This window comes from Podarcis muralis, chromosome 9 (assembly GCF_964188315.1).
Source record: "Podarcis muralis chromosome 9, rPodMur119.hap1.1, whole genome shotgun sequence".
NCBI classification, from domain to species: Eukaryota; Metazoa; Chordata; class Lepidosauria; order Squamata; family Lacertidae; genus Podarcis; species Podarcis muralis.
The window spans coordinates 4,076,408-4,359,459 of NC_135663.1; the positions used below are offsets into that span (position 1 = coordinate 4,076,408).

The window sequence follows — 283,052 nt, forward strand, 5'->3', positions numbered from 1 at the left end:
CATGTGGTGGGAGTGCCCCAAAATCCAACTATTCTGGACAACAGCCGTATGAGAAATATGTATTAGACATCACTCCAGAATCGGCCCTACTAAACATCTTCCAAGACAATAATACACCTCTACACCACAAAGAATTCATAACCCACCTATTTTCAGCAGCCAGAAACAGCATAACCAGACACTGGAGAGACCTGTCAGGAGTAAGCATGGACCAATGGTACCAAACAGTATGAGAAACAGCCCTACTAGAAAAATTAACCAATAAACTGAAACTGACGCGGGGTCAAATAGAAGAAGACGCCTTCACCCCGGTATGGCTCCCCTTCATCACATACACAGCCCAACAAGACAATGAAAAGAATCCACCAATAGCATACAAATAATTATGCCTAACATGATCCAAAACACCCACCCACCCCACTCACACATGAAAACAAAGACCACCACAGCCAATGAATAACCACACCCTGGGCCAACCCCAACCTCTCTCACCACCAAAGCAACACAAGCGAACAGCAAAGAACCTGCACAAGCAACGCTGACACCAAACCCTACATATAGTAAGTAAAATAGAAACATCGCCACCCAACCCATCTCCCCCCCCACACACACTCCACCTCTTTCTAAAGCTCTGGTTTTCCCAGTTGTGATGTATGGAAGTGAGAGCTGGACCATAAAGAAGGCTGAACGCCGAATAATTGATGCTTCTGAATTCTGGTGCTGGAGGAGACTCTTGAGAGTCCCATGGACTGCAAGAAGATCCAACCTCTCCATTCTGAAGGAAATCAGCCCTGAGTGCTCACTGGAAGGACAGATCGTGAAGCTGAGACTCCAAGACTTTGGCCACCTCATGAGAAGAGAAGACTCCCTGGAAAAGACCCTGATGTTGGGAAAGATGGAGGGCACAAGGAGAAGGGGACGACAGAGGACGAGATGGTGGGACAATGTTCTCGAAGCTACCAGCATGAGTTTGACCAAACTGCGGGAGGCAGTGGAAGACAGGAGGGCCTGGCATGCTCTGGTCCATGGGGTCACGAAGAGGCGGACACGACTAAACGACTAAACAACAAACCACGTCTTTCCCTCTTTTCTTACTAATGTACAACAAATGAAACTGATTTGTAAAAATGTTACATGGGGGGGGGGGATACAAGAGAGAGACATTGCAAACACCATTGTAAATCAAGAAAATCTTTAATAATAACTGTGCAGGGCAGAGGAAAGTCATCCTGGATCTTTTCCTCCACGAATCTGTCCAATCCTTTTTCCAAGTTGGTGGCCTCTTGTGGGAACCAGTTCCATAGTCTTAACTACACCGTTGCATGAAGGAGGAAACCCAGAGAGGAATGCCAAGCGCGGATGAATTGGAAAATTTGGAGGAGCCGAGGGGGAGGAGGGGGCGTGGAGTGCCGAGGGTTTTTTGCGGGTCCCGGCTATTCCTGACAATGCGGTACATGTATGGAAATAAAAAGGAATGTGCAGAGGGGGAGGGAATCTGACAAAAGGGAAAGAGGGGAGCAGCATCAAAAGAGAGAGAAGGAGAAACAGAGCTTGGAGATTATAAATCTGGGAAGTGTGAAGTTTGCAGGGAGAGAAAATGCTCCGTCTCTCTCTGCCTCTCCTTGCCATCTGCCTGGCAGCTTGGGCCCCCAGCGTGGTGGATGGGGCCCCCCGCACGGCCGCCCCCACCCTCCTGCAACGCAAGCCCAGCAAGAGCCCCACCGCAGCAAGCCAGGTGACAGCAGCGCTCCCCAGGGCACCTTCCACCTCACCTGTGCCCTCCAGGAGAAAGCAGGTGGGGGGAACAGCCCGTCCAGAGCTCACCTCACCTGCTAACCTCAGGACCACAGTCACACCTGGCAGACAGGGCAAGGAAGCGCCCTTTGCTACCACCAGCCAAGCCCAGAAGACCAGGGTGGCCACGGAGAAGCCGGTTCTTGGGAAGAAAGGTACGGGTATTCATTGCCTCTTTACGCACAGGGGGGGGGGGGGTCTTTCTGAAAGGGAGATTGTGGGTGCGCTGAGAAGTTTGTTGGGTGCAAGGTTTGGAAGTCAGGCGATGGACCGCGCCACTGCAAGGATTTTGCAAAGACACCGGAGTTTTCTCAAAGTCCAGCGGACAGTTTGAGGGTGCAGAGCTTCCTCTTGGGAGATTTATGTAACTGGTCTTTGTTGGTGAGCCGCCCCCAGCAAGGAAAATGAAAAGCTGGTTAGAATCCAGCTTTCTGGAATTATCATCACTCTGCCGCAACATCCGGGAGGAGCCCAGAGAACGTGTGAATGGCTGTTTGGGTGTCAGAAAGGGTCCCCCTGGCCGTGTCAGATGATCTCCTTGTAAATGCAAGGGTAGGGTCGTTCGCAGGTTAGGGTTTACCTGTGTCGAGCTCCGTGTTGGGAAACAACATCCTAGAACTGTAGAGCTGGGGGGGACGGACCCCCAAAGGTTCTCTAGTCCAACCCCCTGCGAGAATTAATTTCTACACAGGGTTCAGGCCAGAGATACTAGCTGTACAGCTTGTCACCCAAGTGCCACAGGAGAACGTTGGGTTAAAATTAAGAGGCACAGAACCATAGAATTGTAAAGTTGGACGGAACACAGTGCAGGAATCAAAGAATCCCTGGCAGATGGCCATCGCATCTCTTGTTCAAAAACCTCCAGCGAAGGAGAGCTTGCCATCTTCATAGGGAGTCCGTCCCACTGTCAAAAGTGTGAAGCAAATGACTGTGTGTGTGTGTGTGTGTGTGTGTGTGTGTGTGTAGCTGAGATGGCTCAGTCGGTAGGGCGGGAGACTCTTAATCTCAGGGTCGTGGGTTCGAATCCCCACGTTGGGCAAAAGATTCCTGCATTGCAGGGGGTTGAGCTAGATGACCCTTGGGTCCCTTCCAACTGTATGATTATCGCTCTCAGTGTGTGTGGATTGTCACCTTTCCCCTGGCTCCTGGTGTGCCTTTTTTGTGGTGTGCATTGTGCTTGGGAGAAAGGGGAATGAATGTTTTGCCATCCTTAGGGGGCCTCATGCGCAAGCTCTGCAGGGCTGGACGTCAATCCTGCGAGGGTGAGGCGTTGGGAGGCTTACATTGTGCAGCGCTAGGCAATCCCATTTACTTATCTATTTTGAGTACGGAACGTGCTGCCATTTGATGCAAATAGTTCCAGTTCTGGTAATGACACACACAAAGTAACAGGCCGTATGTAACCGTATAACTTCTATTTCAAAAACAATTCAACATAGCATGTCACAATATGTAATTCCATAGACCACATTATCATATGAGCGGAACATATTCTGAGTACAGTGGTACCTCGGGTTAAGTACTTAATTCATTCCAGAGGTCCGTTCTTAACCTGAAACTGTTCTTAACCTGAAGCACCACTTTAGCTAATGGGACCTCCTGCTGCCACCGCGCCGCTACTGCACGATTTCTGTTCTCATTCTGAAGCAAAGTTCTTAACCCAAGGTACTATTTCTGGGTTAGCGGAGTCTGTAACCTGAAACATATGTAACCTGAAGCGTATGTAACCCGAGGTACCACTGTAATTAAAGTCCAGCGGACTGATCAGGAGTCTATTCAGTTCTTATATTAGCAATAACCACGATGCGGAATGCTTATATCAATCTTGTAGTGTTCCACGTGTCGATGCTTTTGAGAATTCTAGCATTCCTTGTAAGTATCAGATGAAAAACTTGAAAGTACAGTGGTACCCCACAAGACGAACGCCTCGCAAGACGGAAAACCCGCTAGACGAAAGGGTTTTCCGTTTTGGAGGCGCTTCGCAAAACGAATTTCCCTATGGGCTTGCTTCGCAAGACGAAAGCCCATAGGGAAATCTCCGGGACAGCGGGGAAGCGCAGCGCGTCTTCCCCACTGTCCTCGGAACTCCTCCCGCCGCCCGGCTTCGGAACCAAGCTCCGATGCCGGGCGGCGGGGCGGGGACGCCTCCTCCCGCCGCCCAGCATCGGAACCAAGCTCCGATGCCGGGCGGCGGGGCCGCGAAGCCTGGGCGCGCTGATCTCAGCGCGCGCAGGCTTCGGCATGCTGGCAACTCTCCGCAAGCAGCGGGAGCGCTCCCGCTGCTTGCGGAGAGGTCCGCGAAGCCTGTCCAGGACAGCTTTTGAAGGGGGGGGAGCAAAGACTTTCGCCCCCCGCCCGCCTTCAGAAGAGGTCCAGGACCTCTTCTGAAGGCGGGCGGGGGGCGAAAGTCTTTGCTCCCCCCTGCCTGCCTTCAAAAGCCATCCGAGACAGCGGAGAAACGCGCTGCCTTTCTTCGCTCTCCCGGGAAGGCAGGCAGGGGGGAGCAAAGACTTTCACCCCCGCCCGCCTTCAGAAGAGGTCCAGGACCTCTTCTGAAGGCGGGCGGGGGGCGAAAATCTTTGTCCCCCCTGCCTGCCTTCCCAGGGGCTTTTAAATCGCCCCGGACAGCGGAGAAGTCCTCCGCTGTCCCGGGGCGATTTTAAAATGCCGCCCGCCAGCATTTTAAGATTGCCCCGGACAGCGGAGAAGTCCTCCGCTGTCCCGGGGTTTTTTAAAATGCTGGGGGTGGGAAGAAAAGCCCTTGTCCCCCCCCCCCCCAGCCTTCAGAAGAGGTCGGGGGACAGACTGTCCCCGGACCTGGTCTGAAGGCAGTTTCCCTAGGAACGCATTAATTGATTTTCAATGCATTCCTATGGGAAACCGTGCATCGCAAGACGAAAAACTCGCAAGACGAAGAGACTTGCGGAACGAATTAATTTCGTCTTGCGAGGCACCACTGTATGGCACATGCAGAAAATAAGACAAGGATTCCAGGATAATTCCTTGTTTCGCCCAACCAGGCTTCGTCAGCTGTGCATACTCTGGGTTATATAAACGAACATAATGTAATGTAATTTTATGCAAAATTAAGTAACATAACATAAACATTAAACAATAGATTTACATACCATATTCTTGTATACCACAAACATGGAACATAATGGATTCAGTCATCACAATAACTGACCAGAAGCTTCTTTATATAAAGAGTTCCTCACATGATGAGAGCTTTGCGTTGTTACGCTGAGGGATAAGGTCTGTGTCTTGTGATGAAGGGAGAGTGTCTTGTTGTGGTGGTCAAAGTGTTGTCTGGATGGTACTTTGCTACCGGGAGGGAATTGCGGTGTGCAAAACCAGTGTCGAGTTTTGCAGACCTTAGTTGGGCATTTTGCAATTCTGGGTCATGGCACGTGCCGTGTGGTGTGTTTTGCAGTGTAACCACACTGGCCTGTGTTGTTTTGCAGCGTCATTCACATATATTTGCGTTCAACCGCTAACCGTTTCCGCGTGTCCTGCGCTTTATGGACCTCTGTGACACTGTTTGCACTTCATTCATCTATATTTACAAGAATATTTACAGACCTCTCTTCCATGTAAAAAAAGCCATAAGCCACGCCGTATATTGAAGAGTTATAAACAAACATTAAATTCACCATTGGGGAAGGATGTCTTCTGAATTGCCTGGAGGAACAGAAGCATTTTCAACGGTGTTTAAAATTGGGCGCAGAAGTTGCCCGCTGCATCTCCAGTGGCAGAGAGTTCTACAGGACTGGGTCAATTGCACTAAAGCCCTTGTTTTTCAGTGTTGTCAAACGAGCCTCACCAATGATGTTAATGTATTGGCATGACCAGCATGCCTTTATGGTGTTACGCAAGGGGTCTCCGTGTTATGTGGGGCACCTTTGCACAAACCACAGGCGGCTTTGCAGTGTTTTAAGCTGACCTACCTACTGCTTGCTTTGCAAATCCTGGTGCTGCTAGGAGGGGGTGGGTCGTGGCAGGCCGCCCGGCTGCACAGACCGCCAAGAGCTGCAGGCATCCCGGTGCCAGGGGATGCCACCCTTCTGCTGACTCTGCATTTGCAAACTTGGCATGAGAACAGAAGGCGAAGCTGCCACAAGGAGGCTTCTGATGTAGCAGCTGCTACCCTCCACGCCTGCAAGCTGCCTTACACTGATCCATTGGCCTATCTAGCCCAATAATGTCTACACTGACTGGCAGTGGTTTTTCAGACAGGAAGATACTGGGCATTGAACCTGGCACCTTCTGCATGCAGAGCAAATGATCTACCACTGACGTACCCTCTGAGTGCCCCCATTTTCCAGGAATTACAGAAGCCATCCCAGTTTCTGACTTGATCCCATATATATGACCCTAAATATTTTTTTTCATATGCAAAACAGACATGGGCGTAGCCAGGAGCGGGGGGGGGCAGCTGCCTTCCCCAAATCAAATAAATAAATAAAAATACTTATGTATTTTTCGCTCCATAAGACACACCTGACCATAAGACGCACCTAGTTTTTAGAGGAGGAAAACAAGAAAAAATATATATTCTGAACGAAACAGTGGATGTATGATTTTTGTGGTTCATGCTGTGGCCACAGACATGTGATTTGACGGTGATTTTGGGGTAGCCCAATGCAATAATCCTGAGGATCCATGTGGATCCGTGCTTTGTAACCACATTTTTGCGCCATTGCAGCCCCACGAAACAGTGGATGAGTGATTTTTTGGTGCAGGCTATAGCCATGGACATGCTATGTGATCTGATGGTGAATTTGGGGTGACCCAATGCAAAAATCCTGAGAATCCATGTGGATCCGTGCTTTGTAACCACATTTTTGCGCCATTGCGGCCCCACGAAACAGTGGATGCGTGAATTTTTTGGTAACTAACTGACCAACTGTGTCACAGAAGGGAGGCTGCATTCCTCGAAAGGCTTTCTTCCCTGTCTGATAGCTGGCTGGCTGGCTGGCTCTCTCCGCTCCAGGCTCCCACGCCGCGCCTGGTGCTGCGGATGCAAGCTGGCTTCCTTGCTTCGCTTCGCCTCTCCGAAGGGGGTTGGTTGAAGGAAAGCGGCTGGATCTGATGGAGCTGAGCCAGAGAGCTGAGCTTGCACAGAGCAGGCACTGTTTGTGGGGGCCTCCTGCATCCTGTTCCACAGCGTGGGGCTGCAGGGCTGCTGGGGGTGTGGGAGGGAAGGTTTTGCCAAAGGAAGAAAGGAAACCCTTTTCATTCGCATGCATGCAAGGGGGAAAACTTCCTGCACAGGATTTCAAGGTTCCACACTTACGCAGGAAGAACCAGCTGCAAAAATATATAGTATTTTGGGGGGGACAGGACACTCCTGGCTTGACGGCAGGACGTGGGAAAAGGATTGAGGGGTTTTAGTAGACCACAAGCTAAACATGAGTCAGCTGTGTGATGCAGCAGCAAAAAAAGCTAATGGTATTCTAGACAGCATCAACAGAGGTTTAGGATCCAGATCAAGGGAAGTAATGTTGTTGTTTGTTGTTTACTCGTGTCCGACTCTTCATTACCCCCTGGACCAAAGCACCCCAGGCACTCCTGTCTTCCACTGCCTCCCGCAGTTTGCTCCAAACTCATGCTGGTAGCTTCAAGAACACTGTCCCACCATCTCGTCCTCTGTCATCCACTTCTCCTTGCGCCCTCCATCTTTCCCAACATCAGGGTCTTTTCCAGGGAGTCTTCTCTTCTCATGAGGTGGCCAAAGTCTTGGAGCCTCAGCTTCAGGATCTGTCCTTCCAGTGAGCACTCAGGGCTGAGTTTCTTCAGAATGGAGAGGTTTGATCTTCTTGCAGTCTGTTCCAGAAGTCTGTTTGACTTCTGACATGTTCGAAAACCAAGGTGTAGGTTCTGATTGGTGCATGCTCCCCAGAAACAATAGCAGATAACCACATCGGATGTTCGGCTTCTGAAAAACGTTCCAAAACCAGAACACTTACTTCCGGGTTTTTGGTGTTTAAGAACCAAGGTGTTTGAGTACCAAGATACCACTGTATATGAAGCCCTTAACAACCTAGAGCCAGTTTACCTGTGTGATCGCTTTGCCCAGCATGTGCCCACAGTGCTACTCCAATCACCAAAAGGAGCCACTTCCTACCCATTCCACATTGGCAAGAATTCAATACTTTAAAGTGTGGCAGCACCTAGGGAACTCCCTGCCACTTGATATCAGGCAGGTACCTTCACTGTATCCTTTTCGGTGCCTGCTAAAGACATCCTTATTTTGGTAAACCAGTCCAGATGTTTAAAAAGTCGGTGTGAGTTTTAAACTCTTTTTAGCCCCTTGTTATTTCAACTTAAATTGCTGCTCTTATATTTCTTCTTATTGATAATGTCGTTTTATCTTTTTTTTTGTAAACTGTTCTGAGAGATGGTTTCTGTCTTTTTTCTTCTTTTTCTACAATGAAGCAGTGCATAAATATTTTGAACTACTACTAATAATAATAATAAAATTTTATTTATACCCCGCCCTTCCTGGTTTAAAAACTGGGCTCAGGGTGGCTAACAGGAAATATAAAACATTGATTAAAATGTGACTTAAAAACAGCATAAATCAGCAACTAAACAAACAAAAACGTATGGCTTTGTCTTTCTCCAGTTGTGAAGAAGGTTGTGAAGAAGAAGGTGGTGAAGAAGAAAGTCAAACTTTCCCCCCAGGAAAGAGCTGCCAAAGAAGCCTCAGGTAAGCCATCTGCCATGGATGCTTTAGTTGAGATTCCTGTATTGCAGGGGGTTAGACTAGATTGTTAGCGGAGAAAACTGAGGGCTCCCTTGGAAAAAAAACAAGGACACCAGCCAGGAATACCAGAGCAAAACAGCAGCCAGTAGGCTTGGCCTTTATTGAAGACTGTCACCACAGGACTCCCACCTGCCACCAGGTGGAACAAGATGGAAGCCCCAAACAAAAGAGCCCCCAAACTTTTATTAGCTGCTAATCCCCATGTTGGGACGCAGGTGGCGCTGTGGGTTAAACCACAGAGCCTAGGACTTGCCGATCAGAAGGTCGGCGGTTCGAATCCCCGCCACGGGGTGAGCTCCCATTGCTGGGTCCCTGCTCCTGCCAACTTAGCAGTTCGAAAGCACGTCAAAGTGCAAGTAGTTAAATATGTACCTCTCCGGCAGGAAGGTAAACGGCATTTCCATGCGCTGCTCTGGTTTGCCAGAAGCAGCTTAGTCATGCTGGCCACATGTCTCGGAAGCTGTCTGAGCATCCTAGACCCTGTTCCATGGTTCTCCTTGACCTCCACTAAACACCCATCAAGTGTAACAAAAAAGATATTTACATTTCCCTGTTTCCCAGCCAAATTAATCACACCCTTTTGTCTTCATCTGGGTTTGTTATTTCTGGAATGTTTCTTATGTCTGGAACTCAGGTATCAGGATGCCAGGGATTATCACTCAGGCAGAGGGGCAGCTGAGTAGCTGAGCTCACATGTCTATATCAATTTCTGAAGTTTTCCCTGTAAGCCAGTACATAGATACATTGATCAGTGAATTCTTACATTTGGTATCGTGCAGCAGAGGCCCTTTGAACAGATAGGAAGAAACTGTGATGAAGTGTTTTGTGAGGACAAATCACAAAAGTCAAAAAAGCGATTGTGCTGATTTTGGAAGTGGGCTGCATGTGCATGATATCTGCTGGAGGGGCAAACACCCTCCCACCCCCAACCTATACTTCCAAATTCCTGCAACATAGTTTCTAGCCCTTTTTCCAGAGCAGCCACAAGGCCAACGGCTGCGGCTTGTTGGTGGAGCCCAGAACCTCACGCAACACAAATCCTGCGCATATAGGTCAGGCAAACAGACTCCCACCTGAACATACTCAACACACATCCATAGAAAACAGCAGCTGTCCCTTTAGGGCACCCTGGCAAATGCATTTGCCCTGACTTTAAAACTTCTTACATAAAGGTGTCTTTGGATTTCCTAAGGGCTCAGGCTCCCTCCAGTTACCCTTGGAAAGCCGGCTCTGTTATTCTTTGCCCCGGGGAGGTTTGGAGGCTTTGTTTGGCATTGAGAGCTCATGTGTGTTTGGCCGTGCCAGGCGAAACACTGGCAGGGAATGCACCCTCCCTGCTCCCTGGCATCGCCTCTGTAGATGTGCACATGCCAAGTTGGCCAGGAAAGGGGAAGGGTTCTTGCTGAGCTCGGAGCAAAGAGAAAAGGGACCATTCACACAACCCCAAGACACCCATGTCAGGGTAGAAATTTGTTGTTGTTGTTTAGTCGTTTAGTCGTGTCCGACTCTTCGTGACCCCCTGGACCAGAGCACGCCAGGCACTCCTGTCTTCCACTGCCTCCCACAGTTTGGTCATGCTGGTAGTTTCGAAAACACTATCCAACCATCTCGTCCTCTGTCGTCCCCTTCTCCTTGCGCCCTCCATCTTTCCCAGCATCAGGGTCTTTTCCAGGGAGTCTTCTCTTCTCATGAGGAGGCCAAAGTCTTGGAGCCTCAGCTTCAGGATCTGTCCTTCCAGTGAGCACTCAGGGCTGATTTCCTTCAGAATGGAGAGGGTGGATCTTCTTGCAGTCCATGGGACTCTCAAGAGTCTCCTCCAGCACCAGAATTCAAAAGCATCAATTCTTCGGCAATCAGCCTTCTTTATGGTCCTCACTTCCATGCATCACTACTGGGAAAACCATAGCTTGAACTACACGGACCTTTGTTGGCAAGGTGATGTCTCTGCTTTTTAAGACATCACCTTGCCAACAAAGGTCCGTATAGTTCAAGCTATGGTTTTCCCAGTAGTGAGGTATGGAAGTGAGAGCTGGACCATAATTAGGCCCCGAAACAGACTTTGGATATGCCTGCTGCAGAGGAATATTTGAAGTCACTGGAAGAGTCAAAATACCTAGCTTCAGGATTGCTCTCCTGTACTATTTCAGACACGTGGTTTATGTGTTTGCCTTGTAACTTTATGAACATATCATTTATATATATGAGACCTTAGAACTCCTATAGCAGATGCGGGGACAGACGGACGACAAGGCTCCTGCGCCTTTAAGAGTTGCGCAACACCCAGAGCTGTGCATGGCTTTGCCCAAGGAACATCGGCTCATGTGACTGGGCTGGTCAGGGTGCAGGATTCCTTGCCAGCTGGAAAGGTCAGCTGACTGCACAATTGGCTCCGAGCGCAGACTGTGCGGCAGAATTTGGATTTCATTTTATCGGTGGCAGAGGCAGAGTGGGAATGGGGGAGGAGAGAGGGGTGCGTGAAACTATTTCCCCTCCGGTTTTGGCATTTGGAAGAGATTCAGAAAAGGGGGAAAGTTTCAACGTTTTGAGGCTTTTCAGTTTGGAGAAAACGCGAGTGAGAGGTGAAATAGAATAAGAGAAAAGTTAGTATAACTTTTAAAAGTGCCACGTGAGCGAGATGAATAAACACCCAGCAATAAAAGATAATGGGAGAGGATTTAACCCAGCAAATTATTTGTCAAAATTACGAATACCTACCTAAATACAGACGGTCACTTACCCTCTCTAGATTCACCGTGCTGCCATCTGCCTTATTGCAGGGCAGATTTGAGGGTAAACCATATGCGGAACGAGTCTGCCCCTGCGGCTTGATGGAGGTAGAAACTGTCTCTCATGCCTTGTTACGCTGCCGTTCCTACGGGGATATACACTTCATATTTATTATCCCTGCTATACAAAAATCTCCAAATGAATCCAAACTTCAATGTCTAAAATCCCTGGTAGAGGACAAGGCTCCTGAGATCACATTAAAGGTAAAGGTACCCCTGCCCGTACGGGCCAGTCTTGCCAGACTCTGGGGTTGTGCACCCATCTCACTCAAGAGGCCAGGGGCCAGCGCTGTCCAGAGACACTTCCAGGTCACGTGGCCAGCGTGACATCGCTGCTCTGGCGAGCCAGAGCCGCACACGGAAACGCCGTTTACCTTCCCGCTAGTAAACGGTCCCTATTTATCTACTTGCACCCGGGGGTGCTTTCGAACTGCTAGGTTGGCAGGCGCTGGGACCGAGCAACGGGAGCGCACCCCGCCGCGGGGATTCGAACCGCCGACCTTTCGATCGGCAAGCCCTAGGCGCTGAGGCTTTTACCCACAGCGCCACCCACGTCCAAGATCACATTAAGGGTAGCCAAATTCTGTGTGATTGCCATAAAACTTAGCAAGCTGTGCTATCATAATGAAAAAAGGTTTTAAATGATAATTTTAGGTTATATGTTAGTGACTAAGTTTTAATTTATATAGTTTTTAACTGTTGCTATATCTGTAGTGTCCCTGTTATACCTAATTGCAAATTCAAATGTATCCCGTTTGTGTTTTATGACTTCCTTGATATTGTATGTGGGCTGGAACTGGTCTGTGACCGAAATAATAAAATTCATTCAACTTTTAAAAGTCATTTGTAATAAGATGAAGAAGATTTTAAAATTGGATTATTAAGTATATAAGGTTTTATGGACGTGCATGAGCAAGTATATAATAATGGAACCAAGAGGGGGAGTGGAGGGAAGTCGACCAAAAAATTATGGTTTAATTTGGTTATGATCCCCCCCCCACCCCGGTTTTTCTTCTTCTTCTTCTTCATTTTGTTATATTTGGAAAATCAAAAAAAATAGGAAAATCAAGACTTTGGCCACCTCATGAGAAGAGAAGACTCCCTGGAAAAGAGTGCCTGGCATGCTCTGGTCTATGGGGTCATGAAGAATCGGACACGACTAAACAACTACAACAATCCCTCAACAACTTCAATCCTAAAAAAAAGCTCAACAACTTTGGTGTAAAATCATAAAAATCAATCCTAAAAACAGGTTAATAACTTTGGTCAGCCCTTTGGTCTGCCTTCACGGACCTTCACTTCATCAAATCTGGACCTCTTTAAAAAAAGTTTGGACACCACTGCGAATGGGGAGGCAAATGGGGAAAGCCTTCCCATTGTCTTTTTGCTCACAAATCCTGTCTCAAGGGTGTATTTGTGTGAGTATTTATCATCTTGGCCAGGCTGCCCAGGTACTGCAATCAGTGACCATTTTCAGGTATCCTGGCAGGCAGGATTTCTGTTGTAGACCTTCTGTGATATATGTATGATGTTTTGAGGGGGTGGTCTTGGGCTACAGGGTGGGCAGTTTCGAAAGTCTATATAAGGGCTTGCACACCATTGTTTGGGGTTCCTCTCCTCCCTCCCTGAGTGGGGTGAGGGGTGACCCTGTTGCAACAGTTAATAAAGATCAGGCTTACTAGCTGCTTTGCTTCTCAATATTCTCTGGTTGGCCTCTGTTATTTTCTCCTACCAATAGAGAACCCACTTAAGGACTCTGTAGGGGCTCTTAGATAACCCATAAGGGAAAAGGAGAGGGTTTTTTCTATAACACATCCATGCACACTCACACCCCAAATCCTGGCCCCCAATGTGCCTCTTGATTGCGTCAGTCTGCTTGTTCTGCACAATAATCTCCTGGCTGCTGTGGGGAAGCGCAAGGAGGGGGGAGAGACCCACTTTCAAAGAGTGCGGTCAGACTTCTCATCGGCTTAAGCCTAGGCTGTGCTCTGGTGCTTTTGACTCATCCAAGAGACTCATAGAAGAAACAGCAGTGCGGTTTCGGCAGCCCCTTACAATTGCAGGCTCCCACAGAGACAGGCAGGAGCAAACCCCTCTGCTCAATTTCTTTTGCATGGGCTTGGATTTCAACTTATTTCTCTTCCCCGTGGAGAGACATCCTCTGTACCAATTGCAGACACTGGCCTGTGAGCGCTCCAATTGGAGAACGGCCTTTACCAAAGGTGTCATGGGTTTCGAAGACACTCGAACTCAGGACGAAAGGGAGAAACGTGCTAAGAGGAAGGCACGCTTGACAAATCCTCACTGTGATCAACTCCCTCTTGGAAACCAATGTCCCCACTGTGGAAGGACGTGTGGATCCAGAATTGGCCTCCACAGTCACTTACGGACTTACTGTTAAGACCATGTTTATGGAAGACTAGATAGATAGATAGATGATAGATAGATAGATAGATAGATAGATAGATAGATAGATAGATAGATAGATAGATAGATATAGAGAGATAGAGAGATAGAGAGATAGATAGATAGATAGATAGATAGATAGATAGATAGATAGATGATAGATAGATAGATGATAGGTAGGTAGGTAGATAGGTAGATAGACACACACACACATATATAATTTTATTAGTTTTTTAACATATCATTTCAACAGTAATTAAACATACTTTTACATCTTATTCAATTTTTTTGACTTCCATCAGTCCTGTCTGAAAAATTTCCAATCTAATCTCTCAGTATGCATTTCTTATTTTCCCTGTTACATTTCAAACTCATAACCAATATCTCTATCTTTTCCTACTTTGTAACACTTCATATATTTCTCCTTACAAAACTTCTTGTAGTCCTACTAGCGTAATTTGTTGATTGCAGTTGCTCTTCAAATAATTCATATACTTCTTCCGATCTTCTGTAAATCTCTGGTCCCGCAGGCTTCGAATCCTTCCTGTCATTTTGTCCAATTCTGCATAGTCCATTAATTTCATCTGCCATTCTTCCTTCATCGGAATTTCTTCTTGCTTCCATTTCTGGGCTAACAATACTCTATGGAAGACAGTCTTACTCAGCTATGAGTGATCGCCAAAGAAGAAGAAGACGACACACCAAACATTTATAGCACATCAATGCCCTCCTGCAAAGAATCCTGGGAACTGTGGAAAACCCTTCACAGAGTTACCATTCCTAGCGCCATCAACAGACCACAGTTCCCAAGATATGTTTGGCATCTAGCAGGCACCAGCAAAGGGGAATCGTTGGGGAGAAAACCTCATATCTTGAGAATTTTGTTGATTTCCTCCCCCCTCTCTCTGTCTGTCTCCCATCTCACTCTCCTCCTCCTCTTCCTCTCCCATTTCTAACCAGAATGCCCCCCGCTGGGCCTCGAGTCTCTGAGGGTGAAGGACTACCAGCTCCGGGCTTCTAGCTACAAGCGAATGGGCCTCGGACCCCATCGTGGGAGACTCAACATACAGGTGAACACACACAGCTTGCAGTGCCCTCATCCACCAACAGGAGGAGCTGTTGGGAGGACAGCAGGTGGGCTGGGTGCAGGACTCTGGCTTGTGACATCACTGATCGCAGGAGGGCAAAGTTGCTCTTGTGTTTGGGTCAGGGGTGTAGCATGGCCCCAGGCGCACAATTTTTGAGCGGGCACAAACCAGGTGCCCCCACACACCTGGTGCTCCTCCCCACCCACCAAGGGCCGTGTCGGCTAGCCGGACTCCCTCATGTGCAGGCAGGCAGGAGAAACAGAATAGAATAGAATTTATTATTTGTACCCCTCCCCTCTGGGCGGCTTCCAACAAAGTATTAAAATACAATAGTCTGTTAAACATTAAAAGCTTCCCTAAACAGGGCTGCCTTCAGATGTCTTATAAAAGTCTGGTAGTTGTTGTTCTCTTTGACATCTGGTGGGAGGGCGTTCCACAGGGTGGGCGCCACTACCGAGAAGGCCCTCTGCCTGGTTCCCTGTAACTTGGCTTCTCGCAGGGAGGGAACTGCCAGAAGGCCCTCAGAGCTGGCCCTCAGTGTCTGGGTTGAACGATGGGGGTGGAGACGCTCCTTCAGGTATACTGGGCCAAGGCCATTTAGGGCTTTAAAGGGCAGCACCAACACTTTGAATTGTGCTCGGAAACGTACTGGGAGCCAATGTAGGTCTTTCAAGACCGGTGTTATGTGGTCTCAGCGGCCGCTCCCAGTCACCAGTCTAGCTGCCGCATTCTGGATTAGTTGTAGCTTCCGGGTCACCTTCAAAGGTAGCCCCATGGAGAGCATGTTGCAGTAGTCCAAGCGGGAGATAACCAGAGCATGCACCACTCTGGCAAGACAGTCTGCAGGCAGGGAGGGTCTGATCCAGTGCACCAGATGGAACTGATAAACAGCTGCCCTGGACACAGAATGGACCTGTGCCTCCATGGACAGCTGTGAGTCCAAAATGACTCCCAGGCTGTGCACCTGGTCCTTCAGGGGCACAGTTACCCCATTCAGGACCAGGGAGTTAGTACTTCTGTCTTGTCAGGATTCAACCTCAATCTGTTAGCCGCCATCCATCCTCCAACCGCCTCCAGACACTCACACAGGACCTTCGCCGCCTTCACTGGTTCTGATTTGAAAGAGAGGTAGAGCTGGGTATCATCTGCATACTGATGAACACCCAACCCAAACCCCCTGATGATCTCTCCCAGCATGGCTCTGCTTTGCTCCCATGGGGGTGGGGACACATTGGCAGAGAGGGATGGACTGGTGCCAGCAACCAACACTGTGCCACTGTTTTGGGTCCTGCTTCCGAGCTTCCCACGGACACCTGGTGTTATTTTCCTTAGTGGGAAATTTTGAATAATGCTTTTTATAGGGTCTGGGGCACTGGGGATGAGTGGAACCAAGGGGACGGTGGCCTGAGAAAGTTTGTGGACCACTGCCATAGATGATGCCAAACAATTAAACCCCTGTGTTGCAAACAATTATCAGTGATATCCAAGGCAATACGATGACCCAAGTGGTTACATAACTTTATGACCACTGCTCCATAGCAATTGTTGTTACACAGTTCCATTCACCACATAGATGGGTTTATGAAGCCTTTCCGTATCCTTCTGCTGTAGAAGAATTCTACGAAACAGGGGGTATATCTGGAATCACTGTTCACTACGTCTCTTTGCGGACCACTTCGGCAGCGTTGGACGTCATAAAACAAAGTTTTACGGCTTGTTTTCACCAGATAAGAATGTGACCCACTGCTTCTTTCAGAGACTTGCATAGCCTACAAAGACTTTCAAAAACTTATAAGACTTATGTTTATTTGGTTCTATGTTTTCAAGAGAATCCATCAAGAGTGCATATTTTGTGACTTTCAGAGATTTATAAGATTTCTGTTTATTTGGTTTTTCATATTGTTCAGTGTTCCGTATAGACTATATAAAGAGGTTATATTGATATTGCATTGTTGCACTTGGTCATGGTATTGCCTTGGATATTACTGATAATTGTTTGCAACACAGGGGTTTAATTGTTTGGTTACTTATAGATGATGCCAAGCCAGATGAACCCATGGGATGACTCAAGGTAAGCTAGCGCAACTCAGGAATATTGCACCGGTCTAAAGCATCCTGGCTCGCAACACAGACTGTGTGCATTTGCAACATTGCTTGCAAGATTGCAGAGGAACCCGGAGTGCGCCTCTCAGTTCCAGTGGTGCCACTAAATGTGTTGTTGCAATTGTATGGCTGGCCCCTGTCACACATGCACCCTCCCTGCCAATTCAGCTACCAGAACCCAATCTCTGCTCTCAGCAAAAAAACTCTTTTGATTGCGTCCTGCGTCCTCAGCCAAAACCCCAACTCCTCTCTGCTTTCCTCTGCTCTAGTCCGGCATCAACGATGGCGATTTCTACGACGGTGGCTGGTGCGCTGGGCATGACAACAAGAACCAGTGGCTGGAGGTGGATGCCCGGCAGCCGACCCGTTTCACCGGGGTCATCACACAAGGCCTGAACTCCATTTGGACGTAAGTCCCGGGATGTTTCCCCATGAGCGAATGTGACCGTGGGTTGAAAGGGATTCTGATGGGTTCATTAGATTTCCCCATCCCCAACTGATTTACCTTTGTGTATTTGCCTGTTCCCTCTGCTTTTCCACCACCAGATATGACTGGGTAACATCGTATAAGATCCAGTTCAGCAACGACACTCACAGCTGGCAGCCGTGCATGAATGGGAGTGAGGAGATGGTGAGTCCATACGGGTCCTCAGGGGTCCTGGATGAGATGCTAGGCTCTCCGATTGGCTGGGCCTAGAATCCCTGGCTCTCTCTGATTGGCTGGACTTGGTGATGCCAGGCTCTCTAATTGGCTGGACTTGGGGTGCCGGGGTCTCTGACTGGCCGGACTTGGGGTGCCGGGGTCTCTGATTGGCTGGACTTGGGGTGCCAGGGTCTCTGATTGGCTGGACTTGGGGTGCCAGTGTCTCTGATTGGCTGGACTTGGGGTGCCAGGTTCTCCAGTTGGCTGGACTTTGGGTGCCGGGCTCTTCAATTGACTGGACTTACGATGCCAGTTTCTCTGGTATCAGTTGAGTATCCAAGAGTTGGGGTACCACCACAAAGAAGACCTGGCTCTCAGCCACCATCACCCACTTTAACTGCAGAGAGCAGTGAGCAGCCAAAGAATGGGCTTTTTATAGATTAGAACCCTCATAAATCGGCAGACTGGCCTAGGAGCAGGCAGCCTTGAGAAACCCTAAATCCCAAGCCAGAAAAGCTGTGAGTCTGAATAAGTAGATTAATCAACTCAAAAGCTTTGGTTGATTAAATTGGTGGGGCTCTGAGTTAAGGATCTGCTTGCTTGCTATCTTAGTTCTTGTGTGTTGTTTTAATAGTACAGCATGAGACTCTTAAAGTCGTGGGTTCAAGTCCCAAGTTGGACAAGAGTCCCGCATTGCAGCGGGTTGGACTGGATGACCCTCGTGGTTGCTTCCCGTTCTATGTCTTTTCTTTGTCAAACTTTCCTTGGAGGTCATACGGGATAGAAACTCCTTTTCTTCTTCTTATAATTGCAATGGGAGCTGCGATTCTCAGAATCCCTTCCCCTGTCCAAATTCTGGCACTTCTTCCGCAAGGCTATCAATGCACACATCGCCGTGTACACATAACCTGAAGTTAAGCATTAAGAGCCACCCTCCTTCCTTAAGAAGCAAATGAACAATAGTTTGACTGAGCTGGGTCTTGGCACCAGGGCAGTAGCAGAGATCCAAACCTGGGTCTTGTGCCAGGAGGATGTGCCAAGCCAACCAAAGGGAAATCAAGGGCCTCAGTGCCCTTTTGCCAAAGGAAACCAGGGGCCTCACTGCCTCCATTTAGGGAGGGAGCAGTAGCTCAGCGGCAGAACATCTGCTTGGCATGCAGAACATCTCAAGTTCATTCCCCACTGACATCCTCAGCAGAGAGAGTCCTGCACGAAATCTTGGAGAGCTGCTGCCATTCAGTGTAGGAAATGCTGAATTACAAGGACACCTGGCTGAAGCCCTGAAAATGTGCAGGAGCACCTCCCCTTGCATGCACAAGGCCCCGGGTTCAAGATACGATCACGCATTGCTGCTTTCACTGACCTAGTGCAGCAAAAAAACCTAATGCTATTCTAGGTTGCATCAACAGAAGTCTGGAAAAGAGGTCTGGAAACCAAGCCTTATGAGGAACGGTTGAAGGACCTGGGTATGTTTAACCTGGAAAATAATAATAATAATAAATTTTATTTATACCCCGCCCTCCCTGGCCAGAGCCGGGCTCAGGGCAGCTAACACCAATAAAATCACAGTAAAAACATAATAGGGGGGAAAGAGAGGAGGGGAACCAATTTAAAATACAGGTTAAAATGCAATTTAAAATGCTGCCTCATTTTAAAGTAGCTGATAAATCAAGACATAAGGGAAGGGAAACATAAGGGTCAGACCAAGTCCAAACCAAAGGCCAGGTGGAACAGCTCTGTCTTGCAGGCCCTGCAGAAAGATGTCAAGTCCCGCAGGGCCCTAGTCTCTTGTGACAGAGCGTTCCACCACGTCGGGGCCAGTACTGAAAAGGCCCTGGCCCTAGTTGAGACCAATCTAACCACCTTGCGACTTGGGACCTCCAAAGTGTTGTCATTTGTGGACCTTAAGGTCCTCCGCAGGGCATACCAGGAGAGGCGGTCCCGTAGGTACAGGGTCCTAGGCCGCATAGGGCTTTAAAGGTCAAAACCAGCACCTTAAACATGACCCTTTACTCCAGCGGGAGCCAGTGAAAAGAGGAGACTGAGAGGAGATAGGAGAGGCATCATCAAATATCTGAAGGGCTGTCATATGGAAGATATGGAGCAAGTTTGTTTTCTCCTGCCCTGGAGGGTAGGACTCGAACCCATGGCTTCAAGTTACAAGGAAGGAGATTCCAACTAAACATCAGGAAGAACTTTCTGACAGCAAGAGCTGTTCAGACTCATCAGGGATGCCTGAGATTCCTTCATTGTGGGGGGTTGGACTAGATGACTCTCAGGATCCCTTCCAACTCTACAATGCTATGATTCTATTTTGCTGGATGGGTAGCCTCAAAATGACTCCCCCTCTCTCTCACCCACTCCAGGTCTTCGCCGGAAACAAGGACCCCGAGACGCCGGTCCTCGGCCTCTTCCCCACTTCAGTGGTGGCCCGATACATTCGCATCAACCCCCAAACGTGGTTTGAGAATGGGACCATCTGCCTGAGGCTGGAGGTCCTGGGTTGCGTAGTGCCAGGTGAGGGTCCTGTGTTCAAATCTCATGGGCATTCCTGGTTCCAGGGTTGGAGCTGGACCTCAGTGTCCGGGCTGAATGATCGGGGTGGAGACGCTCCTTCAGGTATACTGGACCGAGGCCATTTAGGGCTTTAAAGGTCAGCACCAACACTTTGAATTGTGCTGGGAAACATACTGGGAGCCAATGTAGGTCTTTCAGGACCAGTGTTATATGGTCTTGGCAGCCGCTCCCAGTCACCAGTCTAGCTGCCGTTTTCTGGATTACATGGATTTACTTTCAAAATGATATTTATTAGAAGTTTAATAGTTACAGAAATAAGAAAAAAGAGACAATAAAGAATTACAATACATCAAAAATAAAAATGAAAACAAAAAACAATACAGCAAAACAATAAGAAAAACAAAAACAAAAACGCATCCAATATTTCTGTATCTTTACTTTTCATTTACTTGTTTCATCGACCTCCTCACACCTCCCTTTTTTGTATTCTAGTTCAATTAGCTATTTCAGCAAATCCTTTCAATCTTTCTCAATTTTTGTTCTATAATTTATCTTAGCACAATCTAACCTTAAGTTTTCCACTTTGGCCCATTAACAATCTATTTTTACTTAATTCTTTATAACATTTCTGCTAATGCCATATAGCTTCATTCCAGCATCCTTCTAACATTCATTAATTTTGCAATATTTCTGTAAATATACTTTAAATTTTTTCCAATCTTCTTCCACCGACTCTTCTCCCTTGTCTCGGATTCTGCCAGTCATTTCCGCCAATTCCATGTAGTCCATCAGCTTCATCTGCCATTCTTCCCGGGTGGGTAGATCTTGTGACTCCCAATGCTTTGCCAGAAGAATTCTTGCTGCTTTGGTAGCATACATAAAGAAAGTTCTATCCTTCTTTGGCACCAATTGGCCGACCATGCCCAGGAGAAAGGCCTCTGGTTTCTTCAGAAAGGTGTATTTAAATGGCTTTAAAAGAGAAGTAGAGATGGCTTTAAAAAAGAAGTAGAGAAATTCACAGAGGAGAGGGCTATCAAAGGCTGCTAGCCACAGGAACTACAGTGGTACCTCGGGTTACATACACTTCAGGTTACAGATGCTTCAGGTTACAGACTCCACTAACCCAGAAGTAGTACCTCAGGTTAAGAAATTTGCTTCGGGATGAGAACAGAAATTGTGCTCCGGCGGCGCGGCAGCAGCAGGAGGCCCCATTAGATAAAGTGGTGCTTCAGGTTAAGAACAGTTTCAGGTTAATTGATGGACTATATGGAACTGGCGGAAATGACCGGCAGAATCCGAGACCAGGGAGAAGAGTCGGTGGAAGAAGACTGGAAAAAGTTTAAAGACTATTTACAGAAATACTGTAAAATTAGTGAATGTTAGAAAAATGTTGGAATGAAGTTATATGGCTTTAGTAGAAATGTTATAAGGAATTAAGTATAAATAGATTAATAGAGTATTAAAGGAAAAAACAAGGTTAGAATGTGTTAAGATAATTATAGGATAGAAAAGAGGAAGATGGAAAGGAATTGCTGAAACAATTAACAGAAGTGGAATACAAGAAGGGAGGTGTGAGGAGGTCGTTGAAATAAGTGAATGAAAGATAAGATATTGAAATTGTTTGATGTGTTTTAAACGGTTTTTGTTTTGTTTTGTTAGTTTAATGTGTTAGCGTTATGTAGTGTTTTTGTATTGTATTGTATTGTTGTTGTTTTTTGTAGTGTTTAAATTGTTGGGAAAATAATAAATATTATTTTTTTAAAAAGAAAAGAAAAGAACAGTTTCAGGTTAAGAACGGACCTCTGGAACGAATTAAGCAAACAATTTCCCCCCCATGTGCTGGGATCTGCGTACGACTGCATTGGTTGGTTGGGGCTGAGTTGCTCACTTTACCAAAAACTGCTTCCTTCCTTTCTCCCATTCAACCAACCGCTCTAGTTGCCCCCGCCCTGTTGCCAAAACAGCTGGGCAGCCAGTGATATGTGTTACCCAAAGATTTGTCATCCTCCTCCCTCTTGTCTATCCAGACCCCAACAACATCTACTCGTGGGACATGGCGCCTGTGACCACAGACAAATTGGACTTCAGGCACCACAACTACAAGGACATGAGGAAGGTGGGTTGCAAGATGGAGAGAAAGGAACATCTCTAGGGCTGTGAAAGGCTTGCAATGCACTCTGTGTGGGGCTTCCCATGTACTACTATTAATAATAATAATAATAATAATAATAATAATAATAATAATATTTATACCCCGCCCATCTGGCTGGGCTTCCCCAGCCACTCTGGGCGGCTTCCAAAAAATATTAAAATACTGTAATACATCAAACATTAAAAGCTTCCCTAAACAGGGCTGCCAGCAGATGTCTTCTAAAAGTTTGGTAGTTGTTGTTCTCTTTGACATCTGGTGGGAAGGCGTTCCACAGGGCGAGTGCCGCTATCGAGAAAGCCCTCTGCCTGGTTCCCTGTAACTTGATCTGGAAGCTACAATGCAATCACTTGTCTGACCAGGGGCCTAACTTTATACAGGTACCTGTATAAAGGTAGGTATTATATATACAGTGGTACCCTGCAAGACGAATGCCTTGCAAGACGAAAAACTCGCTAGACGAAAGGGTTTTCCGTTTTTTGAGTCGTTCTGCAAGACGAATTTCCCTATGGGCTTGCTTCGCAAGACGAAACGTCTTGCGAGTTCTTGCCAGTTTGTTTCCTTTTTCTTAAAGCCGCTAAGCCACTAATAGCCGTGCTTCGCAAGACGAAAAAACCGCAAGACGAAGAGACTCGCAGAATGGATTAATTCCGTCTTGCAAGGCACCACTGTATATATGTGTGTGTGTGTGTGTGTGTGTGTATAAAATTAGTTTTTTAACATATCGTTTTCAACAGTAATTAAACATACTTTTTCATCTTATTCAGTTTTTTTGAATTCCATCAATCCTGTCTGAAAGTTTTCCAAACTAATCTCTTAGGATACATTTCTTGTTTTCCCTATGACATTACAAACTCATAACCAATATCTCTATCTTTGCCTACTTTGTAACACTTCGTATATTTCTCCTTACAAAACGTCTTGTAGTCCTACGAGCGTAATTTGTTGATTACAGTTGCTCTTCAAATAATTCATATACTTCTTCCAATCTTCTGTGAATCTCTAGTCCCGCAGGTTTCGAATCCTTCCTGTCATTTTATCCAATTCTGCGTAGTCCATTAATTTCGCCTCCCATTCTTCTTTCATCGGGATTTCTTCTTGTTTCCATTTCTGGGCTAACAATAATTTTGCCGTATTACCATTATAACTATGCACCCCCTCGGATTGGTGCCCTGTGTGGGGTAATTGCCTGCACCGTCCTAAATCTGGTGCCGTTGCAATCCATTACAGTATGTGGAATGAGTGTGGGCCATTGTGGGCGCCATTTTGCCCTTTGCCTCAGGCATCAAAATGTCTTGTGCTGGCTTTGATGGCGGCGACCAGAACTGGGAGAATGACATGTGACATTTCCCCCCGCGCAGCTGATGAAGAAGGTGAACGACGCCTGTCCCAACATCACCCGGGTATACAGCATCGGGAAGAGCTACCTGGGACTGAAAATGTACGTCATGGAGATTTCCGACAATCCTGGACAGCATGAAGTTGGTGAGTGAAGGAGCTGAACCTTATCCAAGCCAATTTCATAGTAGCCTAGAATGACTCTGTGTTCACACAAGCCTTTGCAAGCATCCTGATCTGCCACTCTTACCTGACTTGTCTGCTACTTCAAGGCAGTGGTTTAGCTTGGGGCGCTGCTGGAGCGATGGCCCTGGGCACATTTATTGGGGGGGCACCGGCCGGGTAGCATGAGGAGGACATAACAGGCATACACCCTTCAAATTTATTATTTACACCCTGCCCATCTGGCTGGGTTTCCCCAGCCACTCTGGGCGGCTTCCAAAAGAATATTAAAATACTATAATACATCAAACATTAAAAGCTTCCCTAAACAGGGCTGCCTTCAGATGTCTTCTAAAAGTCTGGTAGTTGTTGTTCTCTTTGACATCTGGTGGGAGGGCGTTCCACTAGGGTGGGTGCCACTACTGAGAAGGCCCTCTGCCTGATTCCCTGTAACTTGGCTTCTCGCAGTGAGGGAACCGCCAGAAGGCCCTCGGCACTGGACCTCAGATAGCTAACCTGTGTGGCTTGCAGATCACTAGCTACGTGCAGATTATTCACTAACCACCTCCTCCCAATGCCTTACTTTCTCAAAACAATGTCCAACATCAAAGGAGGTACTCATCACTATCACTTCCTTCTAACAGATTAGGACGTTAGAGGCTGTTCTGATGCCATCAAAGAGCTTAATAAAAGAAAGGGAAAAGGAAGGATAGCTATGTCAGATCACTAACACCTCAAAATACAAATGTCTTCCAGACAGATTGCCCATATACATTCATACCTCGGGTTACAGATGCTTCAGGTTGTGTTTTTTTGGGTTACAGACCTGCCAAAACCCGGAAGTACCGGAATGGGTTACTTCCAGGTTTCAGTGGCCAAGCATGTGCAGAAGCGCTAAATCGCACTTTGCGCATGTGCAGAAGCACCAAATCGCAACCCGCGCATGCGCAGACATGCCACTGCAGGTTGCAAATGCTGCGGGCTGAGAACGTGCATCCCGCACGGATCACGTTCGCAACCCGAGTGTACACTGTACCTCCTCAGGGCACACTTCCAGCCCGTTGTGGCAGGGTGGCATGAGGAGGATGCAACATCCATGCACCCTTCAATCCCAAGAATATCCTTTTTCAAACTTTAATAAAATCTAGGGGGGCGGGGAAAAGCTCTCCTCGATTCAGTATACCCTCCTGGAAAGCCATCACGACCCGCTCTCTTCTGATTTCAATATCCCCTTCTGGAAAGCCTTTTTGACATGCTCTCTTGCACTCTTCTCCAGGGGAGCCCGAGTTCCGCTATGTCGCTGGCATGCATGGCAACGAGGCTCTGGGCCGGGAGCTGCTGCTCAACCTGATGGAATACCTCTGCCACGAGTACAAGCAGGGCAACCCTCGCATTGTACGCCTGGTCACCGAGACCCGGATCCACCTGCTGCCCTCCATGAACCCGGACGGCTACGAGACAGCCTACAAACTGGTGGGTGGAGCAGAGGCACTGGCGCAGGGATGTTAGCAGGAGAGCGCAAGAAAACGCTATGGGCACGGCATGATGTGCCTCTCTCAGTCAGCTTGACCTCTGGGTCTCTGCGCTGGAGCTCCAAGGGCATCTGGGATGTCAGGTGCGGGGCAGTTTAAAACCTGACTAAGACGGAAGGTGGGACGCGGGTGGCGCTGTGGGTTAAACCACAGAGCCCAGGACTTGCCGATCAGAAGGTCGGCGGTTCGAATCCCCATGACGGGGTGAGCTCCCGTTGCTCAGTCCCTGCTCCTGCCAACCTAGCAGTTCAAAAGCACGTCAAAGTGCAAGTAGATAAATAGGTGCAAGTAGTTAAGTAGGTACCACTCCGGCGGGAAGGTTATCTACCTATTTATCTACTTGCACTGGTGTGCTTTCGAACTGCTGGGTTGGCAGGAGCAGGGACCGAACAACGGGAGCTCACCCCATTGCAGGGATTTGAACCGCCAACCTTCTGATCGGCAAGCCCAGGAGGCTTGGTGGTTTAGAGCACAGTGCCACCCGTGTCCCTAGAAGCCGAGTAGAGAAGGCAGGAAGGGGTTATCACTCAAAGCCATGCCCTGACGTTCTTCCCTTCCTTCCCGCATAGGGCTCTGAGCTGTCCGGCTGGGCGATGGGTCGTTGGACATACGAAGGCTTCGACCTCAACCACAACTTTGCTGACCTCAACACGGCCCTGTGGGACGCAGAGGACAACGAGATGGTGCCACACAAGTTCCCCAACCACTACATCCCCATCCCAGAGTATTACACTTTCCCCAATGCCACGGTGAGATCACGGATCTGCCCCCATCCCTCTGACCCCCGGGTATGGGCAGATGAGTCCTGGCTGGCGTCATATTTAAGGCCAGCACAGCTCACATCTGCCCCACATCAGCCTGCATGCCTTCTCCAAGCCTTCAGTGGCAACAGTGATGTCCTCTCAGGGCCGGCTCAAGAGATTTCATTGCCAGAGGTGAAGGGCAAGATGGCGTCTTCTCACATACAGAAATTGAAATATTGAAATACTTTATTGTCAGTTGTACAACTTGTATACAGTGAGATTACACGAGCACCCCTACTCAGCTCCCTTAGTCTTAATTCCCCTCGTTTACTGACGCACACCCACCAAACCCAAAAGTCAGTTGCCCTGTTGTTATCTTTTCATTCAGCAGCCTAACAGCCCACGTTGGTGCGACTAGTCATGCTTCCATATCTTCTGCGAGGACAGGAGAGCGAGAAAGTGCTGGCCAGGGTGTGAATCATGCCTGATATTTTCCTCTCTCTCCTGGGGCAACGTTCTTCCGCTATTTCATCCAGTGGATTCACAGGACAGCCCATAATATCTTGTGCTATATTCACCACCCTCTGTAGGAACTTCCTATCCGCTCAAAATGACGTCACGCGCATGCGCGGAAGCGGCAAAACGCGACCCGCGCACGCGCAGACGCGTATTACGTTCTACTCAGGATGCGAATGGGGCTCCGGAACAGATCCCATTCGCATCCAGAGGTACCACTGTACGTTTGACAACCGAGGTTCCTCTGTATGAACCACTGGAAGACTTGCCAGAGAGAAGGATTCTGAATCCTTTGGAGTCTGTGGATTATAACCTTCCATGGTCTTCTGAAAGAGTTCATTAATTTCATTGTATTCTTCAGCAGAAAAGCAAAGGGGGTACAGGGCACTCCTGTCTCCATCTCCTCCCTGCACTTCAGCATCTGCCGCCTGAGGCAGCTGCTTCACTCTGCCTCATAGTAGGGCCATCCTTGCACCGCTCCTCAGGCATGAAACCCCATCATGCACAAGCAGCATCGGCGTGCTTGCAAATGCCATGCCTGAATCCCCGTGACCGGGCTACCTGTAACCAGGGACGTACAGTGGATGCTCGGGTTGTGAACGTGATCCGTGCGGGGTGCATGTTCACAACCCGCAGCATTCGAAACCCGCGCCTTGCGATTCAGTGCTTCTGCGCAAAGCGTGATTTAGTGTTTCTGCGCATGCGCGACTGCCAAAACCCGGAAGTAACCCGTTCTGGTACTTCCGGGTTTCGGCAGTCCGCAACCCAAAAAAATGCAACCTGAAGCAGACGCAACATGAAGTAAAAGGTAAAGGGACCCCTGACCATTAGGTCCAGTCGTGGCCGGCTCTGGGGTTGCGGCACTCATCTCGCTTTATTGGCCGAGGGAGCCGGTGTACAGCTTCCGGGTCATGTGGCCAGCATGACTAAGCCGCTTCTGGCGAACCAGAGCAGTGCACGGAAATGCCATTTACCTTCCCGCCGGAGTGGTACCTATTTATCTACTTGTACTTTGACGTGCTTTAGAACTGCTAGGTGGGCAGGAGCAGGAACCGAGCAACGGGAGTTCACTCCGTCGCAGGGATTCGAACCGCCGACCTCCTGATTGGCAAGTCCTAGGCTCTGTGGTTTAACCCACAGCGCCAAGCATACTAACCCTGTTTCTGCCGCAACAGGTGGCCCCAGAGACTCGGGCAGTCATCAACTGGATGCAGCGCTACCCTTTCATGCTCAGCGCCAACCTGCACGGAGGGGAGCTGGTGGTCACCTACCCCTTCGACATGACGCGCACCTACTGGAAGGCCCAGGAGCTGACTCCCACAGCCGATGACGCCGTCTTCCGGTGGCTGGCAACAGTCTACGCCACCTCCAACTTGGCCATGGTGGATGACGACCGGCGCCTCTGCCACTACGATGATTTCATGAGGGAAGGCAACATCATCAATGGGGCGAACTGGCACACAGTGCCTGGAAGTGAGTGGATTAGGTTGGGATCCTACATGTTATCTCAGAACCCCACTGTCCCCAGTGGGATGGGATTGTTTGTGGACACCAGTGTGCCATATTTCAGTTTATGTTCCCTTAGAATCATAGAATTGTGCATACAGTGGTACCTCTGGTTACATACTTAATCTGTTCTGTAGGTCCGTTCTTAACCTGAAACTGTTCTTAACCTGAAGCACCACTTTAGCTAATGGGGCCTCCCACTGCCGCCGTGCGATTTCTGTTCTCATCCTGAAGCAAAGTTCTTAACCCGAGGTACTATTTCTGGGTTAGCAGAGTCTGTAATCTGAAGCGTATGTAACCTGAGGTACCACTGTACTTCAATATTGCCGAACTAACAGGGAGGATAAGAGGAGCTATGGTACAAAAAGTGAATAAGGAGTGGGCAATCAAAATTTATGTGGAAAAAGTAAAATTTCTGACAGATACTGAGTGAATCCAGAAAATGATTAGCGTGAAAGGAGAGTAAAGTTAAGATAGAAGAAGATATTAAAGAAATAATGAAATGTGTTTAAGCTAGTTGGAAAAATAAAGTAGTGTAACAAGAACGGCTGGAGGTCAAGTCACTTGGTGGGTGTCCGTGTGGGGTAGGTGTGTAGGTATGTTGATATGTACAGTATAAAAAGGTAAAGGGACCCGTGGGGTTGCAGCGCTCATCTCGCTTTATTGGCCAAGGGAGCCGACGTTTGTCCGCAGACAGTTTTTCTGGGTCATGTGGCCAGCATGACTAAGCCGCTTCTGGCGAACCAGAGCAGCGCACGGAAACGCCATTTACCTTCCCGCTGGAGCGGTACCTATTTATCTACTTGCACTTTGATGTGCTTTCGAACTGCTAGGTTGGCAGGAGCAGGGACCGAGCAACGGGAGCTCACCCCGTCACGGGGATTCGAACCGCCAACCTTCTGATCGGCAAGTCCTAGGCTCTGTGGTTTAACCCACAGCGCCACCTGTGTCACATTATGCACAGTATAGGTAGGTATTATATAGAGTAATGTAGGTATGTTTTATGTTATGAAAAGAAGGTAGTGCCTTGTGTACGTGTATTGTGTAAATGTCTATGTATGTGTTTTATATGTTAGTAAAATAAAAATTTAAAAAGCCCTCTGGCCTTGCATCTTTCGACCTGCAGGTATGAACGACTTCAGTTACCTTCACACCAACTGTTTTGAGATCACCATCGAATTGTCCTGTGACAAGTTCCCACACGAGTCGGAGCTGCCCCGGGAATGGGAGAACAACAAGGAGTCCTTGCTGGTCTACATGGAGCAGGTAAAAAGAAGGCCTCCCACAGGGGAAGGCAGGACCAGGTGGCGCCCCATTGATTTATTTCTTTGTGCTTTGCTGCTGGGCACATGGGTTGCTCAGTCTCAAAGGCCAGGTCCTTTCAGTCGATGTGGTGCTAATCAGGCGTCTCGTTACAGACCCGAAGGGGCATCAAAGGCATCGTCCGAGACAAAGACACGGAACAGGGCATCGCGGACGCCATCATTTCGGTGGATGGCATCAACCATGACATTAGGACAGGTACAGTTCACATCTGAAGGCAGATCCACCCAAATCTCACTCTATGAAACATCACGAGGAAAAACAACCTCTCAAAGGACCTGTTGATGGCATTCTACCATTGTACTGTGGAGAGTGTATTAACTTATGGTCTGTGTGTGTGGTTTGGGAGCTGCACGGCCAGGGGGGAAACAATGCTGTCCAGGGTTGTAAAGACTGTGGAGAGAATAATTGGGTGCACTCTTCCCACCTTGGATCAAATCTATGCTTCCAGGTGCCATAAGAAAGCTGCAGAGATAGCGCAGGATAGTGTGCACCCCGGAAATGATCTCTTTCAGCTTCTGCCTTCTGGAAGAAGGTACAGGGTTAGAAAGACTAGGACTAGCCGCCTGAGAAACACTTTCTACCCAAATGCAATTCTGGTTTTAAACGCAGTATAAAAAGTCTCTATGGGAGTATATTGTATTTTAAAATGGGGTTTCAGAGGTTTTAGGGGGTATTGAATGTCTTATGTAGATTTTTCAATTGCATTGTTCTGTATGGGACAATGACAATAAAGATATTGTATCGTATCGTAAAACATCCTTTGAAACCCGCACTTAGCCAATATGTGCCATGCAACCTCTCCAGATTGAGGTTGAATCCTGACAAGACAGAAGTACTGTGTTTGGGGGACAGGAGGCGGGCAGGTGTGGAGGATTCCCTGGTCCTGAATGGGGTAACTGTGCCCCTGAAGGACCAGGTGCGCAGCCTGGGAGTCATTTTGGACTCACAGCTGTCCATGGAGGCACAGGTCAAATCTGTGTCCAGGGCAGCTGTTTACCAGCTCCATCTGGTACGCAGGCTGAGACCCTATCTGCCTGCAGACTGCCTTGCCAGAGTGGTGCATGCTCTGGTTATCTCCCGCTTGGATTACTGCAATGCGCTCTACGTGGGGCTACCTTTGAAGGTGACCCGGAAACTACAACTAATCCAGAACGCGGCAGCTAGACTGGTGACTGGGAGCGGCCGCAGAGACCACATAACACCGGTCTTGAAAGACCTACATTGGCTCCCAGTACATTTCCGAGCACAATTCAAAGTGTTGGTGCTGACCTTTAAAGCCCTAAATGGCCTCGGTCCAGTATACCTGAAGGAGCGTCTCCACCCCCATCGTTCTACCCAGACACTGAGGTCCAGCACCGAGGGTCTTCTGGCGGTTCCCTCCCTGCGAGAAGCCAAGCTACAGGGAACCAGGCAGAGGGCCTTCTCGGTGGTGGTGCCCGCCCTGTGGAACGCCCTCCCACCAGATGTCAAAGAGAACAACAACTACCAGGCTTTTAGAAGACATCTGAAGGCAGCCCTGATTAGGGAAGCTTTTAATGTTTGATGTATTATAGTATTTTAATATTCTTTTGGAAGCCGCCCAGAGTGGCTGGGGAGGCCCAGCCAGATGGGCGGGATATAAATAATAAATTATTATTATTATTATTATTATTATTATTATTATTATTATTATTATCCAACCAAAGGATGTTTATGGAAATGCAAGTGGCAGAAGAAAGTGTCCAAAAAATGAGTACATTAGTGAAATGAGCATACAAAAATGTACAACATTAGGAGAAACTGCTTTCAGAATGGTGCACGTTAGTTAAAACTGCGTACACAAATGCTCTCCTTGGGGGAAATTTGCATTGAAATGCGCAAGAATTTCCACAATTTAAAAAATGTGCAGATCGCTGCAGAAATGTGGAGAACAGAATCTAACATGGGGGGCAGGGGGAGGGATGAGAAAGCGAGAGGACCAAAACTGGTGGATCCCTTGGTGAAGGGCTGTAGCTGTGATAGAGCACCTGCTTGGCATTCAGAAGGTTCAATCCTCAACAGCATCTCCAATTAGGGCAGGAAATGTCCTTGGCCTGAAACCTTGGAGAGCTGCTGCCAGTCAGTGCAGACTGTACTGAGTTGAATGGAGCAAAGGTCTGGTTCAGGGGGTTCAGCTAGATGACCCTTGGGGTCTATTCCAGATCTAATTCAATGATGAGTTGCCTTCCCATGTTCCTTCCAGCTCTAGTTGTATATCAAGGTTCGAGAGGTGGACTCCCTTAGGGTCTTCCAAGCAGTCAAATGAAATAGTATTAAATGGCTTTTGCGTAAATGTGCAATTAATTGTTACTCTTTTGAATTTTATTGTGTTATTATCTTCTTTAGTGGGTCGTGCAAACTCCTATTCTGGATAATGCTTCTCATGCGGTGGTGTCCAAACGTTTTCCAGAGAGGGCCAGATTTATAGGGTTGAGGGTTTTTTTATAGTTGTTGAGGTGTTTTTTTAGGATTTTACCCCTGGAAATAAATTGCCACTTGGGCAAGATTAAACCGACCATATTAGGCCCCCAAAACGGACTTTGGTCATGCCTGGGCCAGTGTGGAAATGTTGAGGATAGCAGGAGAGGATATATTGATTAAATATTATCCTCCCTCACTCACAGTAGAGAGCTTGTAGCAGAGCAGATGTCTTTGCACATTGCTGGAAGCTAGTCGATAGATTCATGAGAATCATTTGAGTTAAGCAATCCAGTTTGGTTTGTCCAGATTGGCTTGTTTCTAGTCAATCCCCTTTAAAGGTAAAGGGACCCCTGACCATTAGGTCCAGTCGTGGCCGACTCTGGGGATACGGCGCTCATCTCGCTTTACTGCCTGAGGGAGCTGGTGTACAGCTTCCGGGTCATGTGACCAGCATGACTAAGCCACTTCTGGCGAACCAGAGCAGCGCACGGAAACGCCGTTTACCTTCCCGCCAGAGCGGTACCTATTTATCTACTTGCACTTTGGCGTGCTTTTGAACTGCTAGGTTGGCAGGAGCAGGGACCGAGCAACGGGAGCTCACCCCGTCGCGGGGATTCGAACCGCCGACCTTCTGATCAGCAAGTCCTAGGCTCTGTGGTTTAACCCACAGCGCCACCCGCGTCCCCTTTAGTTCAATCTTAAAAACAATAATGACACAAGAGTCTTCTTTTAAGAGTAATGATAAGGTTTATTTACATTCAGTTCACAGTATGGTCCTGAAGGCAGGCTTTAGCTTGTAGTTACAGTTACAGAGAAAAGTCTGGGTTCCTGTGAGGGATGAGCCCATGTGCTGCTGGCTAAGAGCCAGCAGACAGCAAAAGGCATCGAGAAGAGATGGGATCAAGAGAGTCAAGAGGAAGATGGCTGCATGACTGGCCCTGTTATAGGGCCTGCCAGGGTCACGCCAATCTACCCGGTCACAAACATGGGGAGGATGCTCCAGACCAGGCGTGACAGGAAGTCCTAATGGCTGGAGCAACATTCCCCTGTGTGTCCACTCTGGGCAAGCAGGAACTGTTGTATTTGACTGCTTCAGTGGTGCTACATCCCATAGGGGCACTGGGGATGAGAGCCAGTGTGGTGTAGTGGTTAAGAGTGGTAGTCTCGTAATCTGGTGAACTGGGTTCGCGTCTCCACTCCTCCACATGCAGCTGCTGGGTGACCTTGGGCTAGTCACACTCAAATAAGTCTCTCAGCCCCACTCACCTCACAGAGTGTTTGTTTTGGGGGAGGAAGGGAAAGGAGAATGTTAGCTGCTTTGAGACTCCTTCGGGCAGTGATAAAGCGGGATATCAAATCCAAACTATTCTTCTTCTTCTTCTGGAATGGAGTGGGGGTTATAAAAAAAAATTGGGAACCACCGCCTTATCCGCCTGAAGCTTGATGCTTCCCTTAACTCCCCTTTTCTTCTCACCCCATCAGCTTTCGACGGGGACTACTGGCGCCTGCTAAACCCTGGTGAGTACGAAGTCACTGCTGCGGCTGAGGGCTACCATTCCGTCACCCGGAGTTGCCGTGTCTCTTATGAAGACAACCCCACCCTGTGTGAATTCCGCCTGACAAAGACACCCAAGCAACGGCTGAGGGAGATCCTGGCCAAAGGGGGCAAGGTCCCCAAGGATCTCGCCTTGCGCCTTCGCCAGCTGCGGCTGCACAAACTGCGGTCCCAGAAACGGGCTCAGTGAGGGGGACCCTTTGACCTCTTCCTGGACGGAAAGCTGCTTCTCAGACTCCCATTGCCTTCTTCTTCTGATCTTAGTGGATTCTTTCTTCAGCCTGAACGTTTTGAGTTTCTAGACACAGACCTCCGTGCCGTTGGCCTTCAAACTATCTTGTGATTTCTGGCCTTTGGGGAAATTAGATATACCGGTAAATCAGCCCCAGAATTTGTTCCCAGCCCCTCAAGCAATCGTGACAATATTATCGTCGTCATCATTGTTTCGGCACAATGTTTGCCATCTTGGCACTCATCAAGATCCATGTGTTTTTAAGTTCTACTTGTTATGAACATGTCAGAAATGGTGCTGAATTTCTAAAGCAACCTCTTTTGGTTTAAGTGCACCTGTACATGCCTCTCCCGGAAGCCGTTCCCTTTAAGCTCAGATGTGCAGAGGCTGGTTGTAGCCATTCAGCACTCTGCTCATGCACAAAGATAATGTATAATGAGATAAGAATCCAATGTCTTTGTCTGACCAGGTCTCTCCATGGTTTTAAGTTTGGTAATGAGTTGCAATTCAGCAGCTTCTCTTTCCAGTCTATTTCTGAAATTCCTTTGTAGTAAAACAGCTACTTTGAGATCTTGTATAGAATGTCCTGGGAGATTGAAGTGTTCTCCTACTGGTTTCTCTGTCTTGTGATTCTTGATGTCAGATTTATGTCCGTTTATTCTTTGGCGTAAGGTTTGGCCTGTTTGTCCAATATAGAGAGCTGAAGGACACTGTTGGCATTTGATGGCATACACAATGTTAGACGATGGATTCTTATCTCATTATACATGACAAAGCCATTTTTCACCTTCTCACCCCTTGCTTTTTCCTGTAAGACCTATTGCAGTCGTTAAGAGTCATCAACAGGCTCATCACAGCTATCTGCCAATCACCCATTCCCACCACCCTTCTGAGTAATACCCCTCCCCACCTTCTCACTATATAGAAGGATCTGGCAACTTCTGTTTCAGTGTATCTGAAGAAGTGTGCATGCACACGAAAGCTCATACCAAGAACTAACTTAGTTGGTCTTTAAGGTGCTACTGGAAGGAATTTTTTTTGTTTCACCTCACAGAGTGTTTGTTGTGGGGGAGGAAGGGAAAAGGAGATTGTTAGCCGCTTTGAGACTCCCTAGGGTAGTGATAAAGTGGGATATCAAATCCAAACTCTTCTTCTTGTTGTTGTCTTCCATAAACACGGTTTTAACAATGAGTCTGTAAGTGACTGTGGAGGCCAATTCTGGATCCACACATCCTTCCACAGTGGGGATGTAGGTTTCCGGGCGGGAGTTGATCACGGTGTGGATTTGCCAAGCATGCTTTCCTCTTACCATGTTTCTCCCTTGCATCCCAAGTTCGAGTGTCTTCAAAGCCCAGTTGGTAGAGCATGAGACCTGTAATCTCAAGTCATGGGTTCGGGCCTCATGTTGGGCAAGATTCCTGCAATTCAGGGGGTTGGACTAGATGACCCTAATGGATTCCTTCCAACTCTACAATTCTCTGATTCTGTGTTTCGAAACAGAGACCACCAAGCCTTCCGACTCATCTCTGCTCAGCGACTCAGTTGGGGAACCCTTGAAAATGGCGGCCCCCATAGGCAATGTTAGGGAAGTGAGGGATGCGGGCAGGTTGTGCCTTGAACAATGGATATTTCTCCCTGAGAATTTTCTCTATCACCCGAATCATTTTCTTGCATACAAGGGCTGCAGATGGATGGGTATTTCCTCAACACCCAGGCAAACCAATGGCATGTGAAGCTGGCTCTGACAGGCAGGCCCTGACCAGAACATGCTGTGGTCCATAGCCTTGGTTTCCCCAGGCTGGTGGGTGGGTGGGTGGTTGTCTGTGCCTCGCAGGGGCATTTGGGAAAGTGGAGCCTCACTTTGAGAGAACTGTTTAAAACGAAAATGCTGGCATTGACATGCCCTTGCGAGTCAAGTGGCATTCCGACAGAGCGTTACCAAATAAACCTTTTGCTATTTAACCTTCCAAAGCCTGCCTCGTGTGGAGTTGCTTCTCTGCTTACTTTCTCTTTAAACAACAGCCTTGCTGCGTCTGCCAAAGTTGATTGATCAGGCCTGAGACACGCAGTGCAGGATCTTTTCTTTGCATAAGTGAATACAAGAATAACCCCTGTAGCAGGAACCCCCCACCCCACCCCAATCATTCAGTTTGTACAAACTTCACACACACTCACACTCACACACTACATACGCCACACTTCTGTTATAAATTCATAGAAAAATCAACCATACATCAGATTTGCACTGTTCCATTTTTATTTTACTCCATATGACAAGGACTATCAAAGGGGGGTGGCTTGCTCCGACCATAACGCCTTGAAAATAGACTTGAGACTCACACCAGCTGGATCCTTCAGATGGAGAATGAATGACTCTTTGTTTAGAGATCAGGAGATTGTAAAGAAGGCCCAAAAAACGATGAAAGACTACTTTGAAATAAATTTGAACACTTCGGTGGAAAAGAAAACAATCTGGGACGCAAGTAAAGCTGTTATGAGAGGGTTTCTGATACAACAGAATACTATTAGGAAAAAACTCTGGAATGGTAAAAAGGACAAGATTTTGGAAAAGATAAAAGACGGAGAGAAAAGGTTGAGACTTAATCCAAAATCAAAAGAAGTTTTAAGAGAAATAAAATTCCATCAAGCACAATACGTGAAACTGATAAATCAAGAAGTTGAATGGAAAATCAAACAGATGAAACAAAGATCATTCGAATCGGCAAATAAATGTGGGAAGCTGCTCTCATGGCAGCTGAAAAGGAGACAAAGATTGAACTTTGTTACCAATCTAGAGGTTGAAGGAGAATGTATTCAGAAACCAGAAGAAATTAGAAAGTGTTTCCAGAGATACTTCAAAAAATTGTTCACTCAAGGACCCCAAGTGGAGACTGAGATAAATAAATTTTTAGAAAGCTATGGCCTGGAAAAACTAACACAAGATAAACAAACAGCCCTGAATTATAAAATAACACAACAGGAAATTGAAAGTTCCATTCAGAACATGCAATTAGGCAAATCCCCGGGCCCAGACGGACTTACCTCCAAGTATTATAAGACATTGAAGGAATATTTGACCCAACCATTGATGGAGGTATGTAACCAAATTATGGAAGGGAAAGGGGCACCAGATTCGTGGAAAGAGGCATTCATCACTTTGATACCAAAATTGGAATCTGAAAAGACTCAACTTAAGAACTATCGTCCTATCTCACTCCTAAACGTGGATTATAAGATTTTTGCTGATATTTTGGCAAACAGATTGAAAAAAGTTTTAAACGAAGTAATTCATAAAGACCAAGCAGGCTTTCTCCCTGGTAGGCATTTGTCTGACAACACTAGGAACATTGTGGATGTCCTGGAACTACTACAGACAAATTTGAATACGAAAGCAGTTTTGATATTTATAGACGCGGAGAAGGCCTTTGATAACATATCTTGGAAATTTATGAAGAAAAATTTGGAAGGGATGGGAGTGGGAAGGGCGTTCCAAAATGGTATCGAAGCAATCTATTCAGAACAAAAAGCTAAATTGATAGTAAACAACGTGGTGACAGAGGAGTTCAAAATTGAAAAAGGAACACGACAGGGGTGCCCCTTATCACCCTTGCTATTTATTTCTGTCCTGGAGGTTTTGCTGAACTTGATTAGGAAGGACCAGCGGGTGGAAGGAATACAGGTCGGAGGAAAACAATATAAACTGAAGGCCTTTGCAGATGATTTGGTTTTGACATTACAGGAGCCAGAACCCAGCACAAAAAGAGCTTTAGAACTAATCTCTGAGTTTGGTCGGGTGGCGGGATTCAAGTTAAACAAACAAAAAACTAAGGTCCTGGTAAAAAACTTGACACCTTTAGAAATAGAGGGGTTCCAGAAGGAAACAGAACTAAATGTGGTTAAAAAAATGAAATACCTGGGGGTTAACTTGACTGGGAAAAATTTGAATTTGTTTAAAGATAATTATGAAAAATGTTGGTCTGAAGTTAAAAAGGACTTAGAAATCTGGTCAAGACTGAAACTTTCCTTGTTGGGAAGAATTGCAGCAGTTAAGATGAATGTATTGCCAAGAATGTTGTTTTTGTTTCAGGCCCTGCAGATCGTGGACAGGGTGGAGTGCTTTGGAAAGTGGCAGAGGGACATTATGAAGTTTGTCTGGCAGGGCAAAAAGCCCCGAATAAAATTTAAAATACTAACAGATGCGAAGGAAAGAGGGGGATTTGCCCTGCCGGACTTAAGGTTGTACTATGAAGCTGCATCCTTCTGCTGGATGAAAGATTGGTTTTTGTTAGAAAACACTGATGTCCTAGATCTGGAAGGGTTTAACAATGCTTTTGGGTGGCATGCATATTTGTGGTACGACAAGGTAAAGTCTCATAAGTTATTTAAAAACCATATTGTCAGGAAATCTTTGTTTACTGTCTGGACTAAATACAAGGACTTACTCGAAAACAAGACTCCGAGGTGGCTGTCACCGATGGAGGCTAAGGCCACAAAAATACTTAATATGGGGGGTGGCTGGGCAAAATACTGTGAAATAATAGAAAAAGTGGGTGACACTTGGAGGTTGCAGAGTTTTGAAAAATTGAAAGGAAAGGTGCGAGACTGGTTTCATTACGCCCAAATTTTAGAGATCTTTAAAAAGGACAAAAAAATTGGCTTCCAGGTGGAAAAATCAAAATTAGTGTCAGAACTACTTGAACCTAAGACGAAAGTGCTTTCAAGAATGTATAACTTGTTGCTTAAATGGAATACTCAAGACGAGACAGTTAAATCAGCCATGATAAAATGGGCACAAGATATTGGGTACAACATTATGTTTGAAGACTGGGAAAGGTTATGGACCACCGGTATGAAATTCACGGCATGTAGTGCCTTAAAAGAAAACATTATGAAAATGATGTACAGGTGGTACATGACCCCAGTCAAACTTGCAAAGATATATCATTTGTCTGACAATAAATGTTGGAAATGTAAGGAGGCTGAAGGAACATTCTTTCACCTTTGGTGGACATGCCCGAGGGTGAAGGCTTTTTGGGAAATGATTTATAACGAGTTGAAAAAGGTATTTAAGTATACCTTTCATAAGAAACCAGAGGCCTTCCTCCTGGGCATTGTAGGCCAGAGAGTGCCAAAGAAAGATAGAACTTTCTTTCTATATGCAACTACAGCAGCAAGAATTCTTATAGCCAAATACTGGAAGGCACAGGAGCTACCCACACTGGAAGAGTGGCACACGCAACTGATGGACTACATGGAACTGGCTGAAATGACTGGCAGAATCTGAGACCTGGGAGAAGAGGCAGTGGAAGAGGACTGGAAAAAATTTAAGGACTATTTACAAAAACATTATAAGTTATATGAATGTTGAGAATTTGCTAAGTTTTGAGAAAAACATGCTTCAGTATTGAGATTCGGAAATGATTGAAACTAAGTTACGATTGAGAAAAGTTTAACTTTTAGAGTAAATAAGTAGATGAAAACACAAAAACACATGAAACAAGGTATTAATTTGCTGTTTATTTTTATTGTAAAGAATGCAGGGATGGAGGATGTGGGGAAGTCCAGTTGATGATGAAAAAAGATTTGGAAAAATGAATTTACTTTTGTTTAATTTTTTCTTCCTTTTTGTAAAATAGCTTTTGTTGTGTTATTGACGTTGTATTGACGATGTACTTTGACCTTGGAAAACAAAGCAATAAAAAATATTATAAAAAAAAACAAAGGGGGGTGGCTTGGTTCTGGTCAGCCATAATCCCTTCACCATACCACACATCCACAGGAGCCCTGCCCAGTTGCTATGCCAATCCTGATGATCCCAGACAGAAGACAATCAAGATCACAAAGAACTTGCATATGGGAGTGGATTCAGCATGGACAATGATCAGATCTTCCCTCAGGGGGCAGGAAACTGCGACTACCTTTTGTCCTCAGAAAATGACTCATGGGGAGGGGGAAAGGAGGAACCAGCCAGGTGACAGGACACTCAGGTTACCACCATAACTCCTCCCTCAACCCATCCTTTCTGTAATGTATGCATGATGTTTCTGGTGGTGGGCTTGAGCTACAGGAGGGGAATTTCAAAAGTTTTTATAAGGTCTTGCACACCATCTTTCTGGGTCTTTCCTCTCTCTTGCAAGTGAGGGGAACTCAGAATTGATGCTTTTGAGTTATGGTGCTGGAGAAGACTCTTGAGAGTCCCATGGACTGCAAGAAGATCAAACGCATCCATTCTGAAGGAAATCAGCCCTGAGTGCTCACTGGAAGGACAGGTCGTGAAGCTGAGGCTCCAGTACTTTGGCCACCTCATGAGAAGAGAAGACTCCCTGGAGAAGACACTGATGCTGGGAAAGATGGAGGGCACAAGGAGAAGGGGGCGACAGAGGACGAGATGGTTGGATAGTGTTTTCGAGGTTACCAGCTTGAGTTTGACCAAACTGCAAGAAGTAGTGGAGGACAGAGGTGCCTGGCGTGCTCTGGTCCATGGGGTCACGAAGAGTCAGACACGACTAAACGACTAAACAACAACAACAACAACTCTGGTTGGTGTCTTTACTTTTTGTCCAAGGGAGCCCTCGGATTTTTCCGGTAACACCCGAATGCACACACAAACCAAGGATGGGGGATATTCACACATGCAAGAGACTCAGGCTAGGGATCCTTACAACAAGCAAAACTGGGGGAAAGGTGATGCCTGACAGAAGGAAGAGACTCTGGGGATTCCTGCTGCTTAAGTCTTCTCCAAACTGCAATCCTTTCTCCAAGCTGTCATTCTTTTCCGCAGTTGGTCTTCTCAACATTTGGCTCCCCCCCCCCTTTTCTTTTTCTTTTTCAAAGCAAAATAAAAGCAACTTAAGTAACGGACATAAAAACTTCCAAATGTCTCAACAAATGAAACTGACCTGTAAAAAATGTTACTTGGAGGGGGGGAAATGAGAGAGAGACATTGCACATACAGTACTTTTGTAAACCAAGAAAATATTTAATAAAAATACATTTTAAAAAACAACAAACAACAAGGACTTCTAAGAGCACTTCGAATGAGGAGAGAGCGGACTACAGAAATGACCGGATATTTCAAAGAGCAGCGATGCAAATAATAGTTTATACCATGGCCGTGCTGTCTCCTCCTACGCTGGTCTACTCAGATGTAAAGCGGCCAAGTTCAGGTAAGGGTGCCCAGGGCTGCCCTTAAGGTAGGGCTTGAAGAGGATGGTGTTTTGGCCTCACAAGAAAGGTTTTAAGGGTGACGGGTGAGTGGGGAGGGAGGGGAAAGAGGGAGCTCTTCATCCCACTATATGCCCTGCTAAATCAACACCTGAGTAAAACCTTCCTCCTTCTTGGAGCAGATGAATGTCGAGAAGAATGGCTGCAGCTCAGAGTCCACTAGGTTCTATAGGTCTACTCTGGAGTCATGGCTTACCTGCCAAGGCACGTAAATAGATTTTGTGTGCGCACAAACACACTTCATTCACACACACACACAAACACAGATATGTGCTGTATGTTCAGCTTGCTTTCCATCCTGTATTTTATACACACATACACACACACACACACATATATATATATTGTGTGTGTGTGTGTGTGTGTGTTTATATATTTATGTTGTTGTTGTTTAGTCGTGTCCGACTCTTCGTGACCCCATGGACCAGAGCACGCCAGATCTCGTCCTCTTTCACCCCCTTCTCCTTGTGCCCTCCATCTTTCCCAGCATCAGTGTCTTCTCCAGGGAGTCTTCTCTCCTCATGAGGTGGCCAAAGTATTGGAGCCTCAGCTTCAGAATCTGTCCTTCCAGTGAGCACTCAGGGCTGATTTCCTTCAGAATGGATCCGTTTGATCTTCTTGCAGTCCACGGGACTCTCAAGAGTCTCCTCCAGCACCATAATTCAAAAGCATCAATTCTTCGGCAATCAGCCTTCTTTATGGTCCAGCTCTCACTTCCATACATCACTACTGGGAAAACCATAGCTTTAACTATACGGGCCTTTGTTGGCATTATATATTTATACACACACACAAACTATGTATCTGCATCTATATATTTCAAAGTTATCTATATCACATATACACACACATATACATATTACATATATATATTTCTATATAGATTTATAGCTCATTTCAGAAAAATCTATATCTGCATGTATATATTTCATTCATATATATATATATATATATATATATATATATTCATGCTCTGGTCCATGGAGTGGACCAGATATTTCATGCTCTGGCGTGCTCTGGTCCAGGGGACACGAAGAGTCGGACACGACTAAACAACAACAATATATTTCATATATATACATATATAGATATAGGTATTCATAAACACACAATATACATATATTTGTGTGCAAACTTCCAGATATATTTATAGTTCATATCTATATAGATATGCGCACTTCATATATAAAGATATATAACGCAGCACGTCTCGTAACCTCTAGGGTTCCCACCATAGAGAGGGCCGAGCCCTTCCTTCCCTTCCCCCCCCCCCCCGCGCGCTGATTGGCGGCGGAGTCGGGAGAGCCCGCCCACCGCGGGGAGAGAGAGGCTCCTCCCCTTCCCCTCCTTTATAAGCCTCCGTCTCTCTGCGCCGTTCTGCGGTCGTGTATATTTTTTTCCCGCCCCCTAAGGTCACGTGGTGCGGGGAGGCTCGTCTCCGGAAGCGACGTCATCGCCAGGCGCAGGGTGGCGTGGGGCGTCGCTGCCGGGGGAGAAGGTGAGGCGGCGGAGCCGCGGGGGTTGCTATGGCGACGGGGGGTGGGGTGGGGGGAGGCCCGTCGCCCTCTGGGGTGGGCGAGGGAGGCCGCCTGGAGGGTCAGGCCGGAGGGACCCCCTCAGGCAGCAGCGAAGCCAGCCCTGCCCATGCAGTGGCCGGCCAGGTGGACCCCCCCAAAAAATGGGGAGGCCCCCCCAAGGGCAGGGACTGAGAGCAGCAGCAACAGCAGCGCTGCCCCCTCTTCTCATTGCCAGAGGAGTTTCCTTGACTCCAAAAGTGGAAACATAGCACAGCCTTCCTGGCTGCTGCCATTATTACTATTATTATTATTATTATTATTATTATTATTATTATTATACGATACGATAATCTTTACTGTCATTGTCCCATACAGAACAACGAAATTGGAAAAAAAATCTACATCAGATATTCAGAAACCAACAAGCCTGCTATCCCAGCCTGGTTAGCCCCTAAAAACTCTGATACCCCATTGTTAAATACAATATACTCCCACAGAGACCACCTTACACTGCGTTTAAAACCAAAATCGCGTTATGTTATTATATTATATTATATTATATTATAATTATAATTATTATTTTATTTGTTTGTTTGTTATTGCATTATAGTTATTAGCCACGCCTTGTGCATGACTTGCAGGATTTTAAGCAAGCAAACGCATGCGTATATTAAAACTAGGTTTTTTTATTTTAAAAAATGGACAACGCAAAAAAACAAATGCAGCTCTGCTTTTAAATGTGTTTGTGGGAGGGGAAGTGGGAGTTACTGGGGGTTTTTTTGTTCTTGCTCTTTTTATGTGTTTTGTGGGTTGTTGTTTTTTTAAAAAGGGTTTTTATGTCGCGAACCGCCCTGAGAGCTAAGGATAAAGGGTGGTATGCGAATTAATTAAAGCAAGCAGACTAAAGTAAAAAATGCAAAAAGTGTTGGGGTTATGCGCTTAGGGACCGCCTCCGTCAGTTTGTCCAGTCCTCTTCTAAAGCCATCCCAAGCTGGTGTCCATCACTAATACATGTGTGAGCAAGTTCCATGGCTTTTTTTCTACACTCTGCTCTGTCCTTTGCTGTGTCTGCTTCCTAATGATTACTGCATTTACTTCTTCTCCGAGGAGTTCAAGGTGGCCTGCACTGTTCTTCCCCACTCCTCATTCAGTCCCAATGACTTTGTTAAAGACGTCATGAAGTTAAACGGATTCCATGCTAGTCTTATCCAGGTCCTTGTCCAACACTCACATATCTCTCTCTCATATGTCTGCTTGTGTGGTAACAACCTTTCCCTTCTGTTTGTTGATTCTAGTGTTCTCCCACTAGCCTGCCTCCTCCAGTGGTGCCCATCTCTGCCCGGTGCACCATGGTGCGTTACCACATCCGCGAGTACCGCCCCGAGGACTATGAGACGGCGCGCGACTTGTTTGCCACAGGGATGAGCGAATATGTGCCCACCCTGTGCGTGCACATGCTGAAGCAGCCCTGGCTAATCCTGCTCCTGGCCTGCACCTTCTGCTTGCTGCTAACCAGCTCCAAATCGCTCCTGCTGCCCATCCTGGCCGTCACCCTGCTTCTGGCCGTCGGCCGGCAGCTCCTAGGCTACATCTGGTCCATGTACATCGACCACTGCTTGCAGGAGGACCTGCTGGACATCAAGGCTGCTTACCTGGGAGACAAGGGCTCCTGTTTCTGGGTGGCCGAGGCAGATGAGTGTGTGGTGGCCATCGTGGGTGCCAGGCCCTCTGAGGAACACCTGGGAGAGCTCATGTTGAAGCGCATGTCGGTTCGGAAGGACTATCGCGGCCTTGGCATTGCCAAGGCCCTCTGCAGGACAGTGATCTCCTTTGCCCGAGAGCATGGCTACCAGTCTGTGGTGCTGAACACCCTCATGGTGCAGCATGAGGCCCGCGCCATGTACGAGGGCGTCGGCTTCCGCATGTATCACCACTATGTCCTGCCCACCATCTACGGCAGGTTGGCCAACTGCACCGTTTCCAAGTATCGCTATGATATCCCCTCCGTGGACTGAGGAGGGAAACCGGGGAGTGGTCGGTGGTGTCTGCTTGGGTCTGGTCTTTCATCCCATTTGTCCCTTGGGCATTTGGTGCTGTTGATTACGTGGTGCCAAGAGAATTGGAAGTGGTTTGTTCTGGTGCTGAGCAAAGGGGTGTCTCCTTTCGGACTTTTCCAGTTTGCTGCAGAGGGCACTTGACAGCCAAGTTTCAAGGAATTCTAGTAATGAAGGAAACCGTAACTAGTAATATTTCCAGAAGGATCCTTTCCTTTTTGCTTCCAAGGTGTTTGTGAGAAAATGGGAGTCCCGGTTTGGAAGGGATGTGTGGCTTTACAGGACTGAGTTTTCATTGCCGGAGAAAGTGGGCTTCTCTGGTGGCCTCATCTCAGCACTTCTGAACTTGCACGGAAGCCGCTCTTTGCCTTGTTCCTTGAGAGGACTGTTGCTGGCCCAAGTGGCAAGCTACCGGCCCAAGTGCCAGGAGGGACTATTGCTGGTGTCACAAGGGCCTTTGTTCTTTTCTTTTTTGCCTTCTGGGATGGGCTCAGGCCTCAGAGGCCCTTCCATCACATCACCTTGATGCAAAGATTTGTTTGTTTCCTCAGGGCATGCAGCACATTGAGCTCTGCGTCCGATTAAATGTGCAGGAAATTCATTCTTCGTGCTCTTCAATGCAACCCAAATGCTGCTGTTTTCAGATGGAACATAACCTCTTAACTACATTCATTTGAACTCGCTTAATAACTCCAGCAGTTGTCTCTGGTGTGTCCTTTGAGATGTGATCCTACCTGAGGAGATAATGTTTTTCCTTCTTTGAGTTCCCCTCATTATGGTCGCAAAATTATGACTACTGTTTCTATAAACCAAGGGCCAAGAATAAATCTCTCCAATACATTTGTACAGGGGAATGTTCTCGCAAGTTTTTCTGCCAAAACAATAATAGCATTAATTTATCATTTATATGCTGGCCATCTGGCCGGGTTGCCCCAGCCACTCTGGGTGGCTTCCAATAAAAAACAGTAAAAGCACAATACAGTGGTACCTTGGTTCTCAAACTTAATCCGTCCCGGAAGTCCGTTCCAAAACCAATCTAACAAGACCACTGATTCATAAAATGAAAACAATAAATAATGTACTACAGTCACACAATCAGTAGCTGAACTGGGTTCCACACAAAACAAAAACCGGGTTCCAGGCAAAAACAAAAATGCAAAATAAATAGCAAAAACACTAGGGTTAGGGTCAGGGTTACTGTAACACACAAAATGGAAGTGTGGCACTCAGATCGGAAGTGTAACACTCAAAACGGAGCACGTTCGGCTTCTGAAAAAAGTTTGCAAACGGGAACACTTCTGGGTTTGCAGTGTTTGGGTTCCAAGTTGTTTGAGTACCAAGGCATTTGAGAACCAAGGTAGCACTGTACAACATTACGCACTAAAAACTTCCTTGAACGGGGCTGCCTCCAGATGTCTTCTACAAATCACATAGCTGTTTATCTGTTTCACATCTGCAGAGAGGGTTTCCACAGGGCAGGTGCAACTAACGAAAAAGCCCTTTGCCTGGTTCCCTGTAACCTCATCTCTTGCAAAGAGGGAACCACCAGAAGGCCCTTGGAGCTGGATCTCGGTGTCCAGGCTGGACGATTAGGGTGGAGATGCTCTTTTAGGTATACATGGCCAAAGCCATTTAGGGCTTTAAAGGTGCTCGGAAACACACTGGGAGCCAATGTAGTTTTTTTAGGACTGGTGTTATATAGTTCCTGCGGGTGCTCCCAGTCTAGCTGCCACATTCTGGATTAGTTGTAGTCGCCTTCAAAGGTAGCCCCGTGTAGAGTGCATTGAATTCTCGAAAAAGCAAGACACTTCCGTTAGCCTTGTGGTTGCTCTAGAAAAAGGGCAAGCAACAAGAACTGTAGAGTTGGAAGGGACCCCGAGGGTCATCTAGACCAACCCCCTGCAGTGCAGGAATCTCAACTAAAGCATCCCCTGCAGATGGCCAGCCAACCTCTGCTTAAAAACCTCCAAGGAAGGAGAGGGAGTCCATTCTACTGTCAAGCAGCTCTTGCTGTCAGAATGTTCTTCCTGATGTTTAGTCGGAATCTCTTTGTTTCTTGAGTCTTACCCTCCAGAGCAGGAGAAAACAAGCTTGTTCCTTCTACTATGTGGTCCCTTTATCTCAATATAGTCTACACTGACTGGCAGGGGTTCTTCATGATTTCAGAAAGGAGCCTTGCTTACCCCTACCTAGAAATGACACTGGGAATTGAACCTGGAACCTTTTGCATGAAATGCAGGTGCTCCACCACTGAGCCAAGCGCCTTCCTGTCAAAAGTGTGTTTTGGGGCAAGGGGAAGGCTGTATGTATGTGTGGGTGTAAGAGAGAGTGAGAGAGGTGTGTGTTGTGCATCAACTGGACTCAAAATGGTCGCCACCTGTATTTTAAAGATCTAAGAGCCTAGATTTCCACACTTTGCTGTATGTTTTGTGATTCTAAATCTGCTGGGCTTCTCTCACCAATGAATACTTGCACCAAACCTTGTTCTTGCCATCCAGAAATTCTCCTTTCTATACACTTACATTTTGCACCAACAGAATTAACAATAAGACTTTCAAAAAGTTAAAATAATAATAGACTAAAAACAGATTAAAGCTCCTACCAACTTTCTAAGCACCTGGGTTGGCATGCCTGAACGAAAACGTTTGATGCAGGCACCGAAAAGTGAAGGGGCATGGCCTGATACCACACTCTTGCTCCTGAAAAAATATTGAGGAGCCATAGCTGGCTTCTTGAGAGTGTTGGTTTTTGCACATCTATCGTTAGTGATCAGAAAGACTGCATCTTCCAGAAGGGTTTCCCACTGCCTGCCCCAGGGTTTAGGGTGTGCACATTCTCTCCACCTGAGAGGCTTTGAGTTACATGATACAGCCTCATAGGAGTCGAGTTACTTTCATGAATTTGTTTATTTTGTAAAATTTATATACCACTTTGATTGTAGGGGGAAATATCAAAAGAGGTTTACAAAAAAGATAATAAAAACATTTTTTAAAAATTCAGCTGTAAAAGTAAGTAAAAAAGCAAAAACCACAATAAAATAGACTAAAACAAATCAAAACTCATTAAGACTTCTGGGTGGGAATGACTTCTGCAGGCGCCAAAAAGAACAGTGATGACTCCTGCATGATATCAATAGGCAGGGAGTTCCAAAGTGTAGATGCTGCCACACTAAATGATCAGGTTCATTATTACTATTATGTTTTCACGTAAAGTTTAAGGTACATAAAAGTAAAACAAACAGAACATTAAAAATTGCAAACAAGTGTGGGACAATCAAATTTTCAAATCGATGGCAGAAGGGTTCCATATCCATGTCAAATGTCGTCCATAACGTTCATTTACAATCGGGTTCTTAGAGCCAGTTTTGCCATTCAAGTGGTCAACTGGGTGCAGGTGGGGCAATCAGACCTCGCAGGCAAACTGGTCCCAACTTGTTAAGGGCCTTCCTTATATGCTAATAGTAACACCTTGCTAGAAAAATGCAACCTGTGCTGCTGATAGCAGTAGTGCGACTCAAGCAACACGTTGGCGATTAATATACAGAGAACAATAATTATACATACTTTATGAACCTTCTGAGAAAAATACAAAACATTAAACAAAGCCACAGAGACCTACAAACTACCCAGCCTAAGATGAACTTATAATGTCTGGTTTCAATAGATTTTTCAAATGCTTAACTCAGCCTTTTAGATAAGTTCATGAGGATACCAACAAAAAGTAAGTTCGGTGTCATTCACAATACTGAGAGATGCTAGTGGAGCTGTAGATAGATGTTAATAAAGTTGTAGACAATGAAGTTGTAGAGACAGGGTGCTGACGTTTTGCACCTGTTTCGCCTTGGCAGTCCAAGTAATCAAAAGGCCGCTGTTTGCCCCGATGGAGCCCTTTAACTGGGGCTTGCAGGTACCACACTCCCAATATTGTTTTCTGGTCTTCAGTGGTCTAATCTCAAAGTCTTGATAACATATATCAATATTCAGTCTTATAGAGAATACTCTTTCTTGGCTTAAGCTTAAGAGACTGATTTGCTTAGCCATTGTGAATAACACCAAACTTACCTTTTGTTGGTATCTTCATGAACTTACCTAAAAGACTGAGTTAAGCATTTGAAAAATCTATTGAAACCAGACATTATAGGCTAATAGTGTTAATGGAGAAATCTGAGAACTCCCTTGGACAAAAAACAAGGACACCAGCCAGGAATACCAGAGCAAAACAGCAGCCAGTAGGCTTGGTCTTTATTGAAGACTGTCACGACAGGACTCCCACCTGCCACAAGGTAGAACAAGATGGAAGCCCCCAACAAAAGAGCCCCCAAACTTTTATTAGCTGATAATCCCCATGTTACACACCCCAAACTACATCACTAATACATAATGGTTACATCATGAAAGGGGAGGTCTGGTGGCCGGAATCTGAGCATCCTGGACCCTGCCCCATGGTTTCCCTCTCCCTCCACCAAACACCCATCAAGTGTAACAAAAGAGAGATTTACATTTCCCTGTTTCCCAGCCAAGTTAATCACACCCTTTTGTCTTCATCTGGGTTTGTTATTTCTGGAATGGCTACCTGTCTGGCACTCAGGTATCAGGATGCCAGGGATTATCACTCAGGCAGAGGGGCTGCTGAGGAGCTGAGCTCACATGTCTATATTAATTTCTGAAGTTTTCCCTGTGAGCCCGTACATGGATACATTGATCAGTGAATTCTTACATTTGGTATCATGCAGCAAAGGCCCTTTGAATAGATAGGAATAAACTGTGATGAAGTGTTTTGTGGGGACAAATCACAAAAGTCACAAAAGCGATTGTGCTGATTTTGGTAGTGGGCTGCATGTGCATGATATCTGCTGGAGGGGCAAACCCCCCTCCCCAACCTGTACATAAATTCCTGCAACAGTTGTAACACCTTGAGCTTGGCCAGGTAGCAAGCAGATAGACCACCAGTGCAGACCTCTGTGAGCTTTGAGCAAACGAAGGCACCCAGATGGGCTTTTTCCTCCTTAAAAGCTTCAAGGGAGGAACTTCCACATCCTCTTAAAAACGTGTCAGCTTTGCTGCTCAGCTGCCCTTCTCACTGATTGCAATGGTGGCAGGGAGGCTGTGATGCGTGCAGTGGGTGGGATCTGGCATAAGAGCACCCTGCAGGGGCTGATGTGTGGGGAAGGATCCCTGCTTGCCTGGAGGGAGGAGCAGGCTGGATCTCTGCCTTGAGCTTGCGTGCAGCCTGCTTTCTGGTTGGCTGCTCCCGGAGGAGGAGGAGGAGGAGGAGAATCGCTCACTGGCAGCTGCCCAGCTTGCAAAACCAAGCTGCAGCCAGGTTAAGGGAGAAGGGAGAAGGCGGATTGGAGGTCCTGCGAACAGGACTGCTCACACACCTGGCAGCAGGTAAGAGAGAGAGAGAGAGAGAGAGAGGGAGGGAGGTGTGCACTGGCGGTATCAGGGCTGAGAGTGTTCCACATAATCAAAGCCTGCTGGACCAGGCCAGCACATTTTTGCAGGAAATTCCCTTATTCCTGCGCCGTTTCCCACTGCTTCCCTCTATGCCGGATTGTTACATATCTGGTAGACTGTCCCCGGGACAGGTGAGGCTGCTGATCCCTTATTTTTGAGGCTAAAGGTAAAGGGACTGCTGACCGTTAGGTCCAGTTGTGACCGACTCTGGGGTTGCGGTGCTCATCTCACTTTATTGGCCAAGGGAGCCGGCGTACAGCTTCCGGGTCATGTGGCCAGCAGGACTAAGCCGCACACGGAAACGCCGTTTACCTTCCCACCGGAGCAGTACCTATTTATCTACTTGCACTTTTTGTGCTTTCGAACTGCTGGGTTGGCAGGAGCAGGGACCGAGCAACGGGAGCTCACCCTGTCGCGGGGATTCGAACCGCCGACCTTCTGATTGGCAAGTCCTAGGCTCTGTGGTTTAACCCACAGCGCCACCCGTGTCCCTCTATTTTCGAGGCTGCTGGTCCCTTATTTTCAAATCTGAAAGTTGACAGCTATGGGCCAGCATCCCACCGAGGCCAGCATCCTAGGTGGCCAACCAGATGCGCGTTGGAGGAGGAGGAAACCCTGAGGCGGCCTCAGGTTCAAATCCCGAGTCTCCTATTAAAAAGGCGAGATATAAATGCAATACAGTGACCAGAGACGCGCTTTGCATGCTTAGGGTCCATTGTTTCATGCCTGCGGCATCCCAAGCGAGAGAAACTTGGCTGCAGCACAGCCTGGCCTCCACTGCACAAAAGGGGTAAAGCCTCTGGAATTGCAAATGACCCAGCAATAAACCAACCACAAGAGGACTCAGAGCCGCCCAGCCTAATCCTGGCAAATGGGGGAGGGGGGAGCGTGGGGGGCAAAGTCTTGTTGCTGCAGTGGAATGCAAGAGTTAACTGATCTTGATGGGGATGAAGGGGGGGGGAAGGGTGTCCCTACCCATTTTAGTTTCTTGACTTGCATACCACCAACAGTTTACTTTGGGTACTCCCCCTGCCAATAAATAAAGTTTAATATTTAACCAACTGCTCCTCTGGGTGTCCTTCTGGGCTGTGTCAAAAGGTTTCTTGCTGACCGCTCTCAAAGCACCTCCAGTTTGTTTCCATTTCAAATAATAATAATAATCATCATCATCATCTATTTTAAAATTACGTATTTTTCACCCTATAGGATGCACCTAGATTTGGGGGGGGGGGAATAAAGGGGGGGGAAATATTTTTTCCCCCAGGCGCGGGGCTGGGGAAGCCCGAGCTTCCCCCTCCCCCAGCCCCCAGAACGGGACCCAGAGCGATGCCGTAGCTGCCTGCAGCTTTGGCATCGCTCTGGGAGCTTGCGGGGCTGGGGGAGGGGGAAGCCCTCCGCCAGCCTTCTAACCAAGTCGGGGGACAGCGGGAAAGGCGCGCTGCGCCTCCCGCTGTCCCCCGAGTTTGCTGGGCTGGCGACGGGGAGGAGCAGGCTTCTCCCCCCCGCCAGCCTTCTAACCAAGTCGGGGGACAGTGGGAAAGGCGTGCTGCGCCTCCCCGCTGTCCCCCGACCTTGTGGGGCTGGCGGTGGGGCTCTCCTGAAGCATGGAGAGTGAGAGGGGTCAGTGCGCACCGACCCCTCTCGCTCTCCAGGCTTCAGCAAAAGCCTGCATTCACCCCATAGGACGCACACACATTTCCCCTTCATTTTTGGAGGGGAAAAAGTGCGTCCTATAGGGCAAAAAATATGGTAATAGTTTGCTTTTAGGGAGGGGGGTCAGGCTCCGACTGCTACCCCACCAAAAACTTTTTAGCGGTCTCCCCCTCACAAAAATGTATCCGTAAAAAATGAGTTTTGTGACACCACCCAAAATGTGTGGGTCCTCCCCCCCCCCCCCGTTTTCTTTTAAGGGATTTAAAATACTGGAGGTGATTGGAAGGTCTTTTGCAAAGCAACTTTAAGAACTGGAGTTATTGCCCTACCCAGTTTTGCTCATCACTTGGGCTACTTTGACATGAACCTGCCCCCGCTCAAGAGTTTGACATGGGTCATGGTGGTCCTAAGCCCCCAAAGGTCTACCCACTCCAGGAATAGACTGTCCTGTTGGCATCTGTCTGTTTTGGGTGATGATGGAGGAGTGTGCTGTCCTTTAGATATCTGGCTTTAGAGCCGTGCTTCCCAATGTATCTGGGAATACCAAAACCCACTCCCAGTGGCCTCCCACCCGACCCTGTCAAAAGCATTTTTCAGAATAGCGGCTTGCACGACCCACTAAGAAAGAGAATAACCCAATAAAGTTCAAAGCTGTCACAGCTAATTGCACCTTTGTTAGGGTTGTGATACATCCAGAATTTCCCGTACATACACGGAATACTGCAATCAGAAGCAGTGTCTGGGCAGAAATCAGTTAAATGTCCAGGGAAATCCAGATGTATGACAATGCAGTGTCATATTTGCTGCCAATTTTTTGAAGTTCATTTAAACTTCGGGCAAAAAAAATATATATAGCTCAACAACTCTTGCGTCCGGATTTTTTCACTTTTTGAAATATGGCAACCCTTCCTTTGTTCAAAATCCAATTGAAGCTCATTAGTTTAATTAATTCAACAAAACTGATGAACTTGATCCAGGGATGCCAGCTTTTCAAAGTCTGATAGTCATTTATGCCTCCATGATACATGACAAGATAAAAAAGATGTTTAAAATGAGTTTATCAAAAAAGCCCAAAGCATTTCTGTTAGGGATTATAGAGGCAGAATTACCCCCCCCCATCAAAATAAAAATGTTGAAGTTATTTATTTATTTATGTATGTAACAGCAGCTAGGATTTTATACGTGCAGAAATGGAACAAAGTTCCAACCAAAATGGATAAGTAAGATATATAGAACTAGCAAAATTAACAGCAAAATTAAGAGAATCTAATGATGAGTGTTTTATGGAAGAATTGAATGCTTTTTCAGACTATTTTAAAGAATAATAATAGTACAATGAACTCGTGAGCAGGATTTGAGCTATGAGCAACAGAAGTACGGTAATTAGATTATAAAATTGTGGTTATGATTCAGTAGATTGAAAATACGGTGCAGCAGAAGGGCAGAAACAACTCTGGGAAAAGGCGTGGGAAGTCGACAAAAATAAAAGACGAAATTGTGTTATGACCGTTTGTGCTAAAAATGTTGAAACTTAATAAAATACAATTGAAAACAGTAATTTATGCCTCCAACATCCCCCTTGTCTCTTTCTGCCCCCCTAGGTGGTTAATACTACTACTACTACTACTACTACTACTAATAATAATAATAATAATAATAATATAAATAAGTATAAAAATAAATTTTATTTCTACCCCACCCTCCCCAGCCAAGACGGCAAACACCAAGTATAAAAAGTATTGATTAAAATACAACTTACAAACAAGATTAAAGCACAACATTAAAATGCAGCCTCATTTCCGTAGAAACTGAAATCAAAAACTTTTTGGGGATGAAAACATCAAATCTTCACCAAGGCCAACTATCCAGACTGGTCCTACGTGGGCCAGAAAAAAGCCAGGGAAGTCCCCAAATAGGAGTTCCATCACAGAAGGAGAAAGGAAAAAGGAAAGAGGGGGAGGGGAGGGGATCAAGTGGATTCCAAGCCAAAGGCCAGGCAGAACAACTCTGTCTTACAGGCCCTGCGGAAAGAAATCAGATCCTGCAGGGCCCTGGTCTCATGAGACAGAGAGTTCCACCAGGCCAGGGCCAGTGTTGAAAAGGCCCTGCCTCTGGTTGACACTAGTCTGATTTCCTTAGGGCCCGGGACCTCTAGGGTGTTGCTATTTATGGACCTTAAGGTCCTCCATGGGGCTTACCAGGAGAGGCGGTCCTGTAGGTACGAGGGTCCAAGGCCGTGGAGGGCTCTAAAGGTCAAAACCAGCACCTTAAACCTTACCCTGGACTCCACCGGGAGCCAGTGCAGCTGGAAAAGCACTGGGTGAATATGCTCCCATGGCAGGGACCCCATGAGGAGCCTCGCTGCAGCATTCTGCACCCGCTGGAGTTTCTGGGACAGCTTCAAGGGCAGCCCCGTGGAGAGCGAATTACAGTAGTCCCACTGCCCCCAAGAGGGGCTGCCAATTTAGAGGCTCCCCCAAGCCGCTTGAAACGAGCAATTAGTCCCACCCCAGGAAATCCGACAAGCCGTTTGTTCTGTTTTCCAGGGAGACGAGGAAGGCAAATTCAAGATGGGCGAGTACCACATTCGCAGGTATGAAGATCAGGACTACGAAGCCGCCCGCACGATATTCTCCCGGGGGATCAACGAACATGCTCCTGCAGGTTTCCGGCATGTTCTCTCTTGCCCCCAGACCCACCTGTTGCTCCTGGGTGCGCTCCTCACAACCTACCTGGGCACCTCTTCCCTTCTCCTTTCCCTCGGTGCCGTGGCTGCCCTGTTGGCCGTGGGCTGGATATTCACAAAGCGCCTCTGGGCGGACTACGTTCACGAGGCCCTCGCCACAGACATGAAGGACATCCACCAGACCTACCTGGTGCCCAAAGACTGCAGCTTCTGGGTGGCGGAGGTCGGAGGCGAAGTGGCGGGCATCGTCGCCGCCACCCACCCAGAAAACCCATCCCTGCGCGGCAGGGCACTGGAGCTGAAGCGCATGTCTGTGGCAAAGGCGCACCGGGGCCACGGGCTTGGCAAGGCTCTCACCAGGACGGTTCTCCTCTTCGCCCAGGAGCACGGGTACAAGGAGGTGGTTCTGGGCACCTCCATGGCACAGGTGGCGGCCCATCGGACGTACGAGGGCATGGGCTTCCGCAAAGTCAAAGAGATATGCCCCACCATCCTCTGTAAGCTGCTGAGGTTCTACATCTACATCTACCACTACGAGATCGGAGGATCTCATTGACACCAGCAACCTGGGGACCAGAGGAAGGAAGGAAGAGATTGTGGCCTGTTTGCAGACAGATGTCAGCTAGGGAGGAGGGAGAAAGAAAGTTGATCCGATGAGCCTTAAAAGTGAGCCCACCTAACGTGCACTGATTTGCCAAACATGCACATACTAGCAACTGTTAGCGAAAATAACCAGGGATTTTTCTCAGCTGGAACTCACCAGAACTCAGCTTTGGCACCTCTCAGCTGGATACCATTTCCATTACAAGAGAACAAGAGTTCCTGGTGAGTTCCAGCACCTCTTTTTCAAGAATAGCACTGAAGAAAACTGTGCAGAAATGCCTTCGATTTTGCTTTGCCAAAAATGTGTACATTAGGGTGAGATTCGCAACAGAATGTGAATTTTCAAGAGGACTTTCACAATAAATGAATGAATGTGCAAACTGGATATGCCGAGAACTGATGACTGGGGAAATGAAATCAAATACTTTATTGTCACTTGTACAACTTGTATACAGTGAGATTACACAAGCACCCCCCACTCAGCTCTCTTAGTCTTAATTCCCCTCGTTTACTGACACACACACACACCAAACCCCAAAGTCAGTTGCCCTGTTGTTATCTTTTCATTCAGCAGCCTAACAGCCCACGGATAGAAGCTGTTCTTTACCCTGTTGGTGCGACTAATCATGCTTCTATATCTTCTGCCCGAGGGCAGGAGATTAAGAAAGTGCCGGCCAGGGTGTGAATCATCCCTGAGAATTTTCCTTACTCTCCTGAGGCAACGTTCTTCCACTATTTCATCCAGTGGATTCACGGGACAGCCCATAATATCTTGTGCTGTATTCACCACCCTCTGTAGGCACGGCCTATCCGCTGATGTCAAACCAGCGTACCACACTGTGACGCAGTATGAAAGGACACTTTCTACTGTTGACTGGTAGAAGGAGATCATCAAATGTTGATTGACATCGTTCTTCCGCAATACTCTGAGGAGATGGAGTCTCTGTTGGGCTTTCTTAACCACCTGGGTTGTATTGATTTTCCAAGTAAGGGCTTCACTGAGGTAAACTCCTAGGAATTGAAAGGAAGAGACTCTCTCCACACAGCCCTCCCCGATGTACAGCAGGGCTAGTTCTCCTCTCTTCCTCCGAAAGTCCAACACCATCTCCTTTGTCTTGCTGATATTAAGGTGCAAGTTGTTCCCTAGGCACCATGTAGATATGAGACTCAAACTGACGTATTTCGTGGACCAGTTGGACGCAGAGGAATAGTGGGAGGAACCAGCCGGGGGACCCCCAAGGGAAGAGGGCTCAGAGCCCAGGGATTGGCAATGGGAAGACCGTAAGTGGTCAGAGGGAGAAGATGGGAGGAAGAGGAGGTGTCGGAAGCTGAGGAAGCAACAGGGCTTAGTGAGCGGGGAGAGTCTGTGGCAGAGAGAAGACCAGACTCAGTGGCAGAAGCTGAAGCAGGCCAGGGGAGGAAGGAGGCCAAGAGGCAGAGATGGGGCAGAGCCGCAGGTGTCTCCCCCTCCTTCTGAGACCAGCTCCCCTCCCCACTGGTCTCCTAGGAGAGGTATGAAAAGGGTTGAGAAGTGGGCAATGTGCAGACGCAGTCTTCGATTGCTTGGAAAATACCCTGGAGAGGAAGAAACTTAGGCAGCCGTGGGGAAGTCAGGACCTTCAGTCTCAGCAACTGCTTCATGGGGTCAGGAGCTGCTGGAGATGAGTTGCTGTGCTCATTAGGTCTGACACTCCTGCGCAGATCCCATTTTTGCTAATAAAGTATTAACTCCCAGTTGCTCAGTTTGCTCTTTTCAGAGTCAAGGCCGGCGCTTGGTACTGTATACCTGAAGGAGTGCCTCCACCCCCATCGTTCTGCCCGGACACTGAGATCCAACTCCAAGGACCTTCTGGTGGTTCCCTCATTGTGAGAAGTGAGGTTTACGGGAACCAGACAGAGGGCCTTCTCGGTGGTGGCACCCGCCCTGTGGAACGCCCTCTCTTCAGATGTGAAGGAAATAAGCAGCTATCCTATTTTTAAAAGACATCTGAAGGCAGCCCTGTTTAGGGAAGTTTTAAATATTTAATGCTGTATTGTTTTTAACACTCGATTGGGAGCCGCCCAGAGTGGCTGGGGAAACTCAGCCAGATGGGCGGGGTATAAATAACAAATTATTATTATTATTATTATTATTATTATTATTATTATTATTATTATTATTATTGAAGCTGCATTGACCTCGCTTAACCAGAGCTGGATTCTCTTCTCAGCTAGCAGCTAAGTTAAAACCTCGTCAGAGATCCTTCTCCTCTTCCCTTCCCAATTAAGCCACCCATTAGCCTGAGCTGCAGGCCTGCAGGAAGAGCAAAATGAAAGTTATCATCTTCATCACAGGTCATGAATTCCACAACCAAAATGTGTTTTGCAAGCCCTTAAGGTTGCTAAGAGACCTCAAGCCTGGAAGGAGAAACACCCCACCGGCTGTGCAATGGTCAGAAGACCTTACTGCCCTTCCTGATAATAATAATAATAATAATAATAATAATAATAATAATAATAATAATAATAATTTTACTTATACAGTGGTGCCCCGCAAGACGAACGCCTTTCAAGACGGAAAACCCGCTAGACGAAAGGGTTTTCCGTTTTGGAGGCGCTTCGCAAAACGAATTTCCCTATGGGCTTCCTTCGCAAGACGACAGCCCATAGGGAAATCTCCGGGACAGCGGGGAAGCACAGCGCGTCTTCCCCACTGTCCTCGGACCTCCTCCGAAGGCTGGCGGTGGGGCGGGGACACCTCCTACCGCCGCCGCCGGGTTTCGGAAGGCTCCTCCAAAGCCTGGCGGAGGGGCGGGAACACCTCCCCCCGCCGCCCGGCTTCGGAACGATGCTCCGAAGCCGGGCGGCGGGGCCGCGAAGCCTGGGCGCGCTGATCTCAGCGCGCGCAGGCTTCGGCATGCTGGCAACTCTCTGCAAACAGCGGGAGCGCTCCCGCTGCTTGCGGAGAGGTCCGCGAAGCCTGTCCAGGACAGCTTTTGAAGGCGGGGGGGGGGGAGCAAAGACTTTCGCCCCCCGCCCGCCTTCAGAAGATGGACCTCTTCTGAAGGCGGGCGGGGGGCGAAAGTCTTTGCTCCCCCCTGCCTGCCTTCCCGGGAGAGCGGAGAAAGGCAGTGCGTTTCTCCGCTGTCCCGGACGGCTTTTGAAGGCAGGCGGGGGGGAGCAAAGACTTTCGCCCCCCGCCCGCCTTCAGAAGAGGTCCTGGACCTCTTCTGAAGGCTGGTGGGGGGCAAAAGTCTTTGTCCCCCCTGCCTGCCTTCCCAGGGGCTTTTAAATCGCCCCGGACAGCGGAGAAGTCCTCCGCTGTCCCGGGGCGATTTTAAAATGCCGCCCGCCAGCATTTTAAGATCGCCCCGGACAGCGGAGAAGTCCTCCGCTGTCCCGGGGTTTTTTAAAATGCTGGGGGTGGGAAGAAAAGCCCTTGTTCCTCCCCCCCCCCCCCAGCCTTCAGAAGAGGTCGGGTGACAGACTGTCCCCGGACCTGGTCTGAAGGCGGTTTCCATAGGAACGCATTAATTGATTTTCAATGCATTCCTATGGGAAACCGTGCATCGCAAGACGAAAAACTCGCAAGACGAAGAGACTTGCGGAACGAATTAATTTCATCTTGCGAGGCACCACTGTACCCCGCCCTTCCCGGTTCAGAAAACCAGGCTCAGGGCGACTAACAACAAATTTTAAACACTTAATTGATGAAACAAAAGCAGCATGAAATACAGTATAAAATGTGAATAACAATAAATTCAGAATTCAAAATCAATTGGGGAGGAAATCCATCTAATAAACATTAGATGATCACCAGGTCTAGCTGGCTAAATTAGTCCTATTTGGGCCAGCGAGGAGATGAGGGGAGGATTAGCTGTGGGATCCCAGAGCGGGTAATCTTCATAAAAGGGGGAGGGGGAGGGAAGGAAGGGGAATAAAAGATCAGGCTGAATTCAAATTAAAGGCCAGGCGGAATAGCTCTGTCTTACAAGCCCTGCGGAAGGAGGTTAAATCCTGAAGGGACCTAGTTTCATGGAACAGAGCATTCCACCAGGTCAGAGCAATCACTGAGAAGGCCCTGGCCCTGGTGGAGGATAATCTGACTTCCTTAGGGCCCGGGACCTCTAAACTATAGTTATTCATGGACCTGAAGGTCCTCTGCGGGGCAGACCAGGAGAGGCAGTCCCGTAGATACGAGGGGCCTAAGCCATAAAGGGCTTGTAGAGTTGGAAGGGACCCTGAGGGTCATCTAGTCCAACCCCGTACAATGCAGGAATTTCGTTTGAACATGTTTCTTATAAATGCAATCTCATGTGGATACCAACTTGGACGCTTTACACCAGGGGTCAGCAACCTTTTCCAGCAGGGGGCTGGCCCACTGTCCCTCAGTGGTGGGCCAGACTATATTTTGGGGGGTGGGGATGAACGAATTTCTATGCCCCACAAATAACCCAGAGATGCATTTTAAATAAAAGGGCACATTCTACTCATGTAAAAACACACTGATTCCTAGACCGTCCGCGGTGCGGATTGAGAAGGCGATTGGGCCGCATCCTGCTCCCGGGCCTTAGGTTGCCTACCCCTGCTTTACACCAATGTGTAAGTTTCAATTAAGGTGGGGTGTTGATGGTTACAGTATTTTTAACCTGGCTGGTAAGTTCCGCCCCCCTCTAAACTCCCCACCTGCCTTCTGTTTTTCTCCTCTATTCTTTGTTCAAATCGATTTTTAGAAAACTGAAAAAAGCAGGCCAAACTGAAAAAACTGAAAAAAGTCCTGCTTGCCCATGAGTCTCTGGAGGCCTCCAGTGCATAGCTGTCAACCGTCCCTTATTTGGTGGGACAGTCCCTTATGCCAGTGCCGTGTCCCGCTGCTGTCCCTTATTGATGATGTCCCTTAAATTTCCCCGGTTTCAAAGGAAGCAGCTCCTCTCCCTCCCTCCCTCCCTGCCGGCCAGGGAGGAGGGAGGCTCCAACTGTGTTGCTTGATTGCGTTGCTCACCCAATAAGGAGTCTAAGAACGACTGGGGGGTGGAGCTTGCATGCCTTGTGCCGATCAAATCGGCCGCGTTGCCTGGGGACTCGCCTTTGCTCAGCGCTTCCCAGCGGAGAGGTGACGGTGGTTTCCCTTGCTGCATCCCCTTTGCCGGGTTTGCTGCGCTGTGGGAACCACCGCTTGAGGCTTCGTTTGGCTGCTGGCTGCGCTTTCTGCCTTTGGCTCGGAGGGGCTCAGAAGTTGAACATACCTGTGCTTGGAAAATCCCTTATTTTGGCTGCTGATCCCTTATTTTCGAGGCTGCTGGTCCCTTATTTTCAAATCTGTAAGTTGAGAGCTATGCTCCAGTGTAGGATTCTTGGAAGGAGATTTTGAACAGAGGAGGGGGGGACGACCAGATGAGTTAAACCCAAATGCAGACTGCCTGTCTGGCTCTCTGCACAATTTGATGGGGCAACCTGGTGTGAGGCAGGACCCAGCCAGCAGCCCATTCTAGCTGGCATGTTGGGGCTGGCACACTTCCAAAAGGGGGTTCCTCATGCAGCCTGCTACAAGATCATTTTTAGCTGGCGACGCTGCCAGGGATTTTACCTGGGACACTCTGGTAGTAAGCCAGTGTTAAGGCACAAGGGTCCTTCCCTGGCCATGCTCTGGCACGGAAACCCTTCTCCATGTCTGGTCTTCCTTGAATGGGGGAAGCAGTGCAGGGCCCCCCCAGGCTTGAGCTACTCTGTAGAAAATAGACTTCAGGTCCCACGCTGGCAAGTTAACGCCACGCAGGGCCTCCACTTCCTCCGGTTGGCTCACAACGGCCACAAGCCTGGAGATTGGGTGGAAGATGGATGAAGGAAGGGGGCAAGAGGGCGGGTGCTTGTGTGAACAGTTGTGTCTGTGTGCCACCCACTTTTTGCTCCGCCCTTTCACTCTCCCCTATGCAAATGCAATGGTGGGGGCACAGGAGAGGGCCTTCTCGGTGGTGGCTCCCAAACTTTAGAATTTCCTCCCTAGAGAACCTAGACTGGCTCCCTCCATATTGTCCTTCCACTGGCAGGTGGAGACTTTCTTGTTCCAACAAGCTTTGGGGAACTGACTGTTGTTGTTGTTTTAAATCAAAGGGCTATTAATGGGGCGGGGGGGTTATCTGCACTTTTAAGAGATCTGTATTTTACATTGTTTTAATTCATCTATTTTTACAGACCCTAACAATCCCGCCCATTGTTTGAATAAGATGGCTTGTCCCTTTTAAAAAAAATTCACCCTATAGTATATAAACCTGTGCTTGGAAACACCCAGTATCAGTCTTTCAACATCAGCGGTAACATCTAGACCATGGGAATATTTCAGCTCTGTTCTTGAATTTGTTTAAAATCTAAAACAGCTTATCTTGTATTCCTTTCTTTGAATTTGTGCCATTTAGGTTTTTTAAACCTTTTTGTAAAGGCAACACCAGAATTTTCAGAGCTGAGTCCTCAACTCTTTATTACTGTGCTTTGCTTTCTTTAAGTTGGGCTTTGTCAAAAACTTGCCATTTAGGTTTTCAAACCTTTTTTGTAAATTCAGTATTAGAAACTGTACCTTAATCCTTTCGCTCCGCCCTTTCACTCCCCCCTAAGCAAATGCAATGGTGGGGACGCAGGAGAGGGCCTTCTCGGTGGTGGCTCCCAAACTGAATCCTTTATTACTTAAAAACTTAATCTTTTATTACTGCACTTTGCTTCACCTAGGTCGAGCTAGGATTATAATACTTCAGAATTTTTGGGAGTTCTACCCACTTTTTCTGAATTTTGGTGATTTAAGGTTTATGATTTTTCTATTTCCTTCTGAGGAAACTGAATAGTTTAGTGAGGTTTGTAGCCGGCATCCCGCTAAGGCTTTGTTCAATTTTAGGTTTTTCTAATTTTTTCCTTAAACTTTTTGATTTTTATTATTTAGTTTATTTTCATAAGATAATATTTCTTGTCTATTACTTCTCGTTTCAGGGGTTTTCACAGTATTTCATTTGTTTTGTACAATTTCTCGGTTCCGTGTCTGTCTTTGTTATATGTTTTTGGCTTTTTGCAGTTCATCCGTGTCATTTCAATTTGTGCGAACCGTCTCGCAAAAAAGATGGGATGCATTAAAAAATGTAATAACAACTCCCACCCCAAAGGCACTTTAACTCTCGGCTTTTGAGTCCCTCTTCTCCCATGAACTTGTTTCACACTGTCTCTCGGTTCTCCACCTGTAAAATGGGGACATTTTCACTGCAAGGGCAAACAGCCCTCCTCTGAACAGAAAGACAAAAAGACGATTACCAACCACACTTTTATTATTTCCATTCAGAGAGGAAAATGCTGTCTTTGCGAAACAGCTTTTTCTCCTCAAAAACGTGTTCTTTCAGGTAATACATTTCACTCCAACAGACCCCAGCTGGGTTAGGAGATAAGGATTCCCCATACACAAACACACACTGCCTCACCTTGAGGCTTTTAGAAAACATTATACATTCAGACTGAAAAAGCTCTCTCCTCAAGAGTCATTTCGGGCAGCTTGCCTGACCCTGTGGGAAGGTCTCTGGAGCGAGTTCTTGCATAGCTTCAGTCTATCTTAGTGGGGCTTATGCAGGAGACCTGCCCACTAGGCCATGCTCCCGAGACCCTAGTGCAAAAGACTATTTTCTGTATACAGTCATGTTCCCATGTAGAGGAAGAAGCGGAGTCAACTGTGCTGGGAGGGGAAATGAAGATACTTCTAGTAAAAGTCCTTCCTTTGTGGATCCGCAAGTGGGGCTCACCTGGGCATGTGCGTCGCAGGTTGGAAAATGCAAAGAGGTGGCACATTTTGCCCCCCCCCAAACCCAGCGTCTGCCTACCCACCCACCTGCCCACCCTACGGGTGCAATGTGAAAATGGGCTTCTTTTGCTTGCTGAATGAAAATGCCCATAAACAGCCACGTTCTCAAAGATAAATGGGAGTACAGCCCAAACTCAACTCCCTGGGGAAAGTCCAGAGGGCCTGATAGGAACGTGCAGAGGGCCACATTCGGCTCCCACTCCCCACTGCTTCAAAGGCAGTCTGTCCCACCTTCCACGGGGCGGGAGATAGCAGGGGGCTTTGGGAAATAAGACTTTCCAACCAGCCTCGCTACCGCCCTGGGCGGGACGGAATGAATTTCATGGGGAATTTAAAAATCCCGGCCAAAACAACCCAGGCGGTTTGTGCCGGTATCAACAAAGCAATAGATCACCTGCATCCCACGACTAGGGGCAGATCCACTACGCACCTCTGAAGCACATGACTTCCCCCAAAACATTCTGGGAACTGTAGTTTAAGCACCCTGTAGGTCTGTCAGCGGGGGAACTACAGTTCCCACGGGTCTTTGGGAGGGGGAGTTTTAAAACGTGGGCTGAATGATCTTCGAAAGCCTGGTGTGTGTCTGAGATTGGACTACTGAGCTTGCTTTTCAGAGCTGGTTGCGAATACACCCTTCTTCCACGGGACGGGCAGTCGAGGTGAAAAAGTAGAAGCGTCCGGACTGGGTGGGGGGCAACCCCAGGTTCAGAAAGGCGGTCTGACCCCCACTTGCGAGCATGTGACCAAAGGGTGTCCAATAGCAGGCTGGAGATCAAGTGACGAGTCCTTCCACTATGTGCACAGAAGCCCTTGACACCCACAGGCAACCCCCCCCCCAAAAAAAACCACACACACCCCCATCCCCAGTCCTGATATGTTGGGCTGGTGCCTGCAAGAGAAGAACATTCAAGGCTGTCGGAGCCCCTGCTAAGAGCGAGAGGGGCGTCACCAGACGTATCTTGACCTTTGGGGGCGACGCCAAGAGTTTCTGCCGCGCCCCCGCCACGGCCTTTCGTAGGGGTGGGCTCTTTCGCGTTGCTCGTGGGGGCGGTACTGTATGAACTCGGAGCGCCGCCTTCGTCTGGCTCGCCTGGAGCGCCCGGCCGTTGTGGGAATAGGGGAGCCGTTGGGGGGTGTTTCTGGAGGAAAGCGAGAAAGGGGTCAGAGTGGGGTAGCAGAGCGGTCACAGGAAGTAAAAGCAGCAGGAAAACCCAGAATCAGCTGCACAATTGAGACATCTTGTGTGAGTTTAGGATGAAGCCCTCTGGAGACTTAGGAAATGTATGTACCACTTTCAGCAGCTGAACTGGTTACCAGTCTCTGTTCTAGGCGGGGTAGATAAAAATCAATGGTTTTTTTAAAAAAATAAAATAGGATTTTTAAAAATTTAAATCGGATTTTAAAAAAATAATAAAATGCTTTGGATGGAAAAACTAAAGATCAAATGCTTTTGGAGAAATAAACTTTCTAAAGATAGTTTTCTATTTAAGTTACATTATAGTCCAAAGGCTATACATCAGGAAATAAGGATTTGTTTTAAGTTTTTCATGTGTGCTAAGTCTAAGTCGTTTGGAGTTTTTTAATCGTTTAACTGCATCTGTTAAAAAACATGGATACATATGCTACAATGCTATTGTTTTAGTTAAATAAATTGTTTAAATTGTTTTTAAGTAAATGATTGTTTTTCTCCTTTCAATGAAGCACAGCAGAAAAGTTGTCCAAATATAACTTATTAAACCTCACAATAATTAACTTATTAAACCTCACAATAATTTCATAATTATCCGTCTATGCATTTCTAATAGTATAACCAAATCAGTAATTTTTGATATAACTGTAAAATCTACTCTGAAAATTTATTATTCCAAAAATGAAACCTTCATCTGGTCGTAAATAAAGAACGAGTCTTTCTGTAAAAAAAATAATGTAAATAAAGTCTTACTGATTAGTGATTTAAATCAAATCCACCCTGGTTCTTGGGACAACTCCAAAGTGCTGACAGTTCCCTTTCCAGCCCTAAACAGCTTGGATCCAGGATTCCCTAGAAAATCATTTCCTCTCCCATGCAGAGAGGGCCAGTTGATGAAGAATGCAGGGTCTTTTTAGTGGTTGCACCCAGATTCTGGACTACTTTGCCCTCAGGAGGCTCAGCTGGCCTCCTCCATTACTGTTTTGCTGGCAGGTGAAAATATTAGTATTCAAGGTAAGGAATTCCTATTTTATGTCTTTGCTTTATCTGCTGAACCTCCTCTCTTATATTTATGGAATGGTAACTGTATTCTTATGGGACGCAGGTGGCGCTGTGGTGTAAACCACTGAGCCTTGGGCTTGCCAATCGGAAGGTCGGTGGTTCGAATCCCCGGGACAGGGTGAGCTCCCATTGTTTGGTCCCAGCTTCTGCCAACCTAGCAGTTCAAAAGCACGTCGAATGCAAGTAGATAAATAGGTACCGCAGGAAGGTAAACGGCGTTTCCATTCGCTGCTCTGGTTCGCCAGAAGCGGCTTAGTCATGCTGGCCACATGACCCGGAAAAATTGTCTGCAGACAAACGTCGGATCCCTTGACCAGTATGGCGAGATGAGCACCACAACTCAAGAGTCGTTCATGACTGGACTTAACTGTCAGGGGGTCCTTTAGCTTTTTAACTGCATTTTATCATTGAGTTTTAATGTTTTAAGCTGCCCCGAGCGATGGGCAGGATATAAATTTCTCTCTCTCCCTCCCTCATTTCTGTACAGTAGTACCTCTGCTCCCGAATGCCTTGGGAGTCGAACGTTCTGGCTCCCGGACGATCGAAAACAAGTGGTGAGTGTTCCGGTTTTTGAACTTTTTTTGGAAACTGAACATCCATTGTGGCCTCTGTTATTGTTTCCAGCGTGCCCGCGCAATCGGAAACCAATCAGAAGCCACGACTTTGTTTCCAAACATTTCGGAAGTCAAATGGACTTCCGGAACGGATTCCGTTCGACTTCTGAGGTACAACTGTGTATTCTTTCCAACAAATATATGCTTATTTGCGCAGCTTTTTCCCTGATAAATGCATCTCTCTACACAGTATTTGGAAAGCTGTATCCAAAATTTGGAGAAGTGCAAATTAGAAAGGATAGTTGTGTATTAAAGGTAAAGGTAAAGGGACCCCTGACTATTAGGTCCAGTCGTGGCCGACTCTGGGGTTGTGGCGCTCATCTCGCTTTATTGGCTGAGGGAGCCGGCGTACAGCTTCCGGGTCTTCTGGCCAGCATGACTAAGCCGCTTCTGGCGAACCAGAGCAGCGCACAGAAACGCCGTTTACCTTCCCGCCAGAGCGATACCTATTTACTTGCACTTTGATGTGCTGTCGAACTGCTAGGTTGGCAGGAGCAGGGACTGAGCAATGGGAGCTCACCCTGTCGCGGGGATCTGAACCACAGACCTTCTAATCGGCAAGTCCTAGGCTCTGTGGTTTAACCCACAGTGCCACCCGCGTCCCATAATTGTGTATTGGTCCACAACAAACTGGTTCAAGAAGTGGAAGTTAGTTTCTTGTTAGAACGCAAAGAGAACCAAAGCTCTAGCTGACGACACTGAGCCGCACTCTGTGCAAGGCAGGTTCCTATGTTCCCCTCTAACATTGGCTCCCTCTCCAGTTGCACAGGACCCCAATGCTCCTAGTCCATATGAGAAAAGCCTGCTGGCTCAGAAGCCCAGGAACTGATGAGGAGCCCAATTGTGGGACGTCCTTCTGCTTCAGATTCCCCCTTTCCCCCTCCCCGTTCCTAGCAAGCAAAGCCTCTCTTGCCACCCATCCCTGGCCTTTGTTCATCCCCACCCTTTTGGGGCTGCTGCCAAATCCCTTCTCATCCATCCTCCTCTGCCCTCCAAGGAGACATCTCTTCCCAGGTGTATCGTGATAACAGATTGTGTTTGGCTTTGCTGAACTCAGAGAGTTGCAAGCAAAGAACCAAGTACTTGCAGATTAAGTTACATCATGCAAGCGAGTGTATTCAGAAAGGACTCATTCGGGTGACCTACATGCCATGAAACAAAATTCCTGCGGATCTGTTGTCTAAGGTTGTTAACAGCGAACAACTTAGGGTTTATGTACAGCTGTTGCAGTTGGGTTAAAACACAGGTGATACAGGTTACACGGAAAGGGGGAGGATGTTAGAATATTCCGTTCCACCTTAAAGAGGAACAGACATGATTGTTGTATGTCACATGTCTGTTTACACTCCAGCACAGCTTGCTGGGAACTGCCGTTTGTGTTTATAGCTATTGCTTTTGTTTGGACATGAAGGGAGAAGACATGTTTTTCCTTTGTCCTGATGTATGCTGAATGAACTACCTGTAGATATGCTCTCACAGCCATCTCCTGCCACTTCTGTTTGCGCAGTGTTATTTACTCGGCTGAGTAGAGCGTGCTCCAGCTTCTGAAGCTGTGGGTCGCTGTTTCATGCTGAGCCAAGGACAGGAGATCGCCTGGCTTACCAGCCAGCGGGCTGGAGCCAGCTGGGGGCTTGCAAATGGCCCCCGTTTCCTTGGCTGCATCCCAACAGTGGGCTCCTAAACGTATCTCAGAGGGACAAGGGTGGTTTGCAGGGACATACCTGGGGAAAAGGGGCCGTTCCAAATCCCACCCCTGTGGCTGAAGGAACCATTCCGATGGTCACTGAACTGAAGGTCAGGAGTGAGCTGTCCATCGTCGGGTGGACAGTCGTGACAGTCCAATCCGCCCCCTAGCCCGTCGTCGTATGGATTGCTGTGGTGCTCAAATGGCGGGTGGGCAGGAAGGAGCCAGCCATGCTGGGCCGAGGGATCCTGGGGATTGTATTCGAATCCAGCCACAGGTCTGTTGCCATAGGGAGCGCCATAGCTGTCAGGGGCTTCTCTGTCCACACGGAGCTGCCTGATAGCAGCGTCACCAGCTGAGAAGAAGTCACGGAACAACGAGGGTGTGGAGGGCAGCTGAGGGGAAGCTGGCTGATGTGTTGCAGTCCCGTTCCAACCAATCCCTGCAAAGCGAGAGGCCATTATTCTGGGGAGATGGGGAGGGGGAAATCGCAGCTGTCGTTCTTCGCAAGAAGCTCAGCACCAACAGCAGGCTCTATGGGGTGGGGGCAGCCCCTCTCTTTTTGCCCTCCTTCTCTCTTAATCTCAAGGTCATGGTTTCTAAGCCCCACCTTGGGCAAAGGACTCCTGCATTGCACGGGGTTGGTCTAGATGACCCAAGTGTCCCCTTCCAATGCTACAATTCTAGAGCCATTATCCCAAGGGGCACAAAGGAGGACTTCCTGGTCACCCACTCACACACAACCTCCCGAAAGCAACCCTCATGAGTCCCTGGTGGGGCGGCTGCATTTCTCCAAGAGAACGTCCAAATCCACACACACAATTTTGCATATTAACTACTCTGTTAGTGAGTATACTCCTCAAAAGATTCCAAAAAAATTTGGTTTGTCCAAAAAATTTTACACATCACTTGGGAAGACAGGCGAAATAATGCCAGTGTACCGGAAGAAGCAAAGATCACCAGTGTTGAAGCAATAGGACTGGTCATGTTGTGCGGATGCCTGATGATCGTCTTCCAAAGCAACCACTCTATTCCGAACTTAAAAATGGAAAGTGTAATGCTGGTGGTCAACGAAAGAGGTTTAAAGACTCTCTCAAGGCAAACCTTAAAAAATGTAGTATAAACACCGACAATTGGGAAACACTGGCCTGCGAGCGCTCCAGTTGGAGAACAGCCTTTACCAAAGGGGTCATGGACTTTGAAGACACTCAAACTCAGGACGCAAGGGAGAAACGTGCTAAGAGGAAGGCATGCTTGGCAAATCCGCACCATGATCAACTCCTGCCCGGAAACCAATGCCCCCACTGTGGAAGGACGTGTGAACCCAGAACTGGCCTCCACAGTCACTTACGGACTCACTTTTTAAAAATCTTACTTTTTACAGTCTTACACAGCTACGAGCGATTGCGAAAGAAGAAGCAGCAGCAAGTGAAGCCCCAAATCCTCCTTCTCAAAAACTCTTTTACAGCTATAGTCTTCCGGACCTTCTGAAATCTCTGCCTTCCATCCAGCTCTTCACCTGTTCTTGAGCCACACGCTCACCTGTGCCGGACTTCCTCTTCTCAAGCTCGACTCCCCAGGAATCAGCAATGTAGGTCAGCAGGTATCTGGTAATAAACCGGTGCGCCAAGAAGTTCCAGTGCACCCCGTCTTCAATGCGGAGATGGTCCACAAAGCGGAAGAAGAAATGAAGATCCAGGACGTCAAACCCGTAGCTGCGGGCGAGGATGGCGCCATAGAAGTTGGCTTCAATCACGTCCACAGGAGTCGCTTTTTCTACATCCTGCATTTATTTATTTATTTATTTTATTTCATAGCATGCATACAATGCTTGATTGCGTACAAAAAAAAAAAAACAAGTCCCAAACCGTCTACAAAAAAGATAAAATAAAATTCATCAATAGGAAAAATTAACCACAATAATGCAACGCTTTCAAAAAGTTAAAGATGCGAAAGACTAAAAAAAAAAAAAGGTTAAAATTCACATCAATTTTCTAAGCATCTGGGTAAGCAATAGGTGCCTGCCTGTTGATATCAGGCAGGTGGCCGAAAAGGATATGGATTCTTTCCATACCCTCCAACATTTCCCCGATGAAAATAGGGACATCCCATAATGATAATTTTACTATTTATACCCTGCCCATCTGACTGGGTTGCCCCAGCCACTCTGGGCGGCTTCCAACATATATAAAAACATAATAAAACATTAAACTTTTTTTTAAAAAAAATTCCCTATACAGGATTCCCTTCAGACAGCTTGGGGATCGGATAACTCCGTCCCCTCCAACATTTCTCCAATGAAAATAAGGACACCCAAGCGGGCCATTCTGGGATCAAATCGGAAACCGGGAAGGCTTCTGTAAATCAGGGACATCCCTGGAAAATAGGGAAATGAGCTCCCATTCTTCGGTCCCTGCTCCTGCCAACCTAGCAGTTCGAAAGCACGTCAAAGTACAAGTAGATAAATAGGTACTGCTCTGGCGGGAAGGTAAACGGCGTTTCCGTGCGCTGCTCTGGTTTGCCAAAAGCGGCTTAGTCCTGCTGGCCACATGACCCAGAAGCTGTACGCCGGCTCCCTCGACCAATAAAGCGAGATGAGCGCCGCAACCCCAGAGTCGGCCACGACTGGACCTAATAGTCAGGGGCCCCTTTACCTTTACTGTATTTATATTCGGTGTTAGCCGCTCTGAGCCCGGTCTTGGCTCGGGAGGGTGGGGTATAACAAAATTTTATTATTATTACAGTGGTACCTCGGGTTAAGTACTTAATTTGTTCCGGAGGTCCGTTTTTATCCTGAAACTGTTCTTAAACTGAAGCACCACTTTAGCTAATGGGGCCTCCCGCTGCCGCGGTGCCGCCAGAGCACAATTTCTGTTCTCATCCTGAAGCAAAGTTGTTAACCCGAGGTACTATTTCTGGGTTAGCGGAGTATATAACCTGAAGCATATGTAACCTGAGGTACCACTGTATTACTATTACTATTATTCTTTTAAGGTAAAGGTAAAGGGACCCCTGACCATTAGGTCCAGTCGTGGCCGGATTGGGTTGCGGCGCTCATCTCGCTTTATTGGCCGAGGGAGCCAGTGTACAGCTTCCGGGTCACATGGCCAGCATGACTAACCCGCTTCTGGCGAACCAGAGCAGCGCACGGAAACGCCGTTTACCTTCCCACCGGAGCGGTACCTATTTATCTACTTGCACTTTGATGTGCTTTTGAACTGCTAGGTTGGCAGGAGCAGGGACCGAGCAACGGGAGCTCACCCCGTTATCGCGGGGATTCAAACCGCCGACCTTCTGATCAGCAAGCCCTAGGCTCTGTGGTTTAACCCAGGATCAAAAGGGGAACACCAGGAAATAATCTAAACTAAGAGATTCAAACAAATCTGCAAACTAGCTTCCAACTATAGTGAGGAGAATCTGGTCTGCTGCATCCCTTACTTACTTGCGCGAGTGAAAGGAGGATAATACTTATTCGACATATCCTTTCCTACAATCTTTAACATTCCCACATGTTGTGGGGGGGAGCTAGGGGGCTGGTTGACCCCCCCCACCCTGGGTGGGAGCTGGCCCCCCACTCACCTCAGCTGAGCAGTAGTCTCTCTCCATCTCTTTGTAGAGGGCTCCTGAAGGCTCTTTCCGTATAGGGAGAGCCGTGTTCCAGATGGCAAGGCAGTTCTGAGGAAGGACCTGATCCAGCCTCTCAAAGAGCTTTCCCAGGTTAAGCCTGTACTGCCTGATGGCTTTCGGCAGCCGAAGCTCCCTGGAGACCTTCTCTTGGTACCTGCATGGAAGAAGGGAGACCATCAGGATCTTGGTGGGAAGACACAAAAGGATAACAGCATTGGTCTTGGCCAAGAAAGCTAAAGGGTGCTGGGGTGGATTTGATTTACCGTATTTTTCGCCCTATAGGACACACTTCCCCCCCCTCCAAAAATGAAGGGGAAATGTGTGTGCGTCCTATGGAGCGAATGCATGCTCCTTGGCTTCAGCGATAGCAACGCGAAGCCTCCGAAGCGCAGAAGGAGGGCTCCCTCCGCGCTCCGGAGGCTTCGCGTTGCTTTCGCTGAAGCCAGGAGAGTCTGGTCTTTGAGGCTGGCAGTGGGGGAAAGCAGCGCTTCCCCCCACAAGCTCGGGGGGCAGCGGGAAGGCGGAGCGCCACATTTGCGCTGCTCCCTGACCTCGTTTTGAGGCTTTTCCCCGAGGAGGGAGAAGGGACTGACTGGCCGTGTCAGTCCCTTCTCCCTCCTGGTCGAAAAGCCCGCAGGAGCCGCGTGACGCATCTCTGCATGACTAACTGCTCCAGCGGTTATTTTTTAAGGAGAGGGAAGCACAGTTTTTTCTGCTAAGTCCCTGCATAAAGCAGCAACAAAAGCATCCCAAATCTCAGCTGATGCAGAGACATATGAGGTTTCTGGTCAGGGATCAGCAACGAAGGGCTGGATAACACAAGGCAGAGGCTGCAGGATCACAACAAGGCTGGTCCATCTAGACAGCAAGAGCCCAGCACCCAGTTTCCAAGCGTAGGTCAGCCAGATATCTCAGAGAAGCCCACACACGGAAGCAGAGGACCCTGGTGCCACAGGTAAGCCCCCCTTACCTGTTGAGGTCCCAGAGGCAGGAATTGAAGATGACCACGTCCGGTTTCGGCTCTCTTTGGAGGTCGTCCAAGATGTCTTCCATGTAGTCCGAATAAACACGGGGAATGAAGTAGCATCGCACCAGGTGGTGATCCGAGCGGAACTCGCGCACCTCCTGGTATCTGTTCCCGCAGCCTACCCCACTATATTTCACCAGTTTATCGTTCTCAAAAGACGGCTCTCCCTGCAAGTAGAGATCAGGATCATACACAAGGACTCTTTTGCAAGCCCCTTGCGGCCAACCAACGCATTAATACGGGACCGCCTCTCCTGGTATGCCCCGCGGAGGACCTTAAGGTCTACAAAAAAACAACATTTTGGAGGTCCCAGGTCACAAGGTGGTTAGATTGGTCTCAGTTAGGGCCAGGGCCTTTTCAGTACTGGCCCCGACTTGGTGGAACGCTCTGTCACAAGAGACCAGGGCCCTGCAGGACTTGACATCTTTCCGCAGAGCCTGCAAGACAGAGCTGTTCCGCCTGGCCTTTGGTTTGGACTCAGTCTGACCCTTATGTTTCCCTCCCCTTACGGTCTTGATCTATCAGCTACTTTTAAAATGAGGCTGCATTTTAAATTGCATTTTAACCTGTATTTTAAATTGGGTCCCCCCCCCCCATTATGTTTTTACTGTGATTTTATTGGTGTTAGCCACCCTGAACCCGGCTCTGGGCAGGGAGGGCGGGGTATAAATAAAATTTACTATTTACGTTACTACTACTCCTAGAAGTCTCAGTCCAGAGAACCACAGAATGAGGGGGTTCTCGGTTGGTCAACAGCCACCTAACCCCCCTGTTTCCATCCTACTGCCAAACAGAACTGTCCAACAAGTCGGACTCCCCCCTCTAAGTTTAGACAGCGACTGCTGTACCTGAATAAAAGGAGTTGCCCAGAAGGAGAGGTTATTGATCAGGGAATACGGATCCAGTTCTGCCCTGAACTGGGACAGCCAAGCACAAGTTTGCACAATTATTGCTTGTGCAGCAGCTGTGTCCGTGAGACATTTAGGTTTGACCGTTGTGCTCCCTTCCAACTCTAAAATTCTAGGATTCTATGAAAATACTTTAAAGAAAAAACCACCTTTTTCTTCAGCTGATCAACAGTGAGATGCTTGTCGGCCTGCAGGATGACGATCAGGTCTTTGTATATCGATCGGTAAACTAGAATGGGAAGAAAACATGTCTTGTCGACTAAGGCTGCATACAAACATTTTATTCTAGAATCTATGGAGACTAAATACGAGGGGGTTTTTATGTAGTCCGCACACAATCTAGAGCAGGGGTCAGCAAACTTTTTCAGCAGGGGGCCAGTCAACTGTCCCTCAGACCTTGTGGGGGGCCGGACTATACTTTGAAAAAAAATATGAATGAATTCCTATGCCCCACAAATAACCCAGAGGTGCATTTTAAATAAAAGGACACATTCTACTCATGGAAAAACACGCTGATTCCTGGACCATCTGTGGGCCAGATTTAGAAGGCAATTGGGCCGGATCTGGCACCCAGGCCTTAGTTTGCCTACCCATGATCTAGATCTATTGCATATTTTCCCCCTCCAAGAAGCACTTCTGGAGAAACTGGGCTCGTTCCAAAAACGAAACGCCTTTCTGGTGTGATTCTGCATTACCCTGCATAATCCATTTGAAAACAGATTGACAAAGATATAGATTGCAAAGGAAACTTCAACTGTGTTTCTGCGTGTAGCCAAAGCGGCATGGAATACCGACAAATGAAGAATGGCTGATGAAGATCATGGAATATGCAGAATATGTTAAAACTGGCAGCTCTGATAAGAGACACAAATCTAGAATCTTTCAAGGAGGACTGGAAACTCTCTCTGGTCTACTAAAAAAATAATTTTTCAAATGCGAAATTTAAGAGGGGGGAATAGAATATATTAAGAAACCTATTTAAGAGGGTGAAATGGGACATGATGGAATTTTAATAAGCAATTGTATGCAACTGTGTTTATAAACACTGAGGATGGATGAGTCAGCATGAGTCAGCGGCCTGCACCAGGTTGTATATATAGAGTGAGAAATGTTAGTTTTTGTTTGGGTTGGTTGGTTGGCTGGTTAGTGAAATCTGGTAGTGTGGATGTGTACAGTCGTTTTTGAAGAGTCTTTTAAGAATAAAAGCAGAAAGTACTCTGCAAGGATACTCTTCTCGTGGACTCTTTTATGCCGACAAGCGTCCGAGGACCAGGCTGCGGTGACAAAGGGAGGTCAGAACCTTTTTTTATTATTATTACAAACACTGACAATGCGCAGAAGCGGTGAATTGCGACCCGCACACGCGCAGATGTAGGTTGCGTTCTGCTCAGGCTGCGAACGGGGCTCCGGAATGGATCCCGTTCGCAACCAGGGGTACCACTATAAAAGAAAAAGAAATTGGGGGGGGGGTTGTAATCTCCACTTCCTTTCTCGTCGACCTGTGGCACCATGCAGGCAAGGAACGGTTTGGATAACCTAATGAGCTTTTAAAGTGTCTCAAACAGGCACAGCCACTCTCCTGGAAAGCAGGATCTAGAGTCAACCCAGATTGAAAGGAACATATTGAGCACAAACTGCTCTGGAGTGGGGAGCAAACAGATTTCTGCACCGCAAAGGGTTTGGGGCAGTGGTTCTCAAAAGGTGCAGTGCATCACACCGGTCTGGCGGGAGAGCACAGCAAGTGTCGTGGGAAGATTCAACGGCAAACAAAGAAACATTTAAACATTTCAGTACAGTATGGTATCAAAATAAAAACTTTCTGGGGGTGATATGCAACCAGAAACAATATCCCCGCAAGGGCACTGGCTATTCTTCTACAGTTCTCCACAACATATTGTTGCAAACAATATGCAAACATATTGTTGCAAATCCCTATTTTCAACCATGATGAAAGATCAGAAAAGAGAAAGGCTTCTTTGTGTCGAGGGGAGTTTGATGGTCTCAAATTAGACCAAGATTACCCAGGGCTGGGACGCAGGTGGAGCTGTGGGTTAAACCACAGAGCCTAGGGCTTGCCGATCAGAAGGTCGGTGGTTCAAATCCCCGCAACGGGGTGAGCTCCCGTTGTTCGGTTCCAGCTCCTGCCAACCTAACAGTTTGAAAGCACGTCAAAGTGCAAGTAGCTGAATAGGTACCGCTCCGGCGGGAAGGTAAACGGCGCTTCCGTGCGCTGCTCTGGTTCGCCAGAAGTGGCTTAGTCATGCTGGCCACATAACCTGGAAGCTGTATGCCGGCTCCCTTGGCCAATAAAGCGAGATGAGCGCTGCAACCCCAGAGTCAGCCACGACTGGACCTAATGGTCAGGGGTCCCTTTACCTTTACCCAGGACTATCTAGCCCAGGGCTAGGCAATCTAAGGCCCATGGGCTGGATGCGGCCCAATCGCCTTCTCAATCCGGCCTGCAGATGGTCCAGGAATCAGCGTGTTTTTACATAAGTAGAATGTGTCCTTTTATTTAAAACGCATCTCTGGATTACTTGTGGGGCATAGGAATTCATTCATTTTAATATACAGTGGTACCTCGGGTTACATACGCTTCAGGTTACATACGCTTCAGGTTACAGACTCTGCTAACCCAGAAATAGTGCTTCAGGTTAAGAACTTTGCTTCAGGTTGAGAACAGAAATCGCGCAGCAGCAGCACAGTGGAAGCAGGAGGCCCCATTAGCTAAAGTGGTGCTTCAGGTTAAGAACAGTTTCAGGTTAAGTACAGACCTCCGGAATGAATTAAGTACTTAACCTGAGGTACCACTGTATATTTTTCTTTCAAAATATAGTCTGGCCCACCACATCGCCCGAGGGACAGTGGAGGGTCCATGGCTGAAAAAGGTTGCTGAGCACTGATCCAGCCCCAAACCCCAGCAATGCAGAAATATGCAGCTGTCCCACACAGGGATCAAACCTGCAACCATGGCGTTATCGGCACCATGCTCTGACCAGCTGAGCTATCCAGGCAGAGAAGCACATTTACAATTTTACTTTGGGAATGATTTGTGATCTCATGTAGCTGCATTGTTTAGATAAATAGATGCCGAACAAAGGAAAGATGAGAGGGGGTTGTTTTGGCATCGTTTGGTACAGATGCCCTGTAGCACGTGAGTGAGTGTTGCACTTCCACGATAAATGCCCACTACGGAGGCAACCGCAATAGGTTTTTCTTGCAAGGACAGACCCACTCTTGACTCCAAATCACGTCTGCACCAGTCCAAGAGGATCCCTTGGGATCATTCATCGGTGCAAAGGGGGCGATGCTAAGTTGAAGGAGGCACAATCACCCACATCTCCCAAAGATGTGATGGGGATGAATGTCCTGTGTGGGTGTCTGGAGGCGGTTGGAGGATGGATGGCAGCTAATGGATTGAGGTTGAATCCTGACAAGACAGAAGTACTGTTTTGGGGGGAAGAAGAAGAGTTTGGATTTGATATCCCGCTTTATCACTACCCTAAGGAGTCTCAAAGCGGCTAACATTCTCCTTTCCCTTCCTCCCCCACAACAAAGAGGTGAGTGGGGCTGAGAGACTTCAAGAAGTGTGACTAGCCCAAGGTCACCCAGCAGCTGCATGTGGAGAAGGGATGTGAACCCGGTTCACCAGATTACGAGTCTACTGCTCTTAACCACCACACCACACTGGCTCCCTCACCAGATTATGAGACAGGGGGATAGCAGGTGTGGGGGACTCCCTAATCCTGAATGGGGTAATTGAGCCCCTGAAGGACCAGGTGCACAGCCTGGGGGTCATTTTGGACTCACAGCTGTCCATGGAGGCGCAGGTCAATTCTGTGTCCAGGGCAGCTGTCTCCCAGCTCCATCTGGTATGCAGGCTGAGACCCTCCCTGCCCGCAGAGTGTCTCAACAGAGTGGTGTATGCTCTAGTTATCTCCCGCTTGGATTACTGCGATGTGCTCTACGTGGGGCTACCTTTGAAGGTGACCCAGAAACTACAACTAATCCAGAATGCGACAGGTAGAATGCTGACTGGGAGTGGTCTTGAAAGACCTACATTGGCTCCCAGTACGTTTCTGAGCACAATTCAAAGTGTTGGTGCTGTCTTTAAAGTCCTAAACGGCCTTGGCCCTGTAAACCTGAAGGAGCGTCTCCACCCCACCCACCCCCCATCGTTCTGCCTGGACACTGAGGTCCAGCTCCGAGGGCCTTCTGGCAGTTCCCTCCCTGCGAGAAGCAAAGTTACAGGGAACCCGTCAGAGGGCCTTCTCGGTAGTGGTGCCCACCTGTGGAACGCCCTCCTGTCAGATTCAAGGAGATAAACAACTATCTGACTTTTAGAAGACATCTGAAGGCAGCCCTGTTTAGGGAAGCTTTTAATGACTGATGTTTTAATGTACTGGTGGTGCAGTGGTTAAGAGCGGTAGACTAGTAATCTGGTGAACCGGGTTCGCTTCCCCGCTCCTCCACATGCAGCTGCTGGGTGACCTTAGGCCAGTCACACTTCTCTGAAGTCTCTCAGTCCCACTCACCTCACAGAGTGTTTGTTGTGGGGCAGGAAGGGAAAGGAGAATGTTAGCCGCTTTGAGACTCCTTCGGGTAGTGATAAAGCGGGATATCGAATCCAAACTCCTCCTCTTCTTCTTCTTCTTCTTCTTCTTCTTCTTCTTCTTCTTCTTCTTCTTCTTCTTCTATTCTTTTGTCGGAAGCTGCCCAGAGTGGCTGGGGAAACCCAGCCAGATGAGCAGGGTATAACATCATCATCATCATCATCATCATCATTATTATTATTATTATTATTATTATTATTAATTTATTTTAAAGATCTCTGTTGTTGGGAAGCATTTGCTGGTAGTAATGCAGAGTGGCAAATGATGGGTTGCATATCCTCAACAACAAAAAAGCTTTAAGGTTTTAGCAAGCAGATGGATTGAGCACGATAAGCAGTTAAGAAGCACATCATCATTCAGCCACACGCTAAGCATCAAGATCTGCAAACCACAGAGTTTCCGCAGATCATGTTTCCAATTTATCAAGATAGAAATATACAGAGAGGCAGTTTGAAAGAGGAAGTGAGGCTGCGCTCGAGAGATGGAGAGGCAGAGAGAGGAGGGAGGGACGCGCCGAAGGACAAGGGCAGAGAATTGTTTTCATACTCCCGGCAAGAGAAAAGGCACCCAACCTGTGTTTCGAAGGCCAGGAATTGTTGCAGCTGAGGAACAAACCACATCCTAATTGCCACATCGAGAAGATACTCACTGGAATCGCCCATGATCACAACAAACTTGTTGTGGAGCAGCTGCTGCGCTTCTTTCGAGGAGAAACTGTGGGTTTCTACCAAGGGGTGACTTGTCATGGTTGCGTTCGCGGCGGAACACCTCAACCAGGCCGGCGTTTTCTCCTGCAAAAAGGAAACAAATAAGGACAGGGAAGACAAACAAGGAACAAAAAGAAAACCTCCCCTGCCTTTCGGAAGGCATAAAACTATTAGCCCTGCAGCAAAATGTCTCGGCTTGTGAAATGTCTCAGCTTTCCGTCACCTATCTGCCACAGAAAAGACCATATTAAAGGGTTTATTACCCCTTTGGGGGTCTCCCCTTCAGGGCAACAACAACTGGGACGGGCTCACCACTGGGCAGCCCACTTTCTCCAGCATCCCTGACTTTTCTCCCCACCCAGTAAAAGGTGCATACACTGGAGCACGTAGATAGACTCTGCAGTGTGTCTCCCACTTGGGTCCCCAGCCGTTGTCAAGAGTACAGCTCCCACCACACCAATGGCTGTTTGCTGAGAAACTATCTCCTGATTGCCAGGAGGCCAGCACAGCTGAACTTTGTTTAGGCTCAGAGACCTTGAGATCAAAAGACTTCCTCTCCCTTCTCACGCTGCTCTGACACATACCAGGCTCTTGAGTTGTAAATTACTTTGATAGCCTCCTGAACCTTTTCACACCCAATGCACCCTCAAGATGTGCCAGGATCCGCAGATCAGATAACATCTCATCCTGCCTAGAGTCAGGATGTAATTGACTCACACTTCTAAAGACGGGGAGTTTTACGGTTAAAGAGACCAGATACCCATTTCCCAGAAGTCCGCCATTTCAACTCTCCCGCAATGCCTCACTCCTGCGCGAACCAACGTTTGACATACCAAAATTTCCCAACTTCGCTACACCGGTGGTCAGGGAAGATGGGAGTTGTAGTCCAACAAAAGCTGGGGAAACCAGAGATTAAGAAACACTGGTATGGTGAGTCTGCACAAAGCATTAAACAGCCTTCCACAGAGCAGGCGTTCTGTCTTGATAACCCAGCTGATAACCTCTGCTGTTGCTGCCAAAATGTTCCTTCTGGCCCTGCACACTTCTGCACAGTGGCAGCTCACTAACACTGCCCACCCCCCAACCAAATTTGGTGGAAGGTTTGAGCAAAGCATTTAGCACCGAAGCTGCAAATCAGCAGGAAGTCAGCTGTTTTGAGCTCACTTCCCTTTCTCTACAGAGCAGCTGGTGGCACCTCTGTCTTGGCTGCTGAGATGTTATCCCCAAACCCAGGTCTCACATCTCGGTTTGTCTGGGGGAGATAAACCACAACCGAAGGTTCAGCTGTAATTCTCAAGTAGGGCTCTGCAATATCAGACTTTCAACACTGTGATATGCCACCAACTAAACATTGAGATATACTGATATACCACAACGTCTGAGCTGGTGGAGCTGGTTTGGAACTTTGTGACATATCACCAGCTAAACCACTATCATTCTGCCCAGACACTGAGGTCCAGCGCCAAGAACCTTCTGGCAGTTCCCTCCCTGCGAGATGTGAGGTTATAGTGAACCAGGCAGAGGGCCTTCTCAGTAGTGGTGCCCGCCCTGTGGAATGCCCTCCCAGCAAATGTCAAGGCAATAAGCAACTATTTTACTTTTAAAAGACATCTGAACACCTGTTTAGGGAAGTTTTATATGTTTGATGCTGTGTTGTTTTTAATATTTGGTTGGAAGCCGCCCAGAGTGGCTGGGGAAACCCAGCCAGATGGGCAGGAGATTATATATATATATATATATATATATATATATATATATATATATATGCTTTCGTAGATTTTCACGGGTATAGGTATGCAGGTTTTGGTGTCCTCGGGTGTCTTCCCGTGTAAAAGTTGGGGTGTCTAGGCGACGTTTCGACGAGGTCTCACTCGTCATCTTCAGGCTGGTGCTTTCGGCTTCTTGTTATTGGAACAGAGCAGGATCTCAGTGTTTGAGTTCCTATAAATACTGTTGAGGGGTGTGGTGTATAGCCTCCAATGTTCTGGGCCGAGAGGAAGTTCCCAGGCTAGTGTGCCTTTTCTTCTTTTGTTCCTTAGTTGCTTGAGGGATATCTTGAGTGATTTCTTGAGTGATATCCTGAGTACCACTTAGGTGGGTTATTAGGTGTGGATTAGTTGCTAAAGCCAAGAGGTCAAGACACAAAGGCTTTAGCAACTAATCCACACCTAATAACCCACCTAAGTGGTACTCAGGATATCACTCAAGAAATCACTCAAGATATCCCTCAAGCAACTAAGGAACAAAAGAAGAAAAGGCACACTAGCCTGGGAACTTCCTCTCGGCCCAGAACATTGGAGGCTATACACCACACCCCTCAACAGTATTTATAGGAACTCAAACACTGAGATCCTGCTCTGTTCCAGTAACAAGAAGCCGAAAGCACCAGCCTGAAGATGACGAGTGAGACCTCGTCGAAACGTCGCCTAGACACCCCAACTTTTACACGGGAAGACACCCGAGGACACCAAAACCTGCATATATATATATATATATATATATGCTTTCGTAGATTTTCACGGGTATAGGTATGCAGGTTTTGGTGTCCTCGGGTGTCTTCCCGTGTAAAAGTTGGGGTGTCTAGGCGACGTTTCGACGAGGTCTCACTCGTCATCTTCAGGCTGGTGCTTTCGGCTTCTTGTTCCAGTAACAAGAAGCCGAAAGCACCAGCCTGAAGATGACGAGTGAGACCTCGTCGAAACGTCGCCTAGACACCCCAACTTTTACACGGGAAGACACCCGAGGACACCAAAACCTGCATATATATATATATATATATATATAATTATTTTGCAAAGCAAGGCCACCACAGGAAAAAGGAATCCCCTGCTGTCACTGTGATATCAGGTGATTTGATGAGTGGCAAATCAGCAACATGGAGTAGACCTATTGAAATCAACTTAGCAACATTTATTCATTTCATTGGGTCTACTCAGAGTGAAATTTTATTGATTACCACCCAAAGTGCCCCTGCCTTCAATGGGTTAGACTCCTTGCAAGGCACACACAGTATGGCAGTCATCATCACCATCATCATATTTATTCATACTCCGCCAATCTGTTTTTTTAAAAAATAGTATTTATTAAGGTTTTAAGTTTACAAAAAAGCAAAAGAAAAAACACCAAATTAAACAATAGCAAAACAACACATCACAATAAAAAAAAAAATAGAAACAATTTTAAAAAAAACAAATCGAACCTTCCCATAACTTATCTTTCATTTGCTTGTTTCCCTGACCTCCTCACACCTCCCTTTTTTGTATTCTAAGTCAATTATCCATTTCAGCAAATCCTTTCCCTCTCTTCAAAATTTTTATCCTGAAAATTTATCTTGATCTTAATGTAAGTTTACTTTCCCTCTTTTCACCAATCATACTCCGCCAATCTGGCTGGGTTGCCCCAGCCACTCTGGGTGGCTTCCAACACATAAAAACATAATGGCTCTCGGGGTCCCTTCCGATTCTATGATTGTTGTCTTGGAAGGTTTTGTGGGAAAGACTCCCACAAAACGACGGTTAAATGACACCCAAAATCCCAAGTCCCCAGCACAGCCTCTAACGAAAGCCAGGACAATAACCTTTGGCACAGGCACCTTAAATACAGAACAGCAGAGGCTCAGAAAAGCAGTCTATAAAATTGTAGCAATAAGCGGATCCCATGTTTCATACTGTTTCCTCTTCCTATCCAGTACAGAATAAAACAATTGCCAAAATTCACCGGTTTGACTGATTTCCTTGGTTCCAAGGGCTAATGACTCCTCTGGAAGATGGGAATCCATAATCCCTTAAGCAAAAGGTCACATACTCCTTCCCCCTAGTTGCAGGAATTTATGTATAGGTGGGGGGGGGGGTTTGCCCCTCCAGCAGATATCATGCACATGCAGCCCACTACCAAAATCAGCACCATCGCTTTTGTGACTCTTGTGATTTGTCCCCACAAAACCCTTCATCACAGTTTTTTCCTATCTATTCAAAGGGCCTCTACTGCAGAATACAAAATGTAACAATTCACTGATAATTGTATTTCTGTACTGGCTCACAGGGAAAACTTCATATAGACATGTGAGCTCAGCTCCTCAGCAGCCCCTCTGCCTGAGTGATGATCCCTGGCATCCTGATACCCGAGTGCCAGACAGGTAGCCATTCCAGAAATAACAAACCCAGATGAAGACAAAAGGGTGTGATGAACTTGGCTGGGAAACAGGGAAATGTAAATATCTCTCTTGTTACACTTGATGGGTGTTTGGTGGAGGGCAAGGAGAACCATGGGGCAGGGTCCAGGATGCTCAGATTACTGCCACCACACCTCCCCTTTCATGATGTAACCATGATGTAGTTTGGGGGTGTGTAACATGGGGATTATCAGCTAATAAAAGTTTGGGGGCCCTTTTGTTCAGGGCTTCCATCTTGTTCCACCTTGTGGCAGGTGGGAGTCCTGTCGCAACAGTCTTCAATAAAGACCAAGCCTACTGGCTGCTGTTTTGCTCTGGTATTCCTGACTGCTGTCCAAGGGAGCCCTCAGATTTCTCTGCTAACACCCTCCATAAGGTGTGAACTTAGCCACACAATGGGAGGCAGGAGGCCATCAAGGGCAGCACATACCCCAGGCAGAAACCCATCAGGATGGTGGATTGAATCCTGATACTTCCAAAGGAGAAGCACAGGAAAGCCTTAAAGCTAGGGGGATGTGTAAGTATCTTTATTGTTCCTTAGGGAAGAGGAACTGGGGTTATTGACAGGGGTGGGTGATGGGCTCATGTTTCTACATGCCAAACACTCCTACTTTTTGACATATTTGTGATCAATGATGCTGTTGAAAAACGTATTATGGGAAATGGGGAGAGGTCTTAAAAGTGCTTGGGGTTCCTACTCTTTGTGTGTCTGAACCTTGTTGCAACAAAGATCAGGTCTACTGACCACTGCTTGCTTCTTCAACTTGCCTGCGGAATCCTACTTTTGCTGACCAGAGAAACTCGACGCAGGGATGCCGACGGAGTAAATCCACACCCCAGGACTTTTCCTTATCAGAGCCCACTGGAAATGCAGGAAGAGTTAGTAGCACAGCTGTCAACTGTCCCTTATTTGGTGGGAAACTCCCTTATCCCAGCGCCGTGTCCCGCTGCTGTCCCGGATTGATGATGTCCCTTAAATTTCCCGGGGTTTCATGCTCGCCCAGCTCGGTAGGGAAGCAGCGGCTTGGGGTCCTCTGCCTCGAGAGACAGAGCACGCACAAGCTGCCGTGTCTCCGTCTCTCCCTTTCCCCCCTCAGGGGCGCGTCGTGAGGAGACGGGTGGTGGCGGGCGGGCAGGCAGCCCCTCTCTTGCGAGACTTCCGCCGCACTGCCAGGGGAAGCCGGAGATGGCAGCGGCGGCGGCTAAGGAGGCGGCCTGAAGGAGGAGGAAGAGGAGGGGATGGGGAGGGATGCAGAAGGGCGGCGCTTCAGTGGCCGCGCCGCAACCACCTCATGCCAGGCTTGCAGGCAGCGTGGGCGAGAGTCTCTCTCCCTCCATCTTGGACAGGGAAGGGCCGATGGAACTCATAAGCCAAGCAAAATCCCTTATTTTGGCTGCTGATCCCTTATTTTCGAGGCTGCTGGTTCCTTATTTTCAAATCTGTAAGTTGACAGCTATGGTTACTAGTATTCCACAGTAACGTACAGAGCAGGAGGGCGTGTGCATCAGCTGAAAGGCCCCAGAATGTAAATGACACACCCTGTATCGCCTCTATGCAAAGTTTGAATATATACAAATATAGACAGACACACACACATTTTTTTTGCAGTCACCAGCTGCTAACAGTAGCATTTTCAGTATTGCTAATCTTTCCAACTCTACAGCTCGATGAACTCTCGACTGAACTGAATCAAAGCTGGCTGATCTATTTCGAGTCCAGTAATTTCATATAACTTTCAGGTCGCCAGCAGGGTAGGGAGGGAGACTAAATGCTCAAGTTATTGAAAGTTAACCACACAAAGGAATCTGATTACCTGAATTGCTTCCCCCAGGCCACAGGCCATAACAAATCGTACATTGATTCAGATGTCAAAATACTTAAGGTCCAAATACATATACAAATGCCCCTTTGCACTAAAAGGTACAAACGATAAAAAGTGCTCTCTGCTTACAATTCAACTGTGCTTAGATTATGTTGAGTTAATATTATTTCATAGATTAGGAATGCTGTAGTACTTTGTGACCCTTACATTATAATGTTGCAATTGTGCTGATTAGCTTATTGTTTTAGAAGAAGAGTGGGCTGAGAGACTCCAGAGAAGTGTGGCCCCAGGTCACCCAGCAACTGCATGTGGAGGAGCGGGGAAGCGAACCCGGTTCACCAGATTACGAGACTACCGCTCTTAACCACTACACCACACTGGCTCTCTTTAGTTGTTTTGTCACAGAATTCAGTTGTTTTAACTGATTATTTGTTCATTGTTCTATATGCTTTAGGTCATCAATGTGATGTTCTAGAATTTTATTGCTATTTATTGTTTATTAACCATTTTGCGACTTTGGGGGATGAAATGTCGCATGTTGTTGTCATCCATCTGTCTTGAGAGATGTTTGAGACAGACAGATGCCAACAAAAAGAAGGATGAGCTGCTTTTCATTCACAAAATAGCAGCATAGATATATAAATCATATCATTATCTGTTTCTTTGTTCTTTTAACTGGGCATGTCAGGGATTGAACCAGGGGTTTGGACATGCAGTGGGTATCTTCCACCCTGAGCAATAATAATAATAATAATAATTTATTTATACCCAGCCACTCTGGGCGGCTTCCAACAAAACACTTAAATACAATAACCTATTAAACATTAAAAGCTTCCCTAAACAGGGCTGCCTTCAGATGTCTTTTAAAGTTTGGTAGTTATTTTCTCTTTGACATCTGGTGGGAGGGCGTTCCACAGGGCGGGTGCCACTACCGAGAAGGCCCTCTGCCTGGTTCCCTGTAACTTGGCTTCTCGCAGTGAGGGAACCGCCAGAAGGCCCTGGAGCTGGACCTCAGTGTCCAGGCAGAACAATGGGGGGTGTGGAGACGCTCCTTCAGGTATACAGGACTGGGACCGTTTTGGGCTTTAAAGGTCAGCACCAACACTTTGAATTGTGCTTGGAAACGTACTGGGAGCCAATGTAGGTCTTTCAAGACCAGTGTTATGTGGTCTCGGCGGCCGCCTCCAGTCACCAGTCTAGCTGCCACATTCTGGATTAGTTGTAGTTTCCAGGTCACCTTCAAAGGAAGCCCCACATAGAGCACCTTGCAGTATAAATTTATTATTTATACCCCGCCCATCTGTCTGGGCTTCCCTAGCCACTCTGGGCAGCTTCCAACAAAATATTAAAACACAGTAACGCATCAAACATTAAACACTTCCCTAAACAGGCCCCCCAAAGCTGGCCATGCAAACAGGGGGCAATTCCAGGCATGGCAAGATGCACTCGCTGAAATCTCCTCTTCTATACAACCATTAAAAAGGTCCAGTGGTCCCATCCACTTTTGCAGTTGGGTACCACGCATATCCCACTTTCCCCGAGAAACGACCAAAGCATCCCCGCCGCCCCCCCCCCCGTAATTCTAAGGTGTCAAAACCCAAAAATGTTCATAAATACACAGAGTGGGCGCACACACAAGGGTACATAAACCATATTCTGACCCAGAGAGGAAAAGAAGATAAAGTCCCTACCAGAGAAGAATGGCAAACTGAATTATTGGACTATGATGAAATGGCGAAACGGAACAGAAAGCTCAGGAACCAAGAAGACCAAAACTTCAATAAGGAATAGGAGAAATTTATAATTTAACTTGGAGACAAACTGTAAACAGATGGAATTTTTTTGATTAGAGTAGCCTCTGCTTTTAATTTTGTAGTCTCCTTACCTTACTTAGTGGATCGTGCAAACCACTTTTCTGAACAGTGCTTTTGGTAGCGCAGGGTGCACTGAGGATGAGTTTATTGCAACCGAAGCAGGGGTCTGAAAAACTTCGGGAACCGCTAGGCTTGGTAGTGTTTTCAGTCTGTTTGGACAAGATACCAGAGTTTGCACTTTTTAAAGACCTGCAGGACCCTGGGCAACTGTCCAGCCCAACAGCAGTCTGTCTGCAGTGAAACTAAGCCCTGGGCAAGCCCAGACTTGTCTGGTGGGTGCCTGTATCCTTAGACCACCTTAAACAATTATTATTATTTTTACACCGCAAGTATTTCCAGAGAGAGTTTCCACTCTCAGTGCCCTTCCCAATACAATCCCCAGTCCAGATTTTGAATCAGTGTCCCCAACGTGGCAGCCGGAATATTGGCTAATCAGGTTATTACTCGCCAATGTGCAATTAAAACCCTGCTAAGAATTTCCCCATGCATATTTTCCTGATTGCATTTTTTTTAAAGGGAGGGGTGTTTTAACCCCCCAGACACAACTGGAATTTATCCCGGCCCAGCAGAAGCACAGGATGTCTTTTATTACTTACTTAACTCTAAAACAAATATTTATGTACCGCTGCATCATAAAGATACATCGCAGCAGTTTGCGACAATAAATACAAAACCAAAAAATAAAACCAAAACAAGTTAGCAAAAACAAGTTAAAAGCAGAAATAAATTAGGAATGAAGATCAATAGACCACAGTGGGGGGTGATGTATTCATACTTTTCGACCAGGGCTTCCCCAAATTGGGTCTCCAGCTGTTGTGGACTACAATTCCCATCATCCCTGACACCTCGTCCTGCTAGCTGAGGATGGTGGGAGTTGTAGTCCAAAAACAGCTGGAGACGCAAGTTTGGGATGTTTTATCCATACAATCAAACACCTTAACAGCAAATAAGCTATTCCAGCAGAAGTCCTGCTTCCAGGTGTGATAGGAATTTTGAGGTCTTAGATATATGTTAAATGTTAAATGTTCATAAGTGTACCAACCAGGCACGTACATAGATCAGCACAGGAAGACCGACCTGGAACCATTTTTAAACTGTCCCAAACTGACCAAACGTTTTTCTCTGCAAGGTCAAAGGAAAATGGAAAAGCCTCCCCATTCATTGTCTTTTCCTTCACAAATCCTGTCTGTGTTTGAATAAGGTGAGCCTGTGATCTGGCTCAGGAACTAAGTATTTATCATTACTAAGTATTTATCATTACAAAAGACTGGCCAGGCTCCCCAGGGTATCCAATCAAGTAAGCAGGTAATGCTTTTGAATTATGGTACTGGAGGAGACTCTTGAGAGTCCCATGGACTGCAAGAAGGTCAAACCTCTCCATTCTGAAGGAAATCAGCCCTGAGTGCTCACTGGAAGGACAGATCCTGAAGCTGAGGCTCCAAGACTTTGGCCACCTCATGAGAAGAGAAGACTCCCTGGAAAAGACCCTGATGTTGGGAAAGATGGAGGGCACAAGGAGAAGGGGATGACAGAGGACGAGATGGTTGGACAGTGTTCTCAAAGCTACCAGCATGAGTTTGACCAAACTGTGGGAGGCAGTGGAAGACAGAAGTGCCTGGCGTGCTCTGGTCCATGGGGTCATGAAGATTCAGACACGACTAAACAACAAAGCAGGCAATCCAATCAAGTGACCATTAAACAGGTAACCTGGCAGACAGGAGGTAAACAAACCACTCAGATTTCTGCTTTAAACCACCTTTTCTGTGATGTAGGTATGATGTATGGAGGGGTTGTCTTGAGCTCCAGCGCAGGGAATTTAAATTTTCTACATAAGGCCTTGCACGCCATTGTTCTGGGTTCCTCCTCCTTTCCTGGCGTGTGAGGGGAGCACCCTGTTGCAACAGATCAATAAAGATCAAGCTTACTAGCTGCTTTGCTTCTCAGTATTCTCTGGTTGGCCTCTGTTATTTTCTCCTACCAATAGGGAACCTACGTAAGGATTCTATATGGGCTCTTGGATACCCCATAAGGGAAAAAGGGCAGATTTTGTTTACAACACAGGCTTCCTTGAGGCAGCTGTTTGGCCACTGTAAGAATAGGATGCTGGATTTGATTTAGCTGCAAGCCTCCCCTTCATGACCAGGAATCCACCCAGTGTGGCGTTTTGCTTCCACCAGCGACTGGCAGCTTCCAGGGAGCCTTCAACGCAAGGCACGAACGCAGCAGCCCTCTCCCTGTTTTCTGCAACACCTGATATTCAGATGGAGGCTCCATTTAGCCATCACAGCAGTCCATGCTTTGCATGCAGAAAGCAAATCCGTTCCTGAACGCGTGACCTTCAGGTGTGGAGCACACTTCCACCCGCAGACAAAGCCACAGCTGTCTGAACATCATGCCCTCTATCTAACCTTTGGCTTTCTCAGTGTTCTGCTGTGCCCTGTCTGTGACCTTTGTCTCCTTCGTCATACATTACTCAAGGGGAAAATGACATGGTGGAAACAGGTGCCAAAATAACTTTGTATTGTGGGATGTGAAACACAAGAGCAGTCAAGTACAACATTCCTAGAGTGAACATGTTTACACATGGGGAGGAATGTTTGTCCAGCCAGCAGGTCAACTTCCTGTTCCCTTCTGGGCTGGGACAGACTTCCTCTGCATGGGACTAGAGGTGGGCGTGGCCTCACCTGTGCAGGTAATGACAAAAGCACAGGGCAGGACAACCATCTCTCTCTCTTTGACTACATGCATCGAAGAAGCAACATCTGCTTAGCCAAAGATGCTCTCTTGACCTCCAGCCAAGAGAGGACAAAGGGACTGTCTCCTTATGAGATAGTTTCCAGGTGTATGTTACTTTTCTAAGCTAAGTCTGCCTTCTGGGATCCGATTGTGAACAGAATGTGAGTAAACGCTTTTTATACTTTTACAGAAGACTGTGTCGTGTCTTATTATGAGGGAATAAGGGGAAAATACCAGAACAGTTATTATAGAGGCTTTAGTGAGCCTGAGCAAATGCACAAACTGGAAAGGCTACTATCAGATAATATACCCTCTCCTGCATCCCTGAACATTCCCACATGTAACACCCCATGATTGCGTGATTGGAAGATGTAAAGGGCACAGTCCAAAATGTATCTGACTGGTTTTGCATATTGTGCTAATAAAAAGAGCCTCGGCAGAGCTAGCTGGCAACTTGCTTGTGCACAGCTCACCTGCCTTACCAGCTCCTGCCTCATGTCCTTCACTTCACATTCCACCTGAACGTACAACCTCTAGGTTGTGGGGGGGTGTGAATTAGATCCAGCCAACAGGCCAGATCCTGGGTTCCCCCAAATCCAGCCCACCTGCCGATCACGTGACATCAGGTGACTGAAAGCCCCATTACCAGAAGGATAAGTGATGCAAAGAGGGAGCTGCAGACCAAGATAGGAAGAGCAGTGGTAAGGGAACAGCTAGGCTGCTTAAATTACCATATTTTTTGCTCTATAAGACTCACTTTTCCCCTCCTAAAAAGTAAGGGGAAATGTGTGTGTGTCTTATGGAGCGAATGCAGGCTGCGCAGCTATCCCAGAAGCCAGAACAGCAAGAGGGATTGCTGCTTTCACTGCACAGCGACCCCTCTTACTGTTCTGGCTTCAGAATATTTTTTTTCTTGTTTTCCTCCTCCAAAAACTAGGTGTGTCTTGTGGTCTGGTGCGTCTTATAGAGCGAAAAATACGGTAATTCAAATCTCCAAGGCCTGGTGAGCTGCACCCTAGGGTACTAAAGGAGCTCGCAGATGTAATCTCAGAGCCTTTTTCTATGATCTCTGAGAATTTTTGGATAACAGGGGAGGTCCCTGCAGACTGGAGGTGGGGAAGTTTTGTGCCCGTGGTAACTACTGACCAGTGAGCTTGACATCAATACCAGGAAAGGTCCTAGAACAGATAATTCAACAGGCAGTCTGTGAGCACTTAGAAAAGGATGCGGTGATTGCGAAGACCCAGCATGGGTTTCTCACAGGTCATGAATCTCATTCCTTTTCTTTTGATGAAGTTTCAAGCTGGTGGATCAGGGGAATGCTGTGGACATAGTGTATCTTGATTTCAGTAAGGTTTTTGACAAAGTCCCCCACAATATTCTCGCGAGGAAGCTGGTAAAATGTGGGCTGAACAAGCTAACTGTTGGGTGGATTTGTAGTTTGTTGAGTGATCAAGCTCAGGGGGTGCTCATTAATGGTTCCTTGTCATCCTGGGGAAAAGTGACAAGTCGGCTGCCGCAGGGGTCTGTCCTGGGCTTGGATGAAGGACTAAGTATTATGAGGAACGATTGAAGGAGCTGGGAATGTTTAGCTTGGAAAAGAGGAGACTGAGAGGAGACAAGATAGCTATCTTCAGATATCGGAAGGGCTGCCACATGCCAGAAACTTCAAACTCTGCAATTCTATGATCCAACCTGAAGTTGAAACAAAGGGATCGAAGGTCGCTCAGCCAATCGAACAGACATGAAGTCAGTGCCAATCAGCAGACAGACAGTAAATGCTAACCTTTTTAATTTTTTAAAAAATACTAATGATTTTTATTAGTTTTATTTAAGCCTCTTATTGATCATTTTGTTGTTTTGTCTTTCTTTGTAAACCACTCTGCGGGTTGATTTTTTTCTTACAACCAAGCACTGTGTGCCTTTTATGAAATAAATACTACAGTGGTACCTTGATTCTCACTTAAGCCGTTCTAGAAGTCTGTTCCAATCCCAAAGCGCGCTTTCCCATAGAAAGTAATGCAAAATGGATTGATCCATTCGAGACTTCTAATAACAATCCCCAAAACAGCAATTTAACATGAATTTTACTATCTAACGAGACCACTGAGCCATAAAATGAAAGCAATAAACAATGTACTGCAGTCACACAATCAATCAGTCAGTAGCTGAACTGGGTTCCACACAGTCACAAGAACAAAACAAAAAAGAGCCGCAAAAACAAAAACGCAAAATAAATTGCAAAAACAGACAGACCTCAGCGTAACACTCAAAACAAGTGTGGCACTCAAACTGGAAGTGTAAGACTCAGAATGGAGCATGTTCGAAAGTTGTTTGAATACCAAGGCATTTGAGAACCAAGGTACCACTATACTGTTTCAAACATATTAAGCCACCCTTAGCTTAGTGATTGCATGCTAATCAGCAGTGCCAGAATGTTTTCCACAACAAATATCACTTCTTTAACCACCTTGTTTTTGTTGATAAAACATTTAATAAAATTGAAATCATAAATGTATTTTTGTTCTCCCTGTTCAATTAAGCTGTTGGCTAACTAAAGCACATGTATATTCTCCACCTCTGAAATAATATACACTATTTGAAACACTAGTTGAGTGTGGCACTCAAAACGGAGCATGTTCAACTTCCAAAATAAGTTCGCAAACCGGAACACTTACTTCTGAGTTTGCTGTGTTTGGGTTCCAAGTTATTAGAGTACCAAGGCGTTTGAGAACCAAAGTACCACTGTATTTACTGTATTGGAAACACACCGGAAAATGGATTGTAACTCCAAGAGGCATAGCTGGCCTGGCCCATAAATTCTTCCTGCCGCTATTAAATGTGGGTTGTTAGAGAAGCAGACCCCCACCTCTATCTCTCAGGCCTGACAGTTGTTTATATTTGCTAGGTTCAAATTCCTAACAGGAGCTCCTCGTACCTGCTACATTCCAGAGGCATAACACAGCTGTGAATTATTGGCAGGATCGCAGAGTTAATAGTATTGTTGGCACGCAGCCCAGACCACAAGACCTTAATGCAGCGATTCTCCAACTTGGGTCCCCAGCTAGACTACAACTCCCATCATCCCTAGCTAGCAGGTCAGGGATGATGGGAGTTGTAGTCCAACAACAGCTGGGTAGCCAGAGAAACACTGTCTTACTTATTAATTTGCCAATTGCATTTAGCAACCACCTCATGCATGTAAACCCCTAGAATCTGACCCCGAGTTTGGGGCTTCAATGCAGATCGGGAGCGGCATTGGTGCTGCGTAACTCATTGTCTAGGGATGCGGGTGGCACTGTGGGTTAAACCACAGAGCCTAGGACTTGCCGATCAGAAGGTTGGCGGTTCGAATCCCAGCAACGGGGTGAGCTCCCATTGTTCGGTCCCTGCTCCAGTAAAGCGAGATGAGCGCCACAACCCCAGAGTCGGCCACAACTGGACCTAACGGTCAGGGGTCCCTTTACCTTTTAACTCATTGTCTAGACTGGCATCATTTTGCAAGACATTTATCTGTACACTGCTTAGTTATCCAAATAGCTTCCAAACTATCTTTGAGCATAAATCCAATTCTTTTTTAAAAAAATAGCCATGCATAATTGAAACGCACAACAAAACAATTTCATAGAAACGTTAAAACAAAAACATGTACAGTTGTACCTTGGATCTCGAACGGCTTAGTTGCTGAACGTTTCAGCTCCCGAACAATCGAAACCCGGAAGTGAGTGTTCCAGCTTTTGAACATTTCTTTTGGAACCTAGACGTCTGGTGGGGCTTCCGATTGGCTGCAGGTGCTGCAGGCATAGGCAAACTCAACCCTCAAGATGTTTTTGGAATACAACTCCCATGATCCCTAGCTAACAGGACCAGTGGTCAGGGATTATGGGAATTGTAGTCCCAAAACATCTGGAGGGCCGAGTTTGCCTATGCTTTATGGGGTATTCTGGAGCTCACATAGAGTCCTTAAGTGGGTTCCCTATCGGTAGGAGAAAACAGAGGCCAACTGGAATACAGTGGTACCTCAGGTTAAGAAATTAATTCGTTCTGGAGGTCCGTTCTTAACCTGAAACTATTCTTAACCTGAGGTACCACTTTAGTTAAGGGGGCCTCCCACTGCCGCTGCGCCACTGCTGCACGATTTCTGTTCTCATCCTGAAGCAAAGTTCTTAACCTGAAGCACTATTTCTGGGTTAGCGGAGTCTGTAACCTGAAGCGTATGTAACCCGAGGTACCACTGTATATTGAGAAGCAAAGTGGCTAGTAAGCCTGATCTTTATTAAAGGAACTGTTGCAACAGGGTCCCCACTCAACACACGCAGGAGGGAGGAGAACCCTGAACAATGGTGCACAAGCCCTTATACAGAATTTTGAAATTGCCCACCCTGTAGCCGAAGATCACCCTCAAAACATCATGCATACACCACAGAAGGAGGCGGTCTACAGCAGAAATCCTGCCTGCCAGGATACCTGATAATGGTCACTGATTGCTCTACCTGGGCAGCCTGGCCATTCTTTTGTGATGGTTAATACTTTAGTTCCTGAATCCAGGTCACAAGCTCACCCTATTCATACACAAATACACCCTTAAGACAGGATTTGCAAGCATAAAGACAATGGGAAGGCTTTCCCCATTTGCCTCCCTGACTGGAGAGGAATATTTGAGGTCATTGGGGGAGTCAAAATGGCTCCAGGATTGCTCTCCCACACTGTTTCAGACACAAGATTCATGTATTTCGATATGTGTGCATTTATGAACATTTATTCTATATTTGAGACCTTAAAATTCTTAGAACACTTGGAGCAACAAACCCTCCAGACTGAGCCATCAATGGAGAGACAAAGAATGCGATGAAGTCAACTTTAAAGATGTTTCACTCCATTGTTACGTCGCCATCAGGGAAGAAGCACTCATGTTCTGCTGCAATGCACGGAGCGGGAAGTATTTTTATTTATTTTTTGCAAAAAACAAGTTTTGGGGGGGGGGGAATGTGGGACTGAAAGAACAGGTGAGGCAATTAGTTCACCTAAGAGCCAAATCCTTAACAAATCAGACCAGCAGTGTCAAGGGATACAAGCTCAATCGCCTCTCCGTTTTGCAAAGCCGGAATCCAAAACCATTATCTGCCTTAAAGGCAGAATTTAACAGAGCAACACCCACGCACCTCCGCAGAGTGTGTCATCTGCAGAGGGCAGCAACCACAACAGCAGACAAAACTGAAAACTTCCGGCACCGAAAATAAGTACCAGAACAAAAGCCAAGTGTTTATTCGGCTCTAGGACTGCCGAGTGCTTTTTAACACTGGAAACTTGCTGACGATAGGGGTTTAGCAGCAAAGCAGCCAGTATCACGAAGGAAACAATCTTGAATAATTTGATAGAAAAGGGAAACAAACAAATGCCCAAGGATCTCTCTAAACCGTTGGAGTTTTTTTGAGAGGGAGAGAGAATTGGCTTTATACCTGCCAAACATGGCTCATTGTTTAAGCAAGCCTAAAGAAGTGCAGAAGTTTGGAATAAATGAATGACTGAATAAATAAATCCTGACTTCACATGTATACTGATGGCTCCCAGTTGTCAGCAAATGACCAGCAAAAGGAACTTGGGGATATATTTTGGTGGGCAGATGAATGAGACTGTTAGCCCAGTTAGCAGCTGTGAAAAAGGTTACTGATCGTTAGTAAAAGGAAGGGGTGGGGGGAAAACGTGCCAATATTGAAATGCAAATATATAGCTCTACCACGTATGGAATGCTCCTTCAATGCTTGTTGACCTTCAAAAGGGGTGTAGTAAAGTTGGAAATGGGCAGAAACTCCTGTAAGGAAAAATGTCAATATTTGGGGGCTTTCTAGTTTAGAGAAAAGGCAGGTAAAGATGTATAAGACACAGGCATAGAAGATTATGCATGAGGATAGGTAGATCCACCTGTGACTTCGGTCTGAAACACATTCCCAGAAAACTTTATTAATTTCATTAAAAATTATGCAATGCCTGACTGTAAAAACCAAAACCTCAAAGCAGTTCACAAGAAAAGATTAAACAATTTAAATTATTACATTATTTAAATTATTAAATTTAAAAGAATTGAAATTATCCCTAAGAAACAAGAACTTATTAGGCTAAAATAACATTAGCCTAAAGACAGATCAACTTTCCAAACATCTGTGACCTCTGGCTTATTCCCCTCAATGCTTTGGTGGAGATGCTGAATTTGCCTGCCTCTCCTCCTCCTCTAATCCTCTAACTCTTTCTTTTAAAACAGGTTATTTATTGTTTTATTCTTTTCATGAAGAAGAAGAGGAGGAGTTTGGATTTGATATCCCTCTTTATCACTACCCGAAGGAGTCTCAAAGCGGCTAACATTCTCCTTTCCCTTCCTCCCCCACAACAAACACTCTGTGAGGTGAGTGGGGCTGAGAGACTTCAGAGAAGTGTGACTGGCCCAAGGTCACCCAGCAGCTGCATGTGGAGGAAAAAAATATCGTAGAATTGTAGAGTTGGAAGGGACCCTGAGGATCATCTAGTCCAACCCCCCTGCAATGCAGGAATATGCAGCTGTCCCATACGGTGATCGAACCTGCAACCTTGGCGTTATCAGCACCATACTCTAACCAACTGAGCTATCCAGGCTGAGCGGAGACGTGAACCCGGTTCCCCAGATTAGGAGACTACTGCTCTTAACCGCTACACCACACTGGCTCTCCAGTGTGGTGAGCAGCTTTGAGGCTTTGTTCCAATCGAGCCGCATATAAATCCTGAGAAATAAATCATATAAATGTGTTTTCGATTGCAGGCGCCTAGAGGGCAGGGACTTAGTAGTTCTACACCTCTCTCTGCATACCCCTCACCCCAGCGCTGAAATATACCGGTAAATACTTCTCTAGCATGCTTAGCAGAGAAGTTGGTTGGCCCTCAACACGCTCCTAATGTCCGCCACTAACTTTGGTTTTCAATCAGAATTATGGAAATAAGGAATTCGGAAGCCTTTTGTTGAACAGTCACGACAAGGTTAAAAGAAAAACGCAGAAAGGTAGAGGCACTCAAGGAAATTGCAACCAAAAGGAGGAAAGAAGGAGCCACTGAAGCCTCAAAAACCACAGACCCAAACAACCAGTACACAACTAAACCAGAAGCTCTCTTGGACAACCTCCACAGCAAGGGATGTGAGCAAAGAAAAGAGGTTTCAAGCCCTTTTTTTTGCAAAAGCTGTCACGCAGCTGTAAATGACACAGTAAAGGTAAAAGGTAAAGGGACCCCTGGCCATTAGGTCCAGTCGTGGCCGACTCTGGGGTTGCGGGCTCATCTCGCTTTATTGGCCGAGGGAGCAGGCGTACAGCTTCCGGGTCATGTGGCCAGCATGACTAAGCCGCTTCTGGCGAACCAGAGCAGCGCACGGAAACGCTGTTTACCTTCCCGCCGGAGCGGTACCTATTTATCTACTTGCACTTTGATGTGCTTTCAAACTGCTAGGTTGGCAGGAGCAGGGTCCGAGCAACAGGAGCTCACCCCGTCGTGGGGATTCGAACTGCCAACCTTCTGATCTGCAAGTCCTAGGTTCTGTGGTTTAACCCACAGCATCACCCGCCTCCCGCATTCTTCCTTACCCTCCCCTAAACCCCACCAGGACCTACAATATCCATGCCCCCTCTTCTTTTAAGCTGCACAGCCAAAGCAAGCCTGGTCCAGCAAGGCTTGAAAAAGCATGTCCTCTAGTTCAGTGTCCTCCAAATATTGTTGGAATTGTGACCCTTAGCCAAGATCTATTCAAGATCCCAGGAGTTCCTTAGCAGTGGCACTGACTCTGGCATTCTTCCTTAAAGGACCCCTGACCATTAGGTCCAGTCATGGCCGACTCTGGGGTTGTGGCGCTCATCTCGCTTTATTGGCCGAGGGAGCCAGCGTACAGCTTCCAGGTCATGTGTGACTAAACCGCTTCTGGCGAACCAGAGCAGCGCACGGAAACGCCGTTTACCTTCCCACCGGAGCGGTACCTATTTATCTACTTGCACTTTGACGTGCGTTCGAACTGCTAGGTTGGCAGGAGCAGGGACCGAGCAACGGGAGCTCACTCCGTCGCGGGGATTTGAACTGCCAACCTTCTGATCGGCAAGCCCTAGGCTCTGTGGTTTAACCCACAGCGCCACCCGCATTATAAATGACACAGTAGCTCTTACCATAACGATAATGGAATCATAGAATTGCAGAGCTGGTAGGGACCCCCAGGGTCATCTAGACCAACCTCCTGCAATGCAGGGGTCTCAGCTAAAGTATCCAGGACAGATGGCCACCCAACCTCTGCTCAAAAACCTCAAAGGAAGGTTTCTTGCCAAACGCAAGGTGGTTCTTTTAAAACAAGATTGAGAAGCAATACAAAGCACAAGTGAGCAAGATGATTAAAGATTTTACTGTACAGTCACACCTCATGTTACGTCCGCTTCATGTTATGTTCTTTCAGGTTACGTCCCACGGCAACCCGGAAAGGGTTACTTCTGGGTTTCGCCGCTCACGCATGCGCAGAAGCACAAAATGATGTCATGCACAGAAGCGGTGAATTGCAACCCCACGCATGCGCAGACGCGCCACTGCGGGTTGTGCTCTTTTCATGTTGCAAACGGGCCTGTTCGCAACCAGAGGTACCACTGTACTTAATTCATTCCGGAGGCCCGTTCTTAACCTGAAACTGTTCTTAACCTGAAGCACCACTTTAGCTAATGGGGCCTCCTGCTGCTGCTGCGCCATGTGAGCACGATTTCTGTTCTCATCCTGAAGCAAAGTTCTTAACCCGAGGTACTATTTCTGGGTTAGTGGAGTCTGTAACCTGAAGCATAAGTAACCTGAAGCGTATGTAACCCGAGGTACCACTGTATTCTAAATAGCAAGCAAAATATAGATAGCAAGCAAGCACTTCAATTTGCCACTTGGAAGCCCTCAAGAAGCGGCGAAGTGACTCCCCCAGGTAGCCGCAGTTTGCACTACCCTGTGGCCATCAGTCCTTGCATGAGCTTCTCCCAATTCTGCCCCAAACCATCCAATTTATAGATAGCTAGCCTGTGTGGGGGACACGGGTGGCGCTGTGGGTAAAAGCCTCAGCGCCTAGGGCTTGCCGATCGAAGGGTCAGCGGTTCGAATCCCCGCGGCGGGGTGCGCTCCCGTTGTTCGGTCCCAGCGCCTGCCAACCTAGCAGTTCGAAAGCACCCCCGGGTGCAAGTAGATAAATAGGGACCGCTTACTGGCGGGAAGGTAAACGGCGTTTCCGTGTGCGGCTCTGGCTCACCAGATGCAGCTTGTCACGCTGGCCACGTGACCCGGAAGTGTCTCCGGACAGCGCTGGCCCCCGGCCTCTTGAGTGAGATGGGCGCACAACCCCAGAGTCTGTCAAGACTGGCCCGTACGGGCAGGGGTACCTTTACCTTTAGCCTGTGTGGCCAACCAAACTGGCTACGTGCAGATGATCATTCATTACTGGCTACGTGCAGATTATTCCTTAGCTGCCCCCTTCCAATGCCTCACTTTCTCAAAACAATGTCCAACATCAAAGAAGGGAACCAGCACTATCACTTCCTCCCAACTAATTAGGACATTAAAAGCTGTTCTTCATGCCATCAAAGAACTTAACAAGAGCCAGGGAGCGGGAAGGAACAGAGGCAGGGAGCGTAACCATGTCAGATCACTAACAATTTATCTTCCAGATAGATTGCCCATACAGAAGGAGAGTTAGATATTTGGCTATACAGTGGTACCTCTGGTTGCGAAAGGGATCCCTTCCGGAGCCTCGTTAGCAACCTGAGAGGAATGCAACCTGCATCTGCGCACGTGCGGGTCGCAATCCGCCTCTTCTGCGCATGATGTTATTTTGTGCGTCTGCGAATGCACGAGCAGCGAAACCCAGAAGTAACCCTTCCCGGTACTTCCGGGTTGCCGCGGGACGCAACCTGAAAAGTCGTGACCTGAACTGAACGTAACAAGAGGGTATGACTGTACTTTCCCTCTGGCACCCACTTGTGAATATTCCCCACCCACCCCTCAGTAATCGCAAGCCCAGGGACTTTTGACAGGTGGAAATTCAACAGGTCCTGCTCAGTGACAGGGAACTCTGGCAGGGTGGGGAGGGGGGGCAACTGTGCCAGAGTACAGCCAAAAACCAGAATCAAAGAGCAGATGTTGGCAAAGAAGAGTGTTTGAGACGGCTCCAGGAAATTCCAGGCGTATGGCAGCCCTAGAACAGCTCTCTGCACCACTTTGCCAGAAATACGTCTGGATTAGTGTTGGCAATGTGGTCTGTCCCATGTGGAAAACCATGTGCCAGAAGGTCAGCCCTGGTAGGAAGTCGCTTTACTCCTGAAGCCTGTCCAGCAGAGAAACTACAGCAGATCTGTAGTTACAGATCTGTAGAAACTACAGATCTGTAGTTTAAGCAGAGGCTTGACAACCATATGTCAGGAGTGCTCTGATGGTGTTTCCTGCTTGGCAGAGGGTTGGACTCGATGGCCCTTGTGGTCTATTCCAACTCTGATTCTATGATCTGGGAAGATGCATAGAATTGGAAGGGAACCCGAGGGTCATCTAGTCCAACCCCATGCAATGCAGGTCAGGACTGGTTTAGAAATTGCCCTGTGTGATAGCATTAGCCTGTCAGAACCATACACCAGTTCTGAGCAGGGTCTGGGCTCTTTCACCGAAGGCCGAAGAAGCAACAGGGAGCACTTCCTACTTTGAGGAGGGTTTTATGCATGGCTAATTTAGTATCTTCATCAAGCTATCTTCAATTTAGTATCTTCATCAAGCTATCTACTATGGCCCCAGGTCTGCTTCACAGAATTGCAGAGTTAGAAAAGACTCTAAGTGTCATTAAAAGAAGAAGAAGAAGAGTTTGGATTTGATATCCCGCTTTATCACTACCCGAAGGAGTCTCAAAGCGGCTAACATTCTCCTTTCCCTTCCTCCCCCACAACAAACACTCTGTGAGGTGAGTGGGGCTGAGAGACTTCAGAGAGGTGTGACTGGCCCAAGGTCACCCAGCAGCTGCATGTGGAGGAGCGGAGATGCGAACCCGGTTCCCCAGATTACGGGACTACCGCTCTTAACCACTACACCACACTGGCTCTCAGTCCTACCCTCTGCAAAGTCACTGACAGTTCAGGCCTTATGAGCATATATGTGAGATTAAGGTTTTTGGTCCCTGGCATCCATCAGTTTACACTTGTTTACATTGAATTGCATTTGTCCTTTTACTACGCATTCACTCCAGTTTGGAGATGTCCTTTTGGAGTTCTTCACAATCTCTTTTTGCTATAATAATAATTTTTTATTTATAACCCGCCCTTCCCAGTTCAAAAACCGGGCTCAGGGCGGCTAACAACAAATTTAAAACACTTAAATATAAAAGCAGCATAAAAGAGGTATAAAAACATGAATAACAATAAAATTCGAAAATCAGTTTAGGGGAAATAAGCCTTAGATAATCCCCAGGGCTAGCTGGCTGAATTGGTCCTACTTGGGCCAGCGAGGAGGCCAGGGAAGAATTAGCTGTGGGGTCTCAGAGTGGGCAATCTTCATAAAAGGGGAGGGGGAGGGAAGAGAAGGGAATAAAAGATCAGGCTGAATTCAAATTAAAGGCCAGGCGGAATAGCTCTGTCTTACAGGCCTGACGGAAGGAGGTTAAATCCTGCAGGGCCCTGGTCTCATGGGACAGAGCATTCCACCAGGTCAGAGCCATCACTGAAAAGGCCCTGGCCCTGGTAGAGGATAGTCTGACTTCCTTAGTGCCCGGGACCTCTAAACTATGGTTATTCATGGACCTTAAGGTCCTCTGCGGGGCAGACGAAGAGAGGCGGTCCTATAGATACGAGAGCCCCCTAAGCCACAAAGGGCTTTAAAGGTCAAAATCAGCACCTTAAACCTGACCTGATATTCCACCGGGAGCCAGTGCAGCTGGAAAAGCACTGGGTGAATATGCTCCCATGGCAGGGACCCCGTGAGGAGCCTCACTGCAGCATTCTGCACCAGCTGGAGTTTCTGGGACAGCTTCAAGGGCAGCCCCACGTAGAGCAAACTACAGTAGTCAAGCCTGGAGGTGACCGTCGCATGGATCACTGTGGCCAGGTCTGGGCAGGAAAGGTAAGGACGCAGTAAGGTATGTTGTAAGGACGCAAAACAGTTTAGCATCATCAACAAACTTGGCCACTTCACTATTCACACAGAACTCTGTATCGTTTAAGAGCAAGTTTAAAAGCACAGAGCCCCCCGCCCAAACCGTGGGGAAACGCCAGCTCCCTCAGCCTGAAAGCGAGATGGGCGCCGCACCCCATAGTCGCCTTTGACTGGACTTAACCGTCCAGGGCTCCTTTACCTTTTCTCCCTTTTAACACATCTCTCCATTTGGAGAGCTGTTCGTTTGTTCCTACCATTTCCTTCCTGCAACTTCACCAATTCCTGGTTCCAAAGAGGACCTCTTCTCTCGCCTTCGCAGCATTTGCCCCGCGTCGTCTCGCTGCTCTTAAATTTCGCAAACCCCGTCCCGCAAAACCACCGCTTTTCCAACCCACCACGTCCTTTCCCCCATCTCCAAATAAGAGAACTCGCTTGCCGCAATGCTTCGGGAGTCGCCTGGGCATGTTTCGGACACTGCCTGCCTACGACCTCCTTGAAAGCCAAAACGCGAACCCCGCAAGGTTAGACCAGCCCCTGCCATGTCCCCTTGGATGCGCAGAACAGACCCAGGCAGCCATCCCGAGCGGCGGCCGCTCCAGTCTCAGGGAGTTCCAGGGTCGCCCTCGGAAAGTGGCGGCAGGGGTTGGACTATGAGGGTCCCTTCCAACGCTACCATTCTCTCGTTCTACAAGTCCCGAGGCCGCTCTCCCCGGGACGGAACCCCCCTTCCCTCTGGCCACCCTGCGCGTCAGCGGCCCGGAGCGCGACACTCGAACCCAGAGCTCTGCAACGCCCAGCTCGCCCCGGCCAAGACGGCGCCTCCCCGCCAAGCCCTTCTCACCGCTCACAGGCTGCCTGCCCGAGCTGGCAGGAGGCGCTCCAGCAGGGGCAAGAGCGCGCGTCCGCACGCGGGCAGGCAGCAGCAGCACGCCCCCCGCCCGGTGCGCCTAAGCCCCGCAGGCGGACAGAGAGAGATGCGCCCAGGAGCCGCAGGAGGAGAGCTTTTCCCCGAGAGAGACGAGCAGAGCTGCAAGCCGCCCCTCTATTCACTCCCCGAGACGCCACTCCGGGCCAGCCCCAGCTGGATTGGACGTCCTGAGGGCCAGGGAGGCGAGGACTTCGGAGATCGGCCCCCTTTCCATGCAGCTCCGCAAACTTCGCGGAGTTTTCCTGCAAAGCGCGCAAAACGGAAAAGCAACGCGTGGGAAGCAGGTGCGCGCGCTTACTTTCCGTTTGGAGATGCTCCTGGAGAGCTCTGGGCACTTTGGGAATTTCCAGCAACTGGTGCCCGCTTTCAGCAAAGCCTTCCCCAGCCACTGTTTGTTCCCGCCTTAAAAATAAAAAAAAGCAAGTCAGAAATCCGGGAGGTTTTTGCCTCAGCAAAGGGAAAGGAAACCGAAAGCGGCGAGCGTCTCCTGCTGCGTTTCCATAGTTTTGCCCAATCCGGACTCTGCCAGATCTGAGTCATCCTAAAGCAGAGACGCGACTGGATGCGGCTCTCCCCGGCAGAGAGAAAGGATCCCTCTTAGGATCTTCCCGTGGATTTTACGCAGTGCCCTGTCTGTCCGGAATGATTCTTTGCAGGGGCTAGTTCTAAGGGGACAGGGCTGAAACCAAATAGTAGAATAAACGCGCGCGCACAAAGCTTGTTGAAGTTTTAAGTGTAATGTACTGTACATAAAAGGCTGTGTTTAACAGCGTTGTATTTAGAAGTGCTGCATAGGAAGTTCTTTAAACACAAATCTAGTGTTTTTCCATTGTGCATGAGCAAAACTAATCCCATGAGCCACCACGGGATGTAACCTGAGAACTGGTGTAAGTGAATTTACCCCTAGAGGACGCCTGCACACCACAGAAGCAGTGTATTACAATCTTGGAGAGATACACCCTTTTAATAAAGATGCTTAATATCTTACTCTGGGAGTAGAGAGGAACTTTATGGAACTGAAACTCGCTTGTGATGGGAAGTTTTCCTTCTGCACATTCTTTTCTCACCCACCCTAGAATGTTCAGTTCACATTGAGTTCATGAAACATCGTACCCTGACCTGTTCTTAATGCATGGTGGACCACATCTACGGAATGTGCTAGTTATGCTCTTTTAAGTCTTGCTATATCAATCATTAGTAATTGTTATATCAATCATTAGTAATTGTTTAATAAGGAGGTTTTCATGCCTGTCTAATTCTGTGTTCCCTTTCCCAACCTTTAATCTATTGATGATCAATGTCTATATGCAACCCTTGCATTGTATTTGTGTTAACCAATCAGCAACAAGCACATATCTGGCAATGCTGTAATATTCAATAAAAGGGACTCCCCGAGACATGCTTGGTAGATGCCTCCCGTATGACACTTTCCATTCGTCTGTCGTTTATTTCAACCCAACACGCTTGTTTTTGCAGTGTATTATTTTGTTATTTTGTAACTCGGTATTTAAGACTGTTCTGTAGTAAAGCTTGAAATTCATTCTGGCGGTGGAGAGAATTAATTTCTACACAAGGTTCAGGCCAGAGATACTAGCTGTACAATCATAGAATTGTGGAGTTGGAAGGAATATCCTACAGTGCAGGAATCTCAGCTAAAGCATCCATGACAGATGACCATCAAGCCTCTGCTTAAAAACCTCCAAGGAAGGAGAGAGTCCGCCTTCTCCCAAGGAGTCCATTCCACTGTCAAAACAACTCTTATCATCAGAAAGCTGTTGGAATCCCCTTTATCATCTTGGTTGCCCTCCTCTGCACACCTTCCAGCTTCTCAACATCCTTCTTAAATTGTGGTGCCCAGAATTGGACACAGTATTTCAGCTGTGGCCTGACCAAGGCAGAATAGAGTGGGACTATGACTTCCCTTGATATGGACACTAGACTTCTGTGGATGCAGCTTGGAATAGCATTAGCTTTTTTTTGCTGCTGCATCACACTGTGGACTCATGTTAAGTTTGTGGACCACCCAGACCCCTAGATCCTTTTCACATGTGCTGCTAGGAAGCCAGGTGTCCCCCATCCTCTATTTGTGCATCTGGTTCTTCCTGTCTTAAGTGCAGAACCTTACATTTGTCCCTATTGCAATTCATTTTACAGTGGTACCTCCGGTTAAGAACAGGCCTTCAGAACAAATTAAGTTCTTTGTTGTATACGGTGGTACCTCGGGTTAAAAACTTAATTCATTCTGGAGGTCCGTTCTTAACTGAAACTGTTCTTAACCTGAGATTCCACTTTAGCTAATGGGACCTTCTGCTGCCGCCATGCAATTTCTGTTCTCATCCTGAAGCAACGTTCTTAACCTGAGGTACTATTTCTGGGTTAGCGGAGTCTGTAACCTGAAGCATCTGTAATCTGAAGCATCTGTAACCCGAGGTACCACTGTATTAGTTTGGTCCCAGGTCTCCAATCTGTTAAGGTCATCCTGAATCCTGTTTCTGTCTTCTGTAGCATTAGCTACCCCTCCCAGTTTGGTATCATCTGCAAATTTGATGAGCTTCCTCTCAATTCCTTCATTCATTTTAACTCATAAAAAAGAGAGAGAGAGATTCCTCTGTCATGACTTCTTTTTGAGAAACTCATGCTAGGTCTTAGTGATCACAGCATCCTTTTTTATGTGCTCACAAACCGACTTTTGAATTATCTGTTCTAGGACCTTTCCTGGTGTTATAGGAATTCTATATATATATAAAATAAATGTTCATAAATGTACAAGGCAAACACATACATAAGTATATAAACCACGTGTCTGACATAGTTTAGGAGAACAATCCTGAAGCCATTTTGACTCTCCCAAATGGACCTCAAATATTTCTCTGCAAGGAGGAAGGAAATGGGAAAAGCTTTCCAATTGTCTTTGGATTGTAGGGGCTTACACCTCCCTTTTCAAATACAGTCTGGCAAGTATCTGTTAAGCTGAGCACACTCTCAATATGCGTAAGACATTCAGGAAGTATTTACCTTCTCAAAGGAATGGCCAGGCTACCCAGAAAAGGCAATCAGGTAAGGCATTATCAGGTATCCTAGCAGACAGGAGAGAAGCAACACATTCAAATTTCTGCTGGGGACCACCTACTTCTGTGATGCATGTATGCTGTTTTGGGAGCTACAGGGGAGGCAATTTCAAAAGTCTATATAAGAGCTTGCACACCAATGTTCTGGGTTCCTCTCCACCCTCCCTGCGTGGGTGAGCAGACCCGGTTGCAACAGATCAATAAAGATCAGGTTTACGAGCTGCTTTGCTTCTCAATATTCTCTGGTTGGCCTCTGTTATTTTCTCCTACTGATAGAAAACTACATAAGGGCTCTATATGGGCTCTTGGATACCCCGTAAGGGAGAAAGGAGCAGTTTTTTTCTTATAACACTGGTATAAAGTGCTCTGCAGATGCTGCCTCAGGGGAGCCTGCTGGGATCCAGTGAGTCTCCTCTCTCCCAACATAGGGCCCATGGGGAGAGCGGGGTCCCAGAGCTACATGGCGGAGGGGGGGGGAGTCAGGGCACGGAGGGTCCTCCTCCTTTCCTGCATGTGAGGGCAGCACCCTGTTGCAACAGATCAATAAAGATCAGGCTTACGAGCTGCTTTGCTTCTCAATATTCTCTTGGTTGGCCTCTGCTCTTTTCTCCGACCGATGGAGAACCTGCAAAGGACTCCATAAGGGCTCTTGTGTCCCCCATAAGGGAATAAGGGCAGATTTTCTATGCTTCCAATAACTGTTTTATGAATTGCAGCTGTCAGCTGGGGTTTTTTCTGCACTTCATTTCCAGCAACCTCACACTTTGCAAAAAAAAAGGAAAACCATGCACATATATTCCTGTGACCCAGCATAACAATTAAAGCAGTCCATAAAAGCTTGTGCCATTATGCATTCCTCAGTCTTCAAGGTGCCACAAGGCTATTTATTGGCTAGCTGGTGTGTTTTTTTAAAGCATGCTAGTGATTGGACATAGTCAAGGAGCTAAGGAAAGACACTATCCCAGCATTGTCCAGAAGTGATCAATCTCTTTGCAGATAAGAATCGGTTGCTTGCATTTAAATTCCATTGTGAGGAGTCGTTTCACTCCAAGGAAACAATTACCGTAACTACAAACCCCAAAGACTGAATTATTCTGTTCTGTCATTTGGAACCAGAAAATGTGGTTGGCTCAACCAGGCTGACTTGGTTAAAACATACATTAATTGCTTTGATCTAATAATTAAAACTACAAATAAATTAGGTTGCCATATTTTGAAGAGAGCAAAAAACAGGACACATTTGTCAACTTCTACTTTTAACTATGGGACGCAGGTGGTGCTGTGGTCTAAACCACTGAGCCTCTTGGGCTTGCCGATCGGAAGTTCGGCGGTTCGAATCCCCGGGACGGGGTGAGCTCCCATCGCTCTGTCCCAGCTCCTGCCAACCTAGCAGTTCGAAAGCACGCCAAAGTGCAAGTAGATAAATAGGTACTGCTCCGGCGGGAAGGTAAACGGCGTTTCCGTGCACTGCTCTGGTTCGCCAGAAGCGGCTTAGTCATGCTGGGCACATGACCCGGAAGCTGTAAGCCGGCTCCCTCGGCCAATAAAGCAAGATGAGCACCGCAACCCCAGAGTCATTCGCAACTGGACTTAACTGTCAGGGGTCCTTTACCTTTACTTTTAACTATGGATCGCAATGACGACTCTCATTTTTTCATGTTGGAAGTAGTCTTGACTGTGTGGAAAAGTGGCATGGACTGCAAGAAGATCAAACGTATCCATTCTGAAGGAAATCAGCCCTGAGTGCTCACTGGAAGGACAGATCCTGAAGCTGAGGCTCCAATACTTTGGCCACCTCATAAGAAGAGAAGACTCCTTGGAAAAGACCCTGATGTTGGGAAAGATGGAGGGCACAAGGAGAAGGGGACGACAGAGGATGAGATGGTTGGATGGTGTTCTTGAAGCTACCAGCATGAATTTGATCAAACTGCGGGAGGCAGTGGAGGACAGGAGTGCCTGGCGTGCTCTGATCCATGGGGTCACGAAGAGTCGGACACGACTAAACGACTAAACAACAACAACAACAAATGTATGTAATAATCCAATCTCCAGTGGGGTTGCTGAGTTGCTCAGCTGCATCAGAAAGATGCAGATGGACCCAAGAAAATCTTCTACTAAAAACAATTTGAAAAAAGAAAGATGCAGGTGGCTGTACAACAGAGATTTCCCTGAGCTGTGACTCCTATGATGAATTTTAAGGGGTCTGTTGGCGGGGGATCCCTAAAGGAATGGCAGACAGATACAAACTCTGAGCAAAAACAAAGCCTATTATTGAAATAAGTTTGTTCAGGGACAAGTCTCTCTCAAGGAGCCACAGGAGGACTGCGGTGTGCTTTTTACCTTTATAAGTGAAGAACATTCTTATGCACGGGTAGGCAACCTAAGGCCCGGGGGCCGGATCCAGCCCAATCGCCTTCTAAATCTGGCCCACAGACAGTCCAGGAATCAGCGTGTTTTTACATGAGGAGAATATGTCCTTTTATTTAAAATGCATCTCTGGGTTATTTGTGGGGCATAGGAATTCGTTCATTTCCCCCCCAAAAAATATAGTCCGGCCCCCCACTAGGTCCGAGGGACAGTGGACCAGCCCCCTGCTGAAAAAGTTTGCTGACCCCTGTTCTTATGCATGTCTATGGTACACATGTGTCTCCTATCAGCCCATGATATGGTTAGAGCAAAACATTTTACAGTGGTACCTCAGGTTACAGATGCTTCAGGTTACACACTCCGCTAACCCAGAAACAGTACCTCAGGTGAAGAACTTTGCTTCGGGATGAGAACAGAAATTGTGCGGTGGCAGCAGGAGGCCTCATTAGCTAAAGTGGTGCTTCAGGTTAAGAACAGTTTCAGGTTAAGAACGTACCTCCAGAACGAATTAAGTTCTTATCCCGAGGTACCACTGTATAACCATCACAACACACAGTGGCAAGGCAAAGCCAATCCAGGGATTTTTCACAAAGCCTTCACATCCTTCCTTTATTCGTTAACTTTTGATTAAATGCCGCTATTCCTCAACATCCTCATTAATTAACTAATGATGAATTGCAGCGGTTCTCCGTGGCTGACTCCATTCTTCTATATTGACTTACGATTGATATGGTCGTTCTAACCTGCTGAATTCCTTGCTTTCTGCCAGAGCATGGGAAATCTGGTTGCTATAGTCGCTATCTATAAACATCAGTCTACTGAAAAGGGCCACCTGAAGTTCATGGGCATATGGCTAAGCTGCAAAATGAATTCAGATAAAACAAGAAAACAGAGCTTTCCCCTTTGCCTGCATTGCAGGGGGTTAGACTACAAGATCCATGGGGTCCCTCTTCCGACTCAACAGTTCTATGATCACATAGTATTTTATACTGAAATAAAAAAATTAAGATATATATATATATATATATATATGCAGGTTTTGGTGTCCTCGGGTGTCTTCCCGTGTAAAAGTTGGGGTGTCTAGGCGACGTTTCGACGAGGTCTCACTCGTCATCTTCAGGCTGGTGCTTTCGGCTTCTTGTTACTGGAACAGAGCAGGATCTCAGTGTTTGAGTTCCTATAAATACTGTTGAGGAGGTGTGGTGTATAGCCTCCAATGTTCTGGGCCGAGAGGAAGTTCCCAGGCTAGTGTGCCTTTTCTTCTTTTGTTCCTTAATTGCTTGAGGGATATCTTGAGTGATTTCTTGAGTGATATCCTGAGTACCACTTAGGTGGGTCATTAGGTGTGGATTAGTTGCTAAAGCCTTTGTGTCTTGACCTCTTGAACTTTGTGAAGAGTTTTTCTGAGAAGATGGCTGTACTGCACTTAGTTGTGCTCTGGCTTGGCTTCGTGTATAGGGGCGAGCTGTGGTTTTGTGGCCTGTGCCAGCCAGATCTGTGTAGGGATTGTAGGGGGGTGCAGCATCCGGAGGTGCCACCATGGTTTGGCTACTGGATGGTGTCTGTAATTTATCTGTGGAGAGGGTCTGGGTTTGGGTCTGGTGTGGTTGATTGGTGATGGCGTTCTGTGTGCCTCTGGATCTGGTGTCAGTTTTTGTGGGGAGGGCTAATTTCCAGATGTCTGGCAAGCGGGATGTGTCGTCACGCTTGTTCATGTTGTGAGGGTGTTTCTCTATCTCGATGGCTTCCATGATTATTCTCTTGTGGTGATGTTCCATGTTAGAGAGCAATTTGGAATCTGCAAAATTAATTTCGTGTCCTGTTTCTTTCATGTGTTGGAAAAGAGAGGAAGTTTTTTCTTCTTTTTTGACGGCATTCTTGTGTTCTGCGATACGTGCATTTATTCGTCTGTTTGTTTGTCCAATGTACGTGGCTGGGCAGACTTTGCAGGGTATTTCATAGACCCCTTGGTTTTCCAACTGGATTTTATCCTTGGGGTTTCTGAGGATATTGGCTATCTTTTGGTTGGCGCAAAAGGCTGTTTTGATATTGTGTTTATGGAGGATTTTGCTAATTTTATCTGTAGTGCCCTTGATATAAGGAAGGAGGGCCATGCCATTGTTTTCTTCTGTGTCTTGGTTTTTGGGGGGTGTTTCTTTTTGGATTAGCTTCGTAACCCTGTTTTGCTGGTATCCATTGGCAATTAACACATTTGAGAGATTCTGTAACTCAGTTGTCAAGTGGTCTTTGTCAGCCAGGCGTTTGGTTCTGGAGATGAGAGTCTTGGCTACGGAGTTTATTTGTGCAGGGTGGTGGTGTGATTGTGCATGTAAGTAGCGGTTGGTGTGTGTTTTTTTCCGGTAGATAGTGTGTCCTAGGGAGCCATCAGGTTTTTTGTAGATTAGGACGTCAAGGAAGGGAAGTTGGTTGTTGGTTGTTGGCTTCTATTTCTATAAATGCACGTATCGCAGAACACAAGAATGCCGTCAAAAAAGAAGAAAAAACTTCCTCTCTTTTCCAACACATGAAAGAAACAGGACACGAAATTAATTTTGCAGATTCCAAATTGCTCTCTAACATGGAACATCACCACAAGAGAATAATCATGGAAGCCATCGAGATAGAGAAACACCCTCACAACATGAACAAGCGTGACGACACATCCCGCTTGCCAGACATCTGGAAATTAGCCCTCCCCACAAAAACTGACACCAGATCCAGAGGCACACAGAACGCCATCACCAATCAACCACACCAGACCCAAACCCAGACCCTCTCCACAGATAAATTACAGACACCATCCAGTAGCCAAACCATGGTGGCACCTCCGGATGCTGCACCCCCCTGCAATCCCTACACAGATCTGGCTGGCACAGGCCACAAAACCACAGCTCGCCCCTATACACGAAGCCAAGCCAGAGCACAACTACAGCCATCTTCTCAGAAAAACTCTTCACAAAGTTCAAGAGGTCAAGACACAAAGGCTTTAGCAACTAATCCACACCTAATGACCCACCTAAGTGGCACTCAGGATATCACTCAAGAAATCACTCAAGATATCCCTCAAGCAACTAAGGAACAAAAGAAGAAAAGGCACACTAGCCTGGGAACTTCCTCTCGGCCCAGAACATTGGAGGCTATACACCACACCCCTCAACAGTATTTATAGGAACTCAAACACTGAGATCCTGCTCTGTTCCAGTAACAAGAAGCCGAAAGCACCAGCCTGAAGATGACGAGTGAGACCTCGTCGAAACGTCGCCTAGACACCCCAACTTTTACACGGGAAGACACCCGAGGACACCAAAACCTGCATACCTATACCCGTGAAAATCTACGAAAGCAAATATATATATATATATATATATATATATATATATATATATATATATATATATAAAATAAATGTTCATAAATGTACCAAGCCAACACGTACATAAATATATAAACCACATGTCTGAAGCAGCACAGGAAAACAGCCATGAAGCCATTTTGGCTCCCAAACTGACCAAATGTTTTCTTCAAAGTCAAAGGAAAATGGAAAAGCCTCCCCATTGTCTTTTCCTTCACAAATCCTGTCTTAAGGGTATGTTTGTGTGTGAATAGGGTGAGCCTGTGACCTGGCTCAGGAACTAAGTATTTGTCATTACAAAAGACTGGCCAGGCTCCCCAGGGTGTCCAATCAAGTAAGCGTTAACAGGTAACCTGCCAGACAGGAGGTAAACAACGCATTCAGATTTCTGTTGTAGACCACCCCTTTCTGTGATGTATGTATGATGTTTCAGGGGGTGGTCTTGGACTCCAGTGCGGGCAATTTAAACTGTCTATATAAGGGCGGACACACCTTTCTTTGGGGTCTTTCTCCTGCGTGTGAAGGGGGCACCCTGTTGCAACAGTTCAATAAAGATCAGGCTTACGAGCTGCTTTGCTTCTCAATATTCTATCCTCTGTTATTTTCTCCGACCAATGGAGAACCTGCAAAGGACTCTATAAGGGCTCTTGTGTCCCCCATAAGGGAATAAGGGCAGATTTCCGTTTATTACAGTTCGAATTCCAAAACGTTTGGAAACCAAGGCACGGCTTCCGATTGACTGCAGGAAGCTCCTGCAGCCGACTGGACGCCGTGTCGGACGTGTGGGTTCCAAAGAACTTTCGGAAACCGGAACACTCACTTCCGGGTTTGTGGCGTTCGGGAGCCCAAACGTTCGACTTGCAAGGCGTTTGGGATCCAAGGTACAACTGTACCATTAAATAGTAAGCTACCTGTTTATGCTACTGGGTGTTTGGGGGGGTGGGAGCATAACAAAAACAAGCCATCCCATATAAAAGGAGTTAAAATCTCAGTGCTCCAAATTCACAGCTCAAACTTGCAACTCTGCATGATCCTTCCTTAAAAAATAAAAAGCAATAATTGCATTGATGTCAGGTTTTCACTCGTACATCCAACTTTCTTGAATGCACTAATTAAAAAACAACTGCAGGCAGTGCTTTTTTCTGGGGGGGGGGATGTGGGGGGGGACGCATATCCCTAAACATTTTGTGAATCTTAAGTTTGGCCTCATGGAGGGGCAGTATTTCAATAGGGGTAGGAAAATGAGAGTACCCCTATACATTTTTTTAGGGGGGAAAGCACTGACTGAAGGAAACAAGGAACCGGAACAGACACGGACAGGCTTTTAAATAAGTGTTGCACCTCATTCTAGCCTCCAATTCCAGGTGCTTAATTTGTGGTTCATTTTGGGAACAAGGCAAAACGGAGACTCTGGTGTCTTTGGATATACGGAGGAACAACAGAAGGAGGTGAGTGCTCACTGGAAGGACAGATCGTGAAGATGAGGCTCCAAGACTTTGGCCATGAGAAGAGAAGACTCCCTGGAAAAGACCCTGATGTTGGGAAAGATGGAGGGCACAAGGAGAAGGGCACGACAGAGGACAAGATGGTTGGATAGTGTTCTCGAAGCTACCAGCATGAGTTTGACCAAACTGCGGGAGGCAGTGGAAGACAGGAGGGCCTGGCGTGCTCTGGTCCAGGGGGTCACAAAGAGTTGGACATGACTAAACGACTAAACAACAACAACAGAAGGAAGAGCACAAACTTCCTGCTCTGCCTCTATGGCTTCCCAGCCTGCTGCTTTTTCTAGGTCACACTATGCACACTTTCTCTACCTTTTGTGCAAATTGAGGGGCACTTGATGTCTCACACAGAGCCCTGTCTCTTTGCCTTCCTTAATGGCCCATCACTCAAGCAATGACCTCAACACAAGAACTAGCTTGGTTTACAGTATATGCTAACATTTGCTAGGATTATATGCATTTTAAAAATATTATTTTTCAGTATTTAAAAAATATTTCGACAACAATACAAATCCAATATTACAATAAACAAAAATATTCTGACGTCCCCCACTCCCATCCCTTTTGGGGTTTCTAATTTTATTTTAATTTATAACCTTGCATTTTCTTCATTATTCCAAGTATTAATTACCCCTTGGTTTCCCTTTAAGTTCTATTTTACCTGTTTGGTTTAAATTAGCCCTGCTAATGAATTTATGTGTGCACAATAACATTTCAAATAATCTACCATTTCCCCCCAGTCTCTGATACAAGTTTTTCTCCTCTTGATTCCTTATTGCTTCCGTTAGTTTTGCCATTTTGGCATAGTCCATAAGTTTATTCTGCCACTTCTCCTTAGTTGGTAAAGGTAAAGGGTAAAGGGACCCCTGACCATTAGGTCCAGTTGCGGATGACTCTGGGGTTGCGGCGCTCATCTCGCTTTATTGGCCGAGGGAGCCAGCGTACAGCTTCCGGGTCATGTGGCCAGCATGACTAAGCCGCTTCTGGTGAACCAGAGCAGCACAAAGAAACGCTGTTTACCTTCCCACCGGAGCGGTACCTATTTATCTACTTGCACTGGCATACTTTCAAACTGCTAGGTTGGCAGGAGTAGGGACCGAGCAACATGAGCTCACCCCATCACGTGGATTCAAACCACCAACCTTCTGATCGGCAAGCCCAAGAGGCTCAGTGGTTTAGACCACAGCGCTACCCGCGTCCCTTCCTTGGTTGGTAAAAGAGTAAAGGTAAAGGGACACCTGACCATTAGGTCCGGTCACTGATGACTCTGGGGTTGCGGCGCTCATCTCGCTTTATTGGCCAAGGGAGCCTGCGTACAGCTTCCGGGTCATGTGGCCAACATGACTAAGCCGCTTTTGTCGAACCAGAGCAGCGCACAGAAACGCCTTTGACCTTCCCGCCGGAGCGGTACCTATTTATCCACTTGCACTTTGACATGCTTTCGAACTCCTAGGTTGGCAGGAGCAGGGACTGAGCAACAGGAGCTCACCCCGTCGCGAGGATTTGAACCGCCAACCTTCCGATCGGCAAGTCTAGGTGCATTTTGCGACAGGGAATTTCATTAGCATAAGCAGTTTCTGAGCTCTGAGCGCAGTACTATGCCTAAGATTTCAGATTAAAACTGCAGAGTGGAAGAAAAGGAGAACCTTTTTCTGCCTCCCCATTTCCAGCTACTCTCTGAGGACTGGAGAAGAGACCCTCTTAAGACTATTAGGGGGTGGGTGAATTCTTGGGGGCGGGGGACAACAACTGCCCCCCCACCTAAGCCCATGAGCAGCTATTATTTCGGTGAGGCACGATGACACAAATGTGTGCGTAAAGTCGAGCGCCACATCCCAGAAAGGGCTCCTTTCTTTGCACCCTGCGAGCGCCTCTGGCTTCGTCGGAAGATTCGGATTTGGCGAAAACAGGATTCGGCGAAGCTCGCGTCCAAACCACGGAAACGCGACCGGCGCCTCCCTTCGCTTTCGTTTCCTCGAAAGCCTCCGACGGCGGGTCCCCTTTTCATAGCCCGGGAGTCGGTTTTTGGGGGGTGCGTCGGCAGTGTCTGCGTTTGGATGGAACGATTTCCGGGAAAGGCTTTGCTGAAAACTTGACACCAGTTACGGGAAATTCCCAAAGTGCAGCAAGGCTCTCCAAGAGCATCTCCAAAGGGAAAGCGCGCGCGCGCGCGCCTGCTTCCCACGCGCTGCTTTTTCCTTCTGCGCGCTTTGCAAGAAAACACTGCAAACTTTGCAGCGCTGCATGGAAAGGGGGCCGACCCCCTAAGTCCCTGAATTGCAATTCAGCGGGTTTGTTAGTCCGGTCCTATCTGAACCCAGGTGTCCTGGCAGAAGGGCTGCTGGAACCATTGGCCAGAACGGAGGAAACTCCGAATGCAAAAGCTGGGTTCATGAGCATCCTTAAGCGCAGAGATGTGTGTCCTTGGTGCTGGAATGCGTATGGGACAGAGACAGATTTATGGATACTAACAAGCCATACACAGGGAGAAAGAGAGGAAATTGGGAATTTCCAGGAAGAAAGGTTGAACAAACAGTGCGTGTGTAATCTTTGCAGCTCCAAACTCCCCTGTTTCCCTACATTGCAACAAAAATGAGACATTTTCTTTTTTCTTTCCTGAAGTTATTGTAATGGGATTATCGCAAAGTTTTTGTGACTTGGCCGTCTGAATATTCTGGTTTATGTCAACAAGGACAAGACAGGCTGCGATGACAGCGATGGTCGGTGAATAAATACTGCTTTTAAACCCTGGGTCATAGATTTTAGCAGAAGGAGTGTTATTTTTAATGTAAATAAGTATATAGGGAATTCTTTTTTTTGTCCACCGCATCCGCCCCTTTATGCTGATATAGTACATGTTGCTAATGTTATTTCTGTTGTCTGGTCTTTGACCACAATAAAGATTGATTAATTTGATTGTGACTTGGCCATTGATCATTACAGAGCTGTTTTTTTTTCTTTTTTTAGAATTGACACCATGATGCTAACAGGATAGGTAATGAAAGACCACTTGAAAAGTATAGAAAGTTGAAGTTTTCTGGAAGGAAGTTTATATAAATGAAGAGAATAGGGATGTTTATTCACATTCTCTCTCCCCCCCACACCTTCTTAAAACTTTTTTCTTTCAAAAAAATAAATAAATTACATACAACAATATTTTTCCCTATGTCTCTAGTTTATCTGTAAGCCACTTTGAGTCCCTCTCAGGGAAAAGGGCAGGGTATAAATAAATTAATAATAATAATAATAATAATAATAATAATAATGATAATTCATTAAAAATATCAGAGCAGTTTACAACAATTGTGCATAAAACCACACAATAAAAAACATTAGAAAGTTAAAGTCAGAAATGAGCTAACTGCTATGGAAGGAAAGAGGTAGTCTTAATAGCCTGCATAAGCTTAATGGAATATAAAAGTTTTCAGCAGCAGGCGTTTATGAGTTGAAATAATAATAATAATAATAATAATAATAATAATAATAATAATAATAATAATAATTTATTTATACCCTGCCCATCTGGCTGGGTTTTCCCAGCCACTCTGGGCGGCTTCCAGCAAAACACTAAAATACAATAAACATTAGAAGCTTCCCTAAACAGGGCTGCCTTCAGATGTCTCCTAAAAGTCTGGTAGTTATTTTTCTCTTTGACATCTGATGGGAGGGCGTTCTACAGGGCGGGTGCCACTACCGAGAAGGCCCTCTGCCTTGTTCCCTGTAACCTGGCTTCTCGCAGTGGGGGAACCATCAGAAGGCACATGCTGAATTTCTACTGAAAGAGATTTCCACAATACTGGACCAAAAGCACTAAAAGACTCCGTTTCTTGTTGTCTAAGGGGTTTTGCCAACCCAAGGAAAGACCAGCCTTTTGTTGCCTTTGCCAATGTCCAGATCATAGAATTGCAGACCTGGAAGTTGGACGTTTGTGGGGGGGTCAGAAAATCACTTTGTGCCCACCCAACACTTCCACCGTTTTATCCCACCGGTGCATTTGAGGAGCAGGCATTGGGGAGAGCTGTGGTGGGGTGCTGCAGGCATTTTCTTGGCAGGATATCCTTTGTGGCTGCCTCAGAGTCCTCATTGCCAATATGTGTCTTTTCCCCTTCGCAGTTTACCCGTCAATCTATAAAGACCTGATCTCCATCCTGCAGGCAGACCAGCTGCTCACCTGGGAAGTGCTGAAGGACAAGGTGTTGCAAATAACATTGCACAGGCCTCTCAAACATAGCTCTGTTTTGGATAATCCTCATCATGCCACCAGTCTTCTCAATTGTATCTATGTAATCCAGATTTACATCTGTATTCTAGATTTATGGGATGCGGGTGGCGCTGTGGTCTAAACCACAGAGCCTAGGGCTTGCCGATCAGAAGGTTGGCGGTTTAAATCCACGCAACGGGGTGAGCTCCCGTTGCTCGGTCCCTGCTCCTGCCAACCTAGAAGTTCGAAAGCACGTCAAAGTGCAAGTAGATAAATAGGTACCACTCCGGCAGGAAGGTAAACAGTGTTTCCATGTGCTGCTCTGGTTCGCCAGAAGCGGCTTAGTCACGCTGGCCACATGACCTGGAAGCTGTCGGCGGACAAACGCTGCCCCCCCCCCCGGACTATAGAGCGAGATGAGCGCTGCAACCCCAGAGTCGGTCATGACTGGACCTAATGGTCAGGGGTCCCTTTATCTTTACCTTTACCTTTAAGCCTCCAAAAAAAGTGGCCTTTTTTGCCTTCAGAGTAGCAGTTTCAAGGAGAAAATTCTGTGCGGATGATAAGCTAAATTCACCAGGGGAGAAAATTTATCTGAAAGAACACCTGGTTTTAATTATTTTAACTGCGTAATGTCTTATATTCTGTTTGGTATATTTTTGTGTATATTGTTTATATGTATTTTTGTAGTGGCTTTGGCTACACAAATAAATGATATCCTTATTTGTACTTTACATGGAACCTGTCTTTTGCCACCATGCAGCCCCTTCCCATTTTTTAAAAAAATGTGGGGTGTTTTATGGCTGAGGGTTTAGGTGTTTTAAATCTCTGGTGGTGAGCTGGTTTCTCTACGTTGCCAGCTTTCGTTCTGTGAAATGGGTATTTTGTAGAGCCCAGATCAGTTCCTGGGCATGATCCCCTGAAAATCCCTCCCACTGAGATAGGAGGCAGTATGGTGTAGTGGTTAGAGGGTTGACCCGGGAGACCTGGGTTCGAATCCCCAATCGACCCTGAAGTTCACCGGTTGTGGCCCTGGGCCAGTTGTTGCCTCTCAGCCTGACCTACCTCACAGGGTTGTTGTGGGGGTTAAATGAGGAGAGGGAGAATTATTTAAGTTCCCAGGAGAAAAAAGGTGGAATAAAAATGCAGTCAATAAATGGAAACAGGGCAGAATTCGCACCAGAGACTTTTGAACTGGGTCATGCCTGCTGCCTGAAATGACTGCTAGGCATAAGAAAGTGAAGAGCTTCTGGGAATTGTAAATGTTGAAATATACATTTGTTAAGACACCAGAGGCCTTTCTTCTAGGAATCATAGGAAATGAAATAAATAGAAAGGACTGTAAACTTTTCCAATATGCAGTAACAGCAGCAAGAATATTACTGGCCCAGAAATGGAAACAGGAACAAGTACCAACATTGGAGGAGTGGAGAATGAAGCTGATGGACTATGTAGAACTTGATAAAATGACAGGGAAGATCAGATATCTACGAGATCAAAAGTTTATCGAGGACTGGGGAAAGCTAGTGGAGTATTGGGGATGTATAAGTGATAATGAAATAACGTTAGTGGCATTTAAAGAAGCTCTGTAAAAACCTAAGAAATATTGTAAGAAAGGAAAACAGGTGGGGAAGGGTATGTTAAAAGGCAATAGAAAATCTAGGAAATGTGTAATTAAAAAGTTTAATTCGGATGATTGTCAGGGAGGCTGAAGGAAGTCCAAAAATGAGAAAATTTGTTAAGTTGCAATGTATATGTATTTTTCTTGATGAAAATTAATAAAAAATATTAATAAACAAGGAGAGAAAAAAGAAATGACTGCTAGGCAGAGAGAGAGTCTTTTGGTCTGAAACAAAGCAGAAAGAAATTTATAAGAGCCTTCCCAGGGAGGAAAAATATGTCCTTATCACATAAGCCAGCTGAGTTCTGTAGAAGGGAGGAAGTTTTGCCTTGTTTTCCTTGGAGTCATTACTGAGCTGCGGGGAGAAAACACGTTTCTCTGTCTGGATCTTAAAGGATAAAGGCAAGAAAGTTTGTTTTTAATCTTTGAGGCCTTTTATGTTTCGTTTTGTGGTGGCTTGCATGCCCTCGCAAAAAACCTCTTCCCACTTTACAGGTACAGAAACTGAGGAAGCGGGAATTAATTCTGTGCCAGAGGTGGAGAGTCAAAGCCGGGCTCCTAAATATCTAAATCCCTTTTTTTGGGGGGGGGGGTTGAGAGCCTTATTTGCAAAAGTGAAGGGTGGGGGGCGCTTCAAGGCCTGCAAACCCCATTTATTCATCTTCCTATCAAGTCTTTTGCAGCATTGTAGAATTGCAGGTATGGAATCGGGAACCCCAAAGGTCATCCAGCTGAACTCCTTGCAGCTAAAGAATCCCTGACCATCTAACCTCTGTTAAAAAAAACCAGCAGGGAAGGCGAGTCCACCACCTTCTGAGGTCGTTCGTTCCCTTCTCGAATGGCTCTTGCGCTCAGAAAGTTTTTCCTGACGTCAGTTGGAATCTCCTTTCTTGTAATCCGAATCCATTAAGTACAGTATGTGGATGATACCCAGCTCTACCTCTCTTTCAAATCAGAACCAGTGAAGGCGGTGAAGGTCCTGTGTGAGTGCCTGGAGGCGGTTGGAGGATGGATGGCGGCTAACAGATTGAGGTCAAATCCTGACAAGACAGAAGTACTGTTTTGGGGGACAGGGGGCGGGCAGGGATGGAGGACTCCCTGGTCCTGAATGGGGTAACTGTGCCCCTGAAGGACCAGGTGCGCAGCCTGGGAGTCATTCTGGACTCACAGCTGTCCATAGAGGCGCAGGTCCTTTCTGTGTCCAGGGCAGCTGTCTACCAGCTCCATCTGGTACGCAGGATGAGACCCTCCCTGCCCGCGGACTGTCTCACCAGAGTGGTGCATGCTCTGGTTGTCTCCCGCTTGGACTACTGCAATGTGCTCTATGTGGGGCTACCTTTGAAGGTGACCAGGAAACTACAACTAATCCAGAATGCGGCAGCTAGACTGGTGACTGGGACTGGCCGCCGGGACCACATAACACCGGTCCTGAGAGATCTGCATTGGCTCCCACTACGTTTCCGAGCACAATTCAAAGTGTTGGTGTTGACCTTTAAAGCCCTAAACTGCCTCGGTCCAGTATACCTGAAGGAGCGTCTCCACCCCCATCGTTCTGCCCAGACACTGAAGTCCAGCTTCGAGGGCCTTCTGGAGGTTCCCTCCCTGCGAGAAGCCAAGTTACAAGGAACCAGGTACAGGGCCTTCTTGGTGGTGGCACCTGCCCTGTGGAACGCCCTCCCACCAGATGTCAAAGAGAAGAACAACTACCAGACTTTTAGAAGACATCTGAAGGCAGCCCTGTTTAGGGAAGCACTTAACGTTTAATAGGTTATTGTATTTTAGTGTTCTGTTGGAAGCCGCCCAGAGTGTCTGGGGAAACCCAGCCAGATGGGCGGGGTATAAATAATAAACTATTATTATTACAGTATTATTATTATTATTGCTTTGGCAGAAAACAAGCTTGCTCCATCTTGCACTGGAGATATTTGAAGGTGGCGCTCCCTATTCCCCCTCAGTCTCCTCTTCCCCATGCTAAACATGCCCAGCTCCTTCAACCGTTCCTCATAAGGCTCTGCTTCCAGGCCCTTTATGGGAGTTGTATTCCAGAAAAATCTGTGGGTTTAAATAGAGTCTACCTCTTCATGTTCCAGAAGTTGGGGCCAGAGCTGGCGAAGGTGGGGTTCTCATGCCTTCGTGTCCTTTTGCAGGATCCTTGGAAGCCCTTTGCCGGAGAGCAGGACTCTGGCCTCCATGGACCCATTTCCTATTATTATTATTATTATTATTATTATTATTAATAATAATAATAATTTTTTAAATCATTTTTATCGATTTTCCAGTAAAAACAGCCAATCAACATATCTGCACCATAATCCAATTAAAATCAAGAAACTAATTTTTTTTTTAAAAAAGTCCAAATTGTAGTCCAAATTGTAATAATTAATTTTTCCGGGCTCCCCATAGTCTGGACCTCTGAAGCATATCTCCAAATCTTCGTTCCTGCCTCTTTCATTGTTTTCATATTTTCCACCTTCTGGTCTTAACGCTTTAAAGTTCTCCGTCCCTGGCTGTGCGATTCTCAATCATGTCAAAAATCATATGTCCTTTCATCCCTCGAATACAGCTTTATTTGTAAATGGACCCATTTCCTTGACCTTGACCCGGAGCACGGCTTCTTTAAGACCACGAGCAGCTGGAGATGTCCAAAGCGCATTCATTATGTGCCATAATAAACGCGGCCAGCAGGGGGCGGTGAAGTCCCTATGGGGGCGTTTTGGGGGGAGCGGTTTGCTCTTTGCACGTGCTCAGAGGCTGCAATTGCAATTGCAAGGGCTGCTAACGTCGGTAAGTGGCCTGTAAGAGCCGGAGGGGATTCTTTGCAAAGCAGGGGGAGAGAGAGGAAATATGGTCGGTGGGGTGATTGATTGATTGATTGATTGATTGATTGAATCCCAAAGCGATTTAGAAACAGTAAATAACAATCTCAATACGAAATCATTAACAAATCAGCAATAGAACAATTGCAACCCATAAAACTCTGTTAACAAAGCAGCAACAACTAAGACAAATAAGCTAAACGTTGCAGCAAAATGAACCTCTGAACCATTATTCTGGAAGGAAAACCTTATGAATGGGGTTGCCCTGTTACTTCCAGAGTAGCACAAATAGGGTTGCTGTGCTCCTCCTGCAGGGAGCCTGTGCAGTTGCTTGCTTAACAGGTTGCAATCCTTGCATGTGTTGGAGGAAACAATCATTTCATAAAACTCTTTTTGGGGGGATGATTCCGTTTTATTTCAAGTCTGTGTGGCCTAGCCAAGCTCAAAGGCCCTGCAACTGCCTTTTGCAGTACAGAACTAGCTGCTTTTCCTTACTGTGCTGTAAATATTAAACTGTTAGAATCCAGAGAAGCGTCCAGGTGGAAATTTGTTTTTACTTCTTTCCATGTTATTGTGTAGTTATCCTTGAATAGGTTAGTATTTTTCAGGGACAAACACCCAAGTATTTTCTTTTCTTTACCACTGTTATTTCCGTTTTACTTTGTAACTGATCCAATTGTTCCACATTCATATTTTTTTAGCATCATTTTTGCTTTGTTTTTTTAAAATTAATTTTAAGTCCTGCCATAGATCCGAATTCTTCAATTACTTTTAACGCTTCCACTGTTGAGGATTGTGGTTCCTGTAATGTTAAGGCTATATCATCAGCGAACACTTTGACTTTATATTCTTCTTTTACCCTGCATTTTATTCCTGTAATTATTTCTGTCTCTCTTATGTTTTGTCATAGCACTTCAAGTGTTGATATGAACGATAGAGGCGACAGTGGGCACCCCTGCCTTGTGCACTTTGTGATTTGAAAACTTTCTGCCAATCCGTTATTTACTATAAGTTTTGCATTTTGATCTTTATAAATTGCCTCTATACTTCTTAAAAAGTTTATGCCTAGACCCATTTTCTAGATTCTTTTTCATAAAGAACCAAGACACATGATCAAACGCCTTCTCCGCATCTATAAAAATTAATGCAGCTTGATTATTTATCTTGGTTTCTAAGTATTCAATTATATTCAATATATTACGCATATTGTCTTTTAAATGGCATCCTAGCAGGGCGTCCAGGTGGAAATTGGCTAAATCTCCGGGAAAATCTGGACTTAAGACGTTGGCTGTGTTGTTTTTGCTGATTCCTAGCTCAAAAAGGGCAAACAACTTTGGGCAAAGCTAAAAAAAAAACTTGTGATCCTCTGATTGGTGGAATGAAATGGCACATATACAGTGGTACCTCGGGTTACATACGCTTCAGGTTACATACACTTCAGGTTACAGACTCCGCTAACCCACTGTAATCTGGAAGTGTACAAGAAATGTTGCTTTGGATGTGGTTCTTTGCAGCCTCCTTTTTTTTGAGTTTGCCCATTTGTGTTTTAGCAAAGCCCTATCTTTTCCCTTAGAGCCCCCATCCTTTAAAAGTTTCTGGGAGAAATCCCTCCAGTCTAGGAACCTCTTTTTAAAGTTCTCCAACACACACATTTTTTAAAAATCGATTTAACAAAAAAATATACACCGCTTGATTGGAATAAAACCACTGGGCGGATTACAAGGACTATTCAAACTAACTGTTAAAAGCAGTTTTAAATGTTTTAAGGATAATTAACAGTAAAAGAGGTGAAATTGTAGCTCTGTGAGGTCAAGGAGACTCTTAGGCAAACCATAGTTCCGGTTTTCTATACGGGAAGTCATGGCTAAGATTTTTTAAAAAACTTTATTGTTTTAAAATAGATACATTTATTCCAGGAAAGCAAACAAACCAACAGACCAACCATACAATTAAATAAACTATAAACAAACTATAAATTGACAAACAAACAGAATACTTAAAAAATTACGATATAAAAGGAAACTTCTTGGCAGAATTAGACTGAACCTTGCAATTAGACTTACAGCACTATATAAGTACTAGATATAAGTACTATATTTATACAATGAAACTATATAAGAAATATGTAACTCTGCGGTATAAGATAATCAACAGCGAAAGTACAGCGAGACTAATTGGAATTCATTTTTAATTTCTTGTTTTACAAGTTTTACAATCGTTCACATCATTGGGAGTACAAAGGATGTTAGTTATAAGAACTGTGTTGTTTCATATATTGCTACTGTCTGTTGGCTAAGATCATTTTAAATGTTTGGTGTGGATCTGACCTACTCAGAAGTAAGACCTGCTGAGTTTGGTAGAGGGCTTGTTGTTGTTGTTTAGTCATTTAGCCGTGTCCAACTCTTTGTGGACCCCATGGACCAGAGCACACCAGGCACTCCTGTCTTCCACTGCCTCCCGCAGTTTGGTCAAACTCATGCTGGTAGCTTCAAGAACACTGTCCAACCATCTCGTCCTCTGTCGTCCCCTTAGATAGAGGGTAGAGGGCTTACTCTCCAGTAAACGGAAGATTGGGGCTTCAGTGATTTTTGGCTTTGGGTAGCCTCAGTCCTCAGTTTGCTCTCCCCGAGAGAAGCCCCAACAAGATGAATTGGGTTACTCCTGAACAAGTGCCTTGTGTATTGCGGCCATTTTCGGTGCCTGTGTCTCGGATCTGCCCCTTTTCACTGCAAATTAAGGGCGGGGCATTTATATCCCACCTGGGATAAAGCTGAGGAGCCAATTCTGCTTGCCTGACGGTTGCTTTTAAATGCAAGCAAGAACTCCTGCTGTTTGACTCTTTGGATTCCAGTGGATTGGGGCCTCCATTTCATGAACCTCAAGTAAGTACTTGCAGCACTCTCCCGAGTGCTTGCTAGGCTCTGACCCCAGTTGAGAAAGAGTGGACGAGAAAGAGAGGCCAGAGATCACTTCAAATGGTCGGGTACATTTCATGGCTCTGAAATTTGAGCGTAAAATCCCAGCAAATAAGCGTAAAAGCCTTCCTTGGCTGTTAGGGAGTAGACCAGGGGTCAGCAAACGTTTTCAGCAGGGGGCTGGTCCACTGTCTCTCAGACCTTGTGGGGGGCCGGACTATATTTTTTTTGGAGGGGGGGGGGAAATGAACAAATTCCTATGCCCCACAAATAACCCAGAGATGCATTTAAAATAAAAGGACACATTCTACTCATGTAAAAACATGCTGATTCCCGGACCGTCCGCGAGCCGGTTTGGGAAGGCGATTGGGCCGGATCCGGCCCCTGGGCCTTATTTTGCCTACCCATGGTGTAGACCTTGCACTTAAAAAGAAAATACCTTGATGAGTCTCTGTCTCGCAGCCTGACCTACTTCACAGGGTTGTTGTGCATGCAAAATTAGGAAATCCTTACGTTTTCCACCCTGAGCTTTCTTGGAGGACTTTCCGCAGCCACTCTGGGCGCCTTCCAATCGAGTGTTAAAAACAATGCAGCATTAAATATTAAAAACTTCCCTAAACAGGGCTGCCTTCAGATGTCTTTTAAAGATAAGATAGCTGCTTATTTCCTTCACATCTGGTGGAAGGGCGTTCCACAGGGAGGGCGCCACCACTGAGAAGGCCCTCTGCCTAGTTCCCTGTAGTTTTGCTTCTTGCAGTGAGGGAACTGCCAGAGGGCCCTTGGCACTGGACCTCAGTGTCTGGGCTGAACGATGGGGATGGAGACGCTCCTTCAGGTATACAGGACTGAGGCCGTTTAGGGCTTTAAAGGTCAGCACCAACACTTTGAATTGTGCTCGGAAACGTACTGGGAGCCAATGTAAGTCTTTCAAGACCAGTGTTATGTGGTCTCAGTGGCCGCCCCCAGTCACCAGTCTAGCTGCCGCATTCTGAATTAGTAGTAGCTTCTGGGTCACCTTTAAAGGTAGCCCCACATAGAGCGTATTGCCGTAGTCCAAGCGGGAGATAACCAGAGCATGCACCACTCTGGTGAGACAGTCTGCAGGCAGGGAGGGTCTCATCCTGCATACCAGATGGAGCTGGGAGACAGCTGCCCTGGACACAGAATTGACCTGCGCCTCCATGGACAGCTGTGAGTCCAGAATGACTCCCAGGCTGCGCACCTGGTCCGTCAGGGGCACAGTTGCCCCATTCAGGACCAGGGAGTCCTCCACACCTGCACTCCCCCTGTCCCCCAAGAACAGTACTTCTGTCTTGTCAGGATTCAACCTCAATCCGTTAGCTGCCATCCATCCTCCAACCGCCTCCAGACACTCACACAGGACCTTCACCGCCTTCACTAGTTCTGATTTGAAAGAGAGGTAGAGCTGGGTATCATCCGCATACTGATGGACACCCAGCCCAAACCCCCTGATAAAAGACAGAATAAAAACAACAACCATCTCCTGCACGCCAGGGGGTTGAGCTAGATGCCCCCCATGGTCCCTTCCAATTCTACAATTCTATGACTCCAATAATCCCCCTTCCTTCCCCTTTGATTCACACAGGCCTGCACTTCTCATAACCTGCCAGGTCAGACGCAGCCCTCCAGCCACGTATTACGATCGCCGGGACATCAGAAACTGCCAGGCGGAGCTGGTAGATTGTACCAGTGCAATCTGGGCGGGCGAGTCTTTCTCTTCTCTTCTCCGGCAGGCGCAAGGCTACTCTCGGCCGGAAGACTCGAACCATGCCGACGTTCAGTTCGAAAGAGGCTCACCAGCTCCTGCACAACAAGTTTGTGGTCATCCTGGGCGACTCAAGTGAGTGAGTCAGTTCTTCTGGAGGAGGTGAGGCAGGAGGGTTGGGCTAGATGAACTCTGGGGACCCCGTTCAGCTTCTGCCAGGAAGGGTGGAATGGAGAAAGGGGGAGAGAGAGGAAAGCTTCTCTCCCTCTCTTGTAACGCTGGTGGACATCCAGCGAAACAGATTCAGGGCAGGTGAAAAAGACAGTCCGTTGCGCGTCGCGTGGTTAAACTCTGGAACTCCCTGCCACAAGAGGGAGGAAGAGGATTGGGCAAATTCATGGAGGAGGAGAGAACTAGCTGTGGATATTAGCCAGGATGGCTATGCTCTGCTGTCCACAGTCGGAGGCAGCTAAGCTTTTGAATTTCAATTGCTGGAAACCACAGGAGGGGAGAGGGATCTTGTGTTCGGATCCTGCTCAGGGGGTTCCCACTGGGGCATATGCTCGGCTGCTGTGTGATGCTAGACTAGATGGGCCATGGGCCTGATCCAGGAGGCACATCTTATGTTTGCATGTGCAGCGCCTCTCCTGTACTTGGATCAGAGGGGAAGGTAAGGTAAGGTAAGGTAAAGGGTAAAGGGACCCCTGACCATTAGGTCCAGTCATGGCCGACTCTGAGGTTGCGGCGCTCATCTCGCTTTATTGGCCAAGGGAGCCGGCGTACAGCTTCTGGGTCATGTGGCCAGCAGGACTAAGCCGCTTCTGGCGAACCAGAGCAGCGCATGGAAACTCCGTTTACCTTCCTGCCAGAGCGGTACCTATTTATCTACTTGCACTTTGACGTGCTTTCGAACTGCTAGGTGGGCAGGAGCAGGGACCGAGCAATGGGAGCTCACCCTGTCACGGGGATTTGAACCGCCGACCTTCTGATCGGCAAGTCCTAGGCTCTGTGGTTTAACCCACAGCGCCACCTGCGTCCTGGAGGGAAGGTAAAGGCGGGGGCTAATTCTCCCTCCTTGTTGTGTTTCCTCCTCCTCTTGCAGTCCAGCGATGTGTGTACAAGGATCTGGTCCAGCTGCTGCAGAGCGACTCCTTGCTCACGGCTTCCCAGCTGAAGTCCAAGGTAGCCGACGGAGGCCGTTCCACACCAGGGGGTGGGGGTGAGGAAGTGACGCCTGCCGTATTCCCTGGGGCTGGTCCGAAATACCTGGCTTGGGTCCAAACTTTCTGAGAGACTGTATCCCCTCATACAAATCCGCCCAAGTCTGGAGATCTTTGAGGGAGGCCCTTCTCTCGGTCCTGCCACCTTCACAGGCAGGCTTGGTGGGGACGCGGGGCAGGGCCTTCTCTGTGGTGGCTCCTTCCAGTCTTTGGAACTCTTTTCCTAGAGAAGCCAGACTGGCTCCCTCCTTGTCGTCCTTCCACCATCAGGCAAAGACCTTGTTCCAACAGGGAACTGACTGCTTCTACTGAATGGTGCTGTTCTTTTTGTAATTATCTGCATTGGGGCAGGCATAAGCAAACTCGGCCCTCCAGATGTTTTGGGACTACAACTCCCATCATCCCTGACCACTGGTCCTGTTAGCTAGGGATGATGGGAGTTGTAGTCCCAAAACATCTGGAGGGCCGAGTTTGCCTAGGCCTGCATTGGAGCATCTGGTCAGCCGCTTCAAGAACAGGATGCTGGACCAGGTGGGCCATTGGCCTGATGATTATTAGCTGAACTGGGTTCCATACCATCACAAAAACAAATGAACCGAGAAAGCCTCAAAAAGCAAAAGCGCAAAATAGACAGCAAAAACAAAAGCGCCAAACTTACTCCATTCTGGAAGTTCATTTGACTTCTGAAATGTTCAAAAACCAAGGTGTACCATCCTCCAGTCAACATAATAACCCCTTACTTGTCCAACATGTGGTATGAGGAACATCTGCAGCACCGCTGCCACTGCCATCTTGCACCCCAGCCCCACAATCTTCATATATATATAAAAATTAGTTTTTTTAACATATCATTTTCAACAATAATTAAACATACTTTTATATCTTATACCTTTTTTTGACTTCCATCAATCACATCTGAAGATTTTCCAATCTATTCACTTAATTTACATTTCTTACTTTAACTATTACATTTAAATCTCATAACTAATCTCTATTCTTTCTCTACTTTGCAATGTTTCATATATTTCTCCTTACAAAACTTCTTGTAGTCCTACTAGCGTAATTTGTTGATTACAGTTGCTCTTTAAATAGTTTGTATATTTCTTCCAATCTTCTCTGGTCCCGCAGGTTTCGAATCCTTCCTGTCACTTTATCTAATTCTGCATAGTCCATTAATTCTGTCTGCCATTCTTCTTTCGTCGGAATTTCTTCTTGCTTCCATTTCTGGGCTAACAATACTCTTGCCGCTGTTGTTGCATATAAAAACAATTTAACGTCTTGTCTATTAATATCCTCACCTATAATACCAAGTAAAAATGCTTCTGGTTTTTAAAAAAACGTATATTTCAACATCTTTTCCATCTCATTATATATCATTTCCCAGAAGTTTTTTTACTTTCGTACATTCCCACCACATTTGATAAAATGTTCCTTCTTTTTCTTTACATTTCCAACATTTATTATTTATCTTATACATTTTAGCTCATTTCACAGGTGTAATATACCATCTATACATCATTTTCATCATATTCTCTTTCAAGGCATTACAAGCTGTAAATTTTATTCTTTCTTTCCACAACCTCTCCAATATTTTTTTGTGTTAAAAGCTTTATTTTTATTTTCCCAGTGCTCATATGTAACCAACCCCCACCCCACCCCAAAAATATATAAGAACAAACCTCAGCAGAGAGATGCCACTTGATCAGAATATCTGATGAGCACCTAAAAATGCAAGATGGATGAGATGGCATTATAACAGTTATCAGTTCACTCAAGGAACCATTGAAAGTCAAGGACTTTGGTACCTCAGGTGTATATTTATTCCTTGCCCAAGAGTTTATTTTAGGGATCCATCCATACCTCACAAAGCAAGGCTGAAATTAAAGTTCTAATAGATCCTCTCAAAGTCCAAGGAAAAACAGTCTTCTCCCTGGGCAAAAGTGTTAGTTTAGAAGGAATTTGAGAACCTAGAATCAACTAGGTAAAGATGAGTATTAAGGCTTCCTCAACAGAAGCAGGTCCGTATAGTTCAAGCTATGGTTTTCCCAGTAGTGATGTATGGAAGTGAGAGCTGGACCATAAAGAAGGCTGATCGCTGAAGAATTGATGCTTTTGAATTCTGGTGCTGGAGGAGACTCTTGAGAGTCCCATGGACTGCAAGAAGATCAAACCTCTCCATTCTGAAGGAAATCAGCCCTGAGTGCTCACTGGAAGGACAGATCCTGAAGCTGAGGCTCCAAGACTTTGGCCACCTCATGAGAAGAGAAGACTTCTTGGAAAAGACCCTGATGTTGGGAAAGATGGAGGGCACAAGGAGAAGGGGATGACAGAGGACGAGATGGTGGGACAGTGTTCTCGAAGCTACAAACATGAGTCTGACCAAACTGCGGGAGGCAGTGGAAGACAGGAGTGCCTGGCGTGCTCTGGTCTAGGGGGTCATGAAGAGTTGGACACGACTAAACGACTAAACGACTAAACAACAACAACAGTGTACATTTGAATTCCTGAACAATCCCTCTACGTGGGAATTTTACATGGGAGTTCAAATGCAAGTTTACAGGTGGGGAGGTGGAGCCTGCCATCTCTCCACCCATGACTGAACATGCACATTGAATTATGGGATGGAGCTAAAGTTTCCCAGGACTCACACTCTTGTCTTCAGAGTGATGCTCATAGGAGTTAGATTCCTTTGTGTTTTGTACAACATCAGAGGGTGGACAGGCAGGTTCCAAATTTGTACGCCTTGCGCCTCACACCCTTAAGGTCCTCAGACAGAGTGACAAGGGATTGGGTGCTATGCCTGGGTCCAGTCACATTTTCAGCCATTCTGATCTTCCCGGCTCTTGAGTAATTATGCAGTCCTCAAGGTTCTTCCTCTCTTCCTCCATAGCCTTCAGCTGGGCTTTGGTTTTCTCCTTGAGCTCTTGGGCAACATCCTCCAACAGGGCTACCTTATGGCCGCTGTGCACCTTGGTCCGTGAAATATACTCGGAGTCGAGAGTGGATTTCATGCTCTTTATTCAGCTCATAGTGGTGAGGAGGAATGGAAGTTCCCCCAGAATGTCTGCTTATATACATTATTTACATGTGGGCCCCACGTGATTGGCTAGTTCTGGGATTCTCCTATAGGCCAATCAGGTTGCGGATTCACTTCCACCTGGAGCTGGATTGGGTGGCTCCTGTGGACCAATCAGACTGCTGCATTCTGGATCCTATTGTTCTAGGGTCAAACAGACTGCTGCATTCTGGATCCTATTGTTCCTAGGACCAATCAGACTGCTGCGTTCTGGATCCTATTGTTCTAGGACCAATCAGACTGCTGCATTCTGGATCCTATTCAACTCAGTACATAACAGTCCGTTTACACACCATACAGGGGGGGCTTCATCATCCTTACAAAATAACTTCAGGGGCTTCCGATGCCTTTTACACACCTCCTCTTCTCCTTTCTGGGCGTCTCTCCACCCACAGCTGGACACACTGGACCACTTTTGCCAGTTGACAGTTTGGCCTGCTGTCCATTGGCTGAAAGAGTCTCCTGCACTCGGGGCAAGCAGAGGCTCCCTCAGATTCAGGCCAGGACTGGACAGTGTGGGCTCTGCAGAAATTATGCCCACAGTCCAACATCACAGGATAATAATAATAATAATAATAATAATAATAATAATAATAATAATAATTTATTATTTATACCCTGCTCATCTGGCTGGGTTTCCCCAGTCACTCTGGGCGGCTTCCAACAAAACACTAAAATACAGTAACCTATGAAACATTAAAAGCTTCCCTAAACAGGGCTGCCTTCAGATGTCTTCTAAAAGTTTGGTAGCTATTTTTCTCTTTGACATCTGATGGGAGGGCGTTCCACAGGGAGGGTGCCACTACCGAGAAGGCCCTCTGCCTGGTTCCCTGTAACATGGCTTCTCACAATGAGGGAACTGCCAGAAGGCCCTCAGAGCTGGACCTCAGTGTCCGGGCAGAACGATGGAGGTGGAGACGCTCCTTCAGGTATACAGGACCAACTGGATCTTTGAAATATCCCAGGCAGATGGGACAAGTCATTGCATCAGTAAGCTCCTCGAGAGGTCAATCAGTTGCCATCTTTACTTCTCCAGTTAAACACCACCAAGAAATACTGGAATCCAGACAAAGATCACACCCACACATTTAAAGCACATTACTTTCTGTAAAGAATCTTGGGAATTGTAGCTTGTCGCTTAAAGGTAAAGGGACCCCTGACCATTAGGTCCAGTCGTGGCCGACTCTGGGGTTGCAGCGCTCATCTCACTTTATTGGCCGAGGGAGCTGGCGTACAGCTTCCGGGTCATGTGGCCAGCATGACTAAGCCGCTTCTGGCGAACCAGAGCAGCGCACGGAAACGCCGTTTACCTTCCCGCCTGAGCGGTACCTATTTATCTACTTGCACTTTTTGTGCTTTCGAACTGCTAGGTTGGCAGGAGGAGGGACTGAGCAATGGCAGCTCACCCCATCGTGGGGATTCAAACCGCCGACCTTCGGATCTGCAAGTCCTAGGCTCTGTGGTTTAGACCACAGCGCCACCCGCGTCCCTAGCTTGTCCCTTATGGAGCTACAATTCCGAACATGAACCTCTCCCATTATTTAAGCTGTATGTTATATCCAACCGGCCCCACAATCTTCTGACTGCTTTCTGTCTCCCCTTCACCCCATCTGCAGGGAGAGCTGCGCTTCGAAGACGACCACCTGGTGGAAGGAGGGGTGCTGGGCTCCCTCCACAACGGCACCCGTTACCGCGAGGTGCGCCAGTATCGTACCGGCCACCACCTTGTCCGCTTCTACTTCCTCACGCGCGTCTACTCAGAGTACGTGGAGAGCATTCTGGAAGATTTCCAAGCCGGACCGAAACCGGACGTCTTGGTCCTCAACTCCTGCGTCTGGGACGTTTCTAGGTAGCTCTGTGGACCCGCCGACAGAGTTGCATTTATTGCGATGTTATTGTAGGTGGTGTGTGCTGGGACAGCTCAGTCAGTAGAGCATGAGAATCTTAATCTCCGGGTTGCGGGTTCGAGCCCTGCGTTGGACAGAAGATTCCTGCGCATAGCTGTCAACGTTTCCCTTTTTTAAAAGAGAAATTCCTTTATTCCGAATAGGATTCCTCACAAGAAAAGGGAAAAGTTGACAGCCATGTTCCTGCGTTAGAGGGGGGTTGGAATAGATGACCCTCGAGGTCCCTTCGAACTCTGGGATTCCACAACTCTATTATGTATATTCCTCCCTTTCCCTATAAGCCACTGGGCATTTTTCAAGAAGGCAGATGGGCGAAAATCCATAAAATAGCGCAGTTCTTTAGAAACATGGGGGGAATCGCTGAATAGCAATTGCCAGCAGTAGCAGCAGGGACGAAGCGGTCTCTTCCTATTCTTCCAAATTCATTAATTTTATTTTATTATTTTTCAATACTTTTATTTTGCTTTAAACAAATACAGATAAATATAAACAACCAAAATTGCAAAAGAAAAATCCTTAATAATAATAATGGAAAAAGCTAAAAAAAACTACAAAAAATATCAAAGTACACGGCATAGAACATATTTGTGGGGCCTGCCTGGTGTTTTTACATGAGTAGAATGTGTGCTTTTATTTAAAATGCATCTCTGGATTATTTGTGGGGCATGGGAATTCGTTCATTCCCCCCCCCCCAAAAAAAATATAGTCTGGCCCCCAACAAGGTCTGAGGGACAGTGGACAGGCCCCCTGCTGAAAAAGTTTGTTGACCCCTGATATAAGAAAACCAGAAGGATGAGGGAGGGAAGATGTTATATAATTGTAAAAAAATTGAAAAAGCAATAAAAAATTATAGATGATAGATAGATGATAGATAGATGATAGATAGATAGATGATAGATGATAGATAGATAGATATAGATGATAGATAGATGATAGATAGATAGATAGATAGATAGATAGATAGATAGAGATAGATGATAGATGATAGATGATAGATGATAGATGATAGATAGATAGATGATAGATAGATAGATAGATAGATAAAGAGATAGATAGATAAAAGTGGTACTTCTCAGCCTGATCCCTGAAATCTCCTGGCTCAGCCAAGGGTTCTCTACTGTGGCCTGACGCTGGTGCTGTCCTCTCCTCTCTGAGCAGGTACGGCCAGTCCTCCATGAAGGCATATCGCAAGAACCTGGAGACGGTCTTCAACCGGCTGGACGCCGTCCTCCCAGCCTCCTGTTTGGTCATCTGGAACATGACCATGCCTCTAGGGCCCCGGGTGACAGGGGGCTTCCTTATTCCAGAGGTAAGGGGAGGCAGGAATCCGCTTCCGGGTTCTGGGATGGGGTCCACTGTAGTGTGAGAGCATATGATGGCTACGATCTGCTCCCACGGTCAGGGGAAAAACAAGGCTGTCCAGGGTTGTAAAGACTGCGGAGAGAAGAATTGGGAGCACTCTTCCCACCTTGGATCAAATCTACGCTTCCAGGTGTCATAAGAAAGCTGCAGAGATAGCACAGGATAGTGCGCACCCCGGAAATGATCTCTTTCAGCATCTGCCTTCTGGCAGAAGGTACAGGGTTATAAAGACTAGGACTAGCCACCGGAGAAACAGTTTCTATCCAAATGCGATTTTGGTTTTAAATGCAGTGTAAGGTAGTCTTTGGGATGCGGGTGGCGCTGTGGGTTAAACCACAGAGCCTAGGACTTGCTGATCAGAAGGTCGGCGGTTCGAATCCCTGCGACGGGGTGAGCTCCCGTTTCTCTGTCCCTGCTCCTGCCAACCCTAGCAGTTCGAAAGCATGTCCAAAAGTGCAAGTAGATAAATAGGTACCACTCCAGCGGGAAGGTAAATGGCATTTCTGTGCGCTGCTCTGGTTTCGCCAGAAGCGGCTGAGTCCTGCTGGCCACATGACCTGGAAAAACTGTCTGCGGTCAAACACCGGCTCCCTCGGCCAGTAAAGTGAGATGAGCACCGCAACCCCAGAGTTGTCTGTGACTGGACTTAACTGTCAGGGGTCCTTTACCTTTACATTTTTGTACCCAGCTGCAGCACTTAAGCAAGACCCTCCGCAACGACATAATTGAGGGCAACTTCTACGGCGCCACTTTGGCCGGCTTCCACCTCTTCGATGTCCTGGACCTCCACTTCCACTTCCGCTTTGACTTGCGGAACCGGGTCAAGGACGGCGTCCATTGGAACAACGTGGTGCATCGCAGGATCACCAACCTGCTTCTGACGCATGTGGCGGATGCCTGGCGCGTGGTGGTGCCAAGCAGGCGCCGGAGCCCAGATGGTGAGTGGGCAGGATCCCAACTCGCTTCTGGCTCTTTCCACTGCAGGGAAGGGAGGTTGGCAAGGTCTCCGGGATGCAATTTGCAGTTTGCATTTCTTAGTGCAGAAAGCATTGATCTGATGTGTAGAGATCTTTCCTATTCTAATTGATTCAAGAGGGTTCTGGGAGCTTCTCTGTGTGAAAGAAGCAAGCAGAAGGTTCATGATGTTCGGGTTATTCCTTCCGAGAAGCTGAGTACAGCTGGCTTCAACTGCTCTGTTATCTCTTCTGTCAAGGTCATGCTGACTATAATAATAAGCGCAAAACAACAACAAACCTCTGGTTACGTGAAACATATTCAATAAATACAAACGACGTAATCGGCTGTACGTTTGAAAAAATAATATACTATTCATTGTATTAGGGGACGCGAGTGGCACTGTGGATTAAACCACAGAGCCTAAGGCTTGTCGATTAGAAGGTTGGCAGTTCGAATCCCCGCAACGGGGTGAGCTCCTGTTGCTCGGTCCCTGCTCCTGCCAACCTAGCAGTTTGAAAGCACATCAAAGTGCAAGTAGATAAATAGGTACCGCTCTGGCAGGAAGGAAAGTAAACGGCGTTTCCGTGTGCTGCTCTGGTTCACCAGAAGCGGCTTAGTCATACTGGCCACATGACCCGGACCATATATGTGAAAGTGTCTATTCCACCTGTCTGTTCATAGAGTCCAACAATCCACATGAAAGGTTGTTACAGTTCCACAGAATCCTTTCACAGAGTCTAAAGACAAGGATTTCTGGAATATTAGCCTTGTTTCGCTGTCCTGGGCTTCATCAGTAGTACAAACTCTAGGTAATGCAAATAAATACAATATCGTAATCTCATACATTTTTACAGCAAAAATAATATAAAAACTGTCAACAACCGTACATATATGATATCACAGGACAGTGGATCTTATAGCATAGTAGTAGCTGATGTAAGCAGCAACTTTTACAGAGTAGAGGTATATGGACAAGCACAATATTGATTAGAGTAACAGGTGTTGTCAATCAACAGGTACAAAATTTCTTTCTTAAAGTGACCCATATGGACTCTATGAACAGACAGGTGGAATAGACACTTTCACATATATGGACCTTATGCATAAACTGATTAGAGAATGAACTGATCCACTGGGTATTCTATTTTTTTCATTGAACTTCATGAGTTATTTCTGTTGAAATCTACAATTCAATACAATGAATAGTATATCTTATTTTTTCAAATGTACAGCCGGTTACGCTTTGTGTGTTTATTGACTATGATAACAAGGCTAGAAGGAGCCTGGGTTTCACTTTCTCTTTTTGTCTCTCTTTCCTTCTGGTGTGGTGTTCTGTATACGGTGGTACCTCGGTTGTCGAACGGCTTGGCTCCCGAACAAATCAGCTCCCAAACTCCGCAAACCCTGCAGCCAATCGGAAGTTGTGCCTTGGTTTCCGAATGGTTCCAGGAGTTGAACGGATTAAGTTTGACAAACAAGGTACCAGTGTTAAGGTTTTAGTCTTATTATACGTTATTGTAAGTTTAAGTTAAGTCTGCTGCAACTGGACTTCTTATGGACAGCGCTAATCCTGAATGTATTGGATTTGTGGCCATTATGCTCATTTGCCTTCAGTAGCAGCAAAGCTCTGCTGGATGAAATATTAATTGCCTCTGGTCTATTTTTTGGGAATCCTGCAACGTGTTTAAGCTTTTACTCTGCTAACTATACATTGGAATCTACTCTGGATCAATATTGAGTAGACTTTCAATGAAAGTGTTGAATGGCCCTCTCCCTTCGTTCCGCAGATCCCGCATGGAATACACCAGGGACGCCTTTGCCGCCATTGCCATCTCGTCTTGGCGCTTCCCAGCTGCTCCCCAGCCCTCGTGTCGCCCACCCGCCGCCCTACCCCTGTGTCCCCCAGTTTTACGACGACTCAGTCCTCATTCCCAGCAACTGGGGGCCCTCCGAGCCCATCTCTGGATTTCGCAGCTTTGAGGACCCCCACTTCCTGACGCCCCACATGGATGGTATGTCCTCAATCCAGCTCTTTCTCCCACCCTTCCCAGAACCCTTTGGGGTTCTGGCACCCACCCCACCCGAGGCGGACTTGACGCTAGACCTACCTGCCCTCACCGCTGAATTTGGGCAGGGATGCAGAGCAGCTGGTACAATTTTTGCCGCAGGCCAGGAAGGCAGGTTTCAGAAAAGGGCTGCCGAAACAGATCGGGGCGATGGAGGGACTGAGGAAAAGTTACAGCGTCCGGGACTTTTTAGTTCAGAGAAAAGGCAAGTGAGAGGCATGGACGTTCTTAAAGTTACCCATGGACCGAGAAAAGGTTTTTCCTCTCACTTTCCTGCCATTGGAACTGGTGGGCGTGCAACGGAGGAGAGTGTTGGAAGATTCAGGGGAGGTTAAATAGAAAGGCCTTCCTTGCGGAGTGCACAGTTAATCTGCGGAACTCCCTCCCACAGTGATAGCCACCGACTTTAGATGGCTTTAAAAGAAGACAGGGCATCAAAAAATATGGAGTATGGGGAATTGGCAAGATTAACAGCAAAGGTTAGAGACCAACAGGGCAAAAAAATGTCCTTGAGGACTGGAAACCTTTCATGGAGTATTTAAAGAACTACTATAGCAAGATGAAAATGCGAGCAGGACTTGAAATACGAGCAATAAGGTTCATTATTAAGATGAGTAGGTTAAAATGGATGCATTGAGCAGTATATGTGAAATAGTAAAGGGACCCCTGAGCATTAGGTCCAGTCCTGGCCGACTCTGGGGTTGTGGCGCTCATCTCACTTTACTGGCCGAGGGAGCCGGCGTACAGCTTCCGGGTCATGTGGCCAGCATGACTAAGCCGCTTCTGGCGAACCAGAGCAGCACATGGAAATGCCGTTTACCTTCCCGCCGGAGCGGTACCTATTTATCTACTTGCACTTTGACGTGCTTTCGAACTGCTAGGTTGGCAGGAGCAGGGACCGAGCAACGGGAGCTCACCCTGTCATGGGGATTCGAACCGCCGACCTTCTGATCGGCAAGCCCTGTGGTTTAACCCACAGTGCCACCCGCATCCCTATATGTGAAATATATAAGGGTAAATATGGAAAGCATGGAAGGGGAGGGCGGGAAGTCGATGGATAAAGTAATTTTTGGTCCATGTTAAATGCTTCTGAATGCCTGTTACTGGAAACAACAGGAAGGGAAAGTGCTCTTGTGGTGGGATCCTGTTTGCTGGCTTCCCATTTAGGCATCTGGTCCCCCCCCCTCCCCCCTCCGAGGATGCTGAGCTCAACAGCCCTGATTCAGCCAGCCTCTTGTGACATCCTTATTACAGTGGTACCTCTGGTTACCTACGCTTCAGGTTCCATACGCTTCAGGTTACAGATTCCGCTAACCCAGAAATAGTGCTTCAGGTTAAGAACTTTGCTTCAGGATGAGAACAGAAATCGGGCTCTGGCGGCGCAGCAGCAGTGGGAGGCCCCATTAGCTAAAGTGGTGCTTCAGGTTCAGAACAGTTTCAGGTTAAGAATGGACCTCCGGAACGAATTAAGTACTTAACCCGAGGTACCACTGTACTCCATTCTCCCGCTTTCTTTTTCCTTCCCAGCTGCAGCACTTCACGACTTCCGCCACCTGGGCGGCAACTCTGCACCCCTCCCGGCCCCCTTCCCCGCCTACCCCTCCCACGACGAGGAGAACGACCCCCCGCGCTCCTGGCGCCAGCGCAGGAGGAGCCGCCTCGGTGGACACCATGGCAGCTACGTCATGCGCCGCCCATGCTTCTACCCGAGAGACGAGACTCCCTACCGGAGGTTCTGCCCTGGCCGTTCCCAGCGCTATTGAAAGCCTTCTGGGGTCTGGCAAAGGACTTGCACCATGTGGATTCTCAGACAGAGCTGGTCTTTGGTGTCCGTGGTCTTTGTTTCCATCATGTCTGTCTATAACCAAGAGGTTTGACCCCCTGGCAGCCGTCAGTCCTTTTCTGTGTTTTCTGGTGCCTTAATGTTTTTACACGTTGACGCAACGTCCTTCTTTGAGACATGGAGGTTCAGAGGGCATGTGGCGATGTGCTCCTGTTGCCAGCGCCTCGGCTGATATGTACGTTTATAGCACTGAACCCACCTACGGACTTCATCTTTTTTGCCCAGGGGAAGGTGAGTTCCTGTCCCCGCAGCGCATCGCTCAGAGAGCCAGCCAGGTACCAGGATCTGGGGGCTTCTCCTCCGTTTCCCAGCTTCCCCCACATTTAAATTTCCTCCTGGAAGCACAGAAGGAATCGTGCCACAAGAAGCCTCCCCTTCCCCAATATTCCTGCTTGCAGGAGTCAGCCAACGTTGCGCCGTTCTCGGAAGGTTGTTTTGTGCATGTGCTGTAACAGTTTGAAACCGGGGCGGGGTATTTTTGTGTTTTGTTATGTTTTATACAACTCCTAATTAAAAGAAACTGCAGAAGCCCCTGTTGCATCTGTGGTTTGTGTCGTCGTCGTCGGTTTCTGTAAAGGGCGGGCTTTGAATATTGCGGCAAAGCGTCCTTGGATATTCCTGTAATTTTTCTCTTGGGAGAACCACCTTGCTTTTCAGTACCTGTGACACGAAGGTGGCAGTGAGAAGGGAGTCGCGGCAGAGCATCACACAGTTTTAGTACAACTTGTGACACTCGCCTGGAGAGAACTGGTGGTTGCTCTTGTTGTAAACAAAATAAATCTGCCCTTTTTCCGTTATGGGGTATCCAAGAGCCTGTCTAGAGTCCTTACATGGGTTCCCTATTGGTAGGAGAAAATAACAGAGACCAACCAGAGAATACTGAGAAGCAAAGCAGCTAATAAGCTTGATCTTTATTGATCTGTTGCAACAGGGTACTCCCCTCACACGCAAGAAAGGTGGAGGAACCCAGAACAATGGCACGCAAGGCCTTATATAGACATTTTAAATTCCCTGCCCTGGAGCTCAAGACCACCGTTCCATTCATCATACATACATCACAGAAGGAGCGAAACCCAAGACCACCCCCCACAAACATCATACCTACATCACAGAAAAGGCGGTCTACAACAGAAATTTGAGTGTTGTTGTTTTTCCCGTCTGCCAGGTTATCTGATAATGCCTTATCTGATTGCCTTTCCTGGTAGTCCGGCCATTCCTTTGAGATGGTGATTACCCAATTCCTGAGACAATGGGAAGGTTCCCTGACCCCCTCCCTCCTTGCAGAGAAAACATTGGGTCAGTTTGGGAGTCAAAATGGTTTCAGGTCTATCTATGTACATGCTTGGTTGGTACATTTATGAATATATATTATATATATAAGACCTTAGATTTTATTATTACACTCTCCAGGGAGTTAAATACGGTCTGAAAGGAAGGTCGCTGCTGGGGTCGTGTGTAACCCCGCCCTGGGTCTGCATCTGTTGAAAAGTTCTTGGATTGCTGCAAAGTCCCAGCTGAGCAAAGATAAAATCAGCAACAAAGAGACGTAGAGGTCGGAAAACACATGTACATTGGAACTGGAGGGCCCCTGCACATTTTTAGCAGAGGTCTAGTGCAGTGTTTCCCAACCTTGTGCCTCCAGCTGTTTTTGAACTACAACTCCCATCATCCCTGACTAGCAAGACCAGTGGCAAGGGATGATGGGAATTGTAGTCCAAAAACAGCTGGAGGCACAAGGTTGGGAAACACTGGTCTAGTGGTCTGGGGGTGGTGGTGGTCAAATACCCTTACTATTTCTGCTGCACGGTCCCTCTTTCCAGTGGCCCAGAGTCACCCAACCAGCACGAAAGGGCAGCTTTTTAGCCTTCTCACCAGGTCTGGATTAAGACCTTTAGAGGTCCTAAGCACTTTAAAGATTTTGACAGCCCCATACATACCGAATTCAAAATACAGTGGTAGCTCGGGTTACAGATGCTTCAGGTCGTGCGTTTTTGGGTTGCGCACCGTGCTGAACTTGGAAGTACTGGAAAGAGAAAATCTGTTGGAAGACGATAATCAGGCATCCACACAACATGACCAGTCCAACGAAGTTGATGTTGAAGAATCATCGCTTCAACACTGGTGATCTTTGCTTCTTCCGGTACACTGGCATTAGTCTGCCTGTTTTCTGAAGTGATGTGTAAAAAATTTGGGAGACACTTTTGATGGAATCTTTCGAGGAGTTGGAGATGGCGTTTATAAGTGGTCCATGTTTCACAAGCATACAGTAAGGTTGGTAGTACAATAGCTTTGTAAACAAGCATTTTGGTTTCCCCGTGAACGTCCTGGTCCTCAAACACTCTTCACTTCAATCCGGAGAAAGCTGCACTCACAGAGCTCAGACGATGCTGGATTTCAGCTAGTTACTAGTCCTATGCCAACAATGAATCTTGGGTCAGACACTTGGGCCTCTTAGCTTAACCCACCTTGCCGGGTTGTTGTGACAATAAAGTGGTCCTGTGGGCCACCTTGAACTCGGAGGAAAAAGTAGGATAGCAGTGCAATAAATAAATACGGTAATGGTCAGAGATGATGGATACCATAAGCTAAATTATAACTGTACAACCTGCCCTGGCTGTTGCACTGCAAATGAGGGGCGGAGGCAGCGGGGAGTTATTTATTTGCAGCTCAGTCCTGTTGTGCATGCCTGCTCAGAAGTGATCTCATATGCACAATTTGACATCTCGACAAGGACTAGAACCTCCAGATATTTCTGACAGCAAATATGATTTGGCATTCATTTATTACGTATGCAACAGAGCCGTCATTTTCAAGGCGACAAACCTGGAACTGTACTTGGGCAATCGGATAATGCAGATATTCTTTACCCGGTATTTTGTTATTTGTCAATCCCTCTGGCAGCTGCAATTCAATGTGCCTGCTTTTACACTTTTTGCACCTTTCTAAAATCTTCACCTGCTTTTTGCAACCGACCCTCTCTGTTTTTAAAATGAAATAGCAGCAGCAACAGCAGCAACAAGTATCTCCCCCCAGAAAAAGAAGTTAAAATACAAATAACAAATATTTACCACTGCCACCCAATGAAAATAAAAAAATAGAAGCATAAAAATAAGATAAAAATGAATGAATGATCCCAACGCGGGCCCTTTAATAGAGGCGTGTCTTGCAGAGTGATTGACAGAATCCTCCTCCTCTAGGGGGCAGCGGAGAGCCAGGCCCCGGAAGCAGCGCCGTGCCCTCGCTCAAGATGGCGGCCTCGGCTTCCCTGCGTCCGCTTGCCTGGGGTGGACGCTGAGGGCGGAAGCGTCCCGGGGAGAAGAGCATCTCTGCTGGGTCCAGGGGCGCAAGGCATGGATTGCTACACGGCAAACTGGGACCCCCTCGGGGAAGCGGCCTATTACCGGTCAGTGAGCGCCCCTCCCGACTCTCCAGCGCCCCCCCCCGAGACTCTCCCCCCTCTCTGACCCTCCCCCAATTTTGCCACTCCCTGGAGCAACCCCTCTCCCACTCCCCCCCCAAAAATGCTTTATATTGATGGGGGGGGGGTCCTCACCCCCTCCGCAGGGGCAGGGGCGCAGCTCCTGCAAAGCATTTTGCACTGGAAGGGCACCAGCCGGATCCGGGGGGAGGGGGCTTGCAGCTGATCAGACGAGCATGCACTATTATTATTACTATTACTATTATTATTATTAGCCTTCTTCGGGAGAGCTCTTCATCTCAGGGTCGTGGGTTCGAGACGCGCCTTGGGCAAAAGATTCCTGCATTGCGGGTGGTTGGACTAGAGGACCCTGGGCGGGGGGCTTCCTTTTAAAAAACAAATAAATACGATTTATTAATTTTATGATAACAGCCCCCACCCCGCAAAAAACCACTCACCACAATCAAAAATGTAAACCATAAATCTTGATTAACTTCCCTACACTCCCCCTCCCGGTTCCATTATTTTATACTTATTCAAGCACGTCCATAAAATCTTATATTCTTAACAATCCAATTTTAACACCTTATTCGTCTTATTGCAAGTGACTTTTGGAAGTTCAGCTAATGTCAAAACCTACGCACAAAGCTTGCAAAGTATGCATGAAACTTTACCCCTTTTTAAAAAATCAATGTCCTTTCTTTCTTGGGTTTCAAATGATCTAATATGTCCTGCGTAGTTCATTAACTTATTTTGCAAATCTTCTTTGGCGGTGGCTTCTTCCTTCATGGGGCCCCCCCTTCCAAGTCGACTATGCTAAGCTATTTCTCTTCTCCCTGTGGTCACACCCACACCATCCATTTAAAGCACAGCCAGGTATCCTGAGAACTGTCCCCCTTCCAAGGCTGCAGTTCCCTGCAGAATTCCCAATCTCAGTCCCCAGGATTCTGCGGGGGAAGAGATGTGCTTTAAGTGTGCATTGAATGCGCTTTCCGCACACCATTATCTACTGAGGTGCTGTCAGGGGCTGGTTCCCTAGATGGGGTGGATGGGAGGTTGCCTGCTCTTGATGGAGTTGCACTCCCTTGTAAGGAGCCCAGTGTGCCATTTGGGGGTTCTTCTGGGTCCTCTGCTGTCAGGCTCAGCTGGCCTCGGTGGCATGTAGTGCCTTCTCTCCGCTTTGGTTGGTGGCCCAGAAGTACCCCTATCTGGACAGGAACTTAAAATTAACTGAAAATCTTACTTTATTTATATGCCACCCATCTGGCTAGGTTGCGAACTGGTTTGAGCACGAAATATATAAAAAACTAAATAAATTGTCCAGTAGCACCTTAAAGGTAAAGGTACCCCTGACCGTTAGGGCCCGTTGGGGCCAACTCTGGGGTTGCGGCGCTCATCTCACTTTATTGGCCAAGGGAGCCGACGTACAGCTTCCGGGCCATGTGGCCAGCAGGACTAAGCCGATTCTGGCGAACCAGAGCAGCGCACGGAAACGCTGTTTACCTTCCCGCCGGAGCGGTACCTATTTATCTACTTGCATGTTGATGTGCTTGCATGTTGATGTGACTGCTAGGTGGGCAGGAGCAGGGACCAAGCAACGGGAGCTCACCCCGTTGTGGGGATTTGAACCGCTGACCTTCCGATCGGCAAGTCCTAGGCTCTGTGGTTTAGACCACAGCACCACCTGTGTCCTTAGTAGCACCTTAGAGACCAACTAAGTTTGTGCTTGGTATAAGCTTTCGTGTGCATGCACACTTCTTCACGGTGTGGTTTCAGCAGGGTGTGTTTGTGGGAAAGGCAGCTATCCAATAAATAGATTGCGAAAAATTTTGCTTAGGCACCTCCTGCTGTGGCAAGGTGTTTGTTATTATTATGATCAGTGCTTTTTTCTGGGGGGGGGGGGAAACGGGTACGCATGCCCCTAAACATTTTGTGAATCTTTTGTCCATTTACTGTATTTATTTCTCCTGATTTGAACTATAAAATGGTGGTTTTCTTCAGTCAAAATGAGAGTACCCCTAAACATTTTTAAAGAAAAAAAAGCACTGATTATTACTATTACTATTACTTTATTTTAGGGACAGCATTTGACACTTAATATAACAGATGTCATTGGTGAACGTCAGGGAGATGGACTCAGGGTTGAAGGGAGTTGGAGCCCAGGAACTTTGTACTTTTCTGTGTTCAGAGCACTGCACAAACCCCTGTCCCAGTAACCTTTACAACGGACCTGCAAGGCAGGCCGCTGTTTCTAACCCCACATTGCAAACAGGGAGGGGAGCTGGGGCTGAACTAAGGTCTCCAGGTGGGTTTGTGGCAGAGGCAAAATTCAAACAGAGGACACCCTGGTTCCCAGCTGATCTGCTGACTCCAGAATCTTCTCCTCCATCCATCCAGGACCCTACTTCTCTCTCTGCTCCCCATCTCTGAGTGTCTATTGCCTGGTTGGGGCAAACGACTAGGAAGGCCAGCTGCCTCAGTGCCCTGCTTGGGGGCTTCCCAAAGCGCAGAGCTGACCAGCATTGGGAACAGAATGCTGGGTTTTGCCAACGCTTCGGGTCTCTGCTTTTATTTAACCTGACATTTCTCTCCCCCCGAAACTTTCCGCTAACGTTTTCTTCCTGCAGGAAACTGGATTTGTACACCATGGGCTGGAACCTGAGAGAAGACCTACGGGATTGCTTGGTCGCTGCTGCGCCCTACGGAGGCCCCATTGGTACGGCAAGAGCCAGCTCCTCTTTCTCGCTCCAGCTGTTCCTTTGCAGCTGGGAGGTTTCCTCTCTCGGCCCAGTCTCATTCACGGGTGCAGTCGGGGAATTTGCCAAGGGGTAGGGCCTGCATGATGCAGTCAGTCGCGCTCTCTCTCTCTGGCTCTGCCTAGCCTACCCTACAGGGCTGTTGTGAGAACGCCTTGAGGTTCCTGCAGGAAGGGTGGCACTGGCGCTAGCTGCCAGAATAAAGGTAATTAGGTCCAGTCGTGGCCGACTCTGGGGTTGCGGTGCTCATCTCGCTTTATTGGCTGAGGGAGCCGGCGTACAGCTTCTGGGTCATGTGGCCAGCATGACTAAGCCGCTTCTGGCGAACCAGAGCAGCACATGGAAACGCCATTTACCTTCCCGCTGGAGCGGTACCTATTTATCTACTTGCACTTTGACGTGCTTTCGAACTGCTAGGTTGGCAGGAGCAGGGACCGAGCAAAGGGAGTTCACCCCATCACGGGGATTCGAACCACTGACCTTCTGATTGGCAAGTCCTAGGCTCTGTGGTTTAACCCACAGCGCCACCCGTGTCCCTAGCTGCCAGAATAGCCACTAGTAAATCCTAAGCAGTTGAGTTGGCACATATGGGCAATAATAATAGCTCTATATTTTGCCTGTCTATTTGGACTGTAACCAAATTTTTTGCCTTCTGGTTCCTGAGATCAAGGAGCAGCTTCTCAGCCATGTTTGGAGACAGTCGGATGCCATTTTGAATCAAGATGGCAGACTGAACTTTTTTGGTTTTGACTACGCTGGTTTGGTTTTTTTGGGTTTCTTAGAATTTCTGCGCAACTGCAGTTACAAGGCTGCTAGTAATGGCATAAATAAAGAAATGCTCACAAAGAATTAAAATGGGAGGTGAGAACGGCAATTGTCAGGGGCTTGACTTCTCATCATTGTTTTGTATTGTGATTTTTTAAAAAGCCTCTATCGTTTTAGCTTTGCTGAAAAACAAGAAAGAGAAATCTCCCAGTTCCCGGCCACCTCTGGAAATCTACACTGCCTCAGGAGTCCTCTTGGCTAGCATTCCGGTAAGCAAATTGTGTTATCAATGGTCACTGTGCATTGCATAGTAACAGTGCCGGATTTACGTATAAGCTAAACAAGCTATAGCTTAGGGCCCCACTCTCTTGGGGCCCCCCAAAAAAATTAAAGGAAAAAAACCTGGATGTACATTTCCAAAATATAAGATAAAAAACAAATAAAATAAAACCTACTTACAGTAACAGTGTTTTGTGTTGTGTAGGCTCCTATGGTGTAAGTAGCTTGCTCCCTAAAATAACACTGGTTAGATACTTATGAGGTCCATAAATTACCCTATAGCAAATATTCAACACAAAAAACAGCAACAATTTGTTGTTGACAAAGGACAGCTGGACATATAAAGGGCCCCATTACCTTCAGGAGCTTAGGGCCTCATCAAACCTAAATCCGGCCCTGCATAGTAACATTAGCAGCAACAAAAAAAGGAGGGAGAAGGCAGGTCAGTTCTCTGCCCCAAAGAGGTTACACTCACAGTGGTAAAGGCAACAGAGGGAAATGAGGAGGATGGGGGAAAGCAAGGGCAAACTCTGAACGAATACTGTCAAATTGTGCTGCATGCACCAAGCTCTTTTTTCAGCTGAGAACGAGGACTTTGGGGGTTCAGCAACAGGGGGGCTGGGTTCGAGTCGCGACGTGGCTGCCAACCTGGATGACTTTGAAAGAGGCTTAGGAAATTCCATGGAGGAGAGGGGCTATCGATGGCTACCAGCCAGGTTGGCTATGCCCTGCCTCCACAATCAGAGGCAGCAGTGCTTCTGAATACCAGTTGCTGGAAACCACAGGAGAGTAAGGGGGCTCTTGCGTTCGAATCCTGCTTGCTGGTTTCCCACAGGCATCTGGTTGGCCCCTGTGAGAACTGTTAGAATTCCTGCTCCATGGTTGCAGTCATGGGATTGTTGTCTATCACATGACAGTATATGTTTTGACTCCACAGAGTGGGAAGTGACGGAGACAGGATGTTTGTGTTCCTGTGTTCCGTGAAGTGGGACTATTGTCCTTTGTTCATTCTCTTTGCTGTCTGATGCTAGAGAGAGAGGGAGCCATGTTGCAGTGCTCCGTGTGTGTTTATATGTAAATAAAGTAGATTAGCCAAAATGCTGAGTTGCTGAGGTCTGTTACGCAACTGCGCAAACTCTGCGGATCCCAAAGTGTGCCAATGTCTGTTGGCATCAGTCACTCTGATGTTCGGGCTGAAGAAAGCTTTTGAAGCTCCCGAACGATCGACCAGGAGGGAGGGAACATGCCAGTCGGGCATGTGTCTCTGCCAGGGTCCTACATGAGTACTCCTGACAAGAACAGGTTGCTAGACAAGAAGGGCCGCTGGCCGTATCTCTTACCGGAGAGTGGACAGGGTTGCTTCCTGAGTGCAGTAGGCGAATACCTCTGATATTTTAATAGGTCATACGTGGGGCTACCTTTGGGGCCTACCAAGAAGTACCTGCTGATTCAGAATGTCAGGTTGCTAAATAGGTGCATCTGGTGCCTGGCTAATTTCTAACCCTGGGCTTTTGTCTCCCCTCCAGTGGAAGAACTGTCCGGCCGTGCACCTTGGCTGGACGACCAGTGAGGACCTCCTTTGCATCCAGGAGGATGGCTCAGTCCTTGTCTACAGCCTCTTTTGTGAGTTCAAGCGGCGCTTCAGCATGGGCAACGTAAGTGACCTCGGAGAGGAGGGTTTACTGGAACCGGGGGCTTTTGGGAGCAGGGGCTTCGGCCCAGTAGACCTGAAGGAGCGTCTCCACCCCCATCATTCTGCCTGGACGCTGAGGTCCAGCTCTGAGGACCTTCTGGCGGTTCCCTCCCTGCGAGAAGCCAAGTTACAGGGAACCAGGCAGAGGGCCTTCTTTTCCTTTTAAAAATATTTTTATTCGTTTTTTAACATATCATTTTCAACAATTATTAAACATACTTTTACATCTTATTCAATTTTTTTTTACTTCCATCAGTCCTGTCTGAAAATTTTCCACTCTAATCTCTTAGTATGCATTTCTTGTTTTCCCCATTACATTTCAAACTCATAACCTATATCTCTATCTTTGCCTACTTTGTAACACTTCATATATTTCTCCTTACAACATAATTTGTTGATTGCAGTTGCTCTTCAAATAATTCATATACTTCTTCCAATCTTTTGTAAATCTCTAGTCCCGCAGGTTTCGAATCCTTCCTGTCATTTTATCCAATTCTGCGTAGTCCATTAATTTTGTCTGCCATTCTTCTTTTGTCGGAATTTCTTCTTGCTTCCATTTCTGGGCTAACAATACTCTTGTCGCTGTTGTTGCATATAAGAACAATTTAACATCCTGTCTATTAATATCCTCACTTATGGCAGAGGGCCTTCTCGGTAGTGGCGCCCGCCCTATGGAACACCCTCCCATCAGGAGAAAATAAACAACCAACTGACATCTGTTTTAGAAGACATCTGTTTTTGTTTTTTTTTTAATATTTTTTATTACATTTTCAAATGCACAAATAAGAATATATAGTTCACATAGCAAGCATAAGATAAACAAATAAAGAAAAAAGAAAATTCCACTTTCAGAAATATTTTTACATAACCAATCGGACTTCCTCACATCTCCCATACCATGCATTCTTTGCCATAAAGATGTCAGCAAATTATTACCTTTTTTCACATCTTAATTTATACCTTACAAATGTCTTAAATTTAAAATACTCTTTGTCAGTTACTTGTACCTTTAATCACCTTTAGTAATACTTTAAATCTCATCCTTTCCTTACTTTTAACTTAATTTTCTATTTCAAAGATCTAATAGCTGAAGCTAAAACTTCCAAATCGTGCAGTTTTTAACATTCATACAACTTATAGTATTTTTGTAAATAGTCCTTAAATTTTTTCCAGTCCTCCTCCATCTCCTCTTCTCCCAAGTCTCGGATTCTGCCAGTCATTTCAGCCAGTTCCATGTAGTCCATCAGTTGCATCTGCCACTCTTCCAGTGTAGGTAGATCTTGTGTCTTCCAGTGTTTTGCAATAAGTATTCTTGCTGCTGTAGTTGCATACATAAAAAATGTTCTATCCTTCTTTAACACCTTCTGGCTGACAATGCCCAGGAGGAAGGCCTCTGGTTTCTTGGGAAAGGTATACCTAAATACCTTTTTTAACTCATTATATATCATTTCCCAGAAGGCCTTCACTTTTGGACAGGTCCACCAGAGGTGAAAGAATGTCCCTTCAGCCTCCTTACATTTCCAACATTTGTTATCAGACAGATGATATATCTTAGCAAGTTTGACTGGGGTCATGTACCACCTATATATCATTTTCATAATGTTTTCTTTCAGGGCACTACATGCCGTGAATTTAATTCCAGTGGTCCATAACCTTTCCCAGTCTTCGAACATAATGTTGTACCCAATATCTTGAGCCCATTTTATCATGGCTGATTTCACTGTCTCATCCTGAGTGTTCCATTTAAGCAACAAGTTATACATTCTCGAAAGTACCTTAGTTTTAGGTTCCAAAAGTTCTGTCTCTAATTTCGATTTTTCCACCTGGAATCCTATTTTTCTATCCGACTTAAAAACCTCTTGAATTTGAGCATAGTGAAACCAATCTTGCACCTTATTCTTTAGTTTTTCAAAGCTCTGCAGCCTCCAGTTATCTCCAATTTTTTCTATTATTTCCCAATATTTAGGCCAGCCGGCCTCCATATTGGGTCTCTTTCGGACCTTGGCCTCCGCTGGTGATAACCACCTCGGGGTCAGACTTTTAGAAGACATCTGAAAGCAGCCCTGTACTGGAAAAATTTTAATGTCTGATGGTTTACAATTTTTTACATGTGCTGTAAGCCACCCAGTTTTTATTGTATAATGAAAACACCTAGAAATGTTCCATAGGAAGTGATTCATAAATGTAAGCTCACTTCTTGCTTGAAGAAACATTCAGACATTTCAGTGTAGTATAGAATAATATAATATATCACTTTTTTCCCAAAAAAAAAATATTTTAAAAATTTGCCTTTTCAAAATGAGAGCAAGAGCGTTGGTTATTCTGCCACATTTCCCCATGACATATTGTTGCGAACAGAGGTTTTCAATGAAATATCAGAAAAGAGAAAGGCTTCTTTGAGTGGATTGAGAGGAGAATTTGTTTGTGTCAAATTCGACCGAATATAAATGAGATTACCTGGCAAAAGCCAACTTGCACCTTTCATTGAGTTTGTAGACATACCTAAGGTATACCGTATTTTTCGCTCTATAACACGCACCTGACCATAACACGCACATCGTTTTTAGAGGAGGAAAACAAGGGAAAAAACATTCTGAATGAAACAGTGGATGTATCATTTTTGTGCTTCATGCTGTGGCCACAGACATGTGATCTGATGGTGAATTTGGGGTGACCCAATGCAAAGATACTGAGAATTCCTGTGGATCCATGCTTTGTAACCACGTTTTTGCACCATTGCAGCCCCAGGCAACAGTGGGTGCGTGATTTTTTGGGTGTAGGCTGTAGCCATGGACATGCTATGTGATCTGATGGTGAATTTGGGGTGACCCAATGCAAAGATCCTGAGGATCCATGTTGATCTATGCTTTGTAACCACATTTTAAGTGGGGAGCGAAGGAAAAACAAAGAAGGGACATGAGAGGGGTGTGCAGAGAAGCAGCTGGCTAAGAATGCTGGAGAGGGATTTAACGGGTGGGAGGAAAGAAAGGCAAAAGTTCCCCCCCAAGCCAGCCATCTCCATCTCTCTCTCTCTCTCTCTCTCTCTCTCTCTCTCTCTCTCTCTCCCTCCCTCCCTCCTCCCCCCGTCTCTCCCTCCCCCCCTCTCTCCCTCACCCTCCCCCCCTCTCCCTCTCCCTCCCCCCCTCTCTCTCCCTCTCCCCCAGCAGCAACGGAGCACAGAGAGGAATTAGAAAGAACGACACTCTGCTTGCCTGGAGGGGAGGGGCTTTCCCTGCTCTTTGTTCCGTTTCAGCAAACACAGCAAGGAAACAGAGGAGGGTGGGCAGTAAGACCCTGAGGCAGAATGCAGGAAAGCTGCCACTTCCTCTTTTCAGGTTTCCCTTCTCCGTGACTCGAGATTTGACTTTTGCTTGATTTTTTGGCTCCAGGGACCACACATTCGCTCTATAACACGCACAGACATTTCCCCTTCCTTTTTAGGAGAAAAAATCTGCGTGTTATAGAGGGAAAAATACGGTATATGTAAGAGGCTCATTCATAATGATATTTTGGAAATGATTCATGATCTTCTGTAGCTGCCTTGTTCTATACTTTCCGGGTGCCGCACGATCATGTTATAAAGTAGTTGGGTTCTATGTTATAAATCAAACACTGCTGGTACTGTTTTTTTGAGAACCGCTGCTCTAACCACTACACCAACTGACCCGGTGCTTCCTTGCTTTCTCTCTAACCCCCAGGAGGTGCTTCAGAACCACGTGCTGGAGGCCAAGGTGTTCCACACGGAATACGGCACGGGCGTGGCCATCCTGACTGGGGCCCACCGCTTCACCATAGCCACCAACGTCGAGGACTTGAAACTCCGCAGGCTGCCTCAGGTGCCAGGTAAATCTGCCTCCTGCCCACCTTCGCCCCTCGACTCGCACTGCCCCAGACGCAGGTCCGCGCTCTTCTGTTTCTGCGCGTGCGCTCCCTGAAACCCAAGGTTTTGAGAAGCAAAAATCGCACCCCAAGTTTCTAGGGTTTTAAGAGCCTCTGGACGTTCTGTGTCGCACTTGCGGGTCTGCTCTTGTTGTCGCCATTTCACTTTGGTGCTTTGGTGTTCTGTTAATGCCTGCTTGTTATTAACTGATAAACTGTGGACCTCTTTGGATCATTGGGTTATCTGAGAGGCAATACCTCTGATTTGTTGGAAGATATGCTCAGCCGTTCTTGCATTAGAGTTAATACGAATACAAATGTTGTTGTTGTTTAGTCGTTTAGTCGTGTCCGACTCTTCGTGACCCCCTGGACCAGAGCACGCCTGGCACTCCTGTCTTCCACTGCCTCCCACAGTTTGGTCAAACTCATGTTCGTAGCTTTGAGAACACTGTCCAACCATCTTGTCCTCTGTCGTCCCCTTCTTCTTGTGCCCTCCATCTTTCCCAACATCAGGGTATTTTCCAGGGAGTCTTCTCTTCTCATGAGGTGAACAGAATATTGGAGCCTCAGCTTCAGGATCTGTCCTTCCAGTGAGCACTCAGGGCTGATTTCCTTCAGAATGGAGAGGTTTGATCTTCTTGCAGTCCATGGGACTCTCAAGAGTCTTCTCCAGCACCATAATTCAAAAGCATCCATTCTTTGGCGATCAGCCTTCTTTATGGTCCAGCTCTCACTTTCATACATCACTACTAGGAAAACCATAGCTTTAACTATAGGGACCTTTGTTGGTAAGGTGATGTCTCTGCTTTTTAAGATGCTGTCTAGGTTTGTCATCGCTTTTCTCCCAAGAAGCAGGCGTCTTTTAATTTCGTGGCTGCTGTCACCATCTGCAGTGATCATGGAGCCCAAGAAAATAAAATCTCTCACTGCCTCCATTTCTTCCTCTTCTATTTGCCAGGAGGTGATGGGCCCGGTGGCCATGAGCTTCGTTTTTTTGGTGTTGAGCTTCAGACCATATTTCAGTGTCCCATACAGAAAAATGAAAACCCTAAAAACTCTGAAACCCCATTTTAAAATACAATATGCTATAGCCTATAGTAGACTATTGGGTGCTCTCCCTACTTGTTATTCCTTCCTCTCTTAGCGGCACAGGATCAACTTGCCTCATTGCTGGATCCAGTTCTACGCTCTCACCTTGAATATTCTCCCCACACTCACAATCATCTTCAAGGGGAGAAAACCATTTTTTTGTTGGAACTTTAAAAGCAGATCTGTTAAAAAAAAGTCCTCTATTTTAGATTGTTTGGAAACGGGTGAGAGAGCTGCATCCTCTGGGTCCCTGTAGCATTTACTAGCAGGCATAGTATAACGGTGGAAAGCAAACAAGGAGAGGTTTCCTTAACCGAAGAAGAGAGAAAAAATAGAAAGTGCTGGGTTTGTTCAATTTAAGAGCATCTCTGTGTGGTGACTGCCAGGAGTTCCAGGAACAAATTATAGAAGAGAGCTGGCGGTTAATGGCTAGCAACTGGCGGCCTGCCCAGGACGCTTCACAGAACTTGCCCAAGTTGTTTCTCATAGCATAGACAAGAAGGTGCTGATAGAATCTCAGTAGATTGGTAAGTTTAAAAGTAGGGAAGTAAGAAAAATGAGAAATTACTTCCCTGGGTAGCAATCAACGTTAATTACAGTCCTGTTATCTGCAGAGATCCGAAGCCTGCTTGCTAAGCCATCGCCATCTTCTCCCAAGTTTCTAGGTTTCTCACGGTTCTTGAGCTGGAGCCACGTTAAGCCTCCAATTGCCGTTTGGGTCCGCTCCCCGTCTCTCTCAAGATTCTGCCACCAGGTCTAGACTGAGGCTTTGTGTAGATCCTTTGATCTGTCAGATCCTTCCATGGATACGAATTTATTTATTTATTGAATTTGTATTCCGCTCAAAGACCACAAGGCGGTTCACAACGTAGGAATGCAAAATGAAAACACTAAATACGCAATAGAACAGATTGTGTGTGCAGCATTTATTTTCATTTGCTTTTGTCTTCTTAAGTAGGGGTAGAGGATGGGCATTTTAAAAAAAACCAGCTTAAGCGGAGTCAGACCATTTGTCCATCTAGATTAGTGCTGCCTCCACTGGCTGGCAGCAGCTCTCCAGCACTTTCAGGCAGCTTAGAATCCTAGAATCGTAGGGTTGGAAGGGGAGCCTGAGGGTCATCTAGTCCAACCCTCTGTAATCCAGGAATATATCCATACTTAGAGACGTTACAGATATTACTTTTAAAAGTGTTGTGAACCGCCCTGTGATTTTCAGATGAAGGGCGGTATGCAAATTTAATAAGCAAGCAAAGAAAGAAATAAGCAATTATCGGACTGTGCGGAAATGGCAAAACTAAGAGACCAAAATGACGAACTTTTTATAGAAGAGTGGAGGCCTTTTTGGGGGCTGTCTGAAAAAGCATTGTAGCCAAATGAAATCACGGGCGGAATTCAAAATACGAGCAGCAGAAGTAAAATGGTAAAAATAACTATTAGAGGGGGGGGGGTTGGTAAAAGATAATGCATTTGTTATATAATTCAGCAGAAAAGGGGTTGAATAAAAACACAGTGGAGGTGGAAATCCATGAAACAAAGTTGTAATTATCTAATCCGAAACTCATTTGAGAAATTTTGGAAACTTAATGGAAAATTATATTGGGGGGGGGGGAGCAGCTGTCCTGTACGGGGAACAAACCTGCAACCTTTGTGTGTCCAGCTCTACCTGCAGATGCCATTGGGGGCTGGACCTGGGACTGTTTGCATGCAAGCTTTGGCCGTTCCCCTAAAACAATCCCTCGCCTCCCCACTCCTGCTTCCTGGACTGTGCCGCTTGGCTGGTATTTGCCGGGCGCACCTGCAAGCAGCAAACTTCCCCCTGAGTTAGGGGCTCCAGCCTGCTTCCCATTGATTCTTCTTATTTGCAATCACTCGTAGCCGAGTAAGATTGTCTTCCATAAACACGGTCTTAACAGTGGGTCCATAAATGTCTGTGGAGGCCAATTCTGGATCCACACGTCCTTCCACAGTGGGGACATAGGTTTCCGGGCGGGAGTTGATCACGTTTTGGATTTGCCAAGCGTGCCTTCCTCTTAGCATGTTTCTCCCTTACATTCTGAGTTTGAGTGCCTTCAAAGCCCATGACACCTTTGGTAAAGGCTGTTCTCCAACTGGAGCGCTCGCAGGCCAGTGTTTCACAAGTGTCGGTGTTTATAGGGGCTCCAGCCTGCTTCCTGTTTGTAACACAGTCCCTGCCCCAATCAGACAGATCTGCTGCTGCCTTTGAACCTCAGCTTTGTGCAAAGTGTCCTCTGCCTGAAGTTTTTTTGCCTGCATCCCTCCTGTCCTCCTTTCAGGTGTCCAGAAGCCCCCCTCCTGCTGGGCCGTCCTGTGCCAAGAGCGAGTGACCGTCCTCCTTGTTGCTGTTGGCCAAGAGCTGTACCTACTGGACAACACGACCTGTTCCCCGGTGGTGAGTGAGGGGGTGCAGGGCTGGATGGGACACCTCTTGTGGGAGCCCCCTGGACATTTGCTCAGGCTGGACCAATTCCTAGCCTGCTGCATTGCTGCAGAGCTATCTGTGGCTACTAGCCACAATGGCTATGATCTGCTTCCTCAATCAATCAATCAATCAATCAATCAATCAATTTATTGTGCATAAAGGTAAAGATAAAGGGACCCCTGACCATTAGGTCCAGTCGTGACCGACTCTGGGGTTGCAGCGCTCATCTCGCTTTACTGGCCGAGGGAGCCGGCGTACAGCTTCCGGGTCATGTGGCCAGCATGACTGAGCGGCTTCTGGCAAACCAGAGCAGCGCACGGAAACGCCGTTTACCTTTCCACCGGAGAGCTACCTATTTATCACCCCATCACAGGGATTCGAACCGCCAACCTTCTGATCGGCAAGTCCTAGGCTCTGTGGTTTAACCCACAGCACCACCCGTGTTCCAAATACCATTACAATGAACAGCAGAGGAAAAGAGCAAGGCTTTCCTCTGAAACCACACAACATAACCTATAAAAGTTTACCGGAGAAGTAATGGAAATCGAGTGAAATCCCAATGCTTGGACTACTGCACTGTACTTGGAGCAGTGCGCTCTGCGTGGGGCTACCTTTGAAGGTGACTCAGAAACTGCAATTAATGCAGAATGCGGCAGCTAGACTGGTGACTGGGAGTGGCTGCTGAGACCATATAACACCAGTCTTGAAAGACCTACACTGGCTCCCAGTACGTTTCCGAGCACAATTCAAAGTGTTGGTGCTGACCTTTAAAGCCCTAAACAGCCAAAGGTCCTGTATACCTGAAGGAGCGTCTCCACCCACATCGTTCAGCCCGGACACTAAGGTCCAGCGCCAAGGGCCTTCTGGCAGTTCCCTCACTGTGAGAAGCCAAGTTACAGGGAACTAGGCAGAGGGCCTTCTCGGTAGTGGCACCTGCCCTGTGGAACGCCCTCCCAGCAGATGTCAAGGCAATAAACAACAATTTTACTTTTAAAAGACAACTGAGGGCAGCCCTGTTTAGGGAAGTTTTTAATGTCTGGTGCTGCATTGTTTTTAATATTCGCTTGGAAGCCGCCCAGAGTGGCTGGGGAGACCCAGCCAGATGGGCGGGGTATAAATAATAAATTATTATTATTATATTGTTATTATAAAGAAGAACTGCAACTTAAACTGATGGAATATGTGCAGCTTGAAGACCTAACATATAGAATAAGAGAACAAGGAGACCATGCATTTATAGAAAATTGGAAAATGTTTATTGAATATATGGGGGGAAGTTGTGTTTATCTTAAAACGTGGGCAGCATTAAGATAAATTCAACAGTGTAGATAAGTTTTGATGGATGTAATAATGAAATACTGAATGGTTCAATCTGTGTAAAATATGCAGAGATTCATGATATGCAAAATGAACCATGGAAAGAGAAGAAGGGAAGTCACTGATATACTTAAGGTTGTTTGAGTGAATATTCTAAAATGTAAAACCAAAAATTTAATAAAAGTTATAGAAGAAATTTGCATAAAGATTGCATAAAGTTTCAAAACTGGAAAGCATTAACGGAAAGGTGGAACAGAATTTCTTAGCTCAGCAGAGCAAATTTGGCTATCAGGTGTGTAATTGGTAGATCTTTATCAGCTAAGAGTTCAACTGTTGATACGACAATCTTTATTGTCATTGTCCCATACAGAACAACGAAATTGAAAAAATCTACATCAGACATTCAAAAACCAACAAGCCTGCTATCCCAGCCTGGTTAGCCCCCTAAAAACTCTGATACCCCATAATTAAATACAATATACTCCCACAGAGACTACCTTACACTGCGTTTAAAACCAAAATCGCATTTGGATAGAAACTGTTTCTCAGGCGGCTGGTCCTAGTCTTTATAACCCTGTACCTTCTTCCAGAAGGCAGAAGCTGAAAGAGATCAGATTCGTGGGTAGAATTGGCCTGAGAACCACTTATGAATAGGCGATGACATTTTTCCCTCTGGGCATTGCATGTGAGGAGTAAATCAGCTCTTTGTGGCCCTGCTGACTGTGCCTCTCTTCCTTCACTGCAGACCCTGCCTGGGCTCAGTCCTCACGCCGGCTCCTTTCTGCGGATGGCAGTATCCTTCAACTATCGCTTCCTGGCTCTCTTCACTGACACAGGATACATCTGGATGGGGAAGTCAAACCTTAAGGTGAGCGGCGTGTCCAGATTCGCCTTGGAAGCGGAGAGATCCATCAGACTGAAAGGCACTTCTCTGTGGAGCTCACTGCAGGAGTCCACCTTGGTCTTCTCCAAAGGGATTAAGCTAGCCTCCCCCGCAACTGGGCGTCTTCTGGGTGTTTTGGAGCGCCTGTTGCTGATGGGAGTTGTAGTTTGAACATCTGCAGGGAGACCAGGTTGGGGTAGGGCTGGATTCAGATAAAGGGCGGTCCAGGATAACACCTTGTGTCAATTCCGTGATTCCTTCTCCCTTTTCTGAAAGAGAGTCGACCTAAAAAGAAAGGGAACGGATTTCCTAAGGGCTAGAAAAGCAATGAGAAACTTACACAGCATCTTAAAAAGCAGAGACATCACCTTGCCAGCAAAGGTCCGTATAGTTAAAACAATGGTTTTCCCAGTGCAGTGGTACCTTGGGTTACATATGCTTCAGGTTACAGACTCTGCTAACCCAGAAATAGTACCTCGGGTTAAGAACTTTGCTTCAGGATGAGAACAAAAATCGTGCTCCGGCAGCAGCGGGAGGCCCCATAATCTAAAGTGGTGCTTCAGGTTAAGAACAGTTTCAGGTTAAGAATGGACCTCTGGAATGAATTAAGTACTTAACCCGAGGTACCACTGTAGTGATGTATGGAAGGGAGAGCTGGACCATAAAGAAGACTGATCGCCGAATAATTGATGCTTTTGAATTATGGTGCTGGAGGAGACTCTTGAGAGTCCCATGGACGGCAAGAAGATCAAACCTCTCCATTCTGAAGGAAATCAGCCCTGAGTGCTCACTGGAAGGACAGATCCTGAAGCTGAGGCTCCAAGACTTTGGCCACCTCATGAGAAGAGAAGACTTCCTGGAAAAGACCTTGATGTTGGGAAAGATGGAGGGCACAAGGAGAAGGGGACGACAGAGGATGAGATGGTTGGACAGTGTTCTCGAAGCTACCAGCATGAGTTTGACCAAACTGTGGGAGGCAGTGGAAGACAGGAGTGCCTGGCGTGCTCTGGTCCAGAGGGTCATGAAGAGTCGGACACAACTAAATGACTAAACAACAAGAAAGTCGCTCTTTCGGTTTTAAACGGGAGCTGAGATTCTGCATCTGAAAGCTGGGATTTTGTGGCATGCACACAGCCCTGCAGGTCTGCACAATTCAAAGGAGGGAGGTTTGCCTATTGGCGGGCCTGCGTCTACTCCTTGTTTTCCAAAAGGGGATTCTGCACCACAGCAGAATCCTAAATTCTGCATCCTGCATAAAAAATTCTGCAAATTGTTCTAATTTTCATACACTTCCCATTTGAATTTGCTTGCCACTCCTCCTAACTTTGTCTGGTTTTGCAAGGCACTGGGCAGCTGCCACCACTTTCTGGAAAGCTTGATCATTGTAGGATTGAGGAGGATGAACTTTGCTCTGCCATGAAAGCCTGTCTGTAACAACGGAGGGGTGGCGTTTGCCATTGCCTTATCTTCGGGTCTATCCGCAGGAACAAAGTTCTGCAAAAATGTCCCAAGGTGTGTGTCAGGGAACTGACATCGGAGCCAGAGGCGGAGGCAAGGCTCCCAAGCGATGCTGGAGAAGGGCCCAGCAGGGAGAGAGGCAGCTCATCAGCTGGGGAAGGAAATGAGCGTAACACCAGGGATAAAGGGGGGCAGATGGGAGAATCGGCGAGGGGGCTCCAGGACTCCTCGCCGGAGACCAGCGGGGAGAGCACAGGTCCTCCGCTACCCACACCCTCTCTGCGCAGAAGACTTCTGCGCAGAGAGAGTAGGAGGAGACTTGGAGTCAAACAGCTTTTATGCTGGAAAAGGTTTAAGAAACGCCCACTGACGGATTCTGCTAGCGACTGAAACAGCCACGAAGTGAAGGGCTGTCCAGACAGAAAAGGCTTAACCAGGCACACTAGCCAGGAGTGGCGGCAACTTACGCACGAGCAACCCCTATAATCATTACAGTGTGCAACTGCCCGTAAAGCAAAAATAATGACAAGTGGATTTTGGACTTGCTTTATTAAGTTTTCGGAATCCTCTTTTGCAATTTTCTGGCGTGTTTGAGGAAGTGGCTCACTTGCAACGCACAGGGCACAGATGTGTAAAAGGGGGCTCTCCTGAAATCGGAGAAATAGAGTGATGCTGCTGGCCTACATTTCCGGGGGTTGTGGTGTGGTTCCATTTCCACAGCCCTTTCCTGCACGTAGCCCCACAGATAAGGGCAGCTGACCCCTTTCCTTCCTCCCACCCCTCATCGCCCCTCTGCCTCTTCCCTCCGCAGGAAAAACTGGGCGAGTCCATGTGCGAATTTCGAGCTCCGCCAAAGCAGATGGTCTGGTGAGTTCAGCAGGTCTCCTCCCCTTTTGTGCCAGGCTGGGGGTCTTCCCTGGGGTCCACCTTTGATCTTTTTATATCTTATATTATTGTCATACCATTTATGTACCACTTGAATGTTTTTCTTTTATGTGGTAGGTGCACCCGCTCTCGAAGCAAGCAGCGCGCGGTGGTGATGGCGTGGGAACGGCGCCTCCTCGTGGCTGGGGACGCAGAGCAGTATATTCAGCATCCTTGCGGGGAGAGGCAGGGGTGGGGCTGGGGGGCTTATTATTCAGAGGAAATATTTCAGAGCCTTCTCTAAGGGAACATTTGACTTCCCCCATATTTACCGTATTTTTCGCTCTATAGGATTTCGCTCTATAGGACGCACCGGACCATAGGAGGGGGAGAACAGGGAAACTTTTCTTTTCTTGTTCTCTCCTTCTAAAACAAGGTGCGTTCAAGGTGTATTCACCCAAAGCCTCTGGAGGCTTCAGGCGGCTACCTTGGAAGTCTGGAGAGCGAGAGGGGTCGGTGCGCACTGACCCCTCTCACTCTCCAGGCTTCAGTGAAGGCAACCCGAAGCCTCTGGAGCGCGGGGGGAGTTTCCGCTGGGCTCCGGAGGCTTCAGGTTCCTTCTGACCTGCTCTTTGGGGCTGGCGGGGGGAAGCGCTGCTTTCCCCCACCGCCAGCCTCAAAGATCCCTGAAGGTCCTGCTGCGCTCCCAAGGCTTCAGGGATAGTTTTGCGCAGCCATCCCCAAGCTAGAACAGCGAGATGGAGTGCTCCGCAGCGCTCCGTCTTGCTGTTCTGGCTTGGGAACAGCCTTTCTAGCCTCTGCGGGGCAGTGGGGTGAAGGCACCGCTCTGCCCTGCAGAGGCTTTGCGCGCAGCCATCCCCAAGCTAGAAGAGCGAGACGGAGCCCTCTGTGTTCTGGCTTTGGGCTTAGCTGCACAGCCTGCATCTGCTCTATAGGACACACACACACTTCCCCTTAATTTTTGGAGGGGAAAAAGTGCATCCTATAGAGCGAAAAATACGGTATTTGCCTGCTTAATTTATAGGGCTGCCCTGTGGCAGAAGGGCTCTAGGGAGCCAGTGCTGTTTAGCGTTTAGAGCGCCGGGCTAGGACCTGGGAGATCAGGGTTCAAAACGCAAAACGTGCCTGGCACCTGGCTAATTTCTAACACAGGTCCTGGGCAAGGTGAGCCTGTGACCTGATCCAACACAGGTCTTTTTTACACCGTTTGGTTCTGCTGGTTGTTTAGACGAGGGATGGGTAGGCGTTTTGTGGCGCAACTCCCAGCATCCCTGGCCATCCTGGCCGCTGGGGGTTGGAGTCCAGGAGCATCTGGGGTGCCCCACAGAGTTCCCCATCCCTGATACAATCTGTCCCAATTCCTGCCTGCTTCCTCCTTGGATTCCTTAATGCTGACCGCAGGTACCCTCTGGATGAGGATTCATACCTCGTGCCGGAGCTCGATGGCGTGAGGATCTTCTCCCGTTCCACCCACGAATTCCTCCACGAGATCCCAGGTGAGTCTCCCCTGCAATACTGGGCAAGCAGAGAGGACTAGAAACCTGCCGCCTCCTGTTTGAAAAGGGGAGCCTGGGTTGTTGTTTTCAGGACCCCTCGCCAGGTTTGAGCATCCTGGCCAAGATTCTCACTTCTTGCTTCCGTTTCAGAGGCCAGCCAGGAAGTCTTCAAGATTGCATCCATGGCGCCAGGAGCATTGCTGCTGGAAGCTCAGAAGGAGTATGAGGTGAGGGACGCTTGGCGGGTGGGGAGGAGAAAAGGGCGGCCCTGATCCCCCGCGTTGGTGTAGGACCGACTGGCTGGAAGAACTGTCGGAATCTGCGCTCGGCCAAGCTGATAAAGCTCATTTTCCTCTGGCCGAGCCTCCGGATTCACCTCCGGCGATAATTAACGACCTGAGCCTTTGATGAGGCTCCAGGCACATCCCATTCAGCAGAGAATCCAAAACAGCACGTGGAAGTGATGAGATTTATGGCTACAAGCTATGCATTATTTCTAAGCTACGCAGAGAGCAAAGAAGAAAACATCCTCTCTCTGTGAGAGCAGAGAGCAACTGAACAAGAAGAAGAAGAAGAAGACGAAGAGTTTGGATTTGATATCCCGCCTTTCACTCCCTTTAAGGAGTCTCAAAGTGGCTAACATTCTCCTTTCCCTTCCTCCCCCACAACAAACACTCTGTGAGGTGAGTGGGGCTGAGAGACTTCAAAGAAGTGTGACTGGCCCAAGGCCACCCAGCAGCTGCAGGTGGAGAAGCGGAGACGCGAACCCGGTTCACCAGATTATGAGTCCCCCGCTCTTACCACTACACCACACTGGCTCTCTAACAAAGGAGCAAAGGAACAGGAAACCACCAACGTCACATCCCGTCTCCCATCTCTCATGAGACTTCCAACAGCCTGGACTGTCTCTGGAATGTAAACAGAGTCTTGTGACTCTAAGGCACTGCTCAGTGGCAAACAGAAACTAACAAGAACAGCCAGGACCAGCTGGCAGCCTCAGGTGTAACTCTGTGCATAACCTGGGGAATTTCATTTTATTTATTACATTTATATATCACTTGCATCTTCCAAGCATGAGACGCTTAATCTCAGGGTTGTGGGTTCAAGCCCAAGCAAAAGATTCTAACTTTGACTCAAGAAAATCACCATTTTATAGTTCAAATCGGGGAAAATAAATACAGTAAATGGACAAAACTACAAAGTTTCACAAAATGCTTACTGGTGTGCGTAGCCCTGCATCCCCCCAGAAAAGAAAGTACTGTCCATTGGGATTTCGGCACCTAAAATTCCTAAAAGAAAGGCTTCGGGTTTTTTTTTTAAAGAAAAAGTTATTTTAAACATTTAATTGATTATATATCATTTCCCAAAATGGTAGTAGTTTCAGGCCTGTTGCTTTATTACTGCTAAGCTTGCTGTTCCGGTCACCATTGGCAGGACGGCTGGCATATAAGTTTAATAAACAATGGTCATGGGCAAAGGAGATCTGGTACCCACAGCCTGCAAGGGCTTTAAGGCTTCTCATTTCCCCCTCTTCCTCCTCCTTCCCCCTCCTCAGAAAGAGAGCCAGAAGGCCGACGAATACCTGCGGGAGATCAAGGACCAGAATCTGCTCCCGGAGGCCGTGGAACAATGCATCAGGGCGGCCAGCTACGAACACGATCCCGAGATCCAGAAATCTCTCCTTCGGGTGAGTACTGAAGGGGCAGAACCCACTGCTTCTTTTGGGGGTTTCATGGCCCCCTTGCAAAGAGAGCTCAGGTGTAGCAGATTGGGAGTGGCCGATTCCTGAGCTGTGTGCTGTAAGAGGTTAAACACACCTGAGCTACTAAAAAAACACCCCTTGCCTTTCTGCCCACAGAAGACTCTCTGAATGAATGAATGAATGATAATAATAAATTTTATTTATACCCTGCCCTCCCCAGCCAAGACCATAGCTGTCAACCTTCCCTTTTTTTGCGGGAAATTCCCTTATTCCAGCGCCGTTTACCACTGCTATCCCAGATTGTTAGATATCCCGTAGACTGTCCCCAGGACAGGTGAGACTGCTGATCCCTTATTTTCAAATCTGAAAGTTGACAGCTATGGACAAGACCGGGCTCAGGGCAGCTAACACCAAGTATTAAAAATTTGATTGAAATACAACTTGAAAACAAGATTAAAATACAACATTAAAATGCAGCCTCATTTCAGTAGAAACCCAAATCAAAAACTTTTTTGGGGATGAAAACGTCAAATCTTCACCAAGGCCAGCTATCCAGACTGGTCCTACGTGGGCCAGAAAAAAGCCAGGGAAGTCCCCAAATAGGAGTTCCATCACAGAAGGAGAAAGGAAAGAGGGGGAGGGGATCAAGTTGATTCCAAGACAAAGGCCAGGCGGAACAACTCTGTCTTACAGTCCCTGCGGAAAGAAAACAGATCCTGCATGAATGAATGAATCTTTATTTGCGTCAGACATTGGGCATGGCAATAAAACAACAGTACGATATACAAAGAATAGAAATAAAAAATCAGTTATATAAAATACATTTTAGAGTTTTGAATCAATAGTCAAATAGTGGATCATATTCTGATTGCCTCAGCTAAAAACCTTGCAACCTTTGCTGTCACCTGTTCATCTTGATCTGCCAAGAGAAAGGGCAGTGTGGCAGTGGTTGGGTGACCCGGAATGGACAATAAAAGAGGGGTGATAATCTCATTCCTCAAGTCTTTATAAAGATTGCAAGCGCCACCGATTTGGTACTGCCATCTCCACAGGGACATAAGCGTTTTTCGTGTGGAATATGTTGGAATCGTCCCTCGAGTACAGCTGAGGGCAATACATTCAGTCTTACGAGAGTAAAAGTGCATCTATATTTTAGAAGTAGTAGGTTATGCAGATAGGGTGCCAGAGAGTCGAAATGGGAAGGAGGAAAATATTCATACCATGGGCAAAATGTCCTTATTGTGGCCAAGTTGTTCTGACGCTTGATATCATTAAAGGTAAAGGTACCCCTGCCCCTACGGGCCAGTCTTGACAGACTCTAGGGTTGTGCGCCCATCTCACTCAAGAGGCCGGGGGCCAGCGCTGTCCGGAGACACTTCCGGGTCACGTGGCCAGCGTGACAAAGCTGCATCTGGTGAGCCAGAGCAGCACACGGAACGCCGTTTACCTTCCCGCTAGTAAGCGGTCCCTATTTATCTACTTGCACCCGGGGGTGCTTTCGAACTGCTAGGTTGGCAGGCGCTGGGACCGAGCAACGGGAGCGCACCCTGCCGCGGGGATTCAAACCACCGACCTTTCGATCGGCAAGCCCTAGACGCTGAGGCTTTTACCCACAGCGCCACCCACGTCCCCTTGATATCATTATGCGCTGGCAAATGTTTGCTTTCCTAAAACCCAAAGTGAGTAGCTGTTGTGGTGATAAACCACAAGAGTGAAGTTTTTGATAGATAATTTTAGTCCTGGTGCTGTTGTGACAATCTTGCAGCACTGGGGATATTAGACTGGGGGGATTTGAGTTTAGGCAAAACCAATAGTTCAGTAGGACTCTCAGTGTGTGTCTCTGCATGAGTCCATGCTCAGGGTTTGCCTCCTTCCAATCCCCTGTGCAAGCATTGTTCAGACAGCTTCAAATATTGTTTCAGCCATTCATCGACCGTATGCTTTTCAGACGATCTTATTTTTTCTTGATTTCATTCATTAAATTTCTATGCCGCACTTCATCCGAAGATTGCAACATTAAAATGCGAAACGGGAGCACAAAATGCGTAGCGGAAACAAGAACAAAGAAAGCAAACCAGTAACCCCGCTCCCACAAACATTCGTGGAATTGTATCTTGTCGCATTAAGAACTAGAAACTTATATTTATATCTAATAATAATAATAATAATAATAATTTATTATTTATACCCTGTCCATCTGGCTGAGTTTCCCCAGCCACTCTGGGCAGCTCCCAGTCGAGTGTTAAAAACAATACAGCATTAAATTATAAATTATATATTTAACCCTTTCTCTCTCTCGTACCCCATGCCTCCAGGCGGCCTCCTTTGGGAAATGCTTCATTGACAAGTTCCCGCCCGAGCGTTTCGTGGAGACCTGCAGGGATCTGCGGGTGCTCAACGCCATCCGGGATTACCAGATCGGGATCCCCCTCAGCTTCGACCAGTATCCTAGAGACACAGTAGTAGCTCAGTCGGTATCAGTCAATCAGTTTTATTGTTTGTAGCCAATGGCCGTCACAATGCAATGTGAACACGAATCACACAGCTGTAAAATGGGGTTGGGGGGTTGGGAGCGCATTGCATATATCGGAACAAGGCAAATCTACAACATCAGCTCAGTGGGGAGAGCATGAGGCTCTTAATCCCAGGGTTGTGGGTTCGAGTTCCGCGTTACTCAAAAGGTTCCTGCATCGCAGAGGGTTGGACTAGATGGCCCTTGATGGTCCCTTAAAGGTAAAGGGGACCCCTGACCATTAGGTCCAGTTGTGGCCGACTCTGGGGTTGCGGCGCTCATCTCGCTTTATTGGCCGAGGGAGCCGGCGTACAGCTTCCGGGTCATGTGGCCAGCAGGACTAAGCCGCTTCTGGCGAACCAGAGCAGCGCACGGAAACGCCGTTGACCTTCCCGCCGGAGCGCTACCTATTTATCTACCGTATTTTTTGCCCCATAGGGCGGCACCGGCCCATAGGGCGCACCTAGTTTTTTTTTTGGGGGGGGGGGAATAAAGAAAAAATTTTTTATCTCCCCCCCCCCCCAGCCCCCAGAACAGGCTGCTATCCGCAAGCCTAGGGAGCTCGCAGGAGGTCGCGACAGTCTCCCCAGGCTTGTGGATATCTGCCCAAAGGCTTCTCACAAACCAGGCAACTCCACAAACCAGGTCGGGGAACAGTGGGGTGGCGGCGCTCCGCCTCCCCGCTGTCCCCCGAGCTTGTGGGGCTGCCCGATATCTGCACGAAGCCCGGGGTGCGCTGTGCAGCGCGCCCCAGGCTTCGGGATGCAGGCTGCTATCCACAAGCCTTGGGAGCCCGTCGGGAACTCCCACGGAGCTCCCAAGGCTTGCGGATAGCTTCCTGAAGCCTGGAGAGCAAGAGGGGTCCGTGCACACCGACCCCTCTCGCACTCCAGGCTTCAGCGAAAGCCTGCATTCGCCCCATAGGATGCACACACATTTCCCCTTCATTTTTGGAGGGGAAAAAGTGCATCCTATAGGGCGAAAAATACGGTACTTGCACTTGGATGTGCTTTCGAACTGCTAGGTTGGCAGAAGCAGGGACCGAGTAACAGGCGCTCACCCCGTCGCGGGATTCGAACCGCCAACCTTCTGATCGGCAAGCCCAAGAGGCTCTGTGGTTTAACCCACAGCGCCACCCGTGTCCCTGATGGTCCTTTACAACCCTACAATTCTGTGATTCCAAGCTGCAAATTTCATCGCGGTTAGCACATGCACAAGGGCTTTTTCCTTGACGGCTGCTGCAGATACACACAGGTCACCACGGAAGTTTTGCTGGACAGGTAAAGACCACTTCCTTGTTCGGCTGAGCTGCATCTCTTGGGCTGTTTGGGAGGGAAAGCTAGGTGGGAGAAGAGGAAGATTCTAGGATGCTTCTCTTTGACCCAAATAAAACAACACAAGTTAGGCCAACAGACCAAACACGGAGTTGTGGACACGATTCTGGGTGTGTGGGTCCGAGATGGAGCCGAAGAGCAAGGGAGGCGGCTGCTATTCAGTGCATGGAAAATCTAGCCGTGGATCTGGGTTCAAGTCCTGCTCTTTGTCAAGCTGGTTGTTGCTTATTCCAAAGTGGGGTGGGTTTGTTTGTTTTTTGCTCAGTTCCTTCAACCAGAAAGTCTCCCAGGGCGGCTTGGGAATAATGGGAAAAGGTGTTCCCTGCCCAAAATCAGGGTGTGATAGGCAAGAGCTGCTTCCCTTAGCGGTCAAACATGGAGAATATCTTGGGGCCAAAGGTATACTTCTCCTGACGATGGAGGCTTTATTCTGGCTCAGGGACAGAACTCTCCTCCGTAAGGAATAAGGAATACAGAGGCATGACTAATTCTCCTGTCTTTTGCACCCTAAGGCTGGTTCTGCGGAGACTTTACCCCATCGCTATCAAGATCTGCGAGTACCTGCGTCTTTCCGAGTTCCAGGGGATCAGTCGCATCTTGGCGCACTGGGCCTGCTACAAGGTAAGAACGTTTCACCCGTAAATCCAGATCCACAGTTCAAGCCATGCTCAAGGCGGAACACATCATGAAAAAATACATCACTACAACATCACAAAAGTAGCCACCAATAGTAAACACAAAAATATAAAACCAAACTGAAGAATTTCCACATACAGTCGTACCTTGGTTCTCGAACGCCTTGCGACTCAAAGGTTTTGGCTCCCGAATGTCGCAAACCTGGAAGTGAGTGTTTTCCGGTTTGCAAACATTTTTTGGAAGCCAGATGTCCAACGCAGCTTCCGATTGAGTGCAGGTAGCTCCTGCAGCCAATCGGAAGCCGTGCCTTGGTTTCCGAATGTTTTCGGAAGTCGAACGGAATTCTGGAATGGATTCCGTTTGAGAACCAAGGTACGACTGTACAGTGGTACCTTGGTTTTTAAAACTAATCCGTTCCGTAAGTCCGATCCAAAACCGAAGCGTTCCAATACCAAGGTGTGCTTTCCCATAAAAAGTAATGCAAAACGGATTAATCCGTTCCAGACTTTTAAAAACAACCCCTAAAACAGCAATTTAACATGAATTTTCCTATCTATCGAGACCATTGATCCATAAAATGAAAGCAATAATCAATGTACTATAAAATAAATAAGACAGCATTGTAGATGATAAAAATTAAAATTATATTTTTTTCTTACCTGCACTGATGATGGTCATTGATGGGGGGCTTTTATCCATTTCCGCAGTCACACAATCAATCAGTCAGTCAGTAGCTGAACTGGGTTCCACACAGTCACAAAAACAAATTAACCGAAAAAGACTCAAAAAGAAAAACGCAAAATAAATAGCAAAAACAAAAGCGCCAAACTTAATCCATTCCGGAAGTCCGTTTGACTTCCGAAATGTTCGGAAACCAAGGCGCAGCTTCTGATTGGTGCAGGCGCCCTGGAAACAGTAGCCGACAGCCGCATCGGACGTTCGGCTTCCGAAAAACGTTCGAAAACCGGAACACCCTGTGGAATGCCCTCCCGCCAGATGTCAAAGAGAAAAACAACTCCCAGACTTTTAGAAGACATCTGAAGGCAGCCCTCTTTAGGGAAGCTTTTAATGTTTAATAGGTTATTGTATTTTAATATTCTGTTGGAAGCTGCCCAGAGTGGCTGGGGAAGTCCAGCCAGATGAGCAGGGTATAAATCATCATCATCATCATCTACGATGTCTCGCTCTTCTTGCTGTTTTGCTAGAAGATTAGTGTGCATATACCAGCTGGTTTATGTCGCTGAGCGCACTAGAGAAGCGGGGAGCATGCCTTCTCCAGAGCTGCGCATACTGGAGGATGCTCAGAGTTCTGGGGAATTGCATGCTCACCCCCAGGCTGTTTTCTCGACAAATTTCACTCTGCAACATTTGGAGAATACTGAAGACGCAGCTCTTTTTCCAGACTTGGGATGTATATTTCCCCCTTCTTTCTGAGACTGCATGTTGCTTAAAACTGTTGTTGTAGCCCATACTTCACAATAATAATAACGATAATAATACACTGTGTGTTTTCCGAATTCCCAGGTACAGCAGAAAGACAAATCTGATGAGGAAGTAGCTCAGGCCATCAACCAGAAACTGGGCGATACCCCGGGCATCTCGTACTCGGAGATCGCTGCCCGGGCGTACGAGTGCGGCCGGACAGAGCTGGCCATTAAGGTACGAGGGCAGGTGGGCTGGCTGAGGTTGGGTGGAGGAATTTTACCCTTATGCTTTTCATATAATCAGTTATTCATATAACCGGTTATCATTTATCAATATATTCACATATAACCAGAGATTTTTACAATGGTTTTATAATCCATGTTTGAATCACGAAAGCCTCTGCGTAGCCTAACAGCAAAATGCTCAAAATCTGCAAAGTCTTAAATGAACTTTGTCCTTGTACCTTCTTGTTCTCTCTACAAGGGGGAAGCGATAAATCTGGTGTGCTGGCACATTCCGTCCCCCCCCCCCCCCTTGTCCAGACAGTGAAACAGGAAGGTGTTAACCGCAAATATCCTTAAATGAACAGATGGTCGCTTGGGAGTCACAGTTAAAGTTCCTTTTGCCTTAAGTTTTTATTCTTCTTGCAATAAATCTAGGGGAAAGGTTGGGAGATGTATAGGCTGAGAAAAGCAGAAGTTGGGAGAAGAACTCTTAGTACGGTCAGGAGCGAGGCTTGAATGCGCTCATTAGCTTATTTTGCTTTAGTTCACAATTATATTCGATTATGTCATGCTCTGTGATGTATTTACTCAAGTATAACAGCCTCTGGGCATCAACACCCGGGGCCGGTCTTTGGAAAAGATTCCACTGGGTCAATTATTGCTCAGCAGTAAACCTCACCTTCTTTTTCTCCAATTGCTGTGTCTGTCAATTCTTGGACTACTTTGAATTGGTCACTGGTACCTATTAAAATCCTTGCAGCACTGAGGCTCAGCTACACCTTGGTAAACCGTGGTGCATTGTGGGATAGGAGCCGAGTGAGAGGCCAGTGTTGGATTTGTAAGATCTGCTCTGGGTGCTGACTCGTCTCTTGGCAGTCACAGAATCGTACAGGTGGAAGGGACCCCCGGCGAGTAATCTAGTCCCATCCCCCTGCAATACAGGAATCTCAGCATCTTGGATCTCTCTCAACAGCTACACCACTGTGATGTTCCAGACATCACAGTGGTATCTGAAGAAGCGTGCATGCACACGAAAGCTCATACCAATAACAAACTTAGTTGGTCTCTTAAGGTGCTACTGGAAGGAATTTTTTTATTTTACCATACAATAATCCTTATTGTCATTGTCCCATACAGAACAACGAAATTGAAAAAATCTACATCAGACATTCAAAAATCCACAAGTCTGCTATCCCAGCTATCCCAGCCTGGTTAGCCCCCTAAAAACTCTGATACTCTATAATTGAATACAATATACTCACATAAAGACTACCTTACATTGCGTTTAAAACCAAAATCGCATTTGGATAGAAACTGTTTCTCAGGCAGCTAGTCCTAGTCTTTCTAACCCTGTACCTTCTTCCAGAAGGCAGAAGCTGAAAGGGATCATTTCCGGGGTGCGCACTATCCTGCGCTATCTCTGCACCTGGAAGCATAGATTTGATCCAAGGTGGGAAGAGTGCACCCAATTATTCTCTCTGCAGTCTTTACAACCCTGGACAGCTTTGTTTTTTCCCTGGCCGTGCAGCTCCCAAACCACACACAGAGACCATAAGTGAATACACTCTCCACAGTACAATGGTAGAATGCCATCAACAGCTCCTTTGAGAGATTATTTTTCCGGAGGATTCTCAGAAAATTTCGACTACGGCAGACCAACACGGCTACCTACCTGTAACATGTTCAAGACAGTTTTCCGTGGTCAGAATGACAGACACCCCCAAAGAACCCACAAAAGTGGAGTCCACAGGGCTATCGATTAGGCGGCTGTTCAGCACCTTGGCTGTTGTCTGCCTAATACCAGTTTCTGGAAACGGCAGGAAGGGATATATAATTAATAATAATAATAATAATAATAATAATAATAATAATAATAATTTATTTATACTCCGGGTTTCCCCAACCACTCTGTGCGGCTCCCAACAGAATATTAAAAACACAACAAAAGATCAGACATTAAAAACTTCCCTAAACAGGGCTGCCTTCTAAAAGTCAGATAGTTGTTTATCTCCGTGAAATCTGATGGGAGGGCATTACACAGGGCGGGCGCCACCACCGAGAATGCTCTCTGCCTGGTTCCCTGTAACCTCACTTCTCAGAGGGAGGGAACTGCCTGAAGGCCCTGAGCGCTGGACCTCAGTGTCCGGGCAGAACGATGGGGGTGGAGACGCTCCTTCAGGCATACTGGGCTGAGGCCGTTTAGGGCTTTAAAGGTCAGCACCAACACTTTGAATTGTGCTCGGAAACGTACTGGGAGCCAATGTAGGTCTTTCAAGACCGGTGTTACCTCTGCGGCTGCCCCCAGTCACCAGTCTAGCTGCTGCATTGCTTTTGTGAGAGTTGCTTTTGTGCTCGGATCATAGCTGTCAACGTTTCCCTTTTTTAAAGGGAAATTCCCTTATTCCAAATAGGATTCCTCGCAAGAAAAGGGAAAAGTTGACAGCTATGGCTCGGATCCTGCTTGCTGGTTTCCCACAGAAAACTGTTCAGCCCCTGTGAGAATAGGATGCTGGACTAGGTGGGCCCTTGGCCTGATCCCACAGGCTCTCCTCATATACTTACAGGCTTATTATATAGATGCATTCCTTCACCTTAGGTTTGCACATGCCTAGAAAATCAAGTCCTGTTCCCTGTGAGGTCGGTTAGACTGAGACGCTCAAGGCCGCCCAGTGAACTTCATGGCCGGCTCTCTCCCGGGTCCTAGTCCGATACTCTAACCTGCACAGGACACTGGCAGGTGGGGCTGGCTGCCTCCACGCCATTCCTGCCTTTTGCAACTCACTCCCATATGGTCTAGCGGTTAGGATTCCTGGTTTTCACCCAGGCGGCCCGGGTTCGACTCCCGGTATGGGAATGCCAATCTCTTGGGACGCGGGTGGCGCTGTGGGTAAAAGCCTCAGCGCCTAGGGCTTGCCGATCGAAAGGTCGGCGGTTCGAATCCCCGCGGCGGGGTGCGCTCCTGCTCCTCGGTCCCAGCGCCTGCCAACCTAGCAGTTCGAAAGCACCCCCGGGTGCAAGTAGATAAATAGGGACCGCTTACTGGCGGGAAGGTAAACGGCGTTCCGTGTGCTGCGCTGGCTCGCCAGATGCAGCTTTGTCACACTGGCCACATGACCCGGAAGTGTCTTCGGACAGCGCTGGCCCCCGGCCTATAGAGTGAGATGAGCGCACAACCCTAGAGTCTGTCAAGACTGGCCCATACGGGCAGGGGTACCTTTACCTTTTAGTAGCCATTCGGGTCCCCCAAATATTAGTTGCCTTTAGCTGAAATTCCTGCATTTCCCGGGGCTGGACTAGATGACCCTGGGGATCCCTTCCTATGATTCTGTGATTCTACGAGACTATGAAATAATAATGCAATACAGTGCAGCACCCAGTGACCCCGCGATGCCATTGTGTTTGCTTGCAGCTGCTGGAGTACGAGCCCCGGTCTGGGAAGCAGGTTCCTCTGCTGCTGAAGATGAAGAGGAGCCAACTGGCGCTTAGCAAGGCCATCGAGAGTGGAGACACCGACTTGGGTAAAGCGGAGACGCACTTTCCCTGTCTTGCCTGCCTCCCCGCGAAGGGCAGTACAGTGGTACCTCGGGTTAAGAACTTAATTCGTTCTGGAGGTCCGTTATTAACCTGAAACTGTTCTTAACCTGAAGCACCACTTTAGCTAATGGGGCCTCCTGCTGCCGCTGCGGCACCACTGCACAATTTCTGTTCTCATCCTGAAGCAAAGTTCTTAACCCGAGGTACTATTTCTGGGTTAGCAGAGTCTGTAACCTGAAGCGTATGTAACCTGAAGCGTCTGTAACCCGAGGTACCACTGTACCTGTGGCAGGCGACACTTTGTGCTCCTTCCCGGCTAATTAACAACAACAACAACAAATTATACCCTGCCCATCTAGCTGGGTTTCCTACCACTCTGAGCGGCTCCCAACAGAATATTAAAAACATAATAAAACACTAAACATTTAAAACTATGCTAAACAGGGCTGCCTTCAGATGTCTTCTAAAAGTCAGGTAGTTGTTTATCTCTTTGACATCTGGTGGGAGGGCGTTCCACAGGGCGGGTGCCACTACTGAGAAGGCCCTCTGCCTGGTTCCCTGTAACCTCGTTTCTCGTAGTGAGGGAATTGCCAAAAGGCCCTTGGAGCTGGACCTCAGTGTCCAGGCTGAACAATGGGGGTGGAGACCCTCCTTCAGGTATACTGGGCTTTAAAGGGCTTTAAAGGTCAGCACCAACAAATTGTCCTTGGAAATGTACTGGGGGCCAATGTAGGTCTTTCAGGACCAGTGTTATATGGTCTCGGCGGCCACTCCCAGTCACCAGTCTAGCTGCCGTATTCTGGATTAATTTCCAGGTGACCTTCAAAGGTTTGTCCATCTTTGGTCCTCATCCTGCACCTGTGGCTCCTAGAAGCTGTTGGCATGTGCAGAGAGACCCTTGGTTAAGTTCTGTGAATTGGGTATAATATTGCTCAAGGCGGTCTTTGCTTCAGGGCTCATTGCTCTCCATCTAACCAGCCTCTCTCTTCTTCATTCCCAGTTTACACGGTCGTCTTGCACCTGAAGAACGAGCTGAACCGCGGCGCCTTCTTCATGACTCTGCAGAACCAGCCGGTGGCTTTGAGCCTCTATCGCCAGGTGAGGTTTGGAGACACACCTGTTGCAGGGGGCGGTGGCATGCGGGTGCATTTGCAGGTGTGCCTGGAGGGCTGAATTCGGCTGCGAAACACGTCTCAGGCCCTCCTGCGAGACTAAGGAAAGGGAGAAGTCTGGAAGCCGAGAAGGATCGGTGCCGCAGGTCAGGGGCAGAGCACAGAATTTGCAGGAATTGACAGTGCAGGATTCAATCCCCAGGCTCTGCATTTAAACGTGAGGGCCGGAAGAAGCCTGTGAGGGGCCGGATATGCTGGCCACCCCTGTCGGGTTGCAGAACTAGGAAGAGGTTAATAATAATAATAATTTATTATTTATACTCCACCCATCTGGCTGGGGTTCCCAAGCCGCTCTAGGCAGCTTACAGCATACCTGAAAACATAATAAAAATATTATGGGTTGTCTTAATGTTGAGGATGATGATAGCAGGAAAAAACATCCAGAGCTACTTTAATTTTCAGAGAGTCTGACGTTTTAATATTGTAGTGTTTTTTCTCGTTCTTGCTGGACAACTTGAGACTTCAATGGCAAGGCAGTTTACAAATCTCGATCCACGTATACATTTTCATAATGAAAATTGGGGTGTAAATTGTTGATGACGATGATAATTGATAATTGATGAAAATTGTAACAGTAAGTCGTGACAACGATAAGAGATACAGGGTTGGAACAGCTGGGAAGGAAGAAGAGAAGTCCAGGGGTTTAAAAAATAATAATTTTATAAATTGTGTCTTTTAGTTTCTCAATTTGATCCTTCTACATGGTTTTGTATGTGTTGTGGTACCGCAGTGGCCTGAATATAAGCCACACCCAAATATATACCACACCTTTAAAATTCGGGAGAGAAAAAAAGACAATACCCAAATATAAGCCGCTCCCTCAAAATTCTGCAGGCACTCACGCCCGTTCCGTTTTACCATATGTTTCAGCAGCGATACCATAAAAGCCAATTATTGTAAGGTCGCAAATTTCAGCAGCACTCTAACTTTTCACAGTCAGAATTTGGAAAAAAGGTGTGGCTTGTATTCGGGCCAATACAGTATTTTATGCATTGCAGCTTGCAGTTATTTTCTTTGATCATAGTTTAGTAATTATTTATTGTAATGGTTAAGAGTGAATTTCTGTTTAATTATTTTTTGCTGATGTTTTGAGAGTTAATTTTATTGTGTACTATTCTATTCTAATGGATTATTGAATATTACTATATTTGATATAAGTTGTTCCATTTTAAAGTTGTGTTTTATTATGACCTGTTGTTTTGGAACAGATGTTTATACGGTGTGAGTTCTTTGTTGTATACGGTGGTACCTCGGGTTAAGAACTTAATTCGTTCTGGAGGTCCGTTCTTAACTGAAACTGTTCTTAACCTGAGGTTCCACTTTAGCTAATGGGACCTCTCATCCTGAAGCAACGTTCTTAACCTGAGGTACTATTTCTGGGTTAACGGAGTCTGTAACCTGAAGTGTCTGTAACCCGAGGTACCACTGTATTTTGTTGCTGTAAACCGCCTTCTGTAAAGTAGTATAGGAAGGCGGTGTGCTAATTAAAAGTCAAATGAATTGGTTTTTTTTAAAAAAGTGAAACCCCTATGGTTGCTTGAAGTCAAGAGGCTGGAGAGCCTAGGAATTGAGTTCGGAGCTCTTGCACCCGGAAGGATGGTCTTTTCCTCTCAATTGCCACCTTGCTCTGTGTTACTCAGATTGTTTCTCATTGCATCCTCCCACCACCCCTGCAAGGCGGGCCCTGGATTCACATATCCATTGCCTTTTAAACTGTGCGTGTTTCTGTTGTTTCTCTTGTGCGTTTATGTGTTTTTTATACAGTCATATCTCGGGTTAAATGTGCTTCAGGTTGAGTGTTTTCAGGTTACGCTCCACAGCGACCCGGAAGTAATGGAACGTGTTATTTCCTGGTTTTGCCGCATGCGCAGACGCTCAAAATGATGTCACGCGCGGAAGCGGCAAATCATGACCCGCAGACGTGCAGACGCAGGTTGCGTATGCTTCAGGATGCGAACAGGGCTCCAGAATGGATCCCGTTCGCATCCAGAGCTACCACTGTACAGTGGTACCTCGGGTTAAGAACTTAATTCGTTCCGGAGGTCTGTTCTTAACCTGAAACTGTTCTTAACCTGAAGCACCACTTAAGCTAATGGGGCCTCCTACTGCTGCCGTGCCGCCGGAGCACGATTTCTGTTCTCATCCTGAAGCAAAGTTCTTAACCTGAGGTGCTATTTCTGGGTTAGCGGAATCTGTAACCTGAAGCGTCTGTAACCTGAAGCATATGTAACCCAAGGTACCACTGTATTGTAAACCGCCCTGTGACCCTCGGATGAAGGGCGGTATAGGACTTTAATAAATAAATAGAAATTTAACCCTTGGCTTGCTTGTCCCCAGTTCTGCAAATACCAAGAGCTAGATACGCTCAAAGACCTCTACAACCAAGACGACGACCACCAGGAGTTGGGCAACTTCCACGTGCGTGCCAGCTATGCCAGCGATAAGGTAAGGAGCTCCCTGGAGACTGGCGAGGAGAAAAGGGTGTCCAGGGAGGATGGCAAATCTAGACTTAGGAGGTTGCGGCAGGATGTATAGTTGGGGCAGTGTCTGCTCCGTGTTTGTGTGGCGCAAGCCTGGTGGGCTCAGTAAACTGTGCAGAAATGTGCAACCCGAGAAACTTTCAGCTTTCGTTATGGAAGCCAAAAACGCTGCCCCATGCGTTCCAACTTTCTGGCCCATAATAAGGCTGCTGTGAGCAACGGGCGGAGTGGGATTCGGGGAGTTGGTGTTGAATTTAAGTCAGTGGTTGCCCATGTGAAAAAGAATAAAACAGGGAAATGTATGCTGAGTAAGGAAGTTTGCACACAGTTAACACGGGTCGCAGGACTTGTTTCTCTGCGCAGAACTGTCCTACATAAATCTTTCAGTCTCCAGAGTTCTGAGATTGCAGGGAAAAGGCAGATTATTCATACAGGTCCAATCCCCATCAAGGAAGCAACAGGTTCCATTATTGTTCCTATCCTAACTGCTGTATATCCCAGACCAGACATGGGCCATTTTTCTTTGCCTGTATTAAAACGCGCAAGGGGTTCTTTTTTCCTCCACAGCAGATTGACGGGCGGGTGGCCAGTTTGCAGAACGCAGTGGATGAGTACTACAAAGCCAAGAACGAGTTTGCAGCCAAGGTGAGTGCGTGAAGAAGCATCTCTTGTGTGTCATGACCATCAGAAAAAGCTGCTGGGTCAAGCCAGTGGCCCATGTCCTGCCCAGCATCCTGTTTTCATAGGGGCTGACCAGATTGCCTGTGGGAAACCAGCTTCCAGGATCCGAGCACAAGAGCTCGAGCACAACCATCCTGGCTAGTAGCCATCAATAGTCCTCTTCTTTTCCCTGAATTTGCCCAGTCCTCTTTCAAAGCTACCTGACTCAACAACTGCAAACGACACATACAACAAAAACCTTAATAACCCTAATAACACAATTTGACAATTCAGATTTGAATACTGATATACCTATGACTACTGGGACGTGGGTGGCGCTGTGGGTTAAACCACAGAGCCTAGGACTTGCCGATCAGAAGGTCGGCGGTTCAAATCCCTGTGACGGGGTGAGCTCCTGTTTCTCGGTCCCTGCTCCTGCCAACCTAGCAGTTCGAAAGCATGTCAAAGTGCAAGTAGATAAATAGGTACCGCTCCGGCGGGAAGGTAAACGGCGTTTCCGTGTGCTGCTCTGGTTTCGCCAGAAGCGGCTTAGTCATGCTGGCCACATGACCCGGAAGCTGTACGCTGGCTCCCTCGGCCAGTAAAGCGAGATGAGCACTGCAACCCCAGAGTCGTCCGCAACTGGACCTAACGGTCAGGGGTCTCTTTACCTTTACCTTTATAACTATGACTACACCCTTTTAACAATATTTCCTCACCTCTCCTCTCCCTACTTCCCACCACTGTCCGCCTTGTCGCTTAAATATTCCTTCCAGATTTCTTCATATTTATCCACTCTTAATTTGCGTGGACTTGCAATTCGTTCGTATGTCGCTAGTCTGTCCATATTATCAATCCATGTGCTCAATGGAATCTTTTTGCGGCTCTTCCAATTCATCAAAACAAGTTTTTTTTGCTTCTTATATGGCACGGTATACATCCATATATTTTTGACCCCTTGTAATCTCCCACGTTTCCGGAATATAATTTAGAATTAAATTCAATTCCCCTAAATAACAATTTCTTTTTATTACTCTTGCTATAAATATCCTCACCCCGCACCAAAATGATCTTATCACCGGGCAGTTAATCATCATATGTACTAAGTTCGCATTTTTACTCCCACATCTCCAGCAGTTGTCTGCACTTGTTATTTTCTTCTGGTATAGTTTTGCTGGACTCTGAATATTATTTTCTGTTGAATTAGTCTTAGTCTTAGATCCATAGAGGCTATTTCTGTTGATTTTATTCTTGACTCCCATAGTTTGACTTCCATTGTTTAACTCTGCACTGCACAAATAAATACTTTCGTTTATCCATCCTGAATCTTCCAGCACTCAGCCTCTTGAATTCTGGTGTCAAGGCAGAGGGAGAAAAGCTTTTCTCTTTGCACTCCCTCCATGCCATGTACAATTCATAAATGTCCCTTTACTCTCCTTTTCTCTAAACCAGGGTTGACTGCACTTGGGTCTCCAACTCTTTTTGGACTACAGTTCCCATCATCCTTGACCGCTGATCATGGGAGTTGTAGTACAGAAACAGCTGGAGACCCAGGTGTGGGAAACCCTGCCCTAAAATGAATGAAAAGGGCGGAGGAGAGGTTGACTGCATGCAGGCATCGTCTCATATTGTTTGCAAAACACCCTGGGGAACTGGGGACCTTCAGTCTCAGCAACTGCTTCATGGGGACAAGACCCACCAGAGATGAGTTGCTTTGCTCCTTAGGCATGGCACTCAAGATCCTAATAGAGTTACCGTATTTTTCGCTCTATAGGACACACCGGACCATAGGACGCACCTTGTTTTAGAGGGGGAGAACAAGAAAAAAAAATCTCCCCCTCTCTGCTCAGCGGCCCTTCAGCGAAGCGGCAGGAGAAACGGAGCCCCTTCCATTTCTCCTCCTGCTTGGCTGAAGGGGCGCCGTGCAGCTCTCCCTCTCTGCTGAAGCCAGGAGAGTCTTGCTCTCCTGGCTTCAGCGAAAGGAACCTGAAGCCTCCGGAGAGTAGCGGGAACTCGCACTGCGCTCCGAAGGCTTCAGGTGGCTATCCCTGAAGCCTGGAGAGCGAGAGGGGTGGGTGCGCACCGACCCCTCTCGCTCTCCAGGCTTCAGCGAAAGCAACGCGAAGCCTCCGGAGCGCGGAGGGAGCGTTCCCTCTGCGCTTCGGAGGCTTCGCGTTGCTATCGCTGAAGCCAAGGAGCCTGCATTCGCCCCATAGGACGCACACACATTTCCCCTTAATTTTGGGAGTGGAAAAAGTGCGTCCTATAGAGCGAAAAATATGGTAATTCCACTTGCTTTGTATGTTTGACTGCTGGCTCTCTCCTGTCGCCCCTGAAGGGAATGCAGCCCCCAAACTGAAAAAGGCCTGGGTGTCCCTTTGTCTGTCCGCCTGCAGCGTCCTCTAAGTCTCCCTCTCTCTCCTCGCCTTCCCTTTCCAGGCCACCGAAGACCAGATCAAGCTCCTCCGCAGCCAGCGGCGCCTCCAGGCCGACTTTAACAAGCCCTACCTGGACGAGTCCCTCCACGATACCGTCTACAACCTCATCCTAGAGGGGAACCACAAGCGAGCGGAGCAGTTCTACCGCGACTTCAAGATCCCCGACAAACGGTTGGGGCAGTGTGGGGAGTGGCAGGGAGGGAGCGGGGATCCCCTGCCCCAATGTTCAGACCCCTGGGCTCTCACTTGTGGGGTGCCTCAGGGTTCCGTCCGCTCCCCCATGCTTTTTAACAACTATATGAAGCCGCTGGGAGAGATCATCAGGGGGTTTGGACTGGGTGTCCATCAATATGCAGATGACACCCAGCTCTACTTCTCCTTTAAATCAGAACCAGTGAAGGCGATGAAGGTCCTGTGTGAGTGTCTGGAGGCGGTTGGAGGATGGATGGCGGCTAACAGATTGAGGTTGAATCCTGACAAGACAGAAGGACAGTTTTTGGGGGACAGGGGGAGGGCAGGTGTGGAGGACTCCCTGGTCCTGAATGGGGTAACTGTGCCCCTGAAGGACCAGGTGCGCAGCCTGGGAGTCATTCTGGACTCACAGCTGTCCATGGAGGCGCAGGTCAATTCTGTGTCCAGGTCTCCATCTGGTACGCAGGCTGAGACCCTGCCCATGGACTGTCTCGCCAGAATGGTGCATGCTCTGGTTATCTCCCACTTGGACTACTGCAATACGCTCTACGTGGGGCTACCTTTGAAGGTGACTCGGAAACTGCAACTAATCCAGAATGTGGCAGCTAGACTGGTGACTGGGAGTGGCCACCGGGACCACATAACACCAGTCCTGAGAGATCTGCATTAGCTCCCAGTACGTTTCCGAGCACAATTCAAAGTGTTGGTGCTGACCTTTAAAGCCCTAAACTGCCTTGGTCCTGTATACCTGAAGGAGCGTCTCCACCCCCATCGTTCAGCCCAGACACAGGTCTAGCACCAAGGGCCTTCTGGCGTTTCCCTCCCTGCGAGAAGTGAAGTTACAGGGAACCAGACAGAGGGCCTTCTCTGTGGTGGCACCCGCCCTGTGGAACACCCTCCCTTCAGATGTGAAGGAAATAAGCAGCTATCTTCTCTTTAAAATACATCTGAAGGCAGCCCTGTTTGGGGAAGTTTTTAATATTTAATGCTGTATTGTTTTTAACACTCGATTGGAAGCTGCCCAGAGTGGCTGGGGAAACTCAGCCAGATCGACGGGGGTATAAATAATAAATTATTATTATTATATTATTATGATCAAGAGTCACACGGGATAGTTGAGTGGGGAAAGCGCCCCAAATACACTCGGCCCGGTTCCCCACCGTACAGCCAAGCCCCATAATCTGGGGCAGGGATTTGGGGAACTGGCCTTCCCCCAGGGCACTCTCTCCAGGACACGTCCCTTGTGGGCCCCCCCTGGAGTGTTTTAGCCTGGTTGGGATGTGCCCTTGAATGCTGGTCACGCCTCCTCCTTTCCTCGGGGGAGGATAGTCCATTATAATAAATAATAATAAATGTTATTTCTACCCCGCCCTCCCCGGCCAGAGCCGGGCTCAGGGCGGCTAACACCAGTAAAATTACAGTAAAAACATAATAGGGGGGAAAACCAACCAATTTAAAATACAGGTTAAATCGTGCCCTTTGTTCCTGGATAGCCACGTCTAGTCACATGCAAAAGGAAGGATGCTCCAGCCCAGGAGGAAACAGGAAGTTCCAACTGGCTGGTCCAAACATCCCCTTGCATGTCCACTCTAGGAAAACAAGGAATGTTGTACTTGACTGCTACTTATGTATCACATCCCACATCCTGGAGGGCCAACTTTTCTCAGATCCTTGAGGACCGCCCTCCCCCAATACACACACACTTTTCTTGGTCTGGCCAGCATGGCAGTTGTGACGCTGTCCCCTTCTTGCACTGTTAGGTTCTGGTGGCTGAAGATCAGCGCCTTGGCTGAGCAAGGAGACTGGGAAGAGCTGGAGAAGTTCTCCAAGTCCAAGAAGTCCCCCATTGGATACCTGGTAAGGAAGGACCTTGGAGGGGGCAGGAAACTGTCCAGGCTTGGAGCCCGGCCTTGTTCAATGATTTCCTGGGCATTAGCCTTGGGGGTGCTGTAGTTGAGATTTCTGCGTTGCCGGGGGTTGTGCTAGTTAAATGTGGCGTTCCCAAATCAAAGGAAGGATTGGACTCTGATTAATAGAATACACACGAGGCTTGACCAGCAAGATTCTGGGAGGGGTGCGTATAATAATCTGTCTCTCCACCCCCCTGGCCCAGGTCGTTTTATTCACAAAAGAACTTTTTACACAGTGTTTGTAAGAACCAATCAGAGTTCCTCTGAGCATTTCAAAAACCCCACGTGGGACAAAGTCAGATCAAAAGAAATTCTTTTATCTACAAAGAATACTCTGAGCATGCATACATATCTGAGAGTACCGCATTTTTCGCTCTATAAGACGCACCAGACCATAAGACACACCTAGTTTTTGGAGGAGGAGGAAAACAAGAAAAAAAAAATTCTGAATCCTAGAAGCCAGAACAGTAAGAGGGATCTGGTTTCTGGGATAGCCTCTTGCTGTTCTGGCTTCTGGGATAGCCGCCGAAGCCTCTCCCGGGTAGGGGGATGAAGGCTCCCCCAAGAGCCGCGTTCCCTTTAAAGAGCGTGCAGAGCGTGTGTGCGGCTCTTGGGGGCTTTCCCCCCTCCTCGGGGAAAACCCCCCCCAAGAGACACACACACGCTCCACGCGGCTCTTTAAAGGGAGCGCTGAGCAGAGCCTCCCGCCTGCATTCGCTCCATAGGACGCACACACATTTTCCATTACTTTTTAGGAGGGGAAAAGTGCGTCTTATAAAGCGAAAAATACGGTAAATAAAACAGGACTAAAAAGGAGGAATGCATTCAGCAACCCCGGAGGTCATAAACAAGCAATAAACACGAGAGGAAGGATCGCAAGGAGATAGGTATCTTTATCACCTTCAGGTGAAAACTATTTCCAACCCCTAAGATTAACAAAACCAAGGAAGGGTACATCTAAGTAACCTACTATCTTTATGTACTGAGGATGCCTGATGAAGCAAGTGGCCTGTGTTTCAGAATGCTTGTACGTGCCTGTCAGGTGTAGAGAAATCAGAGATGGAGAGGCTTGTGGGATTTGATCAGAAATTATTGACAAAGAATCGAACCCAGTCAACGCCATGCTTTCAGAGCGGACACAATGGCTTGATGCATATTTTATAATTCCTCCTAGTAATCCCATCTGATCACTACAACAAACACACGGGGTCCCTGCCAACTGTATGATTCTGTGAACCCAGAATGTGTAAAGAAAGGATAAAACAATGCAGCCAAACAAGAACAAGAACCAGAACCAGAACCACTTCAAAAATAGAATTACGAACGAGCCTCTTACAGCTGCACCTTAAGGATGGATACAGAGGGCACACAGCCCTCCAAAGGCTGCCTAGAAAAGGAGCGTGGCCCTCGGGTTCCCTGCATTTATGGTGCTCGCTTTGGGACACTTGCATTGTGTTGACAGTGTGGGATTTTTATTATTATTAATTTTGGGCAGCCTTTTGTCGAGATCAGCATGAAGCACCACAACCGTCACGAAGCGAAGAAGTACGCCCCCCGCGTTGCCCCAGAGCAGAGGGTGAAAGCCTTCCTTCTGGTAGGGTACGTATCTGGTCTGGCGGGGAATGTCTCTGCCCCATAGGAGTGGGCTTGGCTCACTTGTTCTGGGCACCTTTTGGGCTGGAGGCAGAGAGGAGGGCGATCATGATGATGATGATAATTTATTTACCATATTTTTTGCTCCATAGGGCGCACCTGACCATAGGGCGCGCCTAGTTTTCAGAGGGGGAAATCAAGGGAGGAAAATACGATTCCCCCACCCCCCAGCTGTGGCAGCACCGGCTGCAAAAGCCCACAGTTTGAGGAGAAGCGGACAGAAGCGCAAAGCTTGTGCGCTTCTCCCAGACTTTTTCCCTGCTTTTGCGGGAGGTGGGGGAATTCACCCATCTCCCGCAAAAGCCCGCAGGAGCCGTGTACCCTTTAAGGAGCGCACGGCTCCTGTGGGATTTCCTACGAGGAGAGAGAAGGGACTGACATGGCCAGTCAGTCCCTTCTCCCTCCTCGGGGAAAAGCCCCCAAGAGCGGCGCACTCTTTAAAGGGTGCGCGGCTCCTGCAGGCTTTTCTACCAGGTGGGGGAATTCTCCCACCTCGTAGAAAAGCCAGCAAAAGCCGCACACCCTTTAAAGAGCACACGGCTTTTGCGGGAGGTGGGGAAATTCCCCCACCTCCCGCAGAAGCCGCACGCTCTGTAAAGGGTGCGTGGCTCCTGTGGGCTTTTCTAGGAGGTGGGGAAAAGTCCGCAAGAGCCGCACGGAGCTTGTGTGCGTCTCTTGGGGGCTTTTCCCGCCTGCCACCCCCCTGCATTCGCTCCATAAGACGCGCACACATTTTCCCTTGCTTTTTAGGAGGGAAAAAGTGTGTCCTATAGAGCAAAAAATACGGTATACCCCGCCCATCTGACTGGGTTTCCCCAGCCACTCTGGGCAGCTGCCAACAGAACACTAAAATACAATAACCTATTAAACATTAAAAGCTTCCCTAAACAGGGCTGCCTTCAGATGTCTTCTAAAAGTCTGGTAGTTGTTTTTCTCTTTGACATCTGGTGGGAGGGCGTTCCACAGGGTGGGTGCCACTACCGAGAAGGCCCTCTGCCTGGATCCCTGTAACTTGGCTTCTAGCAGTGAGGGAACCACCAGAAGGCCCTCAGAGCTGGACCTCAGCATCCGGGCTGTACGATGGAGGTGGAGACGCTCCTTCAGGTCTACAGAGCCAGAGCCATTTAGGGTTTTAAAGGTCAGCACCAACACTCAGAATTGTGCTTGGAAACATACTGGGAGCCAGTGTAGATCCTTTAGGACCAGTGTTATATGCCTCCCCCAGTGCCCTCTACCCTATAAAAATCATTATTCAGAAGAGTAGTTTGCGCGGCCCCATAAGGAAGATAATAAAATTCTACACAGTAACAATTTAACCGCACGCTCATCTGGATCCGACTGAAACTGTTAAGTTTAGTCAAGTCAACAAAATGGATGAACTTGAGCCAGCGATAGCAGCTTTCCAAAGTCTGATAGTCATTTACACCCACAGTACCCCTTTGCCACCACACCCTTGCTTCTGAGCGAGCAGCCCAGGCCATCCCCTCCCAGGGTACAAAGTCTTCCATTTGGGGACCTCTGGTTTAAATTAGGATTTTAGTGCCTGCCTTTTTAATGTGGATTTTCTCAGCAGCTTGATGGAGGGTTTTTCTTGGAAAGAGCGCAGGCCATGAACCCTGCTGAAATAAATAACTAAGCAAATGAATTTTAAAACGTACGATGCCGTTCGTTTTACCAGGCATTTCCGCCCTGCCCTCTCCTTGTTGGTTGGTTTGTTTGTTTACTTATTCTCCACCCATTTTTCATGGCAGGGACTTGAGCCAGGCTTCCGACGCCGCCATCGAACGGAAGAACGAGGCAGAGATGAACCTCATCCTCTCGAAGTGCACGGCGGCTGCAGACGCCTCTGTCGTTGCCAAGATCAACCTCGCCAAAGCTCAGCTTGGAAAGAAGTAGGGAGCTCCCCCCCTTCTTCGCCCGGCCCCCCACCTTGCAGCTCCCTCTTGGCTGAAGGAGAGGGGTTGGGGGGGTCAGTTTTGGACATCCCCTGTCTGGGGGGCACCAGCCGAGCTCTGGTGCAGAAGCACCATCCAGTGTTAGCCTTTTGCAAGGAGAAGAGAGCCAAGCTCCTTGCGTTGGCCATGGGTGAGTTTTCAGACGCACAAGGCAATTTCCTCCTTCCTTCCTTCCTTCCTTCCTTCCTTCCTTCCTTCCTTCCTCTGGATTTGATGCTACTGGATTCCAGTTGGTTTGGACGAGAAACGGAGTCGCACGTGCGAACGAGGAATCCCAAACCTCTCTTCCCAACTTTCCTTATCAAATGCTTTTTCAATTGCGCTCTGCAAAACAACAGGCTCTTGGGCTTCTCTCTTGGGCTGTTTGTTTAAGAGGGGGAATGAATCCGTTATCGGAGAGGAAGTTTGCTTGCCCGGATCCTGAACTGCCTCTCTGTGTGTGGACGTGGTCTTGGGGGGTCGCAGCCCACGAGTTTGTCGCCGGTACTGCCTGCATAACCATAATGCCGTTTTCGTTTTATTTAATCCCCTTGTGAATTTGTAAAGTGGGAAGAATCTTGAGGGAACGAAAGGATTGTAGAAATAAACAACAGCTGCTCACATCGTGGTGTCATTTGCTTCTTCCATTCTCAAACGGTGCTCTGATCCTTCCCCCCCCCCCCCCCCCCCCGCGTTTATGGTATTTTAGGTAAACTGGGATAATTCTGTGGACTGTTTTATTATTATTGATTATCCTCCACAATGGCTCTGCTCTGCCTCCAGCGTCAGAGGCGGCAATGGAAACCGCAGGAGGGGAGAGATATGGCTTGTGGTCGAATCCTGCTTGCAGGCTTCCCACAAACATCTGGCTGGCCACTGTGAGAACAGGATGCCATTGGCCTGATCCTGCAGGCTCTCCCTATGTTAAGCTTGCAGTCCACCAGCCCCACCCGCCTCTCCCCACAAGGATACTGGATGCACTGCTCCACGTCCCCAGCCACAAGGAGGCGCCAATCCCACGCCATCACCCCGGCGCAGAATTTGCTTCGGAAATGGGTACAGTGTTAAGAGACAAAGGAGGTTTCTCTCTCCCCGCCCCCCTTGCCATTGAGTGTTCAGAAAATAATAAAATAAAATTGGGAGGCCAGTCCTGCAGATGGCACACCTGCTTCCAACTCTGGTTGGCATCTGTCTCGCCAGCGGGGGTGTCAACTGGAATAAAATATTGAGGGGGGCAGGAAAGCAACACCCATCATAGTACAAGACATGGCACATGCAAACTATTTGAATGACAATGCCCATCAACTTGGGAAGGGGGGGACAAATATTTTATTGGGGGGTGGCTGAAGGGACCCCGGCCACTAGGAGTTGGCGGTGTTAATGGAGAAATCTGAGGGCTCCCTTGGACAAAAAACAAGGACACCAGCCAGGAATACCAGAGCAAAACAGCAGCCAGTAGGCTTGGTCTTTATTGAGGACTGTCGCGACAGGACTCCCACCTGGCACAAGGTGGAACAAGATGGAAGCCCTGAACAAAAGAGCCCCCAAACTTTTATTAGCTGATAATCCCCATGTTACACCCCCCAAACTACATCACTAATACCGTACATCATGGTTACATCATGAAAGGGGAAGTCTGGTGGCAGTAACCTGAGCATCCTGGATCCCTTGGTTCCCCTTGTCCTCCACCAAACACCCATCAAGTGTAACAAAAAAGATATTTACATTTCCCTGTTTCCCAGCCAAGTTAATCACACCCGTTTGTCTTCATCTGGGTTTGTTATTTCTGGAATGGCTACCTGTCTGGCCCTCAGGTATCAGGATGCCAGGGATTATCCCTCAGGCAGAGGGGCTGCTGAGGAGCTGAGCTCACATGTCTATATGAATTTCTGAAGTTTTCCCTGTAAGCCAGTACATAGATACATTGATCAGTGAATTCTTACATTTGGTATCGTGCAGCAAAGGCCCTTTGAATAGACAGGAAGAAACTGTGATGAAGTGTTTTGTGGGGACAAATCACAAAAGTGATTGTGCTGATTTTGGTAGTGGGCTGCATGTGCATGATATCTGCTGGAGGGGCACCCCCCCAACCTATACATAAATTCCTGCAACAGCAGCTATGGATCGGGAGACAATGGAGGGCTGCGCATTTAAGGATGAAGCACTGCGGTTGTCTGCAAGGGCTTCCCACGCAGCGGGGTGGATTCTGACAGCCTACATGTCACTTTTGCAGGCAGCTTTCTCTGGGCGGGGCCTCGGGCCCGGCAGCAGCAGCAGTAGCCTCTTGCCCTCCCCTACCTCGCAGGGTTGTTGTTGCGGGGAGCCAGCCAAACCCGGGCGGAGCGCCGGGCGCGCCGCCTGGCGCTCCTTTGCAGGGAAAGGCCGGCCAGCGACGCAACGGGAACGCAAAGCTGAAATCCCGACGGGCAAACCGAGCTGCGATCCCTCCCTCCCGCGATTGCAATTGCATTTCTTGCTCCTCCTCCTCCTCCTCCTGGCGGGCAGGGTCAGAGTTGGGCCAAGATGGCGGCTCCCATGAGTGACACGTTCTCCTTTTGTATGGACCCCGCCGGCCAAGCCCGCCGCGCCCTGGAGGTGCGATTCATCAGCAACGTCAAGGTGAGCAAAAGGGAGCCGCTCCCTGATTCCCCCCCCCCCGCACCTCCTCCTGCTGCGGATCCAGTGGATCCTCCTCTGCTGCAGGGAAGGCGATCTCCTCCCTCCCTCTCCCCGCTGCCAGATCCTGCGGGGAAACGCAAGGCTGCAGCGACTGGCTGCTGTGCGCGCTTGCGAGGGACCAAACCCTCCAATGCGCCCAGGGCGCAAAGCGGCCTCCGTTGCGCGCGGATCGGGGGTGTCAGGATGCCGGCCTGCCGGGCGGCGGGGCCGGCTTCGGAGCAAAGATGCGCAGGGCGGGGTGTCTGCAGAGATGCGGGCTCCCGGGGCTGGATCCGGCCGGGTTTCCCCACGCGCAACCACGCCCGGGCCGCCGCCACATCAGCTGAGATACTGCCATCCTGGGGTGGGGCGTTGGATCGCTTTCCGATCTGGCGATGGTGCCAGCTTGCCCAAAGGTGGGAGGGAGCCTCCAGTGAAATCGGCGGGACTTGCTCCCGAGTAACCCCGCTTGAGCGCTAGCATGCGGGGAGAGCTAGGTCCTGCTTCTTGGGAGCATCGTGGGCGCCTGGTTGGGGACAGGATGCTGGGCTAGGGCGGGAGGGGCTTTGGCAAGGCTTTTTCCTTGGGCAGGCTGTGGCTTTTGATTCGGACGGGGCAAATTGATCTCTGCTGGGCTGGTAGCCAGGATGGGGCCATGGGATCCCGGTTTCTGGAAGCCGCAGGAGGACAGAGGGCTCTTGTGCCCGAATCCTGTTTGCTGGCTCTCTGCAATGAGCAACTGGTTGGCCCCTGTGAGCTCAGGGTGCTGGCCTAGGTGGGCCCCTTGTGGCCGGATCAAGTTGCAGGACTCTGTTGCAGAGACCCCTCGTGGATTACCTCCTAATATGTTTTTGATTTTGCCAAACGGGGATTTTAATAAACCAATTTTATTGCACGAAACAAATCCACATTATTTTGATCCATTCCCGCAGGGCCACTGAAAGGCATAGGGCCCATAGGCTGATACAACATATAACACTGGTCTCCCAGTACATTTCCGAGTACAATTCAGAGTGTTGGTGCTGATCTTGAAAGCCCTAAACAGCCTCCGCCCAGGATACCTGAAGGAGTATCTCCACCCCCATCATTCAGCCCAGACGCTAAGGTCCAGCTCTGAGGGCCTTCTGGCATTTCCCTCCCTGTGAGAAGCCAAGTTACAGGGAACCAGGAAGAGGGCCTTCTCGGTGGCGGCACCTGCCCTGTGGAACACCCTCCCACCAGATGTCAAAGAGAAAATAACGACCAGACTTTTAGAAGACACCTGAAGGCAGCCCTGTTGAGGGAAGCTTTTAATGTTTAATAGGTTATTGTATTTTAATATTCTGTTGGAAGCCACCCAGAGTGGCTGGAGAAACCCAGCCAGATGGGCGAGGTATAAATAATAAATTACCGGTATATTATTATTATTATTATTATTATTATTATTATTATTATTATGCCTACTCTGCCATGTTGCTGTGAGCAGGGAGAAGAGGCCTGCCTCCTTTACGGTAGCGACTAACCTGAATGTCTTTAAAAGAAGAATAGACCAAATCATGGAAGATAAGAGGCTAACTGAGGCCAGTAGCCGCCATGGCAATGTGGGGGCTGTGCACCTCTGAATGCTGTTTGCAAGGAATCACAAGTGGGCACACAGCCCATTAGAATAACTGAACCGTTGAGTTGGAAGGGATCCCGAGGGTCATCTAGTCCAACCCCCTCTAATGCAGGAATCTTTGCTCAACGTGGGATTCGAATCCATGACCCTGAAATTAAGAGTCTCATGCTCTACAGACTGAGCTATCCCAGAGGGAGAAATGTGTATTGTGTTTACCACGATTATCATCTGCTGTTGGGGCACAACTGGCGTTCACTGGGTGAAGACCGCTAATAAGAAGCCCAGATAATCTGGATCAGACCAAATTGGGGCAGGTGCCCATTTACCCTGGTGTGCTCTCATCTTTGGGCTGCCAGTGTGTGTTACGGATTATTTTCACGACTCGTCGGGGTACGGTAGGGCGGCCATTCGTCTCCACCCAGATGATGTCGTAACTGAGTATGTGCTTGAACCTCTTTGAAGAGGAGCTGGCCTCAGCAAGGAATCCAAGCTCCTTGTCTGTACCTGGTCGCCTGGAGCTGTTTCTTAGCTCGCCCCAGCCGACCAGGCAACCGCTGGTTCCATGTTTTGCTTCTCTTCCTCCTTCCCGCTGCCCTCCTGTCTCCAAATCAAGCTTATTATTATTATTATTACTACTACTACTACTACTACTACTACTACTACTACAGTGGATGTTTGGGTTGTGAACATGATCTGTGCGGGAGGCACATTCACAACCTAAGAGTCTGTGCATGCGTGGGTCACAATTTGGTACTTCTGCACATGTGCAAAGCACGATTTAGCGCTTCTGCGCATGTGCAAGCGCCGAAACCCGGAAATAACCATTCCGGTACTTCTGGGCTCGGCGCGGTACACAACCCGAAGCATCTGTAACCCGAGGTATGACTGTATTATCTTTTGTTATGTCGATGTTAAAAGGGCAAAGGACTCTTCGCCACCAGAAACATCAAGAAGGGGGAAACGATTTTCGTCGAGAAGCCGGTGGTGTCTGCCCAGTTCCTCTGGAATGCCCTGTATAAATATAGAGGTGAGCAGACTGGCACTCTCAGTCCATTTGGGGAGAAGACATTGCATTGTTGAATACAAGTGTGCATTGGGGTGTGTGCATATATCTCTCTGTGTTATCTAGAAATTGGACTACAGTGATACCTCGGGTTAAGTACTTAATTCGTTCCGGAGGTCCGTTCTTAGCCTGAAACTGTTCTTAACCTGAAGCACCACTTTAGCTAATGGGGCCTCCTGCTGCTGCTGTGCCGCCGGAGCCCGATTTCTGTTCTTATCCTGAAGCAAAGTTCTTAACCCGAGGTACTATTTCTGGGTTAGCAGAGTCTGTAACCTGAAGCGTATGTAACCTGAAGCGTATGTAACCCGAGGTACCACTGTATATCCCACGCTGTTCTGGAAGGGGGTTCCACGGGACTTGCATTTCATCTCCTCCCCCTGTGTACCCCCAAAATCTGCTCCAGAGGATCCACCGGTCCCTACGCTGCAGATCCTGAGGGTGTGCAGCTGAGGGGCTGAAGAGGGCAGGGGAGAAAGAGGAAATTCCTGTGTGCGCAGAGAAGTCCTTTAGAGCTGCAGCTTGGATACTCACCTAGTCCAGCCTCTGCAATGCAGGGGTAATTTAGGATAACCTAAGATACTGTCCCATTGTCCCATACTGTAGGACGCGGGTGGCTCTGTGGGTAAAACCTCAGCGCCTAGGACTTGCCGATCGAAAGGTCGGCGGTTTGAATCCCCGCGGCAGGGTGCGTTCCCGTCGTTCGGTCCCAGCGCCTGCCAACCTAGCAGTTCGAAAGCACCCTCGGGTGCAAGTAGATAAATAAGGACCGCTTACCAGCGGGAAGGTAAACAGCGTTCCATCTGCTGCACTGGCTCGCCAAATGCAGCTTGTCATGCTGGCCACGTGACCCAGAAGTGTCTGCGGACAGCGCTGGCTCCCGGCCTATAGAGTGAGATGGGCGCACAACCCTAGAGTCTGTCAAGACTGGCCCGTACGGGCAGGGGTACCTTTACCTTTTTACCTTAAGATACTGTAAGGACTTCGGTATCCTGTGTTGCATACCTTGTATACCTTTGGTTATCTGGTGCCCTGAGCAAGGACAAAATTTGGCCCACACACAACCCCCCCCCCCCAATTTTTTTCTTCTTCTTTTCGACATAATTCCTTTTGGTACACTTGCTTTTTTTAATGGACCGCCTCAGTACATACCTGTATAAATACAGGTATTACTGTATTGGCCTGAATATAAGCCGCAGCTGCCAATAAGCCACACCTTTAAAATTCAAGACAAAAAAGACAGTCCCCGAATATAAGCCGCTCCCTTAAAATTGGGTTACAGGCTGAAAATCGCTGCGGTTCGTGGAATTGTAACTCCGCGCCAATTTAAGCCTTTGGTCTTGCAAGCCCACAAAAGTTACCATATACAGGGGTACCTCAGGTTAAGTACTTAATTTGTTCTGGAGGTCCGTACTTAACCTGAAACTGTTCTTAACCTGAGGTACCACTTTAGCTAATGGGGCCTCCTGCTGCTGCTGTGCCGCTGGAGCCCGATTTCTGTTCTCATCCTGAAGCAAAGTTCTTAACCTGAAGCACTATTTCTGGGTTAGCGGAGTCTGTAACCTGAAGCGTATGCAACCTGAGGTACCACTGTAGTTGCTAAAATCGCAAATCGCTATTCAGTTGCTACAATTCCACAGGTGCTTACACCCGCAAATGGCAAATGAACAGTCTCAAGCTTGCAAATCGGCAATAAAACTTTTTTTGCTCCGTTTTACTGTGTGTTTCAGCAGCGATATCGTAAAAGCCGATTTTTGTAAGGTCGCGAATTTAAGCTATGCGGGATCCATTCCAATCCTGCTTCTGCTCCGGTCATGGGACCGAGACGGCTCTGGTCGCCCTAACAGATGATCTCTGCAGGCAGCTGGATCGAGGCGGGTCGGGGCTGCTGATTTGCAACCCGAGCATCCACCTTATTTACTTTGCAATAAAAATTCTTTAAATAAATAAAAAAAAGGAAAGGAAAAAATGCCCCTTCTGTTGTTTTACATTCCCAGCACTTACTTTCCTTCATGGCTCTTTTCTCACCCCATCTCCCCTCCAGCCTGCGACCATTGCTTGCGAGCGCTGGAGACGGCGGAAGAGAATGCGCAGAGGCTGCTGGGGAAACCCCAAGCCCTTCCTCACCCGGAGCAGTGCAGCATTCGGAAGGAGCTCCACCAACACTGCCCCGCTTGCCAAGTAAGTAGGAGGCAGGCGGATCGCGTCCCCTCGCATGGCCTGGGAATCTCGGTCGCCTTTCCCTGCCTGCCGAAGGGCTGTGCCAAAGGGGGGGGGGGGAGTCCCCTTCGATGACAGCTGTGCTTCGCCTCCTATTGCTCCTTAGGCGGCTTATTCTTATATCCTCCTCTTTATTTTATTTTCCTTTCTTTTTTTTTCTTTTTTTTTTGGCTTAAAAAAAAATTATACAGAGCAAAACAAAGAAGCCTAAATTAACATTGCCTTCTACCGATAAGAAATAATAATAACTATTAGGATAATGAAAATACTAAAAGTACATTCACTTCCCCTTTTGAACTTCTATTCTGGTTACGATATATTACTATTCTATAAGAATCTATTATATCCTTTGCTGTCCCATATATTATTTTCTTTCCCAAATTCAACCTAACCCTCCCCTCCTCCCCACTGCTTCCCTTCATCTGTGTGAGATCTTCCCATCATAACATATATATATTTTCTAGTTGCTTTGATGAAATAGAGTAACTTGAAAACTGATAAATTATAATTACTTCTTTTGTCCTTACACGCTTAACAATTGCCTGTTAAGAGTTCTGCTTTAACACCATATTTCTTCGTATATTCCCCTATTCATTCCCATTCTGTGTAGAATTTTTGATTGGAGCAGCCCCTGATGGATGCCTTATTTTTGCCATCTTGGCAAACTCACAAATGTTAACTTGCCATTGTGTCATTTGTGGTACTTTTTCTGTTTTCCAATATTTTGCCATAAGTATTCTTACTGCTGCATTTATATACAGTGGTGCCCCGCAAGATGAATGCCTCGCAAGACGAAAAACCCGCTAGACGAAAGGGTTTTTTGAGTCGTTCCGCAAGACGAATTTCCCTATGGGCTTGCTTCACAAGACGAAACGTCTTGCGAGTTCTTGCGAGTTTGTTTCCTTTTTCTTAAATCCGCTAAGCCGTTAATAGCCGCTAATAGCCGCTAAGCCGCTAATAGCCGTGCTCCGCAAGACAAAAAAACCGCAAGACGAAGAGACTCGCGGAACGGATTAATTTCGTCTTGCGAGGCACCACTGTACAAAAATATATTCCTTTTGTCTTTGGGTATGTTGTTTGTCAATGAACTCAATTAGTATGACACTGGTTGTTGTTTTTTGAAACAGAGCTCCTGAGCTCCTCATGTATCTCGTTCCAAAATTGTCTTACCACCTTACACCCCCCACCACATATGGTATAATGTCCCCACCTCTTTCTTGCAATTCCAGCAGAGATTTGGATGCTTTTAAATTTTTTTGCTAATTTTACTCCTTAGGTGGCTTATTGCAGCGCAGAGTGCCGCCAGCTTGCCTGGGAACAGTATCACCAGGTTTTGTGCCTGGGGCCGTCCAGGCAGGACCCCAACCACCCGCTCAGCAAACTGCAGGAGGCCTGGAGGTATTTATTTCTCATTTTTGAGGGGGGTTTTTTAACCTCGTGTTCTGATGTCGCAAACCGCCCTGAGACGTACGGATGAAGGGCGGATATATAGTTATATATAACTATTTTTATTAAACAATTTCAACATAACAAATTATCAGTCCAAATAATCAATCACATTATTTTCCCCCTTCCCCTCCCCATCCCTCCCTCAGCTCCCCTCTCTGATTTCTTTACACATATTGTTCTCTGCATGTTATAAAATTGCACATATCCTTGCCTTGTCTATCATATGTTCAACTGATAAATTTGTGGATGTTTCTTCAAAACCTGCCAAGGAGTCCAGATCATTTTGTTGCCTTTTCAGATAATTTGTAAAAAAGTTCCCATTCTTCCTTGAAGTCACGATTGTCCTTATCACACAGTTTGTATGTCAATTTAGCCAATTCCGCATAGTTCAGTTTTTCTTGCCATTGTTCTTTCGTTGGGATTTCCTCATTCTTCCATCCTTGTGCTAGCAAGACTCTTGCCGCTGTTGTGTTGTTGTTGTTGTTGTTTAGTCGTTTAGTCGTGTCCGACTCTTCGTGACCCCCTGGACCAGAGCACGCCAGGCACTCCTGTCTTCCACTGCCTGCCGCAGTTTGGTCAGACTCATGTTTGTAGCTTCGAGGACACCATCCAACCATCTCGTCCTCTGTCGTCCCCTTCTCCTTGTGCCCTCCATCTTTCCCAACATCAGGGTCTTTTCCAGGGAGTCTTCTCTTCTCATGAGGTGGCCAAAGTCTTGGAGCCTCAGCTTCAGGATCTGTCCTTCCAGTGAGCACTCAGGGCTGATTTCCTTAAGAATGGAGAGGTTTGATCTTCTTGCAGTCCATGGGACTCTCCAGAGTCTCCTCCAGCACCATAATTCAAAAGCATCCATTCTTCAGTGATCAGCCTTCTTGATGGTCCAGCTCTCACTTCCATACATCACTACTGTTGCCGCTGTTGTAGCATACATAAATAAGTTCTTTATTTTTCTTGGCAGATCTATGCAGATTTAATAAATAATAAGAAATAGACTTTTTCTGTCTGCAGAGAGGACTTGGGGGTATAAAAGTGGGGGATTAAAAAAAAATATCAGGCTGCAGGGCTTAGTTGCCTAGATTAGCCAGTTTAGAAGCCTTCTGGTTGACTGGAAAGGTGTGCCCCTATTGCCTGGATGAATGGGGCATCGGGGATTTAAAGAACAATTATTATTCCTGAAAAACCCACAACTGTACATGCAGCATCTGAAAACAAAATATAGTCTTCGCCTTTTAGAATCCTCCAAAATACCTTGGGGGTCATGTGCTCTTAGCCTCTAGCCTTCTCGGCTGAGGCAGCAAATCGGCTGCTACAACACCCCTGAAAGGTGGGCCAGGCAGCTTAAATAACTCTATTATTATTATTATTATTATTATTATTATTATTATTATTATTCCCTATTGTTTGTTTGTTCGGTCGCTTTTTGCCATTGCAACTGAAAGCTGCTTTGGGGTGGGGAGGAGGGGGGTTTATTGGTTTGTGCTGTTTTTATTATGCATTTTGCATTATTTTGTATTCTGAATTCTACAGATGAAGGGCAGTATGCAGTTTTCTTTTTAAAAAAATATTACAAAAGAAAATGCACAGAAAAAAAGCAGAGAGGAGGAAATTCTAAGGGCAAGGACTTCCTTTGCAGATATTTGCAAGATGCTGTGGGAGCCGGTTTTGGCTGAATAGTGCGGGGGGGGGGAGCTAATAATAATTAGGATTTAATAATAATAATAATAATAATAATAATAATAATAATAATAATAATACCTCCAGTTAATTATTATTTGAGGAAGATTCTGCTAGGGCTAGAGCACTCTGCTTCCCCCCTCTGTTTCGTCTGTGATTATGTGAATAAGAAATCCCTTTCCTTCTATTCCAGGAACATCCATTACCCGCCTGAGACTTCGAGCATCATGCTCATGGCCAGAATGGTTGCAACTGTCAAGCAGGTTTGTGGCACCCCAAGATCTGTGGCTTTGTGTGAGTGTCTGGAGGAGGGATGGCGGCTATCAGACTGAGGTTGAATCCTGACAAGACAAAAGGACTGTTTTGGGGGGACAGGAGGCAGGCAGGTGTAGAGGATTCCCTGGTCCTGAATGGGGTAACTGTGCCCCTGAAGGACCAGGTGCGCAGCCTGGGAGTCATTTTGGACTCACAGCTGTCCATGGAGGCGCAGGTCAATTCTGTATCCAGGGCAGCTGTCTACCAGCTCCATCTGGTACGCAGGATGAGACCCTCCCTGCCCGTGGACTGTCTCACCAGAGTAGTGCATGCTCTGGTTATCTCCCGCTTGGACTACGGCAATACGCTCTATGCGGGACTATCTTCAAAAGTGACCCAGAAACCACAGCTAATCCAGAATGCGGCAGCCAGACTGGTGACTGGGAGCGGCTGCCGGGACCACATAACACCGGTCTTGAAAGACCTACACTGGCTCCCAGTACATTTCTGAGCACAATTCAAAGTGTTGGTGCTGACCTTTAAAGCCCTAAACGGCCTCGGCCCAGTATACCTGAAGGAGCGTCTCCACCCCCATCGTTCTACCCGGACGCTGAGGTCCAGCGCCGAGGGCCTTCTGGCGGTTCCCTCACTGCGAGAAGCCAGGTTACAGGGAACCAGGCAGAGGGCCTTCTCAGTAGTGGCACCCATCCTGTGGAACGCCCTCCCACCAGATGTCAAAGAGAACAACAACTACCAGACTTTTAGAAGACACCTGAAGGCAGCCCTGTGCCAGGAAATTTTTAAGGTCTGATGTTCTATTGTGTTTTTAAATATCAATCAATCAATCAATCAATCAATCAATATTACGGTCCAGAGACCCAACAAATTGTTACAAAGCAATGCACAATTCAGACAGCCTACCACCAGGTCAAACAAGTATTTTGTTCAGACTTAAAGATAGGGATCATTGGTTCTTGCAACCACCGATAAAAACTTTGCCACTGCTAATGTTCTAGCATTTGACCGGTCTTCCAATAGGAACCTGACATAGTGAGCCTCTGAATTTCCCGGGAAAGGTACCAGCAAGGGTAATAACAGTTCAGCCCTGGCTTGCTCGTTTTTCGCACAGTGCAGCAAAATATGTTTTATGGAATCGGTGTCTTGGGCACACCAGCAAAGTCTGTCCTTGTAGGGAACTCCTCTCAACCTGCCATCCAACACAAATTTTTAAATATTTTGTTGGAAGCTGCCCAGCGTGGCTGGGGCAACCCAGTCATCTGGGCAGCATATAAATAAGAAAATTATTTGGCTTTAAAGAAAGGCTAGGTCTGGGCGAGCTTTTTTGGCTCCCAAGGGCCACAGTCCCTCTTGGGTGAGCTTCCGAGGGCCGCATGGCAATAGTGGGCAGAGCCAGAGTTGTGACTTCCGCCTTAGTATGGCCGGCCGCATTCCAGCAAACACCAGAGAGATGTGCACACACATTGACCCTCACTCTTCCGCCCAGGCAAGCAGGAGACACGAGCCGTCATTCCTGCGTTTCAGGGGGTTGGAATAGAAGACCGCTGGGGGTCTCTTCCAAGTCTACAGTGCTGAGATTCTGCGATTCTTGCAGTTCAGGGGATGCATCCACCCACGGAGGACCTTACGGTCTTCAGATAAAAACATATTGGAGATCCCGGGCCACAGGGAGGTTAGGCTGGCCTCAACCAGAGCCAGGGCTTTTTTGGCTGTGGCCCCGACTTGGTGGAATGCTTTATCACAAGAGACTAGGGCCCTGCGGGACTTGACATCTTTCCGCAGGGCTTGCAAGACAGAGCCATTCCACCAGGCCTTTGGCCAAGACACAGTCTGACCCCTTCCTTCGGTAATCCTCACAGAACTCCAGCCCAATGGTTGCCATTAAATTCTGAATTGATTTTAGAATGAATTGATTTTGGAATGTATTTCAATTAATTGATTGTGATTTTATGTAAACTGTGTTACTTTTATTGTTGTTAGCCGCTCTGACCCCGGCTTCGGCGGGGGAGGGCGGGATATAAATAATCTTTATTATTATTATTATTATTATTATTATTATTATTATTATTATTTATCCCAACCTGGCCAAAGCATGCAAGGAGAGCAGCGGGGGAGCGTGCCGGGGGGGGCCAGGTGAAGATCCCTGAAGGACGGTGGTTCCCCACTCCTTGTCTAGACAAAGGGGGAGGGGTCTTTCAACATCTTCTTGCCTCGGTTGTTCCCCAGAAGCTCGCCGCATCGAGAGAAGTGGAAGCCGATATATATTTTATTTTGTTTCCTTGCAGGCAAAGGACAAAGACTGGTGGATCAAACTCTTCGCTCAGTTCTGCAGCAAAACAGCCAACGAGGAAGAGGAGATCGTCCACAAACTCCTGGGGGATAAATTTAAGGTTGGGAACCCTGTGATAACGGAAGGGATGGTCTTCTGCGGGCTGGTGAGCCGTTCATTTGCGGCGGGGCTGGACTAGATGACCCTTGGGAGTCCCAGCTCTTTGGTTCTGTGACCCTGGGGTTCTTTCTTTCTGCCCAGTCTCCTTTGACCCAAAGGAAGCATCGTAATCTTAATCCTGCGCCTACCTCCCCTGTGCATGTGCAGTGGTCGGTAGAAACCAACCTGTGGTTTCCATTATCTTGATAATGTGATTAGCCTACGGAACTCCCTGCCACCAGAGGCAAGGCTGCCCACCAAACCTGGATGGCTTTGAAAGAGGATTGGACAAATCCATGGAGGAACAGAGGGCTATTCATGGCCACTAGCCACAATGACTATATGCCCCGGCCGTCGGAGGCAGCGATTCTTCTGAATATCAGTTGCTGGAAACCACAGGAAGGGGAGAGGGCTCTTGTGTTCGAATCCCCCTTGCGGGTTTCCTGCAGGCATTGAACTGATTTTATAATGAAGTGATTTTAGAATACTGTATTATTTTACTGTTGTTAGCCGCTCTGAGCCCAGCATCGGCTGGGGAGGGCGGGATATAAATAAAGTTTTATTTTTATTTTATTATTATTATCTGGTTGGTCCCAGGATGCAGAGCTCCTGGCCTGATCCTGTTCTTATCTCAAATTTCAGTAAAAGCACATTTCTGTTAGGACTCCAGAGAGAAGTGTGGGCAGGATCTCATGGGCTGGCAGTTGATGGGAGTTCAAAACAGCCAGAAGGTTCGAGAAGGTTGCAGGGACAGAATCAAGCATGGACTTGTTTCCATTATTCCTAGCGTTGAATGACTTGTGATCTTCTCCTCCACCCCTCCAGGGCCAGCTGGAAGTCCTGCGCGTACTTTTCACCGAAGCCCTTTATGACGACCATCTCAGCAGGGTAAAGCCAGAATTTTTTGTAGCTGGGAGGAGTTCCCGGCTCCAGGTTTCTCCTTTAGCGGGGGCTGAAATAGATGCCCTTTGGGAAGTTTTCTGGATCTGTCTGAGTTTCCCCAGCCACTTTGGGTGGCTCCCAATTGAGTGTTAAAAGCATCAAACATTAAAAACTTTCCAGTACAGGGCTGTCTTCAGATGTCTTTTAAAGATAAGGTAGCTGCTTATTTCCTTCACAACTAAAGGGAGGGCGTTCCACAGGGCGGGCGCCACCACCGAGAAGGCCCTCTGCCTGGTTCCCTGTAACTTGGCTTCTCACAGTGAGGGAACTGCCAGAAGGTCCTCGGAGCTGGACCTCAGTGTCCGGGCTGAACTATGGAGTGGAGACGCTCCTTCGGGTTTACTGGACCGAGGCCATTTAGGGCTTTAAAGGTCAGCACCAACACTTTGAATTGTGCTCGGAAACGTACTGGGAGCCAATGCAGATCTCTCAGGACCAGTGTTATGTGGTCCCGGCGGCCGCTCCCAGTCACCAGTCTAGCTGCCACATTCTGGATTAGTTGCAGTTTCCAGGTCACCTTCAAAGGTAGCCCCATGTAGAGCGCATTGCAGTAGTCCAAGCGAAAGATAACTAGAGCATGCACCACTCTGGCAAAACAGTCTGCAGGCAGGTAGGGTCTCAGCCTGCGCACCAGATGGAGCTGGGAGACAGCTGCCCTGGACACAGAATTAACCTGCGCCTCCATGGACAGCTGTAAGTCCAAAATGACCCCCAGGCTGTGCACCTGGTCCTTCAGGGGCACAGTTACCCCATTCAGGATCAGGCAGTCCCGCACACCTGTCTGCCCCCTGTCCCCCAAAAACAGTACTTCTGTTTTGTCAGGATTCAACCCCAATAGGCAGGGAGTTGTCTGAGGGCAGCCACTGAGAAGGCCCTGTCCCATGTCCCTACCAAGTGTCCCTGTGAGGGTGGTGGGAACGAGAGATGGTGGGCTCCCCTATTCTACTCCTCTAGTCCCAGGAGGGACTCAGCATCTGGGGCAGGGACGCTGTTTACCACCTCCATTTAACTCTCTTTTCTATCTTCTCCTGGCAGTGGTTCTCCCCGGAAGGTTTCCAGTCGCTGTTCGCCCTCGTCGGCACCAACGGACAGGGGATAGGAACCAGGTAAGTTCAGTTGGATTTTAGCCTCTCCCTGCAACTCCCCTGGGTGCTCTGGGGGTTAATTAGGACTTAGCGGAATACATCTACTTCATAGACACCGAGAGACAACAGGACTGCTCAAGGTGCCCCGACTATAAAATTGGAGAAATCGGGAGATATATAGCCGCACCAGCAGCATATCTCTTCTTTCTCGTATCCAAAAATGCAAGAAGGGCCTTTACACTCACCAGAAGCTCGGCTCTGCCCTCTCCGGTCCTGCAAGGATCCTTCAAAAAAGTCCCATATGCTCAGAGACTTTGCGCCTGTTCATTGGGGGAGATAGGAAGCCCAGAGCACTTGTTCTTTAGATGTCCCTTTTATGAAGAGGCACGTAGCGAGACCATTGATCCCCTACTGGTGAGGCTCACTGACCTCCCAGAAAAACAAAAATTTGACCTTCTTCTGTTAGGAAAAGATCATAAGACGACCCGGATGGTCGCCAGATTCTGTGTACAGATCTGTAGGCGCAGACCGTCCCCCGACTCAAAATAGTTCGTGAAGAAAATCCCCAAACTCGGTTTCATGGGTGACTCTGGGTCATCTCTCTGCGGTAGCCTATCTTAAAGTTTTAAGTGTCTATATGCTTATCACGGGACGCGGGTGGCGCTGTGGGTTAAACCACAGAGCCTAGGACTTGCCGATCAGAAGGTCGGCGGTTCAAATCCCTGCGACGGGGTGAGCTCCCGTTGCTCGGTCCCTGCTCCTGCCAACCTAGCTGTTCGAAAGCACATCAAAGTGCAAGTACATAAATAGGTACCGCTCTGGCGGGAAGGTAAATGGCATTTCCGTGTGCTGCTCTGGTTCGCCAGAAGCGGCTTAGTCATGCTGGTCACATGACCCGAAAGCTGTACGCTGGCTCCCTCGGCCAGTAAAGCAAGATGAGTGCCGCAACCCCAGAGTCGGCCACGACTGGACCTAATGGTCAGGGGTCCCTTTACCTTTACCTATCGCATTTATAAAATTTAAATTTATTGTTATACATTGTTTTAGCTGTTTGTTTTCTTTCTGGGAATGTACGCCCGAGTGTGTTTTATAAGCTGGTCTCCGACCGTAATAAATTATCTAAAAGCCAGACCTAACTTTGTGGTCTGAGGAACTAGTCAGAAGGGCTGTAGATCAAGGGCAGATCACCTGCTTTTCATTGAGAAAGTCCCTGGTTCCTTCCCCTTGCCTGAACCCTGTAGAGTCCCTGCCAGTCCTGATAGACAGTACTGAGGTAGTAATAAGAATCTCAGGTGAGATTCTTGTGCAGTGGAAGTTGCTGCTGGTACCAGTCGCCACCTGGAAGCAGAGAAAGGTTCAGATAGCTTGCTGCTGCAGAAGATAAGGCTCAGCAAAACAGTTCTGGACATAGATAGATACAGCTTGTAGGCTTCTCCAGATACAGATACATACAAAATGTCTCTGTTGCTCTAAATAAGTTCAGCCGTTCGAGACGTAACGTTGGACAAGTAACACCGACTGGCTAGCAGACTGACTCACAGGCTGAGCTGGGGCAGCCCAGTCAGCTGGGCAGCATATATATGAAAAATACCAGTTAGCGCTACAGTCCTTGCTTGGGGTGAGTGGAACTCAGTGGCTCGGATATTCCCCTGTTGAAATCACGTTTTAGCCGCTATGAAGTCACCATGAAGACACCATTGGCCCTCTACCTCAGTCGCTCTTCCCCGCCGCCTGCAAAATGGGTATAACGGTGTTGGCCTACCTTTTAAGGCACTGCCATTGTGGTGCCCTCTTAGGACCACAACTCCCACAATCCCTGGTCGTTGGCCATGCTGACCCGGACCAATGGGAGCTGTCTGGATAGGGGCACCGTGTTGGCTACCCCCGTTTTCAGTGGAGGCGTCCTATGGATTGCCGCAAATCCTTTAGACATCCCAGAGTTGGAGGTGTGATTTGTGGCGTGCCCCGGCCCAGCGAAATGAGGGCGCTTTTGGTGGTGGCACCCCGAAGGCAATTCCTTGCCAGCCCCCACAAAGAGGAAGACTCTATAAATGGAAGGAATTGATGCCATCTGTCTCTCTCTCTGGCACCACCCAGCTCCTTGAGCCAGTGGGTCCACGCCTGTGACGCCTTGGAGTTACCCCCCCAGGAGCGAGAGCAGTTGGACACCTTCATAAACCAGCTGTACAAGGACATAGAGAGAGGTCAGTGAATGGGAAATTGGGGGCCTTGGAACGACTGGGGGGCCGTGCCTTCATGGGTGGGAGGTGCCCAACGCCCTTGGTTGTGGCGGTGTCGTCATGTGCCTGGCATCAGTGGCATAGCATGAGGGGAGCCAGAGGGACTGTTGTCCCGGGTGCAAAATTTGGGAAGCATGTGCAAATTTTCAAAAGAAAAAAAAATAAAACGCTCCATGGGTTTAAAAACAAACAAGCAGTGTAAAAACTTCACAAAATAAATAAAAATAATAAAATAAACCCCCTCCACCATCACTCCCGCTTCCTGGATCTGATAGTGGTCTTGCCCCGGGCACTGGCATCCCATGCTATGCCACTGCCTGGCATCACCGAGGAACTGGTAAGGATGCTGAACTGTGTTGAGTCCATGCATGGCTCACCTCCAGGCCCTTTCTGCTTTGGAGAGCAGAAGACCAGGCATTGCAGGATCAGGCCAAAGATCCATTTGTTGTTTTGCCTGATAGGCTGGGTGCTTGATCTTCTCCAACACTCTGGTGAAGCAGGATCGAACCTTGACGTCGCCCAGGGATGGGTGGGAGGAAGAGGACTACCTTGAGTCCCTTGGGTGAAAATAATAAAGTTGATGAAAATAATAATAATTTATTATTTATACCCTGCCCATCTGGATGGGTTTCCCCAGCCACTCTGGGCAGCTTCCAGCAGAATATTAAAATACAATGATTCTTCAAATGTTAAAAGCTTCCCTAAACAGGGCTGCCTTCAGATGTCTTCTAAAAGTCGGATAGTTGTTAATTTCTTTGACATCTGATGGGAGGGCGTTCCACAGGAAGGGCGCCACCACCGACAAGGCCCTCTGCCTGGTTCTCTGCAACTTCGCTTTTTGCAGCGAGGGAACCGTCCGGGCAGAACGATGGGGGTGGAGATGCTCCTTCAGGTATACTGATAGAATCCTAGAGTTGGAAGGGGCACCCGGGGTTATCTAGTCCAACCCCCTTCAGTGCAGGAATCGCAACTCAAGCCTCCCTGACAGACGGCCATCCAACCTCTGCTTAAAAACCTCCAAGGATGGAGAGTCTATACCACGACTCATGTGAGGGTCATACTGTGCCTGATTCCTGCATTTAGGGTTTTCTTTGGGAAAGGGGGATTATTAAGAGACGGACATTGCCTCTCATATCTTCTTTCCTCCCTCTTTGATTTAGAGACAGGGGAGTTTCTGAATTGCGAAGGGTCTGGCCTCTACATGCTGCAGAGTTGCTGTAAGTATCAGGGGAGGAATAATCTGCCCAAACACTTTATAGAATCGAGTGGGAAGGGCACCCAAGGGTCATCTAGTCCAACCCCCTGCAATGCAGGAATCTCATCTGAAGCATCAATGACAGATGGCCATCCGACATCTGCTTAAAAACCTCCAAGGAAGGAGAGTCTGCAACCTCCTGAGGGAGAACATTCCCCTGTTGAACAGCAGAAAGTTCATCCTGAAGTTGAGTCAGAATCTCCTTCCTTGTAACATGAAGCCACGGGTTCGAATCCTACCCTCTGGAGCAGGAGAAAACTAGCTTGCTCCATTCTCCACGTTGCAGCCCTTGAGATATAGAAGATGGCTCTCATATTTCAAAAAATATATATATCACACAGGAAATTGTTCCTTGAAGCTCATGGCTGCTCTGCTTGCTTCCTTCCTCAGGTAACCACAGCTGCATCCCCAATGCCGAGACCTCGTTCCCGGATAACAATTTCCTCCTGCACCTGACGGCCTTGGAGGATATCGGGCCGGGAGAGGTGAGAGCCCTGGAGGCTGTGGGGTGGCCCTTTGGAAACCGGTAGGGCAGGGGTCCAGGAGACCAACACTAGGTGGCGCTAGAGGACATGCAGCCTCCTCTTCTTCCCGGATGAGTTCTGCAACGGCAAGCTGAAACTTAAGGAGGAGGAGTGTCACAGTCCGATCTACGGGCAATCAAAGTCCTGGCGGAGGATGTCAGGACCGGGGGCAAGATGGCAGGGTGGGAGCAGGAACGAGAGTCCAGAGGCCAGGGGTCCGAGGGTCAGGAAGCAAGGAATCACGAAGTCAGGGGTCCGAGGATCAGGAAGCAAGGAGTCACGAAGTCGGGTCCGAGGGTCAAGAAGCAAGGAGTCACAAAGTCAGGGGTCCGAGGGTCAGGAAGCAAGGAGTCACGAAGTCGGGTCCGAGGGTCAAGAAGCAAGGAGTCACAAAGTCAGGGGTCCGAGGGTCAAGAAGCGAGGAGTCCCAAAGTCAAGGGTCTGAGGATCAGGAAGTAAGAAGCCAAACGCAGCAAGGCAGGAAACGTGTTGCTGTGGCAAAGAGCCGAAGGGAAATGCTGACCTTATATCCCTTCCCAGCTCTTGCCACCAGGTGCAGTGAGTTACCAATCGGCCTCACCTGAGTGGCCGCGGCTTGCCTCTTCAGAACAAACTTAGGAAGGCCCCAGTCCTGCGAAGGCCTACTGGTCCCAGGGCCTGGCTCCTATACGGACACCAGACAAGGAGGAAGCTGATGGGCCTTGGGCTGGTGGTTAAGTAAGAGCGAGAGAAAGAGAGAATGAGTTCCATAAGGGACCCCAAGGGTCATCTAGTCCAACCCACTGCAATCAGCCATGGGTTCAAGGCCCGTGATGGACAAAAGATTCCTGCGGGGCAGAGGTTTGGACTGGAGGACCCTGGAGGGGGGCGTCCCTTCCAACTCTACAATTCTGTGATTCTAAGCTAGAATGAGGTGGGCGGGCTGGTGTCTCAGTCTCCTAAATGGACCAGTCTCCAGGAGGTGAGAGGGGCCTGAGTGTTTGAGCCCTGTTGCAAAAAATTGGGCATCTCCTGAGCTGGGACGTGTCCCAAAGTTAGGATTGGTTAACGAAAATCTGGGACACAGTATGCTTGCTGAAGCTTATGGTTAAGTATGTTGAGAATCAGAGAGCAAGAGAATGCCTTTATCGGTTTTTTAATTTTATTTTTTTTAACATCTTCATTGAAAATTCAAACGTACATAATTATATGTGCACTAAACATGGTGAGATGTAAATAAATGAGAGAAAAAGAAAGAGAGAAACAGAACCCATGTAGAAGGGAAAATAAAGGGGAGAGGAATAAACAAACTATATATTTTACAAAGTTGTTATTGTACTTCACCAGATCTTAACCTATTACAGTATTTGTAAGAATCGAATCCAAAAGAATACCTTTATTGTGTTTATTTTTTATTATTATTATTATTATTATTATTATTATTATTATTATTATTATTATTATTTACTAGATTTACATACCGCTCTTCATCAAAAGACCTCAGGACGGTTCACAAGATAAAAACACAAATAAAAAGAGAAACCACCAAACAATAACAAAACAGAATATTATTATTTTTATAATGCACTTTTTATTATGTACAGGAGCAATAAGGCACAGCATAACGCAAATCTGTTTGTGCTACTTGGAAACGTGTGATATTAAATTATCTTGGTATGGGAATTTGTTCCTATGCGCTCAGTTCTAGATATTCCCTTCTGCTTTTATTTAATTTAGTATCTGTGACTATGTTTCATTATGTTTTATTATAAATAAACACGGTATTTTTCCATGTATAAAACGACCCCTATTTTTTGAACCCAAAATCGAGAAATAAATAATTGCATCATTCCGTGTATAAGATGACCACCAATTTTAAACTATGGGAAAAATATAGTCTTATACACGGAAAAACACAGTATATGTTTGTTTGTTTTTAATTTAAAGCTGGATAGAAAAAAGATGAAATAACCTACAAAGATAAACATCAAGTAGCAAGTTCTTTTTTAAAGATAGAAATTGAAAAGGAAATAGGTAGAGGAGTATACACAGAGGTTTAAAAAGAAATGTTGGGCATGCCACTCTGTTTGGGTCAACGTTTGCCTTCAATGTGTGCCATTCCTTATTCCCGAATAGGAGATCTGCATCAGCTACTTAGACTGTTGCCAACGAGAGCGAAGCCGCCACAGCCGCAACAAGACCCTCCGGTAAGCCTGGGCATCAAAGTTTGATGCCAACGGATGCCAACATAATATTGGGAGAGGCCCTGGGCAGGGGGAGCAAGAGGCCCAAACAGGACTAATTTAGCCAGCTAGCCCTGGTGATCATCTAATGTTTATTGGATGGATTTCCCCCCTAAATTGATTTTGAATTCTGAGTTTACAGTGGTACCTCTGGTTATGTACTTAATTTGTTATGGAGGTCCGTTCTTAACCTGAAACTGTTCTTAACCTGAAGCACCACTTTAGCTAATGGAGCCTCCTGCTGCTGCCACGCCGCCGGAGCACGCTTTCTGTTCTCATCCTGAAGCAAAGTTCTTAACCCGAGGTACTATTTCTGGGTTAGCGGAGTCTGTTACCTGAAGCATATGTAAACCGAGGTACCACTGTATTGTTATTCAGGTTTTATACTGTATTTTATGCTGGGTTTTTTGCATCAATTAAGTGTTTTAAATTTGTTGTTAGCCGCCCTGAGCCCGGTTTTCTGAACCGGGAAGGGCGGTGTATAAATAAAAATTTATTGTTATTATTATTATCACGTGTCGGGAGGATAACAAACTGAAATCACCGCCATCGTAACCGCCACCCACCTATTTCTCCCCCTCCTCTGCCCCCTTCCAGGGAAAACTACCTGTTCGTTTGCTCCTGCCCCAAGTGCCTGGCACAAGCCAACGACCCGGACGTGACGTCGGAAGAGGAGGACGAGGAGGAGGAAGAAGTTGAAGGGGAGCCGGACGACGCAGAACTGGAGGACGAGATGACGGACGTTTGACCCCGGGGGCTGGGCTGGGGGTTTCTCTCTGGAGACGGCGGCAGCGGCTTGGGAAGCAGGTTCCTGGACTCGTGAGCGGCCAGTGCCGGCAGCCGAGCGAAGGGCAGAGATTTCGCCAGGACGCGATGCAAAGAGTCTGTCCCTTTGGGAAAAGTGTGCCCCATTTACTGACGCCTCCCCTCTCTGCATTGTATCAGAGCTGTTAACCCACCCCCAAAGAGGGCCGGATCTTCCCCGCCAATTGCCATGGGGCAGTTCTCCAACACCCTCCAAGCCTGTGGGGCAGAGGGGCACAGGCTGAAAGAACCCCTTGACCACCATTTTGCCACTTGCCTGGGTACAGTAAAACGATTTGCAACGCAAAGAGCGGCTTTTGTGTTTACGCGGTGGGAAAGGGGAATAAGGGAGAGGATCTTGCCCAGGGGTCAGCAGGGGTCCACTGTCCCTCAGACCTTGTCGGGGGCCAGGCTATACAGTGGTACCTCGGGTTAAGTAATTAATTCATTCTGGAGGTCCGTTCTTAACCTGAAACTGTTCTTAACGTGAAGCACCACTTTAGCTAATGGGGCCTCCTGCTGCCGCCGGAGCACAATTTCTGTTCTCATCCCAAAGCAAAGTTCTTAACCCAAGGTACTATTTCTGGGTTAGCGGAGTCTGTAACCTGAAGCATATGTAACCCGAGGTACCACTGTACTTTATCTGGAGTTGTGTGGGGGTTTTTTGTTTTTACTTTAACAGTCATCACTAGTTTCCTCCTAAGCTGGTTCTTAGCAGTTTGGGGGCCTGGCTACATTCCTACATACAGTGGTGCCTCGCAAGACGAAATTAATCCGCTCCGCGAGTCTCTTCATCTTGCGGTTTTTTCGTCTTGTGAAGCACGGCTATTAGCGGCTTAGCGGCTATTAGCGGCTTTAAGAAAAAGGAAACAAACTCGCAAGAACTCGCAAGACGTTTCGTCTTGCGAAGCAAGCCCATAGGGAAATTCGTCTTGCGGAACGACTCAAAAAACGGAAAACCCTTTTGTCTAGCGAGTTTTTCGTCTTGCGAGGCATTCGTCTTGCGGGGCACCACTGTACAGTGGTACCTTGGGTTAAGTACTTAATTCATTCCAGAGGTCTGTTCTTAACCTGAAACTGTTCTTAACCTGAAGCATCACTTTAGCTAATGGGGCCTCCTGCTGCTGCTGTACCACTGGAACACAATTTCTGTTCTCATCCTGAAGCAAAGTTCTTAACCTGAGGTACTATTTCTGGGTTAGCGGAGTCTGTAACCTGAAGCGTATGTAACCCGAGGTACCACTGTATTTTGAAAAGAAAAAAAAATGAACGAATTCCTATGCCCCACAAATAACCCAGAGATGCATTTTAAATAAAAGCTCACATTCTACTCATGTGAAAACACGCTGATTCCCGGACCGTCCGTGGGCCGGATTGAGAAGGCGATTGGGCCGCATCCGGCCCCCGGGCCTTAGCTTGCTTACCAACGCTCTTGCCTTTTGTTCTGGGTTAAAACTAAGGAAATGTGTTTCCACAGGGGCAAATGTCAAGTTCTGCACTTAGCTGGGAAGAACCAGTTGCGCAATTATAAGATTGGGGGGGGGGGTACCTGGTTTGCCAGTGGTAAAATATGAAAAGGATCTAGGGGTCTTAGTGGACCACAAACATGAGTCAACAGTGTGATGCAGCAGCAGAAAGGAAAGGTAAAGGTACCCCCCTGCCCGTACGGGCCAGTCTTGACAGACTCTAGGGTTGTGCGCTCATCTCACTCTAGAGGCCGGGAGCCAGCGCTGTCCACAGACACTTCCGGGTCACATGGCCAGCATGACGAAGCTGCTCTGGCGAACCGGCACCAGCGCAGCACACGGAAACGCCGTTTACCTTCCCGCTATAAAGCAGTACCTATTTATCTACTTGCACTTAGGGGTGCTTTCGAACTGCTAGGTGGGCAGGAGCTGGGACTGAACGACGGGAGCTCACCCCGCTGCGGGGATTCAGAACCGCCGACCATGCAATCGGCAAGTCCTAGGCGCTGAGATTTTACCCACAGCGCCACCCGCGTCCCTGTGCAGCACCAGAAAAAGCTAATGCTATTCCAGGCTGCATCAACAGAAGTCTAGTGTCCAGATCAAGGGAAGGAATAGTCCCACTCCATTCTGCCTTGGTCAGACCACACCTGGAATACTGTGTCCAGTTGTTACTATTATTAATAATAATAATTTATTATTTCTACCCCGCACATCCGGCTGGGTTTCCCCAGCCGCTCTGGGCGGCTTCCAACAAAAGATTAAAAATACATTAAAACATCAGTCCTTAAAAACTTCCCTAAACAGGGCTGCACAATTTTTAAGTTCTGGGCACCACAATTTAAAAAGGATGTTGACAAGCTGGAAAATAGGCAGAGGAAGGTGACCAAGATGATCAAGGGTCTGGGAGCCAAGCCGTATGAGGAATGGTTGAAGGAGCTGGATATGTTCAGTCTGGAAAATAATCAGAATTTTAGAGTTGGGAGGGACCCAAGGGTCATCTAGTCCAACCCCCAGCAATGCGGGAATAGTTCTTTGCTGTTTTAACAGAGCAATAAGAAGCTAGTTTTCAAGGGTTTTTGTGTGTGTGTTGTAGGTAGGGCAGAGCTTATACCCTGGGACAGCTCAGTGGGTACAGCCTGAGACCCTTTGTCTCAGAGTCGTGGGTTTGAATCTCACGCTGGACAAAAGATTCCTGCACTGCAGGAGGGTTGGACTAGATGATCCTTGTGGTCCCTTCTAATTCTCTTATTCTATGAGTCTACCTGGGGTAAACTGAGACCCATGAAGCAGGTTTGTGGGAGCGGTGGATCAGATTATTTGTGGGGCGCTGTGATTTCATAGGACGTGACAATTCTGGTGTGTCCCGATTTTTGTTTCTTTTCAAAACCAAGTTTCTAGTCCTCATCGAGGGAGAAAAGGAGCCCAGCTTCAGGGAAGTCTCATTTGTCAGGAGCTTTATGAAAAGTTTCATGACTCCCAACAGGACCTATAGCTGCTAGATCCAGCGCATGAACAAATTATTATCGCCGTGTCCTCTCCAATAGCCCTTAACTCAGGGCGATCAGCTGGCAACTGGTCTCTCCTCAGGTCCTTCACTCACTTCTTCACACGGTGGAGCCAATATCATTTCCCAAATCCCAATATCATTTCCCAGACAGGAGTGCCTGGCGTGCTCTGGTCCTTGGGGTCATGAAGAGTCGGACGCGAGTAAACGACTAAACAACGACAAAATCTTTCTTGCCATTATTCTCTCGGATTTGAGAACATGGTGCCCTCAAACATCACTGTGAGAACACCGGGGCAGCGGGGTTGGACTAGATGACCTGATGGGGTCCCTTCCAACTAAGATTCTATGACCACCACCCCTTGGCAGCTGCGGAGACCTTCCTCCTCCTCTTCCCATTTATTTACATTAAATTTGAGGGTTTTCTTTCTGCAACCAGAAGTGGCGAGAATGCAAAATCCAGCCATCCTCTATTTCAGGGGTCAGCAAACTTTTTCAGCAGGGGGCCGGTCCGCTGTCCCTCAGACCTTGGGGGGGGGGCGGACTATATTGGGGGGGGGGGAGGGAATGAACAAATTCCTATTCCCTGCAAATAACCCAGAGATGCATTTTAAATAAAAGCACACATTCTACTCATGTAAAAACATGCTGATTCCCGGACCGTCCATAGGCCAGATTTAGAAGGCAATTGGGCCGGATCCGGCCCACGGGCCTTAGGTTGCCCACCCATGCTCTATTTCCTCCAAATGCTTCTGTGCACCAGGTAGAGTGCACTCTGCTTACTTTTGCGGGGATAGAGGTGGTGCTTTTTGTTTGCTTGGGGAGAATTTTGGAGGCGAATTCTGCTTTCCTTTTGTCTTAGATTTATTTCTGGAAGGTCTGGGCACCTTCATTTTTTTTCTTCCATGAAAGGACTACAGTCGTACCTTGGTTGCCAAACGCCTTGGAACTCGTACGTCTTGGCTCCTCAATGATTGAAAACCAGAAACGAGGGTTCCAGTTTTTGAACAGTTTTTGGAAGCCAAACTTCTGACGCGGCTTCCGATTGGCTGCACGATGCACAAAGCCATGCTTTGGTTTTTGAACAGTTTTGGGAGTCGAACGGACTCCTGAAACGCATTCTATTTTTTTTTTTTATAATAAATTTTTATTAGTTTTCCATAAATAAAGAATAAACAAAGCAAAAACATAGACATAAACAAACAAAAACATGACTTCCCCATACCACCCCTTTTCTGCATTCTTGTTTCAAGATTTTTCAGCAACCCTCTGATCATAACTTAAATATATTTCATGTATTTAACTTCTGTTAGTTATTAATACAACTGTAGTTCTTTATCTCTTATAACTCTGAGCCCCTAATTTTCCAAATTACAACAGTTTTTAAGATAAACTTTAAATTTGTTCCAATCTTCATCCACCGCCTCTTTCCCCCGGTCTCGAATTCTGCCAGTCATCTCAGCCAGTCCCATGTAGTCGATCACCTTCGTCTGCCATTCTTCCAACGTGGGTAAATCTTGCGTCTTCCAATACTTTGCTAAAAGAATTCTTGCTGCTGTGGTGGCGTACATAAAAAATGTCCTATCCTTCTTTGGCACCATTTGGCCCACCATACCCAAGAGAAAGGCCTCTGGTTTTTTAACAAACGTTCTCTTCAGAACTTTTTTTATTTCATTATAGATCATTTCCCAGAAAGCCTTAATCTTCGGGCAGGTCCACCAAAGGTGATAGAAGGTTCCCTCCGTTTCACTGCACTTCCAACACTTGTTATTGGGCAAATGATAGATCTTTGCTAACTTAGCAGGAGTCATGTACCACCTGTAGATCATTTTCATAATGTTTTCTTTTAAGGCATTGCATGCCGTAAATTTAACACCAGTGGTCCATAACTGCTCCCAGTCTGCAAATTCAATGTCATGCCCAATGTCCTGTGCCCATTTAATCATATTAGATTTCACCATTTCATCTTGAGTATTCCATTTCAACAGCAAGTTGTACATTCTTGACAAATTTTTAGTATTGGGTTCTAACAGTTCTGTTTCTAATTTTGACTTCTCCACCTGGAAGCCTTTCTTTCTGTCCTGTTTAAATACTTCATTTATCTGTCGATAATGTAACCAATCTCTCACCTTAAATTTCAGTTTCTCAAAACTCTGCAATTTTACATTTTCACCATCTTGTTCTATAATTTCACAATATTTAGGCCAATTAGAACCCATATTCAATTTTTTCACCTCTTTTGCTTCCATTGGTGACAACCACCTGGGGGTTTTACTTTCAAACAGGTCTTTATACTTAATCCAAACATTATACAGAGCTTTCCTCACCATATGGTTCTTAAAACCTTTATGCAATTTTACCTTGTCATACCATATATATGCATGCCAACCAAATCTGTTGTCAAATCCTTCAAGGTCCAAAATGTCTGTATTCTCGAGGAGCAGCCAATCTTTCAACCAGCAAAACGCTGCTGATTCATAGTAGAGTCTTAAGTCCGGCAGGGCAAAACCCCCTCTATCTTTCGCATCTGTTAATGTCTTAAATTTTATTCTTGGCTTTTTGCCCTGCCAAACAAATTTCGATATGTCTTTCTGCCACCTCTTGAAACAGTCCATCTTGTCTATTATTTGTAATGTCTGAAACAGAAATAACATTCTAGGCAATACATTCATTTTGATAACAGCAATTCTGCCTAACAAGGAAAGTTTCAGCCTTGACCATATGTCTAAATCTTTCTTAACTTCTGTCCAACATTTATCATAATTGTCTTTAAAAAGATTCACATTTTTCGATGTCAAATTCACCCCCAGGTACTTCACTTTTTTTGCTATCTCCAAACCTGTTTCATTCTGGAATGTCTCTTTTTCTTCATTTGTTAGGTTTTTTTCCAATACTTTAGTTTTTTGTTTGTTCAGCTTAAATCCTGCAACTTGACCAAATATCTCGATCAGTTCTAAAACTCTTTTTGTACTAGTGATTGGCTGTTGCAAAGTCAAAACTAGGTCATCTGCAAATGCCCTTAATTTATACTCTTTCACTCCGACCTGAATTCCTTTAACCAACTGGTCCTTTCTAATCATATTTAACAAAACCTCCAGAACTAGTATAAAAAGTAGGGGGGAAATAGGACATCCCTGTCGTGTTCCTTTCTCTATGGCTATCTCTTCCGTTACCACATTGTTCACAATTAGCTTTGCCTTCTGCTCAGAATAAATTGCACCTATACCATTTTCAAAACCTTGGCCTACCCCCATCCCTTGGAGATTCTTTTTCATAAAACTCCAACAAATATTGTCAAAGGCTTTCTCCGCGTCCACAAAAATCAAAACCGCTTTTCTGTTAATGTTCATTTCCAACAGCTCCACAATGTCTATTATGTTCCTCACATTGTCAGACATGTGTCTACCCGGGAGAAAGCCAGATTGATCCTTATGAATCTCACCTGTCAATACTTTCTTCAGTCTTTTTGCTAAAATGTCTGCAAAAATTTTGTAATCCACATTTAATAATGATATCGGGCGGTAGTTCTTAACCTGGTTCTTTTCAGTCTCGGTCTTTGGTATAAGTGAAATAAAAGCCTCTTTCCACGTTTCAGGTGCCTTTTTCCCCTCCAATATTTCATTGCAAACTTCTTTTAGTGGTTGCACTAGACCTTCTCTCAAAGCTTTATAATATCTAGCCGTCAGTCCGTCTGGTCCTGGAGACTTTCCCAGTTGTGCCTTTTGTATGGCCTCCTCTATTTCCTGTTCTGTTATTTTCTCATTCAAAATCAACTTGCCCTGTTCTGGAATTTTCGGTAGTCCATAATTTTTAAGAAATTCTTCTATTTCTTGTTCATTTACTGGCCCTTGTGTGTATAATTTCCTGAAAAAACTTTGGAAACAGTTACTTATCTCATTTGGCTTATGAACATTCTTTCCCTCTATCTCCAAACAAGTAACTGTGTTCAATTTTTGTCTCTTTTTCAATTGCCATGCAAGGAGCTTCCCACACTTATCTGCAGACTCAAAAGTCCTTTGTCTCATTTGTTTAATTTTCCATTCTATCTCTTGATTTGTCAGTTCCATATATTGCGTCTGATAATATTTTATTTCTCTCAGAATTTCTTGAGACTTTGGTTTTGACCTCAGTTTCTTTTCTCCTTCCTTCATTTTTTCTAAAATTCTTTCTTTCCTTTCATTTTGCTTTTTCCTCTTGATTGAATTCTGTTGTATCAGGAAGCCTCTCATCACGGCTTTACTTGCGTCCCAAATTGTTCTTTTTTCCACATCTGTTCTCAAATTTATCTCGAAGTAATCTTTCAATGTCTTTAGGGCCTTTATACAGAATTGTTCATCTCTAAATAGGGAGTCGTTCATTCTCCATCTAAAGGATCCAGTTGTTGTCATTTTCATTTCCATCTTTACGGCATTATGGTCGGAGCAGGTTTTTGGGCAGATTTCTACTTTTTTAATCTTTGTAGCCATCACACTAGATACCCAGATTTGGTCGATTCTCGTCCATGTCATTTTAGATTCCGAGAAAAAAGTTCCCTCTCTCTCGAGAGGATTCTTTGTTCTCCAAATATCAATCAAGTCCATATTTTCCGTCATCTCGAAGAAAGTCTTTGGTAATCTTCCTTCTTTAGATATTGTCTGTCTTTGTGCCTTGTCCATGTTTGTAGAAACCACTCCATTCATGTCCCCCATCATTATTATTTTGCAGTCGAGATAATCTAGTAAGGTCTCATGCAACTTCTTAAAAAATTCTGCCTTCCCATCATTTGGTGCATATACTCCAATTATCAAATATTTTTCCCCCTGGATCTGTACTTCAATTGCCAGGTATCTTCCTTCTTCATCCTTAAATTTTAACTTTGGGTCCAATTTTTCCTTTGCATAAATCACTACTCCTCTCTTTTTTACTTTATCGGAAGATATAAATTCTTGTCCCAGTCTTTTGTTCACCAACAATTTCCTGTGTGCTCTAGTTATGTGAGTTTCCTGTAGACATATCAGATCCAGTTGTTCCCTTTTCAAAATGTGGAAAACCTGTCGTTTTTTTCTGGGATGGTTCAAACCGTTGCAATTCCAGCTTAGAAGTTGCAGAGACATTTTGTTTGTTAAATGTTTGATCCTCCGACTGCTCCAAGTTTTTCTTCCTCTTCAGTTGGCAGTTGTGGTAGTCCAAATGATAGATTTGCAATGTCTGTTAGCCCTCCTCCTTCTGGTGTTAATCCTTGCCCTTCTCTTGCCGGATCCACCGTACCTTTCTGTAGGTCCTCTAGGTTTCTCTCCAAAAAGTACTCTTTCTCCTGTACTGTTCTTATTCTTACTTTCTTCCCTTTGTAGTTAAAGGACAACCCCTGTGGGAATTCCCACCTGAAAGGTATGAAGTTCTTCCTCAGCAAATTGGCAAGATCTCTATAAAAGGTCCTCACTTCCAAGATGTATTTAGGGATGTCCTTAAAGATTTGGACTTGAATGTTTCCAATCACCAAAGCTTTTTGGTAATGAAGGTTCAGTATCTTGTCTCTTTCCTCTTTGGTTCTAAAGGTGATCAGACAATCCCTTGACTTCTTGCTTTGCTTTCTACCAAGTCTGAAAGCAGTTGTTATCCCCACTTCATCTTCCTCCAGATCTTCTTGCCAGTTTTCCAGAATTGCCTCTGTGAGAAATTCCGCCAGATTGTCCTCTTCTTTCTCTGGAACCTGTCTAAATTTCAGATTTCGTTCTTTCCGTTGTAATTCCAGTAAGGAGAGGGCCGCTTCATGCTCATTCACCTTTTTCTCAATCGGCACAAGTCTTTCCTGTGTCTCACCTGCGACAGATTTTGCACTCTCTGCAATTTTCCTTGTTTCTGAAGATTCCTGAATCAGTCTATTTATAGATTCTGTATTTGTTGCCACTGATGTGGTATTCAAATCCAATCTTGCTGTAAGTTCTGTCAATTTCTTTGAATTTTCTGCTGATTGTTTTGTTAAGGCCTCAAGGGATTGATTTATTTTAAGCAGTGCCTGTGTCATAGGTTCCATTGATGCTGCTGTCCCAGTGTCTGGTGCAGGCACTGTGTTGCCAGAGATTGAGCCTCTTTTCTTTTGTGTTAGTTTAGCTTTAGATCTGGTTCTTATCTCCTCTGCCGTGCCACTCATATCCCAAGGCCGTTCTCACAGGAAAAACTTGCAATGGAAAATCCCAGTATTAGTCAGTTACTTTACAATTTTTTCCCTCTTAGCCCTCAAGAGGGAGCAGTTAAAAGTTTCCAAGTTAGAAACAACAAAGAGACAGAAAGCCGGATGTAGAAAATCTCAAGTCCGCCATTAAAGTTGTAAAACTTTTTCTCCAATTTAAATTTGGTTAGTCCAATATCAGTAACAAAGTCCCATTTAAATCTTAAATGTCTTAAAATTTTTCCACCATTTAAGGTATAGTCTATATCCACTTCAAAGTTGTTTTAAAGGACAGTTTTCCCGGTGTTAATTCCTGGCAGGTCGTCCCGGGGATCAGAGCAGTGAAAAACTTTGTTTCCCTTTAAATTAAAAGTATCTTCGCAAGACTGTCTTTTTTCCCCCTTCTCCTGCCAATCTGGAGGGGAGAGATACTTTTGACAGCTCAGGTTTGACAGTTCGCTACTAAGTCTCTAATAACTGCAGCGAGGTCTTTCGTTGCTTTAAATTCCTGCAGTCCGGGGGGGGCAGACTTCCTTATTTTTTGCCCTCCCGTTTTCAGCCAAATTTTCAATTTTTAAAGGTTCCTAATTTTTTCCCTTCTTACTCACGGGAATCCAGTCCAGATTTTCTTTTCAGGAAGGAATCGGCGCTCTCCGCTAATGGCGACGCGGCTTCACTCCGCAGGCTGGGTAGCGACTCTCAGCACCGCGCTCACTCCCGATGCCGCTCCGGAGCCTTTAAAAAGGCTCTTTCACAGTACCGGGGGGCGCAAAGGTGCCCACCGAGTCTCCTTGCTCTCAGGCTTCCGCGCCTGAGATTTTAGGGGTCCCCCGCTCGCCGTAGCGGGTAAGACCCGAACTTGCGGAGCAGTCCTTCTCCGGAGCTCGGAGGTAGGACCGCCATTAAGCGCTGGCACCGACCGGAAGTCTCCCTGAAACGCATTCTAAGGTACAGTGATCCATGCAGGATGCACATTCGCAACCCATAGTGTTCACAACCCACGTCTGCGCACACATGGGTTGCAATTCAGCACTTCTGCGCAAGCGCAATTTGGCGCTTCTGCGCATGCGCGAGTGTTGAAACCCGGAAGTAACCCGTTCCAGTACTTCTGGGTTTCAGCAGTCCGCAATCTGAAAAAACGCCACCTGAAGCGGACGTAACATGAGGTATGACTGTACTCTTAAATGTGCTAGAAATAAGGTTTGGACAAGGCCGTGAGCCAACCAGCAGCGGGTGCCAAACTTGTTGGCCCCTTGGGCGCAGTTTGCAAAGTAGGAAAACTGCTATGCATAAAACGCACACAAAACCCCACAACCTATTTTATTGGGGGGGGGGGCCTGGTGTGGGACGACTGTGTGCCCGGGGGCACCACCCTGGCAGCCGCACTCAATTTGTGTCCCAGAGGTCTCCGCATCAACCGCTCCTTTCCCCAGTTTAAACAGAGTTTGCCAACGGGCACGTTCGAAATTCCGAGAGGGTGCCGTGGAAGACCGTGGCATCGCCAAACAAAAAACAAAAACAGAACAAGAAGCAGGACTGCAAAACTGCTGTGGGGATGCTCCCCCATGGATAGAAAAAGGTAAACCTAAATCATCCACAGCCCCAGTCCTCCAAGAGAGACGCACTCTGCCTCTCTCTTCCAAATGGAAAGCAGCACAGCCCAGTGGGGAGGAGGAACAGCGCAAGAAAGAGCAAACTGCCTCTGCCTGCTGAATCACAGGATTTCGAAGGGATATTTTGCTGGAACAGTCCACTGGTGGTACCTGGTGCCCACGGGTCCAGGACTGACTTCTGGCCGCGCCCCTGGAGAGTTGTGCCAGGCAGGGAAGCCAGTGCCACGCTTAGTACGTAGCCCATAGGGCTGAGTCGCCGTGGGCAGCTCCTTCGACCTACGAAAGCCACCCGAAAATGGAGGCTCTGATTCTTGAAGGAGGCGAGCTGACGGAACATCGAGGAGGTTGCTAGTTCGTAAGGCCCCAGCCCAGCTTCTTTCGGAAGGGCCGGCCGGCCAGTCTGTGGTCCGCCCTCGCCAGCATCCTTCGCCCTGCTTGCTCTGCTACCAAAAGGTCCACGGAGGCTGCATCAGTTCGTAGGTCGAGATGCTGGTGACGTTTACAGGGATGGAAATGACTGCCCAGGGGAGGCCGTGCTGCTCCAAGGATCGGCGAATCATGTACCTGGAAAGAGGGGGGCAAAGCCATAGTGACTTTGGCCGGTGGACGCACTGCATAGTTAAACTACGGAACTCCCTGTCACAGAGGCAGTGATGCTTCTGAATCCCAGTTGCTGGAAACCACAGGAGGCAAGAGGACTCTTGTGTTCAAAACCTGCTTGCGGGATTATAATAATAATAATAATAATGATAATTTATTATTTATACCCCGCCCATCAGGGGGGTTTCTCCAGCCACTCTGGGCGGCTTCCAATGGAATATTAAAATACAGTAACCTATTAAACATTATAGTTAAACAGTATAGTTAAAGCCATGGTTTTCCCGGTAGTGATGTATGGAAGTGAGAGCTGGACCATAAAGAAGGCTGATCGCCGAAGAATTGATGCTTTTGAATTCTGGTGCTGGAGGAGACTCTTGAGAGTCCCATGGACTGCAAGAAGATCAAACCGATCCATTCTGAAGGAAACCAGCCCTGAGTGCTCACTGGAAGGACAGATCCTGAAGCTGAGGCTCCAAGACTTTGGCCACCTCATGAGAAGAGAAGACTCCCTGGAAAAGACCCTGATGTTGGGAAAGATGGAGGGCACAAGGAGAAGGGGACGACAGAGGACGAGATGGTGGGACAGTGTTCTCGAAGCCACAAACATGAGTCTGACCAAACTGCGGGAGGCAGTGGAAGACAGGAGTGCCTGGCATGCTCTGGTCCATGGGGTCACGAAGAGTCGGACGTGACTAAACGACTAAACAACAACAACAATTAAACATTAAAAGCTTCCCTAAACAGGGCTGCCTTCAGAAGTCTGATAGTTGTTTATTTCCTTGACATCTGATGGGAGGGCGTTCCACAGGGTGGGTGCCACCACCGAGAAGGCCCTCTGTCTGGTTTCCTGTAACCTCACTTCTTGCAATGAGAGAACCACCAGGAGGCCCTCGGCGCTGGACCTCAGTGTCCGGCCTGAACGATGGGGGTGGAGACACTACTTCAGGAATACTGGACATTTGAGGCCATTTAGGGCTTTCAAAGTCAGCACCAACACTTTGAATTGTGCTCGGAAACGTACTGGGAGCCAATGTAGGTCTTTCAAGACTGGTATTATGTGGTCTGAGTGGCCACTCACAGTCACCAGTCTAGCTGCCGCATTCTGGATTAGTTGTAGTTTCTGGGTCACCTTCAAAGGTAGCCCCACATAGAGCGCATTGCAGTCCAAGCGGGATATAACCAGAGCATGCACCACTCTGGTGAGACCATCCGCTGGGAGGGAGGGTCTCAGCCTGTGTACCAGATGGAGCTGGTAAACAGCTGCCCTGGACACAGAATTGACCTGTGCCTCCATGGACAGCTGTGAGTCCAAAATGACTCCCAGGCTGCGCACCTGGTCCTTCAGGGGCACAGTTGCCCCATTCAGGACCAGGGAGTCTTCTACATCTACCCTCCTTCTGTCCCCCCAAAACAGTACTTCTGTCTGTCCCAATCTGGTCCCACCGGAGTGGTACCTATTTATCTACTTGCACTTTGACGTGCTTTCGAACTGCTAGGTTGGCAGGAGCAGGGACTGAGCAACGAAAGCTCACCCTGTCGCGGGGATTCGAACTGCTGACCTTCTGATCGGCAAGTCCTAGGCTCTGTGGTTTAACCCACAGTGTCACCCATGTCCTCCATAGTGCAGTACAGCCGATCAATTTCTATTCTGGATCAGTGATGGGTTTGCCTTTGCCCCATCTACATTTTTCCAAACCAACCAACCAGCCAGGACCCCAGCGGCCTGTCAAGGTCCGACCAATGTTTGCAGGATTCTGGCGGAAACTCGGGGGGCCACACTAAACTGGCCAGCCATCTCCATGTCTCCAAGTGGCCTGCAATTTCCCTTTTGGACCACTCTGTTCCAGGGATCCCCAGTAAGCATCCTTGTTCCAAGTCGGACTCACGACATAAACAAACGTGTTCTATCTCAACATAACTCAAGAGTTTTCGGCTGATGTTTTCCAGAGCTTTTATCCTGTTCCGGAACCTGCCAACCACTCACTCAGTTTTCCGTTTTAAAAAAAGGAACTGGTTTTGCTGCTTTTGTGTGCCAATGCACTTTTAAAACGGGTGAATTTCTGCATTCCTAAAATTTGGCAATATCTCCTCCATTCTCCCATTGTTAGATTTTGTTGTTGTTCTTGCAAGGGTTGTTACTGCTGCCAGCAGATTTGCACACCAGCTCTCTGCTCTCAAATTTATTTATTTCTTATAATATAGTTTATTAAATTTTCCACAAAATTCACATAAAATCCCAGTGTTTCTTCTGTTTTATCGACTTCTCGTCCCTTTTTCTGTGGCTTTCTTTTTTAAATACTACCTCATTGCTGCACCCAATCTTCACTCTTTTTATATCATAACCATAACCCAATAGTTACTGCACTCAAATTTAATACTATGCACTTAAGGGAAGCCACATAACTGGTCTGGCTACATCTGTCCAGTTTCCTGTTTCTCACAGTAACTGACCAGGTGTCTACAGGAAGCCAGAAACAGGACCTGAGCTCAACCGTCCTCTCTCTCCACTTGTGATTTCCAGCAAACAGGTATTCAAGGGGCGATTCCCTCCAACAGTGGAGGGATAACTCTGTTATTACGGCCATCACTGATAAAACCCCCCATTTCTTTACCATTTCCAAGATTCTAGTTACAGGTAGGTAGCCGTGTTGGTCTGCTGTAGTCGAAACAAAATAAAAAAGTTCTTTCCAGTAGCACCTTACAGACCAAGTTTGTTATTGGTATGAGCTTTCGTGTGCTTTCATATCTGAAGAAGTGTGCATGCACACGAAAGCTCATACCAGTAACACACTTAGTTGGTCTCTAAGGTTCTACTGAAAGGATTTTTTGTTTGTTTGTTTCATTTCCAAGATCGTCTTCTATTTCTACAAGACGCAGGGCAGATCTACACTCACGGTTTTTAACGCTAAGAAAAAGCAAAGGGAAGATTCTGTTAACCATATAGCCATGTGACGTTATGCTTTAATGTCCACGGTGCGTAATTAAAACGTGACATGAGAGCAACCAGAAACCAGGGAGACGGCGGAGAAAGAAAGCAAAAGGGACTTTTATTTTATTGACGTTTTAGAACGATCTTTCCGATATCATTCTAATAACGTTTGAAAACTGAGTGTAGATCCAGCCACGGAGGGGATTTTGCCTGATCTCAGAAGCCTCTGGCTACGCCAGCTCCAAGCCACTTACCCGTCTCTCCCAAGCAGGAAGAGGGCAGGGATGTCCGCCGTCCGCCTGGTGCTGTCCTGGATCATCTCCACATAGGAGCTGTCGTTGTCATAGGCGTTGTCCGCGATGATCACCGCACGGCCGCCGAGTTCCTGGACAATGCGAGTCTTGGACAGAAATGAGCAGCCACTGTCGGAAAGGCGGCAAGAGAGTTTCAAGTCCTGCACAGACACTCTGATCCAAACTAGACAGGTATTGTTCCCTGTATAGGGAAGTTTGGAATGTATGGCGCTTTATTATGTTTTTATAACTGTTTGAAGCCGCCCTGAGCAGCTGGGGGAATCCAGTAAGATGGGAGGGCTACTATTGCTATTGCTATCATCATCATTGGGTGAAAGAGGAGAGTGCAAAATATGGTCTGAAGCTCAACATCAAAAAAAGATTATGGCCACTGGGCCCATCACCTCCTGGCAAATAGAAGGGGAAGAAATGGAGGCAGTGAGAGATTTTACTTTGTGGGCTCCATGATCACTGCAGATGGTGACAGCAGCCACGAAATTAAAAGACGCCTGCTTCTTGGGAGAAAAGCAATGACAAACCTAGACAGCATCTTAAAAAGCAGAGACATCACCTTGCCAACAAAGGTCCGTATAGTTAAAGCTATGGTTTTCCCAGTAGTGATGTATGGAAGTGAGAGCTGGACCATAAAGAAGGCTGATCGCCGAAGATGCTTTTGAATTCTGGTGCTGGAGGAGACTCTTGAGAGTCCCATGGACTCTCCCAGCATCAGGGAGTCTTCTCTTCTCATGAGGTGGCCAAAGTCTTGGAGCCTCAGCTTCAGGATCTGTCCTTCCAGTGAGCACTCAGGACTGATTTCCTTCAGAATGGATAGGTTTGATCTTCTTGCAGTCCATGGGACTCTCAAGAGTCTCCTCCAGCACCAGAATTCAAAAGGTGATGTCACTGCTTTTTAAGATGCTGCCTAGGTTTGCCATTGCTTTTCTCCCAAGAAGCAGGCGTCTTTTAATTTCGTGACTGGTGTCACCAGTTAGGGCCCATGGCAGGCAAACTGGGTCCTGCGTTGTTAAGGGCTTTGTGCGCAGACTTTTGGAAAGAGACAGGGAAATGCGTCAAAAAGTGTGCGGGCGAACAAGCGACTCATGGGAAGTGTTATGTTCTGAAGTTCTCACTCTGGGCTAGCAGGGGGATACTGTAGATAGTTTTCACTCAGGTCCACGTCATTTATTTTAGGCGGGAAACCCTGGGTTGTTGTTGCTACAATGTTGACAGCCGGCTGCCTATAAAAGCAGGCCGGCTGAGCTGTTTGCTGTTCAGTTCTGTTCCAGCTTACAAAATAAAGAGCTGCTTTGGAGAAATCGCTGTGTCGTCTGCCATGTCTACCCACTATTCAACAGGAAGGTTAATCAAAATGCACATGAAAGCAATCCCGTTAATGAAAAATGTAGCCCTCGAAAGCAGCCCGACCCTCTTCCAATGCGAGGAGACTCACCCACGCTCCACCAAGGCGATCTGGCCTTCGATGAAGACTCCGTTGTTCAGAGCCCCGCAAGCCTCCGGAGGGTCTGCCGGGACCAGGTATATCTGCTGGTATCTCGTGTTCTTGGGCAGGCGAAAGAGAGGCAGAAAGAAAGCAGAGCAGAATTACAACTTGCTGAATATCTCAGACAGAAGCGCCAGAGCTTCTTCATTTCTCCTTCTGGCGCCATGAGAACCCAGTGTAGCACAGCGGTGAACTAGCATATCAATGCCAGGACGCCTGTGTTATCAGCTACTGGTGCGTTGTTTCTGTTTTTGCAAATGATCTCTCTTATTTAAAGCCATTTTTGCCATCATTAGCTTATGACTCCTCTCACACACATCCAACCATGTGAAAATGTACCAGTGACTCAGGATAACACTTGAAGTGAGCTATTGTTAACGGAAGCTTACGTCCTAATACATTTGTTATCCTCTCAGTTACTGTGGGGGTCAGGTGGGATTGCTATGAGGAATTATGAAATATGGAGCAAGTCATTGTGTCAGCAATGAAAGCATTGTGTTGTCTGGGCTTGATTCATTGACAATAATTCCTGGTCGAATCCCACAAGCCTCTCCTACCTCTGTCATTTGCTTTCTCTACGCCTGACAGGCACGTATCAGCATTCTAAACACAGGCTAGTTGCTTCACTGAGCATCCTCAGTACATAAAGATAGTAGGTTACTTTGATGTTGTTTGTTAATCTTTAGATAGATCTTAAGGGCCAGGAAGAGAGCTCACAAGGAGATGGTAAATACTGCCATCCCGCATCTCCTGTTTATTCCTGATTATGACCTCTGGGGTTTTGCTGACTGCATTCCTCCTTTTATTCCTATTTTATTTACTCTGAACTACATATGCACGCTCAAGTAGGAAATAGTTTCACTGTAGTTTCAACTTTAACTTTGTCCCACGTGGGGGTTTTAAAATGCTCAGAGGAAATCTGATTGGTTCTTTTTTGGGGGGGGGGGGATTCAAACATTTTACAGTGGTGCCCCGCAAGACGAATGCCTCGCAAGACGGAAAACCCGCTAGATGAAAGGGTTTTCCGTTTTGGAGGTGATTCGCAAAACGAATTTCCTATGGGCTTGCTTCGCAAGACGAAAATGTCTTGCGAGTTCCTGCAGGGTTTTTTTCCTCCCCCCCCCTTTTTCCCAAGCCGCTAAGCCGCTAATCAGCTGATCCGCTAAGCCGCTAAGCCGCTAAACAGCTGATCCGCTAAGCCGCTAAGCCGCTAAACAGCTGATCGCTAAGCCGCTTATCAGCTGATCCGCTAAGCCGCTTAACAGCTGATTGCTAAGCCGCTTATCAGCTGATCCGCTAAGCCGCTAATAGCGCTAATCCGCTAATCCGCTAAGCCGCTAATGGGCTTGCTTCGCAAGACGAAAAAACCGCAAGACGAAGAGAATCGCGGAACGGATTATTTTCGTCTTGCGAGGCACCACTGTAATTAATTAAAAACAGAACTGACACATAGGCTGCTGGCTCCCATCGAAATCAGGAGGGCCAGTCCAGATTAGAGCCATGCAATAGCTCATGCCAAAACAGTCGAAAAGGTACGTAATCTTCTTGCCATTGAATTGCTGGCCCGGTCTCCACAGACCTCTCTAGCGGCAGGACAAGATGATGGCAGTGGCGCCACCACTGAGGCATGCCCAGGGATGCTGCAGGCCAGGTTTGAGTTCACCCACATCCACGGGTGGGGCTGTGGGTCAGACTCCGGGGCGGGAGGGTGCAGGACCCGTGTCAGACTGCATGTCGTCAGCTGTTCCGAGGGCCACATCAAGCCCATCTCCTGCCTCATGTTCCAGTCCCAAAGGCCACTGCACAGATGGAGGCTGGCCCAAAAAGCCGGCCTTTGCAAGCGCAACGCCATAAGAACCACACTGCAAACTCCGCGAGGCAGAAACCTTTTCGGGGCAATCTGATTGGTTCTTACGAACACTGTGTAAAAAGTTCTTTTGTGAATAAAACGACCTGGGTCGAGGGGTGGCGGGAATTATTATTGGCACCCCTCCCAGAGTCTTGCTGGTCAAGCCTCGTGTGTATTTTATTAATCAGAGTCCAATCCTTCCTTGCTTTGGGAACGCTACAGTTACATTTTAAACCCTCCCTCCAAAAAATGAAGTCTGTTTTGCAGTCAGTGTGGCGTAATGGTTATAGAGCGCTGGACTCAGACCTGGGAGAGCAGGGTTCGAATCACCACCCTGCCATGAAGCTCACTGGGTGACCTTGGAGTCGGTCACCATCTCTTAGCCTAACCCTACCTCACAAGGTTGTTGTGAGGATGAAATGGGGAGGAGGAGGAAGAGAGCCATATACACCACCTTGAGATCCCCGGAAGATAAATGTGATTAATAAAAATTAAAAATAAAATGACGTTGGGCACCGCTGGGAGGGGACGGGGGCCTGGTTCTCATACTTACAAACACCCCTCCGAAATCCTTGGCTGGGGTGGCAGTGAAGATGTAGCGGATATCGCCGGGGCTCAACACCTGGAAGTAGAGGTATTCCTGGATACGTAAGCCTGCAGTGCCAAGAGAGAAAGAGAGCGTGAACTCTTGGGGCAGATTGTGCCAAAGGAGGCTCGAAGAAAACAGAGATGAAGGGAGCACTGGGATACCCTGACTATTTTCATTACAGCACAGTCACATCTTACGTGCATTTTTTTTTTTTTTAGTTTACCGTATTTTTCGCCCTATAGGACTCACTTTTCCCCCTCCAAAAATGAAGGGGAAATGTGTGTGCGTCCTATGGGGCGAATGCAGGCTTTCACTGAAGCCTGGAGAGCGAGAGGCATCGGTGCGCACCGACCCCTCTCGCTCTCCAGGCTTCAGGAAGCTATCCGCAAGCCTTGCGAGCCCGGGGGAGTTCCCGCGGGCTCGCAAGACTTGCGGGCAGCAGCCTGCAGCACGGGGCACCCTCCGGAGGATGCCCCGTGCTTCGGGAAGGTGTCCGCAAGCCTCCCGTGCCTTGTGGGAGGTCCTGCCGGGCGCGCAAGGCTTGGGGCGGCAGCCTGCATCCCGAAGCACGGGGTGCCCTCTGGAGGACGCCCCGTGCTTCAGGCGAGTGTCCGCAAGCCTCCTGCACCTGGTGGGAGGTCCTGCCGGGCGCGCAAGACTTGCGGGCAGCAGCCTGCATCCCAAAGCACGGGGTGTCCTCCGAAGGACGCCCCGTGCTTTAGGAAGGTGTCCGCAAGCCTCCCGCGCCCGGTGGGAGGTCCTGCCGGGCGCGCAAGGCTTGGGGCGGCAGCCTGCATCCCGAAGCACTGGGTGCCCTCCGGAGGACGCCCCGTGCTTCAGGCAAGTGTCTGCAAGCCTCCCGCGCCTGGCGGAAGGTCCTGCCGGGCGCGCGAGGCTTGCAGGCAGCAGCCTGTTCTGGGGGCTGGGGTTGGGGGAAGCTCGGGCTTCCCCCGAGCCAGCCCCGCGCCTGGGGGGGAAATAAATTTTTTTTCTTTATTCCCCCCCCCCAAAAAAAAACAGGTGTGTCTTATGGGGCGGTGCGTCCTATGGGGCGAAAAATACGGTAATTTTTTTTTCTACCTACAACCAAACACAAACAGTGATAACCCCCCAGGCAGCTGATTCATTGGGTATACATAATCAATAATAACATATTCAAATCAACCATATGTACAATTTTATATACGTTAACACTCCTCCATCCACAAGGTTTATTTAACTTTTAACATTTTAATTGGCCCAAATTGTTCAAACCTACCCAAATAATTCAATATCTTCTCAAACCAATCCTCCTCTTTCTCACTGACCTTAAACCCTTTTAAACATGCAGTAACTCAGCCTTGGCCAGCCTGGTGCCCTTCAGTTGTTTTGGACTACAAATCCCATCAGCTGGCTGTGGCTGATGGGATTTGTAGTCCAACACACCTGCAGGGCACCAGGCTGGCAAAGGCTAAACTAATTAAACTGGAAGGGTTTTTTAAAAAATGTTATGAGGTGGCAGGCTTATCCAGTTTTCTCCAGCACAATCGCCCTATCCACAATTGCATTCCGGGGCCCAAACCCGAAAGAAAATTAGCTGAATGCCACCTCTGGCCGAAACGCCAACTCAAAGCTGCCAGCCAAGACCATTCATGACAGTGGCTGGGATTTGGTGGGTCTGTGGGATTACGAAGAGAATCTCAGAGCAGCTTTGGAAGTCAAAGAAGGGTCTGGGAACAGGAAGCACAGTTCCCTGGTGCTTCACACTTCTTTAGGAGAAACACTGAATAGGACGATTATTGGAGGAAAAAAGAGAGGAGTCGATATCTGAATATATAACCACCTCCATATTCCGCCCCCTGCAATGCTCTATACTGTTATGTACTGAGTTGATTAGGATCCAAAATGCAGCAGTCTGATTGGTCCTAGAACAATCGGATCCAAAATGCAGCAGTCTGATTGGTCCACAGGAGCCACCCAATCCAGCTCCAGATGGAAGTGAATCCACAACCTGATTGGCCTACAGGAGAATCCCAGAATTAGCCAATCACGTGGGGCCCATTGTGTAAATAATGTATATAAAGCAGATACTTTGGGGAAACTTTCATTCCTCATTCCTCACTACTATGAGCTGAATAAAGAGCATGAAATCCACTCTCGACTCCGAGTACAGTGGTACCTCGCGTTACATACGCTTCAGGTTACATTCGCTTCAGGTTACAGACTCCGCTAACCCAGAATAAATACCTCGGGTTAAGAACTTTGCTTCAGGATGAGAACAGAAATCATGCTCTGGCGGCGTGGCAGCAGCAGGAGGCCCCATTAGCTAAAGCGGTGCTTCAGGTTAAGAACAGTTTCAGGTTAAGAACGGACCTCCGGACGAATTAAGTACTTAACCTGAGGTACCACTGTATATTTCATATACTGTACCAACCCTGGGAGACCCACGTTTTTCAAGCCGGCCCATAACTGCGATAGGAAGAGGAAGAATGGAAACAATTTCCCTGGCCGCATTCCATGCAACCGGCTGTTGCCACGCTGCAAATGGGGGGGGGGGAGGAAGCAAGGGATTATAAATAGGCTTGAGACTGCAAAGCCCACACACCATATACTCTGGAGCAGTTGCAAGAGGCATGTGGGCCGCTCTGGAAACCGGTGTCTTGCCAATGACAACCTTCCACGCCACGTAGCTGAATAATCCCTGACCGATAGTCCGTGTAATAGGAATTTTATGGTCTTAGATATATGGTAATGTTCATAAGTGTACCAACCAAGCACATACATAGATCAGCACAGGAAGGCCAACCTGGAACCATTTTGATTCCTAAACTGACCAAATCTTTTCTCTGCAAGGTCAAAATGGAAAGGCCTCCCCATTGTCTTTTCCTTCACAAATCCTGTCTCTGTTTGAGCCTGTGTGTGAGCCTGTGACCTGGCCCAGGAACTAAGTATTTATCACTACAAAAGACTGGCCGGGCTACCCTGGAAATCCAATCAAGTAACCTGCCAGACAGGAGATAAACAAGGACAAGAGAAAAACAACATTTAAATTTCTGTGATGTAGGTATGATGTATCTGAGGGGTGGTCTTAGGTTACACCCCTCCTGTGATGTATGTATGATGTTTCTGGAGGGTGGTCTTGATCTACAGGGTGGCAATTTCAAAAGTCTTTATAAGGCCTTGCACAGCATTTTTCTGGGTCCTCCTCCTTTCCTGCGTGTGAGGGGAGCACCCTATTGCAACAGATCAATACAGATCAAGCTTACTAGCTGCTTTGCTTCTCAATATTCTCTGGTTGGCCTCTGTTATTCTCTCCTACCAATAGGGAACCCACGTAAAGACTCTATATGGGCTCTTGGATACCCCATAAGGGAAAAGCGCATACAGTGGTGCCTCGCAAGACGAAATTAATCCGTTCCGTGAGTCTCTTCGTCTTGCGGTTTTTTCGTCTTGCAAAGCACGGCTATTAGCGGCTTAGCGGCTATTAGCGGCTTAGCGGCTATTAACGGCTTAGCGGCTTTAAGAAAAAGGAAACAAACTCGCAAGAACTCGCAAGACGTTTCCGTCTTGCGAAGCAAGCCCATAGGGAAATTCGTCTTGCGGAACGACTCAAAAAACGGAAAACCCTTTCGTCTAGCGAGTTTTTCGTCTTGCGAGGCATTCGTCTTGCGGGGTACCACTGTATTTTTGTTTACAATTGTTTACAACATCCGCCACCTTTTGAGGAAGTCTGTCCCACCGTCAAACAGCTCTTACTGCCAGAACATTCTTCCTAATGTTGGAATTCCCCTTTTGCAATTTGAATCCATCGTTTGGGTCCTCCAAAACCTCACAGTCAAAATTCTGGGAACTATAGTTCACCCCGCAGAACTACAATTCCCAGCACCTTTAATAAAAATTACCGTTACGAGGATCCTTTGGGAGGGTGGGGAGAGAATGTGATTTTAAATGGACGGGGTCACAGTTGGAGGCAGCAATGCGTCTCAATATCTGTTGCTGGAAAGTGCAGGAAGGGAGAGCGTTTCTCTTGCGCCTGAAACCTGATTGCGGGTTCCCCTTAACAGGCATCTGGTTGGCCCCTGTGAAAACACAATGCTGGACTAGATGGGCCTGATCCAGCAAGCTCTTGCTAGTTTTTGTCTCTGTGTACGCAGCTGCCCCCCTCTCTCGAGAATGCCAATTGCAAAACTCACTTTTGTGTAGGGCTGAGACCCTCCCCTGCCAGCAGACTGCCTCGCCAGAGTGGTGCATGCTCTGGTTATCTCCCGCTTGGACTACTGCAATGCGCTCTACGTGGGGCTACCTTTGAAGGTGACCCGGAAACTGCAACTAATCCAGAATGCGGCAGCTAGACTGGTGACTGGGAGAGGACGTGGAGACCACATAACACCGATCTTGAAAGACCTACACTGTAGGAAGCCGAGACCCACCCAGCCCAGCGCTCTACTTCCGAGAGAGGACAGGGAAGCAGAGCGTCAGGGAGCAGACCATCGCCCTCTTCTCCGGTGACTAGGAGTGGCCGCCGGGACCACATAACACCGGTCCTGTGAGATCTGCATTGGCTCCCAGTATGTTTCCGAGCACAATTCAAAGTGTTGGTGCTGACCTTTAAAGCCCTAAATGGCCTCGGTCCAGTATACCTGAAGGAGCGTCTCCACCCCCATCGTTCAGCCCAGACACTGAGGTCCAGCGCCGAGGGCCTTCTGGCGGTTCCCTCCTTGTGAGAAGTGAAGCTACAGGGAACCAGGCAAAGGGCCTTCTCGGTGGTGGCACCTGCCCTCTGGAACGCCCTCCCACCAGATGTCAAAGAGATAAACAACTACCTAACTTTTAGAAGTCATCTGAAGTCAGCCCTGTTCAGGGAAGTTTTTAATGTGTGACATTTTAATGTATTTTTAATCTTTGTTGGAAGGTGCCCAGAGTGGCTGGGAAACCCAGCCAGATGGGCGGGGTACAAATAATAAATTGTATTATTATTATTATTATTATTATTATTATTATTATTATTATTATTACAGTGGTACCTCGGGTTCCAGACGCTTCAGGTTACAGACTCCGCTATCCCAGAAATATTACCTCGGTTTAAGAACTTTGCTTCAGGATAAGAACAGAAATCGTGCTCTGGCGGTGTGGCAGCAGCAGGAGGCCCCATTAGCTAAAGTGGTGGTTCAGGTTAAGAACAGCTTCAGGTTAAGGACAGACCTCCGGAACGAATTAAGTACTTAATTAAGTACTTAAGTACTTAACCCGAGGTACCACCATTGTAAAAGCTATGGTTTTCCCAGTAGTGATATATGGAAGTGAGAGCTGGACCATAAAGAAGGCTGATCGCCGAAGAATTGATGCTTTTGAATTATGGTGCTGGAGGAGACTCTTTGAATTATGGTGCTGGAGGAGACTCTGGAGAGTCCCATGGACTGCAAGAAGAGCAAACCTCTCCATTCTTAAGGAAATCAGCCCTGAGTGCTCACTGGAAGGACAGATCGTGAAGCTGAGGCTCCAAGACTTTGGCCACCTCATGAGAAGAGAAGACTCCCTGGAAAAGACCCTGATGTTGGGAAAGATGGAGGGCACAAGGAGAAGGGGACGACAGAGGACGAGATGGTTGGACAGTGTTCTCGAAGCTACCAGCATGAGTTTGACCACACTGCGGGAGGGAGTGGAAGACAGGAGTGCCTGGCGTGCTCTGGTCCAGGGGGTCACGAAGAGTCGGACACGACTGAACGACTAAACAAACCACTGTATTATTATTATTATTATTAAAAAGCATTGCAAGATCCTGAGAAAGGAACATCTTCATAAAAAGACCCATGCAACTTACTAAGGCTAGACAAGGCAAACACATGAACTTGAAAAGAGGAAGGAAGATCGAAGGAAGATCAGATTCAAACATCTGCAGCCTGGGCGAGAGGGGTAAGGGAGGCTTTCTGCCATGCCAGCTGTCAGCCAGAATCTTCCGGCTCCCATGAATGCACCAGCCCCAGGTTAGGAAGCCGAGGGGATACTCACTGTGAGCGAAGGGGCCGAAGCAGAGCAAGATGCACAAACATCTGGGCCAAATGGGGAGCATTGCTTGGGGGGGGCGCAACAGCTGCCTGCCAAGGGCCGCCTCTTGCAAGCGCTCTCTGGGCTCGCATCAGCTGTGCAACACTCTTCACGCTCTGACATTAGGAGGGAAAAGCCCGCCCTCCGGCTCCCTCTCATTGGAGGAGCCCAAGCTCTTGACGATGCCATTGGTGGAGGGTTCGAATCCATCAGCTGCCACCCATATTGGTGTGTGTGGTTTTTTTTTTTGGGGGGGGGAGATCCTACCAACAAGCTCCTAATAGAGGGGAAAGGAGAAAGGGGGGGGGGGAGAACAGCGAGAGGTTAGTTTGCTTCCTTTTTGTAAAGATCGAGGGTTTGGAGTCATCCACATAGCTGTCAACGTTGCCCTTTTTTAAAGGGAAATTCCCTTATTCCGAATAGGATTCCTCGCAAGAAAAGGGAAAAATTGACAGCTATGGTTTGGAGTCATCCAATTAATTTAATATAAATTAAAAGAGACTTTCTGAAGAATATCAAGGGGGTGGTGTTAAAGATTAAAGTGTTGTTCACTTTCCAGGAAAACAAGGAATCATATTATATAATCCTAGCCTTGGAAGGGACCCAAAGGGTCATCTAGTTCAAACTCCTGCAATGCAGGAATCACAGCTAGAGAAATCCCTGACAGAAGTCAGTCCCACTGTCTGCATGGCTTTACTCCCAAGTAGTGAGAATAGTGAGTTGCGGACTAAACCTGCGGGGGGGGGGGGGGTGTAGTCCTGAGTGGTGGGGGGAACACCCTGCTTTACTATCCCTGCAACTGAAGCAGCGATTCAGCAGGTGATGCTTGCCCAGGTGAAGCATCTCAGCAAAAGCTTCACCTCTTGAATTTCTGCACATCACTGGGATGGGGCACTTTTGACCTCCAGAAATGGCTTTCGCAGCCTTCTTACTAAGCCAATGGTTCCTAGCAAGGAAAAAAACAACTCCAGTTGTTTTAAATTGGAAGGGTCGGAAGGGGACCCCCAAAGGTCATCTAGCCCAACCCGCTGTTATGCAGCGTCGTCCTCCATGGTTCAGAAGGAAGCTCTGGGTTCAACGGGACATGTTCCTATGTAAGGCGTGTTTAGCAGGGATGGGGATAAGCTGTGGTTCCTCCAGGTGTTCCTGAAGTACTACAACTCCCATCATCCTTGACCACGCTGCTGGTTGCTGATGGGAAATGGAGTCCTATCTGCAGGGTACCATAGGATTGCACAGAAGATTGCCTGGAGTCTGGCTAGGGAATGCCTCCCTCTCTCTATGGTAACGCCCCGAGGAAGGGCTCCGGCTCACGGGAGCCGCTCTTTCCATAGAGCTCACAGGACATGAACCATAAATCTAATACCAGAGATTCACATCGATAATAGAACTTCCGGGACACCCTAGATCACTTTCTGGGAGTGGAATGATGACTGCCCATAGAAATCTATGTTGTTGTTGTTTAGTTGTTTAGTCGTGTCCGACTCTTCGTGACCCCATGGACCAGAGCACGCCAGGCACTCCTGTCTTCCACTGCCTCCCGCAGTTTGGTCAAACTCATGCTGGTAGCTTCAAGAACACTGTCCCACCATCTCATCCTCTGTCGTCCCCTTCTCCTTGTGCCCTCCATCTTTCCCAACATCGAGGTCTTTTCCAGGGAGTCTTCTCTTCTCATGAGGTGGCCAAAGTATTGGAGCCTCAGCTTGAGGATCTGTCCTTCAAGTGAGCACTCAGGGATGATTTCCTTCAGAATGGATAGTTTTGATCTTCTTGCAGTCCATGGGACTCTCAAGAGTCTCCTCCAGCACCATAATTCAAAAGCATCAATTCTTCGGCGATCAGCCTTCTTGATGGTCCAGCTCTCACTTCCCTACATCACTACTGGGAAAACCATAGCTTTGACTATAGGGGCCTTTGTTGGCAAGGTGATGTCTCTGCTTTTTAAGATGCTGTCTAGGTTTGTCATTGCTTTTCTCCCAAGAAGCAGGCGTCTTTTAATTTCGTGGCTGCTCTCACCATCTGCATTTCCATCTCTATAAAAATCTATACAGAAATGCAAAACTTTAGCGTAGCTGCAATTGAGTTTCCCTGCCGAAAAGAAAAACGAGACGCAAAGAGAGGATTTTTCTGCCTGTCTTCTTTCTTGTAAACATTTGATTTTAAAACTTTATTTAAACATCTTTAATTAAGCAAACGAGAACATTTAATTACGGGAAGGAGTCTGCACGCCTGTCAATGGTGCACAAACTTTCTGCATGAGCTCAGGGCTGAATTTTGACTGGGCAGCCAGATTTGATGGTCCTTTGCTGCAAATGAGGGATGCTTTGCAAAGGAGATTTTTTTCTTTTTTTGCTTTCCTGCAAACTCAAACTAACCCCAGACCCACCTCCAACCTGCAATGTAAATAACAGTGGACTACACTGCAGGGCTCTCGTTCCTTCTCTCCCACCCCCAGCCCGCAACAGAGGCTAGTAAGGGACTTGCACCCACATCTACAAGGCAATTAAAAAAAAAAGGGGGCTTATTTTTTTTTAATGATAAAGGCCTGCGTTCCAAAGAACGGGAATCCCTGCCTTTTCTCTCCCACGCACCTTAAAACCCCGTTTTCCCATCTGTTCCCACGAGCGGTTTTCACCGAATAAACAAATCCCTCCATATAAACCCGGAAGTCTTCTAACCTTCACGCAAGAGAGCGTCTTTATTTTCGTACCTCTACGAAGCCTTCAACCAACAGCCTTTCCCACCCCATTAAAACCCCGCCCGTTGGCCCCAACGCGCAGGCGCGGAGGGGAACCTTCTGGACGGGCGCGGTGCATTGTGGGGAGGGACCGTTAGCAAAAGGGCTGCCGCCAAGATGATGGTGAGTGAATGAATCGAGGCTTGTCGGGTGGGGGAGCCGCGCTTATCCGCCGCCATCCGTCGCCATGACGGGCCCGCTTCCCTCACCGGCGGTTCCCCGGCCCTCAGGAAAGTCTGGCCTGCGAGGGCGGGGCGGTATTGGCGGGGCCCGGGTTAGCTGAGTGGCCGGAGCTGCCCAGTGGCGAGCCAGCGAGGCCGCGGCCTCCTCGTCGCTTGTGAGGCCAGGCCGGACTTTCTCTCGCGGCCAGGGTCCGCGGGAAGCCTCTGGGACTACAAGCCCTATCAGGCCGTTCGGGAGCCGGCTCCTCTAAAGCGGAGGCTGTAGTCAGCGCGAGGCATTCTGGGAGTTGTAGTCCCGCGGATCGCATGGCGCTGTCCTGCTTTGCCGGCCCTTAGGAGTTGCTTTGTATGAGCCAGGGCCGGATTTAGCTTTGATGAGGCCCTCAGCTCTTGGAGGTAATGGGGCCGTTTCTATGTCCAGCTGTCCTTTGTCAGCAACAAATTGTCGCTGTTTTTTGTGTTGAATATATGCTATATGGTAATCTGTGGACCTAATAGGTATCTAAAGCCAATTGCACAAAGCCAATATTCATATTGTCAAAGTGATTGTTGAACTGAAATACAATTTTTATATTTTGGAAATGTACATTTGTATTTTGGAAATATACATACAGAGCTGTTCCACCTGGCCTTTGGTTTGGACTCAATCTGACGCTTATGTTTCCCTCCCCTTATGGTCTTGATCTATGGGCTATTATTAAAATGAGGCTGCATTTTAAATTGTATTTTTAACGTGTATTTTAAATTGCATTCCCCCCCCCCCACTATTATGTTTTTATTGTAATTTTACTGGTGTTAGCCACCCTGAGCCCGGCTCTGGCTGGGGAGGGCTGGGTATAAATAAATTATTATTATTATTGTTATTATTATTACATCCAGTTTTTTCCCCTTTACATTTTTTGTGCCCCACCCCCAAGAGAGTGGGGCCCTAAGCTATAGCTTGTTTAGCTTATCCGTAAATTTGGCACTGTGGGAGGGTGCCGGCTTGGTGGCCCTCACTGCCTCCTGTGGGAGGGAGTTCTGTAGCTGAACTCTACGCTGCATGAATAACAACAACATTTCAGGGGGTTGGGCTAGATGACCAACACGGTCCCTTCCAGTGTTAGAAACTGAGATATGAAAGCTGGGAGCTAAATGGCGCAACAACTGAATGTTTAGGTGCGCTTTTCGAATACAGTGGTGCCTCGCAAGACGAAATTAATTCGTTCCGCGAGTTTTGTCGCCTTGCGATTTTTTCGTCTTGCGAAGCACGGTGTCGGGAAAGTTTTGGAAAAGCTTCAAAAATCACCAAAGTCTTTAAAAACCTCAAAAAAGGCTACCACACCGTGTTCTATGAGTTGCTCCTCGAAGTCAAGTCGCAACTGTATTAACGGTGTTAAGAAAAAGGAAACAAACTTGCAAGACGTTTCCGTCTTGTGAAGCAAGCCCATAGGGGAAATCGTCTTGCGAAGCAGCTCAAAAAACCCTTTCGTCTAGCGAGTTTTTTGTCTTGCAAGGCATTCGTCTTGCGAGGTACCACTGTACCAAGAATGCAAAGCCAAAAATGAATGAACTGCAGCTAAAATATTATGCTCTAGTCCCTCCCCTGCCCACCCCCTTGATATTCTTCAGAGGGTCTCTTCTCCAGTCTTCAGAGAGTAGCTGCAAGTGAGGAGGCAGAAAAAGGTCCTCCTTTCCGTCCACTCTGCAGTTTTAATCTGAAATCATGCACCCAGAGCTCAGAAACTGCTTGCGCTAATGAAATTCCCTGTCGCAAAATGTGCCAAGAACAATGGGAGTTTTGAACACTGGTCCCTTCCAACTCTGCGATTCTGTGAGTTTGCCAGTGGGGTTCTCACAGGCATTTGGTCAGCCGCTGTGAGAAAAGAATGCTGGACTAGATGGGCCATTGGCCTGATCCAACAGAGCTCTTCTTACATTAGGGGACTGGAGGTTCCCCAACACTGGCTTGGTTAGTTTAAGCTGTACGGCAAAGACAATGTCCTCTTCTGTTTCTGTAATGGGCAGAAAGGGCCCTGCTTTCCTTCGTCGCAGCTACCCCATAAATCTTGCATACGGGGTGGTGCCTTCTCTGCAGTTCTTGTAGTTGCATGGTGCCTTCAGTGTGGCTTGCTCCCAGGTTCATGCAAATAGGATTGCAGGTCCAGGTCATCAAGAGAGAATGGTGGTGATTATATTTGTATACAGTATTGTCTTTTTCCCACACCAGAATTCAAGAACTTAAATCTGTAAGCTGCCTAGCAGGACTTATCTGTAACATTAAAAAAAAATCATTAAAAAGTAATTAAATACTAATAGAATTTTAAAAGTGTATAAGAAGAATTGATTAAAATATAAATGACAACAACATAACGCTGTGTCCAACCCAAACTGATCATTTGCTTCTGTCTCTGAGGTGGTGCAGAGTGCACCTGCTCTGTTAAAGAGTGCCTATGATGTTCTGTCGCATCATGCCAGCTTGGCCAGCAACTTGCGGTGGGCTTGTAGGTGGTAGTTCTTGGCGTCTTGTGGATCCCAACAAATGCATTCCTGAAGCATTTAAGGATGGAATCTGCTCTCCAATTCAGCTGTTTCCTGCTTTAGTGTTTCTGCATCTGTGTATAGGAAGTCTGGCTAACAATGCTGATTTTTCTAGTGAAAATACTGTGTTGTGCTGTTCGGCGCTGCCTTTTCTATGACAAAAACGCTTTTGTGACTGTCCTGGAGGGTCTTTTGTCTGACAGTTTGTTTTACTTGCAGCCCACGCCTGTTATCTTGCTGAAGGAAGGCACAGACACTTCCCAGGGGGTCCCTCAGCTTGTGAGTAACATCAATGCCTGCCAAGTCATCGCAGAGGCCGTCCGGACCACTCTCGGCCCTCGGGGCATGGACAAGCTCATTGTTGATGACAGAGGTGAGCCTGCTGCCATCTGTGAACCTGAGTTGCTCTGCCTCTGGTGTCTCTGTATGGCAACCTTTCTCTAGTTACTCTCTAAGCATCTTAATCAGTCAGTTGCACAGGTCTTTGGGGAGGTTTTGTCCTACAAAGAAATGGCAGGTGACATTGAAGGGAGGGGGATGAGCAACTGTCCATGCATCGCTGTCCATTTTGAAGACAGAAGACCCCCCCCCCATGCCATTGTTCACCTGAGACTGGAATACTGGACAAGGATAGCTATGTGAAAGAGTAACCCTTCATATCAAGGTGTTTTGGAAATTTCCTATACAGTATTAGTATTATCGTCATTATTATTATTATTACAGTGGTACCTCGGGTTACAGACGCTTCAGGTTACAGACTCTGCTAACCCAGAAATAGTACCTTGGGTTAAGAACTTTGCTTCAGGATGAGAACAGAAATCGTGCTCTGGCAGCGTGGCGGCCCCATTAGCTAAAGTGGTACCTCAGGTTAAGAACAGTTTCAGGTTAAGAACAGACCTCCGGAACAAATTAAGTTCTTAACCCAAGGTACCACTGTACATCTTTGCTACCTAACTTTTTTGGTAATGTGAAGACCCTAAAGATATTAATTTCCTTGAATCCAGAGTGTGGCACGGTCATCTTCACGGGTGCAGTGGTACCCTTGAGGTCTTCCCTGGTTCCCACAATGCCTCTGACCCTGTCCTCCTGATCATGAAAGGGCAAGGTGACTTTACTTCTGGATCCTCTTCAGTTGCCACTTCCTGCAGAATTTTAGTAAGTCCAAATGTACTAGCGTGTGTAGTCCCAGGGCCTCCTCCATCTATGGGAGTCAAAGACCTGTAACACCAACCTATGCTAACTACCCGAGTGCCCGCTTAGAACGGAAGGATTTGTGGTGGTTCTCCTTCAGCAGCAGGATCCCCCCCTTCATGGTTTTCTAGGGAATGAGTTGCCACATCCTCCTGGGCAGCTTGTGGTCTGATTTGGTATGGCTCTCTGTCAAGGCATAAGCTGGTAAAGTCTGTTTGAAGCTCAGTGTAAAGTCATGGAGATTTGCCGCTTTCTGAGCTCCAGAGAAGGGCAAGGGGTTGCACTTAAACAAGGGCTTGCACTTAAACATCTAGGGACGTCAGTTTGCTAGCAGGCCCGGTGTGGGAACGGAAGCTATGTGGTGGCTTCTCCCCTTCCTCCCACCTTGTTCTGGGTCTTGGAATTGCTTGGAGTGCCTCTGAAGCTCACTGTGCTGTCACAGGAAAGCCTCTCTGCCCTCTTTGAGGGACTGGATGGGTTGGAGGTTAGCACAATATTTGGATGGCTTCCATGCCAAAATGTGTGGGCTTATGGGAGGAGACTACTGAAGAGGGAAGGCTGTTGCATCTAGGAAACCCACAGGAAGGTTCTGAAGGTATCTGGCAGAACGTGGCTGAAAGCAAAGTGCTGGACTAGGTGGGACTCTCCTCGGTCTGATCCTCTAGGGCTCATCTTTCTCTTACTAACTTCAGAGTCCGGATTGACCTGCTCAGATGTTGCAGGTGAATCTAGTTGGGATGCTTAGAACAACCCCCTGCAGTTCAGGAATCAACTTTGTTCATGAACTTTGTCTCTGTCAATCTTTGCAGGCAAAGCAACCATTTCTAATGATGGCGCCACCATCCTGAAGCTTCTTGATGTGATACACCCTGCTGCAAAGACACTTGTGGACATCGCCAAGTCACAGGATGCGGAGGTGGGTGTGGGAGGTTTGATAGTTTTCAGCGGTAGGTAGATGTTGGTACTCCTGCTCGTGCCTGTGTCTTCTGAGCTTTACAACATCTGTAGCTGGGATCCAACGTCTCTTTCTCTGTCACAGTGGCAAGCTGCCATTGATTTTTCCAGCACCCCATCTTGTGGTAATCCACAGATCTGCTCCTTTGAAGGGTGATGGGGGAGTTTTGTGCCAGATGTTGGATTTGTAGCGCTTGTGATTTTGGACGAGAGATGGCAGGATGAGGTGGATAGAATGGGGTGCAGATTACTCCATGGGAAGTTGGGGCACTTGCCGCTGCTTTGTGAACTGCCCTCCTCAGAGATTTCTGGTTTTCAGGCACACGTCATTTTCCCTTCTCCTTTCCTGCAGGTTGGTGACGGCACCACTTCTGTTACGCTTCTAGCTGCTGAATTCCTAAAGCAGATCAAGCCCTATGTGGAAGAAGGGCTGCATCCCCAGATCATCATCCGTGCCTTCCGCACTGCAACCCAGCTGGTAAGGGAATCTGCTGCACCCTGCCTGCCTTTGTGGAACCTCTTTTATACCTGGGGAGTGAGAGATCAAGAAACAATATTTACAAATGGGTTCTAGTCAGGCCTGGCTAGTCCCCTCCAGGTGTTTTTTTTTACCAGAACTCCCATCATGGGAGTTGGAGTTCCAAAGATCTGGAGGGCACCAGGTTGGCAAAGGCTCATGTAAACAGTCCCAGCCACTGGGTGTTCTGCATCCCAGAGCCGAGTGTAGTTATAATAATAATCAGTTTACAGTTGTACCCAAATTAAAATAACCACCACCCCAACTAAACATTTAACCAACCCAACAAAAACAAAATGGGAACCAAAATTAAAACCTTTAAAAACATTTTAGCCAGTTTCCCCAACCCAAGGGTTGTTCCAGCAATGTCCCTCCGGCCTCCCAGTAACCCCCTTGCATCTCCAGAGGTGTTATAAGACCGCCATCTGCTGTGGTGCCTATCACCCCAACCACTGCTTGGGGCAGAGACTCGCACTAATCCCGTTTACGTGGAGCCTGGAATTAAATACAGTGGTACCTCGGGTTACAGATGCTTCAGGTTACGGACTCCGCTAACCCTGAAACAGTACCTTGGGTTAAGAAGTTTGCTTCAGGATGAGCAGAAATCGTGCGGCAGCGGGAGGCCCCATTAGCTAAAGTGGTACCTCAGGTTAAGAACAGCTTCAGGTTAAAAACGGACCTCCGGAATGAATTAAGTTCTTAACCTGAGGTGCCACTGTACATGCCTTTAAGGCAGACCATTGTCCCACTTCTGTGCTTCCACCTCCTTCTTGCTTTGACAGCAAGTAATAAACAAGTCAAAATACATAACTCAAGATGGCAATAGGACACTATGCTTGTGTCCATGTTGGTGAGGCTGACACAGAAAGGGGTTGCCATAAATCAGGCATAGGCAAACTCCAGCCCTCCAGATGTTTGGGACTACAATTCCCATCATCCCTGACCACTGATCCTGTTAGCTGGGGATTATGGGAATTGTCCTAAACATCTGGAGGGCTGGAGTTTGCCTATGTCTGCCGTAAATGGTGAAGGCTTCAGGCTGGGTTGCACATGGCAGCTGAATCATCGCCGCACTGGCGCAGGAGTTTGGCATGGGTTGAGCACAAAGTCTTAATTCTGGTTCTTGCTTTGTTTTGGCAGGCAGTGAATAAGATTAGGAAGATTGCCGTTACGATCAAGAAGACTGACCAAGAGTAAGTTTCCTCCATGCTTCAATTGGAAAGGTTAAATCCACAACCTCCCTTCATTGCTGGCTCAGTTGGGTGCATGTTTTTATCGACGCTCTGCACAGATGTGTGCACCTACGTGTGTGCAAGTGGTTCTTAAATGGATTGGGTGCATGCAGTGCCCCTCTGCGGTTGGGGCATTGGCAGCATGTTTACTGCTCACTAAATTTAAGTACCATGGATTCAGCAGTAAGCTCTGGATGGATATATTGCGAAAAAAGCAGGAATGCAACAAAATGGAAAACAACATTGCAATCCCAGCATTTCATTTCTGTGCACGTCTATCCCTATCATGTAGCAATAGGTGCAAAATCTGCCCTCCCCCAAAGTCTTCCACTACAGTGGTGCCTCGCAAGACGAAATCAATTCGTTCCGCGAGTTTTTTCGTCTTGCGAAGCACGGTGTTGGAAAAGTTTTGGAAAAGCTTCAAAAATCACCAAAGTCTTCAAAAACCTCAAAAAAGGCTACCACACCGCGTGCTATGAGTTGCTCCTCGAAGTCAAGTCGCAACTGTGTTAACGGTGTTAAGAAAAAGGAAACAAACTTGCAAGACGTTTCTGTCTTGCGAAGCAAGCCCATAGGGAAAATCGTCTTGCGAAGCAGCTCAAAAAACCCTTCGTCTTGCGAGTTTTCCGTCTTGCGAGGCATTCGTCTTGCGAGGTACCACTGTATAGCTCCTTATCCCAGGGAATCACCCCCCCCCCCAAATACAGTTTCAGGTTGAGAAAGGGCAGTTTACCCTTCACCCACCTCAGTGCAAACATCAACAGAGGCCCTGCCAGAACCCTCCCTCGTCTCTGTGTGAGATGTTCAGTCCAAGGCTCATGCTAAGTCACAGACATGACAGGAGACAATTGCCATCAGAAAAGGAAACGTTGGATTTACATGTGGGATGGAGGGAGGAATGGGCTTAAGCAGCCCATTTCCTGTGTTTTGGCTTATATGGGGCTTAGCTGATTGGTAGAGCCAGTGTAGACCCATCGCCACCTTGCTTAGTTCAGGATACGGTTGGCAGCCAGGCTCTCCATTGATAATGTTCTTTGGAAAGTCTTTTCAAAAGTTTTGCTGCCTAATCTTTGGAAATGAATGTTTGGATAGCCCTATTTGGGCTCTCTTTTTTTTACATGCATTCTTAATCCCAACATTGATGGATGCAACTCCTGGGCAGGTGGAGGGCTATGCAGTTTTTTTTAAAAAAAATGTATACAGGGGGGATATGTTACCTTTCCTAGAAAAAAAAGGCTATGAAAAAATATTTGTGTAAGAAACAGCTGTTTGACAACTTCCCACCTTTTGCAAATTGCAGCAGCAAAAATTTAATGCACAGAACTTTAATGCTGGTTGACATCAGCCCTTTTTGACTGTTATCCTCCATGCAGTTAGAAACATGCAGAGGCAGAGAGGTGGGCCCCATCCCTCCTGCGACCCACTTGCAGGTGGGTGTGGGGAAGGTGTGACAAGGGGGATCTCTGTGCATGGAGGGGGCTCCGCCTGTGGTTTATCATTGCTGTTATCGATTATGTTTCTATACTACGCTTCAGCTGAGGACCACAAGGCAGTTTGCAATATAAAAACGCAATAATATGTACCATAGTAGCAAACGAAAATCATACCACCCCCGCCGCAGTTTAAAAGGTCATAGGTGTTTTAATTAGCCAAAGGCCCGGGAGTTTAGAATCCCGATTGCACAGAGTTGTTAATCAAATGGAGGCCTCTGCATAGGGTAAGCCTCCCCTCTTCACTCCTCCCCTCCAGTGTCCAGTCAGGAGGCACAGCTGATGGGTTGGGTTAGGCTGCTGGCTCGTTTCTATTCCCCCCCCCCCCCGCCCACCATGATTAATGATTGCGTGGAGGACATTGCCTGAGCTAATAGATTCCAGCTAAGAAGATACATGTTTTGGTGATGCAATTAAATCTTCAGGCAAATGCCAGTTAATCTTTAAATGAAGGAACTGTAATTAACAAGACTTCCATATAATTGACTTCTTTTTTTAAAAAAAGAAGTGTTCTTCTGTGACGGGCATGCTGTCTTTCCCAGGCGTTCAAAAACCATGCCTGATGGAAATGTTACTTTCCGTAGGCATTTTATGATGTTCATAGTAGTTCACGAGAAGTAGCAATAAGCAGGAAAGCTTGTGCCCCCGCACTACAGCCAGTGGCTGACCTAATGTGCAAAAACAGAAAGCCACCCATTTTCAAAGCAGTCGTGAGAATCACTTAACTAATTGCAGTGTTTCTTTTTTGTAGCCTAATGAGCTCATTTTAGACTTGTGCTGTGTGTGTTGCTTCTTTAGCCTCGGGGCTGGCTATTGCTCCAGAGCACTTTGAGAGCAGGCAAGAAATGGCTCCATCTTTTCCTTCTCTGCAGGGAGCTGCGGAGCCTGCTGGAGAAGTGTGCAAGCACAGCCTTGAGCTCGAAGCTGATTTCCCACCAGAAGGAGTTCTTTGCCAAGATGGTGGTGGATGCCGTCATGATGCTGGACGAGTTGCTGCAGATCAAAATGATTGGGATCAAGAAGGTGCAGGGAGGAGCCCTGGAGGTAAAGCCCCTGGCCTCCTAAAGTTCCCTTCGGCTCAGAGGAGTCTAGGCTGGAATTCCTTTCCAAGTCTAAAAAGGGTGGAGAACATAAGATGAGGCTGCTGGATCAGGCCGGTGGCCTGTCTTGTTCTTGCCCTGGCCAACCAGGTGTCTGTGGGAAACCCTGCAATCTGACCTCCCAAGACCGCTGTTCAGGTAGCGAGCAAACTGGGAGCTGTTGGCAAAGTTCGAGCAACTGATGGAGAAAGGGAATGATAGTAGATCATGGGAGTGCGAGGAGGAAAACGAAAGGATAAAATCACTTTGGGTGATGTCCAGTCTTAGTCAAAGATGATGATGGCGATGATTATACCACCCTTCACCTGTAGATCTCAGGGTGGTTCACAACAAAGAAATACAAGATTCAAAACAAAATACGTAATAAAAACAAGAACAGTAACTCCCCCCACTTCTTTAACAGGCCCATCACTACACACCATGTGGCTTTCAAGAATTATTTCTATCTTTTCCTCCCTCTAAGAAGCCAGGCTGCTGCCCTTAAAAAATAGTCATAATCACAGAATTTATATACCGCTTGATTGTAAAAAGCTTAAAAGTTGTTTACAAAAGATGCAACTAAAATCAAGAAAAAATTCCAACCATACTTTAAAACATATGAAAGTTAAAATAGGGTAATAGATTAATATTATCTCAGCTTTCTAAGCATCTGGGTAGTTTTGTCTAAACAAGAATTTTTTTTGCAGGCACCAGAAAGAGGACAGTGAAGGCCTTGCTTGCTTCATAGAGCACACCCTTTGAAATTAATAGACAAGTCCATTGACTTTGCAGGGTCTATGGTACAATTTAGTTGGATGCACTAAGGCTGCATTCCTGTACGCATGTAATTGAAAGTGAGCCCCACTGAACTCAGCGGGGCTTCCTCTTGAGTAAATAAGAGCAAGACCTAAGTAGGAACCAACGGAAGGTTGCCTGCCATCTGAGAGCGGGCGTGAGGAGTGAAATGACCTTGCCTTTCCTGCAGGATTCCCAACTGGTGGCAGGAGTTGCCTTCAAGAAGACCTTCTCTTACGCCGGCTTTGAGATGCAGCCCAAGAAGTATGAGTCCCCCAGGATCGCTCTGCTCAACATTGAGCTGGAGCTGAAGGCAGAGAAGGACAATGCTGAAGTCAGAGTCCACACTGTGCAGGTAAAGGCTCAGAACCGCTTGGGGAGAGAAGCTGTGAAAATGTAACATCTTGCCAAAAGAGCCGTGTGCCTTGCGGGGTAATCTTTGACTTCCATGCAGCATTTGGCCAAGTTGATAGTTGGAACCTCATTACCTAACCCAGAGCTCTCCAAGCTTTGTCACGATATGTTAATGTGTTGGCTGCAGTGTGTAGGTTTGCTGCACGAACGCTCCCTGCACGCTGCGGTTTGCTAGTAAAACTCTGCCATGAATGATGCGTGTATAAAAAGTGTGTCACCAACATGAAAAGCTTGGAAAGTTCTTCTATAAGGAGCACCTCGGTTCAAGGGACTGTGAGCACAGCAGAGGACTGCAGAATGGTTGCAGCCGCCTTGGACAAAGGAAGCGGCCTTGTAGTGAATCAGACCATTGGCCCATCTAGTTCAGTACTGGCTACACTGACCGGCAGCTGCTCTCCAGGGTTTCAGGCAGGGTTCTCTCCCGGCCCCACCTGCAGATGCCAGGGATTGAACCTGGGGCATTCTGCATGCAAAGCAGACTCTCTACCACTGAGTTTTGGCCCTTCCCATCCTTTCTCTTCTGCCCTCACCCTGTCCCCATAGGGTGGCAGCTGCCCAACAAGGCAGCTTCTTGGGTGGGCAAGAGCAATGGAGAAGGGTGCTGATGTAATAGATAGATAGATATACCTTTTATTGGCATCACGTACAACATCCAAAGCAAATCAGTACAGAATTACCACTTCCCCAGTGGCACAAAACATTTGCTAAAAGAAAAGAGGCAGAGCAGTCTATCGTCACATCTCTTGGTCTCCAGGAAGATCAGACATCTGCAGTGTATTTTGACGACAAAAAAACCAACTAGAGATATTTTGCCACTAACTTGGTGAGCTCCTGATCATTCCCCGGTAATAGAAAATGTATGACCCCTGACTCTGGTTTCCATTTGGGGATACAGAGTTGATCTAGAAATTGCTGGTGGAGATCAGCATATAGTTTACAATGGAGAACCATATGTGTGAGGGTTTCCACCAGGTGGTCTTCACATGGGTGCTGATGTGGGCACCCACCTTCCAGCAGCTAACTGGTGCCACCTCTGTGACGGAAGATCTAAAACCAATGGTTGGGGAACGCTTCTAAATGTGCACACCTTGGATGAACATTGGTGCCTCTGATCCTGTTTCCATGTTGAGATTTACTGTATTGGCAGAATTGTCATTCTCATAACGCCCTTTGCAGTAGATAACTACGTTGGCACTGTACCCCACCCTTGTTTCTTTTTATTTTAAGCCAAGCAGATTCCCCCCCCCCCCTTCGGCTAAAGAAACAGCACCGATAGCTTCTTGCCTAAATCTCCCTCTGCAGGATTACCAGGCCATCGTGGACGCCGAGTGGAACATCTTGTACGACAAGCTTGATAAGCTGCACAAGTCAGGGGCCAAAGTCATCCTCTCTAAGCTTCCGATTGGCGACGTGGCTACCCAGTACTTTGCTGACCGGGACATGTTCTGTGCCGGCCGAGTCCCTGAAGAAGATCTCAAGAGGACCATGATGGTGAGGTTTCCCTTGTTCACTTTCCCAGGTTGTTGGCCAGGTGCTTGGGGCTGCCCTGCCTATGCAACCAGCCTGAGCAGTTTCCTTGGGCGGCAGCCCTGTTAGAGGAACTGGTGAAGCAGCACAGGAGAGAGAAAGGTAGGCCTGGACCCCTTGCAGGTCGCTAGTTGCTGAGCTCAGTTCTTGGACATTGAGCGCAGCTGCAGGGAGCAGCAAAACGCCTGTACAGTGGTACCTCTCGTTGCGAACGGGATCCGTTCCGGAGGCCCGTTCACAACCTGACCAGAACACAACCCGCGTCTGCGCGGGTTGCGATTCGCCGCTTCTGCACATGCACGTGACATCATTTTGCGTGTCTGCGCATGCGCGAGCGGCAAACCCGGAAGTAACCCGTTCCGTTACTTCCGGGTCGCCACGGGACACAACCTGAAAACGCTCAACCTGAAGCAAACGTAACATGAGGTATGACTGTATGCGATTCTGTTACCATGGAACAGAATGTCTTCCACTGCCCGTTTTTTGTGCTTGAAATTGTGAGGGGTGTGGGTGTGCGCCTCCCAACATTTATTGTTCCTTTATTGCAATTTGCAATGGCTTCTCATGCTATCCCCTGCCATTTGTTTAGGGTTTATTGCCTTGATTAATCCTAGGACATTGAGGGATGCCGTTTTTAATATAAAGCTTGGGACCAGTTTACTTGCAGGATCACCTTACTGGTTATATACTCACTCGACTGCTTCGATCTGCAGAACTGGCGCTCTTTACAGGTGCCTCACGGTACTTGCTCTGCATTTATAAGAAATAGATCCTCTAGTGTGGCATCACCAACACTTTGGAACTCCCTGTTTAATTCTGATAAAGAATTTTGCAACACTGCCCTGTTAAAGGGGTAAAGAGTGCTTTGTTATTACCATATTGGCCCGAATATAAGCCACACTCCCCCCCCCCCCCCAAATTCTGACCGTAAAAATTTAAAGTGCGGCTTAAACTTGCGACATTACAAAAATTGGCTTTTACGATATCGCTGCTGAAACAGACATATGGTAAAACGGAACATTTGCCATTTCCAGGCGTGAGTGTCTGTGGAATTTTAAGGGAGTGGCTTATATTCGGGTATTGTCCCCCCCCCCCCCCCCCGAATTTTAAAGGTGCAGCTTATTTGCGGGTGTGGCTTGTATTCGGGCCAATACGGTATTTATTGAATTTATATCCTGACCTTCCAAAGCACCCCAGGCCATTGATGTGGAATGAATAAGTCAACGCAACAGACAGACTAATAGGCACTATTGTTTCGTAGTGATACTTATATATGAAAATGACATTCTCATAATGGGGGGTGGAGGGAGCGGAGCAGCAAACCTAGTCAACAGAGCTCGGATTTTCGCTTGTTTGATGCTAGATCAGTAGTTCTCTAAAATGGTACTCTTTCCCCATGCACTGTAGGCCTGCGGTGGATCCATTCAGACCAGTGTAAACTCCCTGACCGATGAGGTCCTTGGGCGTTGCGACCTCTTTGAGGAGACTCAGATTGGAGGCGACAGGTAAAGGCAGCCTGGCCAGGATGGCGGAGGCACGGGACAAGCTTTGGAGTTGCCTTGCTTGCTTTTAATTCACACACATTTGGGGGGTTTCTTGAGGTGGTTGGACGTAAATATGGTTCTGAATGTGCCCTTTCCTCAAGAGGGCATCTTCTAAGGCGTGGCGCGGCTGTGATCCCCATGGACACTAAGACACGCTTCCCCCTTTCTCTGGCAGGTACAACTTCTTCACAGGCTGCCCGAAGGCCAAGACCTGCACGATAATCCTGCGTGGAGGGGCGGAGCAGTTCATGGAGGAGACGGAGCGTTCTCTCCACGATGCCATCATGATTGTTAGGAGAGCAATCAAGGTGCGGGTTGAGCAGCTAGGCTAACTTGGGGTTCCGTAGCCCTCCTGGATGTCTTGATCAGCCATAGATCATGGCCCAGCCAGAGGGGCTCCTGTAAACTGGGAGTGTCTCTCCTCTGCCTTCCCAGTTCAGATGTGCCACAGCTTAAGGTGCAGGACCACCTGCCTGTCAATCATCTGACATCATAGTGATGCGGGTGGGGGAGGCGGGAGATAGCCAAATCCAGCAGAGAGCAGGATTGAACTTCCTGCATGTCAGCTGATGCACTGGGAGTTAAGTTCTGCTTGGTCACTGTGTGAGCAGCCGATCAAGCCACAGCGCTACCTTTTGGACCTCACCTGGAACACCGTCTAGTTCTTGATGCCACAGTTGTAAGAAGGGTATTGATAAGCTGGAATGTATGTAGAGGAGATGATAAAGGAGCTGGGTACAGTGGACTCTTGCGTTGCAAACGTGATCCGTGCGGGATGCACGTTCGCAACCTGCAGCGGTGCGTCTGCACACGTGTGGGTTGCAATTTGGTGCTTCTGCGCATGCACAAAGCGTGATTTAGTGTTTCTGCGCATGCGCGACCCCCAAAACCCGGTTCCGATACTTCCGGGTTTCGGCGGGTCCGTAACCCGAAAAAACGCAACCTGAAGCGTCTGCAACCCGAGGTATGACTGTATGTTTAGCCTGGAATAGAAGAGACCAAGAGGAGATATGATAGCCATCTTCAAATCTCTAAAAGGCTGTCCCATGGAAGATGGAGCAAACTTGTTTTCTGCTGCTCCGGAGGGTTGGACCTGAACCAATGGATTTGAGATGCAAGAAAGGAGATTCTGACTAAACATAAGGAAGACCTTTCTGACTGTAATTACTGTTGAACTCTGGAATGGTCTCCCTTAGAAGGTGGTGGATTCTTTTTCCTTAGAGGGTTTTCGGCAGAGGATCAATGGCCATCTGTCAGGGGTGCTTTAGCTGAGATTTCCACATTGCAGGGGGTTGGACTAGATGACCCTTGGTTCCCTTCCAACTCTACAAATCTCTGATTCCTTGGCTGTTCCAGAAAGCCTCTTCCAAAATTCTGCCGCTTTCACTTAACCCATGTGTGGCATGTGGAGCCTTTGGATAGCTTGTCTTCGTGGTAGAAGGTTTTTTTGGCTGGGTGGGGAACTGGGGGTGGGTAGATTTCTGGGCTTTGTATTGCCATGAGGATTGGGGTTGTAAATGGGGCAGGAGAAGGCAGGCAGGCAGGCGAGCTGCAGGGAAGCTGTTGTGTGACATGCATAGAAATCCACACACACACAGCTCCCTCTCATCTCTGAGCTTTGGCAAACAGCTCTTCTCACGCATCCCTACCTCAAGAGCTGGAAACACGTATCCTTGGAAACAGGACTCCAAAGGATCCTGCGTGGGGGGAGCACAGAGCCCTTTGCTGGGACCCAAAGGACCAGCTGTGGCATCAAAACGAGGCTCTCTGCAGATGAAAGTCTGGCCACCTGGACCTTCTTGAGAGCCATCTGCTCCTCCCAGCAGCACCTCAGTCTGTTGTTTGCTGAAGCAAGCTGGGAATGGTGGAGACGTGGCCAAGCGATCAAACAGCCAAAGAGCCCTTCAGTGAGAGTGGCTGCCTTCTGGCTACTGGCGTCCCCCAAAGCAGCCTCTCTGTTCGTGTCCGCCACATGCCAGAGGATGCTGGAACTGCAGCCTGTTGGCCCCACGTCTCGTCTAAGGAGAGCAGCAAAGCTGTCAGTCTGTTGCTGCGTCTTGGGCAGGCTTTATGCGTGACTTCAGCACTCCCCTAAAAACGTGAAATCTTGCAGGCACAGCGTGGGAGGGAACCTCGATTTCAGCTTTCTCCCGAAGACGCTGACTGCCGCGTAATGTGTGAATGGACTCTCCAGTGGTATTGTAAAGGGACTTTTGCTAACAGAGTTCCCTAAACTCTGGGTCAGGTGTGCTCTTCCCATTTTCTTTTCGATGCAGCCTAACATCTGCAGTCCAGGGAGCTCCCAGAGCTCAAGAAGTTCAGCGGGGATCCTGCATCCTTTGTTAAAATAATATACAGGGAGTCCTGGCTATACCACATATTTTTAGAACACGCTAGCAATAATCTATCTTTGTGGATTGCTAACCATGAATTTATCCCACTCTTAGTCTTTCCATGCTGAATTAGCCTTACTGAATGTTATTTTGTTGTGTTTTTTGATTTGGTGTACGTGGTTTAGGGAATCTTTATTAAATGTACTAAGTACAGTAAATACTCCATGTCTGCTTTTAAAGTATGCAAAACGTGAGCTAGTTTTGCATATCATTCTCTGCATGGATTTCAGATTTCTTTAGCTTTGCATTACACGCCAGCTGTGCCTCCCTCTCCCTGCCAGCAGGCTGGTGGATAGCATTGGCTTGTGTGAACTCGACAGACGTGCCTTCGCTCCTTCCAAACAGTGTCAGCCAGATCCGTGCGAGGCAAGCTGCCAGTGGCGTCTATGAGAACAGCATAAATTAGACCTGTTGCGATAGCTGACTTTTTTTTTTTTTTTGAGAGAGAGAGGTGACCTTTCCCCGCTCAATTGTGTGCTTCCAGAATGACTCTGTCGTCGCTGGTGGTGGAGCTATAGAAATGGAGGTCTCCAAGTACCTTCGAGACTATTCCAGGACCATTCCAGGCAAGCAGCAGCTGCTGATTGGAGCCTATGCCAAAGCCCTGGAGATCATTCCGCGGCAGCTCTGCGACAACGCCGGTTTCGATGCCACCAACATCCTCAACAAACTCCGAGCCAAGCACGCCCAGGTGAGCTACCTTAGCCAGGCTTGCAGGGGCCGTTCTGCGGCCTTTTCAGAGCAGCAGATTCCACTTCTATCACTTCCCAGCAGTGGGCAGGTTGGATACTGCTGCATCTTCATGGCAGGCTTCCTGGTGGTTCTGCCTCAGGGTAGATAGGAACTACATGCTGCTTCTCTTCTCGTTGCATGCAAGCACAAAAGTCAAGGTCCACAACGTTTTCCTTTTATTTACTTAATGAAATTTGCGTGCTGCATCAACTCATCAGTGGGTTACAAAGAATGTGGAATATGTATATAAATTTCTACGCCAGTTTCCTAAACATGGGTCTCAGTTTGTTTTTGTACTACAATTCCCACCATCCCTGCTAGCTAGGGATGAAGGGAGTTGTAGTCCAAGAGCAACTGGAGAGCCAAGTTTGGGAAACACTGGTGTAGAGCAACTTGAAATAAAACTTGATATGGACAAAGCAATAGCACAATATTATGTTGTATAATATATAGGCAACTCCCCATTTACGCGAGGGTTACTTTCTGAAGCACCACGTGTTTTAAGTGAAACCACGTATATTGGGAACACCCTTGAAAAAGCCTGCAAACACCACATTCTCCCTCCAAACCTTGCTCAGACTCCCAGCTCTCCACCAGCCACAAAGGTTGGCGCAAGGGCTCGTAGGATTACGAGGTGCTGTTTTTGCGCCACTTTTGGTGTTTCCGTGCTCTTTTAGGGCTGGTTTGTGTGCCCCTCATTTCCGTGCCCCTCCTATGTTCACGGTGATGCACGAATGCCCTGGGAAGGTGCATAAATGCCTGTATGGACATTACAGTTATGCTGCCATTGGGCTGGAGGGGGGAGCCAGGTTAGTGGGGGCAGAGTTAAGGGGCCGCCGCTTGACCTCCTCACCGGGTGTGTTCTGTCTGCCCCTCAGGGTGGCAAGTGGTACGGCGTAGATGTGAACAACGAAGACATTGCTGACAACTTTGTGGCCTGTGTGTGGGAGCCGGCAGTCGTGCGCATCAACGCCCTGACAGCGGCATCCGAGGCCGCCTGCCTTATCGTGTCTGTGGACGAGACCATCAAGAACCCCCGCTCCACGGTAGACGCCCCTCCTCCGGGCCGCGGCAGAGGGCGAGGCCGGCCCCATAACCACTGAGGGGCAGACGTCGCCAGCAGCGCAAGACACGGGGAGCCCCTCTCTTAACAGGACCCGGTCCCAGGACCCCTTAGAAAAATGCTTTCCCCATTGGCAGTCCTCAAACAACCTTCACACTGGGGGGAAAGGGAGAGCGAGGCGCTCGCAGTATTGCTGCTCTGCTCCCACTGGGTCTCCTCCTTCCGTAGTCTATGAAACGGGAGAAAACTCTGGGAAATCCCAGACGGTGCGCCCTCCAACGTTCAGGTCCAGCCATCCTTCGTGGTTCCAGACCTTTCTCCCCTCCTGGGTTTCTCCATATCCTTCAACTTCTACTCTCAAGGGGCCCCCCTGGATCTCTGCATTGCTGGCACGGCGCTTGTCTGCTAAAGGAGCTAGGAATGTGTTGTATTTATTGGTGGTGTTTTTTTTCTACTGGGGGTTCAAACCCAGCCATGAACACAATAAACAATTTAAAAAACACGCAGTTCATTGCCTGTCTTCTGTACCACACTCCTTTGTCGTTACTCGAACCTTCCTCGGGGAAAACTGTCGACAGGTGGAGGTTTTGAAACGTAATTTGTGGCCCATGAGAGAAAGAGTACACACCTGGGCATTTGCCTGGTGTGACAGCTTGTTTAAAATCCTGTATATGGAACCAAGAACGCTTCTCTGTGGCCCATGAGCACTCCAGATTCCTGAATCATCATTCACCTAAAAGTTAACAGTTAAAAGTTACAACGTTTTCTTCCACCCAGTAATCTTGCAGTTGCTAGGATGGTATTCTTCAACCACCTGGGTGAACATGAAGGCTTTTAAATCCCTCCTGAAAGTTTCTAATGATGGAGGAAGGTGCACCTCAATAGGCTTGGGCAATTTGTACTGCCAGGTATACAGTAGGCTCCTTTGAACTTAGGTAAAGGTAAAGGGACCCCTGATCATTAGGTCTAGTCATGACTGACTCTGGGGTTGCGGCACTCATCTCACTTTATTGGCCAAGGGTTCTGGCGTACAGCTTCCGGGTCATGTGGCCAGCATGACTAAGCCGCTTCTGGCGAACCAGAGCAGCACACAGAAACGCCGTTTACCTTCCCGCCGGAGCGGTACCTATTTATCTACTTGCACTTTGACGTGCTTTCGAACTGCTAGGTTGGCAGGAGCAGGGACCGAGCAACGGGAGCTCACCCCGTCGTGGGGATTCGAACCGCCGACCTTCTGATTGGCAAGTCCTAGTCTCTGTGGTTTAACCCACAGCGCCACCTGTGTCCCTTCCTTTGAACTTAGGCAGGTGTCAATCTCATGATGATTGACAAGGGGTGGTTACACATGGCCTTGCTGGTGGTGGTGGTTCAGAAGAGGAACATAGTGTTCCACCTCTTAGGCCAGCCCTGCTTATTCTCCTGTGTGGGGTTCCTTGCTAGTGTTCAAAAATTGTTTGCATCCTTCTGTCTCAAGAGACAATGGAGCATGCCTCGAGGGGTGAAGTCAAACAGCTGCATTAATAAATCTGGGAAGGTAGCCCATCTAGGAGAAGGAAAACTGGCTTGTGGAGAGATATCTCAAATATAAGTTGTGTAATTCCTGGATACATGCAAGGAGGGGATGGGTGATTAATAATGGTATCAGTTGAGCCAGCTCATAACATTGAGTATATTCACCTGTACATCTGCTGACACAAGTATGAATTCCTGCAGCGCTACTCTAAATTCTGCAGCCTGCAAAACACACAAATTTAGCAGATTTCCATACTTTGCATTACCTCTGCCATTTTTACTGCTTTTTACAATTCTGGGTTTCTGTGATGCAAGAGGAGTGGGTAGGCACTGACCCCCCTCCTGCAGAAATCTTCAGACTGCTCTCCCAAACTCCCATTTCAAATCTCCCGTTAGCTGCCACGATCTTAGCGTTTTCTGAGCGCATCTTTCCGACTAGAAGCATTTGCATTCAAGTAAATAAAGCAAGCGGAGTTTCTCAGACAGCCCAGCCCCAGAGAATCTCTGCACGTTGTGCAGAATCACAACATAACACAGCTGTGTGTACATAGGAGCAGTTTGCATGCACATTGATTTGGGTTGCATAAAGGGGGCGTGTGTCATTTTCCAAACTTGCAATTGCTCCTCCGGATTTTTATTTTTGGCTGTGTAGGTGGAGCTGGCGAAAGAACAACTGGGATATGAGCATGTTTGTAAGCGCAGCAGGAATGTGTCCCCAAAGAGGTGCGGTGAGGGAAGAGAGAGCTATCCATGGCTATTTCCCATCATGGCTATGCTCTTTTCTCCATAGTTGAAGGCAGCAATGCTTCTGAATGCAGGTCACTGGATCCACAGTTGGGGAGAGTTGCGCTCGTGCTCGGATCCTGCCTGCCAGTGTCCCACAGGCATCTGTTTGGCCACTGTAAGGACAGGCTGCTGCAGTAGATGGAACATGGGCTGGATCCTGCAGGTCTCTTCTTTTGACCTTGTGGGTCAAAGAGTACCAATAAATTGTCATTGGAGTCACCACTCTGGGTGTCCTAAAGAGTTGTTTTTCCAATAATTTTATTGTTCCAGTCTCTGCAAGCCTCCACATTGAGGTTGAGTTTGTTTGGGTTTTTAACAAGGAAGCAGTATAAACATTTTATGAAATAAAGTTGTTGTTGTTGTTATTTCAACTTGCGGAACTCATCATGCAAAAGGCTGGGCTGGATGAATCCCAAACCGGAATTAGGATTGCTGGAAGAAAACATAAACAACCTCAGATATGCAGATGACACAACCTTGATGGCAGAAAGTGAGGAGGAATTAAAGAACCTTTTAATGAGGGTGAAAGAGGAGAGCGCAAAATATGGTCTGAAGCTCAACATAAAAAACCCCGAATAGTTAAAGCCATGGTTTTCCCAGTAGTGATGTATGGAAGTGAGAGCTGGACCATCAAGAAGGCTGATCGCCGAAGAATGGATGCTTTTGAATTCTGGTGCTGGAGGAGACTCTTGAGAGTCCCATGGACTGCAAGAAGATCCAACCTCTCCATTCTGAAGGAAATCAGCCCTGAGTGCTCACTGGAAGGACAGATCCTGAAGCTGAGGCTCCAATACTTTGGCCACCTCATGAGAAGAGAAGACTCCCTGGAAAAGACCCGGATGTTGGGAAAGATGGAGGGCACAAGGAGAAGGGGACAACAGAGGACGAGATGGTTGGACAGTGTTCTCGAAGCTACCAGCATGAGTTTGACCAAACTGCGGGAGGCAGTGGAAGACAGGAGTGCCTAGCGTGCTCTGATCCATGGGGTTGGACACGACTAAACAACAACAACAACAACAACAACATGATTTAGTGCTTCTGTGCATGTGCGACTGCCGAAACCTGGAAGTAACCTGTTCCGGTACTTCCGGGTTTCAGCTGTCCACAACCCAAAAAATTGCAACCTGAAGCGTCTGTAACCTGAGGTATGACTGTATAATGAAAGCACCAGGCGAACTTCTCTGGGGAGAGCATTCCACAGACGGGGAGCCACTGCAGAAAAGGCCCTGTTCTCGTGTTGCCATCCTCCAGACCTCTCGAGGAGGAGACACACGAAGGAGTGCCTCAGAAGATGATCTCAGGGTCTGGGTAGGTTCATATGGAAAGAGGCGGTCCTTGAGGTATTGCAGTCCTGAGCTCTTTAAGGCTTTATAGTCAAAACCAGCACTTTGAATTGGTAGCCAGTGCAGTCAGACCAGGATCGGTGTAAGACTAGGGGTTGGCAACCTGCAGCCCATGGGCCAAAAGCGGCCCACGGGGGTTGTTTAAACGGCCCACGAGCTACCCGCTTGGTGAGTCTGTGCTGTGCTAAACCGGCACAGCGCGGAGCGGGGACTTGCTTCCACGGCCCCGAAAATCGCGTCTACGCAGACGCAATCTGGCCCATGGAGCAATCTCCATGGGAGTGAACCGGCCCAGACAAGGTTAACCTTGCCAACCTCTGGTGTAAGATACTCAGCCCATCTTGCCCTGGTGAATTCTGCACCAGCTGAAGTTTCTGAACAGTCTTCAGACGCAGCCCTACGTATAACGCAAAGCACGCTTTTCTGTATTCTGCAGGAACTCGCTGTGTCGACAGCCTCAGGTTTTGAGCTGGCACGAGGTGTTCTTTTCCCTCTGTTCCTCGTTTTTGTTTTTTTATTATTCAGGAAGCAAATTGCCTGTGCTAATTGTCAATTTGTACCGAATCATTTCCAGCTTCTTTCCCCGGTTCCTTTGAAGGCCTGGCTTATTTAGCAGGTCATTAAAATTGCGCATTCCGGCTAATGAAGCTCCATTTAGATTCTGCTCTTGTGGCTTGTCGTCCTCGGCTCCTGGGAGTGGGCGTGATTGCGCAGTGAAACTCCTGCAGGGGCGCAGGAGATGAACGATTGCGTTGCCACGAGAAGAGATCCCTTCTGCTAGGATGCAAAGCTGCAGGTGCTCTCGGGCCCCCCTTACCTGTCCTCCATAAAAAACCTGCCCAGATTTTGCTCCCTGAAGTGATGATACTTAAAAAAACAACCAAAAAACACAAAGTTGCTAGTACACAGAATAACTTGAGTTTTGCCTCGGTACCGGTAGACCTGAAGGAGCATCTCCACCCCCATTGTTCTGCCCGGACACTGAGGTCCAGCTCCGAGGGCCTTCTGGTGGTTCCCTCCCTGCGAGAAGTGAAGCTACAGGGAACCAGGCAGAGGGCCTTCTCGGTGGTGGCACCCACCCTGTGGAACGCCCTCCCATCAGATGTCAAGGAAATAAACAACTATCTGACTTTTAGAAGGCATCTGAAGGCAGCCCTCTACAGGGAAGTATGTCATGTTTGAAGTTTTGTTCTGTTTTTAGTCCTCTGTTAGGAGCCGCCCAGAGTGGCTGGGGAAACCCAGCCAGATGGGCGGGGTATAAACAATTTTCGAATTTATTTACGATAATCTTTATTGTCATTGTCCCATACAGAACAACAAAATTGGAAAAAAATCTACACCAGACATTCAGAAACCAACAAGCCTGCTATCCCGGCTATCCCAGCCTGGTTAACCCCCTAAAAACTCTGATAACTAAATACAATATACTCCCACAGAGACTACCTTACACTGCGTTCAAAACCAAAATCGCATTTGGATAGAAACTGTTTCTCAGGCGACTAATCCTGGTCTTTATAACCCTGTGCCTTCTTCCAGAATCAGAAGCTGAAAGAGATAGTTTCCAGGGTGTGCACTATCCTGCGCTATCTCTGCAGCGTTCTTATGGCACCTGGAAGCATAGATTTGATCCAAGGTGGGAAGAGTGCACCCAATTATTCTCTCCGCAGTCTTTACAACCCTGGACAGCATTGTTTTTCCCCTGACCGTGCAGCTCCCAAACCACACACAGAGACCATAAGTTAATACACTCTCCACAGTATGGTCTCTGTGTGTGGTTTGGGAGTTGCACAGTCAGGGAAAAAACAATGCTGTCCAGGGTTGTAAAGACAGCAGTTAATGATAAATAAATCATCATCATCATCATCCCCCCGATCTCAAATCCTGTTCTTGAATCTCTGGAGATTCAGAAGCATTGGTGACTCCCAACTGTAGCAGCAAAGCGTAGCTAGAAGCCATGGATCGAATCTCCTCCACATTCTTCTGCCTGGCCATGCGGCAAAGAGGATGGTAGACTAAATGGGCCCCCTTTGGCCTGATTCTGCACTGCTCTCCTTGCTTCCCTTTGAAACGCTGCCCGCCATCTGCAGGCTTCTAAAGTATTTTATAAATATTAGCATACCTGTTAGGAATAATTAGAACTGATTTTGTTAAAAGAGCGTTTTGCCAGATTAATTAGAGATGCCTTTCTGGGAGGCTGGAAAGACTTCTGTCTAATTGCTTCAGGCAAATTTCCCGTACCAAGATCCCTGGGAGTGAGACTCGCTGAAGCCAACGGCGAAGACTGCTGTGTGGCGAAGGATGGGACTGTGTTGTAAAGGTTGCAGTCCTTATTGAGAAGCTTTGTGCTTGGGGCAATGGAACAAGGCATGAAAGGTTATGCCTGTAGCATCAGAGGGCAGGTAAGGGCTTGGGTGATGGAGTACAAACACAATTTGTGCAAACACATACAGACAAAGTTCCCCGCACATAGAAAGCTAGCAGGCTGGAAATACTTTAGCCTGGATTTCTACATACAGGAATTAGGATGGGGACAGAGGAGACTATTCTATTATGTGACCCCCCAACCTGCCAGTCCAGGAAAAAGCTTACTGTCCACTGAGAACTCAGCCAAAGCGTTCTGTGTGAACGTGAAAGCTTGCATACCTTATCATGAACACCTCTAGGTCATCATTATATATATAACCAGGCCTTTGGTTGATCTTATTGACATCCAGCACCCTTTTAGAATGTGGCTTTTTTGGGGGAGGGGGGGTGTTATTAGGTTACTGCTTTTGGTTTGATTTTATGTTGTGGTCTTGTTGTGAACCACCCTGAGACCTCCAGGTACAGGGCGGTGTATAAGTTGAAAACAACAACAACTTTATTTCATAAAATGTATACACCGCTTCATTGTTAAAAATCAAACGAACTCAACCTCAATGTGGAGGCTTGCAGAGACCGGAACAATAAAATTATTGATAAAAACAACTCTTTAGGACACCCAGAGTAGTGACTCCAATGACAATTTTGTTGTTGTTTAGTCGTTTAGTCGTGTCTGACTCTTCGTGACCTCCTGGACCAGAGCACGCCAGGCCCTCCTGTCTTCCACTGCCTCCCGCAGTTTGGTCAAACTCATGCTGGTAGCTTCGAGAACACTATCCAACCATCTCATCCTCTGTCGTCCCCTTCTCCTTGTGCCCTCCATCTTTCCCAACATCAGGGTCTTTTCCAGGTAGTCTTCTCTTCTCATGAGGTGGCCAAAGTATTGGAGCCTCAGCTTCAGGATCTGTCCTTCCAGTGAGCACTCATGGCTGATTTCCTTAAGAATGGATGCGTTTGATCTTCTTGCAGCCCATGGGACTCTCAAGAGTCTCCTCCAGCACCATAATTCAAAAGCATCCATTCTTCGGCGATCAGCCTTCTTTATGGTCCAGCTCTCACTTCCATACATCACTGCCAGTACAGGAACAGTCGTGGCTGACTCTGGGGTTGCGGCGCTCATCTCGCTTTATTGGCCGAGGGAACTGGCGTACAGCTTCCGGGTCATGTGGCCAGCAAGACTAAGCTGCTTCTGGCGAACCAGAGCAGCGCACGGAAACGCCGTTTACCTTCCCGCCGGAGTGGTACCTATTTATCTACTTGCACTTTAACGTGCTTTCGAACTGCTAGGTTGGCAGGAGCAGGGACCCAGCAATGGGAGCTCACCCCGTCACGGGGATTCGAACCGCCGACCTTCTGATCGGCAAGTCCTAGGCTCTGTGGTTTAACCCACAGTGCCACCCACATCCCATATATATATATATATATGCATGCTGATTTTGTGGATTTTTGTTGTTCTAAGGAAGCAGTTCAGCTACGTGGTTTTACTCTACTAGGCAGCAATTATTTCCTGGTCCTACACAGGAAGTGTTGTTATAGCCATGATACTTTTTAGGATAAAAGATGTAGACTGTTTTCTGAAGGAACAGTGCAGGTGGTTGCATGCATTTGCGAGTTTAACATCTCCCCAAAGCAGCACACTTAGATCGATTGCCGTTCAGCTCGGGTGCGTGTGGTGCGATGCTCAGCCAAGGGAGAACGTAACCAAGGGAACAGCCCATCAGCTAAGAAAATCCATACTTCTCTTGACATTCCTCTTAAAAAGTAAGCTTAGTTTTTCCTAAAAGGTGCTTGGTTTTGTGACACCCTCTCCATGCCAACAGAGCAGCAGGCTGCTCTTTCTTGATTTAAATCAGCATTTCCCAAACTTGGGTATCCAACTGTTTTGGGACTACAACTCCCATCTTCCCTAGCTAGCAGGACCAGTGGTCAGGGATGATGGGAACTCTAGTCCAAAACAGTTGGAGACCCAAGTTTGTGAATCCTTGATTTAAATTCTCCGCATTGGACCTGCCCCAAGGTGAAAGACTTCTGGGAAAAGATTTATAATGAATTGGAAAAAAATGTTGTAATATACATTTATAAAGAAACCAGAGGCCTTTCTTCTTGGAATAACAGGTTTGGAATTGCCCAAGAAAGATGTTAAATTATTTTTGTATGCCACAACTGCTGCTCGAATTTTACTAGCTAAAAAGTGGAAAACGCAAGAATTACCAACAGTGGAAGAATGGCAGATGAAGATGATGGATTTTTCGGAGCTAGCCGACCTAACCGAAAGAGTCCGCAACCAGGAGGAGGAGTATCAGGAAGAATGGACAAAATTTAATGATTATTTAGTTAAACATGTTAAGTTAAATTAATTGGAAACAGCTTGCAGATACTTAATTGGTTTAGGATTTTATATAAGTTAAGTGATGAATTAATATATTTAATTTCAAAATGAAAAGATTTAAGGATGTTAATCTTCAAGTTAAGTTTTATAAGAACTGTGATTTGGAAAACTGTTAAAAGGATTTACACTGAAATTCAACCAAGGGGAAGCGAGGAAGTCACTTAACAATGTTAATAAGTGTAATATTTAATAAGGTGATGATTTATGTTTGTGTTTTTTTTGTTTGTTTATAATTATGTGAAAATCAATAAAAAGATTTGGAAAAATAATAATACATTCTTGTCAATGGACCATCAATTTTGCTTTGAATTTAGCTTTTGGCAAAATTTGGGAACGGTCTGGATCAGCACAGAGATACCCCTTTCCTTCCTTGTTAAAGCCAGATTGATTTCATGTGAATACAGACACCTTTCCCTATAGAAAGCAGCCTGGACCCTGATATCCTAATCTGATGCCGATCTCTACATACCACCTTTGAGAGAGGTCTGGAGGGTGGTGTCAAGAGAAAGGGCCTTTTTAGTGGTGCCAAATGTTCTTCCCAGGGAGACCTGCCTGACATTGACCTTGCCACCATTTTGACGCCAGGAAAAGCTATTTTCGTGGACGTTTAGGCCAGAGCTTTCCAGAGTTGCTCTTGTGCCTGACCTGGAGATACGAAGAATCAAACATGGGCACCTTCTGCATTCAAAGCAGATGCTCTCCGCGTCCCCAAGCCAAAGCCCTTCTCCGTGTCCGCAGGCTTGTCATGAGGCCTCCCCTGCCCTATATGAAACCACAAAACACCTCCCCTGCAGAGTTGTCACGAAGAATATCCATCATGCCGGACATGTTCCAGGAAGCCTCTGTAATAAACAAAAATCTGCCCTTATTCCCTTATGGGGGACACAAGAGCCCTTATAGAGTCCTATGTAGGTTCTCCATCGGTCGGAGAAAATAACAGAGGCCAACCAGAGAATATTGAGAAGCAAAGCAGCTCGTAAGCCTGATCTTTATTGAACTGTTGCAACAGGGTGCCCCCTTCACACGCAGGAGGAGGACCCCGAAGAAAGGTCTGCCCACCCTTATATAGACATTTTAAATTGCCCTCCCTGGAGTCCAAGACCACCCCCAAAAAACATCACACCTACATCACAGAAAGGGGTGTAGCTCAAGACCATCCCCCAGATACATCATACCTGCATCACAGAAAGGGCGGTCTACAACAGAAATCTGAGTGTGTTGTTTACCTCCTGTCTGTCAGGTTACCTGTTAATGCTTACTTGACTGGATACCCTGGGGAGCCTGGCCAGTCTTTTGTAATGATAAATACTTACTTCCTGAGCCAGGTCACAGGCTCACCCTATTCATACACAGACATACCCTTAAGACAGGATTTGTGACAGAAAAGACATTGGGAAGGCTTTTCCATTTGACTTTGCAGAGAAAACATTTGGTCAGTTTGGGAGTCGAAATGGCTTCATGGCTGTTTTCCTGTGCTGCTTCAGAAATGTGGTTTATATATTTATGTACGTGTTTGCTTGGTGCATTTATGAACATTTATTATATATATAAAAGACCTTACTTTTTTTATAATAATAAATGTTCATAAATGCACCAAGCAAACACGTACATAAATATATAAACCACATTTCTGAAGCAGCACAGGAAAACAGCCATGAAGCCATTTCGACTCCCAAACTGACCAAATGTTTTCTCTGCAAAGTCAAATGGAAAAGCCTTCCCAATGTCTTTTCTGTCACAAATCCTGTCTTAAGGGTATGTCTGTGTATGAATAGGGTGAGCCTGTGACCTGGCTCAGGAAGTAAGTATTTATCATTACAAAAGACTGGCCAGGCTCCCCAGGGTATCCAGTCAAGTAAGCATTAACAGGTAACCTGACAGACAGGAGGTAAACAACACACTCAGATTTCTGTTGTAGACCGCCCTTTCTGTGATGCAGGTATGATGTATCTGGGGGATGGTCTTGAGCTACACCCCTTTTTATTTCAGTGAACTTTGTTTAGGAGATTTAGGAAGCTTATTGGGGAACCCCCCCAGGCTTCCTGCCCCCCCACCCCCCAAAAGAAAACCACTTTCAAAATTGCAACCGGAGTTTCTGAAGGGAAAAGAAGGTTGGGAGCACATCCTGGGGGAATTTTTCCTTCTGCCTGGGTTCTCTTCCTCTGTTCCGGTTGCTCTTGGAAACAGCTGACCTACATCTGCATGTCAAAATGCGAGGGAGATTTCGCTTGACATGGTGTGGCAAGGCTTGGCGGAGCTTGACTTCTGCCTGCGGGGAGCAGCCTGGTGCTTACTCAGGACTTTCTGTGCGCTGGGAGATCTTGCATGCCTGTCCCCCGCCCCTTTCGATTGTGGGCTGTTTTTTTAACCACGAGCTCCGTTCCCCTGTTGAATATTTAAACTAGCTTAAAAGCAAACACACAGCTGGAGCTGCGATCAGAGCTGCCTTGACAGATGCGGCTGGGTCAACCCCACACATTTCTCCAGTGAAAATAGGGACACCCTATTCCATTATAATAATGTTCATGATAATAATTTTATTATTGATCGCCCCCCATCTGACATGGTTGCCCCAGCCACTCTGAGCAGCTTCCCGCATATATAAAACCACAACAAAGCATTAAACACTGAAAAACTTCCCTATACAGCAGGCACAGGCAAACTCGGCCCTCCAGATGTTTTGGGACTACAACTCCCATCATCCTTAGCTAACAGGACCAGTGGTCAGGGGTGATGGGAGTTGTAGTCCCAAAACATCTGGAGGGCCGAATTTGCCTGTGCCTGATATACAGGGCTGCCTTCCAATGTCTTCTAAAGCAGTGTTTCCCAACCTTTTTTGGGCAAAGGCACACTTGTTTGATGAAAAAAATCTTGAGGCACACCACCATTACAGCCCCGTGACGTCAGCGCGCAGCGTCACGCCAGGAGGGAAGGGCGCCGGGGCGCTGCTGCTGCTGCTGCCGCCGCCGCTCCCGGCAGGCATGGGCCCAGCTGAGGCGGCGGCGGCTGTTGTGGTGGTGGCAGCGATAGCGGGCGGAGGAGGGGGCGGCGGCGGGGCCGAGGTGGCTGGCGGCGGCGGCGGCGGCGGGTGGAGCAGGAGGGCGGCCGAGGCCGGTGAGGGAGTAGGGTTGCCCGGGGCTTGAGGAGCCGTCGCCGGGAGTTGCTGCTGCTGTTGTTGCTGCTGCTGCCCGGACATGCCGGCCTCCTCCTCGTCCGCTGTCTCGCGCTCCTCCCTTTTGCGTGCGCTGCCCCGCCGCCGCCCCATTGGCCGGGTCCTGTCAGCTGATCCTGTGTTATTTCCTGTGTGTGTGTGTGAGGGGAGAATGGAGAGAGAAACCTCGGCACCACCACCGCGGAGCCGCCCCCGGCTCGACGCGGATCCTCGCCGCCGCCGCCCCGCCTCTCGCCGCCCGCCTCTCCCGCCTCCTTCCCACGGCACACCAGGCAACGTCTCGCGGCACACTACTGTGCCGCGGAACACCGGTTGGGAAACACTGTTCTAAAGGTTATATAGTTACTTATCGCCTTGGCTCGAGGGTTGTAAACTCTCCAACATTTCTCTGACGAAAACAGGGGCGTCCTAAGGAAATGCGGGACATTCTGGGCTCAAGTCAGAAACTGTTAGAATTCCTGCTCCGTGATTGCAGTCATGGGATTTTTGTCTACCACATGACGGTGTATGTTTTGACTCCACAGAGTGGGAAGTAATGGAGAAAGGATGTTTGCATTACTGTGTTCTGGGAAGTGGGACTATTGTCCTTTGTTCTTTTTCTCTTTGCTGTCTGATGCTAGAGAGAGAGGGAGCCATGTTGCAGTGTGCCGTGTGTGTTTATATGTAAATAAAGTAGATTAGCCAAAATGCTGAGTTGCTGAGGTCTGTTACGCAAGCTGCACAAACTCTGTGGATCCCTAAGTGTGCCGGTGCATAGCTGTCAACTTATAGATTTGAAAATAAGGGACCAGCAGCCTCGAAAATAAGGGATCAGCAGCCAAAATAAGGGATTTTGCTATTGTAAAGAGTTACATACATTGGTAGGATTGACAGGTGCTGTCAATCCGGCATGAGGTGGTTGCGGTGCTGCAGCGGCCACTAAAGCACCGCCCTTCTGTGTCCCTCCCCATCCCCTCCTCTTCCTTCTCCCTCAGGCCGCATCCTCAGCTGCCACCACCGCTGCCGCCTCCGGGCTCGTGGGTGGCGTGGGCGAGAGTCTCTCTCCTTCCCCCCCTCTCTCGGGCAGGGAAGGGCCGATGCAACTCCTCGCACCAGGACGACGGTGCCAGTGCACTCTCTCTTGCGCGGCGGAGGACCCGAACCGCTGCTTCCCTCCCGAGCCGGGCGAGCATGGAACCCGGGAAATTTAAGGGACATCATCAATAAGGGACAGCAGCGCTGGGATAAGGGAGTTTCTTGCCAAATAAGGGACGGTTGACAGCTATGTGCCGGTGTCGGTTGGCATCGGTCGCTGTGATGTTCGGGCTAAAGAAAGCTTATTTAGCTCCCGGTGTGGGCAGCTTCTGTAAATCTTGGACTGTCCCTGGAAAACAGGGGCGCTCGGAGGGTCTGCAGTCCTATGGCTTTGCCCGACAAGCCCAGTGAGGATGGGATTCTCCCAGAGAATCACAGAGCCGAAGAGCTGGAAGGGAACCCCTTGCAATGCGGGAACCACAGCTAAATCATCCCTGGCAGGAGTGGGGATTTGCTCTTGGGGTTGGATCCTGCTCGAGGCTTTTCTGTGTTGGCATGTGGAAGGCTGCTGTTGAGAACAGGTTGAAAGCTCCTTTTACATTCCTGTTGAGACCTGCTTTGGATCAGGCTGTAGCCCAGCAGCTGAAGACAAGGGCCTATGCCAAATACCATGTGCCCCTGCCCAAATATTCATTGTAAAATAATAATAATAATAATAATAATAATAATAATAATAATAATAATAATTGGGAGGGTCTAGGGGTGGTGGCCCCCATGGGGGGGCTGCATTGGGGGACCCCAAGCTTAATCCTACGCAGAGCACATGGGATGTTGGGGAAATCTCTCAAGTTACTTGATGCTGGTAGAGAGATACAGTGGTACCTCGTGTTAATAACTTATCGTATTTTTCGCTCCATAAGATGCACCTAGTTTTTAGAGGAGGAAAGGGGGAAAGCCCCGTTTTTGGGGGGATCAGCGCACAGTTGTGCAGCTTCTTTTGCAAAGGGGAAAAGCCCCATTTTTTTGAGGGTCAGCTCAAAGTTGTTGAGCTTACTTTGCAAAGGGAAAAAATCCTGTTTTTATGGGGTTCAACATAGTTCTGCAGCTTCTTTAGGAAAGGAAAGGGAGCCTTTCTACAGTTTCCAGACAGATAATCTAATCAGCCAGTCACATGTCTCTGGGAAAACAGCCTCCGTCTGCAGAACATTCAACAATGGAGGCCTGGAAAAGGGGGTGGGACTGGAAAGGGAACCAGAGATCGACCACACATTCGCTCCATAAGACGCACAGACATTTCCCCTTACTTTTTAGCAGGAAAAAAGTGCGTCTTATAGAGCAAAAAATATGGTAATTCATTCTGGAGGTCCGTTCTTAACCTGAATCTGTTCTTAACCTGAGGTACCACTTTAGCTAATGGGGTCTCCTGCTGCCACTGCACAATTTCTGTTGTCATCCACTACAGCCAGTGTGGTGTAGTGGTTAAGAACGCTAGACTCGTAATCTGGTGAACCGGGTTCGCTTCCCTGCTCCTCCACATGCAGCTGCTGGGTGACCTTGGGCCAGTCACACTTCTCTGAAGTCTCTCAGCCCCACTCACCTCACAGAGTGTTTGTTGTGGGGGAGGAAGGGAAAGGAGAATGTTAGCCGCTTTGAGACTCCTTAAAGGGAGTGAAAGGCGGGATATCAAATCCAAACTCTTCGTCTTCTTCTTCATCCTGAAGCAAAGTTCTTAACCCGAGATACTATTTCTGGGTTAGCGGAGTCTGTAACCTGAAGCGTCTGTAACCCGAGGTACCACCGTATTCCACAGCGCCTCTAGAGAATAAGAATTATTATTAGACATAAAACAGTCTGGCGAATTGCAGGGATTTGGCCCAGATTTTGACATGCGTTGTTTTTCAACCTGTTTGTGGGTCTGTTAATTAAAAACGGAGGCTGCCCCAAGGCGTTCTCTGGAGTTCCCTAGAAATATTATTTGCATCCTGCATTCAGTGCCTTCAACCTCCCGCGACCTACATTTTGCTCCAGCTGCAACATCGCCGCAAAACCCTTGTGCGTCTATTTATCAGTTATTGGTTCATTTATTTAGTGGCTGGCCTTTGTTCCAAGGGATATGTATTCTGGGGGAAGTTCTTGGGACCCCTGGAGCCTGTTGCTGCTCAGAGATTGGAGTGGCCGTGTCACAACCCTTTTCCAGGTCCTTTGGTGAAAGGAAGGCAACCTTTGGAGCCAGCGCAGCGTGTCTGATGTGGCAAATACAAGCAAGCATAAAAAAATCATAGAGTTGTAGTTGTAGAGGGACCCCAAGGGTCATCTAGCCCAACCCGACAGATATCACCTTCTCAGCAGATTTCACTTATAGGAAAGTATACCTTCTCGGCACCCACCCTGTGGAACACCCTCCCTTCAGATGTGAAGGAAATAAGCAGCTATCCTATCTTTAAAAGATATCTGAAGGCAGCCCTGTTTAGGGAAGTTTTTAATATTTAATGCTGTACTGTTTTTAACATTTGATTGGGAGCCGCCCAGAGTGGCTGGGGAAACTCAGCCAGATGGGCGGGGTATAAATAAATTATTATTATTATTATTATTATTATTATTATTATTATTATTATTATTATTATTATGGACTGCCTCTTCTGGTATGCCTCACGGAGGACCTTAAGGCCCACAAATGACAACATTTTGGAGGTCCCAGGTCGCAAGGTGGTTAGATTGGTCTCAACTAGAGCCAGGGCCTTTTCAGCACTGGCCCCGACGTAGTGGAACACTCTGTCACAAGAGACCAGGGCCCTGCGGGACTTGACATCTTTCTGCAGGGCCTGCAAGACGGAGCTGTTCCGCCTGGCTTTTGGTTTGGACTCGGTCTGACCCTTATGTTTCCCTCCCCTTATGGTCTTGATTTATCAGCTACTTTAAAATGAGGCTGCATTTTAAATTGCATTTTAACCTGCATTTTAAATTGGTTTCCCCCCCTCTCTTTCCCCCCTATTATGTTTTTACTGTGATTTTATTTTATTGGTGTTAGCCACCCTGAGCCTGGCTCTGGCCGGGGAGGGTGGGGTATAAATTAAATTTATTATTATTAAAAAGGCATAAACTAGAGAGTGTGTGTGCAGTGTGTGTTGTGTGGAAATGCAATCTGCCAGACATTGGGAGAGTATTTTGGTGTGGTTGGAAAGATGGCGGAGGGGAGGAAGAGAGTGCAAAGGATGTTGCGGAGAGTTTTGAAGGACTTTGGAAACACCGTATTTTTTGCTCCATAAGACACACTTTTTTCCTCCTAAAAAGGGGAAATGTCTGTGCGTCTTATGGAGTGAATGTGTGGTCCCTGGAGCTGAATTGCCCAGGGGCGAAAAGCAGATCGTGCTTTTTATTTTTAGAAAGAGGGAAGGGGGTGTTGAAACAAAGCCACTTAGCAGCTGATCAGCAAGCGATCGGGAGGGGAGATAAGGGACTCTAGCGATAAAGGAGGCTGCCACAGCATGAACCACAAAAATCAAGCATCCACTGTTTCGTTAAGAATATATTTTTTTTCTTGTTTTCCTCCTCTAAAAACTACCGTAGGTGTGTCTTATAGTCAGGTGCGTCTTATGGAGCGAAAAATACGGTGGATTGGAGGAGGCCAGACAGAGAGCTGTGGAGGAGTTTGGAGAGTCACCAGAGGAGGCTGGATTTGCTCTTTTTATTATTTAAAAAAATGTTTTTCTAGGGGACCTGGCTCCACGTGATTTTGCTTAAATGCATGATGGCCAGAATTGTAACCTGTGTGTAACAACAGCAGCAAGGATGCTTCTTGCCCAGAGATGAAAAGAAAAATTACCGACCAGAGAATAATGGCAGATCAAGCTGATGGAATATGCGGAAATGGCAAGACGGATGGGAAAGGTCAGAAATCAGGAAGATCAAGTATTTTTTTTAAAAAAAGACTGGAATAACTTTTTAACATATTTGAGAGATCACTGTAAACAGCTGAAACCATTGGCAGGAATACAATGACACTTGTAATGTGACATGGATTTTGGATACTATGATTATATAACAGATAGATTTCAGTGAAAGATGCAGGAATAAAATTTAGAATTGGAAGCCATGGAGGGAAGGAAGGAGGTCTCAAGGTTTGAAAGGACGCTTTTCTTTTTTTAATGTGTGAAAATGTTATTTAAGCCATGAATCCTGTTGGGAAAAAGCGAGGGTGTCTTTCTTCCTTTTCAGCTGAAATTGCTCTGTCTGTTAACTGGGGGAAAAAATCATGCCCTGTTCATTTCAAGAACCTTTATTCACCACTGAATCATAAAATAGCTCTTAGAACACAGAGTTGGTTTTTGTTGGTTTTTTAATTTTAAATACGCATTGTTTACATTCGGCAAAGTTTCAAAGCAACAACATCAAAGTGCGTTTTACAGATGACAGTTCTGCCCCCCAAATGTTGAACAAAAAAGTATGACGGTCTCTTGATGGGAGGAGAGGCCTCAAGAAAATCACCGGGATTAACGTAAAGGTTTGCAAGTCTCTCCCTCGGCCAGTCTCAGCTCCCATCTTCTTGCTGCACCTTAAAGCTTCACCGTTCTTGCTTTGCCCTTTGCCAATTCACCCTCTAGTGCAGGCTTGGCCCAGCTAAGGCCCTCCGGACGTCTTGAACTACAAAACCCATCAGCCATAGCACGAGCTCACGCTGGCTGATGGGATTTGTAGTCCCAGACGTCCGATGGGCCCCAACCGAGCCAAGGCTGATAACAAAAGAAAACTTAACTTCCCGTCTGCAGTGCAAAGGTTTTTCCTCCCAGTCCCACACAGGCAAATCTCCAGGCTCCTGAATTGTGGTGGTTCTTAAACAAGGATCTTTCTTTTTGAGAATAACTCTGCATGTGTCCTCTCCACCTCTTGGAGAAGATACAAAAGAAAGTGTGAACTTTCTACTTCCTTTGTTTTTTCAGGGGGAGGATTTGCTTTCCCCAAACGATGCTTTTGTGGCTGCTACGATTTCTACGTGGAATGCGATTGCATCCCTGGATATTGTTCACGATGTAGTTTGAGATGAGATTCAGACTTGACATCTTGTGAACCTTTTGCCTCATTGTGATTGTGCGACACACACACACACTTCTGAACGCCAGTGCAGGGTTCTTTAGCATTGCAGGGGGTTGGATTAGATGAACTCTGGAGTCTCTTCCAAGTTTACTGTTCTGTGATTCTATGGCTGCACACCTAGCCAAATGTGGAAAACAAAATCAGGCGGAGCTGTAGCAAAGCTCTCTCCCTTTCCCTCTGGCAAATGCTACATCCCATGGCCTGAGCATGTTCTGCATTAGTTAAGCAAAGGAATCTAATGCAGTAGCTCGGCTGTGGTCTGGTGTTTCCCAAACTTCTCCAGCTGTTTTCAGACTACAGTTCCCATCATCCCTGACCGCTGGCCTTGCTAGCTAGAGATGATGGGAGTTGTAGTCCGAAAGCAGCTGTTTGGGAAATACGGCCCAGAGATGGCTCTGAGTACAGGTGTCCAGGATGCCGTTGTGAAAAACCTGATGGCAGCGGAACAAAAATTCAGATTTGTGAAATCAAAGAGAATTTTTCAAATTCTGGATTTTTGGAGATGAAATTCGGCGTTTTGTGGGATGCCCGAAATTTGAGATCCACGTTTTGTGCTGAAATCTTCCGCCACTCAGTCTGGTGGTGGTTATTTTTGGGGTCCTCATGTTTCAGATTTGCTGTGAGGAATGAAATCTCTTTGGACTCCAAGAAACAAATCACACCCTGCTTCCTAGAATGACACATGCTCCTCAGCATCCTATCGCAATCCCGACTGCATCTAGCTGAGCGAGGCTCAAAATTTGATTGCAAGGGAAAGACTCCAGCGTTTGAGAACCACCAGCCATTCAGGGAACTGGCTGAGATTTAACCTGTTGATTGCCATGTCGTGTCTTTCTCTCCCCCCCCCCCCCGTGCCCTCCTCTCTCCCCCCCTTCACAGCTTTCCCCCTCCCATAAAGCCATTTTCCCACTTGGTATTTGGGATCTGTCTCGAGACACAGGGGGAAACAAACATTTTGGTTCTCAGAACACTGGCACATTTCCTCTAAAGACTAAAATATACATATATTTATATAATTAAAAAAATAGCTTAATTGCTGGACTCTTTCTTTCTTTCTTTCTTTCTTTCTTTCTTTCTTTCTTTCTTTCTTTCTTTCTTTCTTTCTTGCACACTAACACATTTTCTTATAATGATTGATGCAGAAAGTCACAAGTGCTTTGAGAAACGAGTTTCCCCCACACAGCCCCCTCGGTTATCTTCAGGTCCCTCACGCCTTGCCCTCAACCCCCCATGATGGGTTGCAATTAATTCTGGATGTAAAACCTGTTCTGGGAGGGAAATTGCGGTGGAAAGAAATGCTAGGCTAGCTTTCGAAACCCCCTTTTTCTTCTTTTGCGGCGCTCTGCGCCAAACGACGCAAACAGGATGTCCAGAAAGCATGACCATCATGAGGTTGGTTCGGTGGCTCAAAATAATGCAGTAAAGAAAACACTGCTTCATGCAAAACATCGTTAACCTATGGAACTCTCTCCCACAGGATTAAAAAGGATTGTATAAATTCATGGAGGAGAGGGCTATCAATGGTTGCTAGCCAGAATGGCTCGCCTCTGCTTCCACAGATGGAGCCAGCAATGCTTCTCAAGACCAGTTCCTGGAAACCACAGGGTGGTCTTGTGTTCGAATCCTGATTGCTGGTTTCCAACAAGCATCTGGTGGGCCACTGTGAGAACAGGATGCTGCTCTAGATGGGCCTCATCCAGAAGGACTCTTCTTAATTTTTGAATACGGAGGGGAAGATCTCCTTATCTCCTAGCTATTTTCTGAACAAAGATTGTCCAAAAGCTCACGAGGCACTGGCGGAGTCAAGCCCGCTTCTCTGCCATTCTGACAACACTTTTGCACCCTATATCAGAGATGTGGATGTCTGTGGCCCTGAAGAGGTTGTTGAATTCCAGCTCCCAGTGGCCCCAGCCAGCATGTCCAATGGTCAGGGATGAAGAGGGGGAGTTGGCATTCAACAATGACTGGAATACCAGGGTCTCCATCCATTACGTACCCCCTGTCTTGGGAATCTGCCAAAAAGATATCTAAGTTGGGTCTCAAGATCCTGTTTCACCAACAAACTGGATTATTTCTCCTTGGCGCTCCAATATTCAACCATTATCAGTGTCCCACTCCCCAAAAATCCCTTTCCACTTCATCTGAGGCATCCCCTGGTCATATTTTAAAGATAATGCTATCCTTTGGATTTTTGTCACTTCAGCTGTCTTGGTTTTCCTCAAGGCATCCTGGGAACTGTGGTCCCTTGAAGGGCGGATGGGAGTTTTCAGACCATTATCTCAAGCAGTCATCTCACTACAGTACTGCTTTAGAGGGAAGCCATGACTGTTAAAGTGGTTTAAATCCTTAGGAGGGAGGTGTCCTTTGCCATAATGGATTTATTCCGGATTAAAGAAAGCACAGGTGTCTCCAGAGTGTCATGGATTCATTCCACCAGGAATTTAGCTATGTGCCGCTAAAATGGATTCAAGCACACCAAAATCATGTTTTAAAAGAAGCTGACTTTTTGCGGTTGGGGAAGCGATGAAGAAATGCGGATAAGAAAAGGACGAATGAACGATTAATGGGAAGACGTATAGACACCCAGCAAGCAAATCAGGGTCAATGCACATTATATAACTGTATTATAATGGTGTGACCTCTCTGCAAACAAATCAGAATGAATGTGCAATAAACACTGGATGCAATATTACCCCTGCGTAGGCGTTTTGCAAAGCGGATCAGGTTGAACGTTCAAGAAATAGGATGTTTGGAGGATCTGGTGTGACTTCTGATGTGAAGAGATGGGAATTGGGCTTTCTGGACCTCTGAATGCCCCGCTTCGTGAGAATGATGATCAGGGCCACATCCATTGCCCATCTCGTCTGGCCGGCTGTCTACCAATGGTGTCCATCCAGAGTAGCCTTTCTCAGCCTTGGGTCCTCAGATGTTGTTGGATTACAAATCCCATCATCCCTAACCACTGGTCCTGCTAGTTAGGGATGATGGGACTTGTAGTCCAACAACATCTGAGGACCCAAGGTTGAGAAAGGCCGATCCTGAGGCGATTCCTGCAAGCAAGCTCTTTTAACCCATTGTCATGACAACACAAGGCTAAAGGCGGCGCCAAGCCAAAAAACAGATAAGCTTTAACAAATTGGCCTTGTAGAAACCCTAATTCACAACTCGACCCCCAAATTCAGGGAAGACGAACAGGCTTGGAGCGGGAGCAGCTGGAGAGGCGTGCCAGACAGAGCAAATAGACATATATTTAGGGACAGAGTTTATGTGCATACACTGTGATTTATTTTTATTTTTGCAGGAGCAAAGGAAAGCACAGAAGGGAGTGCAGGATTCAACTTCCTGAAACTTTCAGCTTTTATTTTTATTTTTTTTGAAACCAAGTTTATAACCCCCTGGAAAGCATAGTGAGTATCTATTATTTGATGTGCTTAACACGGAATGGCTGCTCCTCACATTAAATGGGGGCGCCCTTTGTGTGGTCGTGCGCAGCCCCCTGGACCCTACACAACATTAGCACAGGCTTGGCTTCACCTTCCCCAGGTGGGATACCTGGAGGTCTCCGCCTATCTCAGCCAGCTGCCCAATCCCGCCTGGGGAGGTGTTGCCAAGGTGATCAGGCCAGGTAGGGGGAGGGACCACCCTGCCCACACAATAGGGGGAGGATCTTGGGTGGTCCCTCCCCCTACCTGGCCTGATCACCTTGGCAACACCTCAGCAGGTGGGATTGGTCAACTGGCTGAGGTAGGTGGAGACCTCCAGGTATCCCACCTGGGGAAGGCGAGGCCAAGCCTGTGCTAATGGTACCACATAGGGTCCAGGGGGCTGCATGCGAGCACACAAAGGATGCCCCCCATTTAATGTGGGGAGCAGTCATTGGGCTGGATTCTCAGAATCTAGAAGACGATGTCAAGGTCTGGGCCCAAACCCCTTGCAATACCTCTCTCTGTCCATTGGAACCAGAATAAATGATGCCCGATAATAACACTGCAGAATTAAATCCACGGGATGGGAACGTGAGGCACAGTTGCTAATTTGCATAATTTATGCAGCTCACAGAACCCGGCTGGCAGGGTTATAGATTGCCTAAGTGCAGAATTTTCACTTTCCAAGCCTCAGTTTCTCACAGCCTGTCGCTGCTTTATCTGAGATGTCGGCAAGACCGGTTGCCAAATGCTCATCTGAAGCGGAGGTTGTGTAAAGGGATCTTCTTTACATATCTGGGTTTCTCTTTCTGCACCCTTGCTGCGGATTATCTGATGGTGCTGACAGGCAAATCCGTTTCCCACCCCACCCCTTTTGTTAAGGAAGAAAGGCCTCCGAAAGCCTGCAGAAGATTTGACAGCCCCAACCAATTGATCTTTCTGCTGACAAGATTTCATATCTTTTAATAAATGTCTCCATGGCAGCAATGAAAGAGATGATGCCACTCTCCGGAGAGCCCTGCGTGCAGTTGTGTGGGGGAAACTCTCCTTCCCCTAAAGAGATGCAGCTATGGTGTGTCTCTCTGTGTGTGGGGAACAGAAACAGCCCCCCACAACTTGTTGGATCAGCACCGTTAAGTCATCAGCTCCAGAATCCAACAGCATCACACATGCGCTACCTGGGCGCCTAACTCAAATCACAGCATCTTTTCAGAACATCTCTTTTGGGTCCCCTGCAGCCCTGCGGTATTAGATCTCTAAAGTTGAATTTCGTAGAGGAAGAGACGGCTGAGGTGGTCAAGCCAGGAATCTTTGTGAGAGACGATGGGCCAAGTTCAAGGCATTCCTGCTACTATTCAAAGCTCTCAGCCACTTGAGGCCAGTTTGCCATAGAGAACACCTTTCCCCTGCAATGAAGCCCCACAGCCACTTTGGTCAGCGGAATTGGAAATATCACAGAGGCCACAAAAGACCCGTTCCACATTCTCAATCTTTTACCGTGGCAGCACCTACCCTTTGGAACTCCCTGCTGCTTGATATTAGGCAGCTGCCTTCACTGTACTCTTTTTAAAATGACTCTTATTATGTTGGAAGCTTCCTTGTGGCTGGGGCAATCCAGTCACATAGGCGAGGTATAAGTAATAAATTATTACAGCGGAACCTCGGTTGTCGGACATAATCTGTTCTGGAAAACTGTTTGACATCCGAAAGATTCGACAACCGAGCCACAATTGCCGGTTGGCAAATTCCTTTTAAAAAGTCGAGAAACGTTTGAAAATGGAAGCATTCACTTCTGGGTTGTCGGCGTTTGGGTTCTGAATTGTTCGGCTTCTGAAGCATTCGACAACTGAGGTTCCACTGTATTATTATTATTCTTTTCGGTGCCTGCTCATTTTTGTGCGTGTGTTTAGACAAGCCAATTCAGAGGTTTAGAAAGTTGGTGTTTTTAGCCTGCAATTTTGTAACTTTTCTCATGCCTTAAATTACTGCACATTTTTCTTAGCCTTACCATTTTGGTAAACCACTTTGAGGGTTTTCGTTTTTGTTTTCCAATCAAGCACTGTATAAAATTTTATAAAATAAATAAATGAAACAAGGCAGCGGCCCTGTCCAAATCTGTTCAGCTTCTCTTGGCACAACTGCAGAATTGGCCGAGTGCAGGTGCGTTGCCATAAAATGTTTTCTCCACCCCATGTTGGCGGTGATGACTGTCGGTTGTAGTAGAGCAATTAGGCCAGGGGTCTGTCATGTTTTCTCCCCTGTTGAGCTGCAACTGGGAGACACAGAGACTTGACTTGCTCTTTGTGCAGAAACCGACACTATCCCTTGGGGGGCTTTTCCTTAGGAACCCAGTGAAGTAGTAAGATCTCTTGTCAGTTAATGCTGCAAGCCCTTCTAATCTGATGCTCGGTCTGTACAGATATGTGCAAATAACACTATCTATATCACCAAAACTGGGGACACGGGTGGTGCTGTAGGTTAAACCACAGAGCCTAGGACTTGCCGATCAGAAGGTCGGTGGATCGAATCCCCTCGACGGGGTGAGCTCCCGTTGCTTGGTCTCTGCTCCTGCCCACCTAGCAGTTCAAAAGCACGTCAAAGTGCAAGTAGATAAATACCATATTTTTTGCTCTATAAGACTCACTTTTACCCTCCTAAAAAGTAAGGGGAAATGTGTATGCGTCTTACGGAGCGAATGCAGGCTGCACAGCTATCCCAGAAGCCAGAACAGCAAGAGGGATTGCTGCTTTCACTGCACAGCGATCCATCTTCTGTTCTGGCTTCTGGGATTCAGAATATTTTTTTTCTTGTTTTCCTCCTCCAAAAACTAGGTGCGTCTTAGGATCTGGTGCATCTTATAGAGTGAAAAATATGGTAGGTACCGCTCCGGCGGGAAGGTAAACGGCATTTCTGTGCGCTGCTCTGGTTTGCCAGAAGCAGCTTAGTCATGCTGGCCACATGACCCGGAAGCTGTACGCCGGCTCCCTCGGCCAGTAAAGCGAGATGAGCGCCGCAACCCCAGAGTCGGCCACGACTGGACCAATGGTCAGGGGTCCCTTTACTTTTATCTATATCGCCAAAACACCACCAAGGAAGCTCAAACCTAAGGTGCTTGCTTGCACTCCTAAAATTTCTCCCAGCTCGCAGATTGGGGGCCCTTCACAATCTGGAGGCTGTATAGAAACATGAGAATATTGATGGTCATTTATCCTTACTGGACTGGGACATAGACAAGCGTGCACCCTCAACTCCGGAAAGAGCAGGGAAACACAGAAAGCTCTGGAGAATTTTCCAGCCCTGCTCAACAGAACTGCAATATTCTCTACACTTTGGGAATCTGCAGAAAGACAATTTTGCCCTCGGCAGTCAGGGCCCACCTTGGAGGTATAAACTGCGTTGAGCTTTCCCCCCTACAATCAAGTGGCATATACATTTTATGAAACAAGCAAAGAAACTGCAGAAAGATGGAAGGAGATGGAAGCCTTGAAATTGGCCCGAGGGGTGATGACATTTGCAGGTGAAGGAAGAAAAGAAAGCTTGGCTTTAAAAGAAGCATGGGCAAATACATTGAGGAATAGGAGCAACAGAATGGAGCATCTATGAGCAGGAGCAGTCTACCTCTGAATACCTGTTAATGGGAGAAGCAACAGCGAGAAATGGCTGCTACCCTCATGCCCTGCTCGTGGGCTACTCTGCGGCCATGATCCTGATCAGTAGACAGTTTTCATTTTTTCTGGGACAGCAGCTGATGCCATCGACCCGAGATGCGCACTGACCACATCCCTCTGGCATTTCCCATCTCCTGCACTGGCTGCGTAAACTTCCACCATGGATCTGGTCTGACTCTGTTCCCCTTAGTAGCCGATTGTGGCATTCAGGGAACTTTCTTCTACCCATGCTCAAAATCCAAGCTAGTTACGTAGGACTTGGCCAAAGCTCAATGCAGCTCAATACTGTCTGGCAGTGACTTTGCAGAGTCTCAGGCAGGGTTCTCTTCCAGATCTACATTGTGACCTTCCGCATGCAAGCTCTACCGCCAACGTATGATCCTTGCCCATAAACTGCTCCCTCCTCCTCCTCGTCTGGTGTTGGTGCTTAAGCCATGTGCTCCCACTGGCCAATGCTTGAGCCAGCCCTGGATCTTAGAAGCAGATCCCATGCCGCAAATGGCAGAGGCGTACGTTTCACTTCGTTCGGATAGCGCCACGTGCTAAATGACATGACGCAGAAAGCTTCACGCTCAAAGTTTCCCTCTTCCCGCGCAGACTGACACCACAAAGCTTCAACATTTGGCAGTTCTACAAAAGCGCATTAGAGCAGCGACAGCATCAACAAGCCGGGCGGCCGCAGCCGCCCGAAATGGGCTTCGATCTTCGCCAAACACAAAGAGGCGTCTCCACTTTGCAAACCAGGTTCAAACAAACCCACGCGGCGGCAGAGGCGCTTCGTGCACCAGCTGCGCCAGATTTTCCCCGGGTTCATTTTGCTCAGCAGAAGGTGACATTGCAAAGGGAGGTGTGAAGTTTGCTCGGAAAGAGCGAAAGATAAATCGCTGCCTTTTGCGGCGACTCTGCCATCTGTCCCCATCTCCCTCCAAAGCACGGTCAGTGCTGGGCAGTCTCCTTCAAAGCGGCAGCAGGTACTTTTAGGGGTGGGGGAATCTGTCAATTTTGATTTCTTCCAGTTTCTCAGTGTTCCAATCTTAATCAGTTCTCCACATTTTGCAGCAACTTGCAATTTCTTTTTCTTTTTAAAAAAGTGCTTATGAAAATCCATCACATTTTCATGCAAATTTCTCCTAATAAACACATATTTGTATGCAATTTCACAAACCGAAGACATTTTTCCACAGCATTTCCCCTGATTGTGCTATTTTCACTGATGTATGCATTTATATGCACATTTAACACAATTCCCTTTTTGGGGGGCACACATTACTTGTCTGGAGATATGCAAAATTCGGGGATATGTGGATTTCAAAGTTCCTGTGCTGTTTTGGAAAAATGTGAATCTGGGAAATTTGAATTTGAATGCAATCTGAACCAAATTCCTCCCCCACTCCTTGCTACTATACAGGTAGCAACTGCATAGCATAGCCCAGGGGTTGGCAACGTGTGGCCCATGGGCCGGATGCAGCCCATGAAGATCATTTTACTGGCCCACGAGCCGCTCCCTTGGCGAGTCCCCCACACGCTGCGCTAAACCAGTGCAGCACAGCATGGGGACTTGCCAAGTGGCGCTGGAAACCGCATATGCGCATGCACAGATACCGGAAACTGCATCTGCACATGCCCAGATGCCAAAAAAACACTTCTGTGTGGGTGTGATTTTCGGCATCTGGGCATGTGCAGACGCGATTTCTGGCATCGTGCTGCGCCGGTCCAGCCCACGGAGGATCTCAGCGGGAGTGATCCGGCCCATGGCCGGTAAGCCTTGCCGACCCCTGGTATAGCCTCTCTGCGCAAAAATAGCCACCCCAGTTTTGCAGAAGGTGAACTGCTGTTGGGAAATGCCCCCCCCCCCAATACACTGTGGCTCAACTTCCACTTGCATGCAAATTTCTCATTGAGCGCACCATGAAGTCATAGCCTGTGTGTATAAACTTGCCATCATAGTGCAATCCCCATAGAAAAGGATGTTCGTATGCCCCCTTGCTTTTTAAGGGAAAACTGCTCGCACATCCAAGCCCTTTTCATAAATCTGGGTTCTTCTCCATGTATTTAGCAGATGTGGGCAGAGAGAGCAGAGCCTGTTGCCCCACACTGTACCCATTGAAGGCATGGAGGGCAACCCAAACCTCTGAGCAGGGCTTCAGCTGTGAGCCGTTGAGGGTGGAGCGATCGATTGAGGCACGCTGATGTGCTAAGCAGCTCTTCAAACTGAGCATACCATTTCCTGCACTATCCGTTCAATTAATGTTTATATTCCCCAAAGGCCTTTAGAACATCCTCACCCAGTAATACAAATGATCACATTAAGAAAAATTCATTTGCCTTCAAAGCATTGCAGAGATATTTTCTGCCCCCCACTCAGCTTTTTCTTAAAAGAACACAAAACAAGTTTTTGGCTCAAATTTACGTTATGACACCCAGAAGTTCAGGGGGCTTGATCCAGCTCCTGTTAGTCTGCAGTTCTCTACATGCTTCCCATTGAACTCAGTTAGACTTACTTCTGAATAGATAAGTGCAGAAGAAAGTAACATTGGAATCTGTGAGGTTTGCAGGTGCTAACTGGATCGTGGCCCCAACTATCTGATTTCTGGGTTAAGAATAAGAATAAGATTTAAACAGGAAAGAAAACATATATCAAAAGTGCTCAGGTCCTGTTCAAAGGGTGCAAGGGTTAACACTGCAGAGATTGGGGGGGGGGGGATAATTCCCAGCGAACATCACATTATCATCCACTTACAAACCTCTTTTTTCCTGCCTTCGCAGCACAGTGAGCTGTGAGACTGATGGGGTGGGGGACAGGGAAGAAAGGAAGGCCATGAACTAGTCAGGGATTTATGATAATAATGAAAGGGAGGGAGACCACACACCCATAGCTCAATTTTGACCAAAGTTCACAGGCAGAGAATCTCACAGTTATCATCATCATCATCATCATTCTTGTTTTCTTAAAAAAAGAGAAAATAAATAGCGACGTCATTCCACTCAATAAATAAATAAACACATAGGTAAATAAATAAATAAACATCTTGCTCTCCTCGCCCTCCCCCAACAACCCTCCAAACCTAGAGATGAAATATCTCTTAGAAGACACTTTGGTCTCTGTTCCTCTGAGTCACACCTTTTAATCCTGCTCTTCCACCTTCCCTCCCAGTTATATGTCCTGGTAACATGAAATCGTGGCTTCCCAGGCGAATCGCTGCGCACCATGCGCAGTTCTTGACCGCTGCCCTCTGTTCACACATCCCTTGGAATGCGATCTTGGGGGCAACAAGAGGAAAAGGAGGGAAAGCTTCCCCCTCCTGGTAGCCACTCCATCCAGTCGAATGCCATTGCTTGGAGGACTTGCTGTAGGTGGATGCTGTCACAGTTGCCCCCCACTTCCAAAAATGAAAGAATGTTCCAGCTAAATCCTGAGGGCACATCCCTGGATTAATCAGGGTGACCCGAACCTTAGATTGTTCCACTACCAGAGACTCTGCAGAAGGATGCATTAGAACGAGGGCAAGAAAGATAGTATCAGGCCAGAATTGGCTCTCGAGTCCTCCTCACATCCGATGGGCTGGTTTCCTCTCTGGCACTCTCTTTCAAAAAGGAAAAGAAGGCGAGAGGGGGCAGAAAGTAATGGAAATTGTAGTCATAGCAGCAGCAAACATCCTCGTGAGCTGACCTTCTCTGCCCTTGATGAATGAGGAGGAACCAAAATAAATAAATCACTCCCCGAAACGACTCTCAGTTAAAGCAATCCCTCACTAAGAACAGAGCATAGCGACACATGCTGAGTAAATAACTTTGCTTTAAAATCTCTCTTCGTCTTTTTTTTATTATTCTTTATAGAAATAAATACTGACTTTTCTTGAATTTAAGATAACATTTGTTCAAGTTTCTGCACTGTGTCAAAGGCGACTGTTCAAGGTCATGGTTTATCGCCACTGCCAGAAAACTCTAGTGTTTAAAAAGTATCAAAATGTGGAATTTAGGAGGCTCGTGTTCACTTTCTCCTCCATCCTTGTTGCTTTTTGTTTCATTCCTTCTTATCGGATGATTATTTTTAATCTTTGCTGGTTTTTTAGGCATCCTTTTAGACTCTTCGGACCGTTAAGCTGGCCACACCAAACACTTTGCTCCCTTCCTCCTCCTGTCCCTTCAGTGTCACCTCCAGGGCCATGATGAAAAAAGAAACTTTGGCAAAATGGCTGCCTTCCTTGTAAACATGAGGGTGCCCTGCTCCTTGAAGACAGCATTTCTCAGAATGCAGTGCATCTCAAGGTGCAGGTGGAGCGATGCATCCTGGGGCCTCCTTCCTGCAAGAGCTCTCCATTTACTCCAGGATTTGTGACCTTTGTGACCCCACAACAGGAAAACAAAACCCCCCTAAAGGTTGTGCAAGTCTTTCGGAATCAGGATTAAAATAAAATAAAAATCACTACCTGTGAGAGTTGGCTGCTGGAAAAGGCAATAATTCTGTGAAGCAGAACTGGATTTTTGCAGATCCAATATCTCAGTGAGGGTTCCATGAACCCTCCTTTTCTCTGAATTCTCACTCTCCCCAGTGTTGCTATATGAATTCTCAGAGACTATTTATTGCCTGCCCAAACTGAGAGATCTTCTTAGGGCAATTTAACACTTCACATGGCACCAAACGTAGGTTTTCCACCCAATGTGTCACTTGGCCGGGAGCTGCAAGTAGATCTGTCAATTTTTTAAAGTCCTCATGAAAACCCAACAGCTTTCGAGTGTGACTTTCTCCTAACACTAGAATCAGCAGCATCCCATACCTAAGATTTGAGGGCCTAATTGCCTAGAGTTGGCCTTTGTAATGTCTTGGAGACGGAGGTTAATTGGGAGGGGTGAGTAGAGGAGGGCAGACCCTGCAGACTGTCTGTTCTCTAATTTGCAGCCAGCTCCTGCTGGGTTGAAGCTTGCAACCTGCATGTACACTCTTCTTAATTATTTTAAATATCTATATTAAAGGCACACTTACCACTTGGCCCTAAAAAGTCCTCTGCAGCTTGTTCAGGCAACTACTCTCTCCTCTGTGTGGGTCCAGGGAGCGCCTTCCATGGGGCTCTGTCCAGGGTCCTGAAAGATTCTGATTCATGGCCCATTCCGACTTCCACTTGTCTCGTGCCTAGAAAGCATGGGTGCAAGTGGTTTTGCTCCACCGCCTTCCCCTGTGGAACACCCATTCCTTAGCAATAAATCTGGGCAACTGTCCATTGGAGAAAACCCGACTGACATTTGCTCCGATTCAGTGGCAAATGATAACACGGCCCTAAGAAGGATTAACCTTTTCACTTTGAATGGTGCATTGAAGAAGCCCAGATGCGGCCTAAACTAATTTGCAGTTTCTGCAGCCTTCCTGTTCACTGAGGGTTCTGTGTTCAAGAACCCCCAAAATCAACATGGTGTCATCATCAAGTGTGCTTTGCACAACTTATTCTTGCCACAGAATTCTTGGTGCTTTTTGTGTGCAACATAAGGAATAAGGATCCTCCCTCCTTTTTTTGAGGGGGGGGGGGGAGGAGACTGATTATCAGTTTTCTCCCTCAGGTAATCCCTCTCAAATAATAGAAGCTTTAGAACCCACCATATATAGTCCTATCTGTCTTTTTCAAATAACTTATCTTTGTAACTACAGTTAAGCCCGCAACTTACATTGCATTCTGGGCGCTGTGCATAAATCCAAAATTGTGTATAATCAAAACACATGGGGTGCAATGGTGGATAGGATTGCCAAATACTTTTTTCCTGGATTCATGCTCCCTTTAAATTATTTTAAAAAATTTTTTTATTTTTTTTTTGCAAAGTGCATAAAGTTGTATAAGTTGTGGGCTTACTGTACTGAACCAGGAGTCCAACAGCTACTTGATAAGGGTTGGCTCTGATAAGCGTCGGCTCTGAGATGCGGGTTGCCTTGTTTTTTGTGGCATGGAGCTTGTGCCTTCATCAGCTGCACACCAGGCAGAAACCCAACAGGTCAGCCTCGCCCCCCCCCCCCCAAGAATGGAGATGCTCTGATGGAATAAAAACAGCTTCGGATAATTCCAGCTGATGAAGGCACAGCGTAGCGACCCTTGGCTTAGACTAGAAAATGCTTCCCGCGAGTCCTCTCTCCAGGCCAGCCCTCGACTGCCTCTGGGGATTCAGCATAAATGCTATGCCAGAAAGGATTTCCTCAGGTTGATCAAATGTTTTGGCCATGAGTTTATAAGCCAGGCTCCTCCTTGCAGGATCTGGAACCTGCACTTGCTAGCTGTGTCATTTTTGCTGCGGATCCATCGCCACAGCAGGATGCTGACTGCAAACTCCATCCTTCAGCTTCCCCAAGAAATCCAACTGAAGCAAAGCCATCTGCCTGAGAAATTCGGGCAGAGCTGGTTCCTCTCATTTCTGGCAGCTATGTGCTCCCTAAATCTTGGCATAAACGGCAGGGATTGGGAACTGGTTAATGTCGGGGGCCAGTTAATACCTGGAGGGCACTTGCAGATCTGGAAATCGTGGGGGGGGGGGGGACTGGATCTCCCTGCCTCCTGGAAAGCAGGCAAGCTAGGGATGATGGATGGAGGAGGCTTACATTCAAAGCAGAAACGTCTCCTTTCCACTGTGCCAATTGCCAAACGATTAATCACTCGGCGAAGCCACCCGCCAGAAGAGGAAGGCGGCGGCTTTCCATGAATCAGGAAAAAGTTGGTGGCAAGAGATGAAAAGAGGATGTTGCAGGCAAAGATGCTTTATGGCCTGTGCAGGAGACAGAACAAGGGCCCTGGCTCAGCGGCCCAGGTCCTGGGTTCAGTCCTCAGCATCTCCTGGGAGGACTGGGAAAGACTCCCTGCCTGAAACCATGGAGAGCAGCTATCAGTCCGTATAGACAATACTGAGCTAGATGGAACAAAGGCCTGACTCTGTATAAAGCAACTTCCTATGTTCCTGGCTCCAAGATGGAAATTGGTGAGCGGGGAGAACATTCCAGGGTTCCTCTGCAAGGTACGAGATTTGTTTTCTTAGGATTGTAGCGGTCTCTGGCCGCAGGGAAATTCGGCTTTGCCTTTTCTTTCACAAGAGAGAGGGGGGAAATCAAAATGAACAGGAAT

The 283,052-nt window shown here is 47.4% G+C and overlaps 9 protein-coding genes, 1 non-coding gene and 1 pseudogene across 13 annotated transcripts; 8 read left to right on the forward strand and 3 right to left on the reverse strand.

The window, feature by feature from the left end:
* The first annotated feature begins 1,486 nt into the window (after positions 1 to 1,486).
* Positions 1,487 to 35,575, forward strand: CPXM1 (carboxypeptidase X, M14 family member 1). Its single transcript, XM_028744342.2, has 14 exons — positions 1,487 to 1,949; positions 8,423 to 8,506; positions 14,716 to 14,825; positions 17,216 to 17,355; positions 17,493 to 17,577; positions 19,956 to 20,106; positions 22,134 to 22,222; positions 23,617 to 23,740; positions 25,032 to 25,228; positions 25,857 to 26,036; positions 27,722 to 28,019; positions 29,179 to 29,318; positions 29,471 to 29,573; positions 33,300 to 35,575. Exons 1-14 carry the CDS (start codon positions 1,598 to 1,600, stop codon positions 33,560 to 33,562), a joined length of 2,316 nt encoding a protein of 771 aa, XP_028600175.2. The 5' UTR covers positions 1,487 to 1,597; the 3' UTR covers positions 33,563 to 35,575.
* A 6,651-nt stretch (positions 35,576 to 42,226) lies between these two features.
* Positions 42,227 to 45,245, forward strand: LOC114604315 (N-acetyltransferase 8F1-like). Its single transcript, XM_028744343.2, has 2 exons — positions 42,227 to 42,326; positions 43,641 to 45,245. Exon 2 carries the CDS (start codon positions 43,695 to 43,697, stop codon positions 44,358 to 44,360), a length of 666 nt encoding a protein of 221 aa, XP_028600176.2. The 5' UTR covers positions 42,227 to 42,326; positions 43,641 to 43,694; the 3' UTR covers positions 44,361 to 45,245.
* A 4,343-nt stretch (positions 45,246 to 49,588) lies between these two features.
* NAT8 (N-acetyltransferase 8 (putative)) lies at positions 49,589 to 56,534 on the forward strand. Its single transcript, XM_028744868.2, has 2 exons — positions 49,589 to 49,789; positions 54,055 to 56,534. Exon 2 carries the CDS (start codon positions 54,079 to 54,081, stop codon positions 54,748 to 54,750), a length of 672 nt encoding a protein of 223 aa, XP_028600701.2. The 5' UTR covers positions 49,589 to 49,789; positions 54,055 to 54,078; the 3' UTR covers positions 54,751 to 56,534.
* A 5,528-nt stretch (positions 56,535 to 62,062) lies between these two features.
* On the reverse strand, positions 62,063 to 102,131 carry LOC114604325 (PC-esterase domain-containing protein 1B-like). Of its 4 annotated transcripts, none has more exons than XM_028744359.2 (8): positions 102,013 to 102,131; positions 77,978 to 78,119; positions 72,865 to 72,944; positions 71,751 to 71,974; positions 70,733 to 70,934; positions 68,696 to 68,936; positions 67,191 to 67,595; positions 62,063 to 63,743 (listed from the first exon to the last, which is right to left on the reverse strand). In XM_028744359.2, the coding sequence occupies exons 2-8, from the start codon at positions 78,072 to 78,074 to the stop codon at positions 63,550 to 63,552; spliced, it is 1,443 nt and encodes a 480-aa protein (XP_028600192.2). In that variant the 5' UTR covers positions 78,075 to 78,119; positions 102,013 to 102,131; the 3' UTR covers positions 62,063 to 63,549. The 4 variants fall into 4 exon arrangements, with proteins under 4 accessions (XP_028600192.2, XP_028600193.2, XP_077789838.1 ...); XM_028744360.2 differs by lacking the exon at positions 102,013 to 102,131 and adding an exon at positions 101,628 to 101,760; XM_077933712.1 differs by lacking the exon at positions 102,013 to 102,131 and adding an exon at positions 85,915 to 86,271.
* An 18,397-nt stretch (positions 102,132 to 120,528) lies between these two features.
* On the forward strand, positions 120,529 to 138,197 carry PCED1A (PC-esterase domain containing 1A). The gene is made up of 8 exons (XM_077934591.1): positions 120,529 to 120,609; positions 125,199 to 125,417; positions 126,385 to 126,464; positions 131,195 to 131,427; positions 132,644 to 132,794; positions 133,536 to 133,785; positions 135,592 to 135,816; positions 137,398 to 138,197. Exons 2-8 carry the CDS (start codon positions 125,345 to 125,347, stop codon positions 137,631 to 137,633), a joined length of 1,248 nt encoding a protein of 415 aa, XP_077790717.1. The 5' UTR covers positions 120,529 to 120,609; positions 125,199 to 125,344; the 3' UTR covers positions 137,634 to 138,197.
* Positions 129,294 to 130,600, reverse strand: LOC144328931 (zinc finger protein RFP-like; annotated as a pseudogene).
* Positions 138,198 to 140,968: 2,771 nt separating the features above from the next.
* On the forward strand, positions 140,969 to 184,500 carry VPS16 (VPS16 core subunit of CORVET and HOPS complexes). The gene is made up of 24 exons (XM_028744331.2): positions 140,969 to 141,116; positions 143,759 to 143,847; positions 144,830 to 144,921; positions 146,458 to 146,586; positions 150,323 to 150,467; positions 153,887 to 154,002; positions 156,095 to 156,217; positions 158,502 to 158,557; positions 158,693 to 158,782; positions 159,977 to 160,071; positions 160,222 to 160,298; positions 161,627 to 161,758; positions 164,089 to 164,216; positions 165,530 to 165,565; positions 166,132 to 166,240; positions 167,780 to 167,914; positions 171,314 to 171,422; positions 172,439 to 172,536; positions 174,948 to 175,055; positions 175,658 to 175,735; positions 178,190 to 178,359; positions 180,141 to 180,237; positions 181,786 to 181,889; positions 183,695 to 184,500. The coding sequence occupies exons 1-24, from the start codon at positions 141,064 to 141,066 to the stop codon at positions 183,837 to 183,839; spliced, it is 2,514 nt and encodes an 837-aa protein (XP_028600164.2). The 5' UTR covers positions 140,969 to 141,063; the 3' UTR covers positions 183,840 to 184,500.
* On the forward strand, positions 170,687 to 170,758 carry TRNAE-UUC (transfer RNA glutamic acid (anticodon UUC)). Its single transcript has one exon. It is a non-coding gene; the product is annotated as a tRNA-Glu (tRNA).
* Positions 184,501 to 186,169: 1,669 nt separating the features above from the next.
* On the forward strand, positions 186,170 to 206,616 carry SMYD5 (SMYD family member 5). Its single transcript, XM_028744328.2, has 13 exons — positions 186,170 to 186,496; positions 189,051 to 189,159; positions 191,237 to 191,373; positions 192,689 to 192,810; positions 194,729 to 194,798; positions 197,094 to 197,198; positions 198,062 to 198,124; positions 199,214 to 199,284; positions 201,361 to 201,467; positions 202,664 to 202,720; positions 203,149 to 203,243; positions 205,398 to 205,468; positions 206,102 to 206,616. The coding sequence occupies exons 1-13, from the start codon at positions 186,401 to 186,403 to the stop codon at positions 206,250 to 206,252; spliced, it is 1,254 nt and encodes a 417-aa protein (XP_028600161.2). The 5' UTR covers positions 186,170 to 186,400; the 3' UTR covers positions 206,253 to 206,616.
* A 9,772-nt stretch (positions 206,617 to 216,388) lies between these two features.
* Positions 216,389 to 230,953, reverse strand: PRADC1 (protease associated domain containing 1). Its single transcript, XM_028744327.2, has 5 exons — positions 230,792 to 230,953; positions 224,768 to 224,868; positions 222,315 to 222,424; positions 220,826 to 220,993; positions 216,389 to 217,606 (listed from the first exon to the last, which is right to left on the reverse strand). Exons 1-5 carry the CDS (start codon positions 230,850 to 230,852, stop codon positions 217,486 to 217,488), a joined length of 561 nt encoding a protein of 186 aa, XP_028600160.2. The 5' UTR covers positions 230,853 to 230,953; the 3' UTR covers positions 216,389 to 217,485.
* Positions 230,954 to 233,563: 2,610 nt separating this feature from the next.
* On the forward strand, positions 233,564 to 251,699 carry CCT7 (chaperonin containing TCP1 subunit 7). The gene is made up of 12 exons (XM_028744325.2): positions 233,564 to 233,687; positions 236,486 to 236,639; positions 238,267 to 238,373; positions 238,764 to 238,889; positions 240,069 to 240,121; positions 242,523 to 242,694; positions 243,715 to 243,879; positions 245,241 to 245,429; positions 246,873 to 246,970; positions 247,185 to 247,317; positions 249,887 to 250,093; positions 251,013 to 251,699. The coding sequence occupies exons 1-12, from the start codon at positions 233,682 to 233,684 to the stop codon at positions 251,235 to 251,237; spliced, it is 1,635 nt and encodes a 544-aa protein (XP_028600158.1). The 5' UTR covers positions 233,564 to 233,681; the 3' UTR covers positions 251,238 to 251,699.
* Positions 251,700 to 283,052: the final 31,353 nt, after the last annotated feature.

Excerpts from the sequence above, each read along its gene's own strand:
- LOC114604315 (XM_028744343.2), top strand. The coding sequence starts at position 43,695 with ATGGTGCGTTACCACATCCGCGAGTACCGCCCCGAGGACTATGAGACG.
- NAT8 (XM_028744868.2), top strand. The coding sequence starts at position 54,079 with ATGGGCGAGTACCACATTCGCAGGTATGAAGATCAGGACTACGAAGCC.
- VPS16 (XM_028744331.2), top strand. The coding sequence starts at position 141,064 with ATGGATTGCTACACGGCAAACTGGGACCCCCTCGGGGAAGCGGCCTAT. Across the intron at positions 158,558-158,692 it reads CCGCCAAAGCAGATGGTCTG|GTGCACCCGCTCTCGAAGCA; the intron begins GTGAGTTCAGCA and ends TTTATGTGGTAG. Across the intron at positions 160,299-161,626 it reads AAGCTCAGAAGGAGTATGAG|AAAGAGAGCCAGAAGGCCGA; the intron begins GTGAGGGACGCT and ends CCCCCTCCTCAG.
- LOC114604325 (XM_028744359.2), bottom strand. The coding sequence starts at position 78,074 with ATGACAAGTCACCCCTTGGTAGAAACCCACAGTTTCTCCTCGAAAGAA. Across the intron at positions 71,975-72,864 it reads TTGATCAGCTGAAGAAAAAG|GGAGAGCCGTCTTTTGAGAA; the intron begins GTGGTTTTTTCT and ends CTCTACTTGCAG. Across the intron at positions 70,935-71,750 it reads TGCCTCTGGGACCTCAACAG|GTACCAAGAGAAGGTCTCCA; the intron begins GTAAGGGGGGCT and ends TCTTCCATGCAG.
- PRADC1 (XM_028744327.2), bottom strand. The coding sequence starts at position 230,852 with ATGCTCCCCATTTGGCCCAGATGTTTGTGCATCTTGCTCTGCTTCGGC. Across the intron at positions 224,869-230,791 it reads CTTCGGCCCCTTCGCTCACA|GCTTACGTATCCAGGAATAC; the intron begins GTGAGTATCCCC and ends TTGGCACTGCAG. Across the intron at positions 217,607-220,825 it reads TTCCTGCTTGGGAGAGACGG|GTACATGATTCGCCGATCCT; the intron begins GTAAGTGGCTTG and ends CCCTCTTTCCAG.
- PCED1A (XM_077934591.1), top strand. The coding sequence starts at position 125,345 with ATGCCGACGTTCAGTTCGAAAGAGGCTCACCAGCTCCTGCACAACAAG. Across the intron at positions 125,418-126,384 it reads GGTCATCCTGGGCGACTCAA|TCCAGCGATGTGTGTACAAG; the intron begins GTGAGTGAGTCA and ends CTCCTCTTGCAG. Across the intron at positions 133,786-135,591 it reads CAGGCGCCGGAGCCCAGATG|ATCCCGCATGGAATACACCA; the intron begins GTGAGTGGGCAG and ends TTCGTTCCGCAG.
- SMYD5 (XM_028744328.2), top strand. The coding sequence starts at position 186,401 with ATGGCGGCTCCCATGAGTGACACGTTCTCCTTTTGTATGGACCCCGCC. Across the intron at positions 199,285-201,360 it reads GGACAGGGGATAGGAACCAG|CTCCTTGAGCCAGTGGGTCC; the intron begins GTAAGTTCAGTT and ends GGCACCACCCAG. Across the intron at positions 201,468-202,663 it reads GTACAAGGACATAGAGAGAG|AGACAGGGGAGTTTCTGAAT; the intron begins GTCAGTGAATGG and ends TCTTTGATTTAG.
- CCT7 (XM_028744325.2), top strand. Across the intron at positions 243,880-245,240 it reads TCAGAGTCCACACTGTGCAG|GATTACCAGGCCATCGTGGA; the intron begins GTAAAGGCTCAG and ends CTCCCTCTGCAG. Across the intron at positions 246,971-247,184 it reads ACTCAGATTGGAGGCGACAG|GTACAACTTCTTCACAGGCT; the intron begins GTAAAGGCAGCC and ends TTTCTCTGGCAG.
- CPXM1 (XM_028744342.2), top strand. The coding sequence starts at position 1,598 with ATGCTCCGTCTCTCTCTGCCTCTCCTTGCCATCTGCCTGGCAGCTTGG. Across the intron at positions 14,826-17,215 it reads GTGGGAGACTCAACATACAG|TCCGGCATCAACGATGGCGA; the intron begins GTGAACACACAC and ends CCTCTGCTCTAG. Across the intron at positions 25,229-25,856 it reads ACGAGACAGCCTACAAACTG|GGCTCTGAGCTGTCCGGCTG; the intron begins GTGGGTGGAGCA and ends CTTCCCGCATAG.